The following is a 241,717-nucleotide window of genomic DNA, read 5'->3' as shown; positions in this document are numbered from 1 at the left end:
GCAATTTCCTTCTGACCCTATTAGAAACCTATTACAAGTTTCCAACCTTCCAATACACATTTAATGTGGGTGATAATATACAGAATTTGAAATGTTATGTGTTATCAGTCACATGAAATAAAAGTAATCCAGCATGTCTTTTTCTCCTCTTCATCAGCCTAAAATTTAATTGCTAAGTGCTGCCTGCAACCTTAACGTAAAAATATTTATTTTAAATAAACAAATATCATGTATGCGACTCATGTCACATTTTAAAGAGGATCATATTTTAATATATATATTTTTACGAAACAGCGTCTCGCGAGGATACCGGAAGAGGCGGGACGTTTTTACCTTCTTCAGCCGCGAAATGCGAATTCCCCATCAGCGTCCATATATTGTTGCAGCCTTAAATGCACAATAACACACCAATGTTCACGGCAGTATGAACACAGAGCAGTTCGCTGAAACCCACCACAATCCAAATAATAGTCCAGTTTCGACGTCCGTGTTGGCAGAACACGGCACAACACCGGAGGGGAAAGACTTGAAGAAAGGAGCACTGAAAAGGTAACCTGTTAGAGTTAGCTATGTTAGCTAGCTGATATATCGCCTGTCAGCATTATGCAGAGCCATTGCTGGTTAGTTGTAAACACTTTAAAGATTTGTTTTCATTCAACTGTGCTCCTGCCTCGATGTGATGTTGGCTCCTGTGACGATATGTGCTTTAATTGTAATGTCAACGGTGTTGTATTGCTGTTTCTATAACATGGGATGTCACTACTTTAGCGTAGGGCACATTTTGCCCACTGCTTTATTTTCAGAAAGGCCTTTGATAAAGACAGAAATCTTTATTAGATATTAGATAAGCTCAGAGACCATAACATGTTGCACTGTTTATTTGACGAAGAGGAAGAATCAGCTTTATTGACAGTATGTATATTTTACATACACACACTGAATTCGTCTTCTGCATTTGACCCATCCTTAGTTGAACACACACATGCAACACCCTGCAAAATACATGCAGTGAAACACCCACAGGAGCAGTGGGCAGCATCAAGCGCCGGGGAGCATATTGGGGGGGGTTAAGTTCCTTGCTCAAGGGCACATCAGCCGGCTAATGGAGGGGGGGGGCATTTTTTTCGCTTTAATCACCCCACCACACCCAAATTTTTCCTGCCCGTCCGGTGGGGGAATCTAACCAGTGACCCTCCGATCACAAGCCGCTTCTCCAACCTCTATGTTAATGTGGGTGTAAAAAACATAAAAGAAGCGAATCCACTTTCTTGTTGACAAAATCAATAACTAGTCTCTCCTTTGTTGTTAATAAAATCTAACTGCCTGTTTTCACTCGCATGCGGTTCTTCTAGGTATCCCACTTATTCTGTACAAGTAGTTAAAACACCTTTCAATTTGTAAAACATATTGGAGTTTTGCCTGACTAGTCAAATGTAAAATTACAACATTAACAAGCAAAAAACAAAACAAATTTGGTTTAAATCGCAAATGTACTTTATGTTTACAGGGACTAGAAATTAATTAACACAGCACCTAAGTGATACGATGTGTCTGTTGAAGGTTTTTGCGTATAATACTTTGGAAAATGGCTCAGTGTTGTAGGAGGTTTATACGCTGGTATAAGCCTGTTATTTTCTTTGAATGTACACACTGTTGAAGCCTGGCTGTTAGACTGCAACAAAAGCAGAAGATACAGCTATTATTGCCTTTATTGAATGTTAGGAATAATAAGTTAATAAATGAATCCTGAGTGAACATGTCACCAGCCGCTTGAAAGAGTTTTATTCCTTTTATTCCCCCTTACTTCCTATATAATCTCATTAAATGAAGCTTTTCTTAACAATAACTTTCCCTCCCCTGTCTCCCTAGAACCCCCTTCTCAAAGTTTAAGAAAGTACACTCTAACTTCAAATCACCTGTAAGTAAATCTCCTCTTTGTCTGGAACATACACAAACACAAATCCTATAGTATCAGTGTTATGGTTGTCTGTTTTGCACGTCACAGCTTCAAGTATCTGAGAGTGCTAAAGTTAGCCCTGCAGAGGAGGTGGCAGAGCTTGAGAGGAGAAGAGAGCAGCTGGACACTGAGATAGCTCAGCTGGAGGCTGAGTGAGTACAGCTGTGTGTGTTTGTCTTCTTGTATTTCTGTTTTTGAGGTCCAACTTAAATAATATGGGTTGAGCAATGGTGGATGAAGTACACGACTTAATTATTTGAGTAAAAGTAAAGATGGTCAAATATTACACCAATATAAGTGAAAGTTGTTTGTCAAATCTTTACTCAAGTTAAAGTTCTGGAGGAGTTGGTTTTAAAACTAGTTGTGTTTATTTGACAAGATTAAAACATATTTCTGAAAAGACTTTATTCAGTAACATTAACTTGGCATTTCATTAGCTGACTATGCCAGCTAAGTAAGCATCAGCAGTAGGTTCACACACAGTCATACCATAAACATAACATAAATACCGCAGCTACTGGAAACACAGATAAATCTGAGTTAAACAGATGTTTATATACCTGATATAGGAAACGGAGGATGGAAAGAATGGGGTGGGCGTTTTTTAGTTGCAGTGATGAAATGATGATGCTCTTCTTTTGGTGAAGAATTGTGATATTTATTTGCCATAGCCAAATTAAAATGGAACTTGTCAAAAAAAATGCAGCAAGCACTTTGAACGTGACAGTCATAGGGAGAATAGTTTATAGTGATTGAATTTTGCTTTTGTGACCAACATATCATGCAGCCTAACACCCTTACATCATTAACATCAATGATGATTCAGTTTAGGATTAGGGTACACTGAATCCCACAAAAAGCACCCTGAAATGTGTGCCCTTCTTGCCTGCACAGTTTTGTCAACATTCTCAGCATTAATCTGAGCTGCCTCTGTTTGATTATTTTAGATTATGTGTGTACACCTGTGTGTTAGCACTGCATGTAGCATTTACACAGGTCTGCTTTTGTGTGAGACCAGCTGTGTGTGTTTTTCCCCAGGGGATACAGTGTAGAGGAGCTGGAGCATCATATTGATAAGCTGCATGAATATAATGACATCAAAGACATTGGACAGTTGCTCCTGGGCCGTATTGGTAAGAGAAATGCTCAGTTAACTAGTTTTTGGTAGCATTTAAAAGTGAATTGCGCTAGTCAAGGCTTACACAGTTTACAGGATTTTTAAGTTCTAATGTTTTAAAATTGAATATTGTGCATCTGATGTATTACACTGCAAGAGAAATACAAGTGAATGTTAGGGCCTCTCTCTTCTACCTAAAACATGATATCCTGCCCTGCCCATTTCATGTGTGCTGAAATTTACTTACATGCTATTTAAACATCACAGAAGGACACATTAGAATACGTTAATATCTCATGAGCTATTTCAGCTATAGCTTGTAGGAAAATATAACCTGTCTCATTACAATATGCACTAATATTGTTTGAGATTCAAGTTGTTCTACAGCTGGCCACCAGAGGGCAACAGAGCAATATCTCTGTTTTCTCTCTGACTGTCTGAATCCAAATCTGAATCTTTTATTTGAGTTTAGACAGTATTTAAACAGCATGGATTGTGTTTGCATTTAGATTGCTTTGACCTGCATTTAAAACATTGAGGACCTTAAGATAGATGCTTAACAGAAAAAATATTATGCTTCCCACCTCATCCAGCTTAAGTAAGCCACATGAATTTTTTTAATTTTCTGTGTCCAGTCATAAGTTGGCTAATATTTGTCACCGCTGTCATCATATGACATATGGTGAAAGAAGTTTTGTAATTCCTCATCTCAAATTACTGATCGGACAGTGGTACAAAAATAGCATGCTGTGTGGACGCATCACATAAAGACTAGAGAGTTGTATTGGCATTTCACCTTCTTCCCACAGCTCTTTTGACATTGCTTAGTACTGTACTGTATGTCTGTGGACACATTAGTAAGAGAAAATGGGTTACAATGAGTGAGAGGCTGTTGTAATTTTCTTTTGAAATATATTTGTATGACTGTGCTGCAACTGTGTGAGGTTAAGAAAATGTGGAGAAGTTCAAACATTTCACACTGTTAGAGAGGTTGTGGTGTATCACAGCCAAGTCACATTATGGTCTGTGGAAGTGTGTCATAACAAACACGACTTTTTACCTACTTTTACATGCACAGTGTGGAGCTGATTAAATCTGAACATCCCAATTTAGTCTGCTGCTCTTTGCACAGTAACGTACACAGGAAGAACGCACATACTTATTCCATCCTCTAATGCTCTAACGTCAATCATTTCCCGCTTCTGTGGTAATCTCCCTAAGCTGGGCAATCTCTAATTTTAAATCTATATTTTGTGTTAAAAGCTTGTTATCTCTTTAAATTCTCTCTCAGTACAGTGAAGAGCCAGGATGATAATGACCTCTTAGTGAATGGAGGTGGCGTTTCCCCTCTGACACAATGAAAGTCTTTCACATCACTTCCACATGCACACACACACACAAGTTTATTCTCTGTCTGTAAGGCATGCACATGCTTACAGTCACACAAACTGTCAGACACAAACACGTGCTATCAGCGTGTCATACACACACACTCGCACTCTTTCACAAAGAGTCTACACTTAAACACTGAGTTGCTGTTGTATGCTGTTATTATGAGAGGGAGGAGATGGGTGGGCAGACTGTAGCATGAGAGAGGAGACAAGAGACAAGAGGAGATGGCCTGCAGTACCCTCTAAAGACAATTGTCCCTTTGTCTATCACCATGTCTGCCTGTCTGTCTGCCGGTCAAATTTAAGGTCATTGTCATATCTCTCAAGAAATGTCTTTTATTTTAGACTTAAAAATATTCACATTTCAAACATTGAGAGCTATTTATATAATCTATGAGTTTCCTTCGGGAGAAAATTGTAGATTTCTCAATTAAGTGTTCCGGACCGATTCTGTGGTTAAGAATCAACTGTGTTATCTACATATACAGGTATGTGTACATAAATATGACAAAATCCATCCACTTGAATGTAGTCTGAGATTAGCATAGTATTCAGGTACAGTACTTTCTAAACTGAAATCTTATGAAACGTCAGTTCAGGAAAACTGATAGAATAAGCACAGTTTTAAAAAGAAAACTGTAAACTAACACAAAAGTGAGTGAGTGATGAGCAAGTACGAAGATGATTGACAAAATTAGACCAAAATGACAAGTGTCTCCATACCTCTCTGTTGCTCCAGGCCTGCAAGCCCTGTTACTTAAACAACCCTGTGCTGTATACACACCCTAACCGAACAAATAATTGTGTAAGGTAAAAGAGAAATGGCTGTATCAGTCAGGGCTGAGCTATTGCTTATAATCATCAAAGCTAATAAGAAGACTATGTAAATATATATATGTGAGGGAGAGAGCTATTAATCTTATTATTTAACTTTGTTTGACCAGCAGTCAAAGACAAAAAACACTGAAACATAACTGATAAGGCCATGCGTTAACTGACAGTAAAATGTAATAATTTTCAGTCCATGTAGCATTAGCATGTTAGCACAGCTAATGCTCCAGCTGTGTCAGTCTTGTATATAAGAGAGGACAGTAAAGCCAACTGGTCTGTATCAGGCTCAGCCTGGCACAGCTCAGCATAGCTTGGATCTGCACGATATAGAAGAGGCAGAGATCTAGTGGGGCAAACTGTCAGATATGTTAGATGATATGTCATAAGCTTGAATAAAAATGACAGTGGAGATGGGCTAAGATGATTTTTGTTTTGTTTTCCAGTAGTATTTTAAGACTTCTGTATAAAATGTTTTGACCAGGTACAAGCGTCATGATGTGATTCATTTGCTTGGTACTGTGGTCTTGGGCTGTACAGTGTTTTGTGGATTGTTTGAAAAGTAGACCAGAGGAAGTTGACCCTGTAATCTGCCGAAGGGGCCTAACCCCCCTTTTTTCTGTCTCGCAGCTGCTCTGAAGGGGACCACCACACGAGATCTCTACAGCCACTTTGGTCTGGAACTTGATGACTGAAAATAAAAAAAGACTGGGGAAAATGTAGGAAAATACAGTGGTGAGAATGGTTCCTCAGGTCATGGGGAGAGGTATTTAAAACAAAAAAGAAAAGACCTTTATGATAAGATGATTTGGGTTATTGACCTCAACCAGCTCCTTCAGACATAAGTTTATCCCTTTTATTTGTCACTCTGTTCACCTCTTTACATGGACAGATTGGATAAATGAATATGAGCATGATAAGATGAGAATGGAGTTAGTGCAGCAGGCAGACCTCATATTTAAAACAGGCCAACTATTCAAACCATTAACCTAAGGACTTAAGGCTTTGATAGAAAACAAATGTTTAAACTCTAAAGCCTGTTGCCTCTGTTGGTTGTGTGGGAATTTAAATGCTATTAGGACTCTAGTAATGGAGTTTTTGTTTGTTTGCTTTGTTTTGAGATTTGAGTTTATCTAACTATTTTGGAGAAAGGGTATTCATGATGGCTGCATGAATATCAGTTATCTTCTCTGATTTTGGTTTGTTTGTTTACAGGAATGCTACAGTGCCAATTTTAAGTGTAAAAAAAAATGTACTAGCTCCTTATATGGTTTGTGGGTTCTTACCATAGCGTAATAATGCACCCAGATCATCACCACAGACAGGATATCCCCTTTCGCATCGTTACCCCTAAACCCACTGTGGAATTAAAGGAGTTACAGATATATTGTAGTTACAGCATTCATTTAGTGAAGTGAAATTAGGATTAATGAGATGTATTGTCAATTTTTCATATTCATTTCACACCCTCCAGCCATTTAGTAAATCCCTTTATCTCTGTGTAAAGTGTAATTGTTAAAAATAGGTCCCATCAGGTCATCCCCATGCTGCTATTTAAAAAGAATCTTAGTGGAGGGAAAAGGGATATGAGACAACTGTCACACTTGTTTTCAGTTTCCTGTCTCCATATAAAGTTTTAATGACAAACAAATGGTTAGGTTGTTTCCTTTGCATAATAAAGCCCCCTGTGCTGCTCTGGTTGCGTGAAGTGTTCAGTATACTGTATGTTCTGAACAGAAAATGCACACTAGGTGCATAATATACTGGGTGTGTCCTTATCTGTCTGAGAACCACTGATACTGTGTCTTCTCGGACTGATAGCAGCATAGGAGCTTCACAGCCCTGATGAAGATGATGCTCTCCTCTGTGTATGATGAAGGGTGTCTGTGCACACGTTTATCTTTTATTTCATTCGCAGGTCAAAGCTCATTCTATTTTGTTATCCTGATCTTTGCATCCCCTATCATTTATTTACAATCTCACACACCTGGTCAGTGTGGTAATACAGTGTACTAGACGGTAAATGGTGATCAAAGTACTCTCATGGTCAACTTTTATCCAAAGTCTTGCTGCAGATGCACTCAACTACGTGAAAACGGGTTACTTGCAACATATTTTGCAAGAATTAACAAATAAATCTGCCACTGTTGAACTGAGCACGCTAAACCACTGGGGAAGTAACCTCTATTAACCTGCAGCAGTGACCTACAGCAGTTTGTTAGAGTAGCTCTGTCGTAATGTTCCCTCATTATGCAATCTGTGTAGTGACTGACACATTGCTTTCACGTTACTGTAAAATGTCAGCCTCCTTTTGTCATTGAAAAGTGGGCCTAAATTATTCTCTTGTGTCATTGTGGCGTTAAAGTTGCAGTAATCAACAAAGCATAAAATTATCTTTAAGTGCTGTCTGGCCCTGCAGTCTAGACATTTATAGATATGTAAACTACATCTACAATATAATTACAATTACTGGTTGCTAATTTTGTGTATGTGAAACAACAGCAGGTTTTCAATTGAGAAGATATGCTGAGTCTTTTGATGTATCGTTTGGCTGCAGTGAAACCCTGCAGGATGGTGGCTAATGGGTTTTTATTGCACACCTTGGTGAACAGTGGGACTGATCCCTTGTCTTTCCTCGTTCCTGTGCGGGTCTCTTCCCGCTGACAGATGTGTATTTAAAGCCCATCTTTCAGCTGAGCTTGGAGTGAATGAGCGGACGTGGCGAGGCGGACTCTACGGCAAGAGGCAGGGCTCGTTTTCTGTCACACGGTTCAGCATCAGGGCCTTGTCTATACCAAGTTGCAACTGCTGTGCGTGCTGGCTGCTTTGGGGCACCGCATTTCCTCCTCACCAGTGCAGTAAGCCCCGCCCTGCCGGATGGGATGTTGAAAATGAAATGGCCACTCTCGATTGGTCTAGGCACCTGTCCGTCAGCGCTTATTCCTGACACACTGATGGGATGCTGACGGCGTAGGGCGGGCGCAGCTAAGAAAATTATAAGGTCATTTGAATTACGCTTGCTAGCGAGCTTATCGGCTACAATGAACCCTGAAATTATATCAGTGATTGTGACAATGAACGGATGATGATCACAGGGTCAAAGTCGAAGCGCGCAGCCAGGTGAATTTGACAGCCGACCCACCGGAGGAGAGGAGCAGCAGCAGCCCGTTGTGGCATTAACAACAGGAGGGGATCCCGGTGCGTGTGTCGGTCTCTCGGTGCGTTTCTGTGAGCCTCTGTCAAGCCAAGTCGAGCGGCGGTGTGGAACGGAGGGGGCGACCAGGCTAGCCTGTAAGCCGATCAAAGCGGAATCGCACACAACGAGTTTCACGTCTAGGATTTTCTGCGCACCTACATGCTGTGACGGTGTGAACAAGGTGCAAGGTATGTAGGCAAAAAACAATCAAACAACAACAACAAAAAAAAAACATCCCAGCCACAGCCCAAGCTGTCTGTGCGCCCGCTTGGCGCTCAACTTCACGGACGGCTCCGGTTATTATTTGCTTGAAGAAAGATAAAGAGCCCCGGTAATGACTTCATTGTTCTCTGTCAACCTTGTGAGCGGTCGACCCACTGACGGGGACTCGACACTTTATTATCAAGGCTGCTGTCGGTCTTTGAAAGGTAGTTAAAGTGAACGTGGATAGCATTTAGCATAAGAGGCTTCTATCACACTGCGCGTAATACGCTGCGCATCTTCCTTTCCGGGCGCGCCTGTTACCATGATAACCTATATCAGGTTAAAAATGGTCCTACCGGGTTTGCGATTGAAGGCCCCGAGGTCTGTAAGCGCACATGGTATGGTTAGCGAGGCGTCGTCTAACCAACTGTGGGTTGAGCCTTTCTATCGTCTTCCCATCCACTACCGCAATATGATGCTACGCGCCTTTTAAATTTCCGGGTCTAGCAGCAGTGAATGATAAAGCTTTTTTTCTTACTGTTAAGAGCCCACTTCCTTTAACGTGCGATAAATCCTATAGTGGCGGACGTTCAGAGTAGTTTAATCGTCCACGACAAGCTGTCTTTTGACCCAGAGCGTCGTTCTGTGTTTCAAATAGCAGCTGACTTGTTGAATTTCTGTGATACAGTCACCATCGCCCTTACGGCCACATGCAGGGAGGCTGAGCAAGAAATACCCAGTCAGCATCTTGGCTGAAAACAGATGCCTTCCAGGAAAATGCCCAGTTGTTGTTTCTTGAAGGTGAACAGCAACGACAACGACCCTGCAGTGTTTTTCAACACAGACTAATAAATAGATAATAAGTCGACCTGTAAACCTATCCTTAAGTGCTTTAGGATCATCTTCTTTTAGTGGCACTCAACACCAGTGTCAACACATGCTGTCCTCTGCTGCTGCCGCTCTCAGCTGCCGCTATGACTGAGGACTTTACCCGACTGCAAGAGAAAAGATAGTTTGACCAGTTCTGCTCATGTGAAATAATATTACGCTCATGCATGGTTGTTCAGTGGCAGAATGTTTTTACATTTTGTTTTATATGCCTATGACCAGTGACAGCTTTCAGAGAAGATGCCAGCATATGGGACATGACTGGTTATATGTACCAGAGCTGAGACAGTGGATAAAAAAGGGCACAGGATAAACAAAATCATTGTGAATAACATTCTTAACTGACTTGATGTTCTGATCTGATGTTGTCAAGATGCAGCTTCTCTTTTGCTTGCTTGAACCACATGTACCCTTTCTCCTACTGACCTGATGTTTGGTTTGAAATGTTTGTGATAAGTTTCTGCAGTGTGCAGCCATTATCTATGCACCTGTATCTATTTATATGTGTGCCTTCTTTCAGGATGATGCGTCTGGCGTGTTGTACGGCTCTGCTGTTTGTATTGAGGCTGCTGATTGGCTTGCCTTGGTACCAGGTCCTCCCAGCCATCCTGATCTTCTACCTGGGAAGCGGAGGATGGAGCTCTCTGCGGATCTTTGTCAAAACAGTCGGCAGAGACTTACAGTAAGCATGGTGACATTGTGTATGTGTTTGCATGCTTCCAGTCTTAATTAAACCTTGAACAGTCATGGAATATAAATGATGTTTATGCCCCTCCGAGCAAAATTATTGTTTTGGATTAGTTTCTGTTTTTTCATTTGATATTTTTTAACCAGTCCGGTCTTGTGTTTCTGTTTGTTGTCATAAGGGAGCCACTGCCAAAATATAGTGCAGTCTGTAAGTAGTTTCACAGTGACAAATTTTCTGTGATTTTGGCTCTATCCTCCAGAACACTGGGCCCAAGGGAAACATTGACTATCAGGATAAAGTGCTGACTTTTAGCTTTAACTCGGGCAGGTTAATGTCCAGAGTGGATCTAGTCTTATCGTGGTTTCAGTACACTACTCAAAAAATGTGTCAATCATAGTCTTGTTTATGTATAAAACATTTATTTCTACTGTGTTTATTCAATGATGAGAGAGCAGCTAAAAATCTCTCTGTCGAATCCAGAGCACTGGAAAGAGCCAAAACAATAAAAATATGTCACTGTCCAAATGCTTACAAGCGCCTCAACAGCCAAACTTCCAGAAGGTAGCTCAAGTCAGCCAACAAGACTTTGGATATAAAGTTATACAAATTTGACATTTGAATACACTGTAGTTTCTGACAAGTAGTGGAAAAGAAAATTATGCCATGCATCAGCTTTTCTCAACCAGGGGTCCGTGGCCCAGTGGTGAGACTCAAGAGTGCCTTCTAGTGTGCTGCAGAGGCAGTTTTACTGCCAAATGGTTAGATAATTATTATTAATATTCTAATTCTTATTACTATTACTGTTACTGTTATGAGTTATTTACACAGCTAGTTGTTTTTGCATCTAAATGCGCTCAAACGTTCAATTAAAATGTCGAATTTCAATAATCCTTTATGTTTGAATATCAGCTTGCCAGTCACAGCACATACTCAGGTAGAAATAAATGTGCTTTGCCACTGTTAGCTAGCTGACATTCACTGGGAGAGAACCCTGCGCCAATTAAAGGTCTTAAGCATGCGATGAGGAAATATGACTGAATGCAATAAATATGGATTCATAATGACAGGTAAATAGGGCTGGGCCATAAATAAGAATTGTCCTTTATCACCTCTTGATTGACTGATATGTGATGAAACAATGATATTGACTCATAGCGATTCACCTTAGTGTTGTTGGAAGTTAATTATTAAAAGCATGCATCCGCTCCAGTTTCACACAAGCTGCAAACAGAACAGCACAAATAAAAATATGAGTCTCATTACACGTTAGAGGAACTTCATGTGGCTCATTGCAGTAAAGCGTGAGTGTGATTACTGAACATTTTTCTTGCCCTGTTTGGAAGAACTTGTTGAAGTGTTCTCACGTCTTTAGTCCGACAAGAATGTGGCCTGTCATCTCGGAAAGCAGCTCTGAAGAATTAACCACAAGACCTGAGGCTGTTCCTCTGCAGGCCTAGTTTTCCAGTCAGTATTAGCAATGAAATGATATTCCTGTCATGCATGTGTCCAAACTTTGTGACCAGGCAGGTAGGCCGAATATATTTTAGACAAAGGACAATAGAAAGTATGGAGTGAGTTGAAGGCTGTCTTACCAAAAGCAAATATTTACAGTTGGAGGTTACCATGGCAATTGGCTTGTCGTTAACTTCCATGTTTCCTCAACAGCTCCAGTAGTGGTCTAACAGGAAGTTGTAGAAGATGAGCTTTTAAGAACTGAATAAGCCAAAGTGCCCGAACCAGTAATGATCAGTGTTTTTCAATGGCCTCCGCTGTGTTATTGGTTAGGGAGAGATCGCAGTTTCCCAGGGCTTCTTTGAAAGACATTCTGCTTAATTATCATACCTAATTAACTTTTGTTCTTCTTTTGGACAGTTGCTACCTGTGCTCTTATAATACTGTTATTTTTTTGTCTTTCTATTGACCACGTGATAAGCCTCAAGGTTAAAAATTCACTATATCTGACCCTGTCAAAACATGCCTTTTCCACAGTGATATTTGAATACCTATTGTGTAATATACTGTGACAAGGCTGAGTTATTAACACTGTAAGAGGCACTATGGTTCTCATGTCAGTGCCTTTGTAAACTAAACCAACTTCCAGTACATACAACTTGGTTCCTGCGAATGCCAGAGATTCTCACTGGGTGGTTTAGTAGGCGTAAAGCATCGGTCTTTGTTAAAATTGCTTGTAATTAGATATATATTTTTTTCTTATTGTGGCCGTGTAGTTTGTTACCAATATGTAACTTCACTCATGAATGTGAATATGATTTCAAATTCTTGTATTTAAAGATATCAGATTAGTTCTGGATTTTTGTCTAAAAGTCACTTTGCTAACAGCAGCCTAAAAGCAAACTTAAGTCAGCTTGATAAAAAGTATCTTGATTTTTAAAAAAAAAAAAAAAAAAAACGGAAGGAAAAAAAGTGTAAAGTTCATGCAGCTCCTCCGTTGCAACAAAACGAGCTCTATACAGCGTTGATGGGGTCAGATAGTGAAATAAGACTGCAGCAAGAAATATACTCAAACATGAAATAATCCCCGTGTAATGAAAAAAATATCATCTCGTCAATTAAGCCATGAAGTAACTTGGCTCAGTAGATTTTTATGATGCGTCTGTAATTAGTGACAGCGTGTGAGTGAAGCAGACCGCTCACACCCACTCACTGCCACACTGCTATACATAAACTTACCTGCACCATTTGTGCTCTCACGCACCCTTACATATTTATATAACTGTCCATACTGCTTACATCAGCCCTACAAAGTGTGCATACATCTACACTGCTGTCTATACTGTATATGTCTGACCTATAGTATATACAACATATTCATCTCCAGCTGTTTATTCTATATGTAGTGGTTATCTATTACGATATTCATATCTACCCTTCACTGTTCTACCTACCTTCTGCTTTGCACTTAACTGATTTTTGGGCTTCTGGTTAGATGTTTAGCCGTGTTTAGTTGCCTCAGTACTTGTACATTGTGCAGTGACCATAAAACTGGATCTAAAATCTAACTGAATTACATAGTGCTCAGGAGAATGGCCTTTATCTGTATCTTTGTACCATAAATGTAAATTATCAAGTGAGGGCCTTCTATTGGGGAAGACTTTGCCCCTTGGATCCACCCAGATGTTGTAATGTTTTATGCCTATTCTTGTTAGATTTTACACCATATAGATGAACTTAAGTGACTTTTTCTGGTCTACTTTGAGTGATAACAATACTGGTTTTTGCAAATTGTAGCCTCTTTGCCTGAAATATTGCAAAATATTTAGTTTGATTTCTCACCGTTCTTGCACACACTGTGCAGAGGAATGAGATATGTGCAGTAATTGTCATGAAATTAACATTCAGTTCACTCTGTATTTTTGTCCTGTTATTGTTGCATGATTCGCATTTGCAAATATCAGCTGCTTGCTGGCAAGCAGAAAAGTATTGAACTTGAAAAACAAAATCAATCGGAAAACTTTGGAAAATGGCTAGAGCTAAAAAATATCTGGAATTTGTAGTTAATGGGTTGAAACATGCAGAACCAATGTAATAGTCTTTTAGGTGAGGTGGAACACGTTAGCTAGCTTTTTAATAATATTTTCTCTTGCTCCTTCAGTGCGGCACATGTGTTATTGCGGGTGAAGATGAATGTCAGACGCCACCTGAAAGAGAAGAACACAGTTCCCAAGATCTTTGCAGAAACAGTGCGGCGCTACGGGGACAAAACAGCGCTGATATTCGAGGGGACTGGGGAGAGGTGGACCTTTCGACAGCTGGATGAATACTCCAACAGAGTGGCTAACCTGCTGCTGGAACGGGGTTTCAAGGTGCGTCTGCAAAACAAAATGTTCCATAAAGAATTGGGGAAAAAAATGATATACTATGTCTACGCAGTTAATAGCTTTACTTTCAAAGCAAAGATAAAATAGAACTGATTATTCTTTAAATTGTTTACATGTTTTCATCCAGATGGAGGCATGTTTTGATTCCATACTCACGTTAAAGGACCAGTGAATGATGAAACTAAATTTCAGTCAGTTGATGACTTTGACGAGCCCTATTTTGGTTCATTCTCTTTTCAGGACGGTGATGTGGTGGCCCTTTTCATGGAGAACAGGTCCCAGTATGTGGGCCTCTGGCTCGGCATGGCTAAGATTGGAGTAGAGGCCGCACTAATCAACTTCAACTTGAGACTAGAGGCCTTGGTGCACTGTGTCACCATCTCCAATGCCAAGGCTGTGGTATTTGGCTCGGAGCTGGCTGATGGTAAGAGATTAGAGAAGCATGTGAAGGATATGTGACAGATTCTGTTCGTTGTAGTAGCAGTGGTAATATAGTCAGGTTTATAGTTCGTCTCAGTGTGATTTACAGTTTGTACAGCATTGATATATCCTGATGAGTGTTGTCATACTTCTGCTGTGATGAGAGCTGTGAGGAGAAAGCAACAGAGGTCATAAATGTTAGATGGGTTGTGCAGGAAGAGGTCTTCTAAATATCCGTCAGCGGAGATATAAATGGCTGATGGACTGAAAGAAGGGAGGAAGTGATGAGGAGGGAAGTGGAGAATTGTCTTATCAATCTGCAGGGATCAAGATTTGAGTTACAAAGTGTATCTGGGGAAAAATAAAAAACATAGCTGATGTAAAACCAACCCTGCTGGGTCACATTTTACTTCTATAAATCAGTAATATTGTGCATTAAATCTGTTACAGCATAAAATAATGAAATAAAATAAACTGACACTAGTATGTGTTTGAAGTGAATGAAGTTTTTTTTTTTTAAGTCAGCTATAACATGATGACGTCTGTGTATTTAATTTTGAAGGCACAATTAGAACTAATTACTTCTAATTGGCTAACCTGCAGTCTGTTATTAAATATTCCTTATATTGCTTAGATTTGGAAAGCACTGATAATATTAAATTGCAGCTTCTCAGCAGAGTGGTCAAAAGTAAATTAGGGATCTCTGTCAACCGCCTCCCCTCCCTCTTCTGGATCCCTGCCCAATGTGAAAAGTCCTGATCTCAACAGCTATAAAGAGTGAGAGATTTTTGAGCTGTTCACCCTGAGATTGATGGACCAGTCCTTGTATTGGATCCTGGACTGGTCTTGTGCTTTATGCCTTTAAGTAATTGGAAAAGCCTCTGCCACTGAACAGTTCAGAGTTGAGCCAGTAGACATTAGTACTGAGCCAGCATGACATAAGACTTTTAAATGAGGATACATTGTCTTTTTTTCAGGGGAAAATATGAGATGTTTTGATTTGTCTTTTCCTTTCTTCTGTCTGCCTCGATAACAGTCATATTTTGATATGTTCTTAACCTTTTGTCACACCCTCTTTCTGTATTCCCTGCTCTGTTACGTTTTGTTTACAATAATGCAAAATATTTGAGTTTTGTGGTGCTTAAATGTCTTACCACATGAAGTTGTTTTGGAGTTTGGTATAGTAAAATGGAGCTGATTTTCTGGAATGTGTTTCCCTTTCGCTCACAGCGGTGTGTGAGATCCACAGTTCAATGGGGAAGGCAGTGCAGATGTTTTGCTCTGGAGACTGGGATCCCAAACGAGTCCCACAGGGAACAGAGTGCCTAGAGCCCCTGGTGGCTGCTGCCCCGTCTCACCTGCCAAGGCTGCCTCAACACGCCTTCACAGGTGAGAGCTAGGGCTTTACCGGTCTAGTACCACTGTTTAATTAACAAGCTGTATGTCTCACTACGAGACTGGGATCATTCTATTATGTGTGAGGCAACATCAGGCTTGACTTAAACTTATGGAGAGAAATTAGCCTCAAAATGGTCACAAATGTGTATTACACACGTGTTCCAAATCATACACAAATATTGAACAGTGTGATTGCACGTAAAACGATTTTACAAATGCATACCTCACAATAAATATCAGTACTTTAAGAAATGGTTAAAAACCAGAATATTATAAAAGTTGCTTGCTTCTATACAGTACATGGATCAAAGGAAAAAGAAAGTGAATCCACAACATTAATAATGAAGTCATGAAAATGTTATTTAAGTAGTCTAAGGGCTTTCTAATCAGTAGAGCAAACACCACCTGCTATTAGTGCCTCAGTTCAGATGAGGAAAACTGGTTATGGAGTGAACTGGTTATTAAGTTAATTTTGTCTCCATTATTTAGTATTTCATGTTATTATTCTTTTCACAGAGCTAATAAGTCAGCTTTTATTCAGAACAATGAATCAGATCTGACTTGATCTCGCACACAACAGGCAAACACTGATAGCCACTCTTTTATGTTGTAGCCATAAAACCTGTGACCTTTGGTCATGTTCGCTCTTGTCAAAGTATATCTCTATTTATCAGGATAGATGACAACCAAAATCAAAGTAAAGTGCTGTTGTTTTGTCAGCTTTGTACCCTTGACGTGTACACAGCTGATTTGCTTGTTCCAACAGAGGTAGCACATAGCCACCATGATCCAGTTCTCCAGCTGTCAGAGCTCTTATGTCTTCTGTTTAGCAGCGGTTGGAGTTTGTTACAGATAAAATCAGTGAACAGGAAAGCCAAATCCAAACACTGTGGTTAGCTATGATGCCAGGGACCCTAATGGATCTACAGCCAGTTAGTATATATCTGGATGCCACTTTGTTTGCACTCTTTATCCCTGAGAAGAAAAAGAAACAGGAATTAATGATCTAATTTTCACAAACTTTAATTGGGGATTCTGCTTTATTTTCCCCCTCATACTTCAGTGCTGTTCCCCAGTCAAAATGAGCTTCCAATCAAAGCTGTGAATAGGCCAGTAATTAACGATCCAAGCAAGCCAAACATTTGCACTCAGGGCTGCACAGATGATCAGAAGTGAGCAGTCAGCAGAAATGTTTCTTATCAAGATGACGAAGCCAAAACTGCACACTTAAACATGACAGAGCATTTATTTTTTTTAAGCACTCAAGCAAACATGAAAACCAGTCACAACATTAATTTGCTCATAGTTATGTTCTCTCACTCCACTGTCTGTTTCAGATCGCCTCTTTTACATCTACACGTCAGGAACCACTGGGATGCCTAAAGCTGCTATTGTTGTGCACAGCAGGTAGGAAGGAGCCGTGCAGCTAACTAACAGACACAGGAATTGCAGCTGCTTGCTTTGTTGATCCCTGTAGCTTTCATGTGCAGCATAGATCCAGTTTGAAGAGAATGAAAGACAAATACATCAAGCTTGTGTTTTTTTTTTTTGCTTGTTGTGACTATTTGTTTTTAACTTTCTTCTCTTGCCTTGCTTCTCCACACTGTGGTTTTCAGGTACTACCGCATGGCAGCCTTGGTATATTATGGCTTTAGGATGAAGTCAGATGATGTCTTGTATGATTGCCTTCCGCTCTACCACTCTGCAGGTAAAACTACAACTGTGTGTCATTTAAAGTTACAATATTCAACTTTTTCTCTTGTCAGGAAGTCCAAATTCAGTTCCCTTTGGTCCGTTAAGTTCCTCAAAATGTATATCATAATAAACTCTCTAGCTTGAACCAGCATCCACCCAAAGATAATGGATAAAGTCAGGTACAATATTTGCAATTTTAAAGAAATAAGAAGGCAAATGTTTAATTTATTAATTTATGTCTGTGAATATTTTCATGTTGAGGCTAGCATTCTATGACACTGACAGCTAATGCTTCCTTGTTTACAGGTAACATCGTGGGAGTGGGCCAGTGTATAATACACGGCATGACTGTAGTCATCAGAAAGAAGTTCTCTGCATCGCGTTTCTGGGACGACTGCGTTAAATACAACTGCACTGTAAGCATAATGTAGACTATAAATCACTGCCACAGAATTGGTGGGCAGAGTAGCACATCAGTCTTACAGTGTGGAAAGATATCTTTCCTGTCACTTCCTATAAAATAATAATCCCAAAATGAATGTTATTCTGCAGTTAATCTATTTGAATCTCTTTTTCATGACTGTGAGCTTGCTATAAAGAATTACTCTGTCCTTTTCTCACTACCATTCTGCTCCATTCTCTTTTAGATTGTGCAGTACATTGGTGAGATCTGCAGGTACCTGCTGAACCAGCCAATTCGGGACATGGAGCGTCAACATCGGGTGCGCATGGCACTGGGCAACGGTCTGCGCCAGTCCATATGGGAGGAGTTCATGAACCGCTTTAATATTCCTCAGATCGCAGAGTTCTACGGAGCCACAGAGTGTAACTGCAGCCTGGGCAACTTTGATAACAAGGTGGGAATATGTCCTGCAACAAAGTCTGGGTTTTTTGTTGTTGTTGTTTTGCAGCGATTTTCTTTTTTGGCTCAAATGCGTGAATTGCTGTCATTATGGTGAAGTATCCTCTTCTGAAATCCTCAAGACTATTGCCACCCACTCACATCCTTTCACCACAGAGAATGGACTTTTGTGTGGGCTCTAAAATCATAATGTTAACTGCTCCGTTATTCAAAAAATGTCTTACCTTTTCTGCATGGTAGCTTCTCATCAATACAGCACAACTTGCATCACCTCAGCTTTCTGGCTGGTAGGAACTGGTCTGCCTTTCATTTTGTGGTTGTTGATATTTGTTTGTCCGTGCTTTAGATTGGAGCATGTGGCTTCAACAGTCAGATTCTACCCTTCATCTACCCCATCAGACTGGTGAGGGTCGATGAAGAGACCATGGAGCTCATTAGGGGACCTGATGGCGTCTGTATTCCCTGTAAACCTGGTATGTTTGCTACATAGACATATTAACTATCAGCGTTACACCTGACAGAGTGGTGGCCTTAAGCAGAAAAACACCTCAGGAGTGTGTTCCCCTCAACAAAATATAAATGATGATCAGTGACACAAACCTGAGTATGTTCTTTTGCTAACCTGTGGAGATTCTAGCTTTTTTTTCTTGCATACATTTGGCTTTCAACTTACTGGTAATGATAAATATACCAGGCTAGCTCAGACTGACACATGTACATGTATTCTCTCTGTCTCTCTTTGTCTGTTTGTCTAGGCGAGCCTGGCCAACTAGTTGGCAGGATCATTCAGAACGACCCTCTTCGGAGGTTTGACGGTTATGTCAACCAATCGGCGACCAGCAAGAAGATTGCTCATAGTGTCTTCAAGAAGGGAGACAATGCCTATCTCTCTGGTTAGAGACACACACACACACACACATACTTGGTGAATTATTCCCAGCGTTCCATGCTGACTGACTCAATTTTGCCCTCTCTCACCAGGTGACGTGTTGATCATGGATGAGTATGGACACATGTACTTCAAGGACCGCACAGGAGACACTTTCCGCTGGAAAGGAGAGAACGTCTCAACAACCGAGGTGGAGGGGACTCTCAGCAGGCTGCTAGACATGAAAGATGTAGTTGTCTATGGAGTAGAAGTACCAGGTACAATCTTTGAATATACACGCTTGTGTATATGAGATTAAAGGGTCACCATACTGTGTTTAATATAATAGTTACTGCAGCTGCAGTATCTCTGCTTGCTCTAGACTTGAGTTGGATGATACCTTTTCAAAATGTCGTTACATATAAAGCTGCGCTGTAGGTGAGTCTATGCATGAGTGACGCCAGGGACAAATCACAGATTCCACTTTCCAGTCGCTATGATTAGATTAGATAACTTTATTAATGCCCAAAGGAGAAGGTGATTTGGCATGCACACTGACAAATAACAAAAAATTCAGACAGATCACAGCAGACACCATAGAACAGAGACTTTCACAACATGGAAAGTGGTGGTATAAGAAGGTGAAGTCTGCAAATGAGATATGATGTGGAGACATAACAAGGGTTCTGCACAGCATTCACAGCCTCACCAGCATGTGTCTGACAGAGAAGCTCCACAGGATTAATTCTCTGACATGCCCTTTTCCATCTGCACAGGAGCAGAAGGAAAGGCTGGAATGGCAGCCATTGCTGATCCATCTCACTCCACTGACCTGGAGAAGTTTGTGAAGGACATGGAGAAGGCGCTCCCTCCATATGCTAGACCTGTGTTCCTTCGCTTCCTTCCAGAGGTCAACAAGACCGGTAATATGCTCTTTTCACTGCCAATCTTGTAAGAGAATCAGTAAAATATGAAATTTTCAACTGTTTTATTTCCCTGTGGTTTGAAAATAATATAGTTGGTTTTGAAAGACCACTGAATTGGATCTTAAAAATTGGACAGTGTTTTGATTTGAATACTGGTATGTTTTGACATTTTCCTTAAAGCATACAGTCAAATCAGTGACGTACATTTATCCTAATGCTGGAGACAGACAGGAGGTGGAGGCACTGCAAAGTGCCAGGAAGCACTGCCCGCTTCCTTCCAGTGCCTGTGTTAACCTAGAGGGCTCTTCAGACAGAGCAAAGAGGTCATGCTCTGCAGTGATTGTTTTGCCGTCTGTTCTTTTCTTTCTTTCTTTTTTTTGGCAGTGTAGTGTGCAAATCTGTCAAGAAATCACACTGGTAAGCTTTTAGAAATAGTATCACTGCTGTTGGTGATTGTGTTAATCCACATATTTCTCAATTGTGTCTAAACAAAGCGCAAGAGAAACAAGCAGACACACACACACTCAGGCTGCAGGCAGGAGAGAAGCCCCTCCCTGTAGCTCTTCACACAAGTTGATTGGCCTCCTAACTTGACTGCCGCAGAAGAACCAACACCCCGCTTGTCCAGGAACACATAAAAGGCCATACATTAAAAATTAATGAAGTTATTATAACGATCAGCTCTATGTGTGATTTTTAAAACAGCAGAAGAGCAGAAGTGAGTGGAATGGAGAAATGCTCTTCTGGTTGAAACAGCCAGGCTGTTGTTTGAGTGCGGTGCTTCCACCTCCTATGTGTTCCAGGCATTAGAAAGCTAAAGAGCAGCTGATTTGGCTAAATGAAATGCCAACATAATGTCTCTTGTCTCTTTGTCAGGCACATTTAAGTTTCAGAAGACGGAGTTGCGTCGGGACGGCTTCGACCCCAGTGTGGTGTCAGACAGACTGTACTTCCTGGATTCCAGCAGAGGGCGCTATATGCAGCTGGACGAGGAGTTTTACCGCTCCATACTGTCAGGGAAGCACAAATTGTGATGACCAGGCTGACCACTACATGCACACATAAACACACATTCACATTCATACGCGCACACACACATGGAAAAGAAGATAAAATTGTGTGACCAGGATAGCAGAATGCAGGACCTGCTTCCCATAGACATAAATGCATATAAAGTAATAGCCATACACACACCATGAACCCAGATTCCAATGCCAACACAATTACACATATAACCACATACATATTGTATTCACAAAACCACTTTGCTCTTTAAAATCCCAAAAAACAAGACTTATGCACGGCAAACACACACACACACACACACAGCACCATTCATCCATCCCTCCTGCAATCTCCCCGGCAACTCCTCTCGCTACCTCAGCAAACACAGAGAGAGGCACAAACCTAGTAACCAGGTCTATATGGTAACTTGAAACATCACAACACAATCCCTACCAGTCAGTACCAGACTCTCAAACATCTCCGCCTAACCATCCTGGTCCATCAAACCAGATGTGTTGTTGGGGGACACAAGTAGAAGGGATGCAGCAGAATGCAAAGACTTAAAAACGACAGGTAAACACAGACTTACAGGATGCTCAGGAGGAGCACTGATTCAGTACAAAAAGCGTGTTGGACGACGAAGGGACTGTGAGGACCTAAACTGTCTCCGGGTTCGTTATTTTGTCAACGTGATTGCTTTGTGAAAGACTTCAGCTCATACCGTCATCATCACCTGCACAGTTACCCAGCAGTGACAAACCTGTGTGACAGCTACAGCTTTTCTCTACCACATCTCTTTGAGATTGACTCCCTCTCTGGTCACCTTGTCTTTGTTTCCAACCTTGCTCTATAGAGCTCAAGATAAAAATGAGGAAATACATAAAGGTTTTTTTTTTTGTTTTTTTTTTTAAATTCGAAAAGGGAACGTCGTAAATATGTGAGGGATTTTAGAAAGCCTTTGACATGTAATCCACCATCACAGAGGTTAACTTAGACCAGTGGTTGAAGCTGAAAGATTCACTGAAGTGCAATAGGGCTCCAGCTTTGCAGTGCAATAATCAGCCGCACCACGTGACTGCTGATATAAAAAGCTTTGTATTTAGTCTGCATCACACCAAATATAATTAAGTTGTATTGTATTTTTTTTTTTTTTTTACATATTTAAGAAAATTTTAGCAATTCATATTGTGCAAACTTTCTCTTTTGTTAGAGTATAATATATCGGGTTTTTGCTTTATGTGTATCCAAATATGTGCTTCAGTAACTTTCGGAGTCCTCAAAAACAAAGCTGCTGTATACATTTTATATCAGCTGCTGGAGCACCAAGTCAAGTGATCTAACTGATTCAACCTTGGGCTAAATGTAGGGGGTATTTCCACCAACAGAAGTTGTCCACATACTGACATGCAGGGTGTTTGTGTGGCTGTATTGTCCTGAAAGGTAGACTTTGCCTGTTGTAGGGTGTGTGTGTGTGTGTGTGTGTGTATATATTCTAGTGAAACATATGAAGAGGACTTGACTGAAGAAAGAGAAGCACCGAACTGCCCGATCGGGTGTGGACTCATGTTTCCAACAATATTTTGGTGCTAAAGAGGGATGTTCTGTCAGATTCATGATAACCAAAAGATCCAAAGATTCAAAGGTGGGAGTAGGGACATTATTGTGGAGGGCAAGCGCAGAAATAGAGCAGCAGAAGAAGAGGAAATCAAATGCTTTGTCATTTATGTTTTGTTTGTTGCTTGCAGTAGCTGTCATCAGAGATTGTAGCAGCATGAATGAGCATCATCAAACACAAGCAGAGCACTGTGCCTTACTGTGAGTTCACCTCCCAGATTCACAGGCCCTGGCCCACACATAGTGTCTCATGTTGTTCCTTATGTTGGACTCTTTTACCTTCACTTAACTTCTGTCTACCATAATCTTATTTAGCTGTTCCCTGTTGTAGTAGCCTGACAAGTTGGACCAAATCTGAAAATGATCTACATCCACAGCAGCCCAGTGACCGGCCCCTTCATTTTGCCAGGTGCAGGGGGAGCTTGTGTTGGTGTCTCACTGGGCAAGAGTCCATAATTTTTTGACACTGCTGTCTTATGATATCTGAGGACTCTATCCTCCTTACTTCCTCTTCTATGAATCTCTTCTGGTCTTTCCTTAGTCTGAACTGTAAGCTTACTTTGTCTCCTAGCAGTCTTACTTGTTTATTTCTTTGGTGGTTCTCCCAAGTTCAGTTTGCTCAGCACCTTTACACCAAGCCTTTATGAACACTCTGCCAAGCTCCCCAGTCCTTTCCATTAGTCTGTGTCCATCCTCTTCCCTCTTCCCCCTCTCTGTCTGTGGCCCTCCATCCCTTTGAGCTGGCCCCTCGTCCTCGCACCGGAGCCTCTTTCTCTGCCATGTCTGCATCATCTTGCTGTGCTTATGTTGATTCAGACAATGGTGTAAACCATTTGAATGCGTTTCAGATTGGAGTTCATTCGGTGGTTTCTTCAGGAGGTGTGGTGACATAAAGCTCCAACTACAAACTGAAAACTTTTCAGATATCCTTTGCCGATGTGTGTTGTGCGTGTAGTCTGTCATTACCTTGTGACTCTTTGTCTTACCTTTGCAACTGACCACTTGCTGAGTCACCTACGGCACAGCCAGGCTGGCCGTCATCAACAGTGGTTGTGTAACGAGTCATGTGAGGACTGGCTGTAGTGCAGAGGACTTAATATTCTTCAGTCTTCAGTCGGCTGCTTTGTTGTCTGCAGACTGTTTTCAGTACGTTGTTCTTTAGTCGTCAAGGTTGACCTTGACAGCTGCAGTCTGCTGACAGTGATTGTCAAAGTCTTCTCCCTGTTAGGGGAGACCAACAAAACCGGCAGAAATTGAGATTTCATCCGCATTTCCCCTGCGGTCTTACTTCAAAGAATTCCTCTCTCACCTGTATTTATTCTTTAATGATGAGTGTGAAATGTTCTCATGAACGTGACCAGTGATGATGATGATGATGTCGTAAAGGAACATGTGATTTGTGCATCTAAGGGAACAGTTTGGCTGTCATGATGCTTGTGACTGAGGGTTGCACTTGTTGACCCAGACTGAACAGCCCCACTTCAGATCACTCTGAATAAGATGTTTTCACTTTTTTTTTTAAAAAACAAAACAAAAAAAACATTACTTTAAATTATTATTTTTGAGGGAACTGTTAATTCTACTTGTGCTTATGATTCTTTGATAAATGTGTTTGCTTTTGTTTCCTTTGTGTGAAATCATAGCTATGTGATTTTTGGTATAAAAGTGTGATTTGTGCATGAGTGTGAGACAATCGAATGGCAGTTTTGGTTTTTGTTTTGGTTTTTTTATTTAAATTTTATCAAAGGCATTAGGAAGCAGCCAGGGAGCAGCATCTTGTGGATCACACTGGTTAAACATGTCAACCTGGAGTCCGTTTGCTTTTTCCCGGCTACATACATAAAAGTCAGGTGTAAAACCTCAAGCAGCTGAAGGCCTGCAGGGAGTGACATGTCTATGGGACAGGGTGTGTTGAGGTTTTGAGACACCTATTTGGCCACAGGGGGGCAGTGTGTCCTCACAAAGACACGCAAACACAAGTTGCTATGCCATCATTGTATTTTACCATCTTTGGATGACTAATGAAAGGATCTAATAACTAGATTTGGTTTAGATAGAAATTTATTGGTGAAAATGAAACATCACATGACATTTGTGTGTCAGAATGTTTTTCTTCATTTGCAAACCAAATTTGGCACTGATTTGTATGTTTAAATTGTCCTGTGGATATTACAAATTACCATTCTACAGGTCCACAGCATATTTTCACGTTATTATTTGACTGATGAAACTGATTTAATGCCAACTCTTAATACAACTGTGACTGGCTACCAGCTTATATTGAGATCAGTCACAATAATCAATCCCTGCAAAAAAACAAAACAAAAGGCAAGTCACCTCTGTGGTCACAGATCAGTCTGCAGTTTTGTGGAAATCATAACACACCAGGAAGACCACAACCCTCGCTGATCAGGAGTGTTTTATCACTGTCCCTCATGGCTCCGATCAACTTTTGCACTTTTTATGTTATTGAGTTTTTCCCCTGTCGCGGTCCTCAGGAATGTGGAGCAGTGCTACAGAAGGAAACCAGTTTTCACGACTGCGTGTGTGCGTGTGACCTTTTTTTTTCGTTTTGTTTGTTTGTTTTTTTTAAATTTCAGTTATTTTAATTTCTTGTCTCGTTGCACAGGTGGCAGCTCTCATTTTGTGCAGTGTGTAGGGGAGGTCTGTGAGGTGTGTTGCGTGTGTGAGACAGACACACTGATGTCCTCTTGTCCACTGAAGCCTAGCTGTATACATCATGCATTTCAAGAAAATGAGACAAAAAAAATAGTGCTGCAAATGGAAAATCATTATTAATAAAAACTATTTAAATTGTTCACTTGGGCTCCGTTGCTCTTTCTGTTCAGATTTAACAGTCTGACTAATCCATAATGACTGCTGTGTTTCGTTAATACAAGTGGATTTTGACACACTTACACTGGCAAAATTACAACATTTTCAAACTTTAAACTTTTTGGTTAATATTCTTCTGAGTGAATTGGCTTTGTTTGTATGTGCTTTTGCGGATAACAACGTGAGCTTAACTAGACAGAAATAATGAAACCGAGAAAAGTGAAACTGGAACTTGGAAAGGAGTTTCAAAATGACACCTCTTTTACTGGAAGATATTAATGGTTTCTCTTATCACGACAAGATTATTATGATGTACAGCCAGCATCTCATGCTGTGGTTGTCTAAACTTGTCTCATTTTTAGGGCTATGCAAATATCAAGCTTCAAGTCAAGCCAAAAATCCAATAAATCCAGTTGTCAATGATGTTAGCACGTAGGTTTCTACCAACCATGGCTATGTTGAATCTTTACATTACACTTGTCAATTTTAAGCATTTCAGAAATGTTGATGCAATATGTACGAAACTATCATGTTCGAGGTTTGCAGAAATGTTGAGTAGTATCGCTTCTCGTACTTCCTGTACTTGAGTAAATAACTTGAATTGGACATCCTCCTTCCAAGACTTTCTGCTGGAGAACTTACTGATTCCTCTGAGGTTCCTCTTCTTGGTGTGTTTGTCGATATGGGACAAAGTCTTGTGAAACCAGTGTGTCTGTGCTTGTGAGAACAGCACATGAGCTTCAGCTGATGCTAGGAAAGAGACCACAAGTATATACATGTATATAAATACATTGCTGCCCATGTGTGAGGTGAAGTCTAAGTCAGGGTTGTTTTGGAACCACACATCTTCAACACTTGGCCACTGTTCCCTGATCCTTAGAGATGATTGGCTGACAACCCGGTGGGTGGATCAGGAGAAAAACAAACATTGCCACAGGCTTTGCCACTCTGTACCTGCTTCTGTTGACTGCCTACAGTTCACTTTAGGTCCGGGTCAGATACCCTCTCTCTCTCTCAACCTTTCAGTCCATCCACCTGACTGCTTCCTTTGTCAGCGCAGCCATGAGGACCACCGTGGTCGCTGCTGTCATGGTGATGTGTGTGATGATGGTACATGCAGACGTGAAGCAACAGAGAGATTTCAACCTGCAGAGGGTAAGCCAGACACACACATTCAAATTCTCATTATTTGCTTTCTGTTAAGTGACTTTGTGTTCTGAGCTCCGTGTGTGTTTGTGAACACTAGGTGCGTATGTGAGTGTGTGTCTATAAGTAAAACTGTATGTTAGCTCCTGTGTGTATTTGTGTAAAGGTTTGAGAACAGCAACTCAGTTGGTGACCTGAAACAAACAATTATGGTTCTTGTAAGTCTAACCTCAACACAAATTATTATTGTCAATAAATTTGTGAATCCTTGTTTTCCTGGTTTTCTCACACACAAGATGTGAAGAGAAGTCAGTTTGACATTCCCAATGGTAAAGATATCATGAGATATCATGAGAAAGGATGGCTGATTTGATAGCCAACTGGATTTATCCCTGAAACATTTTAAACATCTTTATCAGCTACTTGCTAATCTGATATGGGTTAAGGTAAAATACTGGACAACACCCAGGAACTATTGCTACGATTTCCCATCTTTTTTTCTCCTTACGATTCCCATGTGTATTCCCATCTACAAAACCTGAAGCAGCTCCAACAGAATGCAGCAGCAGGTAAAATGTTTTATTGCTTTCATATGTCAGCATGTAGACACACGTCATGTCTGGATGTTCCATTTGAATTTAACATTCACACACTCCCTCCAACCAGCCAGTGTTTTGATAGCTCTATTGGCAGATATGGTTTTGCAGTGGTGTTTGTAACGTGGTACAAATGCAGCTCACTTGGATCCCCACTGGGACCTTTTATGCTAAAAATGTAGACACTAAAATACATGTATGTATAACCCCCCCCACAGGATAGCACTTGTTTCATAAAGAAAGACAATGTTTTTTCTATTTGTTGGTAACAAATGACAGCTTCATGATTGGGGACAAAATTTCACAAAAAGACCAGAACCATTCATGAATTGATCCTACTGACAGGTGTTGCCTTCAAAGCCCCACTCCTTGGTCCTGTAGACTTGTGTCTACAGGACCACACTTTCCACACTTTCCGTTTCCTTACTCTGTAGCACAAAAAGGGTCAGAGTAAACTTTTAAACCTTTTAAAAATAAATAAATAAATAAAAAGACCGAAATAAAACTATATTTATTTGACCTATTTTAAACATTTGGGTTTAACAGCCAGAAACAATGTGACAGAATCTATTAAGAAGACCTACTTAGATTGTTGGTTTTGCTGTTCTCCTGGAATGTGTTGGCAATATTGTCAATCTTCTCTGCTAAATTTTACAAATTAATTTTTCAGCATCAGTAATTTTGACTTGACAGGCATAATCTTATGGCCACAGTACGATTCAAACCCTCGGAAACTCAAGGTCATAAATATAAAAATTTAACTTTATGTGCCTTTGTGTGTGTGTTTAGTTTGCAGGGAAATGGTACCGAGTGGGCCTGGCCTATGACTCTCCAAGTTTTGTCCCCTACAGAGACAAAGTGAAGATCTCTATGGGCATCATAACAGTACTGCAAAATGGCAATGTTAACCTCACCATGTGGGACGCCACGTAAGTACGAGTTTGCATGGTCACAAAAGTGTCAGCATAATCTTCTAGTTAAAAAACAAAAAAAAAGAGGAAACGATGAAACAGAGGGTTGCACTGAGTGAAGTAAATAAAAGAAAAAATGAAGTCACTCTGTTTCCTCTGCACATTTCAGACCTTTAGGTTGTCAGATTAATGTCTACCAGTATGAGAAGACCAGCGTGCCTGGACAGTTCACCTACTTCAGCACACGTAAGTCTCTGCTCATTTCCAATCTGACTCATCACCTTCCCAAGACTGAAGAGAAATGATGTTTACTACGCCGTGTGACAATGTAAATATTTGACTGGCGCTCGCTGAGTCACCACGTCAGTAGAACAGGTTTAAATTCTGCATCTGCTGCAATATGAGCAAATGGCAACATCAAGCCCACAGATGGAAGCTATGGTGTGCAGGCAGAACATGTGATAAACATGATGATAAACATTTCAGTCAGGATGCTCAGCTCAAGATTTTAACCATTTACTGCAGCAATATGGGGTTTAGTTTGGCTGTGTGGTTCTGCTCATGACTTCTGTGTCTGTCTGAATCACCACAAGACTCCATAAGAAGAATAAAAGCAAAGCAGAGGTATTTTATTTTTGATTTGTCTCCTTTGTTGAAATACACAAAAAGTTTATGTGTATTTGTACACATTTAATTTAGTTTTATTAATTGACACACATGGAGGCCCTTACAATGTTGCTCACATGATTTTCCATTCATTGCTAAATTTCTCTTTCAAGTTACTATTTAATACGAAAAGTCTTTGTGTATTGTTGTTTGTCAGGCCATAACATGGTGAAGGACATCACAGTGGTGGAAACGAACTACACTGATTACGCTTTGGTTCTGAAACACAAGGTTTTTAACAGAGAGTACACGCAAGTGGCGCTTTACGGTGAGACACACAAACACATTCACATACACCTTTTTCCATTACGTTTAAACAAGTGAACCAGTGTGAGTCAGTGTGTGTCTGTTTGTGTGTCTGTGCTTGTTTGCAGGTCGCTCTCAAAGTGTCAGAATTAATGTGATTCAGAAGTTTAAAGCCCTTGCCTTGTCCCAGGGTTTCTCTAGGGATTCTATTCTAACTCCGCCTCCTGCAGGTAAAGTAGAGGAACACTCATACAGTATCTCTACACTCATGCACTGTACACATGTACACACAGAAAATGGAGACAGTTAAGTGACCCTGAAGTTTTCTTTTCTATATGTTTTCTATCTGACAGAAAATTGCCCACCATCAGGATCTGGACGTTAGGTGAGTCTTCTTTTCCTTCCGTCTTGAAAATGTGAAAATCAGGAGAGTTACTTGTACATGCGAGTGTATGAGTGACTTTTGTCCTACTAATCTTCAGTATTAAGTAGTTTCTGTTACTCCCTGCAGGCTTTCTGATGTACCTGAGATGAAGATGGCACCTTATTGTCCTGACTTTATCCCCCAGCATTTACTATGAAGAACTAAACTAAAAACTTTCTCTCAGCAAACATCATCATTCTGATGATTATGCTGATAAAATATACTCTTCATCCTCTATTATGTTGTTTTTGTCCATGGTGTGTGCTCCTGTGCTGTCATAGCTAAACAATATAACAACAATATATACGTAAATTTTTTTATATAAAATCTTTTTGAGTTCTAAATATTCCTGTGAGCCTCCTGAATATAATCAGTTTTAATTGTGTTGACACACTTAAATAAACAATATTAACCTCCAGACTGAGAGTGTGCGTATGCATATACTATAACCTACAATTTGTACCTCTGCGTGTATCCCCTGAGCACTTCAAGTGGTGTAGTTCCCATATGAACACCAGGGGGCAGATTGTACACATCAATGTGTTTCTAAAGTCAAGCAGACCTGTAGCTCTCTAATGTGCTACACTGTGATAGCTAAAGCTAAAGCTACCTATGTAATCTCATATCATACAGCCTATAATACACATATGATGAGCAGGGTACTGTAAGAAATTAGACTGAAGCACTTAATTTTAATGCCCACTGTGGTAGTTAAAAAAATAAGGCAATCCTGCCTTTTCCCTACTAATTATCAGCTGTTAAATTCGCACATGCATTGATTTTTTTTTTTTTTGGTTGTTTTAGCTTCAAATTCTGAAGTCCAGGGTTGATTGCTGACTATACGGACCAACAAACAAACAGTCACATGGACACACATTAGTGCAAACATGCAAACACACACACACACACACACAGGCCAAGACAAACAAAGACAGACAAAGAGACAATCAGAACTTTGCTGTATTGGGCTCAGAGGGGAATGCAGAGAGGCTGACAGGATGCAGAGAGTAGGGAGTGTGGTGTCCCTGCTGGTCCTGGGCTTGGCCTGGATCCTGCATGTGATCTCTGTGCTCCCAGAACCTCTTGTCCTCACACAGGAGAACTTTGATCTGAGTGGGGTGAGTCTTAACCTGTCAAAATGATCACATTTCCTTCCCATAATATAGGTACAGCAGCTCCCCTGTGAGACCTCTTTGTGTTTGTGGATAAAAACTCAACTGTGGACAGATACTATCACTAATACCGGTTTCATTACGAGGCCTGAGATCAGCACATCTATCTATAAGCAAATGCTTTCACTGTACAGTAAATATTTCTGTGCCCTTGCAGTTCATGGGGATGTGGTATGAAGTAGCCGTGGTTTCTTCTTGTCCTCACTACATGCAACGCAAGAATGGAAACCCTGTCATTGTTGCAGTGGAGCTGAAACATGGTCCCTCTGAGAGAAACTTCACAATGACAGCCACTACTTACAGGTCAGACTTAAATGCATTCTAGTAGACACACGGTGTAAAGTAGTGAGTGTAACCTGTGCTGTGTTTTGCACGGGTGTCTTCTTGTATGTAGGAATGGCACATGTAAGCAGACGTCTACAGCATATAGTTTGACTGACACTCCAGGACGATTCTTCCACCATGTTGCAAGTATGTTTTCACAGCTTCCTTCCTCCCGCCATCTTTATTGTCATATTGTACGTTCTGTACCTTTCACACAGCAAGAGCAAGGTTTTTGTGACGTTAAAACCAAAAAGGAATCAGGCTTTGTCTTCCACTAATGCGTTTCCTTCCTACAGGGTTCGGAGCAGATGTCGATTCTTTCGTGGTTCATACCAACTACGATGAGTATGCAATGATGCTTCTGCTGAGCACAGAGAAACCATCCGGAAATAAAACCACCACTGTCAAGCTTTATAGTGAGTGACCATTTTTTTGAATCCATTTGAGGGAACATGTTTTTCTTTCAACATATGGCTAAGTCTGTGTAATGGTAATTTCATTTTCTTCAGGTCGAACTCTGAATGTGACGGCTGCTGGGCTGGACAACTTTAAAACACTGGTCAGACAACATGGGATGAGTGACAACACCATCATCATGAATCAGAATAAGGGTACACACACACATTTGGGGAAAAGCACAGACAAGTCATGAAAAACAAAAACACTCTCCATCTTTCTCTCCTCCCAGGAGAGTGTGTTCCAGGTCAGCAGGTGACAAAGCCTCAGGTAAGCGTTTCACACTGTGATTTGCTAAAAAAAGAGAACATTTTGCATATTAAAACCACACGTGTATTTGTGTGAAGACTTGTCAGTCACCTGTTGTGAGCACCTTGTATGTCTGTCATTCAGATTTTGGTTTCCATGAAGTCCAAAAAAGATGTGAGTCCACCTGTGGTTCCTGCATAAGAGGAGGAGGCTGATAATATCTGACCAGGTGAGAGTGACTCATTGTTTGAAGGTCACATTACATAATCACTGATCAGTCTTTCACTCATCATACTGTGACACAGACTCCCAGAGATGACAGGACACGGGGGACGTGAATCGTGGACACCCCATCACTGGCATTTCATACTATGAAAGACATATTTTTTCAGGTCCTCATAAGCTCTCCAAAATTTGAAACTGTATCATTACAGAAAAAAAAATATCAAGATATCACACACATTGTGTTTTTGTCCAGTTTTAGCATTTTAATGAATGTTTGTTACAATACAATACAATACCGTGTGTCAATCTTTTGCAAATAAAGTGATTGAGAGTGTTTGTTTGACCTTTCACTGAGACCCATATGTCACTACAAGCTTAGAAAAAAACTGCTGAATTTGTTGAATGCGGCTGAATATTTGTCTTAATCTCATTTGTCAAACATACAATGAACTAAAGACAATAGATGACAGAAGGGAGGAAATATGTGTAAAAATATGGAGATTACTTGATAAAAAAAGGAACATAATGTTGGATAATTTGAGCTTTATTTAATTCATCTCCCTCTTGTGTAAAACGGAGTGTTTGGAGCTGAAAAGAATACTGTGTCATTTAAATGCTAATTGGCTTTCTGTAGAGCTATAGCATCTTTTCATATGCAACAGAAGATGTCAACATTGTAAAATCAGAGGCATTCAGTAATAGAGAAGATTACTGCTGCCTCCTGCGATATACATGGTACACATGTTTAATATAGTACACAGTTCAGAATAAAACAGTCAGTTGTTACTCATTAGACTCTAAGCTCTTGACATGTATTGATTTCTCAATGTTGCCAAAACTCTGAAGTCAGAGCACAAAGCGAGAGACAGAGAAGCAGAACTTTGCTCTTTAACTTGTTTGTTTTTTACTTGGCTGAGGGAGTGAGTGCATGCACTGCACACAAAACACAGGTCAATGCCCTGTCCCCGTTTGAAGAGTTGAGAGGGGGCGTAAGTAAGGGTTAAGCAAGGAGATGGGCCGTTTCCTGGGATTCAGTGTCTCAGACTTCAGAGACAAGTGGACAGACAGGCTGACAGGATGCAGAAAGCGGTGACTCTTGTTTTCCTGCTGGTACTGGGCTGGACCGGGACCCTTCAGGGGCTCCCTGTACTCCCAGACCCTCTGTACACCACGCAGGAGAACTTTAATCAGGCCCAGGTGAGTGACTATGTTCTGCATCTGCCTGTTATTTTTTCCTCTTAAAGATTCCTCTTTTCTGTTCTTTCCTTTCTGCTATTAGATTAATACCCTTTAGTTAATATTGTGGGGAAAATGTATCTTTAATACAAAACAAAACCTCTTATGATCTTTATAAATCAAAAGTCGGGTGAACAGTTCTGGAGGAATATAGCTGATCGTTAAATCTCTCCAGTTGTCAAGAATGAGACTCAACAACTAACAATAGTGTTGTGGTCTGGTATGCTGAACTAAAAATATCCATTTCAGTTATAGTTTTCCTGTGCATTATGTGTGTGAGATATAAATATGTTATGGTACCCCTCTCTAACAGTTTTTGGGAACCTGGTATGATGTTGCTGTGGCAAGTACGTGTCCCCATATGCAAAGGCACAGGGGAGATGCAGCCATTGGTAAACTGGTACTGCAGCAAAGCACCGTCGAAGGCAAACTCAAGGCGACTCGAACAGCACTCAGGTTTGTCAGGAGTACACACACCTACACGAACATGTATCAAAATAGTAAAGTAAGAAATTACTTTTCAAAAAACATTTTTAAGAGGCCATTCAACAAATTACTATCTTAAACACCCTCTCTGAACAGTTTCATCCTACGAAATATCAGGAAATGCATACATGAATGTTTAATTAACAAACAAATATAAATCACAACACATACACAGTGGCTGATCCTCACAGTATTTACTAGGACAACATTTTCAGTGAGGTGTTTGAAGTTTTACTCAAATAGATATTTAAATTAGATTAAACTAAGTTTCCATGTTATATTTCTTTCGTACTACATTTCAGGGGGTTGACACTGAACTTTTTACTCCAATACTTTTGTTTGGCAGCGTTAGTTATGAGTTATGTTGGATATTCAGATTATTAATAAAAATATCATCTAATAAATTATGATTATAATCATAGACTAAAATTAATTAAGGCAGCATATAAAATTATTTAATTAGTTCCAGCTTTACCAACTGCACCTTTAGAGATGTACACAGTAAAAATTATAATTCAGTAACACACGTCATTCTGATATGTCCCATTCTGGATAATAAGCACCTTTACTGTCTTTACTTTAAGTACATTTTCATTCTAATACATAAGTACTTTTTACTTACTAAAATTTTGAATTCAGGACTTTTATCTGCATCTGAGTGTTTCTACATTGTGGTGTTACTACCATAACTCCACTAACAGTTCAGAGTTCTTCTTCCAACACTGACAAAATCCAAAGCTGGTAATATTGTGCAGATGTCTGACACATTCAGACAGATTTAATAAGATGGCTGCTGCTCTGAATATAAACACACAGATACAAATTGCATAGTTTGTTGTTATACTACTCTTTCTTTTGTTTGTGTTTGTGTTTGTGTGTGTGCGCGCGTGCGTGCACAGACATGGAACTTGTAAGGAGATGTCTGTGGACTATGAGTCGACCACCACACCTGGACGATATTCCTACCACATTGAGAGTACGTTTCTGTCCATCTTTGTCTCCTTCTGTGTAATCTTGCAGTGATGTGTCTCTCTTTTCAGCTCATGTTGCCCATGGAGTTTTTACAAGTATTCATATATTTCATTGTTCTTTCATCAGAGTGGAGGGCAGATGTGGATGCCTACGTGGTTCACACGAACTACAACGAGTATGCCATAATGATAATGAGCAAACAGAAAACATCTGGGCAAAAGAGCACCTCACTTAAGCTTTACAGTGAGTTTATTTATTTTTGTATTTCTTTTATTCCTTTAAAGTATCATTTCAGCTTTCATTCTGTTGAACAAAAATAAAAGGAAACCAAAGTGTGTATATTTCTATTGTTTCAGTGGCATGTGTTTTTAACATCTCAAATATTTAACTTATTTCTTCCAATTATGAGGAAGTTTTGTCTTAACGTAACTGTGATGTGAATCATTAAATTTACCTCAGAGCCTTGACAAAGAATGACCTCATATTTGCCTCATCTGTTTGGCTTTGTCCTCCCTGCAGGTCGAACTAAGTCTGTGAGAGCCACAGTGCTGGAAGACTTTAAAACACTGGTCAGAGAACAGGGCATGGCTGATGACACTATTATCATTAAGCAGGACAAAGGTACAGCACAGACAAACAGATTATCACACATAGACTGAATAGGAAACACTAAGACCACATTTGAATGAAGTTGCCTGGACAGAAATGTTAATATGATTCTTCATGGAAGCCTTTGGTCAGCAAGGCAGCATATAATCATAATACAAAAGCACAAAATAAACACAATAAGACAATTAAAGATATCATCAAAGTATGCTGTTTGGCTACGAAGTGATTGGTTGTTCTCATTGAACCCCTTTACAGGTGACTGTGTTCCTGGAGAGCAGGTGGCGGAGCCGTCAGCTCAGCCTGAGCCTCAGGTACTCACAATGTGTGACTGATCCAACATAAATTCTCTTGGCCTATTATATTAAAATTTACATTAAAACACCATTTATTAAATTCAATATATATTTAATTATAATTTTACAGAAAATTTGAATATGGATGCTTTAAATAACATTTAATACTAGTAATATTTAAATTTAAAAAAAAGTTTAATTGAAAAAAAGAAGTATTAGGTATAAAAAGTTTGTCTAAGTGTGTCCGTCTGTACCTGTGAAGCAGCGGAAGAAGAGAAATGTGGTGCCCTCTTTAGCTGCTGATGAGGAGGGTTCTGGTATTGAAGATACTCCTCTTTTCAATGGAACCAGTAAGTGATCAGCTTACCCACCTGATACCCTCAGATGTTGTGTTACGCTGAGTGTTATGTTGAGTCTAACATTGTAACTAATTAGTATCTAACCTTCTCGCTCCCACAAAGAGGCCTGTAAAGCAGCACCGGACTCAGGACCATGTTTTGGACTGCACCAGCGTTACTTCTACAACTCCTCCTCAATGAACTGTGAGCTCTTCAAGTATGGAGGCTGTTTGGGCAACCAGAACAACTTTAACAGTGAGAGAGAGTGTCTGCAGAGATGTCGCTCTGAAGGTGAGCAGTGACGTTTGAAAACATAATATCCGCATAGGGGATGATTATACACTAATTACAGTTTCATTATTTTTGCCCATTGCTAGCCATCCTTTTTATCAACCAGTGCAGTAATTTTGTCCCTCACTGGCTTCCCACCCATAAATACTGTTAATTGTGCTCAATGCCAGGAGGGAATTAGAGATGCTTTCTCGCAGATGAACTTTCTAACACATGGTTAATGTTGTGAAGCAGCCAAGGTTTGATTATGTTTATACCCCATAACTACTTGGTTAGGTTTAGGAAAAGACTGTGGTTTGGATTAAAATAATCAGTCAGTGTTGACTTTTGGTTTCATACAGTACACAAACAGCGGTCTCCTGGGTGAAAGTCCTTATACACCCACTCAAGACCTTCTACTTACTAGGACTAGGACGTCTAGGACTTTGTTGCTCTTTAATCTACATCACCTGACTACCTAAGGCTTTCTGGCAGAAAGCAAATGTCTCCTAAGTGCATGCTCAGCCTGAAGAAGTGGATTTGCTTTCTCGTCTGTTGGCCAGGATAAAGTAAAATTGCCTTTATCGATGCTGACAAAATAAAAAGAAATCTCTGGAAATAGATTTAAAAAATCAGCACTGCTTTGTTCTCTCCCCCCAGCTGTGTGTCGCCTGTCCATGGCAGCCCAACCCTGCACAGGCCAGCCACCAGTCTGGGCCTTTGACTCTACCGTTGGTCTGTGTGTGCAATACAAAGCGGGCTTCTGCCAGACCAATGCCAACAAGTTCTACAGCAAGGCCGAGTGTGAGGAGTACTGCGGTGTGGTGAAAGATGGTGAGATGATAAAGGAGTTAAAAAGAAATACAGAAATGCAGGACAGAGACATTTTTAGGTGACCTGATATAACATCTGGTATAACTACTGAAATGTGACACTAGAGTACATTTGTACAACTTTGTGCAAATGCAACACTAAAAAACGTACCAAATCCATCCACATATAACAAAAGCTTCTAATGTATTTGTGTTCTTTTACAGATGCAGAACTCCTGAGGGCAAACTGAGTGAGAAAATGAAACATCACTACTTACTTGAACTCATCATGCAGAGATGTAACACGAGCTGGCTTCACAAAAGGCACTCACAGCACATCAGCAATAAAACAAAGTCATTATCCAGTTTATCTGGTGTTTTTTGTGTCAGTTGTGCCATCACAGTAAAGTAAAGTAAAGTAAAGTAAAGTAAATGGGACTGTACATAAATGTAAGTTTTTGTAAGTATCTGCTGTATTTGGATTGTTAATGTTAATTCTTTAGTTTACTACCCACAATGTACATCATAATGCTTCCCAATTTAGAGTGGAACTTTTGGTGCACCAGCACAATGCATACTGATACATACATGTAGATTAAAGGGAACTAGCACCCCTTTGCTTATTACTTAGTTATTGGTGAGCTTTAATGGAAGTCAAAAACTGATGGTCAAGATAAATAATGATACATAAGTATAGCTTAGAGCACCTGTCTTTGTTTTAGAAAGTTTGACCTTTTCAACTGAGCTTCAATATAATTGGATGTTTTTCCCTATTATTTTGTTTGGTTAATTACAAATCAGACCTTATATTTGGCTGGAGTTTGTCTACAAAGTCACTGTCCCTACTAGACCATCAGATGGTGACAAAGTACCACTTTTTATTTCTTTACCACGCAAATATGGTCTCTGTCTCTCTCTGTCACAACCCATAAACTTGTTGACTGAGCAGAACATTTCATAATGAGAGAGCGATATTATGAGATACACACATTCACATGGTATTCCAAACTGAGGCCACTATGTTGATGAACCAAGATGCCTCTCAAACTGATTCAAAGTCACCAGTGCTCTAAATCAGACGTAGATTAACAAAGCAAAAGGTCACATTCAATCCACTTCACAGAACTTCATATTCTTTTATGCGGTATTTAATTATCATTAAACATTCCTGGATCACAAAGTCAGACATCTCTGGTTAAATTCTTACCAGACACCCTGCAGCAGGCCAGTTTTCAGTAGTTTTTTTCACGGTCCTTTGAACCAGATGCAGGGCTCACTATAGTGCAAGATGTCAGCATGCGAGCGAAGAGGGAAACCACCTTTTCTGAAACCCTTCAGGACAACAACCTTACTGGCAGGGAACTGGAGACCATCATTTACATGAATACAGGCTGGAAATAAGGGAAACCCAACACCTGAGAAAAGTAGTAAAGCTGCTCCAGACCTTCAACCCCCAGAACAGGAAGAAGATTGGATGAACATCAGTCATACAGAGACTGCTACAACAGTCACTCACTGAAGACACACTCATTGTGAGGACTTTATGGGCAGTCTTGACTCACTGTGCAGTCAGTATAACCCTCATCCACATCAACCCACACTGGTGAGAGACAACAACCATAACCATAACTATAACTATAGCCTAGAGGCAAAGCTGGAGCAGAGGTAACAGCCAGCACTGATGACCTGCAACATTAACAGATTCTTCTGATTTATCCAGGACTCAGCAAGGCAGGCAGGATCCAAGGACAAAGCCGCACAGCCAGCCTCCTGTCTGCTGAACACAATAGAGGAGGTCCTGCACATCGACCCGGCACCTAGGAAACGAAATGTGCTGTTGAAGGTCAGCAAAGTCACACACACACACACACACACACACACACTTTTCCAGGACATATTGAAGCCAGCTTCTTACAGTCTAAGAAAAGGTTCACTGGACAAGTGCCAAAAGAAGAAGAACACAGCAAGGTCTTAAAACACAAAGAGACAGAGAGCATGAGTTGGGAAGACAGACAGGGTTCACAGAGAAGAGAATGAGACAGAGAAAGGCAGACAAAATGTGTATTCAGTGGAGTTGGTATTGGGTTGTGAAGGATATAAAATCAGGTCCATTCTGCGTTATGTCCACAGGATTCATTGTTTATTTATCAGTTGTTATACAGAGACAGAGAGGGTGGGGAATGAAAAATTCAGATGGGAAGCATGGCCTTTTCTCCTTTTAGAAATCGCAAGATTACACATACTGGTCTGTAATGGCTCCTGCACACAGTTGTGTGTGTGTGTGAGGCAGAAAGACAGATTTGTGGAAGATGGTTGTTTCTCCACCTCTCTGACACAGTAATAAGCCTCTCTGTGTGTGTATGTGTTACTCTATCACATATTATGAATGTCTTCTATTTATAACTCTGAGTTTTCTTAATTAATGACACTATGTGATATGTTTCATGTGTGAGGATGTACAAAAAAAATCCAGCAGTAATGACGGGGGCAATTGTTTTAAATGTCGCAACATTTAACAAGTATCCGTTTGAGATGTTATTTGCACTGTTTTCTGGGAAGAGCTCCTTTCTGATGTGCCGCAAACCTCTCAAAACTTGGACTTCCCGTGTTTATTTTTGGCTGTTAGGATAATGTCCACACTGGTGGTGAAAGAGTCTTAGGTGTGCTAAAGTATTAGTAGGACTAAAGTATTGCCAAGGACTGTTTTGTTACATGGTCTGTAACAGAACATGATATCGCAGAGCTCAGCAACAGTCCAATTCTGGGGTCACAGCATGTTAACTTCACATTATTGGTATGAAAAGATCATAATATAACCGGCTCTATTCATGGTAGCTTTGTATTTCCATTTCCTCTGACAATTGCAAGATATTTAAGAATTGTGGAAGCAAACCCTGGTCTCGTATGTCAAAGTCCTGGGAGTGATCCACCTATCCATTCCAACATTATCCCTTGTCTTCTCCTTACTGGCATTTGCATATTTAAGTACAAAAATTCACTTGCATAACTTATGTAATTATGTAATTAATCTACATTTTAAAAACCAGAATAGTGATCTTTTCCCAAACCTAACCAATTCATTTTGGGGAATGAGAGACAGCGAAAGCACAGTAGGTTAAAAGAGCAAAGGAGGAAGCTTTGCAATGTTATCTGAAAAGCCTCATAGCTGTCATGCTCATAATTCAATGAATCCCGGCCATTTTTCTGTACTGCATCTAAATTCCACTGTTGGGGAATTATGGCCATGGACCATAAACTGGACACACAACATTTTGTACTAGAGAGGGGGGAGGGGAAAAGACAGCAGAAGAGAAAGAAAGGGGAAATACTACATGCATTGCAGTGGAAAGAGTGAGAGTGAGTGAGCACACTGCTGCCGGATGAGGGGTAGATGAAGGAGATGATTCAAAGCATGTCATAAAACATCGATACACCTCCAAAGGCTGTGCTGTGAGCTCTGCTTACACTGGAGGCGATTACGCCTTTAAATAATTCACATAGCCTGTGCAAGTGCTTTTCACAAAAAATCTACAGACAAAAACGTATAATCCTGTTGTGGGCACACGTCAGCAGCAGTTAAATGTATATACTCACAATAATACCAGTACCAATCAGTGTTTTCACTAAAATACACAAAGAAGGTTTGGCTGGACAGCTGTAATAGTTAGTCGACGTAGCATCCCAAGCTTGGCCGAAAGACTCGAAAGCAGCTGATAGACTGGTAGGCTGTTTTAGTTATGAGGCAGACTCTTCCTGAGCTAAATAGTGTCAGCTGTGGTAGAAGGATACTGTCACAAAGCTCCAAGCACACGGTCACAACAGTGTCTCAATCAAAACAGTATTGACACTTTTCGACATCAGGTGTTTTAAGTGAACGTTCCAGATGCCTTCACTTTTGACAGAGCCAGGCTGGCAGATTGCCCTGCAGTTTCAAGTTAGTGCTGAGGTGCATTGTGCTCAGACATGAGGTCCAAGTATCATTGCATGTAAATTATGGTGAGTCAATAAATACATCTCCAGCCAATTTGCCTTGTGGGTGGAATGCTGGTTGAGGCAGTAATTTCATGTTACAGTACTTGCATTTTATGTAGAAATAAGTAGGAGTTTGAATGTATTCACTTCAAAGGGACTCCATCATAACCTGAAAGGTTTTTCATGTGCTGTTGTATTAATGCCATCAGAAAACGGCTATTCATGTCTCTGCCAGGGAGGCCGCGGTTTGATATCAACCCCTCTACGCCTCCATCTGTCTGTGTATTCTGCAGTATGTGCTATTTCTAATTCATTAGCTCTGACTCATCCTTCTAATAGCTACCTCTATTTCCTCTCTGAAATAATTCTCAGTTTTTCTATTGTACGATAAGTCAGCTTGTCTACGTGACTCACTCAGTTTATTGTCAAAATGAAGCCTTCAGTTTTCATCTTTCCTGTATGGATGACTTGTCATTTTGACTATCATGTCCTTGCCTCCAACTGTCAGGTTGATTCACTGTCACACTTAAGTGTCCCATTCTTGTTTCTTACCCTTCCCATTCAAACATATTTACTGTCATGACTCTCACCTCGTCACCTCAGGGCTGAAAGGATCTGTGTGCAAAGAGACTCTGGCTGTTGCTGTAGTTAGAGATTTGGCAGGCTTCACCGTTTTCTCATGTTAACATTTTATCTGCTACAGTGTGTCTGATGTTTGATTTTTATCACAACAGGAAAAACACACTGGCTTACATGAAGGTTTTGTTTCACACATATTTACACCTGTAAAAGAGTACAACTTTGGCTGCCACGGGCAACTTTGGCTTCCTCTGAGCTGAGAAGATGAACAGATATTGGCTTATCAGCTTCATCAACAACAAACTGCCAACATATGAACCAAACAAAGAAGAATTCAATTGCTAGTTTAAGTTCAAAATGGCATAATTTTTCTTCAGAGATACAAAGACACAAAGATATTTGGATCAGTAAACCTAATGGTTTGAATCATTTGCATCAAATTCAAGACTTGCCTGCCACTTCAAGTATGTCAATTTAATTTGTGCAATGCAATGCTATTATGTGTTAGAAAAGTAAAATGTCCATAAACATCCCAAAATGCTTCCAGTTTGTGTTTTCCACGCACTGAATGCATTTGGCCACAAGTGTCTCAACATTTAGTTGTTTACAACAGTGGCAGTCTAGCTAAGTGGTTGCATCCTGTAACATTAATTAAAAACAAAGTCGATGCAGAGAAACACAGAAGAGTGAATACATGTTTGTCCTTAATGGAGACAAGGCGGTTATGTCTGTCAGTGCCAAAGAAATGTAATCTACAGCCGCACTTCACACCAAACCTGGAGCCAAGCATGTTATCCTTAGCCACAAAGAAAAGCAACACAAAGCAGAAGAATTAAAAAGCAGTCTGTGTTCCCCACAATACGCTTGTCTGCTTGCCATTATTTTTACTAGACTTCTGCTTGGAGCTAGTTGTTACTTACTAAGATATTACTGAAAAAATCTGTATGTGTTTTATATGTATATAGTTATACATTTACAGGTGGACTTTTGATGGCAACCAAAAGTGCTGATGTGATATGGGATAAAAGTCAGTTTGACACTTCTGGTCTAAATCCAGCAGTCTAGACAAATAAAACCCCCAAAACAAAACAAATAAACAACAACGACAAAAAACAAACAAACACCAACAAAAAAACACCTTATTTATTTATTTACAAGATCGCTTTCAGGACTCTCTGTATGGCTCTGTTGCTGTTTGTGGTGTGGTGCTCCACTACACCATATTTCAGCTAGCCGATATTTGCCCTGTGTTTAGCAGTTCACTAAATAAGATAATCCGGGATAATGCACCATGCTTTTAGTCGAATCCACTGTTCAACATTTGGCAGCAAGCAGAAACGGGGTCCTGTGGAGTCCTGCTGGGAATACAGACTCTCATTATGGTAAACCTTCAGATCAAGAGGCTTCACTTCACGTAAAAGTGCACAATGCAAGCATCTTTTTAAAAGTCTAAATTATTGAAATCAAATGGAATGCCACTCATTTGCATTTGAATACGAATGCTGCAGTAACAAAGCACAGTAACAAAGGATTTTCACACCATTTTATTAGCAACAATGTGTCTGTTAGTTACACATTAAAAACAAGAACAGAAACATTTCTGCTGTACTGTACTGAGTTTGAAAAACCAGCTGGACCATAAAATAAAGCAATTAACTAGGCAGGGTAAAAGCAACACTGCAACACTTGTAGTAATAATAATAAGAGTCATAATAATAATAATAATAATAGTGATAATAATAAATTTCTCTTATAATTCTTTATGGCACTACATTTCTTGTGCGACTGTCACATTTCTGTTTAAAAATTAAGGAAAGCATAGCATTAAGAATTGTGTGTGCGTGTGTGTGTGTTGTAATGTATTTGCAGGGAAGCACAAGAGGAAAAACAAAAAAAATCACTCACTGTTTCACCCCTTGGGAGGGATGGAAGGAGAGGGTGAGAGAGAGAGAGAGAGAGAGAGAGAGAAGTATGGTTATCAAGAGGGGACAATCCAGTCAGCTTCAAGTCCCTCACGCAACCATCAGCATTTCTTTGAAATATCAAGCAGTAAATAATTTTATTCATCAAATGTGTGTCCTGTGTCCATAAAATTCCAGTCAGTATATCAGCCCTCCAACCAGGCTGGTCAGCCAAGCACAAAAAATAAAAACAATCCCGGGAAGGAACTCTGAGTACCTTGGAGCAAGAGCAAATATTCCTCAGTCCAACGAGTTAGAAGAAGAGGGAGCGAGAGAGCGGGATTGGAGTGTATGTTATGGCCCGTTAAATATTTATAGACGTGCCTTTAAAGGTGAATTAATCTTGAGCATGAATCTATATATCAACAAATTAGACAACACAAGGAATGCAGTGAAGAGTCCACAAAATGAAACTTAAGTGAAGAACTATAATGAATATCACACTGTTAAGTTAAGTGTTGCCGTAAAAACTTTTTGCTCCTCTGACTGGCACCTGCAACTGGAGTCTGTGTGATAGCAGTAATCAGTAAAATAAACATTTACAAAATAGCTGCAAACCCACTTAGGGTCTGCCGTCTCATCGGGTTGGTTCATTTTTAGCTTTAACATGAATTTATGGAAACTAATGTGTCTTCACCCTTGACAATAAATGTTTAAAATGTTATTGCAACCCAGCACTGGGTTCGGTATACATACAGTATGGGTGACAGACTGTGTTTAATTGTATGGTATAAGAATTCTGGTGTAACAACTGGTCGACTTACACACACACACACACGCACGCACACACACACACACACACACACACACACACACACATATAAATGCATGCAAGCACTCACACAAATGCACACAAATGCGAGAACCCACACCCCTTTGGCACCTAGTCCACCCTGCTAGCAATAACACAGAGGTCTATCACTGCTGAAGTATAATATACTATATATACACTTTATGTTGTCAGCAGACACTCACAGGAACCAGTTTCCTGTCAAACTGGAGACCTCCATGAAAGGATGTGAAAAACAAGCAGGGATTTCCATCTTCTGCGAGCCCTTTATGTCTTAGAATATTATGGCCTACATTAAGTCTATTTAAAATGTCTGTTGTTGGAAGCTAAAACACGAGAGCCCCATCCCTTACTGTAGTGATGTTTTATAATCGCTGTAATCTGTGGATGGTGGAACAGACAGATCATCCCATCGTGGGAGGAGAACACCGGACTTCACCTTATCATGTTTTTGTTCCTAGCAGCTATAGCAGAGAGAAAATCCCTGCCGATTATGTCATTTTGAAATGGTGGGAATCTGTTTCATTTTCAGACCATGGGCAGAAGAATCCAGAGAACATAGGGCTACGCAAACTTTATCAAATTGTAAAACAAATTCCATTCTTATCTTTACAAAAGAGCTATTCAAAACAAAACAAACAAAGAAGTTTATGTTATTGGTAATTTCATTTTTTTTGAATACTTTAAACTCTCAGACTCACTGGCCCAAGTGTAAGGTCCTGGACCCAAGCATAGTACCTTTGAAAATCCTGTCCTGAGAGCCATCTCAGTCCTCCATTCTGCAAGAGGTGAAAAGGAAAACAATACCAGACTGGATCAGACCATACTAGACTGTGCTAAACTGGTCAAGATGATAAAAATACAGTCTGACTTAAGTCCAGTCCAGTCTAGGCCATCCAGATTCATTTAAACATAAACTTACACCAAAGTCCAACCTCGCCCAGCTAAACATCAGTGCTGATGCTACAGCTGCGTGTGAACATGTCCCTCATGGTGACCGACCGGGCGAGGTTTGGTTTACGGTAGTTTGAAATGTTCACAGGCACTGGCAGGTCCAGATCCTGCTGCTGAACACTGCGGTAGCTGATGCGGTCACCTCCGTTCCTCAACCCATCTGGTTGATGGTGGAGCTGCGGCTGAGGTGGCTGGAGGTAGAAAGGCAGCTCATAGTGCGTACAGGATGGACAGAAGGTCTGTGAGCGTGTTAGTTTCCTGGCCAGAGGAGGGGTGGAGAAAAGGGCGGGGCCATTTGGGATGGAGGAGGCGGCGGCTGTCGCCGCCACAATGTTGTGATTTGAGTGGACGGGCGGAAGGCGGGATGTAACTGCAAAATCTGGCTCCTCCTCCTCCGACTCAGACTCTTCCTTTTTGCAGCAATAATACTGGTGGTGGGAGAGGAAGGAGGATGGGATATGAGGAGCAGAGATGAGAGAGCAAGAAGGGAAGGGGGGAGGAAGAGGAAGGGAGAGAGTTGGGAGTTAAATAGAGACATAACAGAATGTCAAAGAACAATAACAAGATAAGAGAAAAAGGAGGACGTTCATTTCAGTGAGATGTCAATGTCTGTTTGCCAAAGCAAAATAAATGTTACGGTAAATTACCATCTATTTATTATCCATCCAATAAGGTCAGCCTCCATAATATAATAATTATGGTCATGTAGTAGTATTTTACAGTCTTTCTATAGAGAATTGGTGGCTCTTTCTCTCAAATATAGCTGTCACATTCATTCCTGGCATTCTGCCACCTAACATGAAGTCATAATTTGGAGATCACTTTTGATTTTGATGTGAAATATAAGAAACCTAAGAACTTTAATCAATTCTAAGAGCTTATCCGAGATGCTTTTTGGACTCTCACTCGAGAAACAACTCCCCAGCCTCTTCAGCCTGTTGTTTTGGTATCAAACCTCCGCTCCTCCATTTTCCATATAAATTGTGGGCAGGTGGCCTGACTGACTTCTGAAGACTGGAAAGCAGAATCACCATGTGGATATGGAGAACCTTGTTTATTGTACCTTTAAGAAACAGCATTATGTTCCACTAGTCAAGACAGACTAACTATAAAGTATTATTGGATACTGCTATTGTAATGTTCCGTATGGAACCAATTTGAATATTTGGAAGAGAGTCTGTAAACATACTCTAAGGAGTTTTTGAATCTGAGCTTGAGCAGGAATTTGGAATTCTTTGATGAAATTATTATTATGCTCCCTCAAGGAAAATTATGTATTTTTCATGTCCCACGACCAAGCTGTTCAAATCTAAATCCAAAGTAATGATTGCACTTCATAATTCCCAGATGTTCAAATTAGGAGCTACATGATAAGATTAAGTTGGTTATCGCACATATTTTCTGATATGAGGGATGAGTTTCAGAGTTCTGTGTTGAAAAATAGCTCAGACCCACAGGTGTGAAAGTGCCTTTTAGTATTTTAAAGATATGCGATAGCAGCAAACTTTAAGCCAGTTTTAGCTCTGTTACTGAGGGCCTCGAGCCATAAATCAAGGTCAGTGTCAGTCTGTTGGTGCAGTTGTTTTGTCAGTTCAAACCACTTTGGTCTGAGTGGGTGTAAAGCATTTTGATTTCTACTATTCACTTTCATGGCATTTAGACAGCTTGCGCAGCTGCACAAGATGAGGCAGATTTAAAGATTAGAATATTTAAAAGTCTATTAGTTAAAGCAAAGCTTTGACATTTTGAAAAACACAACATTTGATTTCTGGTGAAGAGTTACATGAGAAGATTGAAACCAGCCTTGTAAAGGTGATATCCATCCTCTTATGTAACTCAAATAAACATACTCCCCATACCATCCAACCTATTTCTTCAGAAAATGGACTAAAATGCAATAAACATAAGTCCAATTGTAACTCTATTTGTTGCATATTCTGTAACATGAGAAAATTTTTAATGTTTCACTGCAACCCCAAACAGTGAAATGCACTGGTGTTTAGTTCAGCGTAACACAAAGTATACAGTGTAATGTAAAACAGAAACAATCCCACATGCTGGAATAGAACTCACAAACTGCAGAAATCCCTCCTGGTGGCATTTCAACTTAAATGGAGTTTGTCAAGCATGAAAACACAAGGTAGTTCTTTTCACCTAATTCTGCTTTCATTTTATTCTTACACAGCACAGCACAGCACAGCACAACACAGATACCAGTGCTCCAGAAATCAGTGCACAGCCCCATGGAAAGATGGACAGCATAATGACTTTTTAAAAATTACCGCAATGTCATTTGCTTAGTAGAATTAGAAGTAGAAGTGAAGTCTGTAATGCAATTAACATGTTATTCCCATCAAAGGAATTATTTGCTAAACTTTAAGACTTTGTAGAGAAGACTGGGTTCAGACTAAAGCAGAAGTGCTGTTGAAAGCAAAGTGCTAAAATGCCTTCTTTTTGCTTACTGTGGAAATGAAAAGTATTGGAGCTTAATTTTGAGAGTGTAGATATGGCTTTTTTTCTTTTCTTTTTTCTTTTTTTTAACCTCACATTGTTATATCAATCGTCAATATTTTCTCTTCTACTATGTGTAGAACAGATGATTCATCTCTAGTTTCAATAATGATCTGTCCCTAATGGCCTGCAGACACTGAGTCCCAGAGACCAGATCAAGAACTCATGACATATAGTGACTTTTTGCTTCATTAGCATATTTGTGCATCTTAGTCACAGCATGGCTCTAGGGATGGCTTTGTCAGTCATTCAGACGACACTTTGGTCCAGACTGAAACATCTCAGCAACTACTTTATGGATCATCATTAAATTTGGTTCAGGCATTCATGTTCCCCTCAAGATAAACTATACAGCATTTTCTCACTCACAATACATCAAATATGGCCCTACGCATGTCGGTGTGATGCTTAGAGTGTAAAGTGTGAGAAAATCTGATTTGGAAGATGCACGTCTAAATACAGTTGCAGAACTTTCTAAACGTAGATAAGACAGAGTTTATACCCTATCTTATTATGTTTTTATAGATGTTATTTTCCCTGGTAATTGAGTGTCACAAGCACAGTTGCACAGATTAAAGCAGCTTTACTTATTATTTAACATCATCTTTTCACTGTCAGCAAAATGCCACGTTCAGGGACAGCCATTCCTTGCAGCTCTTTAAACTTTCAGAGATAAAGCAGCTGTGGCCTCACCTGCAGCCTACAGTAGCACAGTACTGCAATGATAAGGAGTAAGATAACTGTAGCTAGGATTCCACCAGTGATGACCACTGTCCCGGCTGTCATTCGAATGGCTCTCCATTAACACCCTGCATAGAACAAGAGGGGGAGGGAAGATGGGAGGAGAGGACAGAGAAAGAGAGGGGGGGAAAAAAAGAAGAAAAGAGCAGAGGAGGGTAGGAAGTGTGTGAAAGAAGAAACGAGAGAGGAAAGCACAGAACCCATCAGTACAGTGGCTTCATTAAGTAGATTACAACTGTGTGTCATCTCAGTGGTGCTTATTGAATTATCCAGCAGTTAGGAGACATGTAATAAAGTCATCCTACAAATGCTGCTCATAACATAGACGGGATCTCAGAAAAAGAAGTGTGAGAGAGAGGGAATGCAGCATTCAACAACAGAACAGCCAGAAAGAGATAAATGGATGGTGGGAGTGAGGAAAGTTGAAGTGATTGAGGCAGATGAGGTAAACAAAGAGTAGAGCAGTGCACTGACATGTGTGAGACGCAGAGAGAAGTCAGGATGAGCTAATAGGCAGAGAAAGGGATTTGATGAATGGATATGAAAGGCAGAGACGGAATGATGGCAGAATGAAGATCATGGTGTGAGAGATAGATGGCGAGGGGTGAAACAAACAGAGGGTGTATGGAGATGAAGAGGCCAATAATACACACACATAATATCACATAACAAACCAGTGGAGTATCAAAGCAGTTTGTGAAACAGTGACAAAATGTAATTGAAGGGATTCGCACACGTGTGCTGATTTTTGTCACAGCCAGCACAAGTTCAAAATGTCCATCTGAAAAAAAGCTCTAAAAGGTTTTGTCAACTCGAGTTAATTAAAACAGAAGAGCAGAACAAAAGAGTTTTTTAAACCTTAAAAAAAAAAAAACATCTTAGAATGAACCCAGTCTGCTTATCAGACAATATATATGAATATGACACAGTGACATGGCAAGTCTTATTTGCAATTAAAGTGACAAACATTTCATGGTATTTCAACAATGAGCAGATAGAAAACAGAATAACGTGATATACTGCATAACGCAGACAGAGAGAAAGAGACCATGACCTTTGTTGCATCAGTCAGCAGGGAACATCCACTCTGACAGCTGTGGGCGACCTGTGAACTCTGACCTAAAACCAGAGCTCACAACAAAGACTAATCGAAATGTTAACCCATGAGCTTAAAGCTCATTCATCAAGCTCTGAGGAATCCCACTGCAGATCTACATTTACTGTTATCTGTCGCAATGACTTATCTGCAATCATTTGCATTTATATGTCATTTACTGCATGTAGTGTAGTGATCTCTTTATTGTGTGATACACAAAACCCAAGCCACAACTTTCATGCAATTTGCAAGAGACAGTTATTTTGTTGATTTGGTCAGTTCAGGTGGTTGATATTTCATACAGTTTGAGCTTTGGGAAATCACGTGCAGATAGCAATTTGCAGCAGTACGACTGACTTGAGACTGAGCTGACCTCATTCTCAGTTAATTAGATCAATACTTGCCTTTAATTACCTCCTTTCAGTCTCTACAGCAGCTGGATTAATGAAAGAGGCCTTGGGCCTTGAACCTTTAAATATTCATTCTCCTCTTGAAGGTATTACATTAATGCACATTAGTCACAAACATAGTAAAGTCACTCCAGTTGTCAAAATGTATGCCTTTGTTCTGCCTTCCCTTTACAGTAAAGCAGGAACTGTAGCAGACAGTGTGTGTCCAACAACGATACACTGTACCATTACTTATAATAATCTGCTACATAACACCAGCAGTTAAAGATGAACTCCAATGTAAATCTTGTCTGAAGGATATGCATTGCTGCCTGACCTCACTGGGCCAAATTCACAGTCGACTGTGATCCTGTGAGGTCTGTTACAGTTATAGCTGGGTGTTGTACTTGTGATAACCATAATGCAGCATTACACAATATTACATTGTAAAGTGCGGTACTGTGCAGAACGCAGATAGCGCTCACAGCAGCTGCAGCATGGAAGAGATGAAATATTTCAACACGATTGTTTGATTACTGCAAAAACTGCTCTTTGAAACTGTCCCCATTGATGCTATTGTTATTATTAAGCATTTCTTTTAAAATCTGCAACGTCAATGCAAAAGGAAAATAGAAAAATTAGAAAAGTGCACATTCCTACAATAATTTGATCTCATAAAGTTTTTACCCCCATCTCTTAACTTAATATTGTTTTGTCTTGCAGTACACTTTTGGCCTCTTCCCTTCCATGTGTCACTGATCTAAAAATGTGCCGTGCACAGATACGTATTTCACCGCACAAGAAAATAGAAATGAAAAAGGTGTCACTCAGTTCCCAGGTTTAGTAACTTCAGTGTATTTGGGGATAACCCTGCGGATACTTGACAGATGTGGGTGCAGACCTTTTTTTTTCCCGTCATTACATCCTCAGTCTGGATGTGTTGTAGAACCACACCATCAAACTGTATTGTGGATAATGGCCTGAAACCAAAAATAGGCCAGCAGGCTTGTTGCTAAGCTATGACTCAATGGTGCAAGCCATTATCAGCAGCAAGCACACAGCAGTATAGGCCTGTGTTGTCAAGGTGTAATTCATCTGTGACATGGACACACCCTAAAATAGAAATAGTGAAAAAAGAAGCAGAAGTGATGACACAAACACTGGGAATTTTGAGGTGAATGGAAACAGTCGTACTATTTCCTGCTTACCCACTTCAGAATTTACATCGACTGTGCTCCACTTTCTCCATCAGCATCCGTCAGCCTACTCACACAAACTTACTACTGTAAGACACCCTCAGGCTGGAATAGAACTGGACTCTAATCCAATCTGCAGGCCACCAACCCAATCAATATGGAAGAACAACAAGAATAGAGTATTTTGACCTTACAGGCTGTGAGCTGATGTGAAGAGGGATATGTGGCGATTACTGGGACATTTCTGGTGTCAAAAAAAGACAAATCAAGGAGTCTTTGACCTTTAGCTGAAGCTGTTACAGACTGCTGTAATGCAGGCTTCAAATCAAGTCCTCACTTATTGCTTAAGTTTGAACTTTAATAAATATGAATGAGTTATCTAATGAAGAACTTAAAGCCGCACTAGTCAATCTTTTCATATCTGCAGTGGATCAAATGACAATGCGTGATGTGCAAAGTCTCATTTTTAGTGACCACCCTGCAGCGAGTTATCACCCAACTCTGCAGTTCCACTAGACTTTATGGAGAGTTTTGTCCTCTTTCTTTCTGTCTTTCTTTGGTTTTACAACCAACCACCAGCCAAACAGCAGCCAAACAAAATTAGCAACTAGCTGATGAACTAACCGCTGGAGAACAAAAACAAAGTTAAGAGGAGAGTGAATGTTGGACCTTCCATTTATCAAGTAGACAGACACATGATTCCAGATGAATGTTAATGTTGATCTTTTAGATGGGAAATTAGGAAAGTTTGCCACATCAGGGTTAAAGGTGATATGTCAGTGTTGTTTTCATAGGTTGTTTCCACTGCCCCCAAGTGGCAGGTTATTGCAGGTTTAAGTTAAGCCATTGTTAGATATTATAATTATTACTATATTCTAAAAAAAACATTGTACATTGTCTGCTCATCATCAAACAGCAGACAGACAAAGTTTACTTGTCAAACAGTCAATACCTCCCTCGGGAGTTGGTAGAGTTCAAAATATGGCTCAAAGGAGAGTAAATACCTGACTTACATTCAGCTGGTGAGCAGACACATTACTCACTAATGTTACTTAGCTGTAAATAGGCGTTTGTTTGCAAACAAGTTTGTCACACCAACTTTATGAGGTTGTCAGTGACAGATGTAATATGTGAATGGTGTGTTTGCACCTTGGTGTACTTGCTGCTCTGGGGCGAGTCACACTTTACATACAATATGTTGGCATCCCTGACAAAAAAAAAATGCGTTTTTACCAGTCTTATGATAATACTTCACATAGTGGATAGTTTGACAGTTTTGCATGTATTGATTTTTAGTAAAACATACAAATCAAAAATATAATGTTAATACAGAGATAATATTTTGTTTTATAGCTAAGAGAAAATGCAAAACTGTTTGCCTCTGTTATGAGTTGTATTTTCTATGGTGATATTGAACTGTCTCAGTAGAGATCTGGTCCTACTAATTAACCTCTGACCTCAGTCTTATAGGCACACACACAATAATAGATCACACACATACAAACACACACATAATGAGGGGATATGTCAGTACATGGCAGAGTAATATTAAGCAGGTATAGAATATCTGCATTACTATTGCAAAAAAAGACAAAAAAAATTATACAAAATTTTGACAAGCTTACACACACTAATGTACATAACCAATGACACTGGAAAAAGTACTCACATGCATGCATGCATGCACACACACACACAGATATATAGATGCATTAGTCATTGTTCAGGGCAGGCTGGCAATGTGTATCACCTAGGGCTCCCTTAATCAGAACAGTGTGTCAGGGATATGATGCAGCAAGGCAACAAACAGCGTTAATTATTTAAACACACACACACACACACACAAACGCAACCCAGACTCCATTGTGAAATACCACTGGAGAAGAGAAACTTGTCTGCTCAGCTCCTTTGCTGGTGTTCGTTCGTCCACAGGAATGACAAGAAGTTAGGGGCAAAAGAAGAATAGCAGAGCACACACACACACACACACACGCACACAAACACTCACATGCAATAATTTTAGTACTAGCTAACATGCTCAGACAGTGGGCTTTGGAATAAACTGCCACGCTTTGATGAAACATGGCAGGGATCACAGCAGAGGTCTTGCTAGGAATAATGGCTGTTGACAGGCTTTCAGCTGAATGGGGAAGAAGCACGCAGTAGGTGGCGGGTTCGAGTCATAGACAAGAGACAATAACATGCCCCGAGAACAATGGGATGAGCTTTATTACAGCTGTAGCTGTCAGAGAGTGATTTCACACATATATTCACAGCCATATACAAAGACGAGGCGCACACACGCACACACACACACACACAAACGTGGTTCTCTGAGGGAAAGATGCAAGCCAAGTCCAGTCCTAAAAAAGTATTTATGTTTAAAAGTTTAGTGAATGACGTCCTTCAGAGGGTTCAAGTTTCCTATGCCAGGAGTTTTTAATAACTGATCTCCAGTCAGTTAATATAAAAGAACACACAATGACCTTCATTAAATCTCTCTGATTACAGCTTTTTGTTGTCGATTAGTCTTTTTGTTACCCTCTAATAAACTGCAATCAGTGGGTATTGAGCTCGTACTTGCCAAAATAATTCATGTCTTATATAACTTCCTGCTACAGGATGTATCATATTATCTGAGGAAATTAAAATGAACTCAGATTTCCATTCCGCAATGTTCATCTCATCAACCATCACTTAAATATTGATGTGATCACGGAGATTATGAAGTTTGACACTTTGTACGCTTCATTACTATTTCTTTGGAGAACAACCTGTCCTGCTGTCATGTGCTTGTGAAACAGCTGTCCAGCTTTAAAGGTTTAGGGAAATGCAGTCATTTTCTTATGACTTGTGTGGAGCTACAGCCAAGAGGTTAGCTTAGCATAAAGACTGGAGGCAGGGGGAAACAGTTAGCCTGGCTCTCTGTAGAGTTATGAAATATACTTGTAGACACATTATATGTTGTTTGCTTAATGTATACACAAACAGTAATGAAAACTTGCTTTAGAGGAAGTTACATGCTCAAATTATTTCTTGATGAACAGTTAATCAGTGCACAGTCCAGGGCAACCTCTGTAGTTTTCCAAGAAATAGTTGCAGCATGTATTTCCCCCTAAAACCCACCGATTGACATGTCTATTACACACTGATGAAACATAGTAGTTATAACATCTTAGCTAGCTTTAGAGGTGTCTCTCACCACTTGCAGTCCTTATGCTTGTCAAAGAAAAAAAAAACATACCAAACATAACTCTGAACTTGCTGCACAGACATAAGAGTGGTAACAAATGATCTTCTCGCCTAACTCTCTGAAAGAAAGGCAATGAAATGTTCAACTACTCCTCCAAGACTTAGTCGAATGAATCATCCTTTCTCGTATGGATGGAATGGATGTTCAGTATCCCTGCATAGTGGAGATGAGGAGAGAGTTTTCACTGGACAAATATTTATATTCTGCCAAAATAAAAGTCTGCCTTCAATCCTAAATAAAGGAGATTGCAGTTGAATCTAATTAATTAATACTAATTAAATTGATTTGCTCAAAAAGTAATTTCGAGATTGGAACATGCATGAAATGTCAGTGTGTCAATATAATTTAGAATGCAAATGATACTGAAGCCTGTGTGCATGTGCAAGTGTTCACCGAGAGGGAGAAGATGAGCTCACTAAATATTACCATGATGAAGAATTTAAATTCATGAAAATGAGCTCTGGCTATGATGCAATGGTGTGACATTGATTTGACTGGATGTTTATTTATTTACCTATTTTATCTTCATTAAGCCTTAATGTAAGTGGTAATACAGACCCAAATAAATCTTCACAAACCCACCTCTCCCACACTAATAGAGCGAAGTACACATTTTTAATAAGCTTAAAAATTCCTCCTTAAGCCTCGTCACAGTATTATCCTGTCTGGCTGCACTGACCCTGACTGCAGCATCACTTGACTCTGCCTCTCTGGCTTCCAGCTCACCCTGTTCTGGCACAAAATTTCACCAGATGTAGACAGATTTCTTGTGTTACCATTTATCTGTGTCCCTGTACCTACCTTCAAGAATAATGACAACACAGAGCTAACCTAAGGTAAAACATTTCCTTATTGTTTAGCTTTACTGAAAGCTATTGACTGGCTTAACGCAAAATCTGACCTTAAATCAGGAGTCTTGGAAATCCCAAAGGCTGTTGGGCATAAAGAAAAAAAGAGAGTCCAGCCCCTCTTCTCATCTCTCAGTTTGTACATCCTCCTTGTCTCCTCTCCTAACACCTTAGTCCCTTCTGTCTGTGACGTGAGTGGAGGAAGCAAGGAAAAAACTTGAGGAGAAAGGAGTCAAGGGAACAGACATTTAACAAAATGAGACATCTCTGCTTTGGAGCCAAATAAATATGACATGATGCACAGTTGCATCATCTGTCCATTGTTTTGTTATAGCTTTTAAGATCTTTGTCAGATGAGCATAAAATTGTTTGTGACAACTTCTATATTTACTTGAATTCAACTGACAATATGGCATAATCTTATATAAGTAACGTCAAAGTCAAAACAACAATAGGGAATGCAGTTAGAACAGCTCCTTACAAAATGCTGCCCAAATGGTGATGTTTCTCCTCAAGATGCATTTTAGGAACTGAGACATCCTGAGATCAGTTACAGGCACGAGGAGAGAGGAAAGAGGAGACACAAAATAGCAAAGCCCCAGGATTATGGATGAAGAAAAGAGAGGAATGATGATGATGTAGTGATGATTGGAAGCCAGGAATAGTTTTTATGCCTCTCATATGTGCTACTATTGTCTGGTCAACATCCCTGTAATTAGCGCCCCTCTTTGAACAATATATCATAAAAATGGCTTTAGGCTAGTATGAATATAGCACTGTGAGGACGTTGGGAAAAATGTAACGATGAACTGGGGGTCTCTTCATTTAATTATGCAGCTGCTTGGTTAAATGCATCAGTCTGAATGACCTTGATTAGTTATTCTTTCAGTTCATGTTGCATGCTGATGTAACAAGCACCGCTGTAACTTTAAACATGTTGAGGACGCACTGGATGCAATCTAATTTGTGCATGGCATACTGTGTTTTTAAACAGTCTATTCAGGTATTCCTCTGGGGTCCTAATCCATTTGTGGGAATGACTGGGAATTCTGTGACAATTTTAACAGCCTCCTCTAATGTGTGCTATGCTCTCTCCTAATGTACTTTAGCATGAATAATCATAAAGGACCTATTGTAAATGTCATCTGTATTCACCTGAATTCATGATGGAAGCAGCCATCTCTAAACTTTTGGGCAGAAATGGAACAGGAATAGTTTTCTTGGTAAGTGCCACAACCTGCCACAATCAGGTGAGATAGGAAGTCACGTTATGAGATAAGATAAGGGCTCTCATCATGTAAGGGTAAATGTAAGGGTATATTAAATTAAATATATATGTTAAAATCATATGTGTTTGGCACGCAATGGACAATGTCATAGTCTAACATGCAAACAATGTAAAAACCTAAAAGTTTCTTGAATCTTTCACTTTGAACCGTCTAATTTTGAACTGCACATAAAGGCCAAACAAAAAAATATTTTAAAAGGGTATCATACGTGAATACATTATTTTTTCCAGATTTGCCTTTTCCCCTGAATGGTTTGAAATTATCTCAAAAATACTTTCATATAATCACAGTTTGTCAGTCTGTCACTGCACTTCCTGCTCCTCCCCTGTGCCCTGCCATTCTCTACCCTCTGCTGTGCAAATAATACCACTAGGCAGCATGTGACAAGCTATAATCTTGGCACCAGCAGGAGTTGAAGTTGGCTCAGAGATATTACACTTCTTTGAACTTCACAGTTGATTGATTGAAGAGCAGTTCTTAGCCTTGAAACTGAAGTGATGCAAGAGGTAAAAAGGTGTCCTTGATGCACCTCAGCTCTCATCATGGAAAGACATGGACAAGTTCAGGGTCTTTTAGAGGCTCTGACGATTACTATGTAGGCTCTAATATTTACCTTTGGCCCTACATAATAAATACAAATCGTTACTTTAAACAATACTTCACTTTACACTTTATAGAGCCAAATAACTTTATGAGCTTCTGAATATACTGATGGACTCTAACCCAAAACCAGAGAGGGCAAATAACCCTAAAAAAAAAGGTTGCATTAGGTGTAGGAATCTGAAATATCTGTCCCCAACTAGCTCTGCTAAATACAGACAGTATCGTATGACTTCCTCTTCCTCTTCTTCAACATGCTCATCATCAGCAACTGATGAGCCCTGTCTAGTGCCAGCAGAGCTGAACACACCACAAAACTACACTCAATGATTTGATGTAGAGAGTCAATGATGGTCCAGCGACAAGGCCGTTGTAATCAAGCATTCAGTTACAACCAACCAATGAGTCAAATCAGTCTTACTTGACAATTTAGATAGAACGCTGTGATTGTGTGCATGCCTGTTAAATATAAAGGTAATAGTTGAAGTGAATAGAGCAAAATATTTATTCCAGTGTCATCTCCTCACACACAAACACACAAACGCTCAACACCTCAGGCAGCTTCACGCTAATAGCATGAACAGCAGTTACTGTTTCTGCTTAATGCTGCATAAACACGGCAGACAAGAGCAGAGCTGCAACTCAACAACTCTCAGAAACGAACTGCTGTTTATGACAGAATATCAGTCCGTCAAGAGGTATTTATGCAAACTCTCTGCGCTGTTTGTTCCTTCATATTAAATACCAACGATACAATAATGAAATGCAACAAACAAAACCAAATATCAGCACATTTTGCTCAGCCCTGGCAATGCATAATCTCTGCATGTTTGTACACATGCACATTCGTGTGTCTATTCTAACTCTAAACTAGATAATAACAGTAGCTGCTGCATGCCCCTGGTTCACTCCTGGTTTATAAGTTCAGTGTCAGTCATGCCTGCTCCTGAGAAATCGCAGTGACAGAGGAGAGTTTGTTATGACACTCTGAGCTCCGTAAGGACCTCCTGGTGAGAAAAACATTAGCCATGCTTACACTGAGCAGATAATACTCTGCCAAGGCTGCCCCATGACAGATTAATATGTTACTGCAAAACACTCAAATGTGTAAAAATATGTACGGATACACACACACACAGACACACACAGAAACCTTGCCTCTGGCTATACGTTCTGTTCAGGGTAATACACTGCCCTCAAATAAATTGAATTCCTTTTCCCCTTCCTGAATTAGATAAAACACCATTAAATTAAATTTGCTCCTTGACACTTGACAATGAGATCATTCCAATTTTAGACTTTTTCCATACTTTACTTTCTCTCCTCCAGCTACAGTATGGTACAGTATATATGATTTCAACCCCTGCTTTGGCAGCTTAGTTGGGATTGACTGATGAAAATGTGTCTTGAAACATCGGATCACATCAGCACCTGCTTGGCTTCACAGCAAAATACATCAAAGTGAGATCAAATGCTATGTTGTACATCAAGAATTCCGCTAAATATTACTGGTTGCATGATTTTGTACCTTTCCAAATTTTAAAAGACACATGTCTTCTCACTATATGAAAGTTGCACGGCTGTTGTAGGCATAGGCTTCCTCATTTCCTGGCTTTGGCTATACAGTACAGTAGTTTTCTCTGTATAATGCTGAGGTTCCAACATGCACAAAGGCACAGCTGCACATTCACAGAACACTTTGTTATCTCATCTGCATGTATCACAATCTCTACTTCTAATATAATAATTTACATTCAAAACCAGATTCTACATTGCTTTGTTTTTCCTAATTTGTTGCCAGTTTTCTCAGACGAGTGCATGCAGTCACTTCACAGTTCACAGGGATCCTATCATGTTTGCTACTGTGTCTAAACCCACTAACAAACAGTTTTCATGCATGGTCACCCACAGTGTGTCACTGCTTTTTCAAACTTTTCAAACAAACTTTTGTTGTGTACAGTATGAATGCGCCCGTGCTTATAAGCTCAAGGTCTTAGTCTTGAAAATGTGGATACATGAAACCAGTATTTATATGTGGAAATATCTTTTGTGGCACTGATGTCCTTCTCTACATTGAACTGAAGTCATTGGCAATCTGTATTTTTTTTCATCAAAACTTTTCTTATTACCAACAGTCCTTGATAACTATTTAAACCTCTTCATGTTTTCGATTTCTGACAAAATGTCTTTTTCTCTGTAAACCGTTAAAATGCCTGTTTCAGTGGAGAGAAGGTTGTTTTTGCAGACTGTTGAGTGTACTGAGTGTAGAGAGGTGAGCTCATAGTAAGTCAAGGACACGCAAGCTGATCCGCCATAATGTCCTCATACTGGATAATGGATACTTCATCTGAAACTTAATCTAAATTTGTGCATTAAAATGCACCATACAATACCTGAGGGATAAGTACTCACACTTTGCAAGGACACACACAATCGTGTTTCCATCACTTCAGAGGACATTATATTGACTTCTATCCATTCCCATTTCCAAGATTTACCCTAATCCTAGTCTAACCTTGACCCGAGTCTTAACCCTAAAATTTAACAAGTTGCATAATGTTAATTTGTGTTTTTGCCCCAAAAGACACAGGTGAGTCCCCACAACACAACATTTATGTCCCCACAACATGAATAATATACACACACACAAACACCCACCTGGCCAGATGCCATAGTATATGTAGTGGAACAGGAGGTGGTGTAGTGAAGGTCAAGTCGTATTAGAATATAATAACCTGGTTATCTCAGTGCGCACCGCTACACAACTCCAGCTGCTGCTGTTCATGCTCACATCTGACATACGGCATACTGGCATACGGTTTGTGGCAGGAGACGAGAGGAGGGGAGAGGACCAGTGAAAACCCAGGAGTCCTCCCTTCGTAACAGTTTGTTAGTGTAACAAGACTTAACTTGGAAGCTATCTGTGTATTTACACTTATGATTAAGGAGATGTTTGCAATATATGCTAAATTGCTTTGCACATGTCTGTATGTGCGTCTGTTTGGCTTTCTGGGAGGGCAGCTGGGCACCTGCATGACTCTGCTATTCCCTGACATCTTTTTAAAATATATTCATATCCATATTTTTGGCACACTGCCAGCCGTGTCATTTAGTTTTTGTCATCTTTCTTGTGCTTTCCACCGCCTCTACTCTCTGTCTCCACCTACTCTCCCTCATCCCCGTAGCTTTTTTTTCTCTCTCTGTTTAGCCTCTCATTCCATTAACTTTGCCGTCTTTGTTTCCCTGTCTGTTCTCCACTGCTCTTGCTCTCTGTCTGTTCAGCTGATGCACGTTGCCTTAGGGAGCACGATCAGGCCTCCGTCTTTAACAGCACTTTGAACAGCAGTGCCACCCACAAGCAGAGACAAGTGCCTCTGACACAGAGATTGATAGGTCCAGCTGTACGTCACTTTGCATATTCAAAGCAGAGCCTGTCGAGCAAACATCATATTCACAAGAAGTTACACCATTAGAGCAGTCACAGGAGAGTCAGATGTGATCTGAGGCACTGAGGAAATCATCACACAGCAATGAATTGCTTGAATACTTTGCATTCTTAGAGAGTTATTCAGCACTTTTTCATTTTTGACAGACTCTGGCATGGTCTCTCTCTGCCTTTCTCTGTCTATCCCTGACTTGCTTTCTTAATTAACCAATAATCTGAATTATTGGTGTTGATCTCCTGTTGGCTGGCAATTCAAATTCTCATTTGAACAAAAAAAAAAAATGTCTTGCTCGAATGGCTAAAATTACTTACTTTTACTTGACATAGACCTTTAGTGGACCTCTAGTGGTTTCCAACCAGCATGATATTTCTTGTCCATGATCTTTTTTGAGTTCTCTCTCTATTTTTTTTCCAAACCTGTTTTCATCTGCTCGAGTTTAGGTAGAAAAAAACAGTGCAATTTTTGATAAAAATTATCATCATGTTGGATGTGGATTTTATCTCAGAAAAGACTTGTACAGCTTTAATCTCTGAATTTTCCTTGGTCTTCTTATCTGACACACACATTTGACTTTCATATATGAAGCAAAGTTCTGCTGCATCAAGAGTAAACATCAAATGCATGATGTGTATGCATTTTTCCGGCACTGTGCTTGATTAACTCTATCTCTTGACCATCTCTTTCCATGTGACTGCTGAATCTGTGGGTTCCTTTAAAGTTCTAAAGGTCCATGTAGGAGGAACAGTGGACATGTCTGATTAAAGCTTGGAAAGCAAAAAAAAGAGGTGGATAAGGCCAAGTTGGTGAAAATACAGCATGAAGGGGAGTGATTAGTGGGTGTAGACAGAAAAAATGGTGGGAAAGAGAAGATGTAGAAAGAAAGGTGACGAGGAAGAAGTATTTTGAGAACAGATGAAGAAGAAAATGCAATAAAAAGGACAGATCTATACATCTTTAATGAAATGTATACATGACTGAAGGAAATGTGCTAAAAGCTCAAGGCTGATGATTGCTGGGTTGTTAGTGCTAATGGTCAGTGCTCAAGAGGCAGTGTGTGTAAAAGTACGAGCGGGTCCTCGGTTACTATGGTGACAGGGCTATTACAGACTGACATTTTACCATCGCTTTTTCTGTTTTTTGAGTGGGTGGTTTACGCTTAAAAGTTCCAGCCTTATTGTACTTAAACCAACTTTTTCCAAGCTCACACACTGTATGCTGATGTCTGAGCTGATAAAAATGAAGCACAGCGCGGTCAGGCAGAAGTGCAGAGATACAACACATCAGAAATTGAGGGATTTATGAATGAGAATCTAATGTGCTCTTTTGTTGTGATCATCTCTTATTGCAGCGATCAAGTCATGACCTTGCTGAGCTTGCTTGTCCTTAAGTTCCTTTTGTTTCATCACTTTCCAAAAGGACCATGGCGACTGACGTTTGCAACTTTTTAGTCTCAGATCTAACATTATACAGCTAAACATGGCTGCCCTCATAATGAGCAATGAGCAAAACAAGCTTTGGGCTATAACATTTGTAATAAGAAAGTCCCTCGGCTTCTGTGAAATATACTATGTATTGTAGATTATACTTAAAGACATTATGCAAATTGTAAACTTACTCTGAGCTGCGTTCCGTCTGCCATTATATTTAGCGTATAATATATGCAGCACGCTGCAGGCCACATAGGCAGACAGGCCAGTTTTAGCTTTTGCCATCATTCTTTGCATTTATTTTAACATTTTGCTAAATTCAATGCAGACATCTGAGAACAAAGCAACAGCTGGCGCCAGTGGGGCAAGTAACACAGGTGGTCTGACAATCTGAAGGGTTCTAAGGAAATACCCAGTTTCACCATGTTTTCTTACTTGTGAGCCTTAAAATTGTTGCCAATATTGAACAGTGATTACTCTTAGATTATCTTTGCCCTCACACTTACCATGATTATGAGCATACAGTTTTTCGGTGCAATCACTGATTTGACTGTAGTGAATATTTCACACTAGTTTGTTTATATAACTGGGATAAACTGGGGTTTTTCATTTTGCTTGAAGTGATTCTTAAATATGTCCAGCGATGAGATCCCATCTCCAGATCTCACCGTTAAAGTGGCTGAATAAAATATAACGCCCATAACTATGGAAATGAGGCCAAAAAAACCCCCACATAATTTTATTTTAATCACACTGATAACAAAGGCATCTGTTTACCATATTAGCTAATACTATTATTGGCACTATCCCTGTCATAAAAATTCACAGACAAACATGATGCAGAAGCTGCCATATGATGAGGCACAGGAAGGGAAGGACACAGAGGAACAGCTGTTCCTCTGCTGATGTTTCTCCTCACCCTATTGCTGTTTCTCCTCCCTGCCTCCCTCATCTCCCTTCCACTCTTTGGAATGAGCTTCAGGCTTTTTTTTTTTTTTTTTTTTACAATCAGTCATTGGGATGAGGGCAGCAGACCAACGGCTTGTGCGTGCGCCTGGTGTTATTGGTGTCTGCGTGGGTACCCATCTGTGCGTGAGCGTGATGTGTGAGCATGTCAGGGTGTAGCTGCGAGGGGAGAGCAGAGTGTGGCGCCGAGGGGGAGGGGAAGAAAGGGAGGGGTGGAGAAAGGGAGGAACGGGTTGTAACATGATCATTGAGCAGCCATATTCCCTTCCCCCCCAGTCTCAGTCCATCTACTCCACAACTCCTCTTTATCTCCAACCACAGCAGATCTATCATGATTCCCCTCCCAGTAGTACATTTTAAAGGTAATTAAGCTGATATGTGAGTACACTTTAAATGACATAAAAAAAGAAGTGGTTATGCTGCCTCTGTAATTGCATTCACACTTGACTATTCTGCCAGTGTTTAAACCTTCACTCCTTCTCCTCCTCCTCTCCTTCTCTTCTACTTTCCTCTCTCCCTATTTTATATGCATTCTTCTCTCTGCACCTTTCTCCATCTTTTTTCATCACCAGTCTGTCTTTGAAATTTGCTTTTCCATCCCACTCATCTGCTTGTCCTTCAACTCCTTGCCTCTCTCTCTCTCTCTCTCTCCTCCTCGTCTCCCTCCTGCTGTAATGACTGAGAGGCCGGTAGAGCAGCAGCAAACAGACAAGAAACACTCATAGTCAGGCTCCAAGGGGGACTTAAGTGTGTGTGTGTGTGTGTGTGTGAGTATGACTGATCTCCCAGGGGGCCAAGGTTGTTCCGAGGGTCACTGAGGAAGTCACCATGGGAACAAAAGCCCCGCCTTGTCTTCTTCCATTGTTGTAGGCCCTCTAAGAACAGCATATGTATGTGCATCTTTTCTTTATTTATTTAGTTTTCAGTGCACAGGATTTTGTCCCAGCTGTCATACTGTATTAGTGCATTGTTTAGGATATTTAAAACCAGACACTGTGGTGCAAAGGCAGAACTCATGTTAAATATATATATATATATATATATATATATATATATATATATATATATATATATATATATATATATATATATATATATATCAGTACTGATATCATTAGTGCATTCACCTATGAGAACTCAGGTATCACTGACTAAGCGTGAAACCTTTAACCTTATATTCCACCCTGGGAAATTAAAGGACTTTTCAGTATATAAGAGAGAGGTGAGGCATTATGGGAGATCTGCTCAGGTAAACACAAGCAGTGACTCCTGCCTGTTGATACACAAGCACAATTGACAATAATGTTTATGATTCTTCCTTTGATTGTTCATCGAGCCTGAAGTGGGGCTGAAATTTAGATTGAAGCAGCATAATGAAGTTTTGATACTCTAACAGGTAGAGATGTTTCATCACATTGTGGGAGTACTTTCAAAGGAGATATTTTCCAATCTGGGCAGTTAAAAATAGAGCCCAGATTTCAATAAGGTAATAAAAATAAAAAGCTCCATCCTTTCACTCAAAAAAAACCACTCATTAATCCACCAAAATACTTCTGTTAAATAGAGAGAGGGTTTATACCATAACTATTCCCAATCGCAGTTATAACACATAAACTACACTATTTCCCTGTATTTTTATGATGTAGGTTTGTGCAAATGTCTTATGTTCCCAATTTAATGCTCCCCTGTGCTGTTTTTAGAGACAGCAAATATTATCTAAACGCTGCCATTGAATCTTCCCGACCACACTTGTGGGCTCACATTTTAGCTGGTTAGCTATTACTTCATCCACCACCACAGTGTTTCCAAAACACGCAGTGGGTGGTGGGTTGCATCCTGCGTGTTCCCTTTGCCTAAAATATTTTGTCATTTAAACCGCATTCAATGGGATGCTTTTTTGTGTTGCACAGTCTTAATGCTGCTTGAGATGCATTTCCACCCAGCCTAAAAATATCTGAAGCAAACAGTTTGGATGTGACCATGGCTAACAGTTGGTGACAGTAGCTGTGGCTCACAAGCCATGCTGTTTTGTCAGCATGTGGCAAGCCGGGCCAGCCAGCAAGTCTGTCACACAAAGCACCTCTCTGAACCTCTCCTTAACTCTCTCGTTCTCCTTTATCTCCCTGAATGTTCGCATATCTACATCTCATAGGTCCAACTCCTGTAATCTTGGCTGTGGTTTCATTCATGCCTCTAGAAACACAATCAGCTGCATGTACATTGGACTGAATGTTGGGTATACAGACTGTAATGAATTATAAATGTTCTGGGTGAAATCAGGAGAGGAAAAGCAGATATTCCTCCCATCCTGCTGCAAGACAAATGCGGTTCTGTCCATGGTGCTGAAACAAGAACTCAAAGTTCTTACAAGCAGAACAAGACTCAACAAACCAATGTATCATTTGGCTACAATTATACCAAGATTTCAAAAAAATTAATCCAGCCTCCAACCTCCAGCATGAGGTTAATTGAATGGAGCAGGGGATGAACCTTATATCTTACAGGTTGAGTAATCTTACCTGCAGAGATAAGAGGAATTCACCGGGTCACATCTAGGGTAGTGGTGGCTCCTTGGAGCTCAGGTCCCGACCTCTGCTGGTTGTAGTTTGTGTCGACGTCAGTCACTAAATAATGAAACCAATATCAAAAAAAGCCCTCAGTGCCTGCAGAGTAACCAGCAAAACGAGAGCTCGACCAGCTGGGCTTGATCCCTTTTAGTGTTGTGATTTTTTTTAAAAAAAAAAAAAAAAAAAAGAAAGAAAGAAAGAAAAGACAAAATAGCTGACGCGTCCTCAGAAAAATGTTATTGAATAATTCTTCTTGCTCAGGACTACTTTTCCTGACACAATCTGGTCATTCGCATGCAAAACATTTTCTGTCCACTTCCAGACTCGCAGAAAGACAACAGGGAAAAAAAACCACTCCAAAGACGAGAAAAATAAAAATAATATAATAACAATAATAACAATAGCTTTGGAAAGGTGAGTTTGGAGCAGGCGACCAGCCACATACACACACGCTCAGTTCCATCCACCGCTTGTCTGGAGTTGTTTGAACAGTAGAGGCTGGTTTACCAAAGGCTGTCCGCAAAATAAAACACTCCTACGCAAACATCAGCAGCAGCAGCAGCCTCGGCAGCATGCGTGTTGGAGGAGGAGACGGGGTGATACAAAATCTCGACATCCCCATTTCAACAACCAGTTTCCCACCGTCCGAGGAGGAGGTCGAGGTCAGGTTTTTGTTGTAGCGCTGCACCGGGATCCGCGGCCAATCGACGCGGGGCTTTTTCTTGCACTTCCCCCTTTTTTTTATTCTTTCTGGCAATCTGTTTATCTATCGCCTCCCTCCTTCCAGTGTGTTTTTCTCTTTGCATCCCATGCTTGGCAAAATCAAGCTGGTCGGTCGCTGTGGGGCTACAAAGTATCTGTAGCTGGCTAGTCCAAGGGAATATAGGCTACTGTATATTTTGCAGGGTTGTTAAGATTTCCGTATATTTGCTGATCCCTGCAGAGCGACGAGACGAGTGCAAATGCACTTTAAATTCAGGGGTGGCTCGTAGCGCCTGCAGACCCACTGAATGAATGCAGCCTGGAGTGTGCAGCTTGAGAGATGGCGTTTTAGTCACAGGCTCAGATTGGCTATGGGTGCTGGAGAGGAGAGACGAGAGAGAGAGAGAGAGAGAGGGGGAATGAATAATAAGAGGGACAAGATGCTTTATGAGGTCCCCTTTTGACTTCCAAGGAGAAGTCTGTGAGCTCCAAGGATGCAGAGTTTTTGTCGTTACAAGTTTTCACCACATAAAAATAATTTCTGAAAAGCTCTAAGCAGTACAGACTTGGCACAAACATGTTTTCACATGCATATGAAAAGAGTTGTGCAGAAAGTCATCATCACCTGTTTGGAGAAATGGCGGGATGAAGTAGCGGGATGAACATCCCCAGTAACCATCACACAGCCAACTGTAACCTAAAACCTGAAAGTCAGCCTCCATTGTTTCCTCCTGTTATACTGGAAACCAGAATCTGCTGCAGACTTTAGAAAGAGATTCATTAAGCTTCCCACTTACAATCATCACAGCAGTTAATCATCCAAGCTATATGCATATGTGACAGCCAACTCTATAAAGATAATTAAGAAATTACACCTTGTCCTCTGCCCAAGGTTCAGCCAAGGTGGAAAAACAACCTGGCCCTCTGTCTGGAACAAAACGTTCATTAAATTCCATTAGGACGACAGACACAACTGTCCCTGGGAGGATAATTTTCTCTCTGTGTACCCCACTCTGTCTCTTGTCCTTTCACTATGTCTGACTACAGGACATATTCGAAAGCCATCCATGGATGTGAGACACTGTTTCCTGCTTGTACCCTGTCCCATGTGATCCCTGTTTCTTTCTTCGTGTCACAGTATTCCACTGCTGTCGGCCTCTGAATCTGATCTGTTTCACCGCTTTTACCCCCATTTTCTCCATCTCTCTCTCTCACTCACTCTTTTCTCCCCTCCAAACTCTTCACTCACCGTCTCCACTAATGATCCAATCCAACGGCTCACTTCCCCCATTCATACCAGACGAAGGGAAGTCTGAGGTAATGTTAAGAGTAGCAGTGTGAGTTTTTATTGCATTCATTATTCAAACTCACAGAAGTGGAGATTAGTGCACTTTGAGAGTGTGCAGTGTTGAAATATTTATATTAGGAGAGAATGAGATGGTAGGATTGGTCATGTTGAGGTGAATTCTGCTTTTATCCATTTCCCTCTGTGTGTGTGTGCGTGTGTGTGTGTGTGTGTGAGTGCGTGCACATGCTGTGAGGTGTGTCAGTGTATCTGAGAGGAAGCTCAGCTCATATTCATAGCTTTTATTCTCTTTTTTTGGATAGATTTGATAGTGGTATTTAAATCAAGCTTTTCGTTGGGTCTACACTGTAATATTAACACCTGTAACTGAGTACAATCCTTTTGTCAAGGCTGGATAATCAAACGATATGTCACTCAGATTTGGTGATTGGAGCATTAGCAAACTTGTAAGGAACCATTTAAAAGCCAAAGTTGAGTAAGTTGAATTCACAAACAATAAAACACATCATTCCTCAATACATACAGCCTTTCTTGGTCTGTGGCTCACAGTGACTAATATGAACTAATGTTAGCTAATGCAAACTTTAGACAGATATTGCTGTGTAAGACATTACTGAGTAATACTGCTGATTTCATGACTAATGCTTGTGGTTCTGTTACACTATATTTTAGCATTTAGCAGTATATAATAGCCACAGCTATCCACAATGGTCACTGTTCAGTAAGTGTAACTTAAAGGCTTGCTTCAAGTGCAATATAATACTAAAGTGGTACTAAAGTAGAATATAATTAACTTCAGTCATGTTTTCTGTGAGGCTTGTTTTAGACTTTAGCAGAAAGTTGTTGAGTCAATGCTCTCCTCATTATTGAGACTGTAGTTTCTGGTGTTCGAGATGTTGCTGTAATGTTGGCAAACCTGATGATCAATACTGTCCTGCATGTTAATGCAAAAATACACAGGCCACTAAAGAGCTAAATCAAGACGATGTTGAACATGTCTTAGGACTATTAGATAGAAGAGAAAACAACAAGATTCACCACAAAATGTGGGAATGTTTGTTGACAAGCTATGGATCATTTGTCACATAGACAAATCCTAATTATTCAGACTGTTTGTGTGTTTCTGTGTGTCCATGCATAAGATTCTCCCAAACTGAAAACAGAGCATCATGGGAAAGTTTTAGGGGCAATATCTGGATTGTTCCAGGCAGGATAATGTCAGATAGACCCCCAGGCTTTTTGCACAAACACACACACAAACACGATTACACAAAGGACTATCATTCTCTCCCTAAATAGGTTCTCCCCCCCACCCTTCCCCCATTCTATCCCCCTCTTTCTTTGAATAACAGCCGACTTTACAGCGTCTCATGTCGTTTATGTTTGCTGACACATCAGTAGCGGCAGCCGAAAGATAAGTGAGCATGTAAGAGAAACGAGAAGGCAGGAAGAGAGTAGAAGGTGATCAGCAGCAATAGAGTGTGACAGAGGAGAGAGTGACTTTCAAAGAGGTAGAAGTATGATGGTATAAAAAAATAAAAAGAATCAGAAAGAAAATACAAGAACAAAATAAATGAATAAAAGAAGATTATTCAGCCTCACGTGATGGCCAGGGACATTGAAAGGACACACGTCTCTCTCTGTTTGGGCCTCGGGGACTAACAGTCTTTATTACATTAACCAACATGATAACCAGCCTGTGCCTTTCTGCTCTGCTGTTTCTGTCTTCTGCTGCGATCCAAACCTCTCTGTTTTATTCTTCTCTTCCAGAAAAAAGGGATTCAAAATGTGAAGTAACCAGGGAATAAATCAGGAACTGACAACTAGTTGAGGATTAGTTAACTAAGAAATGAAGGAGGAATGACTTGATAGTCATTAACTTGCTAATAAGTACCTCCCTAATAATTCGGAAGAAGAGAGCGAGAGATCTTTTATTAATGAGTTAGTAGATAGTGATTACTTCATGAATTTCTCAGCATCACCCATGCTAACCACTTTCCTCATGAGTTACTCCTGATTATGTCGGAATTAGTCAGTGAACGACACAATGACTCATTTGTTACTAATTACTTCAGCATTAGATACTATTTTTTATGCAACCCATCTAGTGGTACAGAGTAACCCTACGGTTACTTACCATTCTTGTGTCCCTTCAAGTAAAGTGGTGCATCACACTGAGTGGTTACCAAGTAAGGCGGAGCTGTTAAAACCTGCAGGGTGTTGGATCTCCACAATATAAGTTACACATTATGCACATATGTAGATTTATTATGTTATAGTGTTTTTATACACTCTGTGGCTCTGGGTTTGAGAATTAATGCAGTCTGGCTGGAAGGTGGCTCTGACTATGTTGTGCTTCATGCAAGTGGTGATGCTACACATAATTAAGTCATGAAACTCCTGCACTCAACTTATTTTGCTTCACTTTGATTTACAGTTCTTTCTTCAACTGTGAAGACAACTGTGCTTTGTTGCTGTGATTCCTGATATTGTGTAATGCCAAGCCCTCCGTGATCTTTTTACAATGTAGTGACTCTCAAATGTGTGAAGAAGGCAGGGACAGGCCGAAGGGCAGTGTTTCATTGTTGTTTAAATCCATTAAAATCAGTTTGCCCACTGTAACTCACCTGTTTCAAATGCAAACACACAGACACAAGCACACACACACGTACTTTTCTACAGGGGCAGCACTAACCTTTCAAATCAAACTGAATGTGTCCCTCTTGCTTTTGAAACCCAAAATTGACAGCTTGATTAGGTCTTCTATGGCCTTAGGCGGCAGCTTTAGAAAAGGGCCTAATGCATTAATGCCTTGTTTGCGCTTCCATGAGTGCTTGCTGCCCTTATATCTGCTTTCAATCAAATACCAAACAAGCCAGTTGAGATATATAAGGTGTGTGTGTGTGAGTATGTAATATTTTATGTCAGGAAATACAAGAAAATGTTTGATACACACTAACCAAAGGGGGGGAAAATGGACAGAGATGGAACGAACAATAAAGTTTAGCTAGTCTGAGCAGATTGTTGTTGATGATGTCCAATGGTTGAATTTGGTTCAATTAGGGGCTGGCAGATGTGCAGAATCATGGTTGACCCCAGGGCTTAAAGGATGCAATCCAATTTTCTTCAACAAATGTAATACCATTAAGCTGGATAAAAACAGACAACTCACAAGGGAGGAGTCTCTTAAAAACCACGAAGGGAGATGAGACTGAGCAGTTGCTCAGAGGAAACAGACAATACCCACAAGGGCTTGGAAACAGACAAACCTAAAGACTGGGAAGTTAGCAGTACTCAAAAGAAAGTTGGACTTTTCAGAATGAGGGCCTGAGAGGATAGAAAAAATGGAAAGAAAAGAATAAACAACCTCACCTGACCACCGCAAAGGAGATACTGAGTCTACTGTGGCCAGAAAGCAGAGCAGAGCTGACAAGGCAAAAGGGTCCAGGGAGTGATCGAGCTCTTAAAGAACTAAACAACTGTTACAAAAGTGCTGGAGAACAAACTTTCCCCACAACATTCTGGATTGAACTCCAAATCAACTCCGACTGAGGAAGACTAAGACATAAAAAAAAAAAAAATCTGCTGCACTAAGGCTAGCTGAGATCTGTCGTTGTGGTCATGAGAATCTTCAATAAGAACCTTCGCCTTCAGGACATCACCATCATGTACTTCACTGCCTTGGCCGCTCTGATGGTCATCTTGGTGGCTTCCTATCAGGCACCCACCAGCGCTGTCGAAGTGTCCAACCTTAAATCAAACCTCTCCAGGCCTCTCCCACCCCTCCCTATGCCCTTCCGAGTGCCTCTCGACCCACGCGGGGAGCTCCAGCTGGCCTGGAACATCAGCTACAAGAACCAGGAGGTTTACATGGAGCTGAGGATCGCAGAGCTCAAATACGGCGTGGTCCTGGGGATGTCTGACCGTGGAGAGCTGACCAACGCTGACCTAGTGGTGCTGTGGAACACAGGGACTAAAAGCTATTTTGGGGTAAGCAGCAGTGGGAAATGTGTCATCTCTGTAATATTTCAAATGATTGAATTCAAAAGAATTTGAGGAGTTAAAGTCAGACTAATACAAGGCTGTAAACAGGAGGTGTAAAATCAATTTCTCACTCTCTCTTCCAGTTTTTCTCTCTATATTCACTTGTCAGATTTATAAATGTACAAGGATTACATGAAAGTCCTTACGGAGTGGAGGTTGCCCACTTTCTCAGTGTTCCTCTGTGTCTGTGGTCCCTGGGATGAGTGTTTCTGCATGAGGGGCCAGTGGACTGCTTGCTTCATGATCACATAGTCACAAAGGCTGTTATCAAACCTTCCTAATTGAAAATCACTCAAACTGCACTAATAGCTGGAGTTCATCTGGGAATCATTAGCAGATATTAGCATATCAAAATTGAATCCTGTCCTGATTAAGATGTGTAAAACGCCTCGTTTTCTTTTTGCCACACACAAATTCAGCTAAGATTCCTGAAATTTGCTGATATTTTTTTCTGAAAAGCAATTTATCTTGCTATTTAAAAAATCCAATTTATGTTCCTTTTCATGTGCCTTTTGTCCGTAGGGTTTATGTGGGAATATTAATGAGAAACAGGAAGCAGGGTGAATATTAATTTCAGTTAGTTGAACCAGTTCAGATTCTTCCTACATGGGACAACCTTTTCTTACCTATGTCACATTATTAACACAAGAACTGAAACTGCATCTATATACACCAGATTGGTCACTAAATGGAGGATTATAATTTACATTAAGGTGAAAGTCATCAACAAATAAGACAGTGTGCCAAGTGATTTCTTGAGAACGACCTTGTTTCAGCGCAGAGAGAAAGGCAGGGTTAATGTAAGGTTGTTCTTCAGAATGTTATATATAACATTATTCTGATTTTCCTTAATGATAGTGCCCCAGCTACAGGCATTGTGTTAATAGTTTCTCTCATCAGTGCCAAGAAATAAAATATGCATTACGTAAAATACTAGAAAACTATTTTGATCATTTCCTTGTTTACAGTTAACATAAGTAAAAGATGTTAATATACAAATAAATCTCATTTTACATTAGCTGCAATGTGAATGAAAAAAATGAAAAAAAGAAATTGCTAATAAGTGAAAAAGTTAAAAATGACATTGTCCTAGTGTTTTACATTCTGCCTATTGTTGCAGATTCCATCTGCTTAAAAGTACCACTTTTATACATTATTTTCACCAAGTATTACCACTTTTCAAAATGGTATCACATGTTTTTGAGAATGACGCTTCTTATCTGTCTGTCATTATGGTAATGGCTGATGGAGTTATACATAGTACAAACAGTGTTACTATTTATTTTATAGCTGATTGATATCCATGAAATGAAAACTGGCATATTTTAAAACAGAATATGGGTAGTCGACTCCAGCGGTAAAATTTTATTGACTTACTCAGCAGAGTTAAAACACAGAAAAGAAATCTCTGCCTGTAATTTTTGCTGTGATTTGATCTGAGGGTGGAGAGAGCCTTGAGGACTCCAGACACCACTCTGTCGGATGATTCACATCAGAGTTCTGGGACAGAAAGAAGTAACAAATGGTTCATTAACAGTCTGTCTGTAACTAAGCCAACACTTTTATTTCTTCTTATACGTTACTATTGTTAGATTTTCACCTTTGAGATCATCTTACATGATGTATGGTTTGATTTTGTGCATTTTGGTAAATAATAATAATAAATGTAGCATTTTTTTCACTTTCATTGAACTCCTCATTGTACGTTTACATGGATAGCAGCTTTGAGTGCTGCATTCTTTTCTAACACATTTTTAAAGTCAGCCCTTTTTTCTCTTTGAGTTACCCAAATCCCAGTGCACCACACTCCTGCAATTTCAGATGAACCATCTAAACATAACACCCACATCACTGCAAAGCATCCTTGTGTTAAACTGATCTCTTCCCTGCTATCCAGCTGTCTTCCTCTCCTCATCCCGTCTGTGCCTCTTCCCTCAGGAGAGTAAGACTACCAGCAGAAGAAAGGTCACTGCTACGGTCTCTCTCTCTCACACACACACACACAGAGTTGTATTTCCTTTTGTATCACTTTTGGGGACATTATATAGACTTACATTCATTTCCTGGAGGCTTAAAAGACACCTAACCCTAACAATAAACATTACTTGCTGAATCCTAACCCTAATCTTAACCAAACGCTAACCCTGGCCTCACCTTAAAACAAGTCTTCGCCCTAATATTTTATGATTTACGTTGTGGGGACTTGCATGTCCCGAATAAGTGACCGTGTAAACACATTTTTGTCCCCAACAACAGGAACATGCCTACACACACACACACAAATGCTGCTTTTCAAAAATCCAGGCACATTTTAGACATGCTCTAGTTCATGGGCTCCTAAAATCCTTTTTGAAATCAATGTATTCAGATCAGACCAAAGAGACTTAGTCCCAGCATAACATAGCAGCAATATTAATAAGGAAGATCTTTTGTCTTCTTTGTTTCTCTTTCTTTTCTTCAGTTAGGTGACATGAAGCAGGTGTGAATTGTACATTTATTGATACCACTTAGGTAGACAGTAAAACAAGAGACATGTTTTGGGAAGTGATATGACAGTCTCTCCCCTTGTCATGTCCAAGAAACGACGTTAAGTCCATTTAATCAGTTTTTGTCTCGTGTCCGTGTTGTCTTGTGATTTCCTGTTTTATTTTGTCATTACTCCCTGTCTGTGTCTATTGTTGTCAGCTTTCCCTTTTCCCTTTGTCTGTTTTCCCTCCTTTGGGATTGCCTGTCTCCGCCCTGATTGTTTCCACCTGTGCCCTTACCTCGTGTGTATATATAGTCCTCGTCTCACTTTGTCTTGTGCCAGTTCATCTTGTCTCTTGTGTCAGACAACCAGCGTCATCTCCATGCCATTGCCAGGTCTTGTTATTTTGTTACTTTGCTCTAGAGATTTTCTGTTTTCTTAGCCTAGCTTCAGTCTAGTGAGTTTTTGTTTCTCAGTTTAGTGTAGGTTTTTTCCTCTGTTTTTTATAAATAAAAACTTTATTTTGAGACTTTGAGAGTTGTGCGTTTGGGTTCTGGTCCATAGTTCAGTCATGACTTCCTTCAGGAATTCCCTAATGGACATGTGGGGGTGTTTGCGCTTCCCTTTAGAAAGCATAAAACCTTTGTTCTTTTGTTGACCTTTGTTGACTTCAAACTTTTGTTTTGTTTGAAGTCTGTTTAAAAACAATAATCACATGCCTATGTACAATGAAACTTTTAAAGTCAAGATTATTTACTATACTGGCCATCCTCTCATAAAGTGACTGGGGACAATATCTGGATAAGGTTAATACATGGTCTAAATGCAATCTGTGCAGTGTGAAAAAACTCTAGCTCACCAAAAGCTATATGTATTAGCGAGTAAGCCTTCCCTCTAGTCTTTGTACCAAGTGTAACTGCCAACACCTGTGAGCTGGCTGCCAGATTCAGATAATGTATCCAGATCATGTTTTAATAGGTGCAAATGGGACTCAGCATTGGACTTGCATTGGTTAGGATCCAGAAAGGCTAGGAGGAATGATTAGGATTGCCAAAAACTGTTTCAGTACACGTATGGATACATATGTTATAAAACAGACTATTAAAAAAATGAACCTCTCCTTTCACCAAACATATTTTTTCTTATTGTTTCTCAGCTTTATTTAGCCACACTGGCCAGACCATCAGAGATTCCTAACTGCACCAAAAGCTGACCTAATTGAAGTGCTTGCTAACCTAAACATAACTTGAACCAAAACTTTATAAACAACCTCCAATAATCAAGACATGACTCTCTCAGCCCTCTGCAAAGGTCATAGTTATTCTGTACGCGGACATGTAACACACATAACACATACTCTATACTGCCCACATTTAAAAAAAATCTATATATACTGTATGTACTCTCAAAAGCCGTTGGCTTTGCAATCTTCGGAACAGTTATATAAGAGGGACTGAGAGGGAGACAGAAATAAAGGGAGAGATCTTAGGTGCTATTCTGGACAGATATGAATGTGAGAAACATAACAGAAGCGGATAGACAGAGCTGTTGCAAAGGCTCCTGGCAGAGAAGTGAAGTCTTGTACACCAGGTTGGGAAGGTTTCACAGCACGAACTGCGACTGTTCCTCTGATTTCTTTCTATTAATTGTATCCGAAACTTGTGTAGGTTTGTTTTAAAATTGTCAGATAAGAGCAATGTTATTTTTCCTGAAGTTGATGACATTTATTTGAGTAATGATTAAAGTTTTGTGAAATCATCTCTGCTATGCCCAACTACACTCTCCATACCTCTTTCAACATTAAATGAGCAGTTTCCCTAAACTGGTACTACACTCTAAAGTTGTGAAAAGGTTATCCATAGTCCAATCTCAACCCACTTGGAGTCATGATTATATGACGAATTATACATGACAGTGTGTTCTTTAATGTTTTGTTGTCCGTTTGGTGTTAACTATAGTTGCCATCTTCTCCTTCAGGATGCGTGGAGCGACAGTGAGGGCCGTGTTTCACTGGACAGCCAACAAGACTACGAGTTGATCGAAGCCAAGCAGAAACCTGACGGATACTATCTGCTCTTCAAAAGACCGTTCAGTACCTGCGATCCCAGAGACTACCTCATAGAGGTAGATGCACTGTGTGTGTGTGTGTGTGTGTGTGTACACATGTCAAAGGAGCACAGTGGGGGTTCTGTTTGTTTCAAAGAGGGACTGTGAAGATAAATTACTTGTTTGACCTGTTAATAGCAACATCAGTACTCTCCGCTACTGGGAATATCCTCAGTGACTGACGGATTTATGTATGCATTTAAGTGTATTTTTGTGTAAAAATTCACTAGTATTTTAACTTTTCCGTGTATTTTAAAACTTTCACATTCCTTTCAAATCCGACTTTCTTCAAAGACTTTTTTTTGTAATTAGTTAATATGAAGACTGGTCCATAGCAAGCAAACAAACAAACAAACAAACAAAATGATGTATGAACTGAACTGTTGCTCAAAAATTGCAGTCTGCACTTTGCTGTTACACCCGCACAAAGGAAACATGGCATCTGTTTAATCGCTGCTGAAAAATCCTGTATGTAAAGGAAAGTGTGCGGTGCATGCTAACAGACTGAGCTCTTCTTTGTTGAACCTTACTGGCTAACACTGCTCCTGCAGCACTGTGCGCTCAGGAGTCTCTCATTGTTTCACTCTTTCTTGTGGCTGTCGTATTTATCCGCCACTTGGACAGCACTTCAAACTGCAATAATATGTATGATTGACTGATTTACAACAGGATTTTTTTTCCTCTGCATTGATGCTATCACTCTATTCTTAACCAAGCACATGTAAAGGGCAAACACACTTTGTTTGATATGTTGCATACGGCCTCAAGCTAAAATGACATCTGTCAATCCTGAACTGACTGAACTTGACAGTTAACAGGTGGTGAGTAGCAGCAGAAAACATGGGAGGAAGGTGGGAAAGATGGTGTTTGAGTGCACTGCACATATTTGCGTGTCTACAATCTGTTGTTTTTGAGATATTTTTATGGCTGTCTTTAGTGCTACACATTAAAAAAAAAAAAAAAACATTAGACAATGAGACTGATGATCACTGAGAGTTCATGGTTTTAGGTGCAGACCTAAAATCATTCAAAGAAGCACTGATGATGATTATGGTTTCCATGGTACCACATCAGACCTCTAAAGTTGCAGATGTAAAACCAATGCTCATCACTATGACAACATAATGAAAAGCTCTCTGTGTTTGCTTTAGTAGCCGTGTCAGCCAAATAATAATCATGAGAGAATATTAATTTGAAACACACATTCCTGCTGTTCCTGTTCTTCTTTGTGGCCATCAAATATGCCTTCTTCTCTGATGATTTGTTTGCTTATTTTGATTGATTCAGGAGGGAACTGTGCACATCATCTATGGATTCTTGGATCAACCTCTTGCTTCACTGGAGCAGCTGAACCTTTCCCGGATCCACACTGGAGTACAGAGAGTGCTGATGCTGCGCCCCGACACACCCTCACCCACACTGCCTCCAGATGTGCAGACGCTGGATGTCTTGGCACCAAATGTCATCATACCAAGCCAAGAGACCACCTATTGGTGCTTCATACAGAAGCTGCCTGAAAACATGCCCAAGAACCACATTGTTATGGTATAAATGCCTCTAAAAATGGAAACACTTAACATAGAGTTTATTTGCACACAGTGGAGTGGGTGTCTCAGATGGAGATCGTGCACAGGCAGCTATTATTGCTTCTTGTTTACCAGCTGGGCCAAAACACAACAACACAACACAGCAAAGACATCACCTCACCTCCTAAATGTTGTCTTCTCAGAAACAGATTTGGTATATAATGTAATGAAATGTGGAACAATACAGAAGCACACGGTATAAAATGACATGGAAGCTGTTACATAGTACATTGAATTTAATTAATTTTTATTGGAATGCCTGTATGAGGTAACATTACCACAACTTTTAGCCAGTAGAAACACATAAAGCAGCATGACTGTCTCTTTCTCACTTGTTTCTCTTTCCACCTCTCTCTGTGTCTGTCAGTATGAGTCAGTGATAACTCCAGGTAACGAGGCCATCGTGCATCATATTGAAGTGTTTGAATGTTCTCCGGATGTCCGCAACGTTCCAGAGTACAGCGGATCCTGCGATGACAAGATGAAGCCGGGCAAGCTCAACTTCTGCCGCCATGTGCTGGCTGCATGGGCTATGGGTGCTGAGGTATGATGGGAAACATGCATTCATGCATTTACTTCGATCCTTATGAGGACCTATTATCAACACTTTACTGAATATAACTTTTATGAAACAAATAATCCAAAGTCCTAGACCTCAAACTGCACCTTGAAGATGGAACGATTAACCACAAGGTTGTCATTTTGCGAAAGATTTGAGACTCGAACATAAATAGAGGAGCACCTATACAAACACCATAGACAATGACACGTTTTAAATACACATGCCAAGGTGTCTAATTGAAAAATAGTTGGACAAAAGCTTGACTTTTGTCCAGTCCTCGTACCTATTATGGGAGATAAACAAAAACTCCCACGTGGGTAATATCCAAGCCTAAAGCTGCGAGCAGAAAACCTTGTCTATTAAGAGCTTGGAGACAATCTGTGTGTGGGAAGCACACTCGCATGCAAATGTTCACAAACTTGCTCAACACAAACACGACTAAAAGCCACATCTTCGTGTACATTGGAAGCTTAGAAAGAAGTGCTTCCATAGGTTTCATCAATACTGATAATTTCATTCAGTCCTGGCCAAGGCCCTGCAGTTAGCCAAGAAGTCAGCCAGCTATAAGCTGCAATGCAAATGGTAAAAAAGCAGACCAAACCTAATTGATCAGACCATTGATAAATTTGTTTTTTGTGCATTCAACTTTTTTCATTTTTTTATGTTTCCAGAGCCAGCTAAGCAGTCGGTCATGTACATCAGGCATTAAATCACCTCACTTATGTAATATGGCTACCAACCAGCTGGCTGACCAAGCAAGCAAGCAGGCAGCGTGCTAGTCACATAAAACAAAGAGGACAGGGAACGGTGAGCCTGTCACCATATTTCTCTGCTCCGCTCCCCACTGTATCACAGCCAGCCTGGCCCCTCTCTGATTGGATTATCTGCCAGCCAAACAAAAACAAGCAGGATGCCTTCTGTGAGCTGTGAAGACAAGATTAGGTGGGAAATATTCAGGCCTCTTTCATCACCTCTTAATAGTGTTGTTTCATTCTCCGCAGCACTACATCAGAAGGGAAATGTGGTTTTGCGAAAAAGAAAGAAAAAACAACCACAAAAAAAAGAGAGAAAGAGGGGAAACAGAGTGGGGGAAGTTTGAAAGAAGAAAGAAATAATAATGTACGACACTGTCAGAATACGGAGAGAGGGGACGGCAGCAGAAAAAAAAAAAAAAGATGCGTGTTTGCGTATGGAGAGAAAGCAAGTCTCTGAGGATTTTACTGTCATGGCATGATTAAATTTAAAAAAGCCTTTCTTGTTTTAAGAAAAGAAAAAGAAGTAGAGTGAAGGACGAAGAAAAAGAAAAGTTTAACCAGCATCCCTGCGGATGCATTCATATACAACCATTTTCCGTGTAAACATAATCAATAAACATTTTTTGTGCCACTTCATAGATCCCCACAGACCTCAGAGACATTTAAAGTTTCTTAAGAAGGAACACAGTTGATGCAAAGATTGAAATCTTATCATACTTACTTTAAAATGTCAGTTTAAAATGTCTTTTTCAACCTTGCAATCTGTTGCTGTTACAATTGTAAATCCTGTGGGTGGCTGGGAGTTGGTGAGTAGGCATGCTGTTATTTTTAGAGGCCATCATCAAAAATGGCAGAGAATCACACTAGAAGAGCTAGAAACACTAGATATTACCTCTCCAGTTTGGGCAAGGAGATGATATAATTGTGATTCTGCAGATTTGGTGCTTTGACAAGGAATCACATCTTAAGAAGATGGATGGAAGAGGACCGACTAACCCTGGATTTGAATTTTAAAACATTCTACTGTGGGTGAAAGTTTCTCATGTGGAAGTGTGAGAAACCTCAGAGAGGCCACATCTTTCAACACTTATTTGGGACATGTTTGCACAGGACTATACATGTTGGTGGCTCCTTATCGTTTGCAGAATGAGCAGAAAAAGGGGGAAAAAGGTGGTTTTTTTTGCAGTGTGTGATTGCATTCTGGTCCCTTTCACTAAAACACATGTCGACCTCCACAAGCGACTTTGTTTGGAGAAATCTTCCTCACCCCTGTTACTCCTGTATCTCCAGTACAAAGCCTTACAAAACAGGAATAATCTCTATTGTGCCTTTCACACACAAAAAGATGTTGTGAATGTGTATTTCTACTCAACAGCTCTAAATTATCTGTATGATATGTGAAGAAGATACTTTGCCACGATTTCAAGGCAGCTGTGCATAATTTAGAGGAATAATGAATTGTGTATGTGTGTTTGCTTGCAGGCTTTTTACTATCCTCCTGATGCAGGGCTGCCTATGGGTGGACCGGGTTCATCAAGGTTCCTGCGTCTGGAGGTCCATTACCACAACCCCCTCCTCATATCTGGTACGTACAACACATGCATACATGTGTAAACACACATGCTTGAACATGAGCGAGAGAGAGAGTTCATTTCAATTTTTGCTGATATACCTTTTGATCTTGCCTGGGCGAGTTACTGCAGACTTTGCCTCATCTGACCTCATAATACGCATACATCTTCAGTTCAGTTTTACATCAACTTAAAATCCCTGACGTGAATAATCAAGCCAGAATAAAAGCAACCCTGGTGTGCTAAGTGATGTTGATCTGATTTGATTTTAAAGTATATGTGGAGCATTTCATGCTTTTATTAGAGGTTGACAGTGGAGAGGAAATAGGAAATAAGGGAAGATAGAGATGAAGGATGACAGGCAAACTTATGTATCTGACTAAAGTTGAACTGCAAATGTTGTTCTTCTGGCCCAGAAGGGAACACCCTTAAATTGAATTTTTTTTTTATTATTCCTCAGAAATATCACCAGACCAGCTCTTATCATCTTAGGAATATTACCAGACTGCTGTCACTTTTTTTTGCCTTTTCCCGTCACAAGCTTAACACATGTAATACTCCAGATAAACGCCAGGTAATTCAAAACGCAGCAGCTTGTGACCGCAGGGAGTGAACACATTATATACTCATTACACCTTTTCTGACATTATAAACGCTCTCTTGACTTGCTGTTGTATTGTATTATATTATATTCACCTCTCAAATCTTACATTTGTTGCTTTATAGATGAAGAGCACCTGCAGTAAATAGATTTTTCAGTCATTCATACATACTTAATAGCCTGGTATAAAGTAAAATAATTCTCGCTGGTATTTCAAAGTCATCTACTGATTGTATGTGGCATTTTCTAATATTCCATGATACTTCTTATGCAGGCCGCCGTGACTCATCAGGGATAAGGTTGCATTTCACTCCAAGTCTGAGGCCTTATGATGCGGGGATAATGGAGCTGGGCCTCGTTTACACCCCTCTCATGGCTATCCCACCCAAACAACACTCCTTCTACCTTAGTGGATATTGCACCTCCAAGTGTACCCAGACTGTGTGTATACAAAAAAACTCAATAATCATCCACTGAATTATTTATGGTTCAAATGTTAAGGTCGCTGGGTGAATATTTCAGCTGACCTGCCACATATTTCTTCAAGTTTTGGTCTCTAAAGCACAAAAACTTGGTTGGGGTTTGACCTTTAAAGTCGGTATCTTTGGCTGTCTGCCTGCCTTTTTTGTCCATCTAGGCTTTGCCTCCTGGAGGAATCTATATATTTGCATCCCAGCTGCACACCCATCTGGCAGGCCGTGGGGTGAGGACAGTTTTGGTGAGGGGAGGTAAAGAGCTTGAGATAGTACAGGAGGACCAGCACTTCAGCACACACTACCAGGTGAGTAACAGTCGGCCTCTGTTTATCCAGAGGAACTCAGTACAGATCCACCTCTGTGCGCTGTATCTTTTATTATTGGGAAAAAAAGTTACTTCATATCTCACTGAGTTGTGTGCCACTGGGACAAAGATCATCCTCAACAAATAACTGAGAAATGAAGCCTGAAGCTAACTTCTTTCACTGCACCTTTTAAATTAGAAGCCTGATATTTCATAACAGCAAAGTCTCAGAATTGGTCTTCTGCAATTTTGCAATAGGTAACCCATATATATATATATATATATATATATATATATATATATATATATATTCTGGTTTTATGACAAGCAAATGCTTGATGTTCGCTGTGTACCTGTGTTGCAGTTTCTAACACAATGCAACACAAGTCATAAAAACAAAGATATTAAGTGTTATTCTCTATTTATCTTACTATCAGTTAATCCCATAAAAAGGCCAAAACAACATCAATACCAGCTCTAAGCCTAAGGGTTGATACTCAGGACATGAACCTTTAAATTCAGCCCACAATTGTATATTTATTTAAATTAGGATACATAATTCTCACTGCTGGGCACCGCAGTTTTCAGCAAACATTTCTTAAACATGAGTAAAGAGTGCATTTGTTAGGGACTATTTTCAGTGGTGGATTAATACACACTAGGTGTTCTAAGTGAACATTTCTGGCCATACAGTTGCATCAATTTATGTTTTTGATGAAAAATAAAAAATCATTGACCTTTAACAAGTGCTGTTAATAGAAATACACAACATATGTGTACTTGTACTTTTTCATTCCTGGACAATCACAGCTTTTATCTAAGCTGTTGTGCAATTTCAGAGACAGTTGTATAACTCATGACGTGAATAAAATGTAATGCTGACCACCAACACAGCATGAAAACTGACAAATAACAACATCAACATTGTTGAGAGACAGCAGATAACATCTGTTGTGGTATTTTTGTACAATATCCTGAGGCAGGTGTGCGCATGCATGCACGCACACACACAGCAGAGAAGGACATCTGCTAGACTGCCTAATACAATCTCCAGCTGTTGTTGATGTCAGACTAATCTGAGTGTACCTGCGTAACGGTGTTGCTTCAAACCCCGCAGCCTCATTAGGTACATGAAGACTTTATCAAACCATTCTGAGCAAAGCTAATAGATATTTTCAAAACAGAGCTCAGAGGTATGAAAGCTGTCTTCAAGGAAAGCATCCAGTCTTTTAATTTACTGGTTTTTATATGAGTTAACTTTACACAAAGTGCCTGATTATGTCCAAAATGAAGATGCTGGAGAGGGAAATGCATTGTCAAAATATGTCCAGTGGTAAACAAGAAAACAGAGAAACAATTACACAAATCACATCACAGATTACAGCCTCATTCCCAGGCTTGGTGTTTCCATGTCCAAACAGACGGATGGAAGAACACATGATGTTTAACGTACTGTGTTATTTCTTCTCTTCTTGCTTACAGACTATCAGAGTTCTAAGGAAAATGGTGAACGTTTTACCTGTGAGTATAAAGTTGATCACTACGCCTGCGTTTGAAATGAACAAAAGCAGTCACTTGGTTTCCCACCAAGCAGATTTTACATTCAGACAAGAATTTTACTGTTCTGCAAGCTCAGCCAACTACCTCTGAATGGTAATGCGCCAGATGTATCCTTCCCCTCATTTGCATTTAAAGTATTGAATTATAATACCTTGCTGCTGTATAAGGTGCTTAAATGAAATGTTAATGGGGACAAACTGCAAAATGAGTGCTGTGATAGGAAGTTCTCAGGAGACAGACAGGACAAAATTGCAGCATTTGAGCTTCACAAAGCAGAATAATGTTCAACAAACAACAGGTTAATGTGAAAAACAACAATAATAATAAAAATATTAAACTAAATAAAAATTCTGTTGAAAACTTGAATTATATTCAGTCCTCTGTTGCTAAACTGGTGAGGCGCTGGTGTGTTTGTTCTTGATCCTGCAGGGCGACGTCCTCATAACAAAGTGCACTTATAACACAGAAGACAGGAGCAAGCCTACAGTGGTGAGCAGCACACTATCAATATGAGACTCATTTTATACTGCTGAAGTTCACCTCAGGTCCTGTCAACAACTGCAGGACCTTGAATGTTGCCTTCTCTAATCTCCCTCCATCTTTCTCCTTCCAACTAACTTTATTTCCTTCCTTCCCTTTGTCTCTTCAGGGAGGTTTTGGCATCATGGAAGAAATGTGCGTTAACTACGTTCACTACTACCCTCGAACCAAACTGGAGCTTTGCAAGACCCACGTTGACGCAGGGTACCTGCAGAAGTACTTTAACTTCATTAACAGGTAGCACATGCACGAACCGCCTCTCTCTCTCAGTCAAATCTTTTTGTTACCCTCGTCCTTCACTCTCTCTTTTTCATTTTGCATCTTTATCTCCATCTCCCGTGTGACTAAGCAATTTTTGGTTTCAGCAATCGTCCCTTCCCCTTTCCGCCCGCGGGAAGCAAACCGATTACTTCTTTTAATCTTGAAATCCAGATGCTTTGTCCTTTAAAGTGAAACTGTGTTCTCCTAACACCAGTTCTAACCGCTTTTTTTTTTTAATCTCTTCTCCCTTTCTCAATCTCACTCTGCCTCCCTCTTTTATCGACTTTCCTTCAACCTCTCTCTCTCTGTCTCGCTCTCCCCTCCCTCCAGGTTCCACGGAAATGACCAGTGTGTGTGTGGTGAGGTAAGTGTGACAGAGCAGTATTCTCAGCTGCAGTGGGACGCGTTCACCGGAGAAGTGTTGGACTCCCTTTACAACACAGCCCCCATCTCCATGCACTGCAACCAGTCAACGGCACAACTCTTTCCTGTAAGTTCACACACACACACACTACAGTCGACAGCTAAGCCACCAATTAGAGCAGCTCATAGCCAGACCATCTGAATAGACAGCTTGTTGACTTGTAATACGATCACACACACACAATAGGGTTGGATCAGAGTGAATAAATCAATTAGTTCAATACTATATGGCCGTGATCAAAGAAAATACTTTTTATTCATTTATTTCATTAACTTCAGTCACAGTGGGTGGTCTTCATATACTTCAATGTGTTCCAGTGTTAATGATGCCACCACTGGAAGGCAGTTGAAAGACTCTGACTACAGCTACTGTCTAGATATTTTGGGTGAATGCACCAAGTGTGAAATAATCTCAAAGTAATTTAGCATTCAGGCTGGCAGGTTGTCTTTGTAGTGTCAATACTCCATGTAAAGGGCAGCAGATGATATTTGGCGCTAGAAAACTTGCAAGGGATGAAGGGCAATGCACCAACTACAGGCGAGAGTTCATTTTATAAAGATGGAAAGAAAAGCAAAACGTAAAGCTGGCAACAGAAATTAAAAACCACAGCCTAGCACTTTAACACTGCAGACAAGTGACTGGCATTTTACCCTCTTAGGCTCACCCAAGTACACCAACTAGAGCGGTTTTCACTTGCAATACAAAAGTAGGCTAATCAACAACCACATCACAAGCAAAGCTGACAGATTAACTGGCAAAGCACTGAACAGATATTAATCACTTCACACAAAAACACTGCTACTGTAATGTTTGAGAAGTGGACCTTGTGAAAACGGAAGGCAACAGCCATTTCACAGTCTTAAAGCTGTCCCGCTAAAATACACTCTGGGCCACAAAAAAATGTCACTGAGTGTATTTTTTTATTTTTTTAAAGTTTGATACATGATACTGTGACAACTGTGCAGTTATTGAATAAAGCCTGCTGTCTAAATATCAAGGACATTACCCTTTTTTTGCCAAGCAGCCCATCACAAACATCATATATCTGTTTCTCCAGGGAGAGTGGGACAAACAGCCTATACCAGTGGTTACCTCCATCCTTGAAAAACCTCGATACCCCTGTGAGGGAGGAGCTCTACCCACCGGCCGACCCCTTACACCCACAGTCTAAACGAGGCGGTTGGGTGCTTCAGCCTGGTGAGAGGGCACCAAATTGGGGAAAGTTAACAAAGCTCCTGTGACTTTGCATAACTTGAGCTGATTTTATATGTGTTTGTATGGGGACAGATAACATCCTCTGTTGGGTTGTTGGACACCTGCTGTAGTTATACGCTATATAAACATCCATTGTCTGTGTTATTATTAGTATACACACAGTAATAATAATCCCATTAATATGTCATGTTTAAAAGCAGTGGACAAAGGCATTATTTCTGACACTCAGGATTGGGAATTCTATGTACTAAAGAAAATTGCCACTAACAGATTGGTGCTGGGGACCAAAGTGTTGTAAATCAAAGCTGTTTTTCCACTGATTTTTCCCATCCTTCATATTTATTTCATTCCCCATTGGTTCTGATAATGACTAACAAATATCATTAGGACAAGAAACATTATCATGTTATTTGGGGAATAATTTCAGTCTGAAATACACATCTGTATAATGAATGACCTGAGCTATAATCACAGTCAGAAAGAGAGAGAGAGAAAAAAAAAATCACTCATTAGTTGTATAGTTTGTTTAGTTTACAACTGCAATTCTCACTCTTTTCTGCAACATGCCCCTGTGTGTCTTGGCATTATTTTTGTGTTAAAGATAATAATAAAAATAAAGATGAGGAAAAATGTCAACAGTTAAATGGAATTTATTCATTCATACATGAATTTGGACAGAATCATTAATTAACGTCCTTCCACAGGTCATTTTTGTTCTCTGTACTGGTCAAAAAATATTCTTAAAGGGACAGTTCACTCCTGAATCAAAAGTACGTATTTTCCCTATTACCTGTAACGATATTTATCCATCCTGACTGTTTTATCAGCTGTAGAGATGTCTGCTTTCTCTGAAACATAATGGAACGAGATAGCATTTCGCATCATTTAAAAACTCCTCAGCAATGTCTCTTTCCAGAAATCATGACCTGGTTACTCATGCCTTGTTTTGATCAGTTTCATGTAGGAACTATTTTAGTTTAGGCTAGCTAACTAAGCTAAGGAAGGTAGCTTATATCACCATCAGGTCAGAAGATGTATGGTTACTTTGGCTTAGTGATACAGTGTAGTTCTGAAGAATAAACAAATTACCTACATGGAACTGCTCATAAGATTTGTGGATCATCCTGAATAATCAGACCATGATTGCTGTTGAGTTTCTGTATGGATTTCTTTGGCACTAAAACCAACTGGGAACCCAAACCATAACAGTGTAGATGGATAAATATTACAACGTGTAAGAGAAAAAAAAAGTATGTGTTTGATTTTGACTGTACTGTCCCTTTCAGACAACAGCGAGAAGATAAACAATTTCAATAACCATATTTAAAAGAATTTATACTTTCTGCTGTTAACTTTAAGTAATATTCACTTTATGGATAGAAGAAGAATTCTATAAATTCTGGACATATTGTGATAGAGGACCAGTAGTGATAGTGTTTTATCAGTCTGTTTCACATTTCCCATATAAATCTTGTTATTAACCCAAACCAATACGGAGAACAACCATTCCAATGATTAATGGCCTTCTGAGCAGAATCAATGAATCATTCCACATTAGTAAACATTTTGTGCTGAATGTGCAGCAACACACATCTGAGAGGCAAGTAGTGGCTATACATACAAATGGCTTCCTCTGCTTCCACACACTTTTGGCTGCTGTTCACACACACTGTGTGTGACTTTGGTTACTGTTTGGCCTAAACTGTGTAAGTGGATGTAAACACAGAGGGAAAATGTAATTAATAATCAGATTCTCTGTTAAGGCTAAATTGTTTTTTATTACTGCACATGAATCAGTTGTAAGCTGTCAAAGTGCTAATTGAGGTGATTTGTTTTGTTGCACTTTAAGTGCACACAGTTTTTCCTTAAAACTAAAAGGTTATTAAGACTTATTCATTGCAACAACCATGACTTCTCTAAAAAGAAACTAGAAGCTGTTAGCTGTTAGCTTAGTTTTTATGCATAGAGAGACAATGTGTCAACCATGTAAATGCTCAAATTAAGGACTCCCTCTTTAAACCCCCCCTTAATAATATAAAGTATTAATTAATGAGGCCAAGGTGTTTTTTTTGGGTTTTTTTTTGTTAAGGTGTTGTCGCTTAGTGCCCCCTGTGGAGGCTTCACAGTAGAAACAGAAGCTTTGCTATAAAGCACAAAACACTGAGAGAATAAAGTGTATAAACAGCAGCAATAGCAGTTTATCACCGCAGAGCACAGCAGTGGAAGGGCAAATCAGAAAACAAGCAGCTCTATCTGTAACAGCTGCTTTCTGATAACTCTTGTCTTTTTCTGTCATTTTTCTCCAGAAGTGTTTTTTTCCCCGGCTGGTATGAAACGCCTCCAGCTGTTTTTCTCCCCAACCCTGATAAACACTCGAGCTGTATGCCTAAGATTTAGATACAGCACAAGCACGTTAAACTCTGTTTTTTAGTCATTGTTATCGGCACAAACATCACTCACTGTAATCCGACTCAAACTGCCTGGAGGGCTAGTGTGAAGTTTGACAATAATTTTATTCCCTAATACAGTACTCTGTGGGCTCACTCAACATTACAGTGCTACAACATAATATAATGTTGTGCACTACAAGTACAAAATCAGAAGTAATGGTGTAACTCTTATATTTGGGGATTTTGATGGCATTTACTTTATATACAAATGCATCTCTAACTTTAATTTTAATCCAATTATCAGTACTTTGGTTGCAGAGGGCAACAGCTGTATGTGCGTGGTAGAAAACACTTCCATCACAACTATAATACTGTGCTCAGGTCCACTGCTATGCCAGCTGCTAATTCTTCATACTATTAGATTTAGATGTCCTGAGTTATCTAGTGTTTGCGTTAGCACCATTTTCATTATATCACGCATGCAACCTCATGGCTTCACATGAGTGCGGAGTTTAAGTTTCAAAAATGTTTTAAAAATGTGGCGCTTATGAACAAAACTGATTTTAATCTGTACTTCTACTACCTTCATATCTTTATACAGAGTTTAGACCATAAATGGAAGAATTTTAAAGTTGAATTACATCCCCTCCATTTCTATCAAACTACAGACATAATACGAATTAGACTTTCAACATCTGAGATACCTGGTATTTCTGTTTCACAGAGAAGACTAAAACAACATCGATTGCATGTTGGCCAAAAAACAAACAAACAAACAACAAAAAAACAACCTCTCGGCCTTGTTTCCTCCAACCAGAGTTCTTTCACATGCGATCCTTCTCAAGCATAGATGCCCTTGACGCGTTTATTCTCAGGGTCAAACGGAGATTTAAGGTGGGCCTTGGCCTTGTAGGTCACTCCCATCCTCTCCAGGGTAAACTCGCCGCTCTTGATGAAATCGGCACTCACCTGATGAAAACAGGAAGACAGAAAGAGAGACAGATGGGATGAAAAGTTAAAGTTCAGTTTTTGGGGGGATGAGGAGACTATGTAGGTTAAAGGGGAGTGAAAATTGAGATGAAACTCTTTGTAAAAATACTGTTCCCGAATGGCACTGCACTCCAGAACAGACAATTTCACAGCATTCATATCTGACAGCAGAGAATGGTGCAGGAGTTAAAAAACACTGAGAGCAATTCATTCACTCATGAGTCAGTGTCAGCTCCCTCATAACCCAGAGAGCTAATTTTCTCTGACTGACTCCCTTTTCCCTCCCTGCAGCCCTCCCATTGATCTGTCACTCTGTCGCTCTTTCCTTTACACACACACACACACACACACACACACACACACACAGAGCTCACTCTCATTACCACTTAGTTTTTACTATCTCCATGTTGAAAGCTTTAGACAGAACAGTGCTGTGGGTCTATCCAGCTAACAACCTTATTCGGCGGCAAAGCTGCCTTTGCTCCAGTTTGAAACATCTACAGCCATATGACTGAAGGTACACACACTCTGCACTGATCGGAAAACAAAGGCCAGTTACATCATCAACCGATAAAAGGATCAATAATGTACCTGAACTTGGCTGTATTCAATGTTCCCTCTGTAATCCTCTTAAGTCACTCCATTCTAGATACAAAATGATACTGTACCAGGTTTTAAAAGTTGAAATGAAGTTCATTCTCTATCTGAATAAAATTATTAGTCCAGTGTTCCTGTTACAACACAATATCAGTGCACTTATTGCACTGACATTTTTCCAGGTTCTAATCCCTTGTGTCTCTGCTAAATGTTCAGTAACATATTAAAATAATGATTCACATTTTTACATATCAAAATATCTCTTTTCTCTTCCTGTAAAACATCACAATATCTTTGATGACTCATCTTGTACTCTTGGGGCACACAGATGAATCCAATCAAAGGTGATGTGGGACGACAATCTAACCCACCAATCATATAAAACTGCACTTGAACGTTTGATCGTAGGCAGCTAAAGGGGAGTAAAGTCATAACGTGAGCTGAGTGTTTTGACGTCAGCAGGCAAAAACTTGTGCCTGAGGTCTAATTTGTTTAATTCACCTCCTCCTCCAGATCTAACAGCACAGGTGAGGGTGAAGTGTGAGAAAGGCCAGTGGAAATCCCCACCCACTTCTGAGGGAACCAATCATTGATTGAATTTCCCTCGGGATCAATAAAGTATCTATCTATCTATCAATCACATATGAGGGAGCTGATACGTCTCATTACAGATGTTTAAGAAGTCATAACCGCTGTTTCACTGTGTCTTGAAAGAACTCACTTACTTACTTGATTTAACATCTTATTTGGTTGTGTAGTACACACAGTTTTAACAGCATAACCACTTTTCCAGGATGTTTGAACAGTTTGACAACCACTGAAACTGAAGTATAAATGTTTATGGTGTACCCACTTCCTGGATTACCATGACACTACAGAGCAGTGAAATGGTGAACTGAAAAAAGAAACAAACAGACGAAATGTATCCACATTTGAGTGCATTTCCAAACTGAAGTGCTCAACAAAGCACACGGTCACTGTGTTTCGCCGGCCACGACTCGAGGAAGGATATTAAACCAATGAGCACGCAAACACAAAGGCAGAGAGACAGAGAGACCCACACAGTGTGTGCATCTGTTGAGCACACACTAGATAGATACCCATCTAAATCCTCTGACAAATCACAGAAGGATTGTTCCATTTTTCAGAATGTAAAAAAAAAAAAAAAAAAAAAACTGTCTTTGCCTTTCAGCACGCCACTTCAATAACGTTTTTGTGTCTCTCTTGCTGCTTCCATTCTGCTGTTTGATGTTTCATCCGTTATTCTGAATGCGTCTGGATTATCATCAGGAGAAAAACACAAATGAAAAAAAAAAAAACGCATGCTGGCCAATCAAACATATTATTCAGTGTGAAGTGAGTGTTGGGACCTGACAGACAGCTGATCATTCCTAAAGACGGAATGACAAAAAAACGCGACAGCCCAAAAAACATGTTTGAACAGATCAATCACAGAAGAATTCAAGGTTGTAATGACAAAAAGACAGCGCATAAGTTTATGTTTGAGTGTTGCATGTTGCCTTTACCACTTCTCCTTCAGGGTTGCGGATATATCCATAACCGACAGTTTTGTCGATAAAGAAGCCATAGTCAGAACGCCGCAGGTGACCAACTGGAACGCCGTTACGGAAAATGGCCTCAAGACCGAACATTGGCACTTTCCTGGTGGGCAGAGAGAGAGAGAGAGAGAGAAGAGAGTTTAATTGCATGCAAACTTACATATGATCTGTTTTTTTTACACAATGATTCAACTGAAGTTGGTTTTGAACCCAGTGAGTATTTAATTAAATCTGTTCATGAGCACAGTAACATGTACTGCACCTCCTGCGCACACAAGATTCACCTGGACATACAAACACATGTTGGAAAACATTCAAGAAAATTTCACAAATAAATATTTTTATTAAAAGTGTGGGTGCCTAAAGAAGGACATAAAGGAGGGCGTGAGGTGAGAGAAAACAGAATAGAAAAACAGTGCAGGAAAGTAGGGAGGGACGGGAGTGGAAAAGGAATGATGGACAAGAAATATACTATATGATATACTCATAATTTCATCCATCATGGTCTTGAAAACATAAGTAAGAGACATTTTTTTGTGTGTCTATTCCTGTTTTCCTACAGACAATTTGTCTGTTTCATTCAGTTCTTTCTGACGAGCCCGTAATCTCAGGCCTTTGACTCACTCATCAATGGTGAAGCAGACGATGCGTCTCTTCAGCCCCTCCTCCTTCTGTTTCTCCAGCCTATCGCGGCCCTGGAACGGGATCGAACTCTTCAGTTTGCAGGTGAATGCTAGCCCCGCCTCCAAGGGCGTGTCATCTGGGCGAAGGTCAGCGTGCCAATGTCTGTACCCTGACAAAGGGAGGAAGATAAAGAGCAAAGACATTAGCTAACACCAGAAGAAAGGTAGAGAAATGTTTATTTTGTGTCAACAGGTGGTTCAAACTTCAAGTTTGCACAGTGTTCTTCATAAAACAAAATCTCAATGCACAGGCAAAGCCAAGCCAATCAGTATTTGTGTTTTAACAATGGAAAATGTCTACATAACAAACCCACAGGATCAGAATCAGTTGTTTCATTTACTGATCCTGCAAATCTCTACATTCAAAGTTACCTTTCTCTATGCTGAGTGAGTCGATGGCCCTGTAGCCTGAGTTGATGATGCCGTGTTTTGCGCCAGCAGCCATGACAGCACGGTAGACTGGGAGGCAAGAGTCTCTGGGAATGTGCAGCTCCCAGCCAAGCTCCCCGACAAACGACAGGCGCATAGCCCGCACCTGGATGAGAGAGGGGTTAGACAGGAGGGCTGAAGGAGATGCAGAGAGGTGTGTAGAGGAGCTCTAATTGTGCCCACTCACACACAAACACAGAAAACAGCAGAAAAGAATAAGAATAGAACAGATGCTGTGATAAGATGAGGTGCACAAAGAGGGAAACTGGTAAGCTGTAATCTCCCTTAAGAAATGGATGTTGTGCCAAAAATTCTTTAAGTCCTGAAAGATATTAAAAGACATCTCTGAGGGTTAAGAGGCGGAAATGCCTGGAAGGAGATTAAGGAGAGAGTAAGGTGAGAAAAGACAGAATAGAGAAACGGTGAAGGGAAGTCTGGGGGGCTGGGCGTGGGGGGTGAAATGTAGAAGAATGACAGACAAGAAAATTGAAGTACTGGTGGAAGCAAAGGGGGAATCAAAAGGAAAAAGGGAAAATATTTATCAGCCTGGGTGCTACACTCATAATTCCATCCATTATAAACATGGGTCATGAAAACATGACAAATAAAATGGATCTTTTTAAAAAAAAAAAGTAGTTTTACAGATATCATCTCAAAAATATGTCTTTCCAACTGCAAGTAAACACAGAACATAACATCCACATAGCCACTCTGGAGAACTGCTCAGCAGCCGTGGCACAATTATCCTCATTTGGAATCTGTCAGAATCTGTCTGTCTTACAGTGGAAACCCATGGAAACAGCACAGTGTGTATCTTGTCTTTTTTTTTTTTTTTTTTTGTGCAGTTTGGAAACTTGCACACACAAATTGGCTTCTTTTGATTTCTGCTACATCTCTGGGAAACACAAGCGTGCTACAGCTTCTTTGCGGACTACTTTGCGTTTTTTTAATTTGATCAAATTCAAAGGGTTTGAAATGATTCCTGGTTGAATTTAGATTTTTCTCAAATCTGCCAAGCTATTACAGTCACAGTAAAAGAATATGAGACTGAAACCTGCATAGACAAATGCCAGAATGATTGGAATTTTTGAAGATATGGACATATTTCCCAACTCATTTTGTCTGATTGCTGATGCTGATACTGATAAATGCACATATTTTTTCCACCCAAGAACATCAAGTCTCTCCTGGGGCATAACAGCACATTATTGTGATGGCCCACTGACAGATGCTTTTCAAAATGTAGACACTGACTGGGCAAAATAAGAGAACTACTTAATCAGATGTGCATAATTAAAGTGTCATTTTAGCAGCCTGTCATGACAGCAGAAATGTTCCTCTCAGGCCGATACCGATGACAAGCCAATAATATCACTCATCTCTCGTTGGTATGCAAGGATTATAATATCTCTGAAAGAAGAGGGAGAGCGAAGAGGAAAGTAAGCGAGTGAGAAAATATGGAAAGGAGTGAAACATGAGGAGAGAAAACTCTTTCCAACAGTTTCCCCAGTGGGTGCTGTGACAGCCAAGCCATCTGGCCAGCCAAGGATCACCCTGGGCCCCATATGTACACCATGAAACTCTGGGGAGGACAGTACATGTAGGCCTGCACTTATGCACAACACACACACACAGGCGACAATCTCAAACACACAGGGACACATGCCTCATGCACGCTGTCACTCATACACTCACCAGGCACGCATCAAACACAAGTACAAAAATGCATATAAACATGAATTCATGTGACCTCACACACATGCCAGCACGCTGACTTCAACTGGCTGGTTAGGAAGAGAGAACGCCGAAGAGTCTAATGAGCTGTGAGGGGTGCAGAGGGCAGCAGGGAGAGAGAGTGCTCTGTTCTCGCAGTGGTGCAGCCATTAAAATGTCACCCAGACAAGGCCGGCAACCAGCTGGAACGCACACACATGCAACAAACACTGCTGCAGAGCTGCGAGAAGATGCTGACTGCAGTCACCGGAGCTTTGCATAATTCATGCATGAGCAACTAAGACGGAGAGAGAGAGAGAGAGAGGAAGAGTGTGGACATATGTGTCACCGCGTGTGCCGGCACAACATGCTCTTTTTGTTCTGAGGCCAGGAAGAGTGTAGAGGTCAACCGAAGAGGATGAGGCTACACTGCCTCGCAGCGTTACTGTGAGAAAACAGAACAACATACATGCAGCTGAGCGCTTAATATATGATTTCCCCAGTGCTTACAAACAATGCAACTATAAACTTTGTTATTTCAGTTAATAGACCTCAGGGGAAGAAGAAGTTGAAAGTGATAGAAGGTGGTGAGAAGGTAGAGAAAAACAAAACATGTGGACAGAGTTGACATCGAAGTAAATCACAAAGACGCCTTGAGACATACCATCTGTCCCACACACGCAAACAGACACACCGTGTCTACAATCTCTGTTGACTGAACGTTTAAAATCATAAACTGGTTCCACTCATCGGCATGAAATTTGCATATAATTTCTTTAATCAGCTGCATTTATTTTTAACTAGCAGTGACAGGATTATTTTCAAACTGACAAATGTACCACATCCAATTATTGCAGAAATGAGCTGAGCCACAGAGCATGTGTGTATGTGTGTGTGTGTGTGTTCTCACCTGATGCCCCGCTGCGTTGACAACTTTGTGGGTAGAGAAGGGGAAAGCTTCGTTGCTCAGGTCTGTGTCCAGCACCTCCTGAAGTACCTCTCGACTGCACACAGAAGACACAAAAAAACATAAACAGAGGGAGCTTGTCAGTATATTTCACACTGTAACTATACAACTGGTGTGATAAAAGAGATTTAATCTGTATGCTCTTTGTTACTCAAATTATCAGATTTTTTTTTTTTTTTTCTACTTAAAAACTTGAATATTTTAATAAAACATGACCAAAAATTTACAGCAGTATCAGCCATAGTTGCTGTAGCAAATGTACTATCTTTCCTTCTCCCACAAGCTCACACATACTAAAAATCAATATTACATAAAGATGAGTCAACAGAAAAAAAAGGACTAAGTTTAGCTTGCTTTGCTTCTTGTATGTTTGTGAGTGGGCAGGTAGAGGCCTCTCCTGGTGGGTATTTTTGCAACAGTGTGGCATGAAGCCAGGGTTCACAGTATTCGGGGAAGGGTCCAAGTTACGTCTGTGTACCGGACATGTCTCTGTGTGGGTGTCCTTTTACTCTAAACAGCAGTTGATGTTGTCATAGTTGAATACAAGACGTGTATACGCAGGTAAGGCCTTATGTGAATAAAACATTTCTTGCATAAATGCGTGTGTGCAGGCATGCATGTATGCATTAGCATGATGCACAGACTGATATTTCCTTCAGGCTGTCGTCCAATTTCTGTCCATCCTTGAGTATTTGTTCACTGGACTCAAGAGCCCAAGAGTAAGGCCAATTAGCTATATATAATCAGTGACCGGCTGTGTGTGTGTGTGGTGAGGGATTCTTACAACCACCAATTTGCTTCTCTGACTTGCCACTTAACTATGGCTCTCAGCTGTGTGTCAGAGGATGCACACACAACACACACAAACACACACATGGAGCTCTCTTACGGGACCATCACATAATTTCATATATTACAAATGAGGTTCATAATTACAAAGCAAATGACAGAGCACCAGTTTCACCCCTTGCAGCGCCTTGCCAAGCTGTGCAGGAGAAAATCTGCAAATTCCCTCCCTCTCTGGAGGACTGGAATGAGACATCATTTGAGAGAGAAAACGGTGACAAACATATTTCCATAAACTCTGTAATTTTCTTCTCTCCTCAAGCTTTAAAGAGATCAATTTGTTTTGTCAGAAAACAAAACCCAAACACTGGAGGGTCCTCATAGGTGGCAAAAACAATAAGGAGGAGCTGAGGACCATAGCAATACTGTGCACACACAATGCAGATGCCAGATCTTGTTTATTTTATTGACACACCCACACACACACAAACACTCACAAGCTGAATGTGCTTTAGATGCTCAAATCAATGAGCTCCATAATCAACATCCTATTGTGTATGTGTGTATCTGTGATGGAACACACACATATATTGGGCTACTGCTGCCAGTGACGCACTGATTTCCAGATTGACGTAAGCAATAAAAGTAGGAGGAGGTAGAAATATCTAAAAAAAGGGGAAGGGGACACCGAGAATAGGCGACTGAGCAAAACAGGAGGTCGGGGGTGGAGAGAGAGGACAGAGATAGATAAGATCTAACAGAGACACAAAAAGAAAGAGAGAAGAAACTTGGGAGAGGCGAAGATGAGAAAAGCCTCAAGGAGAAGAAATCGACAAAGCCCACACAGAGTGGCCTAACCCTGCTGCTGGCACGAAAGAAGAACAAAGACGAAGGACGGCGAGGTGGGGAGGAGTGGAGGTGAGAGGGGAAGAAAAGATAGATGAGGAGTTCAGGGATGAGATCGGGACGCGGTAAAGGCAGCCCGGATTGCTCTTTGAGTGAAGAACAAAGAAAAGCTGTAGGAAGCCAGAAGAAAGTGACAAGCCTGGACTACATCCATGTCAGAACGCGCAGTACCATTTTCACCTGTATAGTACACAATTTTTCATCCGCAGATGAAGAAATCAATGGATGAGAGTTAAAAAAAAGGAATACCGTGACATTTTCAGTTCAGGTTTCAGTTACATTCATTTTCTGCAAAATCCCAAGAATCGCAAAATCACAAGATGACTGATGACACAGATCTACCAACCGTGGTAATGCATTTCGAAAAAGGAACACATGTGCTCCTTTCAGAACCCGGAACTTAAGCGACTAAATGCTGCCATTAACAAAATCAGACACGAGCAGGAGCTTTTCAAGGGCTTGCACCAAATCAGCAAACAGCCCTATATGTACCACATTCATACATAAACCTTGTGTTTGGCAGTATTCATTTAACAGGCTGCTGTCACAACTTAATTCCCGTTTGTCTTTTTTTTCAGGGATCTACAATTTGCAACTTCAGATCCCTATTAGACTGCATAAGTCCGTGAGACCTAATCAAGGCTGTATATGTGCTAAATGGAATTAAATTAGACGAGTGGCGAGTCATCACGGCAGACAGTGCAGGTAAAAAGGAGTGATTCTTCTGCTTGTTATGGAAATTCAATGCCACAATCTAAACTTTAATATCATATGTGTTGAGCTTTCAGACTGTGAGAGATTTTACTGTAGTTGTTACAATTCGTCCTGACAGGAATATAAAAAAAGAACTGGGTTTTATACTCAGACGAACAATGAAATGAATCCTACTATTTTTCCCCTTAACACAGCAAGTGGATGGACATTTACTATACTCCACTACGTCACGTCCACTTTGCTGCCCTTTACGACAACAGCAGCATTTTGCTGCACATGTGAGCAAGAAGTGTCTGGATGTGAAAAATGATTTGGTCACACCGGTGTGAGTTCAGAAATGGAAGTTGGCCAAATATATTGATTCACTAAACTCTAGTGCTAACGAATCGGGTATCTCTCTTCTCTCTGTCTCTCTTTCTAGCAAATGGCAGCAAAAAAGCTGGAGCAATTCACCTTGAGTTTGGTTGCTCTTACTTCAATCAGGCCTCATTTGTTTTTAAACAGACATTTCACCTCTATGACTCAGCCCCGAGGTACAAAGTGTTGTTGAGACAGTTTTCATTAGCACTGACCTCAGATGAAAAATAGATTTGAATTTACTTTATAGAATGGTGAAACAGCCAATGGTGACATTAAACCATAGAATTACCCTTGAACCAATCGGCTTCTGTCTGTTTTCAATCCACCTCCATCCCTGCACTCACTAACCTCTAATGCCTATGGCCAAGTCTTGAGAATAGGCTCTTAACCTGCTCTCCTCTTATCGATCGAACAGCTTGTCTTTTAGTTTCCCCACCTCATGTCCACGACGTGAATCATAACCCATTTTTAGACCAATCAGTCTTTTTTCCCTCTCCTCTCCACTGCTCTTTGCCCTCACTCACTATTTTTGTCCTTTTCTCACATGGAGATATAAATCATGACAATGCCCCTCCTCCCTCCGTTCCCCTTTCCTTTCTTTCCTCACCTCTTTGGTCCCTGGATGCTGATCATCCCCATGTCCTCCGAGTGGTCCGTCAGCTGGCAGCGGAAGCCTTGGTCCTGAAGAACTGTTCTAATGTGATTCCAGTTGTGTTCTGCTACACCACCTCCGATTGCCAGGTAGTATGCATCACCTGGAGCAAATGTGGGGAAGGATTGGAATAAAAAGGAGCGATTAAGGAGAGGAAGACAACAATGACAGATGGATTAACAGTGTCAAGATCATATAATGAAAAGTGTGCCAGTAATATTTACATGCCATCTGTACTCAACCTGGAGACACTGCAGTAATGCATACCCCAGACAATGCAGCTTGTTTTACTCAATATTTTTGAGAGATTTCTGGTGAAGCGGAGACTTCTTTGGATGTCAGCTCTTTTTGGTTTCTCAACATTTCCCAACATAGCTAAGTGTAAACACTATTTTCTTTCGATTTCAAAATTTAAGCTGATTTTAAGTAAACTTCCTGCTGGTCCCCTCAGGGTTTTGTTTTGTTTTTTTTTTTCCAGGCATATTGAAAATGATGGAAAAACGGGTGGATGAAGACATAGAACAGTAGGTAAAACGACTGCATGCAAAGGTAACAATAGATACAGTACAGCAACAAGATAAAGTGACTGAAGTTGACTTCAAATACACAAAATGATGACATATTGAAACAAGAATGACAAAGGAGAATGAGAGAATGAACAGAAGAATGTGACGTGTGATGAAAACAACAGACATAAAATTTTGATAGGTAAACTGGGAGACAGAAGAATAAATAGAACAGAGCAAAACAACAATAAATCCAAAATAAGATACAAGAGAATGGCAGATATATCCAGCAACTGATAAAACACAGTGATGTAATGATAAGCAGACGACTAACAGAGAGAGTAAGAGATCTAATGGTGTTGCAGATAATTCTGAAAACAACAGACAAACTGTGTTTCTCACCGCTGGACTGTGGTGCCAGGGGCGAGTTGGCAGCACCAGGCTCCAGTCTGCTCACTGTCAGGTCAGCCTCCGCCCCTCCTCTCTTATTCAGCATGCAGGTATACACAGTGGAGCCTGAAACACACACAAACACACATTAACAATTAATTCTCGCGTTGCAGGCCAATTTGAAGTGCACAATCTCTTGGAACTGAGCCGATCGAAGTCTCAGAATAAAAAATGAACCCGAGTCTGGGGTCAGTCTTCTGTTTGTAACTGATTCTGTGTGAGTAATCCAGTTTGTAAGCTTTTGTGTGACTGCGTGCTTTCCTGGGCTCCTGTGTGTGTATGTGTGTGTGTGTGTGTGTGAGAATAAGAGTGAATTTTTAAATGTTGAAACCATTATGAATCTCATCAACAATGACCACATGCTTGTACAATGTGGCTTTTTTTGATTCTGATGCTTTAATCTTTGCTCTGTTTTGTTTTTTTATTTTATTTTTTTTATTTTACTTATTTATTTACTTTTTGTCTTTTCTGATTTCTTGATATTATTTTTGCACTCGTAAATGTAAGTTGCTAACTGACACTTTGTCTCTTTTCCCCATGCCTTTCATTGCTTTGCTGTTTCACGTATGAGCAGCACTTTGTAGCTGTTTTCTGAAAAGCCCTATATAAATAGAAAAAAAAAAATCAATAAATGTGAACTGTTTTTTTCTTTTGTGAAAGAGTTACCAAGGAAACGACTGAAATATGAACCCCACTGAAACTGAATGCTGAGGGCAAAATGAGAGCATCATCAAAATGATTTCCTAACAAATGAAGTCTAATCACAAGAGACAAAATAATAACCTTTCCTTCATCTGCTGGCTAAAGGAGATGAAGGCTGCAGTGACATGCTAATGTGTGGCTGTCCCTCAGTCATCTCTCATTTGATTGAATGATTGATGCTACGACTTTGTTCTGTCACTGCCGTTAAAAAGAAGACGGGTGTAAGTGGATTAAGACGTTAAAATACTCCCAGAGCAAGCGTGACCACTGTGATTACTGTACGCTGAGGAGTGGCAGCAGGATGGGGAGAGTGATGGACAAAGAAGCTGAGAACGCAAGGCTGATGATGGGTCATCTATCTGTCTTCATAGTTGGACAGGTGTGAGATTTGGTTATCCTACTGACTGAAGGATAATAAAGCAGAAGAAGAGGTTAGTACTGCACTTCAGTTACATTTGATATTAATCTGTCTAAGGAGACTAAGGATATCGCTGTCAACATATCGGTGAAATATTCTGTTCAGCAGCGAGAGCTGACAGTGGATGAAGTAGGAATGTGTGGAAAGTGGAGAAACAAATATCTGAGCATTTGGAGCACTGCCCATTTTCACATCTGCACACACTTGTCATTGCAATAAGCTGTCAGTTTGCTGACAACACCAATCCAGCAGATTTCAATGCCATCGCTTTCAACAGAACCTCTAAGAGAGGCTATCAGACTCTTAGTATTGGAAATATTGTGAGGTTTTTCAGATAAGTAAACTGTTTTGCTCATATGTTGGCATCTTGTTTAGTCTCTCGATCCATCTATCTGCCCTCTTCATTCTGTCAACCTTTTCTCCCATCTGTCTGTGCATTTTTCTGTGTTTATGTGTATGTGTGTGTGCATTCTTGCTGCAGCAGACCGACCTGGCTTTTTGTTGACATCAGCAGTGAACAGCCAATCAGCCGCCTTCTTGGCATCTGGTCCGGTGAGATAGAACTTTCCAAAGTAGGACATGTCAAACACGGCCACATCGTGTCTACATGAGAGGCACTCCCTCTTGATCTGTATTTGAAAAAAACAAAAAAAAAAACCAACAAACAAACAAACAAAGACACACAATACATGCATCCAATTAATGCAAACCCTGACATTAAATTAGAGTGTCTCTTCCTCTCTTTGCCAAACATGACAACGTGACTGTGATGTAGAGCCAGATCCTTGAAGGAAAAAGAAGTTGTCTTAAAGAGACAACTAATAGAGAGGTTTTGACGTCAAGGTTAGCGAGTCTCTCCTTGTGGTGTGTCCTTTGAGCTGCTGACATAGTTTGATATGCACGTTATGCACCATGAACCTCACTGACTGTACTCATCATCGTCATTTGTCCGTGATTATTTCCCACAAGGACACATGTTCCCTTTCCTCAAGGGAGCTTTCAGGGAGCGTTCATACTCATCTGACAAGCCCCGAGCTTTTTTGGCTTAGTTGGATGTAATTTAATAACAGTATTCTGCTGAACACACTACTACTTCGTATCTTACCACGTCATGATGTGGAGGGAAGTCAAAGGTGTACTCTCTGCCCAACAATTCTTTGTATTTGTAGTTCGTATTCTTCTTAATGTCATAAGCCCCATAGTAATCGTAGTCTTTAACCTTTGCAATAATGAAGACAAACAAACAGTTAGAGGTTAATTAATCATCAGCATTTCCAAGTACAGAGAAGGACAAAACATTGGGCCAGATTACTGTGTCAGTGTCATCCATTTTTTGGCAGTCAGTCTGTTCCAGCAGTCCCTTTCCAGTAAGCCTTGTGGCAAAAGAGGCAGCTTGACTATTAATGTTTTTACAAGTGCCTTTTGTCAATAGGCGGAAGTAAATAAATCATTGGCATGCACATGCTTGTGAGCGGTATATCTGTGTGAAGTGTCTTACAGTAGCAGGCCCATCTTTGTTGAACCAGCCGGGTCTTTCCCAGCCATGTCTCTCCTGAAACACACAGCCCTGCTCCATCAGCACCTGAGACAAGCAATCGCACACACAAACAAAGGGAGAAAAAAAAAAGTTTACTTTAGAATAACTGCACCAAAACATGCCACAGTTATGAAATCAGGATTCAAGTTCAATTACAAGCATACATTTTAAAAAAGGCATAGTCATGATTATATTCTCATGTCCACCAACTTCACTCTTCCTATGCAAAGGATTGCACCACCGCTGCTGCAGGATTTACAACAACTTTCGGCTTGCTGAAAGGCAGCAAGACTGATTGTTTGTGGTCTCTGGGGGGCAGCAGAGCAATGAGAAACTAGAACATTGATATATTATCACCTTATATAGTTGTTATAGCAAACCTGCTGCCAAACAAACATTACAAATCAATCTAACAAGATTTAGCAAAAATAACAGTGCATTTCTTAATTCTTGATCTTTTGACCGGCACCGAAATAAGATTTCAGTGCTCACCATCCTCCTTGTTAAATTTGACAGTCGCCCACAGTTGGTAGGTATGTTCTGCTATGCTCTCCTCCTAGCAGGCAGCTAGTTGTCTCTTGCCAAAACTTCCCACACCGAGCTAAATTTACCATCCATGCTACCCGAGGTGGAGAAAACGTGTGAGCAGCAGTGTCAGAGATGGCCTGTTTGTGCTCTGAAATAATTTCCCATTGCCTCCTAAAAGTAGTTTGTCTCATTATTTGCACAGGGACAGCTTCCATGGCTGACCAAACTCTTTAAGTACCTCTTAGCCCTAATACATGCAGTCGTGATGAGGAGCAAGAGCCAGTACCAGGAACAGAAGCTCATTTAAAAAATAATAATTAGACCTTTTCAGTGTGTTTTCTTCTTCTCTCTGCCACCCCTACATTTATCTGAGGCTCTCCAACAGTAGGCAGGCTAGTTGCTAGGTGATGGCCCTCGATGAGTGATTAGCAGAGGTCTAATGGGCTTGCAGCCGAAGGTTGGTCCAACTCAGTCTCACAGGGACTGTGCTCTCCTTTGAGCCACAAGTCTGTCTACCTGACAGCAGCTATTTGTGTCTTTTCACTGCTTACACAAAATCTGGTGTCATAATTATACAGAGCATAACGTGATTAACACCTGACCCTGCACTTGCTATCATGCAAATTGGGGTCTTTTACTGGCTGGAGAAAGCTGTAATGGTAAGGAATTAAGTCTTAATGGTACAGTGTTGTACAACAGGACACTATATTTGCCACAGCTGCCTGAAAACAACTGACATGGTGTAGTGCTTATCAGCTTATGTGTTTTACATTAGATGAAACTAACATTTTAAACCGCAATTGGTAATGACAATGACTCACTAAAAGGCAATTTGAATATTTAATGTTGAAGTCCCAAATCACAAGAGGCCTATAAATATTGATGAGAAAAAAAGATTTGCACTGCACTGAAGCACAAACATGCAGCAAAATCCAGCCAAGGTGAATCCTGTTGCGTCATTTTAAGTGCATCAAATGCTTCCTGTACCACACCCATCACACAGTACCAGAGTGCTTTTCCGGAGAGTTAACATGGGCAGACATATGTGCATGTTTTGACATGTATTATACTTCACTAGGAGCTCTCTCTATGAAACCTTGGGATTAGTTATTTGCATTATTCTGCAATTAAAGATCATGTTTTTGTTTACCGATTTTTACATAAATACATGTTTTTAAGAAAGAAGCAGATCAAACAGATTTTAAACATGCCAGGAGTCTCTCAGTGAAAACAACAGATGTATGTAGTGTGGATTCATGGGGGTTCATGTCTTCATTGTCAAACAACCACCAATGTCCATGAAAAGCTGTCAGATGTGACTCAGGCAGAAATATTCACAGATGGAGTAATATTTTTAAGTTTTATGCGAGACAGTTTTTTCAATTCCATTTTCCACTTTTTTGTATTTAAAAGACTAATTCAGATAGTAATTTACCCAAAATACAAGCAGATTTTTCTTCATTATGTAAAAAATATAAATAAGACATAAAGCACCCTACCTGAAAAACATACAGCAAAAGAAATAAAGTTACAATCCCTTTGCTCATTTTATTCAAAATCCCTTTGAAAAGAACTTTGTTAAAATTAATTATGTATGAAAGGTGTCAGAGAAGCTAAATAAAACAAGCACTATGAGAAGCAGCGGAGATGATCTACAAAATACAGCTAATGCAGTTCGTGTGACCATAATCTGTTCTGATGGGATGTCTGCATGCGTGAGCGGTGATAGAAACTGCAACAGTTAAAGGTAAATGAAGTCTGGAACAGGAAAGCAAGGCTAAGTGGGTCATTAATGCATAAAATATGGTAGCAATGACCATTAAGAGTTTGTGTCGGGCAAAGGAGAGAAAGGAAGCAGTAACACATCAGGGATCGAGCTTGAGTGTGTCATTTATAGTCGTGTTGGCACAGATCGCGTTAATAAATGTAGCTGCTGGGGATAAGTTACACTGCTTACTTCTGTCTGCTGTCTGAATCACAGACAGATTAACATTCTGAGAGAGATGGGGTCGAGTTTCTCAGATGATATCTTGTACACACACACCAGCTTGATATAATCATCAACAACAGACACACAAGCGCACACGGTTGGTTCTAAATTCCTGTTTGCAGCTTAAATCTGGTATTTAGCAGTTGAAGTATGATGTTGAAGTGTTCAGGTATGCACACCCTGGTGTTTAAGCATTGTCTGTATGCTGGTTTGCTCTATCGGCACATCACTTTTTCTTTCATCCAATCAGACGCCTCGGTTACACAGGTTAATAGAGGGAATGAAACAGTGGCGCTGCTTTTTTCAGTAACAGAAAATACAGACTGCAACCAAGAACAAAGAGTGTCAGCCGCAGAAAGAGAGAAAGTGAGAGACAGAAATTAAGCAGGAATAGCAGGAAGGCTGAAGGCTCCAGGTAGACACACGGTGGGGGAAGCAGTGAGAAAAGCAGTGAAATGAATGGCTGAAGCAGAAAAATCAGGAAGGTAAAGGCAAAAAGGAATGAGTCACACAATCTGTGAAAATATGGGATGTTACAAAAGACGACAGTTCAGCAGAGACGCTCCTCTGACTTAGAGAGGTGAGCTGCTTTCATGTCGATATGAGTCCAGAAAGTTTCCCCTCAGTCATGCACAAGCAAAAAGGCAGAGATATACCACACCGCAGGCACTTTTTCGCAGAAAATAAAACCTCTACTTTAACAAACCAAGGTCATGCTCTGTGTTTATCAGATCTAAGAAAAAAATCCATATTAACATGGTCTGTAGCAGCTCAGGGAGAAGACACAAAATAGGAGCATAGTGTTGATTGATTGACTGATGTACTTGTTCAACAACGACACATTTATATGTATAAAAATGCTATCTTATTATTTTGTCTTTTATAGAGACAGTAGTGCGCTAAAATATGAAAATGTGTTGATTAGTATAAAATGTTAGAAAATGAACTAATAATCTGTTTTTTCATTCAAGTTTTCAGTTATTCATAATGCAATAGCTGTTAGAGGCAAAAAAAAAGCAATTTCTATACTAATTCAAACTGCGGCACCTCGACTTATGTGACTCATCACAGTGGAAAGGAGTGTGACTAACTCAGCCCGGAAAGACGCACATAAAGGTTGTTTTCTTGAACACCTCAGGAGTGACCCCATTTAACCGTCTGCACTGGAGATCAAACCGCTCATCTACCTGATGAAAAGGGTCCTTCCTCATGTTTCGGCTAGCCAGTGGCTCATCAAAGGGGAACACCACAGAGTAGTTTTTAGCATACGACTCATGGCTCCTCTCTCTGATCCAGCGCTGGTTGTCTGTCAGCGAGTTATGGAAACGTCTGAAACAGGAGGGACTCAAAGAGCTTAGCGTTCATTAAAAGACACAATCATTCAGACTTCATTAAAACTTCATCATTATTCTGCTTCCTGTCGCCCTTTGATAAAATGCCAAGCTCAAAAACATGTTCTGCTTTGTAGGGAGGCACCACACCTGTGACACTTCCTCTGATGACTTTAGTACTTTGTGCGCATTGATGTACCTGATGTCGTAACCGTACATATCCTTCTCAGGGCGGCCGTGTATGATCCAGTGAGCCAGCTCTCGGCCACAACCGCCGCCCAGCATCATACCTGACAAAAACACACACAGCTGAAAGCCACATTCAGTGCCCTCACAGGAACTTCCTTAATTCTTTCTGACTGTGCAGATTTGCTTCATATCCATTTTTATATACTATTCATTTAAATTAAACATTTTTGGGTTTGGTTTAGGTTTGGTTTAGGGTGGCAACTATTCCTTTCATCATCAACAAGTCAGTCTTTCATTTACTTCTCAGTCGATGAAATATCAGATGACGGAGAAAAAAAGCAGAAGTCCAGAGCCTAAGATGATAACACTATTCTATACTGAAGGTCACATAAAACAAAAATGTCACCTCGGCCTCTGGGAAATTGTGACATGTTACACTATTATATATATATATATATATATATATATAGCGCTTCATAAATTAAACATTCATTGACAAATAAAAAAATAACTGAAAACCACAGTCAGTTGCAGAATAAATATACTGTTGGGTCCACAGTCTTAATTTGGAGAGAAGAGGAGCAGTTTTGTCCTCTCATACAGCCTCTATATGTCATGTGACCTACAGAGGACTGTTCTGACCTTTGTTCCATCATTTGACCCTTGCTCACAGCTGCCCCTGAGCAATCTGATCTCATCAGCTGCACCTAACAGCTGCAACACTCTGTTTATTTCAACTCCACCAACAAACAAACAGCAACAACTCAATATTTCATCCACCCAGTCCCAAAACTGCTGTGTTAATGAGCTGCTCCCTTTCAGTGACCTCCTTCTTGTGTTGCGATGCTGGTAATTTGAATATATCGAGATTGTGTGTGTGTGTTTTGTATACACGCTCCTGCACGTGTTGCGAGCACAACATCACTATGCAGCAGCACGGCTTGTGTGCCCTTGCACCCCCCCCCCCCACTTCATCCCTCCATCTCCACCTCTCACGGCGTCCCCTCTCCCTCACCGCATCACTCATCTGCGGACACTGTCGCTCTTGGCCAGGCCTGGGTGGACATTTGAATGGCGGGATGGATGGATGGATCGGGGCAGGGGTAGAGAGAGAAAGAGGGGAGGAGGGTGTTAGGGGAATGATGGAGCTCTTCACAGACAATGTGGAGACAACCAGCAAGCCAAGGTGGCACTGATGAATGTCATCCGAGATCCACGCTGATGCGCAAGTGTGCATCTGCGTGTGAACCCTCTTGCTCGTGCGTCTAGTCATCCTGCCATCGCCTCCTCTCTGTACTTTGTACTTCCCCTTTCCCTCCCTGCTATTGGTATCTCGCTCTACTGTTGTTCGTTTATGCTTTTCAAACATCTGTTCCGTACCATGAAATTATCTACCACCCATCTTCTCTCTTCTGCATCCTTCTCAGATTATTTTAAGATATCTGCTTCCTCCCACTCCCGTGACATTAACAGGGAGCCACTAGCAACACAAAAAATGTCTCTAAAGAAGGAGAAAAAACACATAACTATATTTATTCTTCTCTCAACAGTATCAGTATCGTCAGTATTTGTTTAGTGTAGCTTAGTATAGAGATTGGTTTGGAAACAGTTAGTGTGCTTCTGTTCAGAGTTCAAAACTGTGGCTACCAGCATGTATAAAGCTGACACAATATAAATTATCCAGTCAAAAGCATTGGAATGGGACTGTTTTCAGGGATTGGGCTCGGCCCCTCACTTCCACTGAAGGGAAATGTTGATGCTTCAGCACACCAAGACATTCTGAACAATGCTATGCTTCTAACTTTGTGGCAACAGTTTGGGGAAGGCAGCATGACTGTGTCCCAGTGCACAAAGCAAAATCCATAAAGACATGGATGGATGAGCTTGCTGTAGAAGAACTTGACTGGCCCACATAGAACCCTGACCTCAACCCCATCCAACAACTCTGGGATGAACTGAAACAGTGACTGCAAGCCAGACCTTTTAGTCCAAAGTCAGTACCTGACCTCACAAATAATCTACTGCATAAGTGGGCAAAAAACACTCCAAAATCATGTGGAAAGTCTTCCCAGGAGAGCAGAAGCTGTTATAGCTGTCTATGTATTTAGAATGCGATGTCACGAAAGTCCCTTGAAAGTTGGTGTAATGGTTACATGGCCCAATACTTTTGTCTATACTGCAAAGCTCATTTGTTTAACCTGTTAACAAACAGAAATGTAAAAAAAACAGGTGCTTTCAAAGAAAGTTATTTCTTGACCTAAAACTGATCTGTTTATTTGCCTGTCTACCACTAATACGCAGCATCTCAAGCCACGGCACATGTTACCAGAACAAACATGTCTCCCCTTAGAGCCACAAACTGACATTTCTACGTTTCCTTGCATACACGTTAAATAAACAAGAAACATCATGTAAAAATGTCAACTTTAGACCATGTATGTATATTGTTGATCAGAAGATCAATACCACTCTAAAATCTGCTAATATGAAGCTACAGCCAGAATATAGTTAATGTAGCATAAAAACTGGAAATAGAGGGAAAAAACATCCAGCCCGCCTCCATCCAAAAACAAAAAACTCCTATTTTCATACATAACTTAGAGTTAAGGACATCTTTTTACCTGCACATTAACAAAACTGTGTTTAGTAAGAAATGAATTTGATTCAGGCCCTTGCCCCAGCCTTTTCCTTCCTTTTTTGTTTCAAACTAGATGCTCATTACAGCTTCCATCCCCATCATTCCATCCATTTATCTCTCTGTTCTCCACCAAAGCACAGCAACTGGATGAGTCTCATTGCTCCTTGTGTCACTGACCACATCCTAGCAAAAGCATTATGCCATTGAACCCAGTGAAATTCTCAGCATTCACTGTGTACTGCCTTAAACACAGGCAATTTTCTGCGTCTTATAATGTGATAAAAACCCTGAGCCACACATTATATCTGGGAAGGTGCTCATTATTGCGATTATAAGCAAGACGGCAATGCAGCTGTGAAAGAGGTGCAGCAGCTAAAAGCAATACCGACCCATCCGCACAATAAATGAACGCGCTCAAATTTAAGAGCTTGGCATGATGGCTTTGAAATTATAGAATAAGGAGGAATAAAGAACTTATGACTGCAGCAAAGCATTTGGACCATCCTTGCTGTGCATGACTGGTGGAAAATCCTTAATTATCAAGTCACAGCTAGCAGGTGTGATGTATCCGTGACACTGGGTTAATTTCTACGAGCTTGGGCCCAGCATGACACAGCTAGACAACAATGGCACTGCAATATTTTATCCATCTCCAATCAGATAGGAATTTAATAAAGCAGAGAAAAAAAATGTACAATAGGGTTTGAAAAGGGCTTCAAAGGTTATTTTCATTAACATTATTTATCTGTCTATTATTTTTTTAATGAACCATTTAATCTAAAACCAACCGAAAATAGTGAAAAATTCCCACCACAATTTCCCAAAATCCAAGGTGAAGCAGACTTTCACATTGGAGACATTGAAACCACCCTTTATTTGGAATTTTTGCTTAAAATTTGACTTCAGTCTCATACATATTGCTTTGCACCTAAAGCTGCAATGCTTGTGATTGAGATTGTGCTTAAAATATGAAGCGATAAAGCAAATAGTCTATTGATAATAAAATTAATAGATTCTTTGGTACGAGACAATATGTATGAGATATAAAAGGAATCAGAGTTCAGAGACAGGAATGTACGTATGAGCATTTGTTCAGTTGACAATACAATTGAGATACTAAGAGTACCATAATCACACTGATGGACAGAATGAGTGGATAAGTGGTTGGGGAATAAGAGAGCGAGGACGGCGATGACCAATCAGCAATTTGCACGAAACCGCATCCAACTTGCAAAAATTACACTTCTTGAGCAAAAAGAAAAAAAAGAAGAAAAAAAAAAAAGTTGAGTGCATTATGTGTGATTGCTGATGACACTGCATGCTCACTCATTAGTGCTCCACCTCTCCGCACCTCCCAAGCTCTTACAACTTCAGAGCTTGACCCTGCAGACTTTTGCACTTATGCACAAAAACAAAGAAAAAAAAAAAGAAGCTTTTTCTCAACTGCTTGTCAGTACTGATGGCAATTACTTTACCCTTTACGCCCCCATGTCTATGTTTTTCAGATTGCTGAGATACTCACATTCCTCCCTCGCTAATGTCAAAGGTAAGCTCGTGGAGTAAGTAATGGAGTGACTTGGGCTGTTGTTTGTCCATGTGTGTACGTGTGTGTGTGTTCTCCACGGACTCGAAATGAAAAGCACTCTATTATTCATTTGTGCCTTGAGAGTGTCCACAGAGACTGGAGATGACTGGGTCAAAGTCTGGGGAAAAACACTCTTTGGCCATTTCTCCTCACTTGTCTTCTTCCTTTTTATTGCAGCATATTGTTTCTTTGAAAATTTTTTTGCTTCCGCTCCAGCTCTATCATCTCACGGTTCCCTCGAGGAAAAGTTCTGCACCGTGAAGTATTTGAAAGCATACAACTGTGAGGAATATCCATCATCTGTTTTAGGTAAAGATTATGATGCTGACAATCTCACTGACTTTTGACTCTCCGTCAGCTTTATTTCTTATTTTGATTTTTCAGCACTTACCAGCACTGTTGAAGCCACAGCCAAGGAAGAAACCTCTGACCTCTGGGGCTTCGCCCATCAGCGGCTTATGGTCTGCTGTGAATGATTCTGAAAACAGACAGCAAGAAGAACTTTGTAGATGAAGTGGCAACAAATGTTAAGATACACAAACTTACCAAAGAGGTGACTTGATTCCCCAATACTGCATCCAATTACAATTATTTTACAATTATCAGTTTTGCTTTTGAAGTCCAATTGGTAAGATTGTTCAGTGTCTTGAAGTGATAGTTTGACGGAGACTGTTCAGTATCAGTTCTGTCTCAGTGAACATGTACGTCACACACACTGGGGCTAAAGACACACACATTTATTCACTCTCTCTCACTCGTTCATCTGCCACATTCTAATACCTGCCCTCTAAACCAAAAGAAAACAAGTCTGACCTTGTTGGCCTAACACTTATCTGCTGAATGTGCGCTCCTGTGTGTGTATGTGTGTGTGTGTGTGTGTTTTCCATCCCGTCGAGCGCTTAAGTACTCCTGGAACTCATAGCACTCGTCTGATGGTTGTGATTTCTGCTCTATTCATCCTGCTCTCTCCCCAAGGAAACGCCGAGGACTCAGTAAGCTCATTGTGAAAAGCGCTCGATGTGGTGAACTTCTCATGTAAATACAACACTTGAAATGAGACAAAAGGGTCACAGGCAGAGATGCTCAGCAACAACAACAGAATGCTGATTAAAAATAAATTTTTATCTAGAGCTCTTTCTGGCCTTCATTTATTTTTTTCTTCCCAGAAGACGTTTTTTTCCATTTCTTCCGTTTTGTTCTTTCCTGCCTGTACATTTCCTCTGCTTCTTTACACTTCTACTTAATCTGGTCGCACATCTTTATTTCTTTTTATATTTCTATAAACTTCTCACATTCTGCTTTTCTCTGTTCATGCTTTACTGTTTCTTTCTAGCTTTCCTTCACAGGTTCTAAGTTTTTTTGCGTTCCTATGGTCTGTATGCGTTTGTGTGAATGCCTTCTTCAGCTGTCATTTGATCAGCCAGTTGCATCACATTGATCATGATTCAATACTGTAACTTTTCAGGCTGGAAAGCTACAGGCTGACTCACTCAACCACTTTGGCGACATAATATTGCCTGGACAGGAAGCCAGGCTTGAAATAATCAAACTATCTCCTCTACAAACACGACACAGAGGCTGCCAGTTTAGGTATTCATGAGCGAAGGCAGTATGAGAGCAGGGCATAAGATATTTCACAGACGGATACATTTCACTTTTAAATTAGAATGTGTCCAATTTAAGAAGTGCCATGAAAGTTGCTTGTTCTCTGCTGTAATGCAAAATGTTACAAGGCATTTGCAAGAAGGGCTTTTCACAAAACTGATGCTTAAGTGGAACTGCTGTTTGTGTGTGTGTGTGTGTGTGTGTGTGTGTGTGGTCACTTGTATTACTCTCTTTGTGTGAACTGATCTTTGCTTTAAACCAGCCTTGTGAGGACGTTTTTATTTCTTCTCGAAAGGACTGTTCAAAGATTTTAACGTTTAGGTTAACACTGAATATAATTATGAGGTGTTGTAAAAATTAGGGGCTGTGAGGGTGCTCACAACAACAAAAAGACTGTGTGTGTGTGTGTGTGTGTGTGTATGTACATACCTGGCCCACAGACAGTGGACTTGATGCCTGTCTGCTCCAGAACAGGAACTCTGTTGATTGCACCCTCAATATGTGTCATGAATACATCCCAGTCCAGGTCAAACAGGCTGAAGGCAAACTTATCAGACACCTGGGAAACAAAACCGCACACAAATACATACATGATTCATTTATTTCCAGTAAAGCAAAAATGGGTATGTAAAATCTTGGTTTTCTAATATTGGTACAACATTAATATATGATCACCTTTTATGTTAATATGGCAAATGTGTTAGCAAACGGCCACTTATTCACACATCCAGCAGTTACAGAGCAACATTAACAATCATTTGGAGTCGTGTTTCAGGCCACCTGACAAATGGAAGTTCAATATTCACTCTTTGAGCTTTGTTTTTTTTATTTTCACATTTGATAGACTGTCATTGTTAATTATAGCCACTTTAAAAACCAAAAATACTCAGTTCTGGCAGTTTTGTTTGCTGTTCTCACAAAATGAATCTGCACTAGCGCTGTGGATTGTTCTACCTCAAAGCCCGTGTTATTAGGACTGATGACGAGAACTTGAGACTTCAGTCCAGGTCACCACATGCGACTTCAGGCAGCAGCCAAATGTGTGTGGAAAACACACACTGCAGCCACAACACAGTCCTGGAGCATCTGTCCAATCGACTCTTTCTCACCAGGGAATCAACATCTGTCAAATCAGACTCTTTCCTCTCAGGTCCTTGTCCAAGCTTTAATTTGCTCCCATCTGGGGTTCTGTAAAAGCCTTCTTGTCAGAAGGGCCAAAATGAAGCCTTTAGCTCCTAAAACTCCTGCCAAGCAGTGTAGATTGCCTTTCCTTAAATTCCCCCCCCCCCCCCCCCCCCCCCCCCCACCCCCCACCCATACACACACACACACACTAATCTGACCAACTCTGGGTGCTCAAATTTAAAAGTCCAGCACACCAGCTTATGCTTTGTGCAGTGGTTTTATCTATCATGTATGCAGAAGGATGAAATGCAATTCTTACTTCCCCAAAAAGCAGTCATTCTCTTATTTTTTAGAGTGTGACGGCATTTCTAAGTTTGCAGACATTCTTGTTGGATAACAGCAACAACAGACCACCCAAAATGTTAAATATAAGCGATTCTTTAAGTCAAAAGTCTGCAGTTAGACAAAAGTATTGCGGAAGACAGGACTTTCTATTGCTTTACAAGTACGGTAGTGTCAGCGGTGACACTTTCAGTTCAGATTAAGACTTGTAGTGATGTGCGAGCTGACTAACCCTGCTTTCACGTGAACAAAGAGTTTCCGCTTTGTTTCCGAGCACTGACACTCAACTGGAGTATCTGAGGAGCAGCGTTCTTTGTCCCCGACAACACACTTCTCTCAATCCCTCCCAAGCCATCGATCCTGCTCATCTCCACTCAGCAGGCATCCAGTATTCCCTCTGTCTCCCTGCTAATTCTCCTTTCTGTATCTCCTCTTTCTTCCTCCATCCGCCTCAAGACATCAAAGCAACGCTCAGCTGCAGGACGAGAACAAAAGAAGCTGCTTCCTCACAAAGAAATCCTCTAAAATGTAAAATCACGGAGGAGTCTGTAGAACGGCAGGAAGCCAGACAGAAACGCAGAAAGTCAGTGTCAGCCTGACAGGCAAGAAGATATAATCATCAGTCAAATACCCAGCCTTTAATAAAAACTGAGACTAAATATAATTTTTTACCACATAAATGTATTTTTGATGTGGCTCAATCTAAAACATGAACAGGCTGAACAGATAGCAATCTTCACTTGTTAATGGTATGGGTCCAGGATTATATTGCATTGGAAGAGCATAGATTTAAAGGAATGAATTAATAAATTAAGTAGGAGAGCACGAGCAGTGAGAAGTTCTAAGTGTGGAACAAAAGGCCACGAACAAGTGCAGATTCCTGCAGCCAAACTTCCAAGACCATTTAACAAACTGCTCTCTCTCTCTTTGAGATGAAGGACACATCCATTAAGTCCAAGACCTCCTGTTGATTCAAAGGCTTTTATGAAAATCAATCTCCAAAGTTAAACTACCCCTTTAAAGAGTCCCTCTGTGCACAAAAGAACTGCCCATGCAATTACTTTTTAATAGTTGCCAAAGAGTTTCGTGAATGATTTCTCTTCACGGCCTTCTGTAATTTCAGATTTTTACATAAATGGTTTGATTTTACGGCTCCAATAAAATAAAATAAAAACGTAAAATCTTGTGGGTGGTGCTAAAAGAAAAGCTAAGGGGCCATGAAAATCCAGTGGGTTTGTGTGGGCGTCAATTATGCCCATCAATCTGCCAATTACACAACACAATTTGTTTTTAATAAACACACTCAGCAAGGTAAGCTGACAAACAAACTTTTCTTAGAGAAGCTCTGGAAGAATCTTCAGCATTGGTTTTCAGAACTAACAAATACTGGTTGAGTGCAAGGGGACACAGTCAGAATTTAGAAACACTGACTCCATGAGGTCCTGTAATTTGTGTTGAAAAACACTGAATTTTAATTTTTTGTTTTATGTTTAATTCACCATAATGACCTAACCTCAACGCACCAACAGCTACAGGTACGCATGCCATGTAATACCGTGTGCACTCTGCAGTGTTTTTGTACTTATGATTACTTTTAAGGTTAACACATTGGGAGAAATTTGTGTATTTATTTGTTTTCCTACTGAGCATTAGATGAGAGGATTGATACCACTCTCATGTTTAGCACTACTTTTATTGCAGTGAAGGATCTGAGTATTTCCTTCCACGCACAAACACACTTTTATGGGCCTTATAATTAATAGAGTTTGACCTCCAAGCAAGAAATGAATGACAAGGGAATGAAAAGCAGACTAAATGAGGTCAAACTGACAGAGAGGATGAAAAGTATATAAACAGGATTTAACTTTATTCAAGCTCCTAATTGACGTATTTGACTTTGCGTCAAATAAGACACACGGTCACGGTAACTTGGGCAGACAGTTAATCACTACTTAAGGTTTCAGAGTGTCAAAGCTATCGGCAGAGAATGAGACGCTTAATGACTCATCACATCCAAGCTTACCTCATCCCAGAAGATGGGGTTGTGTTCATAACCACCTACAGACAAGGCGTCACCTTGGAGGCGCAGGTACACTGATGCATCATGGTCCCTGACATTTGGCATGTTCTGCAGAGAGCGAGGATTAAAGTGTAAACATTCAAAACATGAATCTGTATAAACAAGAAGAGCATGAACTGCTTTTACACTTATCAATTAATTATTTAGCTTTAATAGCATCACACATAATAGGAAGTTACTGGAGACTTGTTTACCTAAAAATTAATAACATTGTTGGACTGGCAACCAGCTGTAAAATATTAATTCATAATGATAAGACTCAAAGAAATGCAAGCTGACAGTAACTTATTTGAAGCCACACCAGTAAATGCAGCAAATGTATTTTTTTTTTAACCAGAAGGACTAAATGTCATCAAATGGACTAAAATTATGGTAACAATCAAAAAGTATGTTTTTAAAGCAAAATTTATCTTAGTTCTGAGCTGCTTTTAGTCAATCAACAAACTATAAAGATGGAGGAAATATGCCGAGACAAAAAGGGAAATTACCATGCAAACTTACTCCACCTTCACACATGATATTCAGTACTCTTTGGTACTTTACACAGCAACATATGTACAGGATATACAATATGGGCCAAAACAACCATAAAATCTTTACAGCAGCAGTGACAGACACCATGACATACACCTTAACAAACCACAGCGTTTCTTTATCTATGGGATGGCAGCTGCTGAGATACCATGAAATCTTCTTAGAAAAACACAGCAGATCGAAGCATTCATCCCTTGGAGTCACAGTAAACGTTCTTGTAGAAGTGTCTAACAAATAGTTACACTTGAAGTATGTTGTGTCATTTGTATTCATGTTGACACGAGTGTTTCTCATTGGAAAGTCAATTGGCTCTCTGGGTACAAAACCAAAATACCAGTGAACAAGCTGACATTTGGAAAACGGCGCATTACATATAACAAAAGCCAAACTGCTCTTTCCCTCTCTCTCCTGTGCTGAGTACAGCAGGCCGACACACTCCATATGAACAACACTGAGTACTGGACTTTCATACACTCGAACAGATAAAAACATACACCAGCTACTATCAGCTTGCTACTTTCTTTTTTAAACTTTAAACCCACCACAGACTCCAAAGACAAAAACACATGTATTCACACGCAGACGAGCGGAAAGCATGAGATGTTCGACCTGACAAGCTGCACATCCTGGTGGAAACAGATTTCCTGACAGCACTGAGACTGCCAGTGTGTCCTTTTGTGTGTGTGCTGATGTCTGTGGTAATAATGTAGCAGTAATGCTGGTTAAGCTGCTCTTGAACTACATTACACTGGGAAGCTCTGACAGCTCATCTAAACCCACTGACATTGAGAGGATGGATGCTGCTATGCATGTGTGCACCAACTAAAACTAACACACATAATATCTACATTTGGAGAGTTACGGTGGAATATGTACACAAGCAAACACGTCCGATGTGTCTTATCTACACACATGGGCCTCACCCAATGCCCTACGAATACACACATTATGAGTGTTGAAGGATACAAAACAAAACATCTCCCCCTCCATCCTACACAAACAAGCACACACACCTCATTCCAATACTAACAACAGCCCCAACTAAAACAGGTGGAAATCTGTAATGCCACAGCACCCCCTGTTGGATTTACTGATTCAATACAGACAAATGAAGGATTTCTGTCTCCATGGGGAATTAAATGAACAGGAAGTTGCAACACTGCTTTCTGTGGGGATGCCTGAAAACCACATTAAGAATCAGGCATAATGTAAAGCATTAAGCTTTCCCACTGAATTGTGACATCTTAAAGTAATTGTCACATTATAACAGTGACATTGTGTCATTAGGTATTAGATGTTAACAGAGCCAGAGAATCCATTTTTCGTTGCTCTGTATGAGCCGCATAAGCAAACAAACAACAGAAATAGCTCCTGTTGGAAACAGAAGTGTCATCCATTTTCTGGTCACCTGTACTGACAATCATGAAATACTATTCAAACACAGCTTTGCTGTAGAGGTCAGTATTTTCTTTCAGGATATGAAGGTCCAAAAGGAATAAAACAAAACCTGAATATCATAATCATACCTTAGTTATCATGAACCAGAGTCCAGCTGTTCAGATATGACAGATAGAAGTCCTACCTGTATGCCTTCGATTCTCTCTGTCACCACATAGGCATGATGCATGGCAACAAGAGGCACCTTGACTCCGGCCATTTTTCCCAGTTTGGTGGCCCACGCACCTGCACGTAAAACACAGAGACTAAATGTTATAATATTCTGGGTGAAGGCAAAAACAAATTTTGCAGTATCAAACTTCTAAACAATCTCACGTTCTTGTTATCCTGGTTTGTTTCCCTGTCTTGTACTGACTGCTCTGTTTTTTCAGATCCTTAACCCCCTGCCTGCCTTTTGTACTTCTACTCCCCAGCTTGAATAAAGTTTGCCAGTTCTCCTCTGCCTGCCTGGTTTTGAGTACATGCAAACTTCTGCTTTTTATCCTGTTGGTCTCTGAGTCGTGCTTCTAGGCCCAGGTCTGTTTCCACTGAGCATGGCAGATTTGCATCAGTAGAAATACTCAACGCACAAAGAGCAAAGCACAGCAACACAAAATGTATTTAGCCTGCGATTTAGTTAGCAGATCATATCTGAATCTCACCTGCACAGTTCACCACACAAGGCGTCTCAATAGTCCCATGAGGGGTCTCAACAGCCTTCACCTTCTTAATGCCGAAATCATCTGTCTGAACTTGGATACCAGTCACAGGGCAGTTCTCAATCACCTGATTTAAAAAGGTTAAGTGTAAAGTTATTAGCATGCAACTTGGAGATACTGTGTGTGCTCTGTGCCATTACCTCCCTGTATTATGAGGCACTGCATTATAAATAAGCTAAATAATAGCTGCATAAAATTTGTTCTTATTCTTAGGATAGTATTTTTGGGTCTGCAGTCTCAGTTACCATGGTGATCAGCCTATAAAGTAGCTACCTTCAACAGGCCAAAAGTCATCATAAACCTTAAAGTCAACATTTTATAGATACAGATGAGTTCAAAAAGTATTGCGTTATGTGGCACACTTGTTCCCTTTCAAGACGTCATTTGTTTGAAGCAGCAATTAATGTTTAGCTACACACAGGGTTATGGCATGGTTATCTACACTGAATTTTCCTTTCCAGATAACACTGCTATTTTTACATGGTCTAAAGCTGTGTCACACAAAAAAGCTGCAGCTGACTGAAATGCCTGACTAATTCGAGTGACAGAAAATAAGAATTCTGTGCTAGGTAAAATTCTTTAAAAGGATGTGCCAAAGGTAAAGGAAGGTATTCTGAGCTACCAAAATGGGCCAAACATAAAGTTAAACCTTATTTACTTATGATTTGTAGTATGTCTGTTAAAACTATTGTAGTTTTCAAATCAGTGAGAGTTACTAAATCTGGACAGATAACATGATGTGAAGCACACAGAAAAGAATCAACTTGTATTATAAGCAAATGATTGCAGCCTCTAACTGCAGTGCTGTATTGTACAAAATCTTAAAATAAGTTAACTGTATTACATTTACTGTAATATATGATGTATATCCATGTCCAATAGTCTGAAAGATAGCACATATTGCTGGTAGACCAGCAGACCAGCTCACATTACCGTGGCTCCCCTGGCAGAGGCAGCTCTGGTCAGGGTGGTGCAGGTGCCTGCTGGGTCCATGGTGCCATCCTTTGGTACATACAGGGTTCCATACAGATCATCTACGTTCATCAGAGGATACAGGTCCTTGGTCTCCGCAGGTGACAGGACGTGAGACTCGATACCATAAACTTTACCCAGCTAGAAATAAGGGGAGATGTTTTGCTGGTTATGGTCTTGGCTTGTAGAATATCATCCATTAAGTTTTAACTGAGGATTGTTCATCACACACATACACAATGACTGCATAGCTGGAGAACTGGTTAGGTGAAGTTCCAAGCGAACTTTGAACCTCCAACACAAATAAGGTAAGCATACCTTTTCTCCTTATCGCCTTCTTCTTGTAATGCAAATGTGCATGAATTTTACAGACAGATGTTGCTTTATTTGCTTGGCTGATTTACTTAGACTTGTGGAGCTAAATTATTCTGAACACTGTAAACCTGAATATGTGATGATCTTTCCTTTCGTCCTGCCACTCTACTGTCACGGTAATATTTCCACTGTCTTTTTTGTTACTGGAAAAAAAAAAAAAATACTACATCCACCTACTTGTGTGGACTCCATGACACCTGATGCTATGGAAACCATTTAAAACTAAAATGGTGGCATTTAATGGCAATTAATTTCATATTAAAAAAATAATAATAATGTTTAACAACAGTCACTGTGGCATTTCTGTACATTGCCTGTATAGCTGAAAAAAAAACTAGCAGCCAGCATCAATTGTCAGCATCTTCAATATCTCCCTTTGTACCAGGCATTAAGGGACTGATTACTGTAAGTTTACAGAGGGAAGTAGGGACAGGTCCCAGCCAGAAAGCAGTCTGGCTGATAGCAGGGGAAAAAAAAAATAAAAAAATACACTGGTGGACACATTAAAATATGATTCGAATTTCAGTCTAGAAACCCCACGAAAATGTAACCATTAATGATTTATTTTGTGTGCACGAAACGCAGTCGTAGGTTAGAGAAGCAGAGCAGGCTGATGAGGAAACAGGTGCATATTCAGGATTTCACGTGAGGTCCTAATTATGAATTACAGTTTGGAACTGCAGGTAGGCATCAGGATTGAAGTTTGTCTTGGTATCATTTCTATCGCATGGTTAAATCAATGAATTTTATTTTACGGAAAAACTTCCTGTGTCCACATTTAATGCCTTTATCAATACAATGATAAGCTTATCAGCGTAATGGTATTTTCCTTACAACGCCTCAAAAACCAAATAATCTCAGTTCTTACCGACATGAGGCGCTTGTACTCGTCCAGCCTCTGCTTATTTGAGGCAATGAAGAGTCCTCCATTTTGGATCCAGCCTGTGTGGAGACCCGTCTCCTCCTCCAGGTCTTTGCTGATCACATTCCTGGTGTGGGCCAAGAGCTCTACCTCAACATCGCTGGGTCGGAGCTGCCACAGCAGGCCTAGTGAACAGAGACACACATTGTCGGATGTACAGAGAGTTTAAGAAAGGAATGCGTGTGTGTTTACAGACAGTACTGAGGGTGGGCGCACATGCAGGTCAAATCACAAACACATCGTTGTGAGGAGCATGTGATGTGCGGCAACCTTAGCAAAACTTGATAAACATTTTAAGGAAGAAAATACTGTTGGTAGATCAGGAAAAAGAGAGAGCAGGGGTGGATGGTTTAAACAGTATCGGTAAAATACATCTAACAACATGGATTTAACATAACTGTAAAGCCAACTCACCCTGAATTCTAAACCGATTACACTGGATTAAAACATATTAACTTAAAAACAGCAAAATGATCAGCATTTCAGCACGCATCATCCCAGGTACGAATACTCATTACACCTGTCCATATTCTTAACAGCTTGTCACCTGCGGTGTGCCACGTGGTGCCAGCAGTCAGTCTGTCTCTCTCCAGCAGGACTACGTTGGTCATCCCCATTTTAGCCAGGTGGTAGACGGTCTGACAGCCCAGACTGCCTCCCCCGACCACCACGACATCCGCTGACCTGATGAAGGAGGCGGATAACTACAGGTGAGCTAGGCACATCACTTTCAAAATGTGAAAAGGAGGATGCATCTGCAATTTCTTTTTATTATTATTGAGCTGACTGAAATCATTGCTTATATCAACAGTTGTATATTTCAAACTGATGTATGTTTTATTGAATTGACAACCAAAAGTCTTTGTTTTACAGAACTGAGTGATCCACAGATCATCTACAAGGCCTTTGCCAAGTCATCATGACCATTATTGCTCCATCAACTGATCTCAAACATATATGGGTCCACTGCACAAACCCTCAATGCAAGCAGGTCTTCAGCTGCTAAAACTAATGTAGGCCAACATCAGTTTTGCAGCACATAATACAATAAACAGCATCCAACCATACACCCATCCACCAAGCTGACCTCGGTAAAGGTTTAGTGGGTCCAGAGGAGGCTCCATCCTCCTGTTTGAGGGTCTTCTCGTAGGGAACACTTTTTTCCTTGGTGGGCTCTGAGCTGTAGGAACGAACGGTCGTCCTGCACAAGGGAGACACAGGAGGCCGCACTGCTGACGCCATCCGCCGGACTGCTCTCCCTAAGAAGGCCATGGTCCCTGACAGATGGCGCAAAGGGACAGAGTGATGCTGCAGGAGCACATGCAGATTGTATTGTGCAGAATAAGGTGTCAGATTCAAGTAATGTGCAGTGCAACCGGTTTTGTAAACCACATGATAGCATGACAGGTGACATGTCTCACACAGTATGTACACAGTAACATAACTAAGCAGTCAAATTCAAAGTGAATTAAATGGGGGAAAGGTTCAGCCTTAAGTTGCCGTTTGCACGATAAGTTGTGCAACTGCGTACTCAAGACTTGCAACGTGCAGTCTTCAACTGGTTTGAGGAGAAGGATTTGAAAAATGTGAGCAAACTAAGTACAACGGCTGTGCTGCCGTATGAGCAGACATGTCGTGCACTGGAAACCCTTAACAGCGTGTTGAAAAACACCAAGGGTTGCTTCATTACTTCAGAACAAGCAATAAGCGCACATTAACGTGCACAAGAGAACGTGCTCACAGGGTAGACTGACTACGCGTAAACGCCACGTCTCAAACTATCAAAAAAAACAAAAACCTCACAGCACGAGCAGCTGCAAGCCGTAACGCTGCACGTGATCTCTCACACAAACAAGCACAGGTACACAAACAACGTTACCAAGCACGCAAGTTCCACCACAGAGTAACTTTGTTGAATGAGAGCAGTTCGGATTCCACATGCACACTTACAGTCGGTTCTGCCTGTGACAGACTGTCCCGGAGAAACACCGTCGGTGCGAGATCTGAAAAGGGGGGCGGGGGGGGGGTGAAAAAGAACGCTTTGGTCTCGCCAAAAATGGCCGAGTGGTTAAATAACAGAGAGAGACAGTGTGTATGTGTGTGTGTGTGTAGCACAGGGAGCAGCGGCTCACTAGCTGTCAGGTAATGTGAGCTGCAAGCCGGCACGGTAAGCTCACATGTGGGCCCAGTTCCTGTCTTTTAGCCCTCCCCTTTTAAAAAAAAACACTGACGCTGGGCGTGAACGACACAGACTTTTAAACCCTTACAGGATTGAAGCATATTTCTGCTCATTTCTGCTACAGCCATAATGTACGGAAATGAATAGAAACCAATGTCCCAATGATGGAATAGTACATTGAAATTCATATAAATATAGTAGTCAGCAAAAAGGTTCCAGTCAGTCTGCAGGGTGCAGGATTGTGCTGGTTTGCTCTTTTGTGCCCTAAATAATCTTAACCGAGGATTTGCTTTGATTCGCTTGCATGGATACTGCTGGTTTTCAGCACATGATTTAATATGGTCGAAAGATAAAATATGCTGTTTCTTGGATCTCTTTTTGGTTTTATTCTGTCATTTTTTCACATTTGGGTAAAATTAACATTACATGAGAATGTGAATCCTTTATTAAAATGTTCACATAGTCAAAGGACAAAATGCAGAAACAGTTGATATGGTGTTTGTCCTATTTAAATCATGTAACGTGTGTGTGTGTGTGTGTGTGTGTGTGTGTGCCAGAAGTAGCAGCTGTTGTTGCAAGTCCCTGTTCCAGAAATTAAATCAAGCAGAAGTAAAACATCAGATTAACATCATGTATGGAGAATTTGAATGTCTGTGTGAGGCTTTGGACACACAGTCATGGTGGTCTTGGAGTGGGGGAAGCAGGAGAAGACAAGAGAAAGAGGGCCTTTTAAATTCCCAAACTCCACTGCCTCTGAAACAATATTATGAATTCTTATGCTTAGGCCTCATGCAGTTTCTCTGCCAGTCAAGTTGACCTCATGAATACCCACCTCCTAGCCAGCAGCCAATCAGGCTCTGAGTTTGGGTTCCCTCCTGTTATAGGAGGTTCTTTCCAGTTCATACAGCCCAAAGCTGCTGATAGACCAGCTTACGAGGGACTACAAGGTGCAGCCAATCCTTCCACCTATGTACTGCATGAGTAAGTGTGTTCTGGTGTGTGTCTGAAACTGAGAACATAGTCTTTAACAACCTTTGGACTTTGCTGTCTTCTTGTGTTCATGTGGTTGAATAACAGTTTCTGAACTAGCAATTAAGTGTAGCAAGGCATGTACACACACACACACACCATTATGAGAATTGAGAATTGCTCCACTGTGGGACTAATAAAGGCCTATCTTAACTTATGCGCACACATGCAAGTGTGTGTGTGTGCTATGCTTGTGCAAACTGTAAGCCTATATGCATGTAGGCTGTATGTTGTAACTCAGATTTAAGTTGTATTTATTCCTCAGCCATGAGGTAGATTCAAAACATTTTTACAGAAAATCAGTCCAGCGACCAAGCAGGGCTTTCCAAAACACTAGGCATCATCACAGTCAAAAACACAAGGAGAAAAGGCTGGAATACCTGACATGGACGTACTAAAACGCACTGGCCAACAAAAGAGTGAAGTGAGCTAAACACAAGACGAGAGGGTGTGTTAAGTTCTATCATAACAGGTATTTAAAGGGTGTATTAAAAGAGAAAATAAGTATTTGACTTGTCGCACTACGAGCTGGTTTGACCTGGTACACAATCACAGTGTTGACTGATATTGCACAGATAAGTGGGCTACAGCATAGAATAACAGGACCACACTGTAAGTTCACAACTTGTTACATGTAGCCTGTGTCACAGAGCTGTTCAGCTCTGTTGGAGGGATGATATATCTCCACGGTACACATACATTCATACACACACAGTGATTAAGATATAGATAGACATACAAGCAAATGACTTTCATTTCCCAATCTTTGCTTGTGAGTGTGTTGGTGTTCCAGAGAGAAATAAGGTCACGTAAACTAGAAAGACTGCATGCACATGTTGACTGCTTTGAGTCTGTACCAACTGCGTGTTTAAGGAGTAGGTTAGGTTTGGTTAACGTCAGGGTAAAGTTAAAGAAAGCCCCCAGGAAATGAATAAAAATAAATGTGATGACCCCTGGCATGATGGAAACATGACTGTGTTTTTGTGTGTGTTGCACATTTTTTATTTCCTGTTTGAAAACCTTTCTGAGGTTCTGGTTAGGGGTTTGGTTTAGGCATCAGCTGGTTATGGTTATATTTAGGCTGTCCACAATGAATAGACATCAGAGCGGTTTCCTAACAAGGATAGCTGTGCACACTCTCTTTGTGTGTGTGTGTGTGTAGATAAAGAGATATGGATGAAGTATTACTGGTGCAAAAGAAGACTGCTCGTATATTTTCATATGTGAATTTAAGAATAATTTTAGAATAATTAGTTTGGGGGGGGGGCTATCCCAAGCGGCTATGGGTGAGAGACGGGGGTCACCCTGAACTGGTCGCCAGTCAATCGCAGGGCCGACACACAAACACAGACAACCACACACTCACACACACACACCTAGGGGCAATGTAAAGTAGCCAATTAACCTAATGGGCATATTTTTGGGATTGTGGAAAGAGTACCCGGAGAAAACCCACAAAAGAGCCCAGACTGGGACCACTGTACGGCCCCTAACACTAATGACACCCTACAAATAAAAGAGCTGAATGCACAGTATCTGGTTTGACTTGCTGTACTGGGGAAATGCTAACACAGCAAGCAGACATGCTATTTCAATTGTTTGAGGGTTATTTTTTGTTTTTATAACATTCACTGAGTGGTAATACAGTTGTAGTTCACAGTTAGTGTAACACACAGCAATAACATTTAGAGCATCCATTTGGATTCTAAGTTTTTAGAATACAAATTCTGGTCAAAATATGGAAAACTGCAACTTTGTTTCCAAAGACATATGGTTCACCTAGATATTGGATATAAATTTGTGTTATACCCTCTAGTGGTGGATTTTTTAAGTACACCTGGTAGTATTTTCTTAAAGTACCATGCATTTCTCTGTTCAGAGAAAGTTTGGTTCATTAACTAATAAAAGGGGCATAACCACATCCAGTCACTTTAAAAAAAATTTATTCATGTTTAAAAAATTTGCTATACAGTCCTAACATCCTGTTTCATAACATCTGAATACAGATATTTTGCTCAAAGACATACAGAGAAGGAGAGAGGCTTTAGGTCGAAAAGCCACTGCATTTTGATTGCTTGTTTTACATCATGTCATGTGACTCATCCGCCAACCACATCAAAAAGACTCAACAAATAAATTAATAAAGGCGTATGAAAGAAAAGTCACAATAACAGAAAGAAACGAATGCATGAACTGCTCACAAATGTTCACAATGACAGACGAATGTAATGTAAGTTTAGTGTAACTCCATCATCGCAATTTAATCCCACGAGTGACGTCAGAAGTACAACATTAGTTACTTGCATTGCAACCATGTGCAGACAGTCAGCACATTAGACGGATCCCAGTGATGCTACAGAAAGGTTGTTAAAGGCTGGGTTTTGAATATGGCTTTTACAGACTTCTGCTACACATGTTGTTTGACATTAGATGCATCACAGGACAGCAGCACTCTGCAAAAACTGGACCAATGCTTAACACCATTTGGACAAAATTGACCCTTTTTGAATTATGAGTGGAGTTCACATCATGGTGCTGGAGTGATTTTATACAAATATTTCAGCCCTCCCAAAATTTACTGGTTGCATGTCTGGGCAGTATTACAGTACCGAGAATACAGTATGTGCTGTCAGTTCAAACAGCCTGAAATCACATACAGAAATTTTGTTTCTGATTACAGATGATTAAATTGAAATCATGAGTAACATGTTTAAGGTTTTAGGAAGCGTAATTACTCAAGAGGAATGTAGAACATGCCTTCAGCTGGAGTTCAAATATTTTGAGGTTTTATCTAGATTTTATTATTTTTATGTCAATAAAAACACAGATATTTCTGAAAAAAACATTAAAAAGCCAAACTGGAAATGCTGACCTGGTGGCAACTGGGAGTCCTAAATAAATATTGTATAAATACAATTTTTGTGGCTAAATGTAAAAAAATATTAACACACAGTCATGGAGTCAAAGGTAGTCTAATGAGTCTATGTTATTTCATCTATTAATGATTTTATATGAAAAAAAAAACATTGTGAAAAAGCTTAAGTTATTCAAATGCAAACATTCAAAGTGTTAGAATCACTAAGAAAATACAATCTGGTACCAATGAAAGTCTTAAACTGTCCCTAGAAACCATGAGGTACGTCAGCTTTAAAGCCAAAGGAAATATGAATTAGGGTCAGTCTAGCTTTGTGCTAAATACCTGATGGAAGACATGCACAAATGGAGAAACAGACAGACAGATATAACAACACGCAGAAAAGAAAATAATAGCAATAACAACATGAGGCCTTTGTCCAGTCTTGCCAGAAGTTGTGAACAGTGCAGCGACTGGAGCCTAAGTCGGCGCTCAACAGATTGACGAGTAAAAGTCCTCGGTTTCCTTTGAAAAGATGCGTATTAGCATTATGAACATGGAGTCATCACAAGCACACACACACACACCTTCACAGCCATACATTCAAACAAAAATGGCCTAGACATCAGCCGTACAAACTGTAGAAACTGCCATCTTAAAAATGTCTGAAGCTAAAAAAAAGCATGGATTGTTCTCGAGAAAAATCTGTCGTGCAAGTTCAAGCATTTAAATTGCTAATCCACTGTAGGCTTTACGAATAGCCTCAATTAACACCCTCATCCCTTATACCGTCTGTCCAAAAACAAATCCTCTTGCGCCATACGCTCACTAACATGTTTTGAAAACAAAAACCGAAGTCCAATTTCCATAAAGTCTGAGAACACTTGCTTTTCTCGGTGCCTGTCTCTCTGACCTCATGGTCTTTTGACCTACAGGTTCCCCCACGGCTAATTCTGCTACGTGCTAAAGTTCATCCCTGTAGGAACCCGACAGCACGTCGGGCGACGGCGCAGACCCTTTCAGGGTCTTGTGGGAACCCCTCCAATCGGTGCGCACAGAGTCATCATCCCACAGAGTGGACGTCTCAGTGTCGCTCACCCACTGGGGCTCACCAGCGTAGTGACAAGGCTGGACCAGAAGGGGGTGTGTGCTGAAGGCTTGTAAGTTCCTGTTGGGGAAATGGGACTTGTAGTCCTCACTGCAGAGAGAGCACATAATAAGGATTATATAGATTTGATTCATTTGAAACTTTAACACGTCACAAGAGAATACATATAGAAAGAATATATATAAATACAGCTTCTCATAACAGGTTGAAGAACTGCAGAAAAGATTAAACATTGGTGAACATTTAGCAGTTTTCTTTTAATTGAAATTACACTGATTTGACAAGAGATGGAGACAAAGGCTGGTTTTTCAAACACAGTTCCGTTACTCTGAGCATAAAGGTTGCCAGCAGGACCAGTGTGCGGCGTGCAGTTATTGTGCATTCTTAGTGGACTAGTCAAGCATGTCGAATTAGAATCGCAGAGATGAGAGCGAAGGAGAGAGAGAATAGAGAAAGTGGCTTGGCTGTAAGCCAGTTTTCCACACATGATGGAGCACACAGTCACTGCCAAGCTCTCTTGTTTTGCAGACCCTACAGTCCAAGGTGCATTTCATCTCTTACAGTCAGCGCCTCACATGTGTCTCAGTTACTTTACTAGATCATAGCTGTGGGATGACGGTATCAGTAACATTCTGGTTAGAAACTGGGTCAGGGTTGCACATACTGGAGATGCTTTCATTGAATTAAAAAGAAAATCTTGAAGTGAAGTCTGTACTTCACGGAACGGAAACAGAACAAAGTGTTTGTTTATGATAAAAAAAACAACATCCACAAATGACAACATACACCATCTTGTGTGAGGTGAGGGAGTTATGGGATTTTGGTGTGAAGAGAAAGAACTGGTGGGAGGGACCACAAAGCTCAGCATTCCCATCCTCTAAGTCACAGCAACAGCATGACTTATAACTTGAAATGAAATTTTAATTTCACAAAAGTTCACCACATGTCTGCCACAATCAGAATCCCCTCTGGATATTCAAGTTCATCTGGCAACCACATTACGCTTTAAAAAAAAAGAGCAATCTACATTGCCCAAAATCCAGACAGATCAATCCAGAAAGAAGCCTGAAATCTGAACATCATAAAAAGAAAAATGTTCAGAAAGATTTACAACCTACTTTGAAATTTGGTGCTCTAATTCAGTTCGATAAGTACCATATATTAAAATGACACGAATAGAGATTATGGCCAAAACCAATCTTATTCTCAAAGAAACTTGTTTAAATAAAGGCTACATTATAGTTCTTTCATGTCCATCCATCCATCCATTTTCTATACCGCTTATCCGTCAGGGTCGCGGGGGAGCTGGAGTTCTTTCATGTACTAATGCTAAATATACAGCATGTTTACAAGTTTGGGTGACTATAGGAAAGAATGTTTTGAGGAATTATGTGGTCACCTTTAGCTTTATAGGTTTGGCAGCAAAGGGAGGTTGGGAGGTTGAATGCTGAAAGAGTTTTACTACACAAGTCTCAGACTGTCAAAAATGATGTTTAAAAAAAACATAATTTCCCCAAAATATTCATTAAACAATGAAATTATGAGGTGTGCGTGCACGGTAAGTAAACAAAGTGAGAACATTTTTGCTGGTGGGTTCACTGCTGTTATACATACTTGGGATGTTTGTCATACATGATGGGCAAGAATTCATCAACAGGCAGCATCTTGGACAGTGGCTCTGCATTGAGCAGCTTCTGGGCTCCCTGCAGGGAGATGGCGTAGGACAGAGTCCAATACGAGTAGTCGGCCATCACTAAGTTACGAACATTTTCCACAGGTTCCTCCTTTCCGGGATTCACTTGCTTCCTGCCTAAGTATCTGCAGCAACATAAAGTTACAATTAGGAAAAAAAGAGGCGAAACCTATAGTGAAGAAGAAAAGCAGCAATGTGCAAAACATCTGGGTGCTAAAATGCGGTGTTGCTGTTATTTGTTACCGAATGGGCTGGAAATCATTCTTGAAGAGGTTTTTTTTGTGCCATTTGTTCTGCATGTGTGTCTAACCATTTTCAGAGAGCTATGGCAACCGCAGCACACTCAAGAAAGAAGCTGGTTTCCGTCTTCCTGCTGATAGGTAAAGCTCGGTCTGATCATTTCAGTAAGATTTTCTTATTGTAACTTGTTCCTTCTGTGGAAATGCTGATGCACAAAGTAGTGATGTTGACTTCATTCCTGAATTTCTCCTTCTTCTAACCCTTCCCCTTAACCTGACTGCTATCAAAATAAGAGTAGCATGTAAATAAAGCAAGACCATCTTACATGATGTCCCAGTCCAGCTCCACCTGCTCCACCTCCTCCATCAGTCTGAGGAGGCGACGTTTGAAGTTGGCCTGGAAACGAACGTCGTCCTCAAAGATCAGCGCCTTATCCATTTGCATGTCCACTATCTGAGGAGAGGAGGGATGATTAAGGAATACAGAAACAGGAAGATTTTGCCATTAAAAATGAAATTTACGGTGAAAGAAATGATATGACACTGAAAAACAGCAGTGCAATTTAAAAAGGGAGTGAGAGTAGTAAAAAAAGATTTGTGTATTTTTTTATATTGATAAATTATTCTGACCCCTACTCCCTAGAACAAACTACCTAACTAACATTAAAAGGGATTTGGAAGGTTTTGTATTTGACTGACAGGTCTAATACTAGTTTCAAAACCATAATATGGTTAGCTTAGCTTAGCATAAAAACCAGAAACACCTAGCTGGACTGTGTGAACTGTAATTCTTACACTTTGTTTATTGTTGGGGTTTAACAAACAAGAAATGACGCACTAATAGGAGTGAGCGATCGGGCCAAAAAAATAATATTAAAATCTGTTTAATCACAATCACAGTCTAAAAATTTTTTTTGGAATTCATCCACTCAGGATAGCAGTCCAGTTGGCTACATCACTCTATAAGTCACTGAGTTTATGTGAATCTTAAAAACGAGAGGAGCAGAGGACATTAAATATCACAACATCTACTGAAGAATACCGTGGATGCCTTCAAGATCATTCGCAGCCGAAAATCATCACGTTGCCCGCCTCTACATAGTAATAATTCAGCCTCATTATAAAGACTTTGATATATGATGTGCATATCTCCTCACCTCCTTCCAGATGTAGAAGTGGCTGAGGAAACAGCCCACCTCTCCTTTGGTCAGAGTGCGTCCAGAGAACGGGTCATAGTAGCCTGGCAGGAGGTCGACACCCAGGATCTTAATGTCACTGCTGTTCAGTGCACTGAGCAAGCATGAACCACACACACACACACACACACACACACAGAAACACAGGTATCACATTATACTTCCACAGACAACCTCAATGGACACTGTTCACTGTCATTTTCCATAAGGATTTCAGTGTGGTCATCGTACTGACTAGACCACAAAGAAATAAGCTCCACCATATGCAACCCAACAATTGATTGATTGTACACATACACCCTATACAGTATAGTATTTTTTTCAGTCAGAAAGGTTCATTTAGACTTGAATGAACAAATGGTTACTTCTCATGAGAAAAATAACCACAAAGGAAACAGAGGCAGAAGCAGGTGGAAAAAGAGACAGAAAGAGTAATCAGTGAAAAACAGGGGCAGTGTCAATGAGATGGAACCTCAGATTCGGGAGTAACGACACAGATCAAACATTTCTTCACAGATAACTGAATGGTCCTAATGGAGGAAGCAGCTAGAAAATAAACAAATGTACTAAAACTTGTATTCAGCTTTGGTTGTGGTTTGTTTTGTTTTGTTTGTTTGTAAATGTAGATATTTACCAGCTGTCATCTTTCAGCTTGAACTAAACCAAACAATGAGCTGGTGTATCACTACATTTCTGTAGATAATGTTCTTTGCTTTTCACCAACCATTCTGAGATCTACGTTTTCTGTCACTATATGCTATTTTCTTGGTTCTCTCTCTCTCTCTCTCTGCCTTTCTCCCCTTAAGCCAGTGGAGTGTTTTCACTATGTTGTGTCTTTGAGAGTGTACTCACTTTCCATCCACAGCGTCCACCACCTTAACGTCAATCTCCAGCTCATTCAGAGAGAACAACATCCGCTCTCTACGGTCAGGACGCCGTCGCAGGTTAATCAGATATATCTGACGAGAGGAAGACAAAAAGGTTATTAACCTGCATGTCATAACTGAAATGAAATTCTTGAACTTATTTGACTTTTGTAAACTATATTCTATGCTTTCTTAAAGTGCATTCCTTCAGAAAACACTTGTTCTTCTCACTTACTCTAAAGCCTATAATAAGTTGATTTCCTCGTTGTTTTCATTATGTCACAGCCCTTTGTGTAATAAAAAGCAGATGCCCAGAGAGAGAAGACATAAGCAAGCATAACACCAGGACTTTTGTTAATGCCATTCAAGAATCAGGGTAATTATACAATGAAAGTCAAAAAATAAATACATAAAGTTAATATTTTATATAGTAAAATATTTATCAGAATAAATATAATTTTCTACTTAAAAACTTAATAAATTAGGATACAGCATTTTTTTTTCACATATACTTTAAATGCCACGTGAATTTAGAAAAATCTGATGTATATAAATATATCCCAAATGACTGTGTCCTTAAAAGCTATGTCCCTGCCAGAAAAACTCTTGGGGTGTCTCTTACCTCATCAAAGCCCATGAGGTCTCTCTGTTTGGGAAACATATGGACGTAGCGTGAGGGCTGCATTGGAGGACCGTAAACTGTTTGACAAGAGGGAACACAAGTTTGAAGAGAAGAACACGATTTAATCAAATAAAGATGAACCAGCACGGCATGACAAATGCTGTTTGTTGCTTTCGCTTTCAGACTGTGAATCGGTTCATTTTTTAATCTCTCTCACTACTTGCTTTTATTAATGTAAACAAAACAGCACATGTTCTTACTCATGGACTCAAGATGGACATGGACAAAGTTGAGGCGATCATCTTCCAAGGTGTGGTGAGGTTTGGCCGGGACGTTCAGGTAGCCGTAGCGCTCCTTGTTACACAGGTACATCTGTATCTCTGAGTAGCATAAAAGATGAAAGAATGAATGAGACATTTGTGTGAACCCAACTATTTGTCTTTTTCCCCCTGTAATTAAACATAACTACAAACAAGCGCTCACGAACCAGTGGCCCGGCAGGAGAAGGCGAACACGATGATGTCGTCGTAAGGCCATGAATAGTCCTCGTGAGGAGGGAAGAATGCCAGGTTCTTCATGCCTTCCTTCCTTAAATCCAGCAGCACGGTGGAGTGGACCATGGGCACGGGGAAGCAGCCCAGTCTGTGTCGGTGACGGGTGGGGAAATACTCTGCTGTTCGACGGTAATATCCCTGAGAAACAGATGGAAAAGTGTGCACAAACAGAAATATTGATATATATATGTATATATATATATATATATATATATATATAGTCACTTTGAACATAAATTTTCATCTCCGCCAACATCACAGAAAAACAAATATTTACCGTTGAATGCAAGTATCAGACTTGATGGAGGTATTTTGACATAAAGACATTATTTTTGAGTCATTTTTCCCACAACTCAAAAGCGATGACTGACTTTTCCTTTTCCACTACTACTTTTACTACTATCAAGCCCACGCTCACCTGTGGAGTGATGCCACACCAGAAGTTGGAATAGGCGCCCTGTGAGTCCAGCATGGGAGCGATGACAGACTTGTTCTCTGCTATCAGCAGGTTGAGAGTATCTGGGTTGGTGAGGATGTTGTCCGTGTCAGCATACTGAAAGAGACACACAGACGAGACAAAGGAAACTCTCAGGAACAATCACTGCTACTGCCTTTTTCTTGGATGAAACAACAGCAGCAAAGAGGGAACAAATCTCATCAGATAAATCAAGCGGATGGAACCCAATATGACACTGCTGTCACAAGAAAGATTCTTTTATTATGTACCAGGATGTAATCAGCCCAGCGTTTCCTGGCAAAGTTGAGTGCCGCCTGTTTTAGCTTCATCACATACTCATATCTGCTGTTGGGCCAATGCTTAGGACCCAACTCTCCCACATAGGACCTATGACAGAGAGAAACAACAGACACAACACACAGTTTATTATTTGACTAATTTGTGCAGAGCTTTTCCTAAATAAAAGATGGGAGTAAAAAGGTTTAATCAACTTGCATAGAAGAAGAAGAGGAAGAAATATTAAAAGAAAGAAAAAATTGAGGAAGGAGAGTAAATCTATTTGGGTCATCCAAATATATTCCATATATGCTTTATATGTCTGTTCACAGCTCAAAATACAGATGCACTGACAGCTCAAAAGGTTCAGTGAGTGTAAGCAGATTAACACACTTCAATAAGACTCAATGACTGACATGCACAAATAATTTCCACTAATGGACTCTTCAGCTCAAAGAAATCCCCACGCAGGGCGACGTATTGACAGGCAGGTTCGTGCTGAATCATTCTTTATTTTGTGAGAATAAGTGCAATCTGTAGGCAATACATTTACTCCACCAAAACTTACAGGTGTGCTTTAAAGGTGTGTTCATAAACTTTCGGCGTATCGGACACAAAGAGTGAGAGTGAGTGAGCATGAGCAACAGTTTTGGATCATTTGCTAATTTATTTGGTTACCCCCAGTTGATAAATTCAACTCATCACCAACAGAATGACACTTCACTTCTCTGAATGTGATCCTGATGAAAATAAAAGAGAGAAAGTAGGTTTACTACTTTATATTCCTTCACACTAATGCACCTTCTGAAGTGTCCTGGTTTGCTCACATCAGGACAGGATGTTTGTTCCCCCTGATCACTACTGTAAATACAGTGAAACAGATTAAAAATGCATCTGGACTTACGCTGGCTGGTCCATCGGTCTCCACTCGATGTAGTGGTAAAATTTCTGCATGACAGTAAGCCACTCTTTCAGTATGGCCGTTGTGTTGTCCGAGTTGTGGTCGGTGGCGACCCTGAGGGGCACAGAGAAAGCGGAGTGTGAAATAAACGACTGAAGAGCTGATAAATTTGTAACGTCTCATCGCTGTGATGAAGCAGCTTTTTTTTTAAAGCCGTAACTGCCTATTTCTCTGAAACACACTTTGAATCTCTTTCTCAGAGGTTCTGATGATGTGTCGAACAGAAGCCGCTCACCACTTTGAAGAACTTCTCCACATTAGAGGTGGAACTAGTTAGTGGGGCGTTTTCAGAGGGAAGGGGGGGCGGGTCAGGGTTAGGTAGCTCACTGACTGTGTGTGACCTTCAAAACTCCTCAAAGCACCAGTAATCTTACCTCACTTCACAGTCGGGACTATCTGCTCCAGTAAAGTTTTTACTTGGTGGAAAGCCGAGCATATACATCCTGAATCAATAGTATTATCAGTATTAATTAGTCAAGTGTGAAGAGACTTTGCAATACCGTTTATATTGCTTAAAATCTCCCTTTAACATCCCTGGATGTGCCGGCCAAAATGTAAAGCAATTAGTAGAACTTCTCTATGCAAAAAGTTTCTTTTTATATGATCTTTGCATTATGCAAATTAAGTCTTTTGACTTGTATTTAATATGTATTTACTTTGCTGGATTATCTGAAAACAGACACTCTTGTATGTATTCCCTCGTGTATTTTTCCACCAAAGGCTGTGTTATACGTCTAATTACTGCCCTAATTATATGTTGTATTGTGAGTTAACCCACCAAAAGTTCCTCTTTCTTCTTAGATCCGGCTACGTGACATGACACTTCAAATTTACAGGCAGAACACACTTCATGACACATAAAGCACCTCACAGTGGCACACACTGCTGTGACTTAAAGTGTGTTTTAATCATTAGTGTTAAACACATTTTATAACAAAATCGCTGCTAAGAAAGCACATCAGTTAGAAGAAGCTTTACAGGAGATAAAATGTCACACAGTCCGTGCAGGAAAATGAATGTGGCGGAGTGAAAGGCAGCCTGTGCTGTGAAAGGCGCAGAGGGGACTGGGGAGGGGTAGGACGCCGCTGCTTTCACAAACTAATTTAAATGCCATTGACCTTTTGAACGGCTGCTACAGTCGGATAAAAAAAAGCAGAGCCCCCCTCTACAAACAGCCTGACAGTGCATGCAGTCCACGGTGTCCATGCAGGAAAAACCCACCACACAGAGATGCGATCTTTGGGGTAGTTGAGTCGCTCCAGAGCTCCGAGGTAGTACGGCAGGGAATGAGCACTGTTTCTGGCTATGATAGCGATTACCACAGTAGGAGGCTGCATTTTCGACTCCTCCGGATATCTTTCCTCCGAAAAGTAACACTGCGCCTGGAAAAGCAAGGCCCCCAAAACCAGAAACTGTATTAACATGGTGGAAGCGGTGGGGATACGAGTCCACGGTGCTTCAGCATAGCACGTAACCGCTGGACGCGTCAGCAGTCCAAGAAAAAAAAGGGCATTCCCAAAACGTCCAACCTCCCACTTCACATTTAGTACAAGCTGGCTCGTTTTTTTTTTTTCCAAGAATAAATCCAAACCCTGTCAGGAGAGAGGGTAAAATGACTACTTCCGCTTTGGGCCTGTGGCACAATAAAGAAGTCTGGGAACGTTATCCAAAGATGAAAGCGTGATTTGGGCAGATTACAGTTCTTTGTAAAAATCTCTGGTGAAATAATGAGGAAGCTATTTAGCATCTAACATCCAGTGAGATAAAAAAACCCTCCAAACATCAGTTCATCACTTGTTAAAGCGGGCTAAACGCGTAAAATAGCGAGAAACGCACTAAGACACCAGTAACAACACCAGCTGATAATATGTTGTTACTTGGTGTCAGAAATGTTACATCAACTCTTTTCTCTACTTTTTTAGCATCATTTGTAAGCCTCGAGACACATTCTAAACATTTAGACATTTACATTCATATTCATGCTATGAGACAAAATTTGGAAAAGTGATAGAAGTTAAACTGCTGGTCTAAAATGTAAAAATATGGAGGTAAAAAATGTAAATCAGTATGTGGGTCAGGGTAGTTCCTGGTGATTTTTCTTGGAGCACTTTCAGACATTCACCAGCAGAGGGGAGTTTTGATCCAAGAGATGACACATTACTCAAACTGAGTGGCCGTCTGAGCCTTTTAATCTCATGACCTCTCTGGTTAGCTAATTACAAGTACTACACTCAAGTACAATGCTGAGGTTATTTGTACTTTGTGTGAATATTTTCGTGCAGCTTTAAACTCCTCTACAGATAGATGGATATGTTATTGTTTTCACTACAATGTTTGCAATGTGCCATTCTACATAAAAAAAACATATGATCACCTTGTAGAAAATATGATGCATTGCTGGAGATTAAAATACTCAACAGTACTTGCAGTATAAAGCAGTTAAAATTAGATACAATATTATAATACTATAACACTTGTGAAGTTTTGGTTGGATGTTTGAAAGAGGACCTCATGGTTGTAATAGTCTCCCATAAGAAGGGTTAAGTAATGAGTTTAAAGTAGTAAACACTGGATGCTTGTTCAGTGACACAGTGATCACAGAATCACTGGACTCATGGCTGTTCTGAGCCACAAACATCAGAAAGTCTTTTGGTATTCAGGTGAGAGGACTCACATTATAAATACGACTTGCAATTCCTCATTTTCCATTTGCAATCTGGCTTTATTTATCGCATCATTATATCCTTGAATGTCGATTGACATTGAATGAGAGTCGATAGTTGAGAAAGAAACTTAAGAAAACAGCGGTGATTATCTCAAAATATAAAAGAGTCAAAAACGCTTCCTTAATTTGCCAGGTGCCAGTATTTGTCGTATAGACAGTCCATAGCAGAGGATGCAGGAGCAGACAGGCACACCGGGGTTAGAGTTTAGGAGTTGGCTGAGTTTAAAAACTGTGAACAGATGAAGCCAGAGGATTAAATGTGTGTTGGGTCGCATACTGATGGAACAAGGCCAACAGTCACAAAGCAAAGGACTGTATTAACCACAAGGGGACAAGAAAATGGACTGTAGAGATATATACTTGCATCTCAAGTCTCCACTTCCCATTGTGCTCTTTAATATGGCAGATCAACATAAGTGTTCACTTCAGGTTTTGCTCCAGGGGACCACCTTGAACCTCCTCAGTGAACCACTGGGGGTCCCTGGGGGCCGGTTTGAAAAAGCCATTGTCAGGACTGTTTTCAAAAGACATGAAGAAATATGAGATCCCAACTCATCGCTGGTTATATCCAGGATATTTTAATCATCTTTGTAGTGTGAGGTGAAAACTGTCAGAAATGATTTTATAGCACCCAACATCTCTCTGCATAATAAATGCTGACATAACCTCAACCAACAATCTAAGTTAACTAAATTAAAGACAATATCATAAGCTGAATTATAAAACCAAAATCATGTTCAATATTATCCAACAGTTATCACTCATCCTACACATACGTATGCATGTGCACTCAATTAAATCTTCAAGGAAATCTTACCGATGGCAGGGTGAGAACACTCTTCTATAATAATAATAACTATTGGAGCAATGTGGAGAAAACACAAATGTCAGTTTCAAGTGAAACATGACGAAAACTGAACATTTTTCCAAATGTCGTGGCATTGCTCTTTGGATGGACTTGATATTTTTAATTGAGAGAAGCCGACCCTCAGTGAATTTAGGGATGCAAATATGTTAGCGCTAATCCTCAATACGCTCAGCACTCAAGTGAAAATTCAAAATCAGAAGTTGAGGTCGACAGGACTGAGGATACGAAAAAAGCAAAAAGAGGAGCGACGGGAGCGTGAGAATAATGTTGACGGAGGGAAGAGCTGAGGAGAGGCAGGCACAGGGACGTGAATGTGGGTGGAAAATAAGAAGCAAAGTGGTATATAATGAATTTTGACTCTTTCGGTGGGCTCCGTGAATAAACGAAGGCAGTCGTGCCTGACAATAGCAGAGCTGGGTTAAAGGGGACGTTTGTGTGGACAGGTCAGGGGGTCGAGGGTCAAATCTCTCCTATTCATGACACCCCAAGTGTTGCCACTCTCACACACACAAACACACACTCATATGCACACATGTACGTATGTCAGGGGCACTTTCCCAGCGTTTGAGGCTGAGGCAGATCTGGGAGAGTTCAACCTTGGGTGCACTAACTTTTCACTGCGAGGTCAAGGGTGGAGATGGCGTTTATGTGTGTGGGGGTGTGTGAAGGAAAGAGAGAGAAAGAAAGACAAAAAAGAAAACCTTCATTGTTTTGACCAGATTGCAGAAGAGAAAAAAAAGAAAAAAAAAAGGATAAAGTGCAGTTAGTAAAGCTTCTATCCTCGTGGTGCAGCTTTGCCTGATGCAGTAAGTCAGTCTTCAATGGCTGGATTGGCCAAATTTATAAAAAAAAAAAATGCCCATAGTTTTGGTTTTATTTGTGCAGGTTTTGAAATATGAAAACCTTGAGACATCTGAGAGATTTCTGCCTGCTTCCCTTAACAAGGGAGATGAATGAAACTTTGCTAGTGGTACTCAAAGCACTGAAAAATGACATTTAGAGTATTCACTGTGTCTCTTCAGAGACAATTCTCCACTTATCCTGTATAATCCACAGTCCTCACTGTGAAAAACAATGAAATGCAAACAGCATGTCTGTGGACTATTCTGAGTAGCAGGGACTCTCATTCTGGAAAGGAAAACTGTAGTTTTTCATTTCAGGAAACACTGCAAAGGAAGTTCCCTTCACTTCACTTTCATTGTACTGGAGTGGTGTTCTATGCTCTACTATACATTCTGTCATGCAGATAATTTGGGTTTATTTCATTTGAAGTTTGAAATATTTCTCTATTGAAATAGAGAGACACTAGCCTACAGTGTTTGATTGTACCTGCCCAACAGCAGCAGAGCGGCTGCTTCTGCTGGGGTACGGCAACACCACATGGACAAACCACGTGCATGATGTTTATATCTATATTTTTATAGCAATATAGCCTACGTGATGATTGCTGCCTTGTAAACATGTGTTTTGGAGCCACTCATGCATGCGCTCACACTGTCACAGTCCCTCAAACGTACATCTCAGCCAGTCTTTCTTTTGCCCAATCAGAACACTTTGGTTAGCATGAGAGAATGAGTGACTGCAGGTTAGGATGTGTCAGAGTGAAGGTGTTTCCCTCATTGTTTGTGTGTTGGGACCGAGGGCTGGTATACGCAGCAGAGAGTCGTGACATTCTCGCAAGCTTCCGGGACCTTTATTGCTGTGGCAATAATCAATAGCGTTCCCACAGAGACGTCTTTTGGCTGGGCGGGTCAATACCTGTCACTCAGGGTCTGAGCCGTGGCACATACCCTCTTACTCAGCAGCTACGGCAGCCTCACTCTGTGTGCTCGCCTCCTCACATGTCATCCTGTGCGTCTCAGAAGGGTAATGTTTTCACAAGTTAAGGAGCCATATGTTTTTTTGCACATAGTGTAGAAATCCATGGCAACTCCAACATGATTGCAACTATGAATTTGATGCAACTTTTTAAGAACCAAAAATTTCATACATGGCAGTTTAAAAAAAAAAATCTTTCCTGCATTTGTTTTCCAAGCATGTTTAAGCTTAGGAATCGAGGTATGATCATTTCAATTCTGGGTTTTCTGGAGTGCACATTTTGTTGCACTAAATTTGCATCCAGTCACCATTAAAATAAATTTTTTTAATTTCAAATTTCAAATTGCAAGAATATCTAATCCAACAAGAGCGTTTTCATTAAAGCAACAAGTCGATGTGATCTTTGTGTGTGCTTGTTATAAACTATTTTTAAATCACATATACCTTACAGATGTCATCTTTCTGGTCACAATGTACAGCGTGAAGAGGGAATGGAGGAGCCAGCAGCAGTATAGATAAATTGACTGCCAGGCCAGTGCGCTGGGTGATTTTTTTTACCCCAGGTGGCCAATACTGCTGTTTGACTCAAGCACTTAAAGAGAATTGCTTCAGTTTAAAAAAAAAAAAAAAGAAAGAAAAGACCTGTGTACGTCAAGTCCAGTCTTTACACGACACCACTTAGTCAGCACAAAGAAGCTGATGCTCACACTAAATGCTCTGGCAGTGCTGGAAATAATGAGATTACGAGGTCAGTGATACAGGTATGATTGCATTATCTGCTCTCATGAATATGAAACGCATCATCAACAAAACATTTATAATTTTTGATTCGATTTTTTTTTTTTAAAAAAGTCTATTCAATTTTGATATTGTCAAATAAAATACCTGCCAAGGGAATTCATTTTACAGTAAACGATTTCAGTTGATGCCTTAAAGCCTACCGCGAAGTGAAGTAGAGCTTTTTAAAAAAGAAAATAATCTCTGCTGCTCCAGTTCAGATTCATCTTAGAGATCTCAGTTGCCGAGGAGTGATTCAGGAATTTCAGCTTTATTAACTTCTAAAAACTCACCAACCTTGTACATTTACTCAAAGTTGGGTTAACTTTAATATCCATCAGTCCTGCAAACACTGACACACAGTAACAAACTGCAGGATATTTGTGAACACGCCGTGATCTGTACAAAGTAATGGCGAGATTAGAGCAGACTTCTCTGCTTCTCATCTTCTCTGTTACTCCCTCGATGACGCTGTCCGTCGCCTCGTTGCCAAGCAACAGCGCAGCCACTGTCAAAGAATTCTTGGGGATGTTTAGGCAGCGGCATGCTTGGGGGGGAAGGAGTGTGCGTGCGTGTGTGTGGTTGTGGTGGTGGCTGAGGAGAGCAGAGAGTAGCAGGACACACTCAGTTGTGCATTTATATGAGAATTTTCTTTTAATCTTTTAATCTCTGCCATTATGCCGTTTGGCGATACTTCAAGACCTATTTTCCAATCCAGCCTTTTCATCAGCGTCACCCCCTGCGCACCCCTAATCTGTGACAAGTCAACTTTTCTCAGAGCTTGTTCTCCGCACTCACACATATGTATGTTTTAGATGTTTTCATTGGTTCTCAAGGTCAGGTTCTTGACCCCCAAACATTCATGAAGCAAGCTGCTGCCTGATGTGAGGTTGAGAACATCGACAAACTCCAAAGCCAATGAACAACATTATAACCTCCACACTCTTGGCAACACTTCAAGTAAACGAATGTGCGTATGACATGTTCACTGAGGGACATTATCATGAAAACAAAAAGTTTCTCTTTCGCCTGCCACAGCCTTTAGATTTCAAGCCTGTCTCTATACGGCTTCTTGCATCCTGGCTGTGCTTCGTATTTCCTGCCTGTCTCTTACATTTTCTCTGCTGAATATTACAAGCTGCAGTACATATGATCAAGTCCCACTTTCATCATGATTGCTGGGTGAAATTAGCGTAGTGCCGCTCCCAGAATGAACTTTTTCCAAAATTCAGTAGTGCTCCAGCAGGTAGGTATATGAATGTATGGAGGACTTGTTTGTGCACTCAGCCTGTTCAGAAGCTCTCCTTCCCAAAGTTACCTCTTTGTTCATTTGACTCTGTGTCCCGTCATGCCTAAACATGCTTCCCACTATAAATTTAAGTGACGTTCTCTGCTCCAGCCTAGCTTCTCTCTCTCTCTCTCTCTGTCTATAACCTCTGTGCTCAGTACTCCATCCTCTACAGCCGTGCCCTAGCAGCAGGGAGGAGATGCCTTCACCAGAGGAGGTTTATTTTAAGGATTCCCCTGTTCCCTTTGTCCTCTCTCTCCTCTCCTTCTCTCTACGGGATGGTTTCATAGCCCGCCCTGACGACTGGGCCTCCCTCTCCCCTGCCAGGCCTTTTAGCCAGCGGGTTAAACATTGATTTGTGAATGGAGGGAAGCACAGTGGCCCCTGCGTAGAGTGCAGCGGTCCCCTACTGTTTTTGTGTGTACACACACACACCCCTACTATACACCACCAAGACTAACAGCCAACATGAAAGCTGCTGAGCTAAAAGGCTTTAATTCAACAGATGAAAATAGCAAACAGTAGTTTTTTGTTGTTTTTTTATTTCATCTTGGCTTTATTAGTTTTAGATTTAGATTTTTTTCAATTTCAGAAAAGGATCATTTTAACAGCAGGCATTGTGTTTTCCCTCCAACTGATACCAAATAAACACGACTTAAGATAAAGAACTAAAAGAACAATTTGAATGGAGAGACTTGTTTCAGAGCTTAAAATCGTGCCTGCCATCAAAACAGGACAATCTATCTAATATTTTAACATTATATTGTGTGAAAACTAATTTGCAGACAAAAGGGTTTGTACTGCACTTTATCCCACACATCGTGGGCATCACTTGTTAGGCTGTCCGTCTGTTTTTGCCACACATGGGTGACATTTTTAAAACAAGCAGATGCAATCTTGACACTATGTCTTTTATGTGGCTTATTTCAAGGTAAAAACAAAAAACAAAAAACGATTTTTGCACTGCTATTACAGTTCACAGTGTAAACTGAGTGTCAAAACTCCTCAGAGGCACAACTCTGAGTGAATCCTGAGTACCATAAGTGAGAGATGTCAAGGTGAGAGTGAAGGTGGACCCTCTTGACTTCTTACTGGGTTTCCCGCCTCATGAAGAGTCAGGGCATGAAAAGGCAAAGAGAGAAAGAGGGAGAGAGGGAGAGAGAGAGAAGAGGGGAGATGGAGGGGTTTGCTTTTCACCACTCAAAAAAGAGCAATGAATGAGTGACTGGCTGAATGAATGAGAGGCGGGCTGAGGCTGAGAGGGGCTCTGGCCCTGTGGATCAGCAGAGGTTAACTCGGCTTCTTCAGCGGGATGAAAAGAGAAAAAACGGATTGAGCTTTAAAGAGGAGGACCCCCTGCGCCCGGGGCGGGATCAGACAGGATGATTTATTAGAGAGAGAGAGAGAGAGAGAGAGGGAGAGAGAGAGAGAGAGAGAGGAGGCGTTTGTAAGCATCAAAAAGCTGCAGCGCAAACGCAGCACTCAAAAGTGCTGATAGGCACGACATGCGGATGGGTTTGATTCAGATTCCAGGGTGAGAGACACTCCTTACTGCTGGGATTACACTCACATACTGTGGCGTTTGTACAAAACCGTTTTACACATGAACACAAAATCCGCCAACTGTGCAGACTGGATATTTCCAATCTGCCTAAAATGCAGTTGTATGTGCACAGAATGAGAAAACGCCAGAAAAAGCTCTTTAATTTTGGTTCTCTTGTTTTAAGTCTTGCAAAGATACATACGTTGATGTCATTAGTCAGTGTTCATGCTTGGCTTGAGGGCTAAATATTTCACTTGACATGAGGTTTTAAAATAATTAAATGAGCACCCACAAAAGTGCAACACGTTGGAGTTTCAGGTGTAATAAGACCTGTGCAACACATTGCTTAGCCTATACGACAACGGTACCATTTTTTTGCACCTGTTTTGCACCATTTTTGATGTTTAATTTCATATTTTTGTTTTGAATGCGCCATATAGGAAGAGCTAAGTAAAAACATATAAGACAAGGAGGACGTCTCTCACACATCATATAATCCACTCATTTGCTGTCACTCCGGACAACACTTGCCACACAGGCCTACAGTAGGCTGCCCTCTCTGCAGCAGAATGGCTGCACATGGCGCTGAAGGCACCGCTTTATGTCCAAGTGCCTGGTTACAGCGTTGCACTGGTTTGCTCACACAAGAGAGGGGGCACAAGACAAATACTAAACGTCATGCAGTGCGGTCAGAGAGTAAACAGTGTCGGGATTGTAATCTCTTTTTGGGTAGAAAATAGGGCTGTTGTGTCTTTAAGAGGGGCTGCTGGTCCCTCATCGCAGCTGCTGGCGTGTGTGTATGTGTGTGTGTGTGTGTGTGTGAGAGAGAGAGAGAGAGAGAGAGAGAGAGCATGTGCATGTGTGTGTGTGCGTGTGACATAGAGGACAGCGGAGATTCATTACTTAAGCAGTACAATGGACATTTATCACCCCGTGGTGTTATTCAAATTCAGTACCAAGCGAGGACCTTCTCCACTCCTCTCTCTGCCTTGCGTCGCGGCCGCAGCGTTTATTGTTGGAGCAGCGTGAAGAAAAAGCCAGTAGGGCAGAGAGACGTCCGTCCAGTCAGCCAGCCAGTCAGTCAGTCAGTCCGAGAGACCCGAAAGGGAAGGATGGACGGAAGGAAGGAGGCAGGAGCGTCTGTCCGGAGCGTACGAAGCCCGCTGTCTCTCTCCTGCTCCTCAGCCTCTTTTTTTTTTGTCATCATCCAACGCTGCTCACTGGGAGGCATTTGGACGGAGCAGAGAGATCCGAGAAAACGCACGTCGTGGGAAGTGAACCAAGGACGCACCAGCGGGAACTAAGTGGTTTCCTTTTTAAAAAAAAAAAAAAAAAAAATCGGTTTCAGTGCCAGCTACAAAACACCAAAGGAAAGAACATAAACGCTCTAAATGTCTTTCTGCAAATGGGAGGGGATTTTTTTTAATGTAACATCCGTGGAAAGCCATTGTGCATGCTGAGGCACAAGAACTGAACAGTCTTTCCCTAAATCGATGCCAGTGCACAGGTGCAGAAATGGCGAAACGTTTCCCGGCGCCTTCACCTCGGACTTAAAAATGCTAGAAAGTCAAGTTGAACTGTTTCGATTCATGTCTTCTCCATCTTTCCTTTGTTTTGAGACACTTTCAAAGTATGACTTCCCGGTGAACCAAAGAAGATGGCATTTTACTTAAAGATGCTGCGACCATTCAGCCATCTTAAGGGCCCAGAGATCTGGACAGACTTGGGGTTAACTTTACAACTAACCACCAGCGTAAAGGCATGAAGAGATATAGGCAGCTATGAAAGAAGGAAGGACATAGGATGCTTTCAAACAGCAGCAGAAAAAAAGTCACAAAGTGATTGTGGCTGCAACAGTGCCTCTTTAGCTTTATTAAACAACTGCTAAAAAGGATGCACTTTGTTCTAATGTGGTGGCTCGAGCTGACATTAAACAAGAAAGTGTGCTCAAACATTTTTGGGATGTACTCGTTTAGAGGAAAGTTGCACTGGACATATTTGAATATTTGTTTCAATGGCAAAAAAAAAAAGGCTTAGTTTTCTGCAGTTCCAGCTCAGTGAGGAAATGCTCAGTGAGAAATCAGATTTTTTTTTTTTTCCAGAGGTAAAGGCGAATCCGAGGCAATGCTGAGCAGTGAGAATGTCAGAAATAATGCACAGAACTGCAACTCTCATATCTTGCAGTAAAAAAAGGGCGAAGAAAACAGTTTTCAGCGTGAAACGCAGCTCACAGCCTGCTGTCAAATGGCATTAAGGCAGCCGTAGCAGGTGCAGCTATGGGCCTATACAATAACTGCCCGTATACACTTGTCGTTTAAATAATCAAGAGCTTAATTTCTTCTTCTAATCTTGGCAGAGGATATACAGAGTCTTTAGCGACTGATTGTCCAAACGCAATTCTTGAGTAAACTCAAATTCAGCCCCAAGAATTGTGTATGGACATCTGTTGCTGCAGACTCACATTCATCACTGCTGTCTTTGGCCAAACGCCACACCAAGAAAGCAGGCCTCCAAACCACAAAGAAGGCTATAGAAAGGCCTTTAGTGTCGTTTTGTTCTGTAACTGTCTCATTTCAGGTAAGACACAAGCCACGTTTTTGCATGTTGTGGAGGAAAAGACGCGCGTCTGGGCCAATAAAGTGGAGGAAACCGTATTCTGCCTCGTGTAATGTGTTTTCGGGTTGTGCGTTGTGGTTGGCCCGACTGGTATTTACACTTTGTCGAAGATCTAATCAAGACTGTTTGTTTTAAATGGCAAATATCGACTAGAATCATTGATGTATCGACTGTGTTTGGCAAATAGTAGAAAGCAGTAAGTTGAATGGTCACAGAGTGAGGCCTGCAGCACAGGCACGTTGTGCATGAGATGAGCAAGGCTACAAAAAAACAAAACTTGACCATCTCAGACACATGGAGTCGTAAACAAGGAGAATAAATACAAATGAATGTGCAGATTGGATAAAAAAAAGGAAAAACAGCTTTCGTTTGAGGCTACATTTGTCTGTAAAATAGCTTCTTAAATAAATTTCAATAATCTACTATTGAGGGCATGTGAAGCAAAAGTAAAAGCTAGTGCTTTTAGGGCAAAATCAAAGGCAGTGGAGGCTACTAAATGTGAAGGTGTAAAAGCAGAAAAGAGCCAGCAGAAGAGGCCTGATGAGTGATGGCTGCCAAGTCTCTGGAGCCAAACAGCGTCACCGATAAATCACGTGGGACACTTCGTGGCCCATTAGGCGTCTTTATCGTTTCTTTCTTTCTTTTTTTAAATGAATGATTTTACTGCTGAAATTACCCAAGAAAGTATTTGTTTTTTTAAACGATAAAATATTTATCATTTTACGCTAAAATCAATTCGTTACAAATAAAAACCGATTGAAGTTTTTAACGGTAATGCGAAAATTTATTATTATTATTATTTTTAAAAAAAGACCTCTTGGAGATTTTTTTTTATTGTTCCAGAGCTTTTAAAAAAATGTCCCTTTTTCTTTCGGAGTTGTAGACTAATTCAAAACAACACTACACACACACACACACACACACACACGCATAGAGCCAACGTGTGTGTGCTTGGAACATTAAAGGCTAACTTTTCTTAAATCCAGGGGCTGAGTGCATCATGTTTGCAGAGATGCTTCTGTGTGAAACTGACTCTGCTTGATTACTATTTCTCTTAATTCATTTTACAGAATAATGGCAGCCTCTAAACTGCAACCGCCTATTGAATATCCTAATATTTGAAATTTGTTTTGCACAAACGTGTTTTATGTGCACATGTTTTTCTGCGTGCTAACAAAAAAAACCTGCATAACAGAAATGTGCTTCCCACTAAAAAGCTCCTTCATAATAATAATAATGATAATCAGCAGACTGTAGTGCTGTTATGGAGCTGAGTCTTGTACCATTTGGATTGTGAAGATAAATCCTGAAAATGATCTCAAATGGTGTCATTTAAACATGCAGGCTGTGAGCTTATTTCCATCAGTTTGTGCACTTTGAGCCAGTGATGTGTTCACATGCCATGCACTGAGTCTCAGCACTGGATTCACTGCAGGAAACTACGGGAGCCTGTGGGTGCAATAGCAAAACACAATGCAGATCAAATGTGGCTTTTAACCAAAAAAGAAATCAAGCAGGTGTTATTTATTTTGTAACAATGTCACGTTGCCGGAAAACAGGCACAAAATGGTCCAATTAACGGTTTCAGCTTTATCCACATAATCGAAATATTAGAGGTAAATACTTTAATGCAGTAGTGCACGTTTATTTAGCTCTTTTTCCTTTTAGAAAAAGAAATGACAAAAGAATTATCCTACAAGGATGACAGATACGTAAAACACAGTCTAGTTGAGTATTTTTTACTGGCTAGGGTTTACTTTATGGCTGTTTAGCGCACAGTGGAGATCACAGGCGCTTTTTCTACCCTCTGCTGTGACCCGCGCCTTTCAGAGTCGTTGTTATACATGTGTGTGATGTGACGGTGAGGAGACTCTGTCAGTGCCAGCATCGTCACCATCTCTCCTGTTCCGGCAGTCAGTCAGTCTGTCTGTCAGTCAGTCCGTCAGTCGGTCGGTCGGTGTGAAGGCGGTGGACTTTGGCCCTGCCATGAAGGCTGCAAACCCTGCACAAGTGATGGAGGAGCTCCAGCATGTAAAACTCTGGCTGCATCAACAATACAAATTGAAATGTTAGGTTCAAATCTAATTTTTAAAAACCCTTTCATGTTCTTCATATTTGATTCAAATGATTAGGAAAAAAAAAACTGGTGGCCTATAAGAGGCATAAACTCTGAGCACACACACTCATGTCGTCAGTCTGTAGAAGTCTCTCTCACACACTCTCAGTATTTCAGGCCTGCACTGGCTGACACACTGCTAGGCTACGTCTTCTCCTCTCTAACCCCCTCGCAGCCTCATTAGCATTTCCTTTCTACTGGTCGGTTTCCCGTTGCAAATCGGACTCCACAACCGAGAAAAGGTTTTAGGTCGCCCCGGGCGCTCAGGGGAGGGCAGCCCGGAGGCTAGACCTCGACCTCCCGCAGTGGTCCTGTAGTTCACACCCCACCCACCACCACCATCACCACACACACACACACACACACACGCACACACCCTCCCCTCCTCTTATGAATATTCCAGCTGAGTGGGACTACAGGATGGTAAAATCTCCCTCAAGTCTCGCCTAATCAGCCTAAAACTGCAGTGTGATCACAGAGCTGGGATTAAATCGATCAGATATAAGCTATCAGCAGGAATTATCGAAGCGTGATGTAAAATCCTAACAGAGAAAAGCGTGCGTCTCACAGGCCTCTGTGCGCTACAGCCGGGATTGGATCCTCGCAGCCAAAGGTGCACTTTATGGTGAGACAGTAAAGTGAAGAAACACACAAGGATTGGAAAAGAATAACAAAAATCACGACACAGACGACAGCTAACATGTAACAGTAGAATTCATAACAAAAAAGATTTGTATTACTGTTATTCTAATACCATTCGTAAATAAAAGAGAGCGTGTGATATTGTTTCCCCCCTAACTTAATATATTTAATTCGTTATTTCACCGTCTGTGTTTAAAACTGAGAATATCCTCTCCGGTCAGGAATCTAAATACAATCAAGCAAAAAATACATATCTTTCACATATATATATATTTTTTTTATTCTTTGATGTGTTTATGGTATATAAAAAAAAGAAAAATAAAGGAAAAATAAAAAAAAGGAAAAATATCAGAAGCAAGGAGAAGAATAAAACATTTAAAGAAAAAAAAACTAAACCTTTTTTCCAATCATCAAAAAAAAAGATATAAAAAAGCCCTCCACAATGACACGTTATTTTAACTCCCTAATTAGCACTTCTAAGCATTTTACAAATATTTAATAAAAGGTTTAATACACTGTAATGTAGTTGTAAGCAAATTTAAGGCAGCACTTATGAGCGTACTAGAACACACCTGTAGTCACATAAAATATGTCTTAGCAGGAGCAGTTATAATTATTGATAAATATATTAATAAACACTTAAAAATGTTCTTATATTTAGTAAGAACCACACAACAGTGTACTGAGGACAATTTATTAAATGTTGCCGTTTCGCTTAGAAATGCTATGGAGGGCGATTAAAGTAAAGGGTTATGTTTTTCATGTTCTTGTGAACCGAATGTCTCCACAGACACCAAAGATAAGCTCATTTTGTCTTTCAAAGTCATGTTGGAGAAGCGGGTGCAGGAAGATGAAGGTTTACACACCAATCACATGTGAGCTGACCAGTACAGCCGGTGCTTCGTATGAATGCTCTTTAAACCTGTCCAGCTTGAAGGAAAAAAAAAAAAAAAAAAAAAAAAAGTCCACAGAATTCCTTTCCTTCTTCTTGGTAACCATCTCCACTCATTCCTGTGGACTGACATCCATCACTTCAGATGTCACGGTGCAGGCTGACACACCTGCAGCGTCCACTGAGGTGATGTGTTGTTGAGATGTTGTGGGCAGGTGAAGAGTGCAGAGGATGTGGAGAGAAAGGTTGTTACAGATGTCAAGGATGTGTTTGTATTCCCCAATTCATTTTCCTATCCTCCATGAAGAGTAGAAATAAACACAATGTTGTCTTGGTCCTGCAGCTGGTAGTCCAGCTGCCCCTGTGGTTTAGAAAACACAAAATATCCGATATTCAAACAGAAATACGTGTTTACTAACATGTACACTGCTCCTGTGTTTCTGTTGGGGTCCAATCAATGATAAACCTTTCATTTCATTTAAATCCTGTATTGCATCCTGTAATCGAATCAATAGATTCAAAGTGGAGCGTTCAGACTGTGTGTGCATGTAAATAAGGCTCAGGCATGAGGCCCCTACTGCTTTCATGTGACATAAGACATTAACTCCCTCAAAGGTGCTATCTGAGTAAAACACAAAGGCTAAGCTTCCCACGCACACAAACAATCTTCCTCTTCCTGACTCAAATGTGCACACAAGCCTTTTCTACAGTTATATGGATCTGAACCTGAAGACATAAAGCTGTACACATGATCTGCATCATTTAGCACCGTAAGGGTACATCCTGAAAACACACGACTAAGGTTAAGAGAGCTCAGAATAAAAATACTGTGTGTTTGTCCGTCCTGCAGGAAACACATGCACACGCACACACACGCTTTCCACAACATCTGACAGTGAACGTGACTCCCAGTGCTCACCATTAGCTCCCAGTCTGCATCATTGATAAGCACCAGAATCCCAGGTCTCCTGTGGGAAAACACACAGTTTTGAGGCGCACGCATTTTCCCAGAGGCACCACAGACGCAAACACACGTGCGCATGGGTGTAAAAGACGTAAACAGGTAGAGCAGGAAAAGCTCCACAGACGCAGAGAAAGGACATGTATTTAAAAAATAAATAAATCAAGATAAAATACAAACCTACCAGTTATGAAATACAAAAACTAAATAAGTGAAAGAGAAGCTACAACAAAAGACTGAAATTTTGTTTAACAAAAGTGAAATTATTGTTTTCTTAGGCATGAAATCTTCTCTATTATTACTATTAAATTCTTATAATTTATTAATTACACTTACAATGTAGTTATTTGTCTGCCGACAGAGTCTGTGTTATTAGTTATCATCAAAGTAATACAGTTTCCTCACAGGTAAATGGTGAACACATCTGAAAATCACTGTAGAAAATTGGCAATTTATTTTCAGTCAAAAAGAAAATATTTTTTATATTTTATAGCAAAATGTGGCCCAATAAAAAGAGTAAATCAAGCCTGGTTTGTCAATTTATATGAAATTAATATAAAACCAGTATTATGTTTGAGAACACCGGGATACTTATAATAAATACATAAATAAATAAATCATATCAAATCATAATATGTTACATATAAATAAGTACTTTGAGGGTACTCCCATACATATAGTGAGATTGTGTGCGGGGGAGCCAAACTGTTATCGGAAATTAATGGGGGCCCAAAAATAACAGACTACAGATAAAGCCTAAATAATAATAATAATAATAAATAAATAAATAAAAAAAACCTCCCTTCAAAAGAGGATAATGGGGGAGGGTAGCAACAGCCACCTATAGGTGCAAGTCTTCTTTGCACATCTTGGTGTATTTTTCCTCCGAAAGCCACAGCGGAAACAGTTTACGTAAAGTGGATGGTGAGATAAAGCCTGAAACAGATACTGATGCCTCTCATACTATTCAAGTCCACCTTGCGGATGCGCTACAGGACGTCAGTGAAAAAGGACGAGAACCTGTGAGGGCGAACATGTGTCAACACACACACACACACAGAATGAAAAGAGGAAAGATTGTAAAGTAATCACACGCAGCACTCATAGATCTTTCTTAAAAAGATAACGAAGAAAACACCTTGATGATGGTTTGCTCAAAAACAGTGTGTGCTGCCAACGTAAAGTACACACAAACACACACAACCAATCTATAAGGTTTATAGGTGGGCCAGCTTTTTCTCCATTCATTGGTTAGGACGACCTATAAATAGTCCCGCACAAAGGCAGCTGTAAAAGTCAGCCAGTCCTATAAGACTGCTGTGAACCCTGTACCCTCACACACATATACATACACGTCAGTGCATGCAAACACACACACACACACACACACTTGCACACAGGTAATCATCTTCCTGAAACCCATAACCTTAAGGCTGGACTGTTTCCCCCCCCCTCCCCTACATTTCAGCAGTTTTAAACTGCAGGACGTAATGCTTTAGAAAGCTGCTGGAATCACAATCTCAATTTCAAATTTTCACTGTATTGAGAGAAATTTTGATTAAATACTGCAGTCTTATTTGGCATTTAAGATATTTTCCCAGTGGCAGTGTGATGTATAACATATCCTTTAAGGTGGTATTGCTGTACACAGATCAAGTGTGTGTCAAGTGCACACACACACACACTCACACAGAGTCTCCCTGGACAAAGAGCTCGGGCCTTTCCTTCAGGAGGTTCCGTTGGATCCAGACCAGCAGCTGCTTCATGTCCCCTAGAAAACACACACACACAAAGCCCATACACAGGCAGACAACAGAGGTCACAGGTCAGGGGTTAAGGGTCAAGGTGCATGGTTCCAGCCCCCCGGTCGATGTGACGCGACGGAAGCACCAGGCGGGACGAGGCTGTGTATATATGTGTGTGTGTGTCTGTGTGCATGTATATTTATGAGTGTATGTGTATGTTGATGGGGGATGAGGGGGGACACACTGGAAATAGGGGGAGGGCTAACTGATGTCAATGGCCAGAGGCGACATTGTTCACCTTGGTTAGAAAGAAATAAAATGAACAATATGTGTGTAGAAGTCTTGAGGTGACCGAACGGATTAGAAAACAAACACCATCTACAGCCTGACGTGTCATTTTCGGTAGAGAAAATGAAGAGAAAAATAAAAACATTAAGCCAAACATTTTCCAAAAGCATCCCCTTCTTCAAAAATCTAAAACACAATTACATTTCTCTCCAGCCTCAAAACTGTGGTGAAATATTTCAATGCCTGACCAATAAAATGGACAGAAAATCCAATTTTTTAAAAAAAATTATTTTCTTTGTTAGAGTCCAACATTAAATCGCCTGAGCTTGAATATCAGCAATGCTTGAATTGTCCACGAGTCTGACCTCTCGAACAATCAGATTGACCTCGTCTCAACAAAAGGTTGAGCCTCACTCAGGCCGACTGACGGAAAGCCACAAAGGCGACGACAATGAGAGGTTTTTGGATAAATCCCTACTAAACAACCAATAATGAATATAATATAGTGATGGTGGCCATCAACATTAAGGTGGTCAAAGAGCTTTTGTGTGTCTATGTAGCAATGCTCACTGTGCTTTCTTACAAAACTGCATGTTTTCTTATAAAAATAGGAATAAAGGGTAATAATGTGGACAGACATTTAAGAAAAAACACAAATCTAACATTTTTCCGTGACCATTTCCTGGTTTTGTGTGTGTGTGTGTGATCACTGCTGTCTACCTAATTTAGAGGAACACGACGACTTGCGATAACACTTGAGAGCAGCACTGCAATTGCTGGTAACCATATCTCTCACACACACACACACACTCTCTCACACACACACCATCAAAATGAACAGTATCAGGCTCCTCGACCAGTTTACACAGGAATAAAAGGACAGAAGGGATGAGGGACGGAAATGTGCAAAGAGAGAATAAATAAACAGAAGAGAGTGAAAGAGTAAATACATTACGAGAGAGACGGAGAGGAGCAGCAGCAGATGGAGCAGATATGAGAGTAAGAGGACGACAGTGAGTCATCCCAAACCAGGTGCAAGGAGAGCATTGAAGTCGTAACAGGTAGGTGACGAACCACACAACCACACAGGGATTCACAGGTTCAGATCAGATTGAAACAGCTGACAGGACTGCAGATTATATATGATATGCATTCAGAAAAATGCAAGAGAAAAAAAAAATGTTTATTTTGCAGGTTTATACATTTTACATGTTAAATCTACTGAATATTTTTTGCCTTTTGAGATCACAGCTGGAATTCAGGTGTTTTTAATTTCAAAACTGATGTCCACACATCAGACAAACAAATTATTATGTCAATTACACACAATACACAGTGATAAAAATACAGAAACATATAATGCAAATCCAAAATGACAAAACAGATACAAATAAAGAAAACATAATATTCATAACATAATACACAAAATATTCCACATGTTAAATATCAGAAGACCTACTTGTGGCATTTAGCGTGTGACAATAAAAGATTCCTGAATTTCTGGAGGCATCTGCCCAGTCACTGTGGCTATGAGGGCAACGGACTTGTCTGGATGATATGTGAAGGGTGATGTGTGATGTATAAAGGTGTGTGTGAGTGTGTGTGTGTGTGTGTGTGTTACTCCCAAGCTTGTGTGAATGGTGTTCAGGTTAATTGCGGTGCTGTCGGCCAACTCGCCAGTATAATGACAGTGCTGGGTTTTCTGTGGTTCGAGGCCTCCATATAAAAAAAGACAAATACCTCCCTTTGCAACACGCACGCACACACACACACAAAACGGCACACTACGCAGTGAATATTGACCTGCACCTCTGCAGGGCTAAAAACAGAACTAATCACTACAGCAGTCATAACTCCTTCTTTGTGGTGACTCCTTTCTTTGCTCTCTCTGCCTTTGACTATCGGTAATTTTTCTCCACCATTACCCCTTATTCGCTCTTTCATCCTCTCGCCCCCCATTTACTTTTTCATTTGCCCCCCCCCCCACACACACACACACACTTTCATTCTCTCGTAAAACCTGCAACCTGTTCTCCTTCCCTTTCTCTCCACCATTCTTTCCATTTTTTGCCTTCTCTTTTTTTTTACTTCCATCTTCATAAACACACACACGCAAACATGTTAAAAGCTGCATAAAGGAAATAAACAGGCTGTCATCGCTCAATACGGTACGGTTCACCAGGTAAGATTTTTATAACAGAAACAGTGATCAGGTAATGCCCTTTTAATGGATCTCTTGCTGAAGGTTACACAAATTTAAATCATCCAGTCTGAACCAAAAAGACACACTTACATGGATGAACTGTATAAAAAAATGGAAGATAATGTAAAGCTAATTAGGGGTTTGAGAGGTAAAAGGGAAGAACAACGACGTCAAGACTGAGAGGTGAAGGTTTTTGATAGCGCTTCGCGGTCCAGGTAGAGGGGAAGAAGAAAATGAGGGAACAAACAGACAAGAGAGAGGGAAAATGCGTCACAGGCTCCTAAAGCATCTTGGGATAGCGTGGGTGGAAAGGAGACATGGAGGGAGGGGAGGGAAAAGGCGCCATTTTGACGCTGATTCAAAACCATGCCCGCTTTTCTTTTGTGCATGCAATTTTTCCCCCCCTTTCTTCTCGTTGTGCTTTTCTGTCTTTGTGCGATTATGACGGTCGTGTGTGTGTGTGTGTGTGTGGGGGGGGTGCTATCCATCTTTCTGCTGATGTGAGGGGCAAAACCTGTGTGATCCATAGACCACGGGGGTTTAGTAGTGTGTGTGCACGAGAGAGAGAGAGAGAGAGTTAGATAGAGAAAGAGAGGGAGAGAGAGAGAAAGGCAGAGTGGGGGTGGGGTCTTTCATTCGAGGGTCATCAATCACCGGCTGGGGTCAAAGAGAAATACGAAGGATTCAGAACCAATTATATCTGCCTTTCGCTGCACCCCTTCTGTATGAACACACACTCATGCAAACACACACACACAAGAACTGATGCGTGACGCGAAATTAGTCTGTGGCAACATTTTCAAGATCAGCAAAGCTGCCAGACACACAAACTTAAGATCACAATAAGAAATGCATTAAGGAAATGTTAGGTCAAAACGCATGTGCTCCTGTGACAAAATGATCAACTTCGTGTACCGCATGGGAACACTTCAGGTTTTCTAGTGTTGTACACCCACACACAAACACACACAAGTCAACTGGTGCAGCAAGGTCATATCTGGATGACATTCCCTGTTCTGGTCAACTTTTGTCTTTTTGTTGTCGTGGTAACATCAGCGCCATGGATGAACATCCTTTGTTAAGTCAAATACCAAAGACACATATTTCTTTCGTTTGTTTTCTCTCAGACACACACACACATACGCATTTATATCTAAAATTACAAGGTGTTTTAAGTGCCATTCACATCCTTCACTGCTTTCCTCCTTACTCTTCTCAATGACCAGGGTCCTGAGTCTGGGAAGTAAAATGCGGTTGCAGGCAGGTTTTCCCTCGACTCCTCCATGCTGAGTTAGTGACCCACATTGGAGGGAACCACAATCCCTTAGCAAAATAAAATCTAATCATTTTGGATGCTGAGGTGGAAAAGTTTTACGAATTGAGAAATGACCACACACCAGACCTCAGACGAACAAAAAAAAAAATATGACTTTGAGCTTTGTGGCTGTAATGCACTCTTGCAAGCTAAAGAAAAAAAACATTAACTTCACTTTTACCCCTTCTATGTACACATATACATCTGCATTACCTTTACAAGTGAAAGGAGCAGAAAAAGGGCGGGTATAAAAGCAGAGCAGAGAGCCATTCAGGTGCGAGATGAAGATGGAAGAAAAGGGAAAGTGATGGCAGGAGGAAGTTATTACATAGAAGTGTGGTCATAAAGCTTGCATCATGTTGATTATTGACCAGTCTAGTTGCCAGATTTAGTGTAGACAAAACGTCAAAATGTGGGACACAAAAGTCTTGTATGGAACATCAGTTAAGATGAATCTGAAGCTATAATGTGATCTTATAACGCTGCTGTGTTATATCAGCAGTTAGAATTCAAGTATGCTTTTAAAAGAAGCAATTTGATGACAAGTTTTAAATTTGAATAAAGTTTGAAGTTGGAAAAAATTGAATCTTTATGGAGCGAAACATATTTCCATAACATAACATGCAAAAGTTCAGCAGATATAACCCTGAAGCGACATAAGAGTTATGTGGGATCAGGACTACACTAATGGTTTTATTAAAATGGCAATTAATGCATTTAATGGCAATTTTATGCAATTTATGTTCAGATGACTGCCAATCATTTCCAAGCTGTTCTCTAAGTAACAATTCCGACAAAGTTTTTGCACACCGAACAAACTCAAAGAGGTGTACAGGAAACCAGAGTCTTAAAGATACCAAAAGATACTCTGCACATTATCAGTCATTGATGATCGGGTAAAGGGCTAAAATAAAATGAATAAAGTGCATACAAGTGAATCATAGAGTTTTTTCTGGATTTCTACACAAACAATCATCTGTCATTTCAGTAAATTATGACAGCCTTGACAAGGCTGCAAACCTGACACGCAATCCATCACACTGGACCTCAAATCTACTTTTAATTTTAACTTAACATTATATCACATGGTAATGGAGCAAAAAACAAGTTGGAAAAGATGGAAGTCAAGTGTGTGATCTTGTGCTGTAAAAGCTGTCATGTGGCAGCAGATCGCTGTGATGTCTTGTCCATTAACACAAACTGTAAAATACCAGTCTGTGTGATTTACAGTGAATGGACTAAGGCTGGCAGAAACACTGGACAGGTTCTTTTGGACATCACTGTTATATGATATGCACAGATGAATGATACTCACAAGGTTCGGACTGGCTTGGAAGAGTCACATGATGTTCCTTCACACCATTAAATAGCAGTTCTGCTCCACCACTAGATAAAACACAGAGTCAAACAGATCAATAAAGCATTTAGATCTATTAACACTGGCTGTTCTGCTATGCTAATTAATAATTTTCAATAGAAATATACTTGAAATTTATAAAAACAAGAGCACATTGATATTTTTCCACGTAATAAAGCAAATCATTACAGTAATTCCTTTTTATGTCAATGAAAATGTTTCTCTTTGCAGTGATGAAATTACTCCTGGTTATTTCATTCTCTGTATCTGACAAAAACAGACATTCCTGTCCAGTTATTTTATCCGTTGACCTGTCAAGTGATTGGTCAGAAAGTTAATCAGCCCTTTATTTTAAAGGTTGGTGATTTTCTATTTTTTGTGTGTGTGTGTGTGTGTGAAGTTAGTGTGAAGAAGTGTGAAGAAGTCCCATTAAGAATCAAAGTTAATTTTGTAGTAATGATAGGTACTAGTTCTGCTGGGATCTGTATGAATTTTACCCCATCTGAACATGTGAGCAGCAAAAAAATTGTTTAAAAAAAGACACTATAAGTGACTGACAGTGTGTGTGATTGTTTAGATTCTTTCACAGACAAAGAGATATAAGATATTCAATTCTGAAATAGTCAGTTCAGTATTCTATTTAGCTTATTTAATTGTGTTGGATTCAAAAACTGCTCATAATCTAAAAAACCGACGAAGATCTATTATCACTGAAGAAAATATTAATTTATAATTGGAAACTTAAATCCCCTCATTTTTTAAACTGTATGCTTGCCTGTTGACAAATTTCACATGTTTTGCTGACCTGAGCCGGTACACAGATTGGCTAAAAGACAGTAACCTGCCTATGAATTATAGTAATGCATCAATTCTTTTCCAGAAAATTATAAGGAACTAGAGGACGCATAAAATGTGTTCTTTACCATTCTTGCCTGTATACATTTCTAACCGTTTATTTCCAGTCATCTCATTCTGGTCAGCACATTCTGTATATATCCCACCTCAATTGTATATACTTTTCAAGGCACAACCTTTTTTGTAACCTTTTAATTTTTTTTTTTTTTTTATTTTAGTTTATTTATTTTTTATCTATTGTTATGTGGTGCTGTTACACCAGGTCAAATTCCTGTGTACATTTGGCAAATAATGTAATCTGATTCTGTTATCAAAAACTATATTTATATATATTTTTTTCTTTATGCCTATCACTCACTTTTATTGCTTAAGGATCAAAACTAGAGACTTGATGTTGGTTGCTGTCAAGTCTCAAATGAATTCAAGAGAGAAGTCTGTGATGCAAGTCTGAACTGAATCCAAGTCTAAGGTCCATACTTTTAATTGATTATCATTCTGTTCAGTAACAGGCAGACTTTGCATGTGTGGCTGAGCTGCAGGAGGAACCTTGGAAGGTTATTAACCGGAGTACTTGCTGATACAGAGAGGGACTGATAGGGAGGGGCTCTCTGTGCGTCTCACAGAGGAGTGTTAGATAATCTCACAGTTTTAAATGTTTTTAACAGCCTGTACCGTGCAGCGTAGTCAAAACGAAGTGAGTCCGCTAACAGTAATGTTAATTAACGCTGAGTTCTGTTTGTGTCCGTCTCCTCATTTACTAGTGTTAAACACACAGTCTCTCTCTTCCAGTCAAAGCAGAGAGACCACGATGGATGGATATTTCATAAACAAACTCACACATAGCATGCAGCTAGCTGTCACACCACTTTGTTTAAATAATTAAATGATTATGATAGAAAAACAAACTGATACAATGATCGTCCAATGTTTTCTTTCTACATAACTACTGACAAAACACAAATACAAGCAGAAAATACAATCATAAAAGGTTTTAAATTCGCCTACCCAAACTCCAAGTGAATCGCTATGGGCGCTGCCATATTGCCGGCTCATGCAGGAAGTAGTGGAGGGGGAGAGTCGGAAGTGACGTTTTTGGATCCGTTTTTCTACTTGTTTCATAAGAGACTGGAAGCAAACTCATAATTATTTTATGAATAAAAGGTAGTTTTATTACAATGATGTTATTTCATATATATGATATCTTCTTTCTTTCTTTTTTAAATTTAAATCACAAAAATCCTCTATTGTATATTTATTATATACAATTTATAATACATTTTACAAATTGAGACCTTTTCCCGAACATTCAGTTATACTCTTGATGTATTCTTGATCTTCACCAGAGCTGGAGTTTGTTGAATGAGCAGTTTTCCAGCTGTATTGTATGTTACTGTCCAGCTGATGTAGTATAGGTACTGTAATTATCATTTTTAAGTCAGACCTCAACATCCATCCATCCATTTTCTATACCGCTTATCCATCACAGACCTCAGCATGTTTTCCCCAAGTTTTAATTGAGTGACATGCTCTCATATGTAGTAGTCATATGTAGTCATATAGTATGACTTTGGGTAAAATTACCCTATGCATTTGTTTCTAAGGAAAAAATCTGCGTAAAAAAGTGATTAAAACACAGCACTCTCCCTCACATGAATGTGCATATATTTGCATTATGTATGTCAATATGAAAGTATGCAGAGGCATGACAGGAGTGTGTCAATGCACATCTATCCCCTCTTTCCTTCCTTACCATACATCCTCAATCATACTGGTGACAGTTCCAGTCCCAGTATACATAGGCTGGGAGGATGGGGTGGGGGTGGGCAAGGGGCGGTCAGGGGTTTGAATTGCAAATCTACTGCCTTCTGTTGGCGTCCAAGCCTTAGCAGGCCTTTCCCTGTCTACATTCATGTGTTAATGAGGAGTCAGTCCAGGGGCAGATAGACAGATCGACCAGGGGCCTGGCGGGGGCCAAGGGAAGGGTGAGGCGTGGATGTGGAGGCAGGTGGGAAAACGGAGGGTGGGGGGTGGGGGGGTCCTCCGATGGCGGAGGCCACAGTCCAAGTTTTGAAAGATAATGAAGACATGATGCGTGGCCTTGGTGGTTGCTGTCTTTCTGTCCTAGCAAGTATCCTCGTGAGTGAAAACAGTCATGTGGTGAGCTCAGAGGGAGGCAAACAGGCAGAAGATGGGCTGTGGGTGCAATTGTTATGGCTGTGAGTTTCATGAGTTATACAGAAACGATCACACCATCACTGGGTGTCACATCACATTTACTAAGCTGTTCTGAGGTTCAAGTAAAGCTGTGGATGTTATGTAATTCTTTTGCTCTCTGAGGGATTTCTTGTACTTTCTTAATCTCAGAATACTGTGCCCAAAATGAGCCTTTACATTAGATTAGATGTACACAGACAGCTGCAATATTTATATTTAATATGATTCTTCTTTTTTTTTTTTTTTGACAAAAAAATTATGTAAAATAGCTATTTACTTTTTGGGCATGCTCAACCTAATTCCTTTAATGTTACGTTTGTAAAATTTGAATACACAATACCAAGGAGCATACAAAGGCTTCGTCTCATCATCCATGACAATATCTTCACACTGGACTCACTAAAATGGTGATTTCTGTCAGGTTATTGTTCATTTTAATTCAATTTTATTCAGAGAAAAAGACAAATATTATCTGTTTTTCCAACCTATCTGCTACCTAGTTCAGTCAGCCTCACCTGAGCCTCTCATCCTCAACGTTTGATATGACATTTCTTGAAATTAAGAAGTCTAATAATCAAACAAAATTTCAACCCTAAAGCAACTAAAACGGAGGCAAGTTTGAATCCCGCTCCCCCCATATCTGCCTGTAGATGGACGTCAAAAGTCAATGCTACACTGCCAGGCACCAGTTATAAAGCAGCCGGGGTCACACATGATCAGATGACAATGACCAACACAATGGATTAGCTGTAAAAGGACCAGGGGGAGAGATTAGGGGTGAATTGATGACGGTTGGTTGGCTGGTTGGCTGGCTGGCTGGCAGGAAGGCCTGGGAGATCTTGGGTCTGTTTCAATAAGGAACATAAAGAGCTGAAATTAACATGTACCATGATACCAAGCAGAGAGAATCCTCTTAGAGATTACATCCATAACATGTTACGCCTATGGAACTGTATGGAAAGAGGAGACAAAGAGCAGAGCGAATGATAATTTTCTATTGTGCAGATTACGGGGCATCCTACTCTGTTCTATTCTGTTAGATTCTATTGTAATTTGTTCTTTTCTATTCAGCATCTCAGATTAATGTCACAAAGGCAGCAAGTCCTCTATTTTTTGTTTTTCCCCGTAAATTTTGCACCTGCAATAAACTCGATTCCCCCAACCCACCCCACAAGAACAACAGCTGCCAGGCCACACTACTGCCTCCCTCATGAAGGGGGTAAGCAGCAAGAGCAACAGCAGTATTTCTGCAACATCTGTGTTGTGACACACGTACACATACACACACTGACAAAAGCACACGCTGATACAAAACACACACGATCACACATACGGACAGACACTCACACATGCACGGATATACACACACCACACACACAGTCCATCTGTCTTTGTCTCCCTCCCACTGCCACTACCACAGGTCTGTCTGCAAAATAATGTGTGATGCTTTGCACGACACGCATGCTCAGTGCACTTCATATGGTGCATTGTCAGTGCAAATATATATTGCAGACTATTTTGCATTATGAGCATTAAGAAATATGATAGAGAGGAGGGCACATGATCACATGATCCAAGAATCTAGTGAACTAACGAGGTTGTTGTGGTCTACCTGGAGAGGGACTGGGAAAAAGCAGGGAGTACTGCATGGCCAGTCATCTGAACTGGACCAGGAACCTGGGTACACATGGCTGCAGTTGGGTGGATGAGGTGTAACCCTGAACTGTATAGAAGAGGGTTCAGGTTTGGTTTGACAATAAAATGCTGCCCCCTACTGCTGACAAATGTACATTGCAAGAGTGTGGCTCCTTCAGATCAAGAATCTAATATTCTAATATAAATCAAAGCGCTGTCAAGTATTTTCATTGTTGTCTAAGTATGGCAATATTTCAAGCTCTTCATTTCTTCTTCTTATTATTAATATTTGCTTCATTTTTTTTTTTACAAGTTTTTCGAAAAGAGCTCACAAATATTGTTTCATTAAAAAAAGGCTTAAATGTTTCCTTAAACAGCTGGATACTGCTGTCTTTATCGAACAATTCCCAAACAGAAATCAATAGTGCATAATTATTTCAGCCATTGACGATGTAGTGATTACTGATGTCAGGTTTTCCGAGTATGTAATAAAAAACAACATCAAATTCCATGACACGAGCAATCATTTTATTTGAAAAAAGTGAATTGCTATGTACAATACGTAAAAAAACATGGAATCAGTCCTAAAACATTTCTTGTCTTTTTGCTTTTCAAGTTCATTTCATACAGTCCCCTTATGAAAAACAGGAGAATCCACACACTGTCAGGTTTCCTGTACAGCATTTGACCGGCGGACAAATAAAAACATCATCGTCATCATCATCATCATCACTTTTTCACCGTCAGTGTTATCAGATATCAAACCTAAACCCGTAGGTTTGATATCTGATAACCAGTAACATCAAACATTGGTCTCAAAACACACACAATAAATATGTTTTATTCCCCTGTGTAACGTGTTTGTGTGTGTGCGTGTGAGTGCGTCTTCCTGATATAGTACAATTAATGATTTATTGTTTTTTTTTTTGCTGACGAAAGACTGCCCCCTGTTGGACCACACTAGAAACTGGCACATGGCTCTTCACCCCATATTCTGACCTGTACAGCTGATGCCAAATAAGGATCTCTGATATGCAACTCAGAGATAGAATATTATTGATATATTTAAGATTATTATTACTGATATCTGACATGATTTTTTTCATATATAGATTATCATTTTGGGTAGAGTTAGGAACAGGAGAAGGTGATGTAAGTGGCAAAAAGTGGAAAACTGATTTTCTAAAACACTCTGAATGGGCATCTGTTCCTAAAGGCTCTCAGCCCTTTTTGAAATGATTGCATAGCTCTGAGAGTTGGCTGCAGTCCTCCCAGGCCCACATGCTGTAAAAACAGCAATGATTTAACACTGAAGAGTCAACCAAAATGTAATCTCACAGCAGTAAATATTTTAGCATCATTTTAGCTCTATTGTTGAAATTCAAAACACACTACCAAAAGACATTCTCTCTGGCTGCATGGGCTGTGGTCAACATGTCCATATTTGATTCAGCCAATTCACATTTCTTAATCATTCATTGGTTTTTAAATTGAAAAAAAAAAAATTAAATAAATAAAATAAAATAAAATAAAAATAAATTCTTTGTCTGTTCAAGATTATCCACAGACATCAAAGATCTTCACTGTATCAGCTGTATATTTCTCAAGGTTGACAGTTAAAATACACATTTAAATTAGTCGTTTAAAGCAACATTTTACTTGGTATAACATTTATAGCTGCATGCATCAACCATTTGAATTATTTCTGCAAATGTACACACAGAAGCTAGTCATACCAAACCATGCTCGTAAATGTTGACATACTAAGTGAAACATTGCTTTAACTCAATTTAAAGAGCGTACATCCCAGTTTTCCTGTCTCATAGTGCTGTTTTTAGCCAAAATTTTGTGCACAAGGCACAAAATAACAAATGCATTGGTCAGTTACAAAAGAGGGAGGTTGCTTTAATGTTTTTAACAACTCACAGTGCCCTCATACTAAAAGTTGCTGCATTACTTCTGCAAATGTTTCACTTCTGATACGATTATTAATGCATGCCTGATAAATTTTTAATGGGATTCAATGGGATTGCTTGATAGATAATTAATGAGGTTTTATGAACATGGTTCCCTCAGAATGAGCACTGATGGATTCTCATGAATTTGGTGAAGCAAAGTCCGTGATGTTTAGATATCCTTTGATCATAACAAATCAATGACAAAAAAAGAAAAATTAATGACATACAAAAATGAAGGAATGCAAACATACATACAGACAGACAGACAGACACACACACACCCACACTCACTCACTCACACAGACACAACATCTATATATGAGCTATGCAAGTTGCTGTTATCATTTCTGCTACAGTGTGTGACAGCAGTTTTTGGAAACAAGAGAGTGCCTGTATTTAATTGGAGCAAAACCAAACTGTGCAGCTCTGTTTGGCCCTCGGGACACACCATACACATGTTGTCGCTGGACAGAGGAGCTGGTCATCCATCTCTCCCATCTTCTTGACACTTACCTCGTATCTTCTCCGATTCCATTTAAATATTTTGGCGAAGTAGAAGTCCACACACGTTTTAAGTGAGACCCTCTTCTCTGTATTCTTGTTGCTCACTTCACATGCTCTGTTAGCTGCCTCTTCATCAGTGTTCACGCTGAACTCTTTCACATCATCCTCTGCGATGCAAAACAAGACCATACCACAATGAGTGGTGAGTGCAGATGGGGGTGTTTTGGCGATGGCGGGTGTCGGGGCAGGTGCTATAGCTCGCTGTGGCGCACAGGAGGCTCTAGCTTATGCGACAGGGCTGTGAGGACCTTGTCGAACTTCTCATAACGCTCCGACTGGCTGCCCTCAGAACCACGGCTGCCCCACAAGAGGCGCATCTGAAACTCTGTCTGGAAGATCTCGAGTATCTCTGCTCGCTCCTGGAGTCCTGGAGAGGAGAGGAGAAAGTTCTTGAAATGTGCATGATCTAGTCAGTGTACTTTACCTTTTATTAAAACTGTTTTGTCTTACAAAATAAAACCATTCCATACCACCAAGAGTGTAACTAAATATGAACCAAATCATTTGTGAAAAAAAAAATGCAAAAACTATCAAATACATATTAAATAGTAAATTTTCAAAACTGAAAATTTAAAATCTGAAAAATTATCCCAAAAACACAGGGTAATTAACAAAATTGTGTGGAAAATTAAAAATGATCATCACTCTTTGGGAAAAATTTTAACTCAAAGGTCCACTTTTCTGAGCTTTCTGTCTCCTCATCAAGGGTTTCGTCCCGCAAATGAGCATTTAATATCGTACGACAGACGATAAATGAGTCAGTTCTATTTGCTGATGAAGGCCGTACGAGATTTGAGATTTAAAGCTACGAAAAGCTGACCTTTGAGTTGAGACTATTTTGTCACACATGCTGTTCAGCTTTCCTGCTTAATTATCATCCCTCCATTGCTACAGGAAATTGATGTTTTTTGATGATCGATGTTTAAGTACATTCCACCCCAGTGCTCAATTATAGAGTTCAAACCCCATAATTTTACTCTATGAAAGAATTAAAAGATATGGTTCCAACACAAACATCTTGAGCTGAACCTATTTCAAGAACGATATTAAATAACCATCTCAACCGTGGTTCATAGCATTGCTGATGAAAGGAGCAGACTGAGGTCACGATGATCAATAGTGAGATATAACAGAAAACAGAGATGTGAGCTGATAGCTATTGACACATGGTTCAATAAAGCAGTAATGGGCTCAAACTGTGAACCATCGGGGAGGTATTAGAGATCAATACAGTTAACATGGTAACCGCGCACACACACACACACACACACACACAATCGGTACATCAAATCGGTGATGTCGTGATAACTCTGATAGTAACACACACACTCGCCATTATTAACGCCAATACTTAAGCAGCATGTGATGTAAAGCAACACCAGCTGTACCACAAGAAGTGAAGAATCTGTCCTGAGAAAATGGCTTATTTTAGTAATTTCTGAAGTTTGGTGTGATTGAAATAATTAAGGTGACTGTATTAATGGACAGCATGGTAGCGCAGTGGTTAGCGCGGTCGCCTCAAAGCAAGAGGGTTTGAATCCCAGTCTGGGCCCTTCTGTGTGGAGTTTGCATGTTCTCCCTGTTCCTGTGTGGGTTTTCTCCAGGTATTCCGGCTTTCTTCCACAATCCCAAAAACATGCACATTAGGTTAACTATCTGCTCTACGTTGCCCCTTGATGTGAGTGTGGGGGCGTCTGTGACTGTCTTTGTGTGTCGGCCATGCGACTGACTGGTGACCAGTCCAGGGTGAACTCCGCCTCTCATCCGTACTCAGCTGGGCTCAAGCGCGCCGTGACCCTGACAGATAACTGCTATAAAATGGATGGATGGATGGACTGTATTATTGAGCTTTAACTTAACAGTATTAACAGTATTAGTGAGAAACATAGAGAGGGTAGAACGTATAGTAAAGCTAAAAACAACACAAACGCCATCTTAGCTCATGCTCTCAAAGACAGCTCTTGGTCTTACCCTGCAGCTTGGTCTCAGCGTTGGTTCTATAGATCCCCCCGTGATGTGCGATGGTACGTGCTGCCTCTAGGTGGTACATGACCACATCCACTCCCACCTCTGCACTCTCCCAGGGCTCCAGAGTCTCCCCAAGAGCCATGCCCCGCTCCAGTAAGGACAGGACGGGAATGACGTGAGGGACAGAGGTGTTGGACAGGGCACTATTCTCTGTAAGAGTTTTGAGTTCAGAGCTGTAAATAAATACATCATGTTTTGTATGAAACACATGAAAGCCATGTAAACTAGGATTTTACCTTTGCCATCGTTCATATTCTTCAAGAAAGGTTTGAGTTTCTTCTCATATAGAATAGCGCCCTCTGTGTGTCTCTGGCGTAATGTCACCCATGTCTGTTCCAGACGGGAAATCTGAAATAAAGAGTGATACAACAAAATTTTTAAGAACACCATTTTTTTTATGAAAACCTTTTTGTGTTAATGATAATGACTTTCTTCTGTGTTTTTCTTCTGTTTGTCTCACCTGTGGCAACTCCAGAGCTCTCATCACAGCCGCAAAGCCAAACATGTTGCCCAGGTTGCTTTTCAACTCTGCTGCCAACTGGATGGTCTTGTGGAGTAGGGCCGCCCTCTCCTCTGTGCTTCCTGTACAGCCTAGGAGGTCCACTGCCATCATGATCGACATGGTGTAGAACCTGAGAAAAGAAGAAGATGCTATTCAGTAAAACCTCATCAATTAACTGCTGCTGCTGAAAGGGTTTGTAGGATTGTAGCATATTGAATGAGGGAAGCATCTGACGAAGCCAGATGTTGAAGAGGTAAATAACACACTTCAAGTGTTCAAGCAAAGTTCAATAAGAGGCGGTCACAGCAAAGCTAAAAAGTACAGTTTGATCAGTTTGATCTCATACTCAGTTTTTATCAAGTTCGCTTGCAGCAAAATACTGTTACACTGAGAAATATTTAATGTGTCATATAATGAATGGAGAGGTAAAAAAGAGGTGGAGTAAAGAGGATGAGAGATTTAGAGGATGACGGTAAGAACAGAAGAGGGAGGAGAAGAGATGATGGAGAGGAAGATAATCGATAGCTGAATTAACGCAGGAGTTGGTGAGTGATGCATAAAGGAAGACAAAGTTGTACCTCTCCAGCAGGTCAAGTCTTAGCTGGTGTCCATGTGGTAGTGTCAGTAACTCCAAACCTGAGGACACTCCCATCATCCTTTGCATCTCCGAGGTTACACCTAATATTCTAGCCACCTGTTTAAACATATAAAAAACTATTAGCCATATATGTTGTGTGTGTGTGTAGGTATTTGATAGTGTGTGAGTATGTTTGTGTGCTTACATGCATGTCTATTGTTGTTCACATTTGTGTACTTACTGTATGTGATCATGCAAGTCAGCATGTATGAATGTGCGCTTGAACACTTCTGCATACTTGCAAGTGAACAGCATAAATATAAATGTGTGTGTGTGTGTGTGTGCGCATACCCTGCAGTCCACCATGGTGATGTGTTTAGCTGCAGTCCTTGCGTCCACCTCAGCCAGCAGTTCTTTGACTCTCTTCAGCACAGACATCTCCAGAGGCTTATTCTCAGCTGGCAAGAGGCAAGACTCGTACCTGCACAGGAGCGATTACACCGTATTAAAAAAACACTGAACCAGGACAGAACGTGAGCACTGGCAAGACTGCAAGAAAAGAGAGCTGTAGATATAGACAAGATACACCAGAATGATTTAGGCTCATCCAGTTGTCCAGCTGGTTGGTTGCACAGGTGAAGTTCATGTAGCATGTTTGATAAAGAAATCCCTTAGTCTTAGTCCTTTGTTCTTAAAGAACTATGACTGAAGTATGTACTGTGTAGTTCAAAATGCTCTCTGGTGGACTATTTACAAGTACTATACAGTACTATACAGTACTGTTCATTTCTGTGGTGCAATTTTCAGTTAGTTATGTGCAGACAGATATGCTGACACCAGCACTTCTGTGACAGGCTAAAATCTGCTGATCATTGAAACATTAGAATCACAATTAACTCTCTAAAAAGGAGTCTTACAGTTATTTGATGAAACTGTCTGGTGTGAATCAGTTTGCATTTGTAGTTTGAACTTTTATCAACTGACGTGAAACATTACAAATCTTATAACGTAGAAAGCTGAAAGCTTACCAATAATGCAAGTTTCCAGCAAATACACCTAATGTATCGGAAACCAAGTTAATTGTTGACAAAACTGGACTAATGCACGCAGGAAAACAAATACACAATATATATTCTGGGCTATGTGACACGCACATTAGTTCTCACGTTGTGTCTTAATCATGCCTATTTTCTTCAGCCAGCCAGTCCGTGGCAGCCTCAAATTTAAACAAGCTTCACTGCCTTAACTGTCAATTTCCCCAGCAGTGTTAACACTCACAATAATCCCCTCGCAACAAAATTTCGCAGGAGACGCTGAGCTGTCCAAAACCTGCCACCTGCTCCATTGCTGCTGCAAACTAAGTGTACCTTATCATTTTCCTTTGACAAGCCTCATCTACTGTGTTCTCTCATGGCACCGTAAGCCCAGCAAAATAAAGTATCTGCCGTGTCGCCGACCACAGCATAAAGTCTTCCCTCAGGCTATTTCCCATAGGGTTATTAGCTGTTTGCTTGAGTCCATCTTCCAGACTCTGCTCACTCATAGCTGCACAGCAGTGACTCACTACCATATTTTAGCCATCTGTGATAAAATTTTTCTCTCTTACATTAATCCCACTGTAGCAATGAGCTCTGTTTCTTTTAAAAAGTAACTTCTAAAGTAACTTGACATACTTGAAGGTCAGATGTCTGACTTGTCTTTCTTTGGACATGTGTTATACCTGGATGGCCTGAACGAAGATGTAGTCTCCACCTGCGGGGTGCTGAACATCCCCTCTCCGTCCTCTCTCGCTCCATTCTGCCTCCCTTCTTCCACTCGCAATCGCTCCACATAGCTCTTAGCCGGGGGTTTAGGGGGCCCAGAAGGGCAAGGTCTGAGGTCACAGTAGCTCCCTGCTGTTTCTGATGAATGTGATTGGTAGCTGGGATGATGAGCGGGTGAGGCATGTGCCGAGTGAGATGTATGTGCGGGATGCTCCGGAGGGTTGTCATTTGCCGAGGGGCTGAGCTGAGGGTCACTAGAACGACGCATCACAGGGGAAGGCGGGATGACAGCCAGGACCCGCCCACCTGAGTGGGCTCTCTGCCTGGTGACTGAAGAAAGAGAGAGGAGTCTTATGGAGACTGTTTGTGAATGTGAGGGGGAGAACTTTTCATTTATGTGTGTTTGAGTCTCTGGCACTTACTAGCATTGTATGTTGGAGCAAGTGGGGTTTCCCCAACTGGTGACAAGGGGCAGCGATACTCCTGAATCTGGTCCATGCTCATCGCACAGTTCCGCATTGCATCTTTATGGTGGTGGATCGTTGACGGGCTGCAAACACAACATTTTTAGAAAGTGGTCAAGTTACTGAAGGAAACCAGAAAAGCAATGCAATGCATTCAGCATGTCATATTTATCAGTTTCAGAGGTCAGGAATGGTGGTGTTACAGATGTAAATGAGAAGAGGGAGACGCTTTAGTTGGTGCAGCTTTGAAATATGTATTTTCTTTTGTTACTTATCAATCAAAACCACGTTTCAGACCATAAAGCAGGAGCAGATAATACAGTACAATGTGGCCTCTTAGAAATTCTAATTCCAAAAATGAAAACACTGATTATTAACTGCATTATCACTAGTATATTTTTTCCACAAATTTTTGCTTTCTGAATGCTAGTATGTCACTGGCATAGGTTTCCACTTTACGTAACAAATTTACCTGCTCCTGCTTTGTAAATTCAAGTTTCAAACGGTCCAACAGAGTGCAGAAGTGAACGAGTGAACATTTCAAAAGTTCATTCTGAGGACACTAACAGGCTCATTACTATGGGAAGTGCCATCAGTGTCTGTGAGGTGAGAGGACTGAAGGAAAGTGGGAGCTAAGTGGACTACTTTAGTGCTCAAACACAACACTCGTGTCTCTCTCTCACACTCAACACTCACGCACACAAACGCACACACAACCTGCAAATGGGCACAGGTTCCGGCTCTGGTTCTGGTGTTGCCACTGGCGTCTTAACTGGACTGGGACTGTCTGAGTCACTGATCATGTATATAACATAAAGCAAGAATGAAACAATGCAAATATGATGAAGACGGCATAAAAGTTATTATTAGCTGCTCATTGCACTCCTCTTCCTCCCAGCTCACCTGTGAGGTATCATCTTCTCAGTCGTCAGTCCATCAGTCATGGTGACGCTCCTCCTTTTGATGTATGCTCCCCTCTGACTGGATGGCGAGTAGGCGGAGCCTTGTTTGCTGTTGGCCAGAGCAAAGGTGGCCTCCAGGTAGCGCAGAGGGAGAGTCCGGCTGACTGGACAGTAAATGTGCACACCGCTGGACTGGGACACCGGTTTGCGCTGGCCCACGTAGAACCGCACAAGTTCCTGGACCGAGTCAAAACTGTCAGACTCCAACATGTACTGCACCTGAGGATGAAGACACAGCAGAATTTAACAGCTCACCTGCTGACACCAAGGACACATCTAAGAGTTTGCTTCTGTGTTCTCTCTCCGGGAGGCAGCCTTCATGTTCTGTCACCAGAGAATAAACGGTTTCTTTTAGAGGGGAACACAAAATGCTTTGTGTTCCATTTAAATTCTATTTTTTCTTTGTTGCACGAAACCCGTTTAAGCAGCGCAGAATAACTGAATAAGTGCTTTGTGCATAATGACATAATGAGGCTGAGAATTGAGGTTTGAGGCGGACAAAGAGGCACAGCTGCACAAGAAGGCACACCTGCACCAAATTAGCCTACCCACGCAACTATTTCCATCATTAGCCACAACAGAAAATAGGCCCCATCAGGTGGCCAAAAATGTAATCTGTTCAGAATCTGAGATGGGATGGAGAGGGGCAACACATAGATAAAAAATGCAGTCAAAACTCAATACACACTTCACACAGTGACCAGTTTGACAGGCTAAACACAGTTGTGACTATTAACGTTACTAAAGGCTGGATTCCACTTAGATGAACTGTCTAAGTGAGAACTGAGAAACCTAAATGGAACAGAACCATTGTTGGGCTACTAGTGTACTTCCTGTTCACACTCAGTAAACTACTCAGTGACTTTCTGAGAGATGAAGGTTTGATGTGAAGTAGAGAGATTAGACAACAACAACATTAGACTCAAGTAAACAGAAAACAAAAAAATCTGAATAAAAGTGCATGAGAAGAAAATTCACAAAGAGGTGTAAGGCATCAAGTATTACTGTATCAAAAATAATAGCCTTTAGGAAGTGCTGAAACAGACAAAAAGTAAAAGCTTTAATGAGTACCTTGGTCTCATTGGATTTGACCAGGACTTTGCTGATCTTGAAGTGCAGCACCTCATTATCCCATCGACAGGTCAGCACATAATCACCCACGCTGGTCAGAGAGTCACGCACCAGGAAATCTCCGTTACGTAAAACCAGAGTCTCTGACACCTAGACAGAGAAAAAAGTGCATATGGTTTATAAATTAGTAACATTCTAAAGAGCTGGAGGCCAACTCACCGAGCTACAGCATGTGTGTGAATATTTTGTTTCTGACACTTTGTCTGTTGAATAATTGAATTTAGAGAATCGTGATTATTGTAACAGTGCCTTAGGACAGTTATGAACAAACACATCTATCTCTCTCACTGCCAAACTGTCTTTGCTATGCACACTCTACGCTGGCAATGATGGATGTAAAGCCATCAACAAGGGCCCGAATGACATTCTGAAGACACATTTTATCCAGTTCAGTACTATTTATTGACAAAAATAAGCAATCCAGAAAAGCAATCTCCACATTCATGGGCAATGGAACAGCTCCAGGCAGTACATCTAAAACATTGCAGATGTGTCTCTGGTTTCTATGAGAAGAGATCACAAATATTGTTCTCATGGCCATGTAGTAAAAACAGAAACGGAGCAGTATTCCCTTTAAAACATCCTGCAAAACGGCTATCGATGAAGGCTGAAGGTGAGATGCATTAAGTTTGCACAGCATGGGAAACAAGGCATGAAATATGCAATGCAGCACAGCACAGGGTAAATGATGCTTCTACACCAGCAGGAGGCAGTATATACACAGAACAAAAGCTCAGACCACATATGACTACTCTCCCTCACTAAATATAAGAATTTATCATGTTTTACAATGAGGGTTTAGATGAAAATACACGAAACAATACGACTAAAAGGAAAGCCACATTGGTCCTTACACTCTGTGTGACTTGTTTACATACTGGAAATGATCACTTTAAATGGAAGAAAAACAGAAAAGGAGAAGAAAAAGAATGGGCTTTAAGGAAGCTAATGTACAGTAACCACTGAAATCTAGTCGCTAAATATTGTTTGGGTAACCAGGGGGCTCTGGGTTTCCCCAAGTTTACACAGAGGCAATCCATGAATACATGAATATTTTATGTTAATTAAAAGAGGAAAGACTCACAGATGGCTGATTTGAATCTCTCTCTCTCTGTGTGTGTGTGTGTGTATGAGAGAGAGAGAGAGAGATGGAGAACAAAGGTGATCAAAAAACAGAGGATGTGTTTATAAATAAGGGACCTCCACACGTGCATACAGTATGTGTGTGCGTGTATCTGTTGTTGTGTGTCTCTTTGTATCTGTGTCTCAGTCACCAGCTGTGTAATGCAACTGCGTACATCAGCAACACGCGCAGCTGTCTGTTTGGCAGCATTTCCCCTCCTTCTGAACGCTAAAGCAATTTCTACTGAGCTGTGACAGATGATGGGATTCAGTAATCAGTGTCATTCTGTGTGTAAAGCATTTAAACTGTGCTGTCAAAGCCAAAAGACTTTGGCCAAGTAATCGCTCAACTAATACTATTGGACGACAACCACATCAACCCACACAGAAACACTATTATGTTTCTGCTTTTATCTTATTTATTCCTGGCTTTTTAAGACACATCATTCGTAATTCATTCATTTTTCATAATTCATTTCACCGCCACAGAGACTAAGAGGCGTTGGTGTGACGTTTAATGTGAAGTATTTTCATTCAGAGTAGTAGTGTAGTAGTGGGCTTCCTGATAAAGTTTGAAAACTTGTGTCAGAAAGTGTGAGAGAGTGAAAAATGCTGCCCTGAGCTCAAATTGGTGTCTTTAAGTTGACTGTTATGTATAAAACCACAAAGATAGAGAAAAGCACAAATCCTCACAGCTGCAAGCCAGAAACCATGTGTGCATATGTTTGTGTGTATCAGTGTATTTGCTGGGACATACTGTACACAGGCAGTGTGTTACCACAGTTTATTGCCTTGGAGAGTCAAGTGTGTATCTGTCAAACATCCACTCAGGACTAACAGGTGTATTCCTCTGTGCATATATACAGATTCCACAACGTTTACCTCTCTGGGTATGTGTCCATGGTACCAGCCATGGCTCCTGATGTCAGCAGCACTCAGTTTCAGCTCCTCCTCCAGCTCCTTACGAAGTTTCTCAGGAGGAGACTCCAGCAGGTACTTCTCCTTGGAGAACTGCATGGAAAAAACACAAAAGGAAAACAAGACATCAGTGGGAGGGACACGAGGGACTCATGCAGCTCGTAGTGTGTATTCGCATGGAAATTTTACCAAAGATTAGAGGCAAAGACCATATATAACTTTTGTTTATTCAGTTAAGCCCCACAGAGCTCATGATCTCATTTTCCAGAGGGATTTGAGCACATGTATTTATCATTACGCAATTTAGAATACAGAATTTACAATACGAACAGATAGTGAAAAAAACAATTCATTTTATTGCTTGAAAAGAAATTGTGTAGTATAATAATGTAATATTAGTGTCGCTCATACAGCAGAGTGCAAATACACACACCTGTGTTGCAGAAGGCAACACTGCAGGGAAACAACACTGCGCGCCGCCTTCTACACAAGCAAGCGCACATTCACTCAGGTGTGCACACACACACAAACACTCCAGACGCAAAAAAACAATCCAATCGACCCTGACCTGATTACTAAGAGGCACAAATCATCATGTGTAAGCTCTTGTTGTTCACACGTACCGTGGAGAACTAGCTTTAGCTTTTGAATCTGGTCACTCGGGATGGATTGCAGTAATGCCAGATACACAATAACACATGCACTCCACGCTCTCCACAGACAAAAGTATCATATTTTCTTTCAAATTTCAAAGCTTCATGTTACTGTTTGCACAAAAAAGGGCACATGGGGTGGGGGGGTGGGGGGGTCCTGGGTTGTAAAACATGAGAAAAAAATCCACTGAATATTTTCATGGTTATTTAAATCCACCCCTCATCTGTGTGTGTTTGAGATAATGATAAGGAGCACAAGCCGCACTTCTTAGAAGATACTGACATCAGGATTGCTGGAATCTATCATCAAACTGAGCGAAAACTAAGCATTGTAAGTAATAATGTCTGAAGCGCTTGATTCATTCATCCACATAACACACAATTCATTTGCACTCTGCATTTTACATTCACCACTGAAGGTAGTTCAAGTGCGTGATTTGCTCAGGAGCTGTTTGAGTAGGTATGGAAAGAAAAATAAGAAATCCCACTCTGGGACCTTGATGTTATGTGAACAACCAATGATTGTGGAGAGATTGAGTTCAGATAGACGATGTTAGACAAGGCAAACGGAGGACATACACACACACACACACAAACATAACACAAACAACAACACGACACAAGAAACCCACACAGGAATAAACAGTGAGAGGAAATCATCTCCACTCTGCCAATATGAAGAGAAATGAGAGTGGAGACCAAAATAAACAGTAAACAGCCTTGTCGCTAAGGCTGGCCTGTCATTCCTCCTAATATTTTCCTTCAATCTCCCCCTCTTTTTCTCTGGCCTGGTGTTTTTCTCCTACTTTTTCTCAGTCACAGTCACTTTCCCCCCTGCCCAGAGTTCCTCTCATCATCCCTCACAATCATAAAGTTTCAGTAAGTTGTTCAACTTTTGCTAAACACGTGTGACAGACAGAGAGAGAGAGAGACAGAGACACACACACACACAGAGAGAGAGAGAGAGAGAGAGAGAGAGAGAGAGACAGCGTGAGAGAGAGAGGATGGGAAACTGTGATCATCTCTGTGAGTGACTGTGAAGTGTGTTATGCCGTGTGAAACTGTGTATATGTATGTGTATGTGTATATGTATGTGTATGTGTATGTGTGTGTGTGTGTGTGTGTGTGTGATATGAGGAGACTACAAAGAGCCAAACAATCGATCTTATCGTCTCCAGGTCACTGTGAGATGAAATTATTAACTTCCTCCTCTCCCTGCTCCTTCTCCTCTGCCTCTCTTCTCTAATCCTCAGGGGAAGATGAGGGAATATCGGCATGGAGGCTCACTCTCCCAGATTAGATTTGAGGTGTGTGAGTGTGTATTACTGCGTGTGTGTGAAGGGGAGAAGGGGCCAATAAAAGAGCAGAGGGGTCAAGTGTGCAGTTATTGCTTTTCCTTGTCTCCGTGGAAACCCAGGAAAGGCCTGCCACTGAACTGATGCTCAACAATGAACTTGGTGTGTTTGCGTGTGTGTGTGTAAATACATGAGGGGTTATGAGGCAAATTGAAATGTCAGCGGGGCTCTATTTATGATAGGGTTCATGAACTAGACAGACATCAGAGTAGATGCATTGAAATAGGGATGAAAATGGATAGACAATACAGGAGCGGTGAGGAAGGAGGTCCAGAAGAAGTGATTTGACAAAGACAGAAAACATCTTCTTTATTGCAACATATGAGGTAAATTAAAAGTATATATCCAAACTCACACTAGCAGCCATCAATCTAAATCAATTCCACTACAATATCATTGTCTTCGGGGCCATTTTTGCATACTTCACGGCTGTTTCGCTTGGGAAATGTCTTCCTCCTCTTGACTTAAACTCGGTTACAGAGAAGTCATGCCATAGTGACAGACACGCTCGTCTCAACATAGCTGAAGTAGAGATGTGAGAGAGTAGAACAGGTGAGAATAAAGAAGAGGAAATTCTATTCTGGAAAAATGTTTGGACTGATGACAAAATGAATAAGTACAAGCAGGGAGGTTGACAGTTACAACCAATATATATAATGTCACTCAGCAGGTGTTTGCCACTCTTACAGCTCCACTAAACTGCATCCTTGATTGCCATAGCGATATGACATACATATCACTGTGCTCATGCAAAGAGGAGTAAAATCCTCGACATCAACTACATGTCATCAACTGCAGTGTCGATTACTGCAGACTACTACGATTACAACTATTCGTATAACTACTATGGATGGGACTAAGTACTTGAGTGTTCAATTTGCACATCAGTATTTGTCTGACATATAGAGTATTCATATTTCCTTTTTTTACATAATAAATATAAAAGCAAAATGATGCTGCTCTGTATTAAAAGTTTATATCAGGACACAATGGTGTGGCAATTGTCTGTGAATATCTGCACAGTTACATACAGCAGTTAGTCAACACTCAGCTACTTCTTATCTTACTACTGGAACTGTACCTAGTACTTTTACATCACCATACGACTACTATTTTTCAATAAACATCAGTAAAAATGGTGGCAAAGAAAATACAAACAGAAATGTATGCAGGCTCCTGTTTACTTTGTTGTGTGGCAGCATACAGGCAGAGGATAATATTTCCTTTGAAAGATGTGTGCATGATAGTATCAGCATTAGAGCACATTCATAAACAGCCAGAGTAGCACAGAAAAAAACACAGAGAACACAGGGACCAACGGATTGATGAACCAAGAGGCAGGCAGAAAGGAGAGGCACAGGAACAGACAGGCAGCAGGAAAAGTCAGACAGCACAGCCAGCATACATAAAGACAAGACATCAGACATTCAGGAGGACACAGAGGCAGACAGACAGACAGACAACAGAAACTCATTAATGTAGACGGAGAGGCAGACACACAGGAAGACAGGTAGCCCATTAGCAGATGAGAGAGTTTAGGCAATTTAGCAGCTGATGCAGGACTTTGCTTCCCCAGGGGGGAGAAGAGAGGAAAAGTGATTGGTGAGTGTGTGCGTGTGTGTGTGAGCACACAGGATGTGCATTCATCCATGTAGACATTCGCATATGTGTGTGTGTGTTCTACATGGGGGTGGGTTTGGAGGGGCAGGGGCAGTACAAATGGATTGGGCTTTATTTTTGACGTGAGTTGGAGAAAAAGTAACACCAGGTAACCAAAGATAAAATCACTGTTAACACAAAAGTGAGGCTTGGATGTATCCATTATAAGTCTCAATGGATGGGGTGAGTGAGGGAATAGGCTTTAGAGGTTGGGAGGGGGGTGCGTGTGTGAATATGAACTATAGATACCAACAGTGCGATCCATCACCCAGTTTACACAAATGTGTATTTGAGCCTCTTTTCCTCACAGCCAGCCAATTAGACGGTTTTGTCGGATGACATCACCACACCCTCCCCGAGTGGAAATTGATACTGCTATCACTCAACATCAGTAGGAGAAACAAATGGACCAACTAAAAGGAAAATAAATGAATATGGATGATAATGGGGAGAATTTCTAAATGTATGCACATATTTATACATATATTATGCACACACATCTCTTTTGTAGCATGTGCTTGTGTGATTCTTAGGTTTGTTCTCTTGTCTGTTCCATACTAAATTCGCGATTTCATATGTTTATTACTTCGTCCAGTTTGCACACTTGCTGTATTCCTTCTTTTCTGTATAACCTTGCAGTGTTTGTGCAATTCTAAAATGAACTTTTTTAGATTACTTTTAGATACAACTGAAATTAATCACTTCATAGCAAAAACCATCCTATCACTGCATATGGAAGTGCTGGTTTAGAGCCACGGCTTTTTACAATGCACGGTGCGGCGTGGCAGAGTGTTAACACTGGCACATATCACCAGCTTGTTGTTTGTGGTTGAACTAGTTTGTTTGCTAATTCTTGCGGAAGGAGCACATAGCCAAGCACCTTGAGCAATTTTAAAAGGATGCAACTAAAAACAAACATCTCCGAGAGCAAAGGCATGAATGAAAAATGAAATGGAAGATAATTGGCCGACAAGTATAAAAACCTGCAGGGAGGAAAAATTAGATCTCTGGCATTTACCAGCATGAATCCAAAACACATTCCACCAAAAAAAAAACAACAACAAAAGAGAGAAATGCATTCTTAACAGGCTGCAGCACTTAGATCTAAGCTCATGTCAGAATGCATCCTCTTTCCTTTTCAGCTCTTGGGCTAGCCTCTAACCCCGTTGTCATGGTAACGCCCCGAGTGGTGGTGGCAGCGGGGGGTGGAACAGGGCTGGGCTTCGGGCACTGGGGGTCACGCACGTGCACACACACACATCAAGGTCAGGGGTCCAGTTCTCGAAAAACCCTTTCTATCCCTTCATTCTCTTTCTCATCCTCTCTCTGCCCCCCTTCAACTCTATGCCTCCCCTCCTGTTGGGGAGATACAGACTAGGATTACTGCATAAAGACCTCATATCTCCTATTACAGCCCCTGCACACATACAAATACACACATAGGCACACAAGCACATTATAGGGGTTTATGTCAATGTACGTGGCCAATATCACCCCTCTCCAGACTTTTATAATCCCTCTGTACCCGTCAGCCTATTATATTCACATTGGTTCACACGGGTATAATAGACTTTAACACACATGTAAAATGATATGTGCATTAGAGGGAGTGCTGGTAACATTAGATCTTTCATATTTACTTCAAGCAAGGTGAAATGGCATCGAATCAAAGCTAATGAAACTGCTTCTGCAATGATGCAATAAAGAAAGCTCAGTAGTAGGTTTCACACTTATCACATTATTGTTTCAAAGAATATAAAAGTAAAAAAGTACAGTATACACTGGGGAATGGTTTGCACATTTTTGAACTAACTAGGGTTTAGCCTGAACTCCACTTAAGCCTGGACCCTACTGAATATGTCCCTCATTTAATACAGCTGACTTTTTGTTGGAGTAACAGCTATTCTCGTGGTAAATGGGCTGCACTTACATAGCATTTTTCTACCTTAATGGGCAAAGAGTTCACATTCGACCTCGCATTCATCCATTCACACACATGCCCCAATCACGTAAGGAAGCCAAATCTCAAAAACAAATCTTGGATTCAAAAATCTGCACACACGATCTTACGAGGGGAGACTCTTGACCTAAAAGATGATACAGATCACTGAGGTCACACAGACTAGTTTTCAGCAGCATTGCTACTTCAGTTGTCTGCTTATACTGTAGAAGCTAATAAGTAGAGAAGAACATGCCAGAATTACATGTGAAAAAATGATAAAAACTTTGTCTATCATGGTGAAAATGCTGCAAACATTGTTAATTAACCTGGTGTGTTTCCTTATTCTTCCACCTTTGTTTAGCTTTTACAAATTGTGGCATTTATCTTTTTATTCAGGCAAATAAAACTAAGATTTAACCTTACTTCAAAAACCCTGTTCAGTCTATATCAAATAACACCTCAATGAAATTGCAATAAAAACATAACAAATGACAATAACTAAAAACATTTTTATATAAAACCCATCAAACCCTCAGCTAGTGTGGTATATTAGATAACCTTGTAGGTCATATTGCTCTGTTGCCTAATTGATGCAGCCAATTAATCAGATGACACACATGGTTTCTATTAGATGTGGTTTCCCGGCACTTGTATTTGTTTTAGTAACCCTGGTCTTATGAGGTGAACAGGCTGTTAGTAATTAGACTTCATTGATCGATTAGGGCTGTTCTGCCTGTGGAGCAGACGTTACAGCACAACACATTGTTTCACATTATCTCACGTGAAAGACATTCATGGACAAACAACAAACCCAACTGAACTTCGGGAATGGCCACAAATTAGAACCAGAACTGTTTAAAAACCTGTTGTGTCCGAAACCAGTTTGGGATGAGAACCAAAGCTGTGAATAAGAACCACACATCCTGTGATTAAAAAAAAGAGGCTTTTTATATTTTGCTGCATTTTTTTGAAGTGTCACAAAAGGGATACACCAGGCATGAAAGAAACACAGAGCTAAAAATAACTGTGTCTCATAAAATCAGACACAACCAGAGAACCTGTTCTTCTGTCAGGGAGGGAGTGATGACTGGTGGGGAAACACAGAGAGAATATGAGACTGATAACAGTGACCTTCTACTATCATTAGGAATGAGCTCCTACAAACACATACACACTCATACACACACAGGACATTCATGCCCCTGAGGCAGTTTGGTGCAAATATATATCCTACTACAGAAACATATAGACACACACACACACACACATTTATAGAGCACTGGAGTGAGCTGTCAGTCAGTATGGTGTCAGAGAAGAGACCCCCTGGTTTGAGTGACAGCTGGTGGACAGGATATGACATACAGCTACACTCCCACTGAGACTGCAGGAAGCACAGTGCCGCTCCGCTCTGCATGGCTCCTCTCCATTGTCTCAAAATTACACTCTCCCTCTGCTGTACATTTTTGCTCTCCCCATCAGCTTCTCTTTGTCTTTCTTACTTTGCCCATGTCTTCCCAGATTACCTCTTCGCTTCTCTCAACTGCTTTCTGTCAACTGACTCATTTTTCAACAGCATTTAAGTTTCCTATGTTTTCCTCCTCCATTCTTGGTGAGTAGAACCTTATGATTAATAAATAATAGTATTTTTCCAAAAGGAACACAGTCTTTTATGGCCTTATAAATGATTTATTTCTAAATATAGTATTTCTTTTAGGAAAATACTGAATGCAATTTTTTTCACTTGAAGACTGTGAAGAGGAGTTTGCGATATTTTGTTCTGGCTAGTCGTCCTCCTCCGGGGTTGCAGGTACGACCACCACTAATTACAGCAAAGGGCACTGGACCCCAGGGAAAATAAAGTCTTCTTTTCAATCTCTTCGGCCCATAAAGCTCAACTGCTGTCACAATTGAAAGTGATATACACCATCAAGAATGGTGTATATCAACAATTTTATCAACACCTCTCTGCGCTCGCCTAAATCATGATGGCAGGAGCATAAAGAGGATTTTGAAAAGTGAGGGGCAACAGGCAACAGTCTCTCCCGTTCCCAGTGGAAATAGCACACTTGTGTTAAAGAGCAAAAACAAAGGTGGATGTACCAGAAATGTCGGTTAGAATCATCCTTTGCACTTTGCTCTGTGTGAGCTGCAGCTTTTGGTACATCTCAGCACATTAGGTCAAACCAGGATGAACAGAAACAGTTTGGGTGAAAACCTCAGAAGCTCCCCCGGTTAAAGAGATATAGTTGAACTACTCACTTGTATGTACAGTATAAAACATCTGACTCTTGTGATGCTTCGTCTATCGAACACATGCTGAAAGCCGCGACCTCCTACTGTGTCCCTTGATATCATCAATAATGCAAACAAGTCTTGTCAAAATGGAGATGAATGAAGGCCACAGCCATCACATTAAAACACAACTTGTCAAAGAACTAATTTTCCCTTAATATATTAATGAAAGTATCTTCCTCTCTGTGGACAAAACCCATCTTTCTCTCTCTGTGTCCCTCTCTGACACTGCCATTCATATTTTAATGTCTCTTCCTCTGTGAAAGGCTCGATTTTCCTGTTGTTTTGTTTCTGACGCAAAGATCCACTAAAGCACTTCCTCTTTCTAATCAACCTGGTGAGCAACATCTATCAGCACTTTGATGAGAAGACCATTACTGCAGAGTGAAACACAGGAGTGAGTGAGTGAGTGTGGATCAGTGTGCCAGTAGATATCAGCTACTTTAAAGGGCTGCATGTCCTCTCGCAATGTGTCTCTACTGCATGTAGGAATGCGGTTTTGCGCATTTAAGTTATGAATGTGTCCACAGCACAGTCGCTCCTGTGAAGTGAAGCGAATCTTTTCTGGCTTCTTTATCGCTGTCTTTTAACAAACTGCTGTATACGGAGGGTTTGAACATGACAGCGCTGTCGGCGACCATGAGAGGCAAAACAGAAAAAAAGTAACCTAGGCATCACAGAACTGTGAAAGAAAAAACAACATTTTTATCCCAACAAATGTGAACAGACTGAGAAACACGAACACATACGCGCACAGATATGAATATACATGATGTGCTGATGCACACGCGCGCACGCACCCACGCACACACATACACACATACACACACACACAGGGGCAGAGAAGATTTTAATGATGTTTGACTGTTAAGTACGACTCCTGACTGCACATCTCTCCCTCGCCTCCTGACCCATGGTTTCTCTGCTAAACACGCCTATAGGCTACACACCGTCTCTCTCTCTCTCTCACACACACACTATACACACACAAACTCAGAAGAGTGAGAGGAGTAAACATCCATCTCCCCAAAGCACCTACACAGACACAAACCCCACCTTTTTCCCACAAATAAACAGGCACAAAAAAACAGAGAACATGAAAACAGCACAGATACAAACGCTGCTTAGGAAGACACACATACGCACACACAGGTAAAAACAGGCAGAGCTCCATTCTGCAAAAGGCACTGATAATACGTTAAGTTATTAAAGAAACATATTACAGTCTTGATGTCACCCAGAGTGCAATACAGATACTGATTAGAGATTACATGGATTCAATTAGATGTTTCTCTGGTTGAAATTAGATAGCTCGCATGAACCTAATTCAATCTAAATTAGTTTAATACTCCTGCTAATGACACAGCAATGTAACCACACACATTGCGTTGCTGTTATTGGATACACATATGAATCTAATGCCGGTGACTCACTCAGTGACTAGAGGGGTTTCTCTCAGTGCACTTCTCACTGGTTTGATGTGGGCGGCGCTCGGTTGCACAAAGGTGATGTCATGTCGTTCTGAGATCCAATCAGGATTCAGCGATACTTAATAACAATCTGATGACTGCTGGCGAGGACTAATGTCCTAATAAGTAGTACCTAAAGACATTTTGACTTGGTGATGTTGCATATTTAGTCATGCACACTTAAGATTCCAATCTGAGGTTCAGCGAGATAACTGATTTTTTCAAATAAGTGAAAGAAATTAAATGATGGTGCAGCCTGATCCGACAGCTTCATCTTCCAGCTGAATTTTCAGTATTATAACAGCCTTCTGTTGCTATCCCATGACAACCATGTATCTCCATAACATTCAGAGCTGTTTCAGACCTGTTTTCAGTTTTTAGTGAATCTCAAAATTTCAAAATTCACCAAATCTGGACATGCATGGTTTTCACTGGACATGGGAACAAATGCAAGTTAGGAAGCAGCATTGCAATGCCAAGTTTACAGAAGTGTTTCAGCCATTCCTTTGTTGATTTAAATAATAAATATTCACATAGTGTCCCAAAAGCCTTTAGAAAACAGAAGAAAACCACAGAAACTAAACAAACGTTGTCTTTTATTTGCTGACAATCTGTACTACTACAAGAGAGAGAGTCTGTTATCTGTCTGTTTACAACATGGAAAGACTCTGCTGCAGCACTGAAGGGAGGGACAGATGTCCAACCCAAGATGCCACACATAAAACCACCGAACAAAAATTCACACACACATACACCAGCACACATTTTCACACCCCTCTCCTTTACTGTCAACTCAGCAAAGCCACACCTATAGATGCTGTTGCCATGGTAATGCCATATTCTGCATGCCCCAGCTGGTGTTTCCCCAAGGAAAAAATGTATGTGTGTGTGTGTGTGTGTGTGTGAAACAGAGAGAGGTTAATGTGACCCATGTGTGCTTTGCTCTGTCATGTGCAGTGGGGTGTATTGAAGAGGAAAACATGGCTGGTTGGGAGCAGTTATCATGGTACCCCATTGCGTGCGTGTGTGTGTGTGTGTGTGTGTATGACTGCTTTTTATATTTCAGTCATCAGTTTTGCTGTTGTTTGATAAAGCACGTCACCCCTGACTGGACACCGCAGGACTCGACAAATCAGGATTCAGCTTCAGACAAGACAGACAAAAAAGCGAACGAACATAAAATAGACTCTAAATGCCAACTTTAATGCCAAGAACGTGCTGCCAACATCTCATCCTCAATCCAAATTAATTAAAATCTGATAGTGCAAACACAACAATAACTAAAAAACAAAAACTAAGTCACAGAGCCACAACAGAGGAGGCAAATACCTCGGCAGATTTTTTTTTTTTTTTTGCTATTTTCTTACAGTGAGTCATGCTTTAAATTTACACACATTACAGTGTGTGTGATGACCTGGGTTTCTGCCAGCATCACCGAGAGGATGTGAAACAAGTGCAGCATTTAGTGATCATGTTTCCAGCTCTCATCATAGGTCCAAACACATAGAAGAATAAAGGATTTAGCAGCAGTCTGACCTAATTGAATCTGCAATCTATGATGTAATGACCATGACATCACAGCTAGCTATGACATCGTGTGGTGCTGTGTACTTTCTGTGTTGAATAACAGGAGGTAGCTGTCTGAGACAAGGAACTTCCAATAAAAATCTAACAAACAAACACTGACATGTAAATAAAAATTAACAGAATTAAAAAAAAGATAAAAACCGACTGAGCAAACAGTGGCAGTTATGTGTGTTAAACTGTTTCCTGGGTCAGTAATGAACTTTAATACACAAACTATGACTTAAAGGCATAGTTATCACCAAAAGGTGTTTTGTGGACCCACAACAACATTTCATATCGGCTAAAACCTAAACCACCTAAACTCAAACTGCTGACCTTGCTAAGAGACAGCCTGCATGGGGTACTCAGAGCACATTAACTAATGTTGAGCACACGGTGCTTCTGGCTTTGCATCTGCACCTGGTAGGGGCCCTGTTGTTGTGTGTAAAGTCAGATCATTTGCTTGCAATTTGACCAAACACCTGAACTGGTTATCTGCTGCCTGACAAACACGCCTTATAGAGTACAGTACAGCCATCATGCATGTGTCTTGTATTGCTGCTTACTTAGCAATGACAGAATAAATCCCTGACACTGTTCTGTATTATGGATTACATAGAAATGACACCAAAAAGTTCTCTTTCAAGGTGGTTTATTAACCCTGACTGGCACAGCTGAACTGGTCAGTCCATCTCTCCCGGTTGGCTAAAGCTCAGAGTAATCAAAAAGAATTGAGGCTTTGCTGTTCAGTCACTGCATTTCTTCCTGCTTTCCTCTCATACCTCATACTTCACTTCTCCCTCGCTGCTGTGCAATTTATAGACTGCTTGAATGTACACACACGTCTGACTCATCATACGGTTTTCTTTTATTTCACTGCTTCATTTGCCACCATCTTTCTCCACCTAACCTGCTACAGTCAAACACTGCAGACCTTCTTAGCTTTTTCTTGGCTTTTCACTCACTTTCTTTGAATATTTCTCATCTTTCATTCTCCAAAGATGTGGAATAATAGGTAGAGAGAGGTCAGTTGTTTCATTTCCTCTTTTTAGTCAGCAACACAGCTGATCTGTCCATCTAATTTCTGACTTTTTCTCTCTTCAGATTTATTTTATTATCCATTACCATTTGCCTTTCTCCCATTCCATTTTTTATTCCACTACTCAAAACTGTCCTTCATCCATCCTCTTCCAAGTCAATCATCTCATCTGTCTCCCCACTGCCAGTTCATCTCTCACTCCCTGCCCTAACCTGGCATGTCTCCTCCACATATCATATCCTTCCCCTCACTCTGCACTTTCCCTCAACAATCCACTCAACCAGCCACCTGACAGCATGGTTGTGTAGCTGTTTGTGTGTGTGTGTGTGTGTGTGTTGATGTAAAACAACAGCGGGAGCACCACCTTGTTCCATCTGTGAAAGAGAGAGAGAGAGAGAGAGAGAGAGAGGCAGAGAGAAAGAAGCAATGCACAAGGAGACGAAGATGCAATGCTGTACATAAAAACAAACTTAATAAGGACTCACCAAAGTGGGCCAGTTTCATTTTCTATATTTTCTATATATTCATTCCTATGTTTGCTACTTCGATAACCCAGTCTAATAAGGCTCATCACAATGATCACATTCAACTCATAGTTAAATCAAAGGTGAATGAAACAGCAGCTAACATCTTAATCTGCTCTGTTCATAGGATACCACCTCAATCTTTTATTATTATTTTATTTATTTCTATTATTCTTATACAAAATCCCAATAAATTCATGTTTGGGCCTCAGAATTGCCTGATATTTCAGCACAGTTGAACTCACAGATAAGAATATCCTCTTTTTGTCCTTAATTGCAACAGGAACTGTTAGTGTCTATGACAACCAGGACCAGCTGGGACAGCTGAAAGATGCTCTGGGCAGCTTATTCACACGGCCAGAAATACAAGTCTAACCTTTTATTTTGGCAACTCAGAGAAAAGCTGGTGACTGGAGAGGCCAGAGGGTTGGGAAAGTCATGAATGACAGCAAACAGGGGAAAAAAATAACCCATAAGATTATTTTTAAAACAGACCTCACCACGACAAATATGTTAATTATGGCATGTCCACTCGGAATGACTAACACATTTACCCAGCTTGTTCACAATGTGAGGACTCACACAGACGTACAAATGCACAATTATCCCCAAAGGGCAGTGCCACTCGCTGTCATCCTCTCTTTCATCCTCTGGGCAAAGCCATTAATAGCTAATTTGCCAGGTTTTTGGGGTAAAAGGTCATCACACTGATGGATGGAAGGTCTAAAGACTCATCAATACTAAGCTTCCTCTGTTAACACACACACCCCAAAAAAAGGCATACACACATATACATGTCTCGGTGCAGATTGAATTTAAACATATATTGCAACTGATGTGATGTGCACACTGATGCAAGCGCGCGCGCACACACACACACACACATCCATTCCTTACTTGCCATTTAAACGCAAGCCGGTACCATTACCATCCATACTAGCATCATCTATCTTGACAGTGACAGGCGTGAAGGGAAAAACCACAAACCCACAATGCATTTCTCTAACGCAGTTAAACAGGAAAGGGACAAAAAGGGAGGAAGAAGCAGTTGAAGGACAGGGAGGCACCATGAGAGGTGGGGGCTGGTGTGGAGCCAGAAAAGGGCCTTCGTTGATTATATTTGAAAATAGAAATCTGTATCTCTCACTGACCTGTGATTTTAAGAGAAATTCTGTAACAGGAAGCAATTTATATTCCTTTTTCTTGCATGTGGCCAAGTGACAAACACTACAGAGGGTCATATTTTGAATAAATAACTTAAGCTTGTTTAATTTCTGCTTTACATAAAAAAAAAACATAACATCTATACTTTTATACTTATTAGACTTATTAATATAACTTTAATGCTATTACTATTTAACTTAATAAAGGCTGTGGCCTAAGATGCAGTCTTGTTACTGTGGATACACACACACATATGGTGACACAGCATCTAATTAATTAATCAGTGACTGACAGCAGATTGATCGGCTTTGCCTGCCGAAACACAGCCAGGAAAGGAGTACGTATACAAACACTGACATCATCAGACAAACACAACCAGTGATGTTTTTCTCATTTGTTTTCATTGTTAAACACAAATCAGTTTAATTGTATGTTAAGGACTGGCATCAGCTTTGAGTAAGACTCAAATGGAATCACATCAGGATTCATTGCCCAAAAAACAGGACTTTTCCGTGCATAATCTGTCGATGGGAAAACTATTCGTTTCCACATAAAGCATGACGACGTGACGTACTGTGTCCAAAAAGTGCTGTATCTGTTTGTTCAATATGAAGCCATAGCCAGAGGACACTTAGCTTAGCTTGGTACAAAGACCGGAAGCAGAGTGAGAAAGCTAACACAGACATTTCCATAAATCGTGTAAGAGAACAGTTTACAGCCATTTCAAATGCATTTTTCATATACAGCAACTCTGAACTCAGTGACATATTTGGACTGAATCCAAACAATAACACAATCATGAATAAACAGATAGAAATAGTGCCATGACTGGGGAATCCATGATGTAAACACTAATTTTAGATGGAAGGTCACAGAAGAGAAGTATCATATACAACTTTATCTGCTGCTTGGTCATGGTGACATCCTACTCCCTGCTGTGTCAGTACACACACACACACACACACACACACATAAATTTTGTCGAGTCACAGTACAAACAATGACCTATTGACTGGCCTTGAAACTTGGACACATAAACGCACCACAGGGACAATAAGAAATGATGATGCATTTGAAGATGAAAATATAAAGGACAGAAGTAAACAATAAAAAAGAGATAGGAAAGAAGAAGAGGCAAAAAGTTAGAAAAGCAGGAAAAAAGGAGGAAAAAAGAGAGAAAGGAAGGGAAGGAAGAAAACAGATTGGTGACCGTACATGATGAGATGGAAATGAGGAACAGTTCGATCCCACGGGTAGACCACGCATGAATATCAATCAGTTTTATCTCCCTATTACCAGCACAAGTACACCTACACACAACCCTCCTCTTCATGCAGACCGTCAGAAAGAAGCACACCCTGGAGCTGTGATGCCATTGGCCAGCAATGATGTCATCTCTTCCTGGAGGTTGAGCAGCGGGCTGAACAATTGGCTGGCTGAGGCAGACAGTGGGACAGCGCTGCTGAGGTATCAATTCCATTCATACAGAGGCAGCGAGGGAACGCGTGTGTGCGTGTGTGCGTGCGTGCGTGTGTGTGTGTGTGTACACGCCCCACTGAGGCACACAGGCAGACCTGCCATCATTCAGAGACAGACAGTACCTGCTGGGATGCTCCCTAATGGACGCTCTGTCTCTCACAGACAGACAGACAGACACACATACACACACACAGTGGCATTTTGCTCAAATGCAAACTATCAAATATGCAAGTAATCATGCATGCGCACACACACCCACACGCTTTTGCACACACACACAGTTGATGGGGGTTGGGAGGGTTGAGATGGGTGTTGTCTCCCTCTTGTTACTGGGCTGTTGTCATGGTGATGCAGATGGAGCTTTTACTGCTAGCTGGGACTTTGCAATAAACTACACACACAAACACACGCACCAACACACACTCTCAATGATGTGTGCACCTTTTGAGAGCAACCTTGCAACTGCTTTCAAGCAACAGACAAAACTGAAAGGACTTGCTTTCAGTGCCTGGAAGAGTGTATGAGTATGTGTATGTGTATGTGTGTGTGTGTGTGTGTGAAGGTGTGAGTGTAAACACTCCCAGGAGAGACACTAGACACGTTCCTCTAAGAGATGCTCATGGGAAATTAGCCTGCGATAGCCTGTTACAAAGTGCTGCACACTCACTCTCCTTGTTCTTTTTCCCTATTTCCTGCTTGCATGATTTACACTCCCCCTCTTACCACCCACACGTCCCACTCCTCACCCAAACAACCCCTATTTTTTTGTGAGTATGATGTCACTCGCAGGTTTGTAATTTCCAGCATGGCAGGTGGGATTTCTTCCAAGGCTTCATGTGTGAACACAAGATGCAAACCAGCCCAGAGTCTCATTTAAACATGTTGTAGTCCTGAGTTTGTAATGCACATTATCGACAGATATAAATCCAGATACCACACTGGAAGCCATTTCACCAACCAAGATAATGCAATTGGAGATGTTCTGTTACAGAAGATAACTGCCTTGCTGGAGGATGTTCTTTGCTTGTGCTTTTTCCATTACGGACTTGTATCTAGACACTTAGTTATTACATACCGGAACCATAATAACTGATATCTACTCTTCAATCGACCCAGTCTTCTCATCCATCTCTCTCTAATCATTTTAACGAAAACCTAGTCATTATGCATATGCATGACTTATATGTGTTCCAGCACACAGATCTCAGTGTCCACACTGCATACATTCTATCGTATTAGCAGAAGTGCAATCTAATTTGTAGTGAATTACATCCAACAAAAGTATCCAATTTCTCTCAATTAAAGCTGTTTAATCTCTAATCAGTTTCTGTATCTGGTTCACATTAACACCAATCTGCCCCAATAATAACTAAAAATATGTTATCAGTACCTTCATCAAAATGGCACTTTATTATCTCCTCTATTCTTCTATCTGCAGTAGCACTGAGACAATCATATCAACTTACTTGACAACATTTTTGAAGATCGTTTAAGCTGTTTAACAGGGACAAATTTAAATGAAATGAAACTCATCAATCTGAGAAATACATTGGCAGATAAAAAAAGAAAAAAACAATGCTACCTGTAGCTCACAAAATGTAGACCCCTGCATGCATATTTGTGTAGGCACGTGTAGGCATGTACACACACACACACGGATATTCAGTCATGTATATGTACACGCATATTTGTGTTAGCATGTACATATACATGACTGAATATCTGTGTGTGTGTGTGTGTGTGTGTGAGGGAGAGAGAGTGAGTGTGTTCATTGCCATTCTCAGCTGCTCCCTGCAAATCACCCAGAGACGCTCCTACTGCCCCGGGTCCTTTCTTAAAGGAAAATGACACATTAAAAACTCCACAGAGGTCTGGGGCCTTCTGTAACGCAAACACACTCAACCCAGTGGGATTTATTAGAAACAACAACAGAGACTAACACTGACATGGAAAACTGAAAAACCTTAACCAAAAGAAACTGCATTTTCCCTGGCAAAACAGACTCAGCTTATGTAAATAAACTATAAATATGAAAAATATGACCATAAGACTTTAGATTAAGGGAATGTGGCAAAACTCAAAGTGAATTGAACTGTGTTTTGTTCCTGTGTTTTGCATTATAAGAGTCCAAACTCTACATAAATAATATAATCACAATATGATTTGGCTGGCTGTAAATGACATATATAGCCTCCGCGTTCTCTGAGGTCAGGTGAGGTCAAAGATGAGGAGAGCAAACAATTGCCAGCCTCCTGCTCCAAATCCCTTCACTATGCCACACTCCCTCTCAGCTGCGGCGCTCCCAGCATATGTGAGCATGATTTGTGTACGTGTGGATCCACAGACATGTGTGATTTCTTCAGCGAGAGACTGACGGAGAGACTTCAGAAGACTGATTCACACACACACATTTCAACTCTCCATGTCCGTTCTGAAAGTTTGCTCGTAAAATTAACAGATGCTTGACTTGACTAAAACTGGACTTCAGAATTTGTGAATGAATGGAGCACACAGAGAAGACGTGAGAGAGAGCAAGATTAGGCAAAAGGAGGACACAAGAAGATGAAACGAAAATGTTATTCTTATTCTCCATCACTGGTGAGAGCAAGTGGATGCTAATGGGTGATGCAATAAACTTTTAGAAACAAATTAAATAATGAAAAACAAGTTACTTAAGCAGAAAAAAGGAGCATTAAGTAGAACATAGGATGTGACAGCAGGATCGCAGCACAGTCTCTATAGTGGCAAAAACACTATCAAAGATGAAAAAGCAAAATGCAAATATTCACCAGAGCAATTACTTTAAACCCTACTGAGAGAGAAGGAGATAATTATAACACTGCATGGAAGGGCATTTTCATCTCTAACCTGCAGGCAGGCATTCTTTGGAATAATCTCTCTCTCCTCCACTCAGCTCTGTTTAAAGAGTCTAGACCATACTGCTTTATGTTCTTGTGTTATTCTCTTTTAAAGCTTTCGTTTATCACGTCGAGAGAGAGAGCAGATGATTACACGAGGCACTGAGCTGGAAACGTCTGTGATCCTGGCCTGCAGCATAAGTCCTGATATGAGCAGACCATTTCGTTTTATTTGCATTTTCATAGTAGCGAGCACGTTCTGCGCTTGAGTTTGCTGAAGTGCCCGAAGACACATATCTACAGCCTGGCCACATTTATTTAAATTACAGTATTTGTAAGTCTTTCATTAATGCCATCAGCTGATTGCTCTTAAGTCTGATCTAGCTTACAGCGGAGCTTTCTAATGTGCACAGTTAACCTTGCAAATAAGTTAATGTTATTTGATATGAGGCTCAATGAACCATATGTAAACACATCTCTTTATCCACAATTTATCTCTTTAGGTACACACATACTCTTTTCACCTTTTAGAGTAAGCTGCCTGACAGCGACCTATAGCTGAAGGACCACTTAACTCCTAGTGTTTTCTCTGACCTTCTTGGGCTAAGATGAAGATTAATAGAGCCTGAACACAATGCATCAGAAGGACAAAGCCCTGCTGAAGAATGAGATAGCAGTGGACTCTTTAGCATGCTGTGAAAGCTAACTCAGTTCTTCCTGTATCAGCTTCTGTAAAAGCCTTCAAGAGAAGACAATGTAAGAAATTCTTTTGACTGTAAGTCACCTGCTGAAAACTTTGAGTCACAATATAATCATTGTAAGCTGTGGTTAAGTTACTGCAGGTAATAAAGTATGTTAGATGTAACATCTAAATTTGGACATTTCACTGCATTTGTGTGCAGATGTTAGCTGACTAGGCTCAAGGTAGGGAACACTTTCTTGTGATGTTTCTGACTAAGCCTTAACTGCATTCAACTCCCTTGTGAACATGAATGATATTCAGGAAAATAAAACGCAGAGGTTGATGCTCTTCACTGAAAATCAACAGCATCGGTCATTTGGTACACAACAGGAAAGCTTGGGAAGAACTGGCCGCATTAGCTGATTGGCATCAGCTGTTTCATTCATCTCTCACAGTGATTTGTGAGGTTCATTCACAGCAGCGTGGTCATGAGCATCAGAATATCAGGGTTATTATAGCATTGCAAAAACTGTTAGGGAGGAGGCCAAGGTGGATGGTTGGGATGAAAGAAGGATCTGATTATGCATCTACTCCAAATGTAGTATCAGTCTTTCCCATGCAACCTTCACAACAGAGGTGGCACATTAGAAAACACTCCTACAAATTGTTCAGAAATGGGTTTCTCGATAAGGAAAGTGTGCTTAAGTATGAGAACTTTTAGTCTTACTAGGATCTCACACCAAGGAACTCTAACAAGATCAAAGAGAGGTTGCGAGTGTGAAACAAACTTGCATAAAGTAGTACAGCTAAAGAATTGCTGATTGATTAAGCCAGCTTAAGCTAATCCTTCTCTTCAGTTGATGTCCAAACTATAATGGTTTAAGATTCATTCAGTACAAACCAGATATTAAAATGAAAGATTTGATGCTTGGTATAATCCCGACATTACAACCAAAAGAAGATCTGAGAACAGAGAAATGTGACTGAAGATTCATGGGCACCACACACACATAGTCATACACACATGAAAAACACTCATGACACATACAAACATATATACACACACACACACACAGGTTTGCTCCTCATTACTGCCAAAAACATCACAGTGCTCTAATGAGGATGTGGACTCTGGAACAAGGCAATTTAAACACACACACACACACACACACACACACACACACACACACGCACACATGCACAGCTGCCCTTCACACTATGAGCCTGAGGGTGTGACAGGCAGGCATGCCAAAAGAGGATTTGTGGTGAAAAGCTTGGGGAGGAGGGTGAGAGGGAGAGAGAGATAGGAGGAGTGGAGAAGAGGGGATTACATGGTGAATATTTCAATACTAAAACATACCAATTGGCTCATGCTCCCTTACTGGCTTGAACAGAAACACACACACACACACACACACACACACACGCACACAAACACAAACACAAAGGCATTAATAGGGCGATATCTTTTACAGCTAGCTTAGGAGTGACCAGACAGAGAGTGAGGTGATGGATAATGTTAATATAAAATCACTGTTTGGGGGATCTGATGGACAAGTCGATTGCTGGTTAACCTGCTGTGACTGACTGAATGGACCAAAACCAGCTAAACCTCTCCTTTTCTTTTCAAGAAAAAGCAATAAACATCAGACAACACTGAAAGTGTCCAACAATCCAGGAGGTGAGAACGTGTGAAACAGATTGTAAACGTAATAACTTCAGAGTGCACACTGTGTAGTCATATATTCTATAGATGAGGTACTATAGAAAGGACATATTGGTAAAGGTGGCTGTTCAATTTCTGTTATTAAAGTGGGACTTGTAGACATAAAATATAGACGAGACACACAGAAGGGACATCAGTCTAATAAAGCTGGCCAGTTTAATATGTATGATCTATTTGTTGCAGGATTTCTTCAAGAAATCCTCCTATTGTATGAAAGAACTTCTGTTAGATCTTAATATCACTACAGAGCTTTTTCTGCTTTTATTCTAAAAAAAAATGAAAGCTTCTTGTGTTTAGTGTCAATATTTAAAATTTTAATTTAAAGAAAGCAATTATACAAGAACCCAGGTAAAAATTAGATTTTAGCTATGTAATTTGCAGTGTAAGCAACTTGTGTTTTTACTTATTTATGGTGCACAATCATTTGTCTGTTTTCAATGGAAAACTCCAAAGCTCTTGTGAGCTTCACAAGATGCCTTTATTTTACTGTAAACTGAGCAGGAAACTGGGGACACAAAGGGACATAAAATAATCAACTTTAAAAAATAAATAAATCTTGGTATTTTTATTATATTTTTATTTCGATATTCAATTTATTTTATTAAGTTTTTTTAAATCAGCCTAAACAACTGAGTAATCGAGGAAGGGATAAAAAGCAGAACTGGCATTTTTCTTAGATTCTGTTGAAATTTTGCGTTCAAAAATACAATGAGGTGCTGAATCACAGAGAAACTGACTGCACTACAGAAACTTGGTCAACATTATACGGGACTGGAAGGCAGAGAGGTGCCATGTTGCAAGGTTGGAGGTCGACAGCAATGTTCCAGATACAGCCGGGCTGCAGGAACGCTAAAGGACAGAGGGGCCGGCTGCTGGCTGGCAAGACGGCCGCCACATGCTGGTCAGGTCAGCAGGGAATGAGGCTACAGAGTGGAGTGGCAGAGAGAGATGGAGGGGGAAGGAGAGGGAAAGTGGCTCAGGGAAAAATAGGATTAACTTCAAAAACAATCAGTGCGTGTATGTGTAGTTGAGGGGGTGGAGGGGGGTTTGAGGGGGGGGTCCGCTGCAGGGGTCAGGCAGACAGTTACATTGTCCCAGTTACAGAGATGCACTGGAAGCACTGGGTGTAATGCAGACACAATGATTAAGCTGCACGTCTGTATATGTGTGTGTGCGCGCGCACGTGTATGTATGTGTGTGAGTGTGTGCGCCCATAGTTAACATACTACAGTCTAGACCAGAGGATCAAGTGTAATCTCCCTCCACTGATACAGCTGATGAGCTGAGGTCACAACCCGCTGTCGCTTTACCAGCATCATCTCTGTTTGTCAGATGTGCATCAGCTGAAGTTTATTATTTCATTCATTCATTCATTCATTTCATAAACGTTCAGTTTTATAGTATTTGACCAGTTTGGGATGTTACTCTTAAACTTGACTGTGAAGAAAATATAATAGTTAAAATTTTCTGTGGTGGCAGCACTTTTTTACTGACCACTAACAGCCTGCATAAGAGGCAGTCAGACAATCTGCTGTCATTGGTGGTGAACGGATAGCAAAGAGTCACTGTGAGTAATTACTCACACATCATCCTGAAAAACACATTTTTAAATGTCTACTTCAGTTTTCCCTTAAAAAAATGTCAGCCAGACTTTATCATTAAGTATGAGGTTATACAACAAATTCTCAGCGTCGAGCAAATGAGCGAGATGCCACAATGTAGTTACGTTATAAAAATGAACTAAGAAACTACACATCGAGCCACCAGCTTTTACACACCAAAATACATACATCTGAATTCAAACGACAATTTTTTACCAAGTGGAGGTGTTCTGTTGATGGGAAGATCGAGATCAACATCACTTGTTCCCCTGAATGCTCACAGCTTCACACTCCAACCAGACAGTGAGTAATCCTCATGCTTTCAGGTAAACAGAGACCAAATGAGCAGTTTCAGGTATCTAAGAGAAAAATACTACGAGTATAAATATTTTAACAAACAGTTTCCCCCACTCTGAGGAAGAACAAGCAGTGATTAAGGCATCACTTCTCTGGGTAGCACACACTGTTTGGGTTACGTGACACACAGTATTGTGCTTGACAGGCTGTGTTTAATTAGAATGGATTGGGGGATCAATATTAGTCTACAGTGTTACAAAATTACATTGTTTGTAAACAAGTCCAAATTGCAGAGAATTAACTAAATATTATTATTAAAATTTTTTATAGTAGAAATGTTTCCACTTAACTCTTACCATTCAGCAACTGCTAATTAATTTACCCCCCACTCGCACACACAAACCCCTACCACAACCACCGATACACAGGCACCCCATGACAGATTCAATTAAAATAACTTCATTACTCTGAGCTTTGAAACACTTCACTCTAAACAAAAGCAGATGCCTTCAAAACCTAGAAAGAAGCCAGCCAAAAATCCCGGTCCCTCCATGTCTTTCTCCCCGACAGATATTTGTTTTTAGAACAACAAGACAACAAAGTAATCCATCACGAAGATGCTGACTGTCTCAGCCAGTTGTCATCCTGACAAAATGTCCTGCTGTTGGAAGACAAGGTGGGACATGCCAACACCCAACATCAGGATTACTGCTCTGAAACACAGTTAAACCACAAACACAAACACAACTGTTTCAAGTAAAGCCTTAAACTTTAAAGACACAGAGAAGAGAAGAGAAGAGAAGATTTCGACTGAAGCCACTTCAGTCTAGAACAGTATCATTACCTCAGGCAGTAACATCCCCTGGTTTGTTTACTGTTTCCCAGTATTTCATCTATTAACCATGTTTTCTCTTCTTTTATCACTCTTGTCATGTGAAATCTACCATACTATCAAAAGTCTCATATTCGGTGAAACCGAACCAAACCCTGCTACAAAAACTGAAAAGTTGACAGTATGAGAAGACAAACTTTTTGCCAAACAGCACCAAATATCAAGAACACCACACACAAAACATACTGTAGGTGTCATTTTGTACCAGCAATAAGGTCAGATATTAGGTTTCAAGCAGCAAGCCAGAATTAGACCAAAGTAAAACCGATCCTGTACGCTTCACTCTACTGTACCCTTCACACACTTTATCTCCCTCTCATACACAAATCACAAACATATATTGCCTTTCTCTTTTGTCCTCTAACCCCCCCACCACCATTTCCTTCTATCTTTCTCTCTCTCTCCATGCAGTGATTTCACACAGTCCATCTGACACCCAAGTACTGAACAGCACCTATGATATCACCAGTCTGCCAGCTATAGCAGGCAGGCTGACATTGCCGGCTACTGGGACACGAGAGGAGCCAACAGTGAGCACACCTCCCACGAATACACATAAGCACAAGCATGCAAACATACACACACACACACACACGTGCATGGACAAATGCGGCATATGTAAGGAAATTTGGATGTAATATGAAATCAGAACACACATATGCCTGGAACTGATATATCATATACTGAAATCACTTTGTTACACACCGGGAAGCACACGTTCTCCGTTTCATTATCAAAGCACATACAAACAAACAGAAACACACACACACACTCTCTCTCTCACTTACATTGATGCTCACTCACCTGCACCTGCATGAAAGATCCCCGGTAGAAGCAGCATGCTGCAGCCGACAGGGCACTCCACAGACTACACCTCTCCGTCATGGTGGGCACACACCTTCTTCTGATACCTTTCCTCAAACCTTTCCCCCCCTCGCTCCTTCCTCCTTTTCCGCTACTTCACCTCTCCCTCTTCTTCTCTTCTCTGTCTCCTGTCTTCTCTTCTTTCTCCCTACCCCGCCCAGGGTGTCCGATCTAAACCCGAGCCCCTGGGCTAAGCCTGTCCCACCCCTGCCAGCCTCCTCGCCTGCCTGCCTGCCTGTTTGCCTCTCTGCCTGGCTAACAGCCCTTCAACATAGTGCCACCACTACAAAACCAGGCTACGAGCTAAACAGCTAAAATCCCAGCTACAGCTTGCAAGCAGCTGCTGGTAACCACATCAGTTAATAGCTACGAGCAAGCTGTTAACAGCTGGTACTGATAACAGCTAGTGATATTACAGCTCCTGACATCTCTGCTGCTTCTGCACCGGCTTCTTGTCGCTTCTGCTCTCGCTTCTCTCCCTCTCACTGCACTTGCTGCACTTCACGCGGCTGCTAGGGATTACCTCATTGCTTGCTGATGAAAGGAGTGTGGGTGGGGGGAGGGCGGATCAGAGCGAGGGAGGGCGGGTGGGTGGGAGCGATGGATGGAGGGAGGCGGGGGGATGCTAGCAGGCACAAGGAGAGAGAAGTGCTGTCGAATTGCAGGCAGAAACCCCACCCACCCTCCTGACGACCCCCGCTTCAGTGCTGAGACAATGCTGACACGGGGCGGGGGGGCTGGGGGGGGGTGATAGAGGGAGTGAAACATGGTGAAAGTGAGAAAAGATGGGAGTAGAGAGAGAAAAGATAATTAAAAGATGAGAAGATGAATGAAAAAGATGCGGGTAGAAGGAGAGAAAGGAGGAGGAGGAGTGCAGCCTCCCAAAGGAATCTAACCTTTCTTTTGCCATGAAAGGAACCCAACAGGGGTGCCTACCCCCCGGCACACACACACACAAATGCAAATTCACACCTTCAAGTTGACACACACACACACACACATCACTACATATTACTAGAGGTAGCAGGAGCTACAGAGCTTTTTAGTTCCTGTGGTGAAATAATGTTGATAGAAATGTTATTCCTCCCCCCGCCCGTGTGTGTGTGTGTGTGAGTGTGCATGCGTGCATTAGAATATAACGATGTGTCTCTAAAAACGCATGCAGGCAGCAGCTAGACAGCTCATTATAAGCTGAAACACACAGGCAGGTGTTTCAAGGATAACACGGTGTGATTTTCACTGGCCCATTTCACACACACACACACACAGGCACAGGGAGATGTCAGGAGGGGTGGGGCTCTGTCTCCGGGGGAATGAGTGACATCATGGAGGACGCCTCACCATAGTAACAATGTGAGAGCCTTGACAGCATCCAAAATTTTGACACTAGATTTAGTTGGGCCTGCACCACTGCAGAGATGCACGACACAAGAGAGAGACAGAAAGAGGGAGTGTAGGAGAGAAATATGCAAAAGAAAAAAAAATACAATCTCTCTCCTTTTCTCATTTTCTCTTTCAGGTCATCTCTGCATCACACAAACACAGCATCAGATAATAATCACTTTGCTAATCTGCTTCTTGAATTCATGCTAGTGGGTCACAGTCAGAGAAAAGTGGCTGACAGATAAGGAGCCACAAGACACAGGATTGATTCATTAACTGCAGCGTCTCCTCTTAATGTAATCTCAAACCATCCAGCGCTGGATTAGACAGATTACACAGTGGGGACACAAATAATCTCATAAGAGGGGACCTGTGTTTTCCTCCCCTCAATCCTCTGTAATACCATGCCAAAACAATCACAACATACAGCGTGTTACATCTGGCTGCTGCGCCACACACAAGATGCATGCTGTGGGAAAGACACATGTGACAATATGATGGATGCAGAGTTTAAAGCACAGATGTGCAGCTAACCTTAGCATCAAAATTGGTAACGTTAGGGGTGCAATACCCACTCAGACAGGTCATAATGAAAATGCATTGTGTTGTGAGGTGCATTAGCCAAAAGCCGCTTCATAAAATGATACTTTCTAAAGCTATCTATGTTACAACTCCCAGTCCTTTTAAACAAGTATTTTGACTTGCACAATTGAAAGAGTCCTGCTAAGAGGAGCATATACTCTCACTGTTTTGCAGCAAAAAAACACTGAGTGCTCTCACTTGTGCTTCCACATGTCATTCTGCACCTTCGGATGAATTAAATTAAGTCAAACAGATATCAAAAGGCTGCTGTGGGGACCTGTGACATTAAAGCAAAGCAACAGATTCACTCTGACTGTGTTGCACTGTGTTCTCTGAAAACACTCGATGCAGAGAAAACACTAACACTCAAGGTTTGATACACTGGTGCAATGGCAACTTTGCTCTTTTTACTTAATTCCGTCCAGCAAGAAGAGCTATGCCCTGATGGCAATTAATATATATTAAAATATTCTGAATCTCTTACAGATATAAATATGGTCAATTCACAACGTATTATTACTATTATTGGACAGATTTCATCATAAAGAGAAATGTGGTATTTTAGAAATGTTGGTCATCAAGCCCAGCCTTCAGTGCTACACATCATTTGTGCTGACTGAAAGAAAAATAGTTGTAATTTTGTCCCATGAGAAGACTACGGAAACTCTCATTCTTACTTGAGGTAAGAATGAGAGTTTGTAAATTTCACTACCCTGAATCCTCTTTCCTGTTGTTTTTCTATCCCTGCCTCATCCTCACTTTGCTTCCACTTTTGCTTCCTTTTAAAGCATTTTATCTATCTTCATTTCATTTTGTACACATCAAGCATTTCTGTGTATAAATGTCTATATACAGTGCGTACACATATACTTGTTCCTCCATTTTCTACACTTTCTTTGTCTGTTTCTATTTCTCTGTTGCTCTTCCAGTTATCCATTCAACCTATCGTCAGCATTCCCGTACACCACAAGTCCCTCTTCCTATTCTCTGTTGAATCCAACCTTTCTCCAACCCTTCTTATCACTGTGCTCCTCCCCTCATCTCTCCCTTGCCCACCTTATCCAGACCTTTCCTCGCTAGATTAACCTGATCTTCACTCTGATCCCCATCTTTCCCCTCCCTTTCCTTCCCTGTCCTTCCATTCCCCTCCATGGCCATCCCTCCACCTTCCCCTCCTTCCAGACCTCCATCTCTACATCTCCTCCCCTGCTTGGAGGCGGTCTTCAGTTAAATATTAATTAGTGAGTTCCATCCCGCAGGCTGATAGGGAACACAATGAAGAATCCCTGCATGTGCCTGTAAGCATCCCACTAATGAAAGGAGCGTGTGTATGTGCGCACGTGTCTGTGTGAGAGAGAGACATACACAAGAGATAGTGTGTAAAATGTGTGTATGTGTGTGAGGGATGAAAAGAGACACACCGAGGGCAAATCAAGATTATATGAACACACATATCTTTGTGTGCACACGTGCGTGTCTAAAAACAAAGGCCGGGATCCGTTGGGGGGTTAGGAGGGTACAGCTAATGATCTGTGTGTCTCTGTGTGTGTGTCTGATTGTCATCAGTGTGTTTTCACAGGGTGGACCCCATTCACCGACTGGTTAATCCGTATCGAACCACCAGATATGTGTTTCAAAGGCCGTTGGAAACATACAGGCAGAGGGGGCCTGCTGGAAGTGCTCTAACACTAGCCGCACAGACGTGTAGAAAAATATTCATTTAGGTGTGAAATAGCACAATTAAAAATCAGCCGTCCTGCTTTAATCGCATTAAAATGATTTAACCTTACACCAATGGGTTGCTGTAGCAACTACACACATCCTTTAGCTTGGATAAAGCAATGTGTATTGCAGTCTTAGAGAGATCAATGTGTTATTATTCTCTGCCTCTTGTACGGTTTAGTGGTACGAGCATGTTAACCTTGAAGAGGGTGGACAAAATAACAGACATCTGAGCATAGAGTAACCCCGTCAGAGCTTTTGTTTTCTCTCTGAGACTTTCAGAGGTGTTGTGGTTTTTTTTCCTTTTTTGCTAGAGCAGTTTTCCTGTATTTTGCATGTTGTATTCGTATTTTTTGAGGTTCTCTTTTAGTGATTTTTGACTTTGGTACCAGGACTTAAGGCAACCAATCACTGTACTGTAAATCATCACTACAAAGGCGTTTTAAGTTGAAAATTAATTAAGAAAGTGTGCCTGCTGATAGTCCGTATTTACAGTTGAGTCTGCATTTACAGATGATCATGTCAGTCTGATCCAAAACTTTTCAACAAATTGGTAATTACTGCAGGGTACTGTATTATTTTGTCCATGTCCTGAGAGTCAAAATCCAAAGCCATAACTTTACAAATACAGATGTTATATGAAAAGATGTAGTGCATATCTGAGCCCTTTTCTCCCTGGTGACCTACATTAAGTTGTGCAATAATCCAAGATGCAAACTGCCTGTCAGTAATCATGGTATATGTACTGCATGTGTGTACAAACGTGTGTCTGTGCCGGAGTCTTTGTCAGCTTGTCTGCATGGTGAAGAACAGTAACTAAGGACTTTCCATGGGTGTGTTACAGAGGGCCTGACAGTTTTACACCCCCTCTCATTTACAGAGGCGCCACATTAATTCAATGTACTGTAATAGTCACACACGCACACCCACAGGGCACTGCCTTAATTTAATCAGGCAGCACACAGACACAGACAGATTTTGGAAATTCAAACCATTCGCATAATCAAACATGCAGGAAAGACACAGATACACAGCTGAGCCCCTTCACACTTTGATATTTTTTTTAGAGCACCAGTCTGAGTCTGGTGCCAGACATATGTTAATAAACCTCATACAAACCAACCCCCTCCCATCAAAATAGCACCATACCACTAAACAGGACAGGAGACAAAGCAGGGCTGGGCTGCAGGAAAAACAAAAAAAATAAAAAATCACAGAGCAAGTAGCCACACACTTACACATCATACTACAAAACAAGCACACACTTAGACTGAACAATTTTGATTAGCTACTTAATGACACAGTATGGGCAGGCAAAGCCAACCATTTTTAAACTGTTTTCTTTCACTAAAAGTCACAAAAACAAAAACAGCAGATACTGCTTGACCAGCTGTGTGTCCACGTGAAAAATTAATGATGATGGAAATTTTATGATAAAGCCAAAAGAAGATGAGTGATTTTCCCTGAACGCTTCAAGGCTTTTCTTACTGATCGCTTATTTTCCTTGTCCATATTCAGGCCAGATCAGTTTGTCTGTTTTTCTCTCTCTGTCTCACTTTGGTTCATTTTGATTTTATGGCTGTGTGATACTGTTTGTGTGTGTGAGTACATAAATGTACACGTGTATGAGTGTGCACATGTGACAAAGCTGGGGTGAGAGTCACTGGGCTGGTCTTTCCCATTATAACAGGGAACACTGAGGACAACTCCTGATTTAAACATCAGCTGTCATAAATGTTTCAGAGAAATGGAGGGAGATGGAGGGATCGCTGGCAGCTTTCAGGAAGTGGGTGGGGCAGAGGGTGGCGGATAGGAGGGGCTGTTGTGGCGTGTTAGAGCGAGAGAAGGGAATAAAATTTGGGTAAAAAAACATGTACAAGGATTGGTTTAAAGCAATACCAGATGAATGAAATATTACGAAAAGTACAAATTGAAAATCTTCAGAACCGGGCAACATTTTGTGGCAATGGTATGAAGTCAAACCTCACCCCTAATCACATAAGAAATGTCTTGCTGTATGTGGCCATGCTGCTAACTTACAACAGGAATCCCAGCACTCAGTTGCACCTCATCACTCTCAAGTTGACTGAGGGGCTTTAATAGACAGCAGAGCTTCCCCACAGTGTTCTATGGGTCACCTCAACTGAGAGAAATAAAGACCACATTACTAACAGCATATAAAAAGAGTGTGAGTGGCTTATCAGAGCAGGTATACTAATAATGAATGGTTCAATGAAAATCTTAACTGATGCTATTCAAGTTTTCTTATATTATTTACAATTATATGTCACTTCCCTCTTCCACTCTTTCTCCATTTTGAAGCCAATTATCTGTATTGATACATGTTAGTGATATGCAGGATCCATGAATCATCCACATCCAAGGTCATGAAATGCTCTCTGAGCTTTAAGGCATTTGCAACTTGAGTGTATGACTCCACCTGCTGGCAGGAGAACAGACTGCTTGCTAGCTGCACAGGGCTGACATTACAGCTCCAAATTCAATTAGCCAAACGGCAGGCTGAATTAGGCTGAATGCGGAATGCTGAAATGAGCATAACCATTAAAGACTAGAGGCTAATAATCAGCCACAATCATATCTGAGCACTCACAATCAAATCTAATTCAATAATGTAGGAAAGAGGAGTTCCTTTTGTAGGCTGAAAATTACAATCATAACTACTGGCATCTCAGGCATTACGTGTGTCACTGACGGAAAAAGTGGTAGTGAAATGAGAAAGTAAAAAATTCTAAATTATTAAAGCAGGACAAAACTGAAAAGTTGCTGAAAATAGCACATGAATTTATACAATCTCCTCGTATATTCAAGGACAGACACAACAGAGAAGGTGAGTACAAGGGCACAAACAGATGTACACAGACACATCTGGACAGAGCAGACTCACCTGGACATATTCTGCCTGGCTCTCTGCTGGCTCCATGGGGCTGAAGAAACAGAGAAAAGAAGTACAAAGAGATGTTAGGCAGTGTAACAGCAGAGAAAAGGCTGTAGGCTTTGTGTATCAACACACGCGTACCCACGCTGGCATGTTTGCGTTTGATCCGGTCTTGTAACAGGTGCAGTGCATGTTGTCACACACAATAAACACGTCTGTATTCCCACGACCCACTTCCACAGCCGCCTCTCCAGTGGATAAAACTGTGAGGAAGACTGTTGCGGTAGAGCTTTGTGTAAAACAGGCAGATAACAAACCCCACTGAGTAGCTAAGGTTGCTCAATATGAAGCTGGCCTCTCAAATCTCTTGGGCAAAATGACGCACACTTTCACGCTCATGATGGATCTGGATCATGTGTCAAATACCCCACTGTGCTGCAGTCTAGGGAGACATACTGTGGTACTGCCTTGAAAGCTTTGAGATATGGAGCAAGTGTGAGCTAAAGGGGCAATTACACCCCCAGACAAGTTTTAAGATCAATCAGCACAGCTCCCAGTTGCAGGATGGGTCTCAGAGGGCCCAGAGCAAAGCCATGTTACATATAACCACAGAGAGGCCAGATCAAAGGGTCCCATCATGGTAGCGGGCTTGGGAATGTTAATAGGTCCCATGGCAGAGGAGCTCTACATTCCCTTCCAAGCTGCCGCTGTGCTTAAACCTTTTAGAAAAAACAAACGGTTGAACAAATGTGAAATGCTCGACGGCAACATTCACACTGATAACGTCAGCTTTTATCTAGAAAAGCAGTCATACACAAAGCTTTGAAATCAACATGAGACCTGGACAGCAAGAATGTACAGTAGAACTGAAGTCAATGTCAAGCAATTGTGGTTGAAACATGACACATCTTGAATTTATCCTTCACGATACTATACAATGGTTGAAACTATTCTTGCAAATCTGATTTGGATTGATAATAATAAATACTCTAGATACAAAAACAATTATCCCACATACTCTAATGCAAACACCCTTGCAATTGTTTGATTACTGCAGTGAGGCAATCTTTGTTTCGAATTTTAAATAATTTGTCTAACAAAATTTGGCAAGCACCTGTGGCTGAGGCACGAGCCAAGCAACTGACTGGCTGCATGGAACACTTTGTCCTGATTGACTCATATGCTTATTCCTGTTTAACTGTTCCACTTTGTGCTCATCTTATTTGACTTCAGGATGTAAAGGAGGGCTTGTCATGTGTTATACAAATTGTAAAAGCTCTGATTCTGTGCACTATAATTAAACCCGCAATTACATTAATTTACAGTATATCAAACAATATTTTTGATTAATCCATTGACTGTTTTGTCCATAAATCGTGAAATAATGAAAATCGCCCAGCACAATGTTAACAGTGTGCAGTATTGAAGAAGCTTCTTGTATCTTACCATCAGGCCACTAATCAACATGACAGCAAAAAAGACTTAAATCTACACATCTGACAAGCTGAAAGAACAAATGTTTGCCATTTTTCTTAACTGACCACCTTAATCCCTTAACTGACAGAAGTGTTTCAACTCAAGTTAAACATAAATTAACACCCCTGTCTCCACCTCCCCTTTCCAAATTAGTGTCCCACAAAGGAACTGACATGCTTTGCTGCATGAAGGACAATGAGGCAGAAGAACAAAACACAGAACTATGGCAGCTGAAAGAAAAAAAAGTCACCGAGCTAAAACCTACCAGTCACCATCAACACTCTTATAATAAACTGAACTGTTTTGTTTTTTTTCCCAGCAGAGCAGGCAAACTCAGGAAAAGAAGCGTGGAGCCGCACTTTGGAAAGAACGGGGATAAGCGAGGGAAAAGGGCGGACAGGCCGAGAGATGAAAGACCTGTGATTTAGTGCTGAGCAGACGACGTGCCCATAATGAACTTGCAGTACACCATGCACTTATATTTCCCACGGCCCCTGGGCTGAACTAATGGGCTGATGCTGTACGCTCGCAGCCTGCACACGCACGCGCAGCGCGAATTCCACTGTAACACGAGACACGCACGCTATTATCACGCAAGGAATACTGGAGTCGAGGAGACCTGGGCATGTCATGGCAAAGCAGCGAGAAAATGCAATCTGCTCGGCTGTGAGGAAGAGGGGAGCACCTTTCAGGAGTTACGGCACATTTCCCTCCAACGTTCCAATAAAGTTCTAACTTTGTTAATAAATCAGCAGCAACCTTATGAAACGCGCACAAAGAGCACACAAAAATGTATTCACGACGGTCTCCTGTGAGTCGGAACAAATCGATGCAAAATAAGAAAAAAGATCACACCAACATTGCGGCAGCTTTCCAGCAGCATCTGATCAATACAAAGGAATCGATGTTACCTGCTGCCTTTAACAAGTGAAGTAATGAATCTTGTTATCTTCTCACTTCACACCCATCGCCTGAGACAAGTCCTGTCTGCAACAAAGTCAGCACAAACTGTGGAGTCTGAACGGTCCAACTTCCCCTGTTCAAACTGATAGGCGCCCCCTGGTTTACGACCAAAGCATGGCCGAATTAACCTGTTTGGAGGGCAAATGCGTGCTGCTGCGCCCAAATTAGCGCAGCTGTTAATTCATTATCACCGCAACGTGTACAGCTTTTCCACGCTGGAATATAATCAGTATCACATTTGCTATGTGGCTTTATTAAATTGTGGAAGAAAGCTGCAATGCAAAACTACTGTCCAAAATGCCTGACATGCCAGTAAAACACATATCAATATAATGTGCCCAAAGTAGCAAAAGTTAAAGCTTTTTTGTTATAGAAAAAAATGCGATAAGGGGCCTTAACTGGAAGGATGGATGGATAGATACAGAATGCTTCTGATACCAAAATCTTGTCCGTTGCCTTTAGGTTCTGCATTAATATGCAGGCATCTGGAGCTCTGATTTTTGACACTGTTACCCTTGTGAAGAAGATCATAGACAAGGTAGACAGCTGATGCTGTGCCTTAGTGATGCATACTCCCATGTTTTTGATAAACTGTCACAACAAGGAGGAAAAATGTACCTCATCAGGATTAGATTCCAGCAAACACTCCTTGTTTAACCAAAATGTGGTCTTTAGTATGATAGGGAACGCAATAAAACCACCAACCAACAGTTTAAAATCCATAGCTTACAGTCATTAGTTCATAGATTCATACGAGCTTTGACAGCTCCTCCTTTTGGCTGTTGCATAGTTTCATTAAAACTTTCATTAGCCACACAATGGCCTACAGCGCATATCAAGAAAACCTTGGTGAGCTTACATGGCAGGCCTTCATGTGAGTGAAGGTCTTCCCCTTTCCTTTCCTCCTTCACTGACTTTATTGTGCAAAGCAGAAAAGGTGTGAAAATGAACTGCTCCCTTCTAAGAAAAATGAAACAGTGTATGAAAGAAAAAGAATCACCTGTTACAGCTGTCAGAGTTTTGCTGTCCTCTGTCTGCTCCTTCTGTCAGATCTCTGCTCTCTGCCTCCCCCTTTGATTCAGGTACAGGTTTGGACGCTAACCCATTATCCTCATGAGTCTGATCATTGTCCTGGCTGTGTGGAAGCGCCGAACTCTCTTCAGGGTTCAAGTCTGCTCCTGCTTGGGGGACACCTCGCTCGTCACTAGTCTCTGGTTGAAGTACAACATCTGAGCCACCAGATGGCGAGACATCCTCACAGGCAGCTATGGATCCAGAGATGGTGTTTTGGGTGTTTGTGACATCAGTTGCACATGTAGGCTCAGGCTGGCTCTTGGGATCAGGGAAAGAATCTTGGCTGAGCACAGGGTCTGCTTTAACTCCAGCTTCATCCCCAGCAACTTTGGATGAGGGAGATGTCAACTTTGGAGGTCCCCGGTCTTGGGACCCTGCAGGTCGCTGGCTTTGACTTCTGCTGATGCCACTCTTGTCTTTACTCTTTTTAGCGCTGCTGGTGCTTCCTGCAGAGGAAGTGGATATCATGCAGAAAATAAAATAAAATAAATCAGACCAGTTGGTTTGTCATTTGGTGAAAATTGTTCTTCGATTCCTTGAAATTCCACTTTTTACCAGACTTAAGATAAGATAAGATAAGACTCTCCTTTATTATAGATTCTCAAGTGTCATCAAGTGTTGTTCATAATATCTGCTTGTTTACCTTTGCTACTCTTGTCTCTCCTCTTCATCAGTAACCGTGGCAGCGTACCCATGTGAGTGTAATTCTCACTGGAGCGGATGTAGCTGGAGGTGCGGGGACGCATGGCACCCATGTCGTCCACCGCCGTCTCAGCAACTGGAGACAGGATGGCCGAGTCGACAGTATCGTAGTCAGTGCCATCTCCAGACGCACCTCCCTCTCCTGCTCCAGACTTCGACTGAGAGGACTTGGAGTCTGATTTCTCAGTGGAGCGACGAAAAGAGAGGTTGGTGAGGCTGCCAAACCACTTTAAACCTTAAGAGGGGAAAGGTTATGAAAGAAGAAGGAATGTTCATTATGATTTTACGCTCAGTGATTGGCTACTGGTCTGTTTTGAATCTTTTCCTTTGTTAATGTTTTTGAACTGATAGTTTTACTTGATATTTTTCTCAGCAGTTGACAAAGACTAAAACAGAGCTAAACGTAAAGTGAATATTGGACTGCTAATGCTTCTCTGTGTCTGTTGGATTTATAAATAGGTTATTATTTGCTAAGATATTTGCCATAACATCTTTTATGTCAGATTGTTTGTTGGTTGTTGTTATTTTCAGCCTGTTCTACTGCCCCCAAGTGGAAAAAAGTGGTAAAAAATACAGCAAGTTTCTCTGTTTCTGCCTATCTGTTTGGTATTTTTTTTTAAATTTTAGTGGTCTAGTGGTTTTATTGCACCACTCTTCAGATGAGATGTAGAGGCATTCAACCCTTTGAAACACACACACTTCTACCATTATTTTCACACACACAGGTGTGTATGTGTGAGAGAGAATAATGTTAGATGTGTTATGCCATTAATATAAGAGACCAGCTGCTTTTACAAAACACATAATTCATAACCGAAATCGTATAGCATGTAAAAATAAGATATTATGATTCTGATAACTTCATTGACTCAAGAGCAGAACAAAACAAATGTCAAAAATTCTGTTCTCAACAGAACATTTCTGCTGCAAGTTAATATTTGCATGTCATAATTATCACCATCATACAAAATGCAACGCTGGCACAGTGATGTCTGACAGTCAGCACTAGTGAACTGGATTATTCAGCAAACACACACACACACACACACACAAAATACTCACTCAGTCTCCTTATGCTCATGTTGTGGCTGCTGTGTGGGGTTTAGGTTCAGCTGTAGATGGGCCACAGATGGATTATATGAGAGGGGATGCAGTAGGAAACAACACAGAAAAGGCGTATCCCTTCTTGTTGAGGAGGAGAAACAGTGGTATGAACCACAGTTCCTCTCTGTGGGTGAGATACTGCACACAGTTTGCATGTGTGAGTGAGATAAAAATTGAGAGATGGGAGGCAGTGACAGTGACACTTCCTGTGTGAACCTGAGTGAACCAATTGTGAGAGAAAACATAAAGATGAGATGACATTAGTATGAAAGGGTAAGACAAAAAATATGTGAAATGTGTGAGGGTGGCCCGAAGTGTTAGGCATAAAAAATGCACAACAAATGTGCTGATTGGTGACTTTTGTCCCACTGAAATAAAAAACTGGTTAAACAGCAGCTTTTGATAACACCGTTTACATACACAGTTTATGTTTGACAAAGATAGAGATCATGTTGCTGTACACTACTGCATAATGAGGATAATTCTAAGGTAAACCTGACATTTAGGGAGAAATGAATGAGGTGTGCCTGATTTACGCAGTTGTGTGGGACATGCTGTTGTTTATCAGCACTTCTCTCTTCCGTGCAAGATCTCCTGCAGTGCACTCAGAGTTTGAATTTGATGTGAATGTGGGTGAAAGTGACACGGGATGTTGATGCCTTTTCAGGGCGTAGCAAAGCATTATTCAAATCCACTAAACTCTATTTAGAACTCAAGAGGAAATACCCAAATTTTTTAACGAACTATTTCAGGCTGGATTTTAGGAAGGCTATAAATGTATGCATAAATTGGTGTGAAAGACATCTAGAATATTCCAGTGTGATGAAATAGAGCAGTTATGAAAAATGGGTAGTCTTGTGTTTGAATATTTGACTGTTTATGTGTTAACAGCACTAGAGTGGAGGAGTTGTTGCTACAGAAGTTAAGGGGAAATAAACAATAATGTCTGTAAAGGCAGAAAACCAGCTTTCTCCTTCTCACAGTCAGTGTTGGCTTCTTTTAACTGTGATCACAGTGTGTAATTCATCCACCGCTTTAAAAAGATACTCTGAAGCTGAAAAACATATCTATCTCTTATTTTAAAAGCCAGGCCTTCAAAGGCAAGAAATGTGTTGGAATCTTTCTGTCTTTTTTGGTCTTTGGGTTCGTCTCTGTCATTCTCCTATTTATTATTATTATTATTATTTATCATTTAAGCATAATGAAGGAATAAACACCATAAATGGAAAACACAGTTTAGAGTTTAATTTTTTTTCCATGTATTTAAAAATGCATTGCTATAGTGAGCTTATAGTGAACTAAAGTGTTTTTTAAAATGTGAGATCAGCTAAGGTGCTGCTACAGCAACACGAAGATGAGTAATAGTTTTTGTGGTGTTAGTCTACACTAGTCAAGTAGCATTTAGCATGATACAAATGTCGTGGGTTTTCACTTCCTGTTGACACTTGGGCGTGCAGCTGCTAGAGAAAAGCCTTTTGTCTTCCTGTCGACGCCGTATCACACCAGCATATGAGGTTATGAGAACCGCAAAGAAAGAAATACATCATAAAGCAGCAAAGCAGAATGAAGCTGCAGTATATCAGTAACATGCAAACAGCCTCTTCATAGAAGGCAGTATCAGCTGCTGAAACTGGAGGCTGTATTAGGATTTTCAACATGTTTATCATCCTGCAATCTCAAAGCATGACAGGTTTATTGCTCATCTTCTCCTGTGTTCCACTGAAAGATGCCCAGAAGATAATATTTAAGATGATATTAAGATAATATTACTATATTTCATCACCACATTTCACTTATCTTCTGCTTATTGTCCCCTGGATGGCACCAAAGTTCCCCAAAACAAAGGAGACCTACAGCAACATCCTCTCTACCCAGCATGTACTTCACTAGCGGTTATGGAAGATGCATGCATGTTTGATGCTGATAATAAATTAGCCATTCAAATAAACACATTTCCAGGGGTCATTAAGTTTGTTGATGTTTCATAATGATTCATTTTGAATAGTTTCCCAGTTACCCAGTTATGATTTGATCCAATCATACATACACAGTATGTGCCATGTTATCATTTTTGTTCCATAAAAAGTGTGTTTTTGTGACGCCATAACACACGGTCCTGGTAAGACCCAAGAGAAACATCTCATTCGTTTGCTGCAGCCTGTGTGTTGAAACTGGCTGAATGTGACTACTGATCACTGCTCTGCAATCCACCAAAATGAAGGTAGATGGAGTAAAGTGAGAGACATGATAAAGCGCAGTAAACACACACACACACTAAAGTAATGTGGATTTTGTGTGTGTGCTGCTTTAAGTTCTCCGTGATGAAAAACAAGCCTTCAGTAAATCAGCTCTCTGCCTACTCATACAATGACAAACATCATTCACTTTGACCCAAGGCCACGCTGATGCACGGCGCCCTGTGAGACAGACACGCAAAACTGAAGCGCTACCCACACTTAACTCAGTTCCACTTGTACTCATCTCGTCACTTTTACCTTTATTTTTTCATGTTTTTATTTATTTTATTTCTAAAACTGCACACCACCAGTACAGATATGAAGACAGTTCTTAATGACAGTGATAATTGTTTCAAATAGTTTTCTTACCAATGTAAGGAATTGTGTGTGGTCTTTGAAAAAACAACATAGAATTTTAATGGACAAAACCAGTGTATTGACACTTACATGCTCCTCAACAGACTCATATGTGTTAATATGTGTTAGTTTTGCTTTTTGGTCGTTGTCATTTATCTGTAAAAGTGAGATATTTCTATTTGCGGCCAAAAATAAAGAAACTGATACTGTAGGCATCTAGCAACTGAGAGGTAACTGATACTGCCCCTTTCTGTTTACTTGATAACATTGTCATACATAAAATGTATTCTTGCTTTCAGTAGTGTTATCTTGTGGTGATGCAGTGCTAATATTGTAGTCGTTGGGATGATTTAGTTTATGCTGAGAAACTTTGCGGTTATGTTACCCGTTGTAATCTAGAACAATCAGCAAAACACTGCTTCAGTGTAGCACTTTAACAGCAGCTGAATGAATGAGCTGCTACTGCTAGAATGTAAATTCTAAACTTATTTCAGGATGACTTCTACAGTGTTTTCTCTATCTGCTGTACCTCATGGTGCAGTACATATGTCATGCTACACTCATTTTACAACACCATCTATCCTGACTTTATTGCAAGGACAACTGTATTGGTATCCACTGTCTTTGTGTTTGGGCTGTCAGCTTTTTAGTGGATGATCAAAGGCAGCTTTGCTCATTTAGTGAGGATGCTCAGAAGGCCCCAGTCAGCTGCAGTGGTGGAAATCAACAATTTAACACCACCAATAAAAGTTTGAATTCTGCACTCAAAACATTGTAGAAGTACAGAACATTGGCAGCATAATGTAAAAGAAAGCACAGCTATGCTTCAGCTGCAGTGTTAAACAAAGGATGGACATAGGAAGGGGTATATATGTGATGGAAAAACAGACAATTTAGGATGAGAAAATGCAATCATACCTGGACCTGACAAATACACGGTCAATGGATATAGAGACAGTGGAGAGCAGCCCTCTTGACTCTAGATACTTATTGTTACAAATAAAAACTGACAAAAAATGAATGCTTTTAATGCAAACACTCAGAGGCCAATTTATTAGATATGCCTGCACAATCTAATGTAGTCAACAGCTCTGCCTTCAATTCAACATTCATCTTTAATATTAAATATATACTAATAAATCTTTCATTTTATTTTATACAAGTAATGGATTGCATTAGACTAAGCATGTATACCTGTTAAAGTGTGTGAGTGTAGACTAGACATGTATTACTTTGCTCTTGATCCTGCTGCTCTGGAAGAATGACAAAGCTTCTTGTCAAAGTTTGGCTCGTTTTTATATGTATCCAGTATCTGCTCAGAAATGGTTCTGCTTCCAGGTACTTTACAGAAAAGAGAACAGTCTGCACATATTTGTGTATCTGAGAAACATTCATAACAAATTCTTTATTTTGGACTCTGGATTCTCTTTTGATAAAGCAAATACAAGTACATCATCAGTGAAATCTTACAGCACACATATACAGGCATTCATGAGTTCCATGACTGTAGGGGGCGCCAAAGGCAATTGAATTTCACGCAGCAATTTCATGCAGCCTGTCCCGACTGGCGGCAGGTGAGAAGTGCGGTACACTCTGGACTGGTCGCCAGTCAGTCACAGGGCTGACACACAAAGACAGACAATCACACACACTCACATACTCACACCGAGGGCCAATGAAGAGTAGTCAGTTAAGAGTAGTAGTAGTAGTCAGTAGTCAATATACACGTTTTTTTTGGACCGTGGAAGGAAAACCAGGCACATTGACAACATGCTAACTCAGAGGGCCCCAGATTGCTATTTGAACCTAACCACAGCACCACCGTGCCACCCACTGTTATAGCTCCTGAATATTAATGTACATAGTCAATTTTATTAGCAATTTTAAGTAAACAATGGTGAAGCACACAAGGGGTAAAAAGAATTAAGTGTGGCTGTGGGTCTGAGGTTTGAGTGTCATCCAGAGTAAGACCAACAGAAGGTGAGTGACTGCCATGTTTCTGTATAGGCAGGGACACTGGAGCTCTCTCTGTGATGCTCAGATGTTCACTGACTGAGTTATTTTGGAAAAATACAAGAAGACCTGAGAGCACTCCAGCTTGCAGGAGCTGAGCCAGCTTTGATTTCTGGCAGCTCCTCCTCCCAGTAGACCAGGAAGAGGAGAAGAGCCAGGACTCTGAATTAGTATTCTTTATGGCACAGACAATGGAGTAGGGAAGTGTTTACTTCAGAGCATTCAATAAAGACGCATTTGCAAGGCACATGATTAAGACACGGGTTGTTTACTTGGCATTTGGTGACCCATGTGGCCTTGACCAGTGTACCCTTTATGACGACAATAATAAGATAGTGAGCAATTTACAAAGCAAAGCTGCTTTCTCTTTAACCTGACTATGAAATGCATACACGGTTATTTTGATTTTGTGCATTGTATTATTATTCTTAGGAATACACAGGATTTTTTATTCCTTTGCCACAAATAAGATCAACTGAGAGTAGGCAAAATTGTTTATTGTAATGTAAAATATAACAAGTATCATTTGTTGTCCGTTATGAGAGGAGAGTGAGTAAAAAGCACAACTGCAGACAAACATGAAAACACTCAATTAACCAACAATCGGCTGCTACCTGTTTCTCCTTTGTGGTTTGAGAGAGAAGTAAAGAGATCAGCTTAGTAATTATGTGTGTGTGTGTGTGTGTGTATGTGTGTGAGTTTAATGAGTCCAACCAGCTGAAGGTGACCCATCTGCACCAGGTGCAGCTCTCATAATAATGCCTGTCTTTATAGGTGAGGTGTTGAATTAATGCAAAAGGTGACTGCAAATATTTGATGCTGTGTGCTTCTGCCGTTTCACTGTATGTCCTTATGTTATTTGACTGTCCTTCTATCAAAATAGAGTCCATACATATTATAAGTTCATAACATTAAACACAAATACATTTTGTTCTTTAACAGAGTGTGGAAAAGACAAATACACTTTTTCGTTGTATTTATTGTAATACCAATGGGAGCAGGTGGAGGACATACAGAGTTACAAATGTGTCCTAACAATACATGGGGTACATGGGGTAATTTTGCTTCTACTTTTGGCTCTTGAGGGCAAGAATGGGAGGGTTCATTTACATCAAATGCCTGTTTGAGCTTTAATGGCTTTAAAGTATTCAATTCAGTGGCATCAGCTTCATCAGTTCATACCCAGTCAGAATGATATATCCTAAGTATTATAATCATGAGGCTGCAGCCACTGCTTCCCTTCAAATTTGGAGTTTACTGCAACTGTATCAGTCTAACTCTGGTTTTAATATGATGCCAATAGAAATGGTAAATTCTACTGTAAATTCTGTGCTCTCTTTTCCCACCATGCACTGTCAGTTTTCAACCACTAGAGGACTGCAAATAACAAAAGTTGCAAAATAATGCATATCTGTGGGCTTGATTTGAATGTAAGCCACTTACAGGTAAATCCCATCAGAACTGTGTGCATTTGAGGCAACATGCAGTTTGTGGCTGGAGCTAAAAAAGAATTACATTCAAGGAACATTCAGTTCAGTTCGGTAGTATTTTGAAACCCTAACTGATACTGAATGGATTGAGACTCCTGTGATGAATCCCAGACATTGCAGAGCCTGTATAAGATTAACATTGTCCACACCATAGCAGCGCATCATGTTGTCGGTACTGATGATTACTGAGATTGGTCTCCCAGAGGAGTGAAGGAAGATTATCGAATCAGTCAAAACATTCAAGGAGAAAAGAATAATCTGGATCAAATTCTGGGTCACATTAACATGTTGTGTGCTTCATTGTGGCTTAAATCCCCCACTTCATCAGCTGAGGCTGAAGAGACAAATTTAGGTGATTTTGGCCCTGAATTCTTATGTGGTGTTTTCTCACTCAGCATGGACTCGATGGGGAAGGTGGACACATTAAAAATGGAGTTAAAAAAAAGCAAAAGGTAAACTTCCACATCCTGAGAAATGGTATTGGCACTGAACTAATGTGAGGTGTTTCCTATTGAAAAAAATCCAGTTAAGAGACAATCCAGTGTGTAAACAAATGGACATTAGATAGAAATTTCAATGTCTTTATTAGTCTGTTAGTTACAACAGCTAGTGCAGGTTGACATCACCAGTGAAGAGGCACTGTTTTCCTTTAACACTAAACTGCAGGATGAATGTAAATCACAATAAACATTTTCATAAGCATTTTCATGGTTGAATTTGTTTCCTTTAAAATATTTTCTCCTGACATTGCTGATGAAAACAAATCTTTAATGGCAATAGAAAGTATTAAGCTTGGAAGTTTTGGTGGTGGATCTACCTTTTACCATAAAAACAGAATCATAGTATCGGAAAAACTAATTAATATTTCTGAGCTGTGGCAGAGTTAATAACAATTCCTGTCCTGAGAGAGACGTAATGACATGCCTTCAGATTTACACCTCTCACTAGAGTGCAGTAACTCTGAACTTCACTTTTGGAATAATACCAGGAAATCCTGTCACAGCTGGCTTAAAGGCAAGAAACAAATCAGCTCTACTGAGACACAATCTGATACACTTTCACTTATCATTTATCACTGTGTACTATCAGATGATGAATGAATTCATCTTTTAGAGCCAGAATCACACCTGACAACATAGTCTAGATGAGGCGCACATGTAAGCAAACTACACATGCAGGAGGAGTAGAAAAAAGACAAATAGAGACCACAAGTTTTCATCTAAAACACTAAACACGTACCATCAAGAGGAAGTGTAACTGGACCTGGCTGAGAAGACATGACACTTTCACCCCAGCCGTGTCCCTGCTATAACGTTCCTTTTCAGCTGAAAACAGGCGCTTTGCACTGATAAAAGAAACAGATAGATATACATATATTTTTAAAGCATTCTAGGGAAGCATGGACTTTTTAAATATTTTATCACTTCTCATCCACTGCTTCTGATAGCTCACTTACCATTCTACAAGGAAATATTTATAATATATTGCACTTAAAGCACCCCCACAGGTCCCAAACAAGCATAATTAAGTACAAATGAAACCACTTTGGATATTAAATGTTTAGCGATACACATGAGGAACCTCATTGAAGGCAAGAAATGAAAACATTTCCTCTTCTTCTCATTATTCTCCTCTCTTTTCCTCCTTTTCTCTCACAGCTCACAGTCCTTTCTTTTTCTCTCAGCCAGCACAGACCTTGACCCAGTCAACATGTGACTGTCATACTGAGCTGCAAACTGCACAATGAAGGGAGGTCTCCCACAAAGAAAGAAAAAGATGTAGTGTGGTATGTGTGAAACAGAGAGGAAGTGTGTGTATGTGTGTGTTTGTGTGTGCGGAAGAGAGGACTAAAAATACAAAGAGGGAGAAAGAGAGAGAGGGCTGCAGAGGGAAGTAGAAAAGCAAAGAGAGGAAGACAGCAGATGGTGTCAGGGATCATTGTGATTGTAATGGCTGCCAAATTAAAGAAAAACAGCTTGATGATATTCCTTAATTTATCTCACTCCTCTGGGTTATTGTCCTAATACATCACTATTCAGAGAAAGGGATTTTTTCTCATTTCGATTTTTCCTGATATGACTCATCTCCATCTCCAGTTTTGAGCCGACCCCCTGATGTGAACAGGCAGAAAGTAAAAAGCCACATTTAAAAATATGGCCTCAGAAAATCCTAAATTTGATCACTTACAGTTTCGTGTCAAATAGGCAGCTCCATGAGCTGAGGAACACCATGCGATATGATCAAAAGTTGCAGACTAAAGGATCTTGTGGTGAAATTGTTTTGGAAACTGCCATTTCTCGGGCAGAGACTGAAGTTTCATTCATGTTCAGTGTGTAGGATTTTAATCCATCTCGTGGTGAAGTTTTATGCAACCAACTGAACACCCCTCACCTCACCCTCACCTATGGTGTAATCAAAATGTTTCTCTCCTTCATCTCCTAACAGATGGCTTTTAATCACCCTAAATTATTGAAACATCATCCTGTAAGTTTATACCTTGCCCTTTTTACTTTTTATTTATAGACAAAATTCATTCAGAGTTCAGTTCAACTTCTCAGAGACACCACTGGAAGAAAATTAAGTGTTCACTCCATTTTAAAATTCATGAAATATATCAGAAACTAACAATTCACATTTGCATAACTCAGTATTAATGTTCTTCTGTCTGCATATTGCATGATGTGAGCAGATAACCATCACACTTGCATAAACAGTATCCGTCATGTGATTGTGTCTCTGTGAAAACTCCAGCTGATGAACCATGAGCATCTGCCAACCTGCAGACCCATTACTGTAAATGCCAACATACAGCTGCTGCTTTTGAACCAATCCTTTCTCAGATATTTAAAGTTTTTTTCCTCCAGATATCAAAAATATTCATTATTTTGTCTCTAAAATCCACCATGTGTCTAATATTGTCCACCTGTCTTGCATACTGCACTGTGACCCAATTTCTGCATGCAGCTCATGAATGTTTCATTCACTATCTTCGTAAACGCCTCCATCAGATTGTTATTTTGTTAAGGCACTTCACTTAAATGCATTTATACTGTACATTTGTTAGAAACTCTCTCTGCCTCTCTTTCAGTTTCTACTCTTTTCTTTGAGTTTGTCCAAGAATCAAACCAAAATGCTTTGATCTCTGCCTTCTGTTTCATGGTGGTTTGCACACACACACACACACACACACACACACACACACACACACACACACACACACACGCTCACAACCCAAGACACTTTTACATATGCAGAGTCTTGTTTCCATCACATTTGGGGACATTTCATAGACTTACATTCATTTCCTGAATGCTTAACCACCACCACAACCATAACAATAAACATCACTTGCCAAATCCTAACTCTTACCTTAACCTAACCCTAACCTCAATCTAACTTTAAAGCACCCTAATATTTAATGATTTATGTTGTGGGGACTTGCATTTTGGCCCCATAAATAAGACGGGTCCTCACAGGGCGACTGTGTAAACAGTTTTTTGTCCCCACAACAACAGGAATACACGTGCAGACACACACAAATGCACATATAAAATCACATTGTTCAACCTTGAATGTCCTTCTCTGCAGCTGACTGAGGTTGAGGAAAAAAAAGAGATTGAGAGAGAGATGGGGGAGGTGCAAAGTCATCAATTATTTATGGGTGAAATCTAATAAGAGGCAGGAGTTTAGATGGGCCACGAGCATACTGACAGATAGACGGGGCCTCTGTTTGTTGCAACGTAACGTCATTATTATCCTGTGAAGAAAACAAAGCAAAAATATGAAAATCTGAATACAATTTTCTGTGCTTGTGTTCCCTGATATTCAAATTCATTTGCACAGAGCATTCAATTATTTCTTTTCTTCTCAGACGGATTTTAATCAGATTGCTGTAATTATGTTACATGATGCATCACTCTGTTTGAACACGTGGTTGTGTGTGTGTGTGTGTGTGTGTGGCAGTGATGTGCATGAATTTGAAAGAGTATTTGCATTGAAATAGTGTTTAAAAAAAAATGCACTGATCTTCACTATCAGTCATTCTCTGCTCTTTATTAGGCTCATATTTGCAAGTCCAGTCTGTTGATGTTTTCCTCTTTGGTGCATTTTCATCATGAGTGATTGCTAGATTTGGAAGTTGAGCACACAAATTTACAAACGCACACTGCCGGTGCACTGAGGCACACAACACAGGGGGACTAAACTGCCTCTGAGATACATATAAATCCTTTCTGTTTGTGTGTTTATTTTCTACTGTCCATATTTGCATACTGATTTGATTTGTGGGGTAAACTGAGCAGCTGGTCTGGGGCTCACTGAAGGTAAATGGTGTACACTAAAGGCCAAAAACAGCAAATAAACAGCAGTGTCATATGGGGTTAATACATCACTGTTGTGGTTGCAGTTTTCATCGCTCTCCAAGTGGTTAAAAATTCATTAATATAAGAAAAAGTAATCTGTGATGTTTAATAAGTCTATCAGTTTGAAAAATTGCATATTGTTTTGATTTTATTTGCAAAGGTTTTGAGGTATCAGCTGCTAAGATTCTGCCTCCACCCAAATGCAGCAGACATGAATGCAAATTTGTGCATGTTTGAAGCAATCAACACACTGTGAAGAGAGTTACATCCATCCTCACATTTCCTGGTAGAAAAGAGTGAAATTTCACAACAGCAAAGTCTTTAGGTTGTTCTGAGTCATCAGGACCTTGACTCCGCCAAAACGTGTTTCTGTTAAGTTTTTCAAATGTAATCTTTTGATGCTTCAAGCAGCACAAATGCAGTTACATTCCCCTTGGCCTAGCAACAGAAGTCTCAGCGGCGGATTGAGCCTCTGTAAATAATGTGAGCTGTTGCACCTATTGCTGTGGAGAAACTTTTGACAATCACAAAGTGACTCACAAGGAAATGTTCCAGTCTCATCTCCATCTTTCTCCTTGGTATTGATAAGATCACTGTAAACAACATCAAAGAATCTGAAAAGACTTCAGGTCAGGTCCTGCAGAGTTTTCATTAAGACAAGATAAAACAACTTCTTTATTATTTAGAGGGCAGAAGGAGGTGAAAAGATGAATGTGTGCCACTAAGAGAAAAGACAGCTAATGTTACTAATGATGTTTTTCTCAAAGTGGGAACTATTCAACTCAGAGAATGTTCAAGGAGTTTTTCAACCTACACAAGTGATCATGATATAACTAGGATCACATTATTCGGGTAAATTAAGTTAATTACAGTGAAAACAAGTACTAACCACTAAAGAAATATAATTGCTACATTTCATTTGCTTCCAATAAATGCCTGTGGATATTCTCTGTTATTCCCAGAAGAGAGTGTCCTCAGTTGTCACAAGGCTCCCCTGTCTCAATATTTTATGTTCCCATACAGAATTGTCAAGGTGGAGCTTTCGTTTCGGCATCTTGAGTCTGGCTGTGTACCCCTCAGATTCTGGCTGCGTCAGTCAGTCTTTTGTCACTGCAAGGTGCCACAAAGAAAACCATTTACTCTTTCTGCACTAAATGAAATGTTGGTGACTTATGAGTTCACGCTGACACACTCGAGAAGTCAGTTGTTCAGCACGTCATGTGAGAGAAGGAGCTGACGAGGCTGTTTGTCTGTTTCACAGAGGCTCAGAGGCTCAGAGGCACAGGGCCTGGACAGTGTCTGAGTCAGACAATATCAACCAAGAGAGTTTGGGAATTGAAGGTTACGTTTGTGTACGTGAATGTGCTCACATCGCAGTGAAGCAGGAGGCCCTGCATCATAACCATTTCTTAAAAGAACCCTTACTTCATTACATCCATCTATATTTCAGCAAGCTAACTGGTGAAAAGCAATAACTCAAAACCGGAGAGAAAGATAGATGGGTATTACTTTAGATTGCAGCTTGCAAATTGCAGTTTAAATATTGCATACAGCATGCCTGCAAAGTACCTACTGACTTCGAGGGGGTAGCTAATTAGCAACTTGGAGGGAAATTAGCCAATACATATCAAAATAATTGCAGGGAACATACATTTGTATATGCTTCAGTGTTCTTCAGTAATAATAATGAAAGGTGTAGATCAGAGACAGCTTCAGTGACCTGTCGGTCCCACAGATTGTTACTTTCTGGGTGTGATAAAATGCTTGCTGTGTTGGTGCAGGAAAGTCATGTGCTAATTAGCCTCTGCTAACACGTTTCTGCCATGGATTTTTAGTATATTTGGAACTATTTTTGCTGTTCTAGAAAAGATGAATCACAATAACAACTGCTGTGCCTGTTAACCAGCCTTATTCAGCTTTACCTGGAGACTTTAACGTTCAGTTCAGCTCTTTATGCCAACAGACAGATGCTGCACATTCTACTTACTGTTTATACATCTGTTTCCATTTTTACAGTATTTATGTGAGCGGCAGACTGTTTCATTTTACAGTCCCACTTATGAGACTGTAATTACATTGAAAAGGAGCAGTAAACCACTTTATTTTACAGGCCACTTACCCTGGACTTTACACTGTAATAAGGGTGCTTTCTTGTGCATTTGCAATGTTTTGCTCCAAAAACAGTAACACCCATTAGTTTAACTGGGGTCACTCATGAATGCTTGAAAAAGAAATTGTGAAAATTTGGAGAAAGGTGAGAAACCTTTTGCTAAAGTGATGCATAGAGTGCTATCCTTTTTAATGTTGTATGTTGTACTGTACAATGAAGGATAATGAATTATTAGTAACAGTAATAACAGTTTAAATTGTCTGTTTTGTTCCCATTAACAATATTAATGCAACTTGTAATTATTAAATAGTAAATTAGTAAAAAAAAAACAAAAAACAAAACAAAACAAAACAAAGATATTAGTTAAACAGCAGGTAAAAACATATTCCCTGATGTAGGTAAGTATATGGTTGACACCCCATATGTACACTGTAATGTTTGTATTATAATCTAAAACTTTGATTTTTGATTTCTGTACTGATTGTTTTTCTGCTAATTTGTTTAGAATAAAGAGGGTTGTTTTCCCATCTGACTAAAGTTTAAGTCCTCCAGTCTAAGGCGTTCAGAGACTTTGCAATCAAGCTGGTGAATCTCTCCAATGAAGCTCATCCCTGCTATGGAAGTACAGCCACAACAACAACAGCCTCTCCTCAGCGGCATAACGTTTCTCTTTATCTCTTCACAGTCTGATGCTCTAACAAATGTTCAAAAGAACTATAGTGTCAAGAGGCTAAATGATATAAATAAAGAAATCAGTTGTCCATGGGTCTGGCACACATCAGAAACAGTTCTATTGAAAGGAGATCTTGATAAGAGTACACTCTTCAAAGGATGAAAATGCTGAAAGACACAAGATAAGATGCAAGCTGATATTTTGTAGATATTACATATATGCATAGATATTAAGAATCAAAAGTATGACATATTACTCATGTTATCCCATAAATCATACTTGTTAAATATGACTAACTGTACCCATCAGTCTATCACCAGTCTGGCTTGTCTTTTTTCATGTAGTAAAGCAGCTGACACTGAACCTGATTTGTGAGTGACAGAAAAAGAGAAGATTTATCCCCTGATCTGTGTGTGTGTGTCTCTGTGTGTGGACGCAGCATTTGCTGATGGTAGCTGTACGTGAGAGTGTCTGATCCCCCTGTAATAGGGAGGATCAGCGAAATACATACATGACAGGTTGGATCATGCAAAGTCACAGGTTCACATGCTAACAGGCTCACACCAGGGAGCACAGTTGAATTGGCTGAGTTGAAGTGGTGAGTGTAAAAAAACAAATCATATTTTTGAGCCTACACCCTTATTAGAGTGAACAACATTTACTTACATCTTACTTACTTTTGCTTTCAAATAATTAGGTTTAAATATATTGAATTATTTTTAGAAACATAGGCTCTAGAGTGGTAAGTAGAATGCAAAGCCAGCACAAGCCAATAGAAATCATGAACATAATATTCAGTCATTGTCATGCTTTACTACAGCAGTGTTGTGCCAAGACTCTATAAGAGTCAGAGGAAAAAAAAAAGATGGATTAGGGTTACATTTAGGTGCAGGGTTCATAACAGAGCTAACAGAGGAACACCCAGGCTCACTAGAGGCAAAAGTCGGCCACTCAAGCGCAACTTTAGTCCTATTAGGGCACAGAGACATTCTGTTGAAACAAAGGTTTGACAAAAGACTCACGGTAAAAAGCTGTGGATGATAAATAGGAGCAGACGGAGAGAGAGACAGGGAGATTTATAAATACATAACCTCCTGACCATCGTGCTGCCCTTGTCTTAACCTCTCATCCTGATTTGCTACAGAAAAGTCTTTCCAAGCCTTCGGCTCTCATGCCAGGTCCACACTGGTATCAGCGGAGAGCATCTGCAGCAGAAGTTGTGGACTTCTTGCTGCCTGTTTTAATGATGCCCCAGCTGCCTGCCTGCTAAACTGTGTGTGCAGTCCTGACAAGTGACTTGATGCATGCTTCGATCTCACTGTTCACATGATGCCTGTCGGACAAGTTTGTTCATTTGCTAACATACTGCAGTATGAATACAAGCTACCCCTGCTTGCGCTTTGCATTTATTGTTTTTTTCTATCTTTTATCTATTGTCTGCTTTAGTTACAACACTAATTAAGCTTGCACAATTTTGACGGTTTTGCACACCTTTCAGTCATTGTTAGTTATAGTGATGGGCAATGGAGTAATTAGACAACATGCAGCTTAGCTTATTTAACTACAGCGACAGAAAAAAACTAAATATTTTCAGCATTTGATTGATGCTGATGTAGGACTGACTGGTTTTGAATCAATCTTTGACCTACTGACTGCACAGAGTTCTATAATTTTAATGGCTTTGTACTCAAATGCATTATCAGATGGTCCATTGTTGCATCTGTCTGTTTGATAAGATAACTTATCTAGACTTAACTGCCACAGAAAAAGCATGAATTCACACTTATTCACACAAGTATTCCTTATCTATCATTCTCAACTGATTCTGTCTGTGTGGAAAAATATGAGGTTCATTATCACAGACACACACACACACACACTCACAACCCAAGACACTTTTATCACTGCTACATCTGGACTCCAATAAGATGAATCCTGCCATCCTCCTGTCACTCTGCTGCCAGCTCAAAGGAGAAAGGCAAACGTACTGGGGCCTCAGGTGTTTGGTTTCATAAAGAAGAGTCTGTTGATCCTTCACTTCTCTTTGCCCCTCCCTCCCCATTCATCCCTCTCCCTTCCCTGACATCCTCTCTTCTCTCCACTTCTCAATTTGCTAACCTGGGGCCATGTTGCTTCCACAATAAACAATCTCATTCCCACATGCATGCTATTTTTTTCTTATTTTCCCTCCTGGTCTGCTGCTGTTCCACCTGTGATTTTCTCTCCTAGCTGTAATTTTGCACTTCAAGCCCTCACTTCACTATAATAAACATGATGACTGCCACAGCATATTGGTCGTGACAAAAGCCATCTTCACATATGAACTCTGGACAATGTCCAGACATGTACCACACATGAGGAGGTAGATGTGTTCTCACCTACTGGAAGTAAAATAGGAAAAATCTTTAAGGGTAGATACACAGGTCTAATTGGATGGGAGCTGTAGTGATAATGATGTGAGGTTCTCTGGCATAAATCCATTAAATACATGTGAGACACAAGGTAGATAGGCAGATCAGTTGGTCATAAAGTCTGAGATGTGGGCAGCAGTTCAGTTAAACCTTCTTATGCCACTATAATATAGTGGGAATGGTCTCTGTTTTCACAACTAATTATGCAAATAAAATGAAAATAAATGACTGGTTGTTCCACAGCCACCATCACATAATGGAGAATTGCTCTTGAGTTGCAAAGAGTGTACACATCAAACCCAGTGTGCTGATGCTGCCCTGTATTGAAAAAGAAAACACTTTCTTTGTGCGGTTGGATGTTATGTCTACAGAGCTGGGTGGTATCTGACTATGTGTGTTTGTAATAACAGAAACAAAAGCTAAGAATAATCAGCCCAGAATACATTTGAACAGATGTGTAATTAGACTGTAGTTACAATGTCTTAATTACGTTTGAATGGGAACATTCCATTGTATCATTACATCTGAATTACATCCTGAATATAAATATGTTGAATATGTTCTCTATCAAAGCTACTGGTGACTAAGCTACTCTTTGATTTTGTTTTTAATGATGATAATGGAGTTTTTTTCAATTTACATTAAAAATTGAAGCTGAACGTTCTAAACAAGTTGTCAGCAAGTTTCAAGAGCAAAGTCCTCCATGTGGCCTTTTATTAAAAAGCAGTGACTGCAATTTGCACAACAGAAATCACATCCCACATGCTGTAGAATACACGCAGTACACCTGTAGTTTGTGTCTGTACTACTTTTGTAAGCAGAATTTGATCTGACCAACTGTAAACGGTGAATATAGGCAATATTCTTATTTTAGTTTAGGGTTGATGTTTTGTCACTGAATGAGTTTGAAGTAGTCCAAAGTATTACATCTTTTGGAAATCTTATGAATTGTTTTACTAATTACAAATTGCTGCAGTGACCGACTATCTTTCAACATAATCTGATCTGTGTACTGTGTGTCAGCGTTATTGTATTTTCACAGTTTTGCCACGGAGTGAAGAAAGCAGGGGATTTATATCTATCATTACTCTTCTCACTTACACTTATGTCTCTATGTATCTTGTCTCTCCCATTTCTACAATCTTCTGAACCCATTCCCACTCTCTTGAGGGATATTAGCATGTGTTGTATTACAAACAAAACATCCCGCAGTCTCTAATACTGAGTAATTTAGCTTCCTCTTCCTCCTAACCTGCCCCTTCATATCAATTATTGTTTATTGCACTGCGACACAACAATATGAATCCCTGCGAGTGCTCAGTGATTGATTGGCTGACTCTGCACAGCACCATGAATGGGTTGGGGGAAAAAAACTGAGTCATGTTCATGACTTTGATATTTTCTTCAAGACTCGGAAATAAATATTGCTAGTGTTTGGGGCTACAGAACAGAACAATTCAGATCAATAACTCTTGGTGAGATTTTTGTCTTTACAATTCAGGTTTCCCTGTTCTTTTTCACTCTCTCTTCCACTCTCTTCTAAAAGATTGTGAGTTTGTCTTTACAGCAAAAATTACAAGTGGTTTGCAGGGTCAGCTGAAGGAGAGCTTCAGCAGTACTGACTGATACACAGTGGTCTGTATGCATCACTGCAGTGTTTTTTGGTGATGACATGAAATTCTAATTTAAAGAAAACAAATATTAGTTACACAATTCTTTGACTGTCATTTATGCAACCCTCTGTGGTCAAATATACTCAGGCATTATTAAAATATGATCCATCCATCCATCCATTTTCTATAACGCTTATCCGTCAGGGTTGCGGGGGAGCTGGAGCCTATCCTAGCTGACTACGGGCAAGAATTAAAATATGATATTATATGTAATTGTTGTGTGTGAGAAAAAAGTGTGTCTGAAGTCTTGTCTCACACACACAGTGGGCCCACACAGCCGTTATCCGAGGATAATGAGCAGGCACAGATAAGTTGCTGGCTGTCTTGTTAGCCTCTTGCTTCACACTCAGTCATGGCTCCACTTCATGATGCCAAAAATAACCAAACATCATCTTAGGCTATAAGCTAAGTGACAAATAATATTCATGTTACTGCTGAGGACTACGAGAAAAATATTTTTTGTAAACTTTGTTTTCTTAGGTTTCCAAACTGGGAGAACAAATGTGGCCAGAGGAACAAATGTGAGATGATTAGACCTTTTAAAGTTGAAGTGACCTTTCTGGAAAAAAATTAAACAACAGGTGTAATCAGTAACAACACTGATTGTTGCAGCATCACAGACACTGCATGGAACCTTTGTTAGTTCCTGATACAACAAGTCAAAACACTGCTGTGAAAAAAAAATCTCATTTCATTTTCAGAAAGGCACACACAAGGTTATCAAGATTCAGCAACTTAACTGCCATACATAAAATATGTGATCCTTGCTCCCGTCTCTGCATTAACATTTAGACAATAAAATAAAATTAATTTAAACTATTATTGTTTGTTTGTTTTCTTTCGTGCACCTGTGTTGTTTGTGTTTGTCATGTTTGTCGGATTGTGTGCAACCTGATGGCCTGTGTTACCTGGATTATTGCCTTCTGAGGCGTGCTGCTGCGTGTGTTTGTGTGTGTATGTGTTTGTGTGTACATTGACATTTTTATCGAGACCATTTTTTAAAAATAATGTCTTAGCTAACCCCATAGACAGCTGCCTAACCCTTTTTTCCTTTCCAATTTATTTGTTCTTCTGAAAAGAAAAATTTAATCTAACTCGCTGATTCCTGGTGAATAAAAGGAACAGTCTGTAATTTTTTAATGCAAAATATTTGCAGTGAATTCACACAATATTTAATAAAGTAATAATAATATTGGTTAGTCAGAGAAAAGGGAAAAGTGGAATTTAAATTGGCATAACAATAACCCAATCAAAAAGGTAAAAGTGCCCAGAAACACCTTTCAATAAAAGTGCCTTTCAGAAGTGATTACCCCAGCAGGTTATTCTTGTACTGAGGTGCCTTGACAGCAAAGGCTCAGTCCTCTTTAGTCTCACATGACAGGCAGTGTATTGTGGTGGGGAGACAGAAACTCCATGAAATTCCATGAAGAGATTTATGATAAAAGTAATGAATCGTATAATCCAAAAGCATATGTGTAAAAGATGTTAATGCTGGCTCAGTTCCATTTAATGTCATCAATTACACCTGTGCCTTTCCTGCAGTGACAAACCAAAATGTGTGCTATGAAAAAGGCCTATTGAAAGAATGAGTGATTTTTTTTTTTTTAAATCAGATGGATCATGTCCAGATTTAATAACATCAAAAGACTTATGGATGAAAAATGTTGTGCGTTACAGTTAATGGGATTGATATAATGGTCCAAGTCCTCTGAATCTTAGTGATGGTGCAACCCCTCTTCTTGAGAATGCACAGAATACATTAACTTACACTTTACTACCTTTATCATATTACTGACACTGAGCATTTATTATAGTGAATTAAAAAAAAAAACCCAACATAAATTTCCTTCAATGCAATTTTATGTGTATAACTGGTCAGGATCAGGATCTTTGTTGTGCAGGCCAGTGCATTGCAATGTTTTCAGTCCAACTGTATATGTAAAGTTAAACTGACTGATTGATTGATCTCCATATGTACTAAATTCACAATGGAAATAGCCAACATTATGTGCCTCAGGCTGCTGGACGCTTGGTATTGAGCAGATGATTCCATACCAACACTACATACCATATGTGATGGATTTTCATCGCTGTGTCCTGCTTTTACCTAATCTCATAGTGTAGATCTGTAGACTCAGGGGATCGAGAGAAGTTCAGTTGAATATCACATCGAAATGGCTTCTGTGCTCATCTACGAACACTTTTTTTTAATTCCTCAACAAATTGGTAACCCTGATCACCATGTCTGAGGAAAGCGCAACCTTTTATTGGCTCTCAAAACCAGTTAGTGTGAGTGCATTGATTTCAGTCAATTATGCAGCCTGTCCCTGGTGACCCCTCCATTCCTTGGGGCTGAAGATCAATAAACATGATCATTGATTACTTACACGTAATGAGCATGGATTTAGTTGCAGCTCTCAGCAGGAATTACGAAAACAGTTACAGCACCGTTACACCCACTTCCTTTTATAACAACTTAGAATGCTTCTATTTTTACTCCATGGTTTCCATTAGTGTTTTATAATAATTAAAATGTATACATTTTTTGAAAATAAAGATGTGAACTTTCCAGGAGAAAGAGCTAAAGTGCTTCTCCACACAGCAACTCTCTGACTGTTGTTTAGACTGTCATCCACTAACTGAATTATCACGAGACAAGATGCATCAAGGCTACGAGGCTTGATCAGGGCTCAAGGCTGCCTCAGCTTGAGGCAGCTCAGCTCAGCTTAATAACTGAGCTCAGCTCAGTTATTATCGTTGCTATTGTGACACCGTTGTCAAATCGACCTAACAATTAATGTTAATGGTTAAACATGTGGCACATAATGTTATGACACAAATATGAACATGGTTAGAAATAACCTCACTGTGTTTGAGTGTGGATATAGTTGAATATTTTGCTGTTATGTTGTTGTGATCTTCTGTCTTGTCCTCCCCCCACCAAACACACTCACACACACACACATACATGGTGGTCTATCTCAGTAAATAGTTAGAGGAACAGGTGGCTGGATTCTTATTGCTGTACCGAAAACTCTATAAATACTTTCTCTTCATTGTTACTGTTACTATGTGGCCCTTTCTTATAATTTATCCTCTCAATTTATTATCATTATTATTGTACCCAACAAAACATACATACCAAGACGCACTTTATGCACCCTATTTACCAAAAAAGTTTTATATCCTGAGCAAGAAAGCGATACTTTGCACTGTTGTCTACGTGTGATTTGCGTGAAACAAACTCTGACTTCATTTACAGTAATAAAGCCCCCACGCTTCTGGACTGTTTCTGTATACTCTGTGTCTTTTCTTTTGTTTGAGCACTTGTCCCCCTGCAAATATGTGACACATGTACTCCACAAACAATGCTGCTTAGCATGACAGAAATTCCAAAACATCTTGACCTCATTGTTCAGATGCTCTTTTCTTTGGCTCTCTGCACTAAAGCACCATAACACTGCTGACAAATAACCGCTGAATGTGTATAACAGAATAATAGACTACTTAGAAGAAGATCACATGGTCTAAATTTACATAGGTGCTGCATGGTAAGGCGCAATTTGTCTGCATTGGGAGAAAAACCCTGGAGACCACACAGGAAGAAGCTCACAGCTGTGCATCAGGGGGTTTGCTTTTACAATGGGTTCCATCTTTCGCTTCTTATTTTTCATTGGACGTTCTTTGTAATATACTGCTGTAGTACAATGTATTCTGTACTTAGCCTTTTCATCTCAAGAATGTGGATGTTTGGTGTGGATGGAACCATGCATGGAAGAAAAACATATGGTGTCATTTTGCACTTCTGTGATGTTTTCACGAATAACTACCTTTATGAAAAAGTCGCATGTGAAAGCCAAATTAAATCCCCACATGAGAAAAAAATGAACATGTGAGCTGTAAACATATGTGGTTTTAGACACATGTTTTCAGTAGTAGTGTAGTCCTTGAGTTGAAATTTGCTGTTTTGATCCATTTTCTTTTGTGTCTGTGTGAATGTCTGTATCAGTCTGTTGTGTGCAGTGAGAATATAGATTGGATCTAAAGTTTTTTCTACATGAGTACTGTGGCTCCTAGGATGTCAGTTGGCCAGTCAGTCCACCATTTTCATCCAGAATGAAATATCTCAGTAACTATTGGTTGGACGTTCATATCTGCCTCAGGATAAACTGTAATAGCTTCTGAGATCCCTTGACTTTTGATCTAACATTATCATCAGGTCAACATTTTAATTGGTTTAATGCGACCAAATTCCTGCAAAACTATTAGTAAAAATAAAATGATGAACATGGTAAAATATACTTGCTAAACATCAGAATATTTCTTGTGATTATGTTAGCTAATGTTAATATTTAGCTCCAAGGCACAACTGTATAGCCTGCCAACTGTACATAAAGAAGGACTATAAAAGTAAAGCCAAAATATCACAATCGCCCCCTGGTGGCTGACATGTCCACATTAGCAGATACAGTAGCTTGGCCAAACTAAAACCTAAAAGTAGACTTCAAACTAATTTTTCTGAAAGATGGTTTCGGTCATTGTAAATAGTTGTCATATATTGTATATTTATGTGTTCATTTTCTGATAAATTGAGACACAAAGTCCATTTTACTTCTGTATAAGTTAATAGTATAGCCTCACAGAGATGCTGGTATAGCTTAATCTTGTTATTTTTCACTTTGTTGTTGTTTTATTTTATTGTAATAGTGATATTAAACTAATTATATGACACTGAAGGAATACAGAAAGCACATACTTATTTGCCTTCAGTGTCATTTTATATGTTTTAAGGTAAATGCACTGCAGTCTGTTTCATGTAGGATTTCACGACCACATAGCTCCCATTATTCTGACATTGTAATGGGAGGAATAAAAGGAAATGGAGAGGAAATGGAGTCACAACAGAGGTGAGTGTGAGACTGAGAACGAAAGGAGTAATGACAAGAGTATTGCGTGGGAAGATAGAGAGAGAGAGATCAAAAAATGTGAGGGGCACATCTCTGTGGGAAAGGAATATGTGCCCTAAAACCCAATGTAGAAGTGAGAAATAAATTAATGTAAAAGTTGAAGAAAGAAAGCAGACAAGAGGAAGGGTGGAAGAAAAGATCATTGGAAACCTAACACCCAGAGAGAGACAGGGAAAGGCAAAAATGGCCAGGTGACAGATTTCTGAGTGTCTGGGAAAAAATCTTCAGCAGGTGTGAATCTAGTCTCAGCCTGCAGATCAGAGGCAGACTTCTAAACCCTCACATACACACATATACACACATCCATACTGGCAAATAATACACACAACTGAGAGTGAGATTTTTTTTCTGGCAAGCTGTCCTCACTTTTCCTTCGTCTTTCTTCTAACCCTATACCTCTGTGCCTCTCAGGCAGGCAAGCAAGCACACACTGATGTATTAAACCATCTGAAAGGGATTTTAAAACACGACTACATGCACTCGCTGCTCATTTTTAACCTTTTCTCTTCTTTTCTGATTTGTATTCAATTAAAAACACATCAAGTCATTTGCTAATGTTCCTTATATCCAAAAACAACAACAGCAGCATGCGCAGTTGATCAGTGATTGCAGCTCAAACAACACTAAATTTAGACCTAATAATTACCTGATTGTGTTAACAAAATTGGAAAGATGACAGAACAGAAAAGACAAAACAGAAGAGAACACAGAACCATTGAAACTTTGTTGAGGCAAAGACCAAAATGTGATTTAATTAGTAGTTTTCTCATAAAAACAGGATCATGGCAGTAATAGTAAAGAGGAAGTAAGAAGTAAACTGAAACTGTTGTGACCAAAGCAGCATTTACAGTTAGATGTGAATTATTAATGGCAACAAACAGGAAAATGAGATAATATTTCCTACAAAGTAGAAAAATCTAATTCATAAGAAGCCTTAAGAGGCCTGATATGCACAGTTCCACTATGGAGATTCCTAATTTTTCTCCAGTTTTTTATGTATTGTTTGTAAGACTAGTGTATCTCAGCATATATGCTAGAAATTTGTATATATATATTACAGTATAATATAGATAAGCTTTTATGTCTCTTGTTAATTCTCTTGTTAATTCATGGTAATGAAAGGAATGGTTGATTATGTTAAAAATAAATCATATTCTAATAAAAAGACAGACAGACTAGATAAATAGATATCAATTATGTATATTAGTTGATGGTTTTAGATTTAATTTGCATATGTGAACATTTAAACTTTCACTGGGCAACCTATTATAATACAGATATGTGTGCATATGCACACAGTGTGCTGCTGCATGTTCTCTTAGGAGAAGCAGACAGCTGCCTGTCTAAAACTGAACTGTAATTAACACCTTTAAACCCAACATGCCAGACTCATAAATAAAAGAAGCCGATTAAGGGCCTGAGACACATTAAAGTGGATTAGCCTCAAAGATGTAAATATCCTGTGCTCATTTTCATCATAGTCCCCAGAATCCAGAGCCTGAACCATCATTAGGGATCCAGGAGGGCAGAAATGTATGCAAACGTTTCTTTGTTTGTTTTGTTTTTTTTTTTTCCAGTGCTATGGGGTGTGACAGCCAGAGAGATATAAGAAGATAAGATGAAAAAATAGAAAGTGGGAGAGTAAAAGAGGGTATTGTAAACAGAGATGTGTCAATCACACATAACTCCTCTGGATCTAAGTCCATGGGATTTACATTGCTCTTAATAGTCTTCTCTAAATGCACAGCCATTTACATGCCAGTTATCAGACATCAGAAATGTGCATGCATGCAATTACCATAACATTTAGCCCGAATCACCAGCTGGAACACAAGGCATTTAGGAATAACAATTATTGTAGTGTATTATTTTTTCATTTCTAGCTGTGCAAATGTAGTTACTCTGCACATGATCTTATGTATGTATGTATGTATGTATTGCACATAATGGTACTGTATTGTACTGTGTGGTACATAATGTATCATGAGATATCATTAGGTATAGCATAGTGGCATGGGGTTACTACCATGATGGCAGACCACTGTGCACTGACAAAAATACCATTATAATTGTAACCAAATGACCGTGCCATATTTTATATTAGCATTGCAATCTTAGCATTCAGCAGCCACACCAGATGGCTTCACGCTGATATTTAATTGATTTCACTGTGTTTCAGCCCAGATTTAAAGGAAACCTTGCAATATTTTCATGTGGGAGCACTGCAATCAACACATATTCTCCACAACATGACTCTTCTAAAACAACATTCTATGCTGAATGAATGTAGAATCAGCATGGCATATGTATGCTGTGAATTTACACTAAACTGTCAGCAGTACTTGATTGACATATAAACTTGACATATAAAATACATACAGTTTTATACATAGCATTTCTGTAGTTTTGCCCATAACAGTGCAACCAAAAGTCATTCATGATAATTAGTGAACTGACGTCACTGCAACTGATGCAGATATCCTCTAGAGGATCATCATGTAGGATTACTCATTGGTATTGTCTGATTCAGTTTAAGTCTTAAATGAATGTTGAATCTTGACAGGCTTCATAAAAAATATTCTCTTGAATAGTTTGTACTTAAGCCTTAGCATTGCAACACAGAATACACAACAACTCAAAGATTTTTTTGTGTTTTGATGATTTCCCAACAAGCTTTTAAAGACAAGAAAAAGATCACCAAAGGATTTTTGGATGATTGAATCAGATACGACTTTCCGCAGCAAAACTCCATAAATGCAGTCTATTCTGTATGGAAGTGCCAGGTGGTTTATGGCTCCACACTTTTCAGATGTGACATGAAATTATTCATTGAGCTTTATTGGAAGATCCAAGTGTGTAACTTACTCATCGCATATGAAAACACTGACTCAGACTCATGGGACCAATCACTGGCATATAATCAAATCACATTCTCTGTCAAAAGTCAGTTAGATGAAACAAACATATGAGCATCTTGTTCATAGTTTTGCAAATGGACTGTCTCTCTGTGTGTAGGAAGTACAGATGTACTGTTTGTTACAACAGTTATTTCTAATATTGAACACAACTTCTGTGAGCCTGTCTGCAGTAAGTGTTTGTATGGATCAGATTTCTGCTTAACTGTAATGAGTGAAGCTACTTTAACCTTTAAAAAATGATCTGTTAATGTGGAGGCAAAGTGTGAGCAAGAGGCTAAACAAAATATTTGACTGATGCTCAGACTTTGCCTCTACAGATAGGAAATCAGTGATCTGGAATATTGTTGTTATTTTCTCCATTCAGCCTGATCTAATGAGAGGTCTGGTATTGCTCAACAGATGGAAGGATTTAGACAGACACTCACTGTCTCTCTCTTTCTCTCTCTCTCTCTCACACACACACACACACACACACACACACTCACACATGCAAACACAGACATAACAAATGCAAGATTCTTTGTTTGCCATATTTTCTGCTGTTATGATATACATACGACTATGTTTGTGATATCAAGTATCAGGTAATAATCCATTTTCTAACACCAGCTCCCTAAAATAATTATTGCAGTATTACCTGAAGTAAGTGTGAGCTTTAGACTGTAATTATTCATTTTAGTGAACGAAAAAAATAAAAACACGAATTGGAAGAGAATATTATTATAGAGAATATTTGGGCTTTGTATTCACTAATAATTTCCAGTTTAGATACAGAAGCATCCTATGTCTCTCTGTATTCCCTGGTGGCTCTCATCTTTTTCCTTCTGCTTTTGAAGTGGAACATAGATGCAGGGGTTTGGAGGAAATCTCAAGAGATGGAGAGGAAGGATTTGAACGTAAAGATGTAAGGATGGGGGGAGATGAAAGTACTGATATGTAGGGTGAGGAAGGAGGGAAGTGGCAGGTGGAGATGATTGAGCATGTGGAGCTGGAGGTTGACCAGGCTGGATTGATGTCCCTCGTTGACGTGAAGTAACCAATATCTGTCAAGGTCGAGATCAGCACAGCTACCCTGTATGGGCTCAGTTTTCTCTCCTCTGTGTATCTCTGCCTCTCTGACGTTCTCTCCCCCTCCTGCCCTCCTGTGTCAGACTGACAGCTCGTGAAGCCATTGTGCATCTGATGGGATGCTTTGCGAGTAGCGTTTTGCAAAGCTAAACTAAGACACCTTCAGGGTAGCTGACACTAGCCTGACTGATAAAACAGTGACTAAAGCTTGAGTTGCTGGTTTCACTGCTTTGCATCATCCAGCCAACAGTCTGTTTTATTCTGTTCAATCAGCTTCTGCGTGAATCCGCCTCTAAAGTCGCCCTAGTCTCTGTGTTTGAGCAGGTGTGCATGTACAGGTGTGTATCCATGCAACCCCAAGTGCATCTGTGTGTGTGTGCTTTCCAACATCCTGCTCTTTGAAGGCCCTTAAAATATATATATATAAATCAATATTTTGATAATAATGTAAGAGCATATTTTCAACTCTTTGCAAACTATTGGAGTGTGGCACTCATACAGACACAAGAATAAAAGGCAGGTAATACACTGTAGGCAAATGTTGAAACCTAATTTGCTTCTTTTACTGAGTGACATGGTCTCTTCACAGCTAAAAACGTCCACACTCTAGAATGTGGATGTTTGCCCCTTTTACCCTAAAAAGCTGCAGTGCATAACTTTCTGCACATTTATAGTGTCGGGTTGTGAAATTCTATCATCTTGTTTCTGTTGGTATGAGGGAAATTATTATCAATCAAACAGGAAATATGAATGCGAATTCTTTACTTCTTTTAAGATCATTTTAAGATTCTGTCATTAACATTTTATTTGATATTTGCTGTATCTTCAGATGAATTCACCTGAATTTTTAAAGACAAATTAAATAAACCATTTATTTTCATTTCTGTCTGTTTTATAAAAAAGAATCAACAACAATAGGTTTCTTAAAAAATTAAATTAGGTGAAACTTCACAGCACATTTAAGTCTTCAAATAAAGCAGTGAATCATTTAGAAAACACATTCAAAACAAAAGGATGGTGGTGTGAAATGAATAGATGTTCCATTACCAATAAAGTGTGGCAGCTTTCAATATGAAGACGCAAAGTAAAAGCTTCTTCATTAAGGTTTTTTGGAGTGAAATAAAGGAGCAGAACAAAGAGGCTTGTCTGATTTTCTCAAGCATCTTTTTCCACAGCATTGACATTAGTGTTGAGAAAGCCTAATCACATGTCTGTATATTTTTATATCATCCTGTCCAGAAACATCCTGGTGCAATGTGACTACATAGGTGCCTGTCCAGAGTGAGCCCTGAAAGGATTCAAGGATTCAAGGAAATATAGTCATACCAGCTCACATTCACATGTTTATGGTATGAAATTAGGACTCATTACTATGAAAGTAGTTAGTGAAAAGAAAAAGTACTAACATACTGCCTTAGCCTGTTTCTATACTTCTGAATTGTTGTCTATTTATCTGACTCTTTCAGCAATTCAGTTTTGTAAATAAAATGGATACATAGGTGATAAATGATGATTCATTGGTTGCTAAAGGACAAATTTGTTTTTCAATTGCCCCCCCCCCCCCCCCCCCCCCCCCCCGTACAGGGAGGTCAGGGTTCAGTGTCAACAATGTCAGAGCTGGATGGCAGGCAACATGTGGCCCAACACGGCTGAAATCAAGGATGGCCTGATTTTGATTTCAAAATAATACTCATACGCGAGTTTTATATCCTAATGAGTTCATGAAAAAAGGCTCCTTTGGGTTGCTGTTGTGTCGTTTTGCTTGACAGGTCTGCAGATCCTGGAGTATTGCGGCTAACAAAAGAGTGTCGGCTCTTTTGATGAGTGTGTATGTCATGCTGTCACCGCCAGTACAGAGATACGGACATCGAGACAGACAGCCAAAGGTCTGAGCTGCACCCAGCATTGCTGTGTGTGCGTGTCTGTATTGGTTATTTGTGTGAGGTTTTGGGTGGGGGCAACAGTGTGGTCTCACCTTACCATCACCTGTCACTGACAACAGATGTTCACCCGACAGGATTATTTACGCACCAACACATTGTGTGTGTTTGTGATTGCGTGTGTGCGTGCGTGTGTGTGTGAGGGAAATGAGTTCCTGATGTAAAGCCTTGATATGAAGCAACTCTTCCCAAGCAAATTACATGCTCTCATAGCAAATCCATCTCCTGCATACAATACCAGTATTGTGGGGGTGTCACGTCATCATCTGATCAGTCCATGTGATTCTAATTTGACAGCTTTTGTCTTCACCTTTCATGAGATGGAAAGAGATGAGATGAAGGACATCACGAGAGGATGTCCTTGTTCACAAAGCCGCTCCAAAACACCTTTTTCCATTGACTGCTGTAATGATGGTACACAGTGTAGACAGAGGAAATTTTGTCCCCCAGTCCATAGTCCGAGCTCCCGTCTCATCCATCACACTCCAACAATAGAGATGTCGTCCACTCCCTAGACAGCTGCTCAGCCACAGCCCCCTGAAAGTGTGCGTGTGTGTTTGCTTGTGTGTGGGTGGGTGTGTGTGTTTGCATGTGTGTGCATCTTTATGCTTACAAATATGCAAGCATGAGAGAGTTGTTTTTATGTGTATAAGGGACCTCTTTACATTAAGATCTTACTTAAAAAGTGAGTCTCACTCTGTGTTAACACAAATAAGGCTGATGAGGACTCCAACACCTGCTTGATGCTGGTATTGTACTGTGTTGAATGGCGTTAATTTATAGAAACTTCAGCAGATTGATTATTCCTCTGTTGAGAGGGGCATGTTCTCTTCTGCACAATACAGTGAGGAAACTTTTTAATTAGAACTGCCCTCTGCATAATCATGAGTGCTAATAAGCAAAGAGAAAAGTGAAAGAAACAAAACTAGACTGATGAATCTTTACTCTGTTGATAACAGGGTACAAACGGAGGTGGGGCATGAAAGTCAGATTAGTATCTACTCAAGTTCCTCCCGGTAATCGTGGCACTCGGACCACAAGCGGGGCAGCCTGTGTGCATCCATGTGTGTGAGTCCACCTTGCTCTTCTGCTCATGCCACGCTGACACCCCCATCTGCTGCCCGCCGAAGGTCTGTTCGGCCCAGCAAGACTCCTAACACACACACACACACACACTCATAATCCCTTTGCTGTGCTTGTGGTCATACAGCCAGTTGGCATCACACCAAATGACCAACGGTTGATACACACATGCTGCGACCTACAGTACACTATGGTCCAACAAAAGAAAGTCCCTCTAAATCCTACTGCTTCTCCGTCTATCTTGATGCAAACGTAGGCTTGATCAACGAAAGGGTGTCTGTCTGTCTGTCCTTCCGTCTGTTTCTCTCTATGCCATTTGGCCTACTGCTCTGCCTTGGATTGAGAACATAGGAGCTCTTCCTCGCAACCACCAAACACTGTTTATGTGCGTATGTGTATGTGTGTGCTTGTGTGCTTTAGAAGACAGCGCTAAAAAGGAACTCCTCAGAGGGGTGTCAGATGGCAGGCGTTTGTGTTGGGATGGGGGAAGGAGAGATGATGGGGGCGGATGAAGAAAGGGATAGAAGGAAACAAGAGGAGGGGGAGATTTCTCTGTTCTCTGCTCTTCAGCTTTTGTTCTCCTAGATAATAACTCTCCACCCCCTGACTGCTAAAACCAAGGGAACCCCTTCATTCTGGAAACAGAAATAACTTCCAATGCATGCTGTGGTTTTCACGAAAAGTTATACCAACCTGCGCCAAGTGGCGTTTCGATTTGAGTGGCCTGAATTTGATTTGTCTTGAGCTTGCAAGATCATTCACTGTGAATTTTCACTGCAACTGTGTCAGATTTTTCATTGTCAATTATAAATGCCCTACGATGCCCTAAAAAACACAGCACGCTTTTAATTTGGGCCAAAACTGAGTGGGGGGAAAACTTCGAGCCCTATCACTGCCAACAGCCTGGAGGCCAGTTGAGAGTCTCAACCTAACATGCCAGGACCAACGAAGAAACAAATCTGAGAAGAGAAGAGAAGAGAAGAGAACAGATAGGTGACCTAAAATGCAGGTAGTAACATGATAATCTCATTCTCTGCTCTCATATTTCCTCTAAAAATTGACACTAAATATGGAAAGGCAAACATTTTTGGGGAAACTGGGAGGAAGTCAAAGGCATTGAATGTTACAGTGAAAACACTGTTCTATTTGCTGTGACCTGGTTCAGTAGAGCAGCATCTGCAACCCACATGAAATCTAAAAATACTCCTGCACCATTGACTGCTACTATGCCGTGGCCTCAGTAGGTAGATGAATAACCGTATGTGTATTGTATGCTTGTGTGCATGTGTTAAATTGGGAATGGAGTATGGACTGTATTCTGAGGTTTGCCGTTGCCTCATGAGCCTCGGTCGCAGATATTCCAATAAAATCTTTTTTCAAATATGTTGCAAAATGTGTGTGTGTGTGTGTTGCCAAACCAGTGGGCTAAATTCAGAGAGACACGAATTACAGTAAATCCAGTCTATTTATTTTATCTGATGAATTGGAATAGAAGATGAAAAGCACTACTGTGTCTTTGAGGAAAAAGACACATCTCTTTTAGAAACACTCAACAATGCACTGTTTGCCAAATTTTGCCACTAGATTTCATTCACTACTTGTGAACCTGCAGC

At 40.4% G+C, this 241,717-nt stretch overlaps 11 protein-coding genes across 18 annotated transcripts; 6 read left to right on the top strand and 5 right to left on the bottom strand.

Moving 5' to 3' along the window:
* The first annotated feature begins 323 nt into the window (after positions 1-323).
* Positions 324-6,996, top strand: swi5 (SWI5 homologous recombination repair protein). The gene is made up of 5 exons (XM_046374255.1): positions 324-549; positions 1,870-1,918; positions 2,006-2,109; positions 2,996-3,090; positions 5,924-6,996. The coding sequence occupies exons 1-5, from the start codon at positions 425-427 to the stop codon at positions 5,986-5,988; spliced, it is 438 nt and encodes a 145-aa protein (XP_046230211.1). The 5' UTR covers positions 324-424; the 3' UTR covers positions 5,989-6,996.
* A 1,220-nt stretch (positions 6,997-8,216) lies between these two features.
* slc27a4 (solute carrier family 27 member 4) lies at positions 8,217-25,717 on the top strand. The gene is made up of 14 exons (XM_046374254.1): positions 8,217-8,677; positions 10,102-10,263; positions 13,883-14,093; positions 14,349-14,532; positions 15,759-15,917; positions 17,264-17,333; positions 17,543-17,634; positions 17,928-18,037; positions 18,269-18,478; positions 18,830-18,956; positions 19,239-19,376; positions 19,465-19,629; positions 20,128-20,274; positions 21,154-25,717. Exons 2-14 carry the CDS (start codon positions 10,103-10,105, stop codon positions 21,309-21,311), a joined length of 1,932 nt encoding a protein of 643 aa, XP_046230210.1. The 5' UTR covers positions 8,217-8,677; position 10,102; the 3' UTR covers positions 21,312-25,717.
* A 968-nt stretch (positions 25,718-26,685) lies between these two features.
* Positions 26,686-30,140, top strand: ptgdsa (prostaglandin D2 synthase a). Its single transcript, XM_046374253.1, has 7 exons — positions 26,686-26,886; positions 28,263-28,402; positions 28,554-28,630; positions 29,208-29,318; positions 29,425-29,526; positions 29,650-29,681; positions 29,808-30,140. The coding sequence occupies exons 1-6, from the start codon at positions 26,794-26,796 to the stop codon at positions 29,679-29,681; spliced, it is 555 nt and encodes a 184-aa protein (XP_046230209.1). The 5' UTR covers positions 26,686-26,793; the 3' UTR covers positions 29,808-30,140.
* A 556-nt stretch (positions 30,141-30,696) lies between these two features.
* Positions 30,697-32,494, top strand: LOC124051189 (protein AMBP-like). 2 transcript variants are annotated; one of them, XM_046374252.1, is made up of 8 exons: positions 30,697-30,838; positions 31,050-31,195; positions 31,287-31,363; positions 31,513-31,632; positions 31,726-31,827; positions 31,905-31,942; positions 32,066-32,150; positions 32,200-32,494. In XM_046374252.1, exons 1-7 carry the CDS (start codon positions 30,719-30,721, stop codon positions 32,120-32,122), a joined length of 660 nt encoding a protein of 219 aa, XP_046230208.1. In that variant the 5' UTR covers positions 30,697-30,718; the 3' UTR covers positions 32,123-32,150; positions 32,200-32,494. The 2 variants fall into 2 exon arrangements, with proteins under 2 accessions (XP_046230208.1, XP_046230206.1); XM_046374250.1 differs by having other exon boundaries at positions 32,227-32,493.
* Positions 32,495-33,162: 668 nt separating this feature from the next.
* Positions 33,163-37,527, top strand: LOC124051188 (protein AMBP-like). Of its 2 annotated transcripts, none has more exons than XM_046374249.1 (10): positions 33,163-33,343; positions 33,696-33,838; positions 34,768-34,844; positions 34,967-35,083; positions 35,360-35,461; positions 35,705-35,760; positions 36,008-36,092; positions 36,204-36,371; positions 37,011-37,184; positions 37,388-37,527. In XM_046374249.1, the coding sequence occupies exons 1-10, from the start codon at positions 33,224-33,226 to the stop codon at positions 37,411-37,413; spliced, it is 1,068 nt and encodes a 355-aa protein (XP_046230205.1). In that variant the 5' UTR covers positions 33,163-33,223; the 3' UTR covers positions 37,414-37,527. The 2 variants fall into 2 exon arrangements, with proteins under 2 accessions (XP_046230205.1, XP_046230204.1); XM_046374248.1 differs by having other exon boundaries at positions 36,005-36,092.
* A 5,625-nt stretch (positions 37,528-43,152) lies between these two features.
* fam163ba (family with sequence similarity 163 member B, genome duplicate a) lies at positions 43,153-66,817 on the bottom strand. Its single transcript, XM_046374247.1, has 3 exons — positions 65,700-66,817; positions 48,623-48,738; positions 43,153-45,846 (listed from the first exon to the last, which is right to left on the bottom strand). The coding sequence occupies exons 2-3, from the start codon at positions 48,713-48,715 to the stop codon at positions 45,409-45,411; spliced, it is 531 nt and encodes a 176-aa protein (XP_046230203.1). The 5' UTR covers positions 48,716-48,738; positions 65,700-66,817; the 3' UTR covers positions 43,153-45,408.
* Positions 66,818-70,987: 4,170 nt separating this feature from the next.
* dbh (dopamine beta-hydroxylase (dopamine beta-monooxygenase)) lies at positions 70,988-86,863 on the top strand. The gene is made up of 12 exons (XM_046375062.1): positions 70,988-71,745; positions 76,244-76,390; positions 77,660-77,917; positions 78,326-78,502; positions 80,758-80,860; positions 81,722-81,888; positions 82,085-82,228; positions 83,710-83,748; positions 84,217-84,276; positions 84,437-84,564; positions 84,919-85,078; positions 86,070-86,863. The coding sequence occupies exons 1-12, from the start codon at positions 71,377-71,379 to the stop codon at positions 86,181-86,183; spliced, it is 1,866 nt and encodes a 621-aa protein (XP_046231018.1). The 5' UTR covers positions 70,988-71,376; the 3' UTR covers positions 86,184-86,863.
* On the bottom strand, positions 86,862-123,170 carry sardh (sarcosine dehydrogenase). Of its 2 annotated transcripts, XM_046375059.1 has the most exons (23): positions 123,091-123,170; positions 122,909-122,961; positions 122,046-122,235; positions 121,506-121,642; positions 120,905-121,083; positions 119,623-119,802; positions 118,633-118,756; positions 118,116-118,216; positions 115,943-116,047; positions 112,882-113,011; positions 111,239-111,325; positions 106,635-106,725; positions 106,292-106,433; positions 102,548-102,631; positions 102,155-102,268; positions 101,540-101,678; positions 99,882-99,995; positions 98,929-99,076; positions 95,499-95,592; positions 92,819-92,981; positions 92,388-92,556; positions 91,731-91,866; positions 86,862-89,586 (listed from the first exon to the last, which is right to left on the bottom strand). In XM_046375059.1, exons 3-23 carry the CDS (start codon positions 122,228-122,230, stop codon positions 89,458-89,460), a joined length of 2,751 nt encoding a protein of 916 aa, XP_046231015.1. In that variant the 5' UTR covers positions 122,231-122,235; positions 122,909-122,961; positions 123,091-123,170; the 3' UTR covers positions 86,862-89,457. The 2 variants fall into 2 exon arrangements, with proteins under 2 accessions (XP_046231015.1, XP_046231017.1); XM_046375061.1 differs by lacking the exon at positions 123,091-123,170 and having other exon boundaries at positions 122,046-122,266.
* Positions 123,171-126,092: 2,922 nt separating this feature from the next.
* On the bottom strand, positions 126,093-136,612 carry cercam (cerebral endothelial cell adhesion molecule). The gene is made up of 12 exons (XM_046375792.1): positions 136,214-136,612; positions 134,936-135,046; positions 134,025-134,142; positions 133,717-133,851; positions 133,232-133,436; positions 133,005-133,124; positions 132,745-132,821; positions 132,109-132,215; positions 131,218-131,350; positions 130,387-130,514; positions 129,743-129,946; positions 126,093-128,218 (listed from the first exon to the last, which is right to left on the bottom strand). Exons 1-12 carry the CDS (start codon positions 136,414-136,416, stop codon positions 127,984-127,986), a joined length of 1,776 nt encoding a protein of 591 aa, XP_046231748.1. The 5' UTR covers positions 136,417-136,612; the 3' UTR covers positions 126,093-127,983.
* Positions 136,613-150,065: 13,453 nt separating this feature from the next.
* urm1 (ubiquitin related modifier 1) lies at positions 150,066-160,085 on the bottom strand. 3 transcript variants are annotated; one of them, XM_046375847.1, is made up of 5 exons: positions 160,007-160,085; positions 158,105-158,175; positions 152,928-153,033; positions 151,197-151,245; positions 150,066-150,638 (listed from the first exon to the last, which is right to left on the bottom strand). In XM_046375847.1, the coding sequence occupies exons 1-5, from the start codon at positions 160,039-160,041 to the stop codon at positions 150,570-150,572; spliced, it is 330 nt and encodes a 109-aa protein (XP_046231803.1). In that variant the 5' UTR covers positions 160,042-160,085; the 3' UTR covers positions 150,066-150,569. The 3 variants fall into 3 exon arrangements, with proteins under 3 accessions (XP_046231803.1, XP_046231804.1, XP_046231805.1); XM_046375848.1 differs by having other exon boundaries at positions 152,928-153,009; XM_046375849.1 differs by lacking the exon at positions 151,197-151,245 and having other exon boundaries at positions 152,928-153,009.
* Positions 160,086-163,710: 3,625 nt separating this feature from the next.
* On the bottom strand, positions 163,711-210,951 carry sh2d3ca (SH2 domain containing 3Ca). 3 transcript variants are annotated; one of them, XM_046375234.1, is made up of 16 exons: positions 210,762-210,951; positions 209,641-209,934; positions 208,924-209,443; positions 205,494-205,533; positions 174,804-174,932; positions 172,740-172,889; positions 171,610-171,887; positions 171,424-171,501; positions 170,665-170,792; positions 170,200-170,572; positions 168,831-168,960; positions 168,481-168,596; positions 167,861-168,032; positions 167,637-167,748; positions 167,344-167,550; positions 163,711-165,739 (listed from the first exon to the last, which is right to left on the bottom strand). In XM_046375234.1, exons 1-16 carry the CDS (start codon positions 210,778-210,780, stop codon positions 165,564-165,566), a joined length of 2,922 nt encoding a protein of 973 aa, XP_046231190.1. In that variant the 5' UTR covers positions 210,781-210,951; the 3' UTR covers positions 163,711-165,563. The 3 variants fall into 3 exon arrangements, with proteins under 3 accessions (XP_046231190.1, XP_046231192.1, XP_046231193.1); XM_046375236.1 differs by lacking the exon at positions 171,424-171,501; XM_046375237.1 differs by lacking the exons at positions 205,494-205,533; positions 208,924-209,443; positions 209,641-209,934; positions 210,762-210,951 and adding an exon at positions 198,842-199,461.
* Between the last annotated feature and the right edge of the window lie 30,766 nt (positions 210,952-241,717).

Source organism: Scatophagus argus, chromosome 20, assembly GCF_020382885.2.
Source record: "Scatophagus argus isolate fScaArg1 chromosome 20, fScaArg1.pri, whole genome shotgun sequence".
Taxonomy (NCBI): domain Eukaryota; kingdom Metazoa; phylum Chordata; class Actinopteri; family Scatophagidae; genus Scatophagus; species Scatophagus argus.
This window is presented reverse-complemented; position numbering and strand designations above follow the sequence as displayed.

Bases quoted from the DNA above. Each gene is read 5' to 3' on its own strand.
- ptgdsa (XM_046374253.1), top strand. From the start codon at position 26,794: ATGAGGACCACCGTGGTCGCTGCTGTCATGGTGATGTGTGTGATGATG. The intron at 26,887-28,262 runs GTAAGCCAGACA...GTGTGTGTTTAG, and splicing joins GAGATTTCAACCTGCAGAGG to TTTGCAGGGAAATGGTACCG. The intron at 29,319-29,424 runs GTGAGACACACA...GCTTGTTTGCAG, and splicing joins CACGCAAGTGGCGCTTTACG to GTCGCTCTCAAAGTGTCAGA.
- LOC124051188 (XM_046374248.1), top strand. From the start codon at position 33,224: ATGCAGAAAGCGGTGACTCTTGTTTTCCTGCTGGTACTGGGCTGGACC. The intron at 35,462-35,704 runs GTACAGCACAGA...ACCCCTTTACAG, and splicing joins TATCATTAAGCAGGACAAAG to GTGACTGTGTTCCTGGAGAG. The intron at 35,761-36,004 runs GTACTCACAATG...GTACCTGTGAAG, and splicing joins CAGCTCAGCCTGAGCCTCAG to CAGCGGAAGAAGAGAAATGT.
- fam163ba (XM_046374247.1), bottom strand. From the start codon at position 48,715: ATGACAGCCGGGACAGTGGTCATCACTGGTGGAATCCTAGCTACAGTT. The intron at 45,847-48,622 runs GTGAGGCCACAG...TCCCACCACCAG, and splicing joins TGTGCTACTGTAGGCTGCAG to TATTATTGCTGCAAAAAGGA.
- swi5 (XM_046374255.1), top strand. From the start codon at position 425: ATGAACACAGAGCAGTTCGCTGAAACCCACCACAATCCAAATAATAGT. The intron at 2,110-2,995 runs GTGAGTACAGCT...GTTTTTCCCCAG, and splicing joins ATAGCTCAGCTGGAGGCTGA to GGGATACAGTGTAGAGGAGC. The intron at 3,091-5,923 runs GTAAGAGAAATG...TCTGTCTCGCAG, and splicing joins GTTGCTCCTGGGCCGTATTG to CTGCTCTGAAGGGGACCACC.
- cercam (XM_046375792.1), bottom strand. From the start codon at position 136,416: ATGTTAATACAGTTTCTGGTTTTGGGGGCCTTGCTTTTCCAGGCGCAG. The intron at 133,437-133,716 runs GTGAGCGTGGGC...TCTGTTTCTCAG, and splicing joins GGTGTGGCATCACTCCACAG to GGATATTACCGTCGAACAGC. The intron at 131,351-132,108 runs GTGAGTACACTC...ATGCTTGCTCAG, and splicing joins GTGGACGCTGTGGATGGAAA to TGCACTGAACAGCAGTGACA.
- dbh (XM_046375062.1), top strand. From the start codon at position 71,377: ATGAGAATCTTCAATAAGAACCTTCGCCTTCAGGACATCACCATCATG. The intron at 78,503-80,757 runs GTATGATGGGAA...GTTTGCTTGCAG, and splicing joins CATGGGCTATGGGTGCTGAG to GCTTTTTACTATCCTCCTGA. The intron at 85,079-86,069 runs GTAAGTTCACAC...CTGTTTCTCCAG, and splicing joins CAACGGCACAACTCTTTCCT to GGAGAGTGGGACAAACAGCC.
- slc27a4 (XM_046374254.1), top strand. From the start codon at position 10,103: ATGATGCGTCTGGCGTGTTGTACGGCTCTGCTGTTTGTATTGAGGCTG. The intron at 14,533-15,758 runs GTAAGAGATTAG...TTTCGCTCACAG, and splicing joins TGGCTCGGAGCTGGCTGATG to CGGTGTGTGAGATCCACAGT. The intron at 18,479-18,829 runs GTGGGAATATGT...TCCGTGCTTTAG, and splicing joins TGGGCAACTTTGATAACAAG to ATTGGAGCATGTGGCTTCAA.
- urm1 (XM_046375847.1), bottom strand. From the start codon at position 160,041: ATGGCAGCGCCCATAGCGATTCACTTGGAGTTTGG. The intron at 158,176-160,006 runs GTAGGCGAATTT...TGTTTTATCTAG, and splicing joins GCGATTCACTTGGAGTTTGG to TGGTGGAGCAGAACTGCTAT. The intron at 151,246-152,927 runs GTGAGTGTGTGT...GTTTTCCCACAG, and splicing joins TTTGTCCAGGGAGACTCTGT to GAGACCTGGGATTCTGGTGC.
- sardh (XM_046375059.1), bottom strand. From the start codon at position 122,230: ATGGCCTTCTTAGGGAGAGCAGTCCGGCGGATGGCGTCAGCAGTGCGG. The intron at 95,593-98,928 runs GTGAGGAAAGAA...TTCTGTGTGCAG, and splicing joins AGCATCCAGGGACCAAAGAG to TCGAGAGGTACTTCAGGAGG. The intron at 92,557-92,818 runs GTAACTTTGAAT...TCCCTTTGTCAG, and splicing joins CTCACTCAGCATAGAGAAAG to GGTACAGACATTGGCACGCT.
- sh2d3ca (XM_046375234.1), bottom strand. The intron at 172,890-174,803 runs GTAAACGTTGTG...TTCTCTGTCTAG, and splicing joins ATGGACACATACCCAGAGAG to GTGTCAGAGACTCTGGTTTT. The intron at 168,033-168,480 runs GTACAACTTTGT...TTCTTTTCTCAG, and splicing joins AGACTTGACCTGCTGGAGAG to GTTCTACACCATGTCGATCA.
- LOC124051189 (XM_046374252.1), top strand. From the start codon at position 30,719: ATGCAGAGAGTAGGGAGTGTGGTGTCCCTGCTGGTCCTGGGCTTGGCC. The intron at 30,839-31,049 runs GTGAGTCTTAAC...GTGCCCTTGCAG, and splicing joins AGAACTTTGATCTGAGTGGG to TTCATGGGGATGTGGTATGA. The intron at 31,943-32,065 runs GTAAGCGTTTCA...TCTGTCATTCAG, and splicing joins AGCAGGTGACAAAGCCTCAG to ATTTTGGTTTCCATGAAGTC.